Here is a 209,429-nt window from a genome sequence, read left to right as displayed (position 1 = left end):
GGAGGGGGCAAGAGGACTGGGACTAGCTGTCATTTTGCTCCTTCCTGGTAGTGTGACCTTGGACATGCGATGGCAGCTCACTAGTGATAGGTGGACATTTCACCCCAATGTTCTCATCTGTTAAATGAAGGAATTAGAGTTGCTCATTCATTTTTAACCTTCCCTTTCAATCATAATCTTCAGTGTTACTTCCATACATAAGGTAACCCGAACAGAAGCAGGGTGGGGGCCCAGCTTGGACACATCAGAGGCCTGGGCTTTGGCCCTGACACCACATTTTGGCTGTGACTTTGAGTCTATCATTACTGTCTTTTATCTGCATAGTAGAGATAGCAAGTATTCAGTAATGGTTTTATTTATTATTTTTTTTTAGTAATGTTTTAAAAAGGCATTTTAAATGGTCCTTAGCAGCACGGACATCCAACCGTGGAGGCCTGGGGCTTCTATGAGAGCCCTCAGAAGTGGCTCCGGCGCGTGAACACCACCGTCGTGTTGGCAAATTACAACAGTGAGAGGAGCTGATTACATAGCAGGTAAGATTTGTTGGCCGCAGCAGCGAGCGAGGGGGTTGAAAGTTCCGGGTCCATTATTTGGCTTTCTGGTGTCTCATAGCCGTAGAGCTAGAAGGAACCACAGAGGGAGTAAGAACATTCCAGAGAAACCTCTGACAGACAGCAACCACGTCTCTGCTTAAATACCTTCCGGGAAGTATTCAACATGACTGACATGTCTTCATCTGGGAGCTTCATGTAACTCTCCCCACCTAGGCCTGTCTTTTGGAACAATGGAGAACAGACTAGCCTTTCCAGTGTCTCTAAGAGCATTAGACCCAGGTCTTTTGTGGTTTTGTCACCCATGTCAATTTAAAACCAAATATTTCTTGGCAGAATTGTAAATTTAACATAACATCACTTCTGCCTGTTTTCTTGCTCTTGCTAAGTACCTTGCATACCAGCGATCTTCCTTCTTTCTCAGATGTCTGAAAACATTTATCATTTCCAGTAATAGCTGTGCCAGCCACAGGCTGCTGCAGGTCACAGAGAAGGCACGAGAATTGTTCTGATCTGTGCAGAGGAAAAGCAAAGCTCTGTGGTCACGTTTTCCCTCTTCCTCGTTCACTCCGTGTGCGTTTCGGCCTCCTGGAATGGCAGTTAGAAGTTCCCCCGGCTAGAGAGATGCCCGTGGGCTGAGGAATGGAGGTTTACATTTGCAAGACATGCTGGGCCTCTGTGGCCTAGAATGGTATCTGTGTGGTGACATCTTGCAATTTTGAGATCCTGATGAAGGGAGTGTGTCTGTGGAAATATCTGGGAGGGGGAGAGTGAGGAGGTGTTTAGGGGGCCAGGGAATCTGTCGGTAGCTCCACAATTGGCAGATGAGATTAAAACTCCAGCAACAGGAAAAGTCAGGGCCATTGACAATTGGAAATATTGGCATGGGGCACAGAGAGGCCTCCTGGCTGGATTAGGACCAGATGGGTAATAGGCTGACCCCCTCAGCTGTTCATCTTGATAATTAAAGTAAATCTTGCACCTGTGATAGAAAATTAGCTCAGAAACCAAAGACAACCATGGGTAAAGTACATTTGTTGGTTTGAACACAAAGGCTTACTATCAAGAGGCATCTAGTTGAAGCATTTAGTTCAGAGGAAGAGCTACAGAGCAGTTTCTAGCTATTAACTCCTTGTCACCTGAGCTGATTTAAAAATGATTCAGAAACTCACTCTGAAGAGCTTTCCCCAGAAAGCCACATACAAGTATTACATTCAATGATTTTGTTGATTTAGTATGATTTAGTAACTGAACAGAATTGTATTTGAAAGCTACGACTACTGTCGGCCCTGAGGCAGCCTCCTGGAAAATAAGCCTCAACAGCATAGTTTACTAGCAAACAGCACTGACTTGTGTGACCAGGAGACCACAGTTAGTCCTATGTCTCCTGCTAAGGAAACTTGGACAGGTCCTTTGGTTTCTCCAGGCTTCTCTAATCTATAAAATGGGGGAAATTGGGCCAGAGTGCTCGACCTCAGATTCCATGAAACTTATGATTAAATCCTCGAACTTGTAGTGACAGCCGAGATTGTCAATGAAAGTGGCTTCCAGAGAGTCTTTGTTTTAAATACCGGGATGGGAGGGGCCACATTAACTAAGATTTCAACTGTTTAAAGATGCTATCATGAACAGGTTGGACCCCCCTTTTTCTTCACAGAAATTGCCTTGCGTTTCTAATATTACCTATTTGCTAAAATGTAGGCCCACCCCAGGAGCTGGCTTCGATTTCTTAGTGTGACCAGCTCTCAACAAGGTGGGTGTCCCCCGGTATATGGGGAGATTTTCCACACCTCAAAAGATAAGTAAAAACCATGCACAATCACTGGTTAGAATATGTCAGATCTCTTTCACTGGTTGAAAGACCTGGCCATGATTTTTTTAAATGTCTAAGTGTTAGTAATTTTACTGTACTAAGATCAAGTGGTTGCAATTGAACACTTCACGTCATGAGTGGATTTTGGTAGACAATCAGTCAGCCATAAACCTCTATTTGTAACAGCCTTGAAGCAGACAGACAAATAAGGAATAGGTCCCATTGAGGTGGAGAATGCTAGAGGGGGCAGAGGCCAAAATGTGGAATTGCTGTGGATGGTTCCCCTTCTCTAAGTGAAAATGTTCCAGTCGACAGATTAAATGACTCCCTCGAAGGGTCCCTAACAATACATGGATTCCAAACACACCTATCCCCATTGAGAATACCCACACTCTGAGGCCGGGGGTGGGGGGGAGAAAAGAGAAGGGAGTGACACCACTACTACTTTACCTTTCGACTGGCATTTTTCATTCAATATCTGAAATGGAGTTAAACTGATTAAAGCCCGTGTGACACAGGGAGAATTTTTTAAAACTACAATTTTATTCAAGAGATACCTACCAGAATATAGATCATTCCCCAAACAACCTTCTGCCCCGAGATTAACCTTTAAAATCAGTTCTGTTGACCCAAGTTTTTTAAATGTATAGGACACAGTGCTATATACTTCCCTCTTAGGACCACCTTTGCTGCATCCCACAGATTTTGAACAGCTTTTTCATTTTCATTTGTTTCCATGAATTTTTTTAATTCTTTAATTTCCTGGTTGACCCATTCATTCTTTAGTAGGATGCTCTTTAGCCTCCGTGTATTTGAGTTCTTTCCAACTTTCCTCTTGTGATTGAGTTCCAGTTTCAAAGCACTGTGGTCTGGAGTGGTCATGGAGAAAGATCCCAGTCTTTTGGTACGGGTTGAGACCTGACTTGTCACCCAGAATGTGATCTGTTCTGGAGAATGTTCCATGAGCACTAGAGAAGAATGTGTATTCTGTTGCTTTGGGATGGAATGTTCTGAATGTATCTGTTAAGTCCATCTGGTCCAGCGTGTCATTCAGAGCCCTTGTTTCCTTGTTGATCTTCTGCTTAGATGATCTGCCCATTGCTGAGTGGCATGTTACAGTCCCCTACTATTACTGTATTATTGTCGATGTTTCTTTAATTTTATTAGTTGGTTTATATAATTGGCTGCTCCCAAGTTAGAAGTGTAAATATTTAAATTGTTAGATCTTCTTGTTGGATAGACCCTTTAAGTATGATATAGTGTCCTTCCTTCTTATTACAATCTTTGGTTTAAAATGTAATTTGTCTGATATAAGGATTCCCACCCCAGCTTTCTTTTGACGTCCATTAGCATGATAAATGGTTTCCCACTCCCTCACTTTCAATCTGGCGGTGTCTTTGGGTCTAAAATGAGTCTCTTGCAGACAGCATTGCGATGGGTCTTGCTTTTTTATCCAATCTGATACCCTGTGTCTTTTGATTGGAGCATTTAGCCCATTTACATTCACGGTAACTATTGGAAGATATGCCATTGTATTGCCTGTAAGGGACTGTTGTATTTTTTGGCTCTGTTCCTTTCTGGTCTATGTTACTTTTGGGCTCTCTCTTTGCTTAGAAGACCCTTTTCAATATTTCTTGTAGGGCTGGCTTGGTGATCACAAATTCTTTTAGGATGTTTGTCCTGTAAGCTTGTTATATGATCTCACTGATATGTGGAATTTTAGAAACAAGGCAGAGGATCATAGGGGAAGAGAGGAAAAAGTGAAACAAGACAAAACCAGAGAGGAAGATAAACCGTAAGAGACTCTTAATCTCAGGAAACAAACTGAGGGTTGCTGGAGGGGGGTGGGGCGATAAGGAGGTTAGGTGATGGACAGTGGGGAGAGTATGTTGTGGTGAGTGCTGTGTGTTGTGTAAGGCTAACGAATCACAGACCTGTACCCCTGAAACAAGTAATACATTATGTTACTAGAAAAAAAAAAGTTTATATTCTTCAAAAAAGTGCAAAATGATCGGGGGAAAATGTATAGGACACAAAAAATAGACCAAAATGGTGACAAAACTGAGTGGCAAGGGCTAGGGTTTTTACCCCTTTATGCTTATCTCCATTTTTCTAGTTATTGAATACATTTTTGTAAGCAGGAAAATGAAAATACTAAACAAATCCTATTGTACCTGGACTGCAACTGTATTTTAAAAACACAGCAGAGCCAAACAGCTGGAAAGAACAAAATACCTGGTGCTTATTTCTCAGTGGCTTATGGGTATTTTTATGATGCACTTTCCAAATGTTCTCTATTGTGCATGTACTGACTTTTGATAATAGCAAAAATAACTATTTTAAGATCTAGCCAACAGGTTGCAGCTTGCAGAGAAACGTAATCAGTGGGAAGTTTTGTGGTCAATCACTAGAAACTGGGGAGCATCAGAGGAAAGGACCGCTGCTCTCAGTCCATGCTTGGAAAGATGGAAAGGTATGGTACTGGGGACCAAAGATGGGGGTGCCCGTGAGGGAGACACTGCCCGACCTAAGATTCTTTCTTCTTCCTGGGTTTCTTTCTGGGTGGGATGGGTTCTGCCTGGAGTCATCACTGCTTATCTTGGGTTTATTTCTCTGGTGTTCTCCCCCAGCTTTGAGTAGTACCATTTGTGTGTCCCACGTGTTGTGCGAAGGAGAAATACCATTTGTCTTCATGGTCCAGTAGCCATCCCCCTTCCATGGTCAATAAGAGAAAGTCTGATCTTCTAGAGGGGAAAGTACCATTTTGGACCAGAGTGTGAATCTGTCTACTGGACTGCAATAGGAGACGTACTTCTAATCTAGTGCTAACCTCCTGACAGATGTGTAGAACTGGGACACCTGCTTTAAGGCAGCGCACTTTACACGGTAATGTTTAGCAGGGACTCAAGGCCCCTTACAAACTACCTTGGTGGTAAAAGGGCAAAGTTCTGTTGGTCTTTACCTCAATGCTTACAGGTCAAGACCTGAAATTGGTGTTCCTCTAAGAGTGATATGCAAAACACCTACACATCCGAATCATCTATGGAGGGGCTGTGCTTAGTAAATCCCTGGATTCCTAGGCCCAATAATCTATTTTAAATATACTTTACTCTAGGACTATCTTAGGAAATAATAATTGCAGATAATGCAGGTTCTATGAAATGAAATGTTAAAATCCAAAAATTGCAATCTACTAATTATTTACCAGGATCATCTCCTCTGCTCCATAAGCTCCCTGTTACCTCTCTCCAGCTAATGCCTTTCAAGGCCCAGTTCATCACTTCTGGCTTTTCAATATATATATTTTAATAAATCACACACACCCTCTTTCTTTGGTGTCAACAGTGGTTCCAAAGCCTGACTTTTTGTTATATAAACAAAACTATATACATGGAAAGAAACAGAAAACAAGGACCTCTATCAGCTTTATTAGCTGCAGTGATATGCATTATTTGTAATTATAACAAAAACTTTAGTTTTCAAAAACATTTTATTCAAGAATTACATAATTTCAAATATCTTCCAAAATACAGTTTCCTAGATTGCTACAAAAGAAAGCAAATTCAATAAGAAATTTAAACCATTAAATATGTTTCAATAGTATATACATACAGAATGCCAAGCAATTAATAGTTAGCCCTGGAATGCGTACCATGTCTTTTGTTTTTCCTTATTAAAGAGAGGCTCAATCCAGCACTTGGTATAGGCTATGTACAACAGGCCAAGTTCAGTGTTCAGAAGAGTTTGACATTAGCTGCCTCAATTTACAGCTGTGGTAGTTTGTCCACAGGGGTGTCAAATTTGAAGTCTGTAGGAAACAGATCTGGGGCTCGAGGGTAGATTAGCCTGTAGGACTGTCTGATTGTAACATCAGCAACACCAGCTATATCTCCAATTTCTAAAAGGCAAAAATCAAAATATTAATTATAACTTCCATCCTATCTCCCTTCTACAACCTGCGTTCCGATGTGTGAGATACGGTCGTATAAAATCCACAGTGAAAACCCCAGAGACGTTAGACTTTCAAAACCTAACAATGGAAATCCATACTACAAGGCAGAAAGGAGGGCTACGGTTGGTAACAGTACCAATGGCAGTATCCCTATCACCTCAAAGGGCTGTCACGGCCGGGTGAAGAGCTCTGCTAGCTGCGGGACGTGGGACCAGCGCTCAGGGCACAGCGCTAAGAGCGAGAACTATCGTACTGGCCGTCGTATTTAGAACTGACTGCTTTTTCTTCATGGTAAATCCTTCTGAGGATCATGGAAGTAATCCATGAATACATTCTTATAAGGAAACTCTGTTATTTCCGTGTTTAAAAGCTCCCCTGCGGCACCTCTAGTTAATTCTGTTCTTTTGTTAAAAGGATGTTTGGAACCATGCGTTAAAAACCGTGGTACAACCTCTTTACTTAGTACATCAGACATTACACATCCAGTGAACACAGCTGCACACGCTAGCATCACGAGGATGTCTTCACTAGTACACACACGTTAACACCGAGCACCGAGAGTTCACGTAGTTCTAGTCCATTACAAAGCCGAGGAGTCGATCTACTTTTACCCTTCAAAGTCATTGTCACCTTTTTCCTTTTTATTAAAAGAAGTCCCAAAGGACTGCTACTTGACAATTATTTGGTCATAAATACTTAATCAAAATGGATTTTTAAAACACAGGCTTTAATGCAAACTCATTTTTACCACCTTTTCACAGTTCAAATCCTAAGGTTTCAGGGATATTCAGTGTGGATGCCTGCCATCAGTGTGCAATGAGCTAGTTTTAAATTTTGTTGTCTCATGTGGCGTGACATTTGTTCTCTGTCTTCCAGACATGGAGACCAGTGACTGTCGACTGGCTGCCGGGAGGGGAAGAAAAGGGCCTTCCATCTCAAAAAAACCAAAATACTTCATGTAAAACACAAACAGCAGAAAGTGCCAAGATAAACACCTCTGTGTTGCTGATCAGAATAAACTTTAAAACTAAGAGCAAAGGTAAGGACGTGCTGCTTAGCTTTAAACTTCTCAATTTTACCAGAAGACTCAAAACGTCCTTAAAAAATATGAGCGGAGGCCAAAAGGAATGGATAAGGGCACATTTAAATAACGAATGGTCGGCTGCTCCTTTCTAAACATTCTTCTATATAATTTATTATTTTCATTAATACAGAAACCTGCAGCCTAAGCGGAGGTGAAAGGCTGTTCTTAATAGGGTATTACAAAGTCAGTGCAGCTAGGCCTCTCACTACATCACTTTTAAATTTAGAATTGCTGCTTTTTCTTTATCAATCTTTTTGAGGATCACAGAAGTAATTAATGAATGAATGCTTGTAAAGAAATTCACTTAGCAGTTCTGTCCGTTCGAAAGTTCCCCTACAATAAACTCAAAAATGGCTTTAGATGGTTGAAACTACTTACATCAGTGTCTTAAGAAACTGAATAACGTTTGAAAGGAGAAAGAGAACGGGCTTCACACAATGTTACAACCTGTCAGCGTGGATTTCCAGTGTGCCCAGCTGTAGGAGGCCATGCCGGGAAGTGGGAAACAAGCACGGCCCCCACCTCTCAAGATTTAAAAAGCTAAGTTTTGAGGGGGAAAGAAGGACTATTCAAAACAACATTTCAGGGTGACAAAAATAACTTATAGAAATGAAAAATGTACAACCTAAAATATTTAATAGGGCGCCTGGGTGGCTCAGTCAGTTGAGCGTCTGCCTTCAGCTCAGGTCATGATCCTGGTCCTGGGATGGAGCCCCACGTCAGGCTCTCTGCTCAGCGGGGTGTCTGCTTCTCTCCCCCAAACAGATAAAAAAATTTTAAAAATAATCTGAATGGGAAAAGTGTATTCATACAGTTATGCCTCCAAACATTTTTATTTATGAATCACTTAAGAAAATACAGTATTTTTAAGTTTTGATTCCAAGAAACTTTAAGATTTATTTGAGAGAGAATGCAAGCAGGGGGAGGAGGAGAGAGAGAATCCCAAGCAGACTGCCCCCTGAGCGTGGAGCGTGACATGGGGCTCAATCTCATGACCCTGAGATCATGACCTGAGTCACCCAGGTGCCCCGACGAAGAAACTATCTCTTAAATGTGGGTTTGGGATATTTACCCGCCTTGTACTTAAAATAGAAATACAATTACATACTACAGCCTTCACAATTTCATCACTACTCCTCCTGAGGAAGAATCCTACCTTTTTGGGTCCTCTTCTCAGCTGATGCCTGTGAAGCCATGTAAATGGCTGCTGCCGCCACAGAGATGGGGCTCCTTCCAGGAACCAAGTCCAGTTCCACAGCTTTACGGGCTATATGTGTAGCTGCCATCTGCACTTGTTTAGGGAGACAAAGGTTGGAACAAAACCTGGACATGAAGTCCCCAGTTGTAATCAAATCCACACTGGTTTCTAAAGCCTTCAAAATAAGTTTGAAACATCTACCAATTTCTTTCTTAGAAATTCGTGACACAGCACATATTTCTGAAAGAAAAAATAAATAAATCCACATAAGTCATACAGTTCATTTAAGAATACATCATTTCTGATTATAAAATGCATTCTAATTGCAAAAATGCAATCATGCCTTAAAAGCCTGATTAAAAAATGGGTAGAGGATCTGAATAGACATTTTTGCAAAGATAACATACAGATGGCCAAGAGGCACATGACAAGATGCTCAACATTACTAATTACAGGAAAATGCAAATCAAAACCACAATAAGATAACACCTCAAACTGGTCCAAATGGCTATTATCAAAAAGACAAGAAATAACAAGTGTTGGAGAGGGGAAAGGATGTGAGAAAAGGAAACCCTCATGCACTATTGGTGGGAATGTGAACTGGCACAGCCACTATGTAAAGAAAGATGGAGGTTCCTCAAAAAACTAAGAATAGAAATACTGTATGATCCAGCTATTCCACTTCTGGGTACTTATATGAAGAATACAAAGACACAGATTCAAAAAGATCTATGCACCCCCATGTTCGCTGTAGCATTATTTACAATAGCCAAGATATGGAAACAATGTAAATGTCGTCAATGGATGGATGCATACAGAGGTGGTATATCAATACAATGGATACTATTAAGCCATAAAAAAGAATGAAATCTCATCGTTTGCAACATGAATGGACCCAGAGGGTATTATACTAAATGAAATAAGACAGACAACGACAAATGCCACATGATTTTACTTGTATGTGGAATCTAAAAACCAAAACAAATAAATGAACAAATAAAAAAAAACTCATGGTCACAGAGAACACACTGGTGGTTATGAGGGGAAAGGAGTTGGGGGGTAGGCAAAATGAGTGAAGCGAGTCAACTGTACAGTGATGGATGGTAAGTAGGCTTTTAGTGATTACTTTGTACTATGTAACAGATGTCAAATTACAGTTGACCCCTGAACAACTCAGGGGTTAGGGGGTGCCAACTCCCAGCACAAAAATCCATGTATAACTTTTTACTCTCCCAAAACTTACCTATCAATAGCGTACTGTTGACTGAAAGCCTTAGCGATAACAGTCAACATCTATTTTGTGTATGTATTATATACTGTATTTTTATGATAAAGCTAGAGACAATATTAAAATTGTAAGAGAAACTACACTTACAGTACTACACTATGTCAAAAAAAAATCTGCATTTAAGTAGATGCATGCAGTTCAAATTCATGTTGTTCAAGGGTCAAATGTATAATACTGTGCACCCAAAACTCACCTATGGCATATATGGGAGACTATATATATATAGTATATAACACACCAATTACCTCAATAAAGAACAAATCACGCCTTACAAATGAATCTCTAATCCTCTCAGTGATACTTCCAATAGAGCTAATTTAAAACTTCTCAGTTAATTTTAAAAGATTTTTATTTATTTTTAGAGAGTGTGCACAAGCAGGGGGAGGTACGGGGGGGATGGGGAGAGAGAGACTCTCAAGCAGACTCTGCATTGAGCAGAGCCTGGTGCTGGGCTTGATGGATCTCATGACCTGGAAATCACAACCTGAGCCGAATCCAAGAGTCTTAACTGACTGAGCCATCCAGGTGCCCCCTCTGTTAATTTAAGTGTTTATCATACTTTGAAGAAGTCTTTTAAACAAGTTAAATTATTATTTCAATATTAACTTAAGTTTCAATTTAGACAAGTAAGTTTCTTCAAATAATCCAAAACTTCGTTGATATTTATGTACGTATCTGTTATAAGGAGTATGTGTATCAAGGAGATGGAAGAAAATACTCAAAGCTAAAGAATACTTCTCAAGCTACCCAAAGTCATAGGCACGTGACTATAATCTATAATTACAGCCTATAATCCCTGGGATTATAGGCTGTAACAAAATGAGATCAAATATTTGACCCTGTTATTCTAAAAATAAAACTATCAACACTTTCAGAACAAATTTAACAAAAGCCTTAGTTTTAGTTGTAATAACCAAAAAGACGATAAGGATAAAAGCCACAGCCTCGTCGTAAAATATGCATTGATGAATGAAAGGTAATCAAAGTCTTAAGTTGAAATGAACTCCGGAAAGAGTAAGAGTGAGTGAAAAGAGTGGAAAGAGTGAGTGAAAGAGTAAGGATCACAGCAGCACTGTGAATAGGCTGTCACGTATTTATCATGACTGCAAACTGGACGAAAAACACTAGTTCTCTCAAAGCCTCCAACTTAAGTGTGAAAGTGAAAACTGTGTAACTCGAGAAAATTGTCACTGATGTTTTCTAAGGTTTTCTAAGGTTCACCTGTAGAGACCTGTTCTAGGAGCGGAAATGGTTTTCCGTGCATCAGGTGTACAGACTTAACTAGTAAGGAAGGCGTCCTCTGACTTATGATGCCAGGCCTCAAAGCCCACAAAATAGTTCAAAAGGTCTCATGAGCAAGGAACATGGAGTTTACATGGACTAAAGTGACTACATGGGAAAATAGCCTGAAAAGAACATGGTTAAGATCACAGAATGCAATTTTTGTCAAGGAACAAAATAAAGAGGCATTTGGGAACACTACTAAGAGGGATCATGGCATCAAAGCTGCTTGACTTCGGTCTGTCACTTTAACACAGCTATAGAACATCTGTATCTCTGCAACTAAAAACTTACCTTTAAATGTCCTAGGAACCCCTTCTTGTCTACAGGCGATATAGAGACAAGCGGAAGCTATGGCATCATTAGCTCTGCCTTTTAGGCTCTTCTGTTCATACACTTGCTTGAATAAATTATTTGTTCGATCCTTCAAAGCAAAGAAACTAAGTTTAATTAACTCTAGGCCATTTACTTAGTTGCAATATCAAAATCTCATGTGTTCATTAAATTATGCTAAGTCAATGCCAGAATGGCTTAAAGGAGACAGACAAGAACTTACAACTATATTTCGAGGGAGGTTGATTCTGTCTGCCATAGTAGTGATTTCTTTGAAAGCATTCATCATTGCCCGATCAGAACTACTCATGGTTCTCCGATTTTGGTACTTAGAATTGCCAAATTCATCAAAACTTGCAGCTCCTGTACCCTATAAAACAAAGTTTTATAACTTTATGCAAAAAAATGTTTTTAATCTGAGTAAAGACATTTCTAAGAAAACAACTTACACGATCTGACTCCATAAGCCCAAGAAATCTACCCTGTGCCTCTTCCCTATTCCTCAGAACAAGTACCAGGTTGAGATGGTTTAAATGAGTATCTGTGAGAGAACCCAATAATATAAACCATCACATTAACAGACCTAAGGAGAAAAAGCAAAGGATCATCATCTCCAAAGGTGCTATAAAGGCAAGCAAACAAAACTCAAAAGCCATTTTTTGATAAAAACTCATAAAACACTACAAATGGGTACTTCTTCAAATTAGAAAATCATTCTCCCAGGCCCAAAGCCAGCACAATGATTAATGAAGAAAAAAGGCATACCCTGTTTTACTGCACTTTGCAGAGACTGTATTTTTGTAGTGTTGTTAACAAAGTGAAGGTTTATGGCAACCCTACGTTGAGCAAGTCTACTGGCGCCATTTTTCCAACAGCATTTGCTCACTTCAGGTCTCTATCACATGTTAGTAATTCTTGCAACATTTCGAACTTATATTTCTTATGGTGAGCTGTGATCAGTGATCTTTGATGTTACTATTATAATTGTTTTGGGGCTCCATAAACTGCACACTTAAAAGACGGCAAGCTTAATAAATTTGTGCGTTCTGACTGCTCCACTGAGTAGCTGTTCCCCCCATCTCTCTCCCTCTCCTTGAGCCAGTTAATAACCCTATAATGGCCTCTCTCTGTTCAAGTCAAAGGAACAGTCACATGTTTCTCACTTTAAATCAAAAGCTAGAAATGATTAAGCTTAGTAAAGAAAGGCATGTCAAAATCTGAGATAGGCTGAAAGCTAGGCCTCTTGTGCCAAACAGCCAAGTTGTGAATGTCAAGGAGAAGTTCATGAAGGAAATTAAAAGTGCTACTCGAGTGAACACACAAATGATAAGAAGGTGAAACAGCCTTCTTGCTGATATGGAGAAAGTGTTAGTGGTCTGGATGGGAACATTCCCTTAAGCCAGAGCCTAATCCAGAGCCAGGCCCTAACTCTCTTCAATTCTGTGAAGGCTGAGAGAGGTGAGGAAGCTGCAGCAGAGAAGCTGGAAGCTAGCAGAGGCTGGTTCCTGAGGTTGAAGAAAAGAAACTCTATAACATCAAGCACAAAGAGAAGCAGCAGGTGCTGACGTAGAAGCGGCAGAAGTTACGTAGAAGTTCTAGCTACGAGAACTCATGAAGGTGGCTACACTAACAACAGATCTTCAATGTGGACAAAACAGCCTTCTATTGAAAGAACATGCCATCTAGGACTTCCTTAGCTAGAGAGGAGAGAGAAGTCAATGCCTGGCTTCAAAGCTTCAACAGCCTGTCTCTGTCGTTGGGGGCTAATGCAGCTGGTGACTTGAAGTTGAAGCCAGTGCTCATGTACCATTCTGACAATCCTGGGGCCCCTAAGAATCATGCTGTCTACTGTGCCTGTGCTATAAAATGAAACAAGGCCTGGGTGACAGCACATCTGTTTATAACATGGTTTACTAAGTATTTTAAGCCCACTGTTGAGAACTACTGCTCAGAAAAAAAAGATTGCTTTCAAAATATGAGTGCTCATTGACAATGCACCTGGTCACTCAAGAGCTCTGATGGAGCTGGACAACAGGATTACTGTTGCTCTCATGCTTGCTAACACAGCATACATCCTGCAACCCATGGATCAAAGAGTAATTTCAACTTTCAAGTCTTATTTAAGGAAACACATTTCATAAGGCTACAGGTGCCACAGGCAGTGTTTCCTCTGATGGCCCTGGGCAGAGTCCACTGAAGAACTGGAAAGGATTCACTATTCTAGATGCCACTGAGAACATTTGTGACCCATGGGAAGAGGTCACAGTATCACCATGAACAGGAGTTTGGAAGAAGTTGGTCCCAGCCCTCATGGATGACATGAAGGGTTCCAGACTTCAGTGGAGGCAGTAACTGCAGGTGTGGTGGGAACAGCGCGAGGACTAGAAGCAGCCGTGAGCCCGAACATGTGACTGAATGGCTGCGATGTCAGGATCGAACTTTCACGGTTGAGGAGCTGCTTCTCATGGAAGAGCAAAAGTGGTTCCCTGAGCTGGAATCTACTACATGAAGATGCTGTAAAGATGGCTGAGATGACAACAAAGGATTTGGAATATTAAATAAAGTTAGTTGACAAAGCAGTGGCAGCGTTTGTGAGGACTGACTCCAATTCTAAGAGAAGTTCTCCTGTGGGTAAAACGCTATTGGGCAGTATCACAAGCTACAGAGAATACAGAGAAATCGCATGGGAAAAGAAGAGTCAATTGATGGGACAAACTTCATTTTTTTAAGAAACTGCCAAAGCCACCTACCGTTCAGCAACCATCACATCAAAGCAAGATCCTCCACCAGCAAAAAGATCATAATTCACTGAAAGCTCAGATGATGGTGAGTTTTTAGCAATATTTTTAAATTAAAGTATATGCATTTTTTTAAAACATAATGCTACTGCACACTTAACAGACTACAGTATAGTGTAAACAAGACTTTCATATGTACTGGGAAACTAAAAAAAGGCATTTGACTCCCTCTATTGTGATATTTGCTTTACTGTGGTGGACTGGAACCAAACCCACAGGATCTCTGAGGTCTGCCTATACTAGGAAAACTGGCCAATATAATGTAATTATAATTACATAATGTACCTAGATAACAATTATATTAACTATACTGGTGTAATTATTTTAAAATTAGGCAAGAGCGCAAGGGGAGGGATGCCTGGCTGGTGCAGTCAGTAGAATATGCAGCTCTTGATCTTGGGGTTGTGAGTTCAAGCCCCCCATGTGGCATGGAGTTTACTTAAAAAAAAAAGTTAAAATAATTAGGCAAGAGAAAAATTAGAAGTACTAATTTGGAAAGCAAGTGATAAACTATTTGCAGTTTGTATTTCTGAATACCTAGAATACTCAAGAAAATCACTGTAAAACTGCTATAAATAATAGAATCCATTAGAGGCAAGGTCAAAATTAAACAGAAATCAATAGCCTTCATACGTATAACTAACCAGTTATAAAGCAATGAAAGAAAAATATTCCAACTGCAAAACAACAAAAAGGTAAGTATCTAGGAATCAAACATGCAAGGCCTTTATGAAGAAAACCTCTCTAGAAGGACACCTATGACTTAAGGAAATGGAAAGGTTACTGTTTTTGGACAGATTTATCAGGAAGAAGTTGATCTTCCCTAAGTCAATTTGCAAATATACTAACCAAAACCTCGCTGAAAATAACCAATTTTCTTTCTTTCTTTCTTTTTTTTTTTAACAAAATGATCCATCCTAACCTTTAAATGGAAAAGACGAGTGAAGAAAACGCTGAGAAAGCAGAGCAATGAGGAAGAACTAAAGCTACCGGATACTAACGGTGTGGCGTGACAGCTGACTGATGGGGGCAGGACAGAGAAAGAACAGAAAGTCCGGAAATATTCCCAAATACACACAGAAATCTAATATATGACAAATGTAGCATCTTAAAAAACTCTCTTTTGCCATGTAGGATAAACAACTGTCAAAGGATACAGGAGAAAACTAGCGATAGTGGTTCCTGGTTTCTGACAGGGAAAGGGGGTTGCAGTGGGAACTGAGTCTGGGGGTTAAGGGTGAAGAAAATTGTGTTCTTTTTACATTTGTGTTTGAGTCATGTATTTCCTATTGAAAAAATTAAACATTAAAACAACTCACAGTGTCAATTAGTTGCAGTCTCAGATTTTAAAATGTCCTCAGTACACTTTTTTCCCCCAGCCTATAAGGCTAAAGTAAATGCAGAAATCACCCGAAGATATTTCTGAATATAATACTATCAACTTTAACCTAGCCTACACTATGTTTTTCAAATTTTATATGTACTTTATAGGGCATGAAAAAACAATGACCTGCTTTTCCTAACATTTTCTTGAAAACAGACTGCAGTAGTACAGATTAAGCCCTGAAATAGCATCCCTCGGTTAGTTCTTTGGAATATTGCTACCGCTACTTCCAATTCAGATAAAAGAGCAAAAAAGAGCCAGTTTGCCAGACAGATTATACTGTTGCCTTATCTAACAGCAGCAGCTACCATTTACTGAACACACGCTACATGTGTGTTATACTCTACCTACATTCCCAAGTAACCCAAGTACTCTTATTCTCACCTTACTGAGGACGAACATGAAGCTAACATACGACACTTAGGTAAGTCATAAATCCACCAATACTAGAAAACGGGCTAAACCGAGCTACAATTTATCTTAGGTAATGTGGGGAGAAAAGAAAAGACATTCGTAAAGTTCAAGGAACATAGCAATATCACACTACACTCAATTTTTGTGCAAAATGTGCTTCCTGGAAACAAGGGCCTGACATATAAAGAGTCTGTAATCACTGCCTGTTGGTCTCCCGTTTGAGCTGGAAGAACAATCATTCACAATAGTATTACTGGTAAATCTTATTCTCAGGTCAAAAGTCCTCATGGGGCAGTGACGGATACTTCTGCCAAGTTGCCAAACTCCTGGGTCTTTGGTCCGTCCACACTTTATGTTTCCTGCCAAGTGGATCGATTACCTTGCCAATCATGGTAGACAAATCTCCATCGCTCAGAAGAGGATTCTGCGAGTCTCCAACTCGGGAAGGATCTTTTGTTGCTTTATCATTGCTGAAAGTTCTCCATTCAGACCCCACATCAATAACCCGGTCACCTAAGAATATAAACACAAATCTAAATGGTCTTGTCAGGACAGGATTTACTGAACACTGTGTAATACCCAACTCAGCCCTTTTATTCCTAGGAAATCTCAGTATGGACATCTAGGCTCCAGCTTAAGTATCATGTCTCAGACATCTGTCCTGAAGCATTCCTTTAATGACTGTGCCAGTCCAATAACAACCGTATTTATTTATTTATAAAGATTTTATTTATTTATTTGAGAGACAGAGAGAGAGATCACAAGCAGTGGGGAAGGGCAGAAGGAGAAGCAGGCTCCCCACTGAGCAGGGAGCCCAATGCGGGGCTCGATCCCAGGACCCTGGGAGCATGACCTGAGCCAGAGGCAGACCCTTAGCTGACTGAGCCACCCAGGTACCTTCCAAAAATAACCTCTTTAAACATGATGCTATGATTAGTCATGTTCTAACTCTTGGAAGAAAAAGAATTAGTCAAAATAAAGACAAATAGCAAAATAAGACTATTCATATGTAATGCAAAGATAAAATGATTCAGAACCAAAATTTGCAAGAGGCACAGAAAAAAAAACAGAAAACACCGCTCATGCAGTATTAACGCACACAGTTTCATATAAAAAGTTATTTTCATGGAAAATGCTTTGCAGAGAACTAGGCCTAAACTTATGTTTTAGTAACTATTGGACAAAAAAATATTTTTGGCCAAATAATTTATACAGAGTAAAATGTTAAGCCTAGAGCCAATGGGAAGAAAGCCAGGTATGGAAACTTTCCTTTTTAAGCAAAGAGCCAGTGGCGAAATACGTCATGCCAAAAAGGCAGATATGAACAGATCTGGTTGATTACTGCTTGGGAGGGGATGCTCAGTAGCTGGTAACATCTCCACAGTGACAAGAGTCACCACTGAAGGCCTGCATATGCTGTTGTGTGAACGTTCGCTTTCAATCCTCACAGTCTTGTAAAGGTAGGTACCACTTTTACTGCCACTTTAGAAATAAAATTAATTGGCCTAAGATCACCCAAATAGAACTAAAATGTGCCTCAGATCCCAAAGACTGTTCTTCTGTACTGCATCTGTAAAACCCGAGCTCCTCCACCAAAGTGTGATAAAACTGAAAGCAGGAACCAGCCCATTTGCACTGCTGTCTGAACAGAAAGGAGAAAGAAAATGGCAGAAATTAGTTAGCTTGGCAATTAAAAGAAGTTCTGGTACTGACAGTCATGAACATAACGATTATGAGCACGGACTCTACCATTAGCTGACTAGCCTGGACAAATTATGTCATTTCTCAGCTTTAAATTTCCCCAATAACCTTACAATTTAAAAATTGTAAAGATTAAATAAACGAATACAGGTACAGTGCAGGCAAAGTGATTAAAAAGTCCAAAGGGAATGCTTGATATTAGCTGTTTGCTATGAAAATGAAAATGAGATGACAGATATTCTGACATTCCCCTCCTTTTGGCGAGGGGAATAAGGAGAGGCACCGGTTACAAAACATCTGTCTCCACGTTAGACTTCAAAAGGAGCAGAGTACTGTGCTCCAGGTATTTGATCAGAGGGGCAGCAAAGAGAAAAGAAGGAAGGAAATTAATGTAGACTGCTAAGTCTTCTGAACTATTTTCTATGTAGTTAATGAAAATGCTTATACTCCAAATATAATCATAATCTAATCCTAGTGCCGTATCGTATGTCGTAAGAATGGCCAAGAAGGCAGAAGCAGGGAGATCAGTTAATAAGGCAACTTCAGTAGATGAGAGATTGAGCAGGTGGCCCAAAATAAGGACAGAAAGGTTAAAGGGTGGGACCGTCATGATGGATTTCTCTGCTTCCTCCTCATAAAAACAAACAACACTAAACTTGGAAAGCAATTCTAAGATTTTTAAAACTTACCTGAAAGTAACAAAACCTATAATTATAGACCGAAGTCTTACTGCAATACTAACTAAACAAGGCTCTTGTCTCAAAGAGACCACTCTAAAGAGACTGATTTTTCTTCCTTTTTATAAAATAATAACACTTGTTTACTTATATATATATATATACACACACATATGTTATATATATTTATTCATTCATTTATTTATATATTTATATATACAAGCAAAAAAAATCACCTGCATTCTCAACAGAGAAAACCACTAAAAATATTTTGGTATATGTATTTTCTGCCTTTTTAATTCATGTGTAGGTTTTTTCCTAAAATTAAATCATATTGTGCCTATTCCGTGGAAAGCTCTATTCACATCTGTATCATAAACAAAAAACCAAGATTTTTAAACAGTTTGGCCCCTTTAATAGCATCTGCCAATTAAAGTGATACCCTCATGTCTCCATGCACTATGTTTTCATTTTTTTTAAGATTTTTTATTTATTTGAGAGAGTGAAAAGAGCGAGAGAGAACATGAGTGGGGGGGGGGGGGGTGTGGGGACCTGCAGAGAGAGAGGGAGAAGCAGACTCCCCCCTGAGCAGGGAGCCTGATGAGGGACTTGATCCCAGGACCCCGGGATCATGACCTGAGCCAAAGGCAGATGCTTAACTCACTGAACCACCCAGGCGCCCGTTTTTCTTTTTCTTTTTCTTTCTTTCTCTCTCTCTCTCTCTCTGTCGCTTTCTTTTTAAGATTCTATTTATTTTAGAGAGAGGGCCTGTACGAGTTGGGGGAGGGGCTGAGGGACAGGGGTAGGGGCAGACTGGGAGGGAGAATCTCAGGCCGACTCCCCGATGAGCTGAAGCCAAATGCCACGGATCCCACAACTTGTGGGACCTGAGCTGAAATCAGGAGTCGGATGCTTAACTGACTGAGCCACCCAGGCACCCCATGCACTATATTTTCAAAGGGAAAAATGTGAATCTAATTTTCCTATTCAGGGAAATAAAAACACAAAAACATGAGCAAAACAAAAACTACTATGGCCTTCATATTTGGAGTTACTTCCTAAATTCTAAGTTCAAAAAAAAAATCAAATGTCATCATTAATTTGTAATATTTTAAAGAATGTATTAAGAGAACAGCGTAAATGAAATCAGGTAGGGAGCTATGCTCACAATTTTTAAGTCTCTCTAGAATCTAAAGATGAAGCATCTTGCCTAATACTTTATTTCATAGCATTTTCCTTTTGGCCCCAAAATAACCTACCATGAGTTTCTTTTATTGTTTGCTTTGTACTGCCTTTAAAAAGATAGATAGATTAGGGGGGAAGGGGGGTGGGGGAAACTGGCCTAGCACAGTATAAATAGAAAAGCCAGAACTTGGTAGTGATGTAATTTTCCACATACGTGGGAACAATCTACATGACTCATTCAACAATCTGTGATTTGTGCTAAGAGCCGTTCCCTCTTTTTATATTTTACTGCTCAAAACACAGCATTTATAAGAAATACAATTTCCAAAATAACTCAAATAGCATATCATGAAACTATAACTGGACCATCAGATGAAGTGCATGAGTAACAAAACAGGCCAGACCATTCAGAAAAATCAGAGTGCATAAAGGATTTTCATTTGAAGAAAACCTAAATGAGGCAGCACTTTAAAAGTTGCTCTGGAAGAAAACTGCAATACATAATCTTTTCAAGGGTAAGTGCACAAGGCAGTCATAATGTTGGGGTATAATCAACCTCTGACAAAGCAGCAGCCTGCCGCTAAACACATGCACACGTGCACGCACACACGCACACACACACACCCTCCCAGATGCTTTCATGTTCTAGAAACAGAGGAGCACGCCAATTTTTACCAGTTCCATTCTTAACCAAAGACTGATTTCTGTTAAAACGAATACCAGGTAGAAAGTCTAGATATGAAAATTTATAATAGCCAAAATAATACCACTACCATAATACCCAGAACGAGGCTGCTCCTCCATCTAGAGAGTGACTGCTATCACTTGGGTCAGGTTCCCCGGCCAAAGAAGTAAACGCACTCAATATTCATATTCTATACTCCACACATGCACAGTTCTCAAGCCATATATTAGAGTGGTGTCTAAAGAGAATGAACTAGGGACGCCTGGGTGGCTCAGTTGTTAATCGTCTGCCTTTGGCTCCGGGCCTGATCCCAGGGTCCTGGGATCAAGCCCTGCATCGGGCTCCCTGCTCTGCTGGGAGCCTGCTTCTTCCTCTCCCACTCCCCCTGCTTGTGTTCCCTCTCTCGCTGTCTCTCTGTCAAATAAAATCTTAAAAAAAAATTGTTTAAACAAAAATAAAAAAATAAAAAATAAAGAGAATGAACTAAGAGTTTTCCCATATTCTAAAGAGAGTAAGTTTCATCTCTTTATTTTTCAAGTGACTTGAGAATAATTGCCAAAACCTTTTGCACCAACTACTCGGGCACCTACCTCATGATTTGGCATTTCCACTCTTAAATATTTACCTAGAAAAGTCTCACACAATAATGTTCACAGCAGCATTACTCATGTTACTAAAACCTGGAAACAACCCAATGTCCATTAACAGAAAAATGTGTACAATGGGATATCCCTCAGCAAATAAACTAATGATACATGCAGTAAAAAACACTATTCTGAGCCCCCAAAAAGTCAGTGACTAAAACACCATACTATATGATTCTATTTATAGGAAGTTCAAAAACAGGCTAAATAATCTATGAAGACAGAAATCAGTACAGTGTTGCTGCTGGGTTGGGGGACAGAGGTGACAGACTAGAAAGAAACCTAAGGGAACTTCTGAGAATGGAAGGAAATAGTCTAAACATCTTGGTCAGTGTTGATGACACCAGTCTATGCAGTGGCAAGATGCAAACTGTACATCTGGGATCTGTGCACTATACTGCACGCAATTACACCTCAATAAATTACACATAAAAATTCACTCCCACCAAAATACTGTTGATTTTGAATTAAGCTGCACCAACTCTGATTCCTCGGTTTGTTGTGTGACAGAAAAAGGAAGTCCTAGAACAATCTTTTTTTATGAATGTATACATAAATCCCACAAAATACAGTGCTGAATTTGACTTGCTGATTGTCATGTAGAACAGCATTGATGACTGTTTGCTGTTATTTCTGGTCTATCCATTATTTTGGCGACAGCAGGACAATTATCAATCTTCTTGGACAAGGGAACATACTCTTTCTCAAGCTCTTCTTTCAGATTATATGTATGTCACATTTATGACTAGACCTAATTTTTTTCTGTTAAAAATCCCATTTTCTGACTAGTAATTGCTATAATATTTTATATGCTTATATTCAGCCACTTTTAATAGACTATTAATTTTTAAAATTTGATCTGAATATTCTAGATATAGAATCCCATCAGTAGCAAAGAACTTGTTCCTCTTCCAATGCTTAACTTCCATCTCTATTTTATATCTACAGTACTTGTCAGAACTTTCAAAACAATGCCTTTAATTTAAAACAGAAATGTCTCCAATATTTCAACATTATGCATAAAAGTAACAGGTGAACTGAAATAGTCATCTATTAAAGCATCATTCTACTCTAATGCAGAGTATCTTATATTAGGAAAGTGCTGAGTTCATTAAACGTCTGTCACCTTAGCAAAACACAGCGTTTCTTACAATACTATCTTTTTACATTATAAACGCTAGCCACAGTTGTTTGTGGGTTATTATTCTTCTAGCACTTGTGTGTTAAGATAAATTAAGTTATTCTGGAGTAGTAAATAATTTCAGGTCAGTGGCTTAAAACAAAGATTTCTTTCTTATACCACGTGTCTATATAGGGATAGGACAGTTTTCTATGCCATCCTCATTCAAGAGCATAGAATTCCAACCACTTGAGACATGCTGGGGGGAGGGTAAAGGAGGTGGTAAGTTATGCACTGACTTAACAGTTTCTAATAGTAACATTCCCACTCACACGCCCTTGGCCAAAGCCAGTCAAGGAGTGATGCTTAACTTCAAAGGGGGTGGGAAAGCATAAACGTGCCATGTAGCTCAAAGGAGAAGACCAGAAATAACAGCAAACAGTCATCAATGCTGTTCTCTATGACAATCAGCAAGTCAAATTCAGCACTGTATTTTGTGGGATTTATGTATACATTCATAAAAAATGATTGTTCTAGGACTTCCTTTTTCTGTCACACAACAAACCGAGGAATCAGAGTTAAATTTAGTGGTTGGTTCTTTGCAAGTCTTTACTAAGGACATTTTAAAATGTTTAAAATATACACTCCCACTGGTGTGGGGGTTCTTGATTTGCAACCCTGAGGGTCTGCTGCCACAAATGTAAAATTTTCTTCTGTTGTACCTTGAATACTTTATCATATTCCCTTGGATCTTCAAGTAGTACCATAATGGCTATCTTGTCTTTACCACTTTCTCATTCACTCTTTTTATTCAGATTTCTTCTCTGCTTTACTGATTCAGTTTTCTAGAATGTTAAGTCAGCTAATTATTATCTAGAAAAGTTTTACTGTGTTTGTCTCCTTGTGCTACCTTATTTCTTTCTGACAACATTTAATAGAAATATTATGGAAGCTTTATTTTACTGATTACAAAAAATCGGTTATTTTCTAACTTTCTTCTAGTAAACTACATTAGGGGCAGAATTTTCTTAAGTCCACTGGATCACTGTTCCTCTTCATTGTAGTTTTTATTCATAAGCCTCACGTTGACTTTTCTGATTCTCCATCCTGTACTGAAGAACTATCAGATCCACATCCGGTGGTGGCAGTCATGTCAGTAAACCTTCCAGTCTACCACCACCAGGAAATCTCAGTCTCTGGGTACCTGCAGTCCCTGGCAGTTAACAGATGACCCAAATAAAATAAATTCCCAGGACGACTCTAGAAATTTATTAGGAAGGATAGAGGTTTGTAATTAAAAGCAAAAATAATAGTTGCAAAAACAAGATAGAACTTTCTCACATTAACAGTCCACGGTTAATAGTCCTACACTAGTGTGACCCAGGCTCCTCCTATCTTTAATAAACTATCTTTATCATGACTAGGATTTGCAGCATAAGATGCCTGTTAGCGCTTCCCTTTACCACGTCTGTATTCTAGCCAGTGGGAAGGAGAAAAAGGGAGGGTATATCCCTTACGGCAGGATCTAGAGTTGCACATACCTGTTCTACTTACAACCCGCTGGTTAGATCACACGGTCACACCTAGCTACAAGGGAAGCTGGGAAATACAATCCGGTAGGGCAGTCACATGCCCAGTTAAAACACAGGGATTCTACTACTAAACAGTGAGGTATAATAGAGACAGGCAACAACCAGTGGCCTCTACCACTACAAGGAATAGTGGGGTAGGAGAAAAAGGAGATGAGAAGAAAGTCCTGTAGAACCAAGGCACTTTGCCTTATAGTCTAAAGGAAATAGTACACCAAGACAAACACATATCTAACCTCCTTACCATGCAAGCTATAAACTACAAATCCAACCAGAGGTATTCTGTAGTACAATATTAAAACCAGAATGGCTTATGGTAACAATCTAAACAGTGCAGGGGAAAACTGCACCATACCAAAAGCAGCCAGAAAGTCAACACTGGAGAGTCTGATCTTCTAGGCCTGACCTAGACTCAGAATGTTTTGTTTCTTATTGTAAATTAATAAAGGAATTTTTAAAAAGAATATTAACAGAAATCACCCTAAATTTCAATTCTTTCTTCCATCCTCCTGGAAAGTGATTTAAGCATTTTGGTACACAACCAGTGGTAGTGAATTTGGAAGTAGGAGTCTTAGAACAACATTCTCAAATTACTTGTTTTCAAAAGGTAGATTAATTAAAACCATTTAATTTGAAACTACAAAATTTTCCAAAACATGCCAAGTCTAAAAGTTCAAATCATCAGAATGTATTACTCAAGGTGGACAAACCCCAAGCACTGAGTTTTTTAATTAAAAAAAATTAAGATGCTTTGGAAAATTGTTTAGGTCAACACACTACATGTGTTAAATCTAATGCTAAAAATGAAATGCATCATTAGCTTCCACACCTTCCTCAGTCATCTACCCCTTCCTACCATTCCTCCTTATGCTATTTCAAAGAATCCTGATTTTTAGTTTAGGGTTACCGTACGTTCTTAACAGAAAGCATGCATTAAAGACAATTTTCAAGAGATATCTGATCAACAGATACTTTAAAAAACAAAGAACTGTACAAGTCGCGAGTATAATTACCATTTAGAAAGCCATTTGCAAAGGAAAATGCATTGTAAATTCCATCCCTAAGAATCTGAATACATCTTTTTTCCACAATACAGGCAGGTTTGCAGCAGCATCTAAGCTCAGGAACTGCAGCTCTGATGGAAGGTGCATCCTAACCTTGGTCACGATAATCTGAGTCATTCACACACTAACACTGACAGGCTCTAGCCTATGGGACATGTTTCTTTTTCCCTCCACTTGGAATGACCTTCCCTCCATAAACCCTTACCCATACTTAATGATCATGTTTCAATGTAAATTCAACAGTAATTTCCCCAGGAAGTCACTGCTTCCTTCCTTTGTGTTCTCACCAAACTTGGAAAGTCTGGAATAGAGCTTTTACCATGCTATGTTGTATTAATACACCCTCCTCCCTTTCACACACTAGCCGAAGAGTTGCTCCAGAGCTTGCTTAGAGCCCCGGATCCTTCTGCCCCTCTCCCTGACCGGCACCGTGCCTTAACAGAAACAGGCGTGTTAAGTCCTACAGACCGGGATTTGAGCGGCTCTGTCACCTACTAGATGTAAAATCTTGAGCTAATGAACCTAAGTACTCCAGGCCTCAGTTTCCCTCAAAGAGTGGTTGTGTTAACCGAGTAAAGTTAGTAATTCTCTGATGCTTAAGGTAAAGTAGCATCTAAATTAAAAATTCTAGGGGCGCCTGGGTGGCACAGCGGTTAAGCGTCTGCCTTCGGTTCAGGGTGTGATCCTGGTGTTCTGGGATCGAGCCCCACATCAGGCTCCTCCGCCGGGAGCCTGCTTCTTCCTCTCCCACTCCCCCTGCCTGTGTTCCCTCTCTCACTGGCTGTCTCTCTCTCCGTCAAATAAATAAATAAAATCTTTAAAAAAAATAATTAAAAATTCTAAATTAGGTAAGAAGGCATAAAATCTTTAAAAAAAATAATTAAAAATTCTAAATTAGGTAAGAAGGCTGTCTCTGAGGGCTTACAAGAGGTGCCAAAGTAAGAATTAGAAAGTGAATATTCCTGAATCTTTTCCTTTAGGAAACACTGTAATGCAAATTTAAAGATGGCAATCCAGCAATCTTTAAAAATGTAACAGTTGGAGAGCATTCCATACGCTGGACCCATTCATTTTGCACACTGACTTGTTATGATGAATGCCATCTCAGACTTAGAATAGCCTGCTTTTCCTACAAGGTTAAGAAAAAAGGAGTACTTGTACCACCAAAATACGCATCACTGGAACGTTGTACTATACATGTTCTACATTATCTCATTTGATTTTTAACAACTCCTAACAATTCTGAAATGTATGGTACCTGCTCCCTGTTTGGGGGGCGGGGGGTCAAAACTTATTTTACACATGGAGAAAGCTAAGCTTGGAGAAATTATGTAACTTGGTTATAATTCCATAGCTCATTAACTAGTAGAGCCAAGCCTGGATTCGAAGGCCACTAGTTGTACTAGGAGCAATGGACATACATAAGATATCTGCCCTACAGGAATTTACAGTCGGGGAGACATGGAAAATATGAAAACAAAGATGAAAACTCTAAAAGTAGAGAAGATCTCAAAAAATGTGGTAAATTGTAAAGTTAATAGTACAGATTTATGTTTCTTAAGGTTACCGACGTATAACCTGAATTAGAATTTCTAGAAATGGGGTCTGGAATCTTTAAACAGTTGATTCTACATCGATGCTTCAGATGCACTGGTATAAACAATATCCAGAAAGACTTTAGGAAGGAGAGGTCAAATTGGCTCATTTTTCTCATTCAAATCTATCTACCCATACTATTTTCTGGTAATTTCCTTATATTCCTTTTAAGAACAATGAAAGACTTCCGTTTTAAACGGCACATAAAAAGTAGCTTTACCTAGAAACGATACCACTAGATATAAATACCACCTTATTTGAAATCCTAATTTATGAAAGTCATAACCAATTTCGTGTTTTAACAGCTATTACAGCAGCTTCCTAACCTAACACTTTGCTGACTATAAACAATGTACAAGGTCAAATTTACGAACAAATTGATAATCTAAATATGATTACACTGCCACCTAGTGCTCAATTATTACAGTGACACAATGACACAGGATTTGGGAGGAAAAAAACCCATAAACAGCGCTGTTAGAGCCAACAGTTTCATGGTGGAAATAACAAAGCTTTGCTTTAAAAACTGGCCTTGAGATCACTACCAACATCCTAAAATCACCGGTAAGATTAAATAGCCAGTAACAAATCATTACACTTTTCATGTTTAAAATAAAAATCCTATAATTCAAATAAAAAATAAAATTGACTTTTCCTAGTCAATTAGACAATTATCACATGTACTAAAAATAGCCACAACATATTGGGAACAACCCAAGTTACAGATGAAACTAAATACCATACAATCGCTTAAATACGGGAGGGGGGGGGTGATTAAGACACTGAATGTTTGACAAACTGTATTTTCCAAAGATGGCAGCAATATCTCTTATCAACATGTTCTTTGGAAACATGACCATAACTATCTCACACTGAGGTGGTACCTATTTCTCCACCCTTTCCAGTCTAGGGGCCCTATGACTATTCTACTAGAATGTAAAAGTGATCTTATTCCAGGCATAGCCCTTAACTACCTGAGTCCAGCTTCCACGTTCTTGAAACACATGCACTTGGGATATTTCTCTTGGCAATCAATTACCATGTATGAAATATGACTACTCCGAGACAACTATGGAGAAATGCTAGGGCATGGCACATCTGTATGGGGAGGCCAAAAAGCAGAGAGGAGCCAGAAATGCAGGTGAAAATGCCATCATGGGGAGTGCCTGGATGGCTCAGTCAGTTAAGTATCTGCCTTTGGCTCAGGTCAAGATCCCAGGGTCCTGGGACTGAGCCCCATGTAGGGCTCCCTGCTTGGTAGAGACAGCCTGCTTCTCCCCCTCCTGGTCCACCAGTTTGTGCTCTCTCTCTGTCAAATAAATAAATACAAGGGAGGGAGGGAGGGAGGGAAAGCCATCATGGAAGTGGATCCTCCAGGTCCAGCTAGTGCCATGAGATAATGTATAAAAGAAACAATGGCCCAGATAAGTCCTTCCCAAATTACTGACACATAAAATCATAACCAACATAAAATCGTTGTTATAACCCACTAAGTTCTCAGGTAGTTTGTCATGTAATTGGAACAGAAACTGGTTCCTGAAAGTATGATGTTGCTTTAAGAAAAACCTAAAACACTTTAGGCACTGATTTAGAGACTGAGTGGTGGGCCTCAAGGAGCCTTTGAGTGAAGGCTTGAAGGACAGTGAGAAAAGTGTTGTTAAAGACTGGAGAAAAGGCAATTTATAATCATTTGAGATGAGTATTTTTTTGTATCATGAATTATTTCACTAAAAACAAAGTGATAGTAATGGGTTCCACTGAGAGGGGTAATATATGGTTCTGAAGATGACAGTTGAGCAGTATCTAGTGTTGAGTTTGAAATTAAGAGGAGTTAGTGACAACAGGCTGCCCTAAGTTTAAGCACAAATTAAATATTAAGTATAGAGTTGTTCAAAAACAATTCTAAGAGTTTCAGTTTCTAAAGTTGTCTGATTATGTAAATCAAAGGCTACTGAAAATGCTTATTCAATAAAACAGTATAATCTGAAAAGTTTCACACGAGGTAAAATGTTACGGCAAGCACACTCGGACCACGTAAACCAAGATTATGCTGCCACCTGGATTTAAGTCTCGATGAACACCAGTATCGCAAATATGAAAAGAGCCACAGATTTTATGCCCTTAGTGAACTGCAGAATATTTGCCCAGACTAATTTCTTCCCTGTCTCTATAGAATAAGAGAGAAAGGCGGAACTGAGCTGGCAACAGAGAGCATATGCCTTTAAACCAGCAAGCTGATGCAAAAACAATTAAATATATAATACAATCTCAATTTATGATCAATCTAGGACAGCAATGTATGTGTTTTTCTGTATATGTACACACGTACATCTATTTTTCAAATTTAGACTCATGGCCTGTCATGTTTGTTTATGCTCTTTCAACATACTTTGATGATCTCTTCAGCAAAACGGAACTTTACTAGCTGACTCTCGCCTGCCCACCTCATGGGACAGATTATTCACTTGCAGGACACACTGCAGGTTCAGTTACACACTGAACCACAAATATGGGAATGAGGCTACTCTGTATTTTAAAACAAGTGTTTGTTACATTTTATGTCAGAAAAACCAATTATCACAAAAATATACTTCTGTATATAGAAAGGAAGTTTAATCAAATTGTATTTTCTTAATTTTCAGGCTAGTTGCTTTAGTTAGGATAAAGTATAGTAGTTCCAATGCTGGTGTTCAAGACTGATAAGTAAATAAAGCAAACTAAAAGAAAATTAACTTCCTTTGGTTTGATACAAGCAGAAAAATCCAAGTAAAAATAAGGGATTCCAAGCACAAAAAAGCACGTAAATCTTGTGAATTAGATCTGGCTTCTCCAGTTGGTTCATCTTACATAGCTATCTTGCTAGTCTGAAGTAGAAGTGAAGCTGATGCAAAATTTCTGCACTATTTTTTTAAATGACTACATTTAGGTGAGCCAAGAAGCTGAAATTATCTTCAGTCTTCTGTCTCTGACATACTATCAGTTTGACCTTAATACTGTGGAATTAGAATGCTCTCTGCCTTGGCAAACATTTTCTGTAAAGGGCCATATAGTAAATATTTTAGGTTTTGTGGGCGAAGAGACTAAACTGAGGCACTTACATAAGGAGGAAAACTCCACTGATTTTTTTATTGATGAAATTAAAAATATAATAATAATAGTTTGTTGTAACACATATCTACTACTGAGAAAGAATAGAATTCTCTTTTGGGGTGATAATATTTCACAAAATTGGAATTCAGTCAGTGTTCTCTATCATCAAAATCAATTACAAATGTTCATCTGTCAATGCTATGTTAACAGGATTTTATGTATTTCGTTTTTTAAAGTCTTTTTCACACACAGATAAGTACTGCCAAATACTGATATTAATCTGCAAGCATATGATTTTAATTGAGCATATTCATTGCTTGAAAGGCATTTACAGAATTTTATTACATTCTTCTGATATTTTGCCTTTTAACATGTCATTACATTGTAGATTAATCACTCCCAATTGAAGGTTAGGTGGAAGATCCTTCATTGCAGAGTTAAACGGATTCTGAAATAGGAAAATTTCCTTTGCATCCAGGTCTGGAAAACACCGATTAAAATATAGTTTGAGTTTGGAAACTATACCTGCTGCAGAATGTGGAAATGAAGATCCTAGTTCCTGTTTTAACTTCTGACAGCAATGAAAGTATATAAAATACATTAATTCGACGTTATTTTTGATTCAAATAATGTTAGTTGCTGTCAAACTGACTTTACTACAGTGCAATTTTAACATATAGGCACTGTTTTGCCTTATAATTCTAGGTTGAATTCATGAACTAATATAAGCAAGTCTGCAGCAAAAGCTAATTTCTAAAGCCATTCAGTGTTCAACAGCAGTGGCTGAAGGCAGTACTGGATTCAGAAAAATTTCAACCTTGGCCCTGAGCTCAAAAACAATTACAAGAAAACTTTGCTACTGCTACGCTATCAAATTACTATGTGGTAGGCAAGTGGAGATATTCAGCTTCTATTTCTGACAATGATTCACTGAAGTGATGACAGTTAAGTCTGTAAGAGTGAATGAAGTTCACTACTGATACTGTTACTGATCAGTAACATGATAGATTCAAACCTTTTCTACAATGTATCTGCCGATAAAGACAACAAAGAACTACAGGCTTTCAAAATCTTACATTTTCATAATCTTTGTAATTTTGTCAACTAAGTCTTCTTCCACATATATTTTATTTTTACCACCATCTGTTGTAACACATCTTAGCAGATTCCCTTTGGGATTGTAGTGAATTAGCATTTTTGTAACTTCTTTAAAAATGGTTTCTCCTGTAGTTGTTCCATGCAGATGATTCAAACTCTTAAAAACTCTGCACTGACACCTTGAATAAACAGCTCAGTAACATCTATCTAGTCATCAAGAGTCCAGGAAAAATACCTGAAATTTGCCTGGACTTTTACCTGACTATTAATGTTGCTCCCAAAGCCCTCCACTCTTCAAGCAACTGTTGTTGCAGAGAGGCTAATCGTCTCAAATAAGTTTATTTTTTCTGCATATGTTTCTTCAGCTACCATGATCAAACACGAATTAATTAACCCATCATTGGTAAATGGTTTTCCCTGCACGGGCTACAAATAAGCCACTCAGAAACTTCCTTTAACTGCAGCCTTATTTTTATTCTTCAATTTTTGTGAAGAAATTCTGCTGTGATAAGATACTCCACTTTACATTCTCTAAGTTTTCTGATCATTGTTTTTACTGAGTTGGTATGATGAGTGCTTATCCCGTAATGTCAAAGGTTACTGTATTCTTTTAGCAGGGCTACAGTACCACTGCCTAATAAATACAGTGCTTTGCCATCTAATTCAGTAACAAAATAACCCACACTCCACTGTACCTTAAAAGCATGACTTTCAAAGTTCACTCTTTTTCTTTTTGTTTTGACACAACAGGTATGCGATAGTAACAAAATAAAATGTTGCAGTAGGGAGACCGGCTTTGTACTCAAGATGCTGAGGAGTTTTAACTGCATTGCTGGGATTTATAGTGCACTGGGCAGCAGTATGACGTCAGGGGAGCACCACATCTGGTTTCTGTTGCAACTACTAAGTCCTGCTGTCATAATATGAAAGCAGTCATAGACGATAGATACCAAGCAAGCGTGGCTGTGTCCAGAAAAAACTATGTATGGATACTAAAGTTTGAATTTGGTTATTATTTTCGTATGTCCCCAAATATTATTCTTTTGATTTTTTTCAACCATTTAAAAATGTAAGAGCAATTCTGAGCAGACAGGTCATATATAAAACAGATGGTGGGTCACACTATGCCTACCTCACACTGAGTGAACTCATTTTACTACGAAAGGCAATCTAGGATAGAAATCTGACTCCCTGCAGACAGTGGAGCTTCACAGTCACACTAAACTTCAGCTTCTCATCTCTAAAACGAAGATATTAGTACTCACCTCAAAGGTTTCTCTGAGGATAAACTGGGTGAATATGTAAATCATTTAAAACAGTGTCCAGCATATACAAGCTGTTAATATTGCTTACTGAGTAGAATCCAATTAATTGTAAGTGGATTTTAGTTCCTATTAGTGACGCTGTAGGACTTAAAACTCCCACTGGAGGTCTGAGGCGAACAGCTTACTTGGATATTACAGATGTCCTCTAAGTAAGACGATTCCACAATATATCACCACCAATGTTTCTGTTATACGTCCCATAACCCTACAAGCACTTTCATTTCTAAGTATCTCAAACGGCTATTACTCCTTTTCTCAGGTGCCAGCTGCAACCCCACCATAACAATTTTTGAACAGACCATCTCTACTCAAAATTTGGCTACGTATCTGGATAAGTGAGCAAGTAGGAACAAAATGAAAATTTTAAGCAGTATTTGTGACAATAATAATTTTGTACTAGAAATTCATCAATAAATCATTCTATATAAGTGATTAGATCTGTTAACTAAAAGGCCCTGGATGAAACGCAGTCCAGGTATACCTTTAGTACCCTAAAACAAATCTCGTTTAAATACCTAAAAGCCACAGAAGTTGGATTAAATTTATTCATTTTTTTAAAAAGACTTATTTATTTTTAGAGAGACAGAGAGAGAGAGAGAGAGCAGGGGCAGAGGAGGAGGGACAGGGACGAAGAATCTCAAGCACACTCCACACTGAGCACAGAGCCTGATGTGGGGTAGGATCCCACAACCCTGAGATCATGACCTGAGCTGAAACCAAGAGTCAGATGCTTAACTGACTGGGCCACCCAGGCGCACCTTATTATTTCATATACACAATGTCACTACCACCACCACCCCACCCCCATCAAATATTTAAGACTAAGGACTCAGCAGGGGCACCTGAGTGGCTCAGTCAGTTAAGCGTCTGCCTTTGGCTCAGGTCATGATCTTGGGGTCCTACGATCATCGAGCCCTGCGTTGCTCTGCTCAGTGGGCAGTCTGCTTCTCCCTCTCCCTCTGTGCTCATGCACTCTCTCTCTTGCTCTCTCTCAAGTAAATAAATTAAATCTTAAAAAAAAAAAAGAAAGAAAAGACTAAGGACTGAGGGCCTTTTCTTTTGGATTGGCTGTCTCAATTTTAAATATTCCTTTATACCCCACATTATGAAATATATACATTTGTATAGACAATAAAATATGGTATCTCTGATTTTACTTTTTTTTTTCCCCTAATTCTTTTTGTTAGTTGTATAATAAGAATTACCTGTAGGGGGAAAAAACCAAAATGTATTCATGAAAAGAAACTTGGGAAATATACAAAAGCAAAGTATCCAAAATAGTGATTTCAATTAAAACTGCTCACCTACAACGAGGCCACATTCGGGACAGATCATATCACCAGCTCTGTAGTCCTCCACTAAAATCGCATCTGGATGGTTTGGACACGTAACTCTTGGAAGAGCATCCAAGCTAAACGGGGGGAAAAAAAAGAATTTTTTTATATTCTCCCAACCAACATGTAACAAAGTAGTCTTTCGGGGGCAAGGCGAGGAGGGGTACAGGAAGGTTTTGAACACTTTACCAATACTACACATGTATAATACACTTAAGCTAAATCTTCAAAGTAAACATCTCAGGTAACTTTTAATTCCAGCTAGTACTTAACAGATAGATTCCATTAGAATTGTTTTTTCTAAGAACAGTTACTGGTTTGCAGACATGGAAGGCTTTAAAAACCTAAATGGAAAGTCTTTTTTCTCTTAACAAGTAGGCTACTAAGGTTTTTTAAAATCTTGATTAGCATAGAAATGACTAGCTACCACAATAACCTGTGATATTAACATATAATCGTCTGGTTTGTGTGACTTACCACTTATTTCTCTGGTCACAGAATAAATTTCAAGTCTCGGTTTTTTTTCTACTTGCTGGATATTTTAGTAATAGATTTAAAATAGTACACCGAAGCTAACAGGTAGATAGAGGAGGGTGGTTGATGTGCCTCTGCTGAACTTAGGACTTGAGGATTTCATTTAGTCCAAAAAATGAGTTTGCTACCATTCAAGAAATGGTTTCAAAAGCTACTTTTTAATCTACTTGTGATAGTACTAATGTGCTCAATTATTCTATTTTGAAAATAAAGCTGTTTGGGGAAGACACATCAATCTTAAGTGACACAAAAGAATCAGTTTTAAAAAGCAACAAAGAGGGGTGCCTGGCGGGCTCAGTGGGGAGATCACCTGACTCTTGATCTCAGGGTTGTGAGTTCAAGCCCCACACTGGACACAAAGTTTATTTTAAAAAAATAATTAAAAATAAAATAAAAATCAACAAAGATATTTAACACAGATTTAGTAGTTATTTCTCTCACAATCTTAAGTGTTTAGTATCATGGAAAATAAGCCCCCTTCAAAAGTTCACTCGAAATACTACAGCACAAGGTTATGTTATGGCCATCACAAATATACATTTAAGGGCGCCTAGGTGGCTCAATGGGTCAAGTATCTGCCTTCAGTTCAGGTCATGATCCCAGGGTCTTGAGACCGAGCCCCTCGTCTCCCTCTCCCCCTGCCCCTGGTTCATTCTCACTCACTCTCTCACTCTCACATGCATGTGCTCTTTCTTTAATAAGTAAAATCTTTAAAAAACAAAACAAAAACCCACAAATATACATTTAAAAGACATCATTAACTATTCTTACAGTAAGTAAGCAGGTATTTGTGGTTTTGGATAAATTTTCTAATGTCAGCAAATATAATGCAGAATGTTAACTCTCAACATAGGTGATTCCCACTGAAAAACTGATAAAATAACCCACATTTCCAAAATGTATATATTTAAGTTAACCAAAACATATCTTGGATCTTTTCATTGGGAAAATGGGGGAATAGAGAGTTGTTTTATAGTCGTGCTTACTCCATAAACTCCTATTAGGGAAATATTTTAATAAATTATGACAAATAAATTAAGAAGTTAGTATAAATTATGAATAATAGGTTGAAATAAAGGAAAATCTTAGCAGAGGGGCGCCTGGGTGGCTCAGTCGTTGAGCGTCTGCCTTTGGCTCAGGGCGTGATCCCGGAGATCTGGGATCAAGCCCCGCATCAGGCTCCTCCGCTGGGAGCCTGCTTCTTCCTCTCCCACTCCCCCTGCTTGTGTTCCCTCTCTCGCTGGCTGTCTCTCTGTCAAATAAATAAATAAAATCTTAAAAAAAAAAAAAAAAAAAAAGGAAAATCTTAGCAGAATAACAGTAATTACAAATAGGCAGCCATATGGCACACAGCATACAAAGATAAGGACTAATATATTTTGCACTATTAAAAAGTAGAACATCTTGTGTATGTATATAAATGATATGTAAATAATCTCAAAGATACACTAAAAATAGGTTAGGGTTTTTTTTTTTTTTTAAGATTTTATTTATTTGAGAAAAAGTGTGGGGGAGAGGGAGAGAGAATCTGAAGCACACTCCACACTGAGCTCGATCCCACAACAAGGGAGATTATGACCTGAGCCAAAACCAAGAGTCAGATGCTTAACCAACTGAGCCACCCAGGCGTCCCTAGAGATTTTATACAGAACTGGAAAAAATATGAATTAAAGTTATGCAGTAACAAAGATGACTCTCAAAGTGCTGATCAAAAGAAACCAGACATAGAGGAAAACACAGGCCATTTATATAAACTTTAAAGTGGGCAAAAGAAATCTATCGTGTTAGAAGTTGAGATGTGGTTATCTTTGGAAAGGGGGTAATGGCTGAGGTCACAAGAAGGCTTCCAGGATGCTAGTGGTATTTAACTTCTTGACCTGGGTGCTAGTAGATATATGTGCTTATTTTGTAACTGAACTGTACACTTAAAATGTGTGTGCTAACTTCACGAAAAAGGTAAAAAGCAAGGTAGCAAACAGTGTTTACAACAGACCTTGGTAGAAGAAGAGGTTAGCACTGTTTGTTAAACATGCTTGTTAAACCACAGAATCTTCAGGAAAACACCAAGAAACTGGCTGCGATGGCTGCTCTGGGGGAGAATTAGATGGCTAAGATGCTTTTCACTTTTCTTCTTGTTTTTGCACTATTTTTGTGTCTTACCTATCCAAAACAAAATGAATCACAATAAAGTAGTCAACTTTAATCAGAATACCCACAGGAGTAATACAAAAGAGGAACCATGAGCATAGGGTGGTGGGGGAAGTAAAGGTGAGAAATGAAAGGGAAAGAATGGAGTAAACAACAATAAATGACATTAAAACAATTCAGAGTCCCCAAGGAGCCAGATAAACCCAAATCTCACTTTATAGCTATCACTTATTGGGTGCCTGCTGTGTGTCTAGTGCTACATATATATTATTAATCTTCAACGCAACCCTGCAAAATAAGGGTTATTTCCCTTCTAAAGATTAAGCTCAGAGAATGATTAGCCTGAAATTACAAAATAGTGGTGGAGTTTAGATTTGAACTCACAACATTTGTGCTTTTCAGTGAAAACACCAAGTGGTTTCATAACCTAGTAACTATATCCTCCTCAGGGGAAAAAAAGCTAAAGGCAGAAATACTAACATTTACCTTTGTTCTCACTGGTAGAAAAACTCAAGATGGACAAGTGCAATGACACATATATTTAAGACCTGGACGTGTCCAGAAAAAAATTATTTCAAAGATTATTTTTTAACAAATGAAAATAAAGGCACACAAAGGAAAGTGTATTCTTCCGGTAAAGAATCTATCACATGAACTTACTATATTTAACCGCTACAAATTTTTCTTACAAACACAATTTCCTGTCCTATTATATGGAAAAGCTGTGCCCAACATGACCACATTTACCTTTCAGATCTACTGCCATGAGAGAACTTAAGTCGTATTTAGGAGTCTTTGGGTAGCTGAAGTTTTCCACTTACCTACAAGGAAGCCTTTCCCAACAGAGCCACACCCAGATAGAATGATTGAGCATTCAATCATAGAATTACAATCAGTAAACAAGAGTGTCATTGGCTTTAAGAGTTGTTTCCAAGTTGTTTTAGCTAACGCTGCCTCCCCCAACAATTTTTTTTTTTTTTTAAGTACAGTAACATAAAGCAGTAAGTCTTAGGAGTAACCGCAAAACGGCCTGGACTTCTCCAGTTTGCTATTTTGTGATAATGGCTTTCATTGGGAATTCAATTCCACACATGATAAACAAATTCACAAAAATTATGCCAGAGTTACCTCTCAGAAGCTACAGAACTAAGTTGATACTTTTAATATACTATGAGTTAACTAGAGGCCAATTGTGTGATAACAGGAAACAGATAAGAGATTCTACACTTTGTTCTAACACTAACCTTGGAAAAGTCAACACTGGCATGACTCAGTTTACACTAATGCAGAAATACTAATATCTACCTCATAGTGGTAATGAGAGACATAATTAGGGTCTACAAGCATTTTTCAGATCACAGGATTAAAGGCTGCCTCTAAGGGCACTGCATGCATTTCCTGTAGATATGAGTACATCACATTTAAAAAATATATTAGAGAGCGACTTCCCAGCATATGTAAGTAATTTTCTGCAGGCAAGATTTTCTTCAGGAGTATGCAGAAGACATTTGTAAAAAAATAAATAAATAAACCTCTTAGAAGGGAACTTATCAACTCTTCGGAAATGCTCTAGCTTCCATTTCAGAAGGCCTCTGGGATGGTGATAATCAGTTTCTATCAAGCTGACGTCCCTAACTTTCTAGCTGTCAGATCGATAAGGGCCTGGAACTAACCCTTTCCCGCACTTTGGAAAGGATCATGGGCTGGTTGAGCCACAGCTGTAAAAACCAGCGTAGAAAAAATTTACAAAAAAAAAAAACAAAAACGGTTAAAAATACCCAAAAAAGACGCGAAACCAGGGGCTGGGGACACAAGGGCCCCCACAGGGTGGTGCCTGGGAGAGGAAACAAGCCAGGACGTTGGAGTGGTGACGCCGACGGCTCGGTACCCCCTGCGACACCCCTGACAGCCCTGCCGTCTGGAAGTGCCTTTGTCCGGGTCGGCCAGCCAGTCCGCCGCCTCTCCCCGCACCTCCGGAGCGCTTTGCCCGACGCGGCAGCCCCGGTGGCCGCCTAACAACTCTGGCACTCTCGGCCCGCCCCTTAGCTAGCCGGGCTCGGCCGGACATACTAACCGGCTGGTAGACGCCATCTTCACGGCCACTGCGGTCCCAGCTAGAAGCCACAACAGACGCCCCAAGAACAGGAAGAGACTGTGGCGGTGAGACGCTCCAAGACGGGCTTTTATAGGCGAGCCGCCCACGCAGTCGTAATAGGGCGCGGCTACGGGTCGGGAGAACGGCCAAGAAAAGTGAGATTCTGTACGCCACGTGCTTTGCGTTTTCTTATTTTCCTATTCCGTTTCTGTGGTTTGCTCTGTTGCTGAGCGAATCAACAAAATTACCTAGAAAAATTCTCAAGGTAACTCTACAAACGGGCTACACCAGCAATACCCTCAACTAGACTGAGTTAAAATACAAAGACAACCCGGCCTTCGTGGTGGGGGGCAAAGCCCACATTCCCGAGGGTTTCCTACCCCCTCCCAGCCTGGAGTCAGTTACGCCAGTTTGAGCGCAATACTTACTTTTTCAGAGGGGCGATTCCACTTAAGGAATTCGGAATAAAAGGAGAAATTCACTTAGGTCAGCCAGAACAGGTGTCAGTGCAGACTCTGTCAGCAGCTAGCAAGCTGTTTCTTCTTAGGCACGTTCCTTCTCCTTTCGGTGCAAGGGGTAATAGTATCTGTTTTGCATACCCTTTTAGAACTGGCAGGAGATGAAACAAAACCTTGTGAGAGCACTCTGCACCCCTGAGGCAGGGAGATGTGGGCCCTATCCTAATTTTTTTTCATGGCCTTTGAAAACTTGGTTGATAACCGAAGTACAGAGAACTTAGTAGAATGTTTGATACCTCAAAAGGACCCTCGATTTATTAATTAGCCAAACTAACGTCAGAATAGTAATAATAATAACACCACCACCACCAATCTGCTGCAAATAAACCAACCTTGACCCTGTGGGAATCAGAGGAAAGAGGGTGCTCCAGGTTTCTATGGGGATGAGGACTTAGAATATAGTGGCTGCTTTGTTCACTTGGGCTTGGGACTTAAATGCCACTGAGCCCTCATTGTTTTCTTGAAAGGTGGGAAAGGTCCGCTTCCTCAGAAAGAACAAGGAGTGTAAGAAGCAGAAGTTTAGGAATTGAAATCCGTCTGGAGATGGGAGAGTTTTTTTCTTTTCTTTTCTTTTTCCAGTCTTCCAATCTGTAATTCTGTAATTTAAAAACGACTACTTGACTGTACTTTGGCTGGTGGGGGGTGGGAGGTGGGGGTTCTCCCTTAATATCTGGAAAACTTTCAGAAATGCCCGTTCACTTCAGCTGCGCCAAATGCAACCAGAAAAGGGCTTGGGGGTGCTCCACCCCATTGGGGCAGGAAGTTTTTATAGATAGAGCACCTTGACCTTTGAGAAAAGGGGGGAGAGGAGGAGGAGGGCAACTAGACACCTCTGAAAGATCAAGAATAAGGACCTACCACCTAATGGTTTACGGTAGGCATTCAGTAATGTTTGCAGAAGAAAGAATTCAGAGAAGTTGAAACCCCAGAGGAAAAAAGCTGGGCAACCTGTTAAATTACTTCTGCCCCCACCTGGAGGGTTGCTTATCTGTCACAAGCTAGTTAGGATTTCTTTTATATTAAAATAGAAGTAATTTAGGTAGGCCAGTCTTTTTCTTTTATTTGTATAGCACTGGCAAATTATATAGCATTTTCATCAACGTTTATCCCATTTAATCTTTACATCTGATCCTGAGATTAGAAAACACAACACAACACACACACACACACACACACACACACACACATATGCACACAGAGTTGGGGGTTTATCACATAGGAATCAATGACCCAGACCAGCAGTTACCAAAACTTCTGGTTTGCCAGTATCATCATTTCTATTTAACTTAAATATGTGAATGAATTAAGTAAAATAATTCATTCAAATCAATTATTTAAATTAACTCATCTTTTTTTAACTTAAACATTTATCTTAAAAGTTCACATTACGACTGTGAAATCAAAATTGATGTGCTAGTTATAGTTCTTTGAAAATATAAAATGCTTTACATACCTAATAAATGATGTTTTACAAGTTTGTGATCCACCTAGATATATTTTTTTAAATCTATTGAGGTATTACATACCACAGAATTCACCTGTTTAGAAGCCAATGACTTTCAGTAATTTAAAGGGTTTTTTTTAAGATTTTATTTTTAAGTAATTTCTACACCCAGTGTGGAGCTTGAATCCACAACCCCAAGATCAAGAGTCACATGCTCTACTGACTGAGCCAACCAGGCACCCCTTTAGTTATTTTACCAAGTTGTGTATACATCCCTAATCCAGTTTTAGCATTTTCCGTCATCCCAATAAGAGCACTCATGCCCAGGGGCGCTGGGTGGCTCAGTCGGTAAGCATCTGCCTTTGGCTCAGGTCATAATCCTGGGGTCCTGGGATTAAGCCCCACATCGGGCTCCCTGCTCAGTGGGGAGCCTGCTTCTCCCTCTCCTCCCTGCTCTTGCTCTCTCTCTCTTGCTATCTCTGTCTCTCTCTCATATAAATAAATGAAATCTTAAAAAAAAAAAAAAAAGCACTCATGCCCATGGACAGTTAATGTGAAGTCCACCTCCGGCCCCAGAATCACTTCTCTGGACTTTTCATGTAAATGGAATCATATAATATGTTGTCTATTGTGTCTGGCTTCTTTTACTTGGCATATGTCGTGGGGGTTCATTAAATCTATCTTGTGGCCTCACTTTTGGAAACATTGATATTTAAGTGTCTGTTATGGTGACATTGTTTTGAGAAAATGACATTTTCCTAACCTGAGCAAGGTTTGACAAATATTTGTTTGGAAATTATATGACATATTCTGCTAGACTAGGAAGAATGGAGGATTCAGTGAAATGTATGGCCAGATCTGACTTGGACTCTCGGAACTGGGATGAAATGCCTAGAACAGTAGATAAGCCTCATGAGCCTGGTGGCTAATGTGATATGTATTACTTCTAGAAATGTGAGGGTTTTTTTAATTTTTCAAAATTTTTATCATATATGAAGATGTTCAAGCACACTAGAAATTAGAGGGTATAATGTAATGAATCTTCATTTACTTCTCTTCCTGATTAAACAAGTATCAAGATTTTGCCACATTTGTATCATGTATCCTTTTCTTCCTCTATGTCTCCCCTTGCTAAAGCATTTTATTTTATTTTATTTTATTTGTTTTTTGTTTTGTTTTGTTTTTAAGTAAGCTCCACGCCCAACATCAGGCCTGAACTTATGACCCGAGATGAGGAGTCGTATGCTCCACTGACTGAGCCAGGCAGGCGCCCCTAAAGCATTTTTAAAACAAATCCCATCTATCACCTTAACTCATGCATATTTTAGTGTGCCAGTCTAAAAAATATGGATTTGTAAACCTTTCAAAATATAACAGTATAATACTTCCTATATTACCAATGATATCTTTTCATACTGAGTTTTCAGTCGGTGGTCGTCCTGGGCCTGCTTTGTGGTGGTTTGGTTTCATCAGACGGAACAGGAAGACCCTGCTGAAGGTGGCAGGAGCCAGAGAGGGAAAAGGAGGGCCCCACGTGGAACTGCGAGAACTGAGGTCCTTCTGCATCAGGCCATCTGGTAGGTACCGCACACTTATTAGGGTATCTCATTCTTGGTTATCACATCAGGCAAGGTATTATTACTCTCCTACAGGCTTAGAGAAGTTGAGTAGGTCAAGCACTCGGACTCGCACGATAAGTTAGTGGTGGAGGTAGAATTCCAAACACGAAACACCTGACTCTAAACTTTTCCCTCTTCTATGCAAGCCAACTGTGAAACTGATCCTGCAGGACTGTATTCTGAGGCCCAAAGTACTGTGCGCTGGGAAATATGGATCATCTTTGTAGAGGCATTCACTGTCCTTTTGACTCTTTAATAAAGACAAAGTCTTCTTTAAATTCAGATAGAAGTAGAAATAAAAACTAATAATCATGAAATTAAGAATAGCAACATATACTCATAGAGTACTTGCTATATGCCAGGTACTATTTTAAGGCTTTGCATATATTAACTCACTTAATCTTTCCGACAACTCTATGAGCTGGATACTATTCTTGTCCCCATTTAAGAGATAGGGAAATTGATGGTTAAGACTAACCTGAAATCACACAGCTAGTAAATGGCAGAGCTGGAATTTGAACCCTGGCAATTTGGCATCAGAGTCCATGCAGTACGCCTCCTAATAGAAATTCAGTGTACAGAAATTCAGTTTACAGACTTTAAGATCAGGGAATGGATTCAACAAGCAATGTACCTGCCGCAATCATGTGGGCTTGATTTTATGCAACAGCTGTGCTCTAAAATATTCTGATCAGCTGTCTGCATAAGGATACTTGTGTTGGTCAGACCGTGTGCTTCCCTACACTCAAATGTGCCTGGCTCATCTCCCATTGCTAAATGTACTTGCATATGTGGTCCTGAATTTAACTTTTCAATTTGTTTGTTGATTTATGTGACATCTTTTATTCCCCGGTATTGGCAGCTAGCTTGTCCTCCACTTGAGAATAAAGCTAGCTTTTCACTGAGAAAAGCCAGTAGCTTCTCCACATGCTAGGAAGTAGAATTTAGGCTTAAAACATTAATAATATATAAATAGAAAATATTAACTGTCAGTTATCCCTTACAGGATCAGAGAGGAAGACTGCTAGAAATTAATTCACTTTTTAATTCAATGCTCAGTGAGCAGTTTTCTTTTAAACTTCTAAATTACTCTGATAAGGGACGCCTGGGTGCCTCAGTAGGCGAAGCATTTGCTTTCAGCTCAGGTCATGATCCCAGGGTCCTGGGATCGAGCCCTATGTCGGGCTTTCTGCTCAGCGGGGAGCCTGCTTCTCCCTCTCCCTCTGCCTGCCACCCCCTGCCCCCGCTTGTGCTCTCTCTCTCTGTCAAATAAATAAGCAAAATCTTTAAAAAAACAATAAATCACCTGATAAAAGCAAAACAAAAAAATAACTCTAAAAGGTTCATATTAATAGCCTAATAACTATTAAAATTAATATTTTCCAAAAAGATATCATTTGGCATTAAGCATGTGACATCAAAAGTTACACTGCACTGTTTAGTGCTATTTTATTCTAGGTCTTAAAACTAATATTGCTCCCAAATACCAACTGTCTCATTTTATAATAAAAAATATGGGAAATTGATATATGAGATTATAATTTCCTAAAAGATTTTTTAAGCACATTTACCACAGTGTAGATAAGATTCACGTCTAAAGTTCTCTTAATGGTTTTTGAGTACCCTCATGAACTATTGGGGGAAAATGAGAACATGAAACATGTTCATGTGACCTATTACTTGACACTTTCTTAAAGACTAAATTTTAACATTAGATATTCACTGTTTCCATGCTAAAAAAATCACATGCTAAAAACTTTATTGTAGAAAATAAGTACCTATTTTCAAATCTCATGTGATTTGAGCATTAAATGAAAACTCTGAAAGTATTAGTTATAAAGGATAACCACGTGACGAGAATATATAAAATTGCTCCTCTCATTACAGTCATGCACTGCTCACTATTATTAATTGATACAACCTTTTAGAAAGCAATTTGGCATTAGTCTCTTGAGCCAATAAGTCCACTTCTGAGAACCAGAGAAAGGAAATCATCTAAACTATGGGACCCTATGTTCATGAAGATGTCCATTGCAATGTTATTTATAACAATATAAGATTGGAAGCAAGATAAATGCTTCAAATAGGAAGATTGTAGCTTTGGTGATAACACTATAAAACAGGAAGCGATCTTTATCTTTGAAATAGGGGAGCGATATACAGACAGTCCCTTAAGTCTTAGTGCAATTTAAGTGGTAAAACCAATGCATGTACCGAAGACCTGTTCTAAGCAATGCTTGACCACAGCCCATTCTGTTATTTCAGGTGCTTGAAAGGAAGCTGCAGTGAGCTCACTGAGAGCTGAGTCATCAAATGCTCCTCCAACCTTTGTGACTAATCATTTACACACAGACGACACCCAATAAATGTTGGTTTGTGTGAGTTATTGGTTGAATGAACGAAATAATATATTTAAAATATCACTATTCTGACTGTTCTTCACAATAATTAGACCAAATTAGTGAGGTTTACCAAGAGGGTTTTCCCATTTATGGATTTTCCTTTTTCTTTTCTTTTTTTTTTTTTTTGCTTCCTTTGTGCTTTCTCCCTTCTACAAAACTGTCCATTATACCAGCTCACTCTAGCTATTTTTTTTTATTTTAATGATTTTTTATTATATTATGTTAGTCACCATACAGTACATCCCTGGTTTCTGATGTAAAGTTCGATGATTCATTAGTTGCGTATAACACCCAGTGCACCATGCAATACGTGCCCTCCTTACTACCCATCACCGGTCTATCCCATTCCCCCACCCCCCTCCCCTCTGAAGCCCTCAGTTTGTTTCTCAGAGTCCATAGTCTCTCATGCTATTTTCTGACCTTTCCTACCTAGCATTTTACTCCTTCACATTAATGAGATGAAAGGACCCTGCCCCACACTTGCAAAGTCAAGCATTTGCCACCCGCTGTTCTACCACTGATCTTAGTCAAGATGGGTAGTCTGCTCAATGCCTCGTGTTGGGACAGCACAAGAGTCCCTGCTCTCATTACTGGTATTATTAGCATCTGAGTACTAACAGCGTACTCACTGCTAACCCAGGTCTCTTAATGACTGTGACAGTAAGATAAGCAATTCCCAAACAGAGCTTAATAGAGGGGATATTTGGTACACCATCGGTTATAAAGAATGCTTTTCCTGGGGTGGCTTTTTTCAAGTTAAAGAAAAAACAAAGTAAATTTGAATGTAGCTTTTTAATTAAAACGACAGAGCTCACAATGGGTTAGCCATCTTCCACTGTCTTAATGACTTTATGCTATGGCACTGGCATCAAGGTGCAGCATAAAAACTGCGTAACAAGCCCATGTTGCTTTTCGCATTCATCTGTTCTGAACACTCAGGTTAACTTTGCAGACTCCCATCAAATGCTCGCTTCTAGCAGGTCTGGATTATCACCTTTCCTCTTTCAGTCCTGTAAGCTCTTGCCGTATTCTTACATTAGTGTTGATTTTGCAAACGAGGGTTTGTTTGTATCTTTCTGCTTTCTTTTCTGTTATGTGGAAACTAATGTTAAAAAAAAAAAAAAGATGCCCCACAAACCCAAGGTCACGAGTTTGATTTTACAATAGAAATCCTGAGAATTTCCCACCAAACTAAATGGTCACACATCTCTGCATTTAAAATAACTAGACGTGTTTGATTCTTTCAAATAGTCATAAAATTGTTCCAGGGCAACGTATTAGCTACACTAAATGAGAATTAAAGTGAAGTTAATGAGAATTTAGGTATGGCTTGCTTTCAAACTACTAAACTACACTGTGATAGATCATACTTTTAAGTACTTTTATTTAGAACTCAAAAGTATTTGGATCTATTAATGGAAATGTACTTTTCCATTTAATTGTAAATCCTGATTATGAAATTTAAAAGAGAGAAGGATTACGTGACTTCTTAAGATCAGTTGTCAAGCACTGTAGACAGCTACTCCCATTTCCTGAACAAAAGGTGATGCTTGAAAACAGCAAGGAGGGGGGCACCATACCACACTGGTGGTCATTCAGTCCCTCAAACTTCCCAAACTCCCTCCCACCTCAGCACTTTGGCCAAAAGATGGCGCTGTTTACAGCTCAGGTGACACTGCGATATTGCAATTGCATAAGCACTGGACCTGTTTCAAATATTAAACAAATTTTTAATTTGGGGAAATTAAAAGTATTTAACATTCTGACTAGATATCATAATTTATTTAACTATACCACCAATAATGGAGGGATTGGATTTTTCCTTTTTTTTTTTTTGGTATTATGAACAATGCTGTCATGAACATTCTTGTTCATATTTATGAGTGAATGTTTACCTGTTAAAAGAACATAAAATACCTGTTCTTCTGAAGCTATTCCAAAAAGTAGAAATGGAGGGAAAACTTCTAAACTCATTCTATGAGGCCAGAATTACCTTGATTCCAAAACCAGACAAAGACCCCACTAAAAAAGAATTATAGACCAATATCCCTAATGAACATGGATACAAATATTCTCAACAAGATACTAGCAAATAGAATCCAACAGTACATTAAAAGGATTATTCACCAAGATCGAGTGGGATTTATTCCTGGGCTTCAGGGATGGTTCAATATCTACAAAACAATCAATGTGATAGACCACATTAATAAAAGAAAGGATGAGAACTATAGGCTCCTCTCAATAGATGCAGAAAAAGCATTTGACAAAATACAGCATACTTTCTTGGTAAAAACCCTCAAAAAGTGGGAATAGGAGGAACATACCTTAATATCATAAAGGCCATATATGAAAGACCCACAGCTAGTATCATCCTCAATGGGGAAAAACTGAGAGCTTTTCCCCGAAGGTCAGGAACATGAAGGGGTGTTCACTCTCACCACTGTTATTCAACATAGTACTGGAAATCCTAGCCTCAGTAACCAGACAGCACAAAGAAATAAAATGCATCCAAATCAGCAAGAAAAAAGTCAAACTTTCACTCTTCACACATGACATGATACTGTATGTAGAAAACCTGAAAGACTCCACCAAAAAATTACTAGAACTGATACATGAATTCAGCAAAGTCGCAGGATACAAAACCAACATACAGAAATCTGTTGTATTTCATACACCAATAATAAAGCAGAAAGAGAAATTAAGGAATTCATCCATTTACAATTGCATCTAAAACCCTAAGTAAGATACCTAGGAATAAACCTAACCAAAGAGGTAAATATGTGTATACTGAAAATTATAGAACACTTATGAAAGAAATTAAGGAAGACACAAAGAAATGGAAAAACATTCCATGCACATGGATTGGAAGAACAAATATTGTTAAAATATTTATACTACCCAAAGCAATCTACACATTCAATGCAATCCTAATCAAAATAACACCAGCATTTTTCACAGAGCTAGAACAACAATCCTAAAATTTGTATAGAACCAGAAAAGACCCTGAGTAGCCAAAGTAATGTGGAAAAAGAAAAGCAAAGTGGGAGGCATAAGAATCCTAGACTTCAGGATGGATTATAGAGCTATAATCATTAAGACACTATGATACTGACACAAAAACAGACACACAGATCAATGGAAGAGAGAAGAACCCAGAAATGGGCCCACAACTATATGACCAACTAATCTTCGACACAGCAGGAAAGAATATTCGATGGGAAAAAGACAGTCTCTTCAACAAATGGGGTTGGAAAAACTGGAGAGCCACATGCAGAAGAATGAAACGGGACCACTTTCTTACACATACACAAAAATAAATTCAAAATGGATGTAAGACCTAAATGTAAAACAGGAAACCATCAAAATCTTAGAGGAGAGCACAGGCAACAATGTCTTGGACCTTGGCTGCAGCAACTTCTTCCTAGATACAGCACTGGAGTCAAGGGAAACAAAAGCAAAAAAACAACTATTGGGACTTCATCAAGACAAAAAGCTTCCTCACAGGGAAGGAAACAGTTGACAAAACTAAAAGGCAACTGACAGATGGGATAAGATATTTACAAATGACATATTGGATAAAGAGCTAGTATCCAGAATCTGTAAAGAACTCAACAAAATCAACACCCAAAAAAATAAATAATCCTTCTAAGAAATGGAGAGAAGACACGAATAAACACTTCTCCAAAGAAGACATACAAATGGCCAACAGACACATGAAAAAATGCTCAAGAGCACTCATAGACATGTCACCATGGAATGTACAATATGTTTCTCTAATTTATCATCTATATCCTCCCTTAATACACATTCCATGAGGCCAGGGATTTTTTATGTTCTGTTCACTGCAGTATCCCCAGCACCTAAAGCAGGGTCTGGCACATAGTAGGCACTCAACAGAAATTTGAATTTTTGCAAATGGAATTTGGCCCTCAGAACACCACTGGTTCTTTGTTGTTGCTTTGTCTTTAACCACTGGCTCTCTCTTTGGCCCATGTCCTTCACTTAGGAATGATTTCTCGAAGTACCAAAGATGGTTTCTAAAACTGCAGATATGACAAGCATGTCTCAGAGCCTTCCTCCTGGCCTCTGAAGAGCAGAGTCCAGCTCATCAATAACGGACTCTGTCTGATCTCTGGAGGCCCAGTCCCAAGACACAGAACTCAAAGGTGCAATTGGCTCCTAGCCCCAAGATAATTAGTGGTCTGCAAACATTTTTAAGTCAGGTAGTGCATACACACACACACACACACACACACACACACACAAGCTTGAAATTACATCCATCTCCCTTTTGCCTGGCAATAAAATATTTCTAATCAGGGTCTGCTTTTCTGTCTAAAATGATACTGAAAGGATAGCTCAACCCCTGCTCTCCTAGCATGGGAAAATAAGCACTTAAATCAGGGCAACATTTCTGGAAGTCAATTTCACAATGCCTATCAAAATGTTTCGAGCATGCCCTTTGATGCCCTGATTCTATCACTAAGTATTTATGCTCTTTTTTTTTTTCCTGTTAATATTTTTTAAATTTAAATTCAAGTTAGTTAACATATAGTGTAGTATTGGTTTCAGGAATAGAATTTAGTGATTCATCACTTACATGTAACACCCAGTGCTCATCCCAACAAGTGCCCTCCTTAATGCCCATCACCCATTTACCCCATTCTTCCCACCTCCCTTGCTCAGCAACTGTCAGTTTGTTCTCTTAGCTATAGAGTCTCTTATGGTTTGCCTCCCTTTCTATTTTTATCTTATCTTTTTCAAGATTTTATTCATTTATTTGAGAGAGAGAGAGGGAGAGAGAGCACAAGCTGGGGGGGGGGTGGAGGCAGAGGGAGAGGGAAAAGTAGGCTCCCCACTGAATGGAGAGCCCAATGTGGAGCTCAATCCCAGACCCTGAGATCACTACCTGAGCTGAAGGCAGATGCTTAACTGACAGAGCCACTCAGGCACCCCAGTTTTTATCTTATTTTATTTTTCCTTCCCTTCCCCTATGTTCATCTGTCTTGTTTCTTAAATTCCACATATGCGTTAAATCATGATATTTGTCTTTCTCTGATTTATTTCACTTAGCATCATATCCTCTGGTTCCATCCACGTTGTTGTAAATGGCAAGATTTCATTCTTTTTGATGGCTGAATAATATTCCATTGAATATGTATGTCACATCTGCTTTATCCATTCATCGGTTGATGGAAATTTGGGTTCTTTCCATAATATGGCTATTGCTGATAATGCTGCTATAAACATTGGAGTGCATGGGGCCCTTCAAATCAGCACTTTTGTAGCATTAGGATAAATACCTACTAGTGCAACTGCTGGATTGTAGGGTAGTTCTATTTTTAATGTCTTGAGGAACCTCCATACTGTTTTCCAGTTGGCTCCACCATTTTGCATCCCCGCCAACGGTTGTAAGAGGGTTCCCCTTTCTCCACATCCTCACCAACATCTGCCGTTTCCTGACTTGTTAATTTTAGCCATTCTGACTGGTGTGAGGTGGTATCTCATTGTGGTTTTGATTTGTATTTCCCTGATGCTGAGTGATGTTGAGCACTTTTTCATGTGTCTGTTGGCCATTTCAATGTCTTCTTTGCAGAAATGTCTGTTCATGTCTTCTGCCCATTTCTTGTTGGATTATTTGTTCTTTGGGTGTTGAGTTTGATAAGTTCTTTATAGATTTTGATACTAGCCCTTTACCTGATGAGACATTTGCAAATATCTAGAAAACTGAATAGTTTTCATGAGTTTTGTATTCTTTCATGCATATATTGGTCAACAGAATGCTCCAAGAATAATTATAAAAGTGATGTTATAAGTCATCTCAGAAATTCACACACAAAATGGAGTTGTTGTGTTAGAAGATACAACTCTATGGTTTCAGCTAAAACATGATATTTATACTTTTAATGGCTAACTAATGAGAGGGATAAAAGAGTTTGTGAAAATAATTCTTCAGACAGGATAACCACTCTGACGAAAGGACAAAATTACTCATCTTTTTAACCATGAGATTTTGCTACAAATGCAAAGTTTTACATATTATAAGAAAAAAAAAGCTGTATCTAAATGTAAAAGAAAGTAGCAGCTGTGTAATATGATGAAGTTAATATTGATTAGAAAATCCAATTATTTCTACAATTTATTCTGTTATATCCCCAGGTAGCTGTTTGTCAGCAGGTGAACTTCCTATTTAATTGGCATGATTGAATAATTAGATGTATTCTCAGAGCAGCAATAAAATGAAATTCTCATGTCTCAAGAACATGGTTGAGGTTTTTGTTTTGTTTTGTTTCACCGTTGGGTTTATCCAGCTGAGACCAAGGAGACTCCTTGCTTCATTTGGGAATAATTTTTGATTTAAATATTTGGTAATCATGTAGTTATATAATTGTTTTCATCATAAGAATGATGGGAAAAATTCACAAATTTGACAAAGATGTGTGATTATTTGCCTTTCTCTCATACTAAATCCTTCAGGCCCCCACCATCTTTTCCTGCAGGACCCCTCTGATTGGCATTTCTTTCTGCCTAAAGGATTTTTCATCAGGTCAGTTTATCTTCCAGAAGAAAAATTTGATCTTTGTACCGTATTCTCTATATCAAGTAGTAATACATTCATCTATAAATAAGAGAAAACTCTGCTATAGTGACTTTAATAGAGGTTTATTTGTTTCATGCATTACAAAGTCTGGGGGCAGGTACAGTGGCTCCAAGTTGCTACTAGGGTCTCAGTCTCTTCCCATTTTTTTGCTCCACCATCCTTATCATGTAGGCCTTCACTTTCATGCCACTTGCTGCGTGAATGCAAAATGGCTGCAGTATCTCCAGACCTTACTTCTACATTCCAGGCAGGAAGAAAGTAGATAGAAAGGTGAAGAGAACAAAAAAGACAAAAGTCTCAGGATGACTTTGTCTTTTATCTTTTTCAATGAATGGAAGCTCTTCTCGGGAGCTTTTTAATAGTTTGTAAGGGAAGCTGAGAAATTGCAAAGTTTGGCTTTTTAGCCTCTATGTAGAAGTGGTCAAAGGAGAAGAAGGATATAATCAACTTTTGGTTAGCCAAACCATAATTTTTCCATAGTCTTTCACTCTCTTTCACAAAAATCTGCTGAAATTTATCATTGTTTCCTATGCAAAGTCTGTATCTCTCACTATCGTATGGCATGATGTCACTAAATGACTTCTTACCTAACTTTGGGAATTTATAGACAACTTATCTTATTTTTGCTAATCCACCTACATTAGTCGGAATTCTCCAGAAAAAGAGAACCAATGGATGTGCGTGTATGTGTAGATATATATATAGACATATAAAGAGATTTATTTTTAAAATTTGGCGCAAGTGATTATGGATGCTGGCAAGTCCAAAATCTGCAGAGTGGGCCTGCAGGGGAGACCCAAAGACACGATGCTGCAGTTCAGGTCTGAAGTCTGTCTGCTGGCAGAATTCCCTCTTGGTCAGAGCAGGTTAGTTTTTTGTTCTCAGGCCCTCCAATGATTGGATGAGGCCCCATCTTGGAGGGCAATTTGCTTTACTCAAAGTTCACTGATTTAATGTTAATCTCACCAAAAAGCAACCTTATAGAAACATCCAGAATAATGTTTGATCATATATCTGGGAACCATAGCCTAGCCAAGTTGACACATAAAATTGAGTGTTATACCACCCAAATTAAGCATGAACGTCAAAAAAATGACATGTGCTAAAAGGCAGAGAGAAGAAAAAAACTCATTTAGAAATTGAAATGAACTCAGTATTACCAGACCTGTGAGTTGGAAAAAATGACCAGAAAAGATGAGACTAGGGGAGTAGGAGAGACCATATCATACAGGGCATTGCAGGCCCTGATGAGAACACCCCTTACATTATGAGTGGTAAAGAGTCATTAAAAGGTTTTAAGTCACTTAAGATGTTTGCTCATTCATCTGCCCTCTTTTTCATTCTGTCCCTTCTGTCAACCAATGTAGTTTGTGTTGAATTGACCTTGGATTGGCCTAAGATATTTAGCATATCCAATCCCCTTGGCACAGCAGGTAGCTCAGGGACAGACCAATATAACACAGTATGACCAATGCTGGAGCTTCAGAAAGAGAAGGTGTCCTTTTTTTTGCTGGATTTGCTAGTATGACCATATGATACTTAGAAACTGCTGCAACCAATTTGCTATCATAGGACATGGCAACCTGAAGATAAAGCCGACTCAGAGAGAACAGAACTGCAAGACAGACCTTGGTAACAGATTATAATTTCCATCCTGGATCAAGCCATAACTGAAACTAGACTACTTCTAAAATGTTCAGCTAAGACAGAAAATTCCTATTTGATTTAAACTTGCAATATGCATATGCTTAACTAATACATGTAACATGATCACATTTGCATTTTAGAAAGCTCATATTTAGTTTATAAGGATAATGGACTGCAAGGGGCAAGCCAGGGAGAACTGTTAGGAAATTGACCAGTAGTCTACTTGAGAGATGATATTGGCCTGTACCAGAGCAGTGGCAGTTGGGGGCAGAGAGATGATGGATTTAAGACATAGTTAGGGTAATATACACAGGAGTTGGCTGTGAGGAGAAAAGTATGATTTCTAGGTTTTTGGATTTGAACAACTGGATTGGGGGCACCATTAATTGAGGAGACCAGACTGGGTATAGGGATTGTCTAAGAAACATCCACAGAAGGTGACAGATGGAGCGTTGGGTATATGGGTCTGAAATTCAACAGAAAGGACTAGGCTGGACAGAAAGGACTAGAGAGTAAATGAAGTTATTTAGGGAGAAAGATGAAATATCAATATTGAAGGAACAGGCAAAGGAGACTGAGGAGTAGCTAGGGAGGTGGGAGGCTATTCACAGATGTGCAGTGTTGCAGGAACAAGAAAGGATAGGGTTTAAGAGGGCCAGAGTGGTCTGCAGCAGTGAATCCTAAGAGCTAATCCTGAGCCTGACGGGGCTGAGATGTTTCCTTCAAATCCAGAACATGGATGGAGATCTTTAGAGATCTTAGCATAATACCAGGCAAGAACTCCAGATTACAGAGGGGTTGTGTGTATGGGTGAGTGTGTGTGTGTGTGTGTGTGTGTGTGTGTGTGTGTGTGTAAGTGGAGTTATCAAATGAAAAAACTCTTTCAGGATTTCACTTTGCTGTAAAATTTTGCAAAACTTCTGGGCTAAGTCATCAGTTCTTCCAGTTGCTAATACTGGCATATTTAGTGCCTCTATCCACTCTCATGTCTAAATATCATCAATAAGCTACACATCTCAGATGTGTATACCTCTAGCCTCTTCCCTAAACTCCAAGCTGACTCTCCAGCTGTTTACCCAACATCTGAAAGTGAATGAGCATCTCAAACTCAAATGTGTCCTCACCTTCCCCCCAAGCCTGCTCCTCCTGGAGCCTTCTTGACCTTAGTGAGAACACAAAAATTTATTGACCTTCTGAGTAAGAATCCCAACATATTTAATACTGTTCCTAGTTTAGCGTATAAGAGTTACTTCCCCAAAGTGTTAATCACAGCTGGATTGCAGTATTAGGAAAATGTGGCAATGCTGTTTATATACATCTACTATGTTATAAATCTACTGGAGATCCAAAGGGATCTGCTTTTATGGAATTTGAAACAAAAGAACAAGCAGCAAAAGCTATTGAGGTAGGTCCAGAACCTATAGGAAAAGTAATGAAAATTAGGAAGTATTTTAAATAGTAACAAAACTTTTTTTTACTGATTTTACTTCAGTTTCTTAACAACCCACCAGAAGAAGCACCAAGAAAACTTGGTTTATTTCCTAAGACAGTAAAAAAATAAGCTCCTTCGTGCCCTTAGAATAGTTGGCACATTATTATTTAATATTAATATTTAAGCAGATGTAGTTGAAGTAAAGTAAGAACGAATGGTAGCATTGTTACAGAAAAATAAGTTACAGAAAAAAGACAAAGAAGTAAGGCAGAATGAAGAAGGAAGACAATATCCAGACCAAAGAGTCAACTATGGGCACAAGCATGGGGAACATCTGTAAAATGAGAAGAACCAGGACCACATCTAAAGGCCCTGAAGTAGAGATTACTAAACCCCAAAAGCCACTCTCAAAGGAAAAGAAAAGAAAGAAAAAGGGGAGGGGGGTTAGAGCTGAAGTATCCAGCTTACCTTAGCACAGGGAAGAGGAAGAGCAGTACCTCTGAAGATGCAGAATACTTAGCTCCCAGATGGAATGTAGAGTCAACGGCTCAGAAAGACAACATTAAAAAAGAAGCTTCAGAAGTTTCCAAAGACAACAAAGGTATACACAACTTTAAGGTTAGGATTAAATAAATAAGGTTTTCTTATTTCACTTATGTCTTTATTTCTTGATATATCATTTTAAGATTTATTACTCTCTACTGTAGAGGAAAAGGATATAAGAGATGTAAAATATGGATCTCTCTTAATGGCAAAAAGGAAGCATAAGAAAAAACATAAAGAGGGGTGGAAAATGGGAGATTATACCATTAACAGTACTGTCAAAGTAAGTCGATGATATAAATTCTATTGTTGGCAATTGGCACATTCCATGGATTCATTCTTTTTTTAATTTTAATTCTTTAATTATTTATTTGAGAGAAAGTGAGTGAGAAAGAGTGAGAGAGTGAGAGAGAGCATGAGCAAGGGGGAGTGGGGGAGAAGGGAGGAGCAGGGAGCCTGATGCCCTGCTGTGGGGCTCGATCCCGGGACCCTGGGACCATGACCTGAGCTGAAGGCAGATGCTCAATCGAGCCACCCAGGCGCCCCCAGGGACTCATTCTTGATTTCTTACTTTGTCTCATGACTCTTATATACTCTGTTAGCAAATCCTCTTGGTCCTGCCTTAAAAAATACATCCAGAATCTGACCATTTCTCACCATCCACTGCCAGCACGGTGATCTTCTATGTGAAATACTGTAATAGGTCTCCTTATCTCAACCTTTGCTGACCCTACGGTCTATTCTCAACATAGCAGCTAGAGAGATACTTTGAAGAGATGTAAGGACCTCAAGAACAGATGATGAGGAGTGTATTCCCAACAGCAGGAAAGAGGAATAAAAGACCAAGAGAAGATCAAGCACCCCTTCTTCAATGAAGGAGGAAGGGGCTGGGAACTCCAACTCAAAAGAGTGCAAGGCAGGCAGGATTTAGAGTTAGGGGCTAACTACTCTGAGCAGCAGCTGCCATAGTGATCACCAGGAACCAGGCTAAGACATAGAGCTAAGTGCTAGGTGTGAGCAGAACAAACCAGCCAAAGCCGATCCTGGTGCTCTTGTTCTGTCAGTCTTAGGATCTTGCAGACCCTTCTTTCCAACCCCTTTTGGATTTCACACTGTAGCAGTGTGTCTCTAACCACAGTTAGACCTGGATATCTATTTAGGTATCTGGAAGCCTCAGGTCTGGCCTTGGCTTCTAAATTCCTAGAGATGTTAGGCCAGACTTTAAATTTTCCTTGGTCCAATATTGTACTAGTCACCACAGACCCCCATGTTTAAAATCCATGCCTTCCTCCTCCCCAACTCAACTCGCCTCATCCTAGCCAAGTGGAAAGGGTGGTAACCCCTGTCCCTTGGTTAACTGAGACAAGGAGTTTGCTATGGACCTTTCCTAAGCTTGATGATTGGACCAAAACATGGAAGCCCTCCAGTGGCCACAGAAGTTGTAGAACCCCAAATGCTGGGGCGGGCTTTTGAGGCTTCAATAATCGCAGTACTAGATTCTATTATTATAGAACACTCTGTCTACTGAGAACTCCAGCTTATTCTTTGAAGAACCTGTGAAGAAACCCTATGAAAACAGTACTGATGAAATTCATTCATGTGTTTTGCTGTAGGTTGTAAATTTTCATTGCTGTATGGTATTTCATTTTATTAACCCCAAATATTACCCCCAAATATTGACTGTTGATGAACATACTGGTTGTTCCCAGTCTGGCATAAACATTATTTTACATGTTAAAAATTAAGTATAAAGTGGCACCCTGGTTCTCTGGATTAAACCATTATCCTAACACTATCCTTACACTGTTACTTCTCTGACCTCATACTTGCTGCTTTGTGGCTTGGTTATTACATCCAGCCATACCAGACTCTTGGTACTCATCAAACATGCTGAGTACAGCCTCTTGTCACAGAGTCTTTGCATTGGCTATTCCTTCTAGCTAGAATGTTCTTCCTCAAGATCTACATAAGGCTCCCTCCCTCCTCTCCTGTAAGTCTGCCTCCATGTCCCGTCCGTGAGACCTAGCTGACCAAGTGTTTAACATTCCAAATCGCTTCTCTAACACTTTCATTCTCCTCTATCCTTCTCTACTTCTTTTCTTCATATAATTTCCATGTATAAGTATAACATTTGGTAAGATCACAGGACACAAGGTCAATGTACAGAAATCTGTTGCATTTCTATTCACTACTAATGAAGCAACAGAGGGAGAAATTAAGAAAGCAACCCCATTTGCAATTGCACCAAAAAGGATAAAAAATCTAGGAATAAGATTAAATAAGGAGGAGAAAGACCTGTACTCTGAAAACTATAAAACACTGATGAAAGAAATTGAAGATGACATAAACAAATGGAAATATATTCCATGCTCATGGATTGGAAAAACAAATATTAAATTGTCCATACTGCCTAAAGCAATCTACAGATTTCATGCAATTCCTATCAAAATGCCAACATTTTTCACAGTACTAGAAAAAATAATCCTAAAATTTGTATGGAATCACAAAAGACTCCAAATAGCCAAAACAATCTTGAAAAAGGAAAACAAAATTGGAGGTGTCATAATTATATATTTCAAGTTATACTACAAAGCTATAGTAATCAAAACAGTATGGTACTGGCACAAAAACAGACACATAGATCTATGGAACAGGATAGAAAGCCCTAAAACAAATCCATGACTATTTGGTCAATTAATCTTCAACAAGAGAGGCAAGAATATGCAATGGGAAAAAAGAAAGTCTCTTCAACAAATGTTGCTGGGAAAACTGGACAGCTATATGCAAAAGAATGAAACTGAACTACTTTCTTACACCATACATAAAAATAAACTAAAAATGGATTAAAGACCTAAATGTGAGACCTGAAACCATAAAAACCCTATAAGAGAGCACAGGCAGTAATTTCTCTGATATGGGCAATAGCAACATTATTCTAGATAGGTCTCCCGAGACAAAGAAAATAAAGGCAAAAATAAACTACTGGGACTATATCAAAATAAAAACTTCTGCATAGCAAAGGAAACAATCAACAAAATTAAAAGACAACCTACGGAATGGGAGAAGATATTTGCAAATGACAACCTGATAAAGGGTTAACGTCCAAAATATATAAAGAACTGATATTAACTCAACACCCAAAAACAAATAATCCAATTAGAGAACAGGCAAAAGACATGAACGGACATTTCTCCAAAGAAGACATCCAGATGGCCAACAGACACATGAAAAGATGCTCAATATCACTCATCATTAGGGAAATGCAAATCAAAACCACAACGAGGTATCACCTAACACATGTCAGAATGACTAAAATAAAAAACACAAATGTCGGTGAGGACTTGGAGAAAAAGGAAACTGTGCACTGTTGCTGGGAATGCAAACTGGTGCAGCCACTGTGGAAACAGTACAGAGGTTCCTCAAAAAATTAAAAGTAGAACTACCCTATGCTCCAGTAATCACACTACTGGGTATCTAGCCAAAGAATAGAAAAACACTAATTTGAAATGATATATGTTTATTAGATATGTTTACTGCAGCATTATTTACGATAGCCAAACTATGGAAGCCAGCCCAAGTGTCCATTAATAGATGACTGAATAAAGAAGATGGAATATTAGCCATAAAAAAGAACAAAATCTTGTCATTTGCAATGACATGGATGACCCAGAGGGTATAATGCTAAGCAAAATAAGTCAGAGAAAGACAAATACCATGTTTCACTCATATGTGGAATTTAAGAAACAAATGAGAAAGGGGGAAAAGAGAGAGAGACATCCAAGAAACACACTTTTAACAATAGAGAACAAACTGATGGTTACCAGAGGAGAGGTGGTGGGGGGATGGGTGAAACAGGGAAAGGAGATTAAGAGTAAACATTGTGATGATCATCAAGTAACATATAAAATTGTTGAATCGCTATATTGTACACCTGAAACTAACAACATTGTATGTTAACTATACTGGAGTTAAAATAAAAACAATAAAAAAGTTTAATTCAATATATTTCATTATATTTATGAATTAGTCTCCCTCCCCTGGCTAGAAGGAAAGCCCAAGAAGGCAGGTATAGGCTGATACAGCCTAAGTGCCTACAATAGTGTCTGGCACATAGTGTAATATTTCTTAAAGCAAGGAACAAAGGAAGAGGGGAGGGAGGAAAGGAGGAAAGACGAAAGAAATTTTGCCCTGAAGAGGAAGAAATAATAGGGTAGTAGACAGCATTAAGGAAAGGATTTTCTAATATGAGAGAAATCTGGACCTGTCTCACTGCTGAGGAAGGGAGCCAGTAGTGGCTGAAGATACAAGAGAATGGGCTGAACCAAGTGAGAATGCGAGAAGACATGGTGATAGGATTAGCACTGGACAAGTTTAGGACTGTAAAGAGCAAATTTAAACCCTGGTAAAAACTGTATCAAATCCCCAGCAAGAGTGGACAGGCTAAAAATTATACATGGGATTTATACTGTTATGCAGTAGTTGGTTCTTGAGGTCCTGGGTTTCCTTCTGCATGACTGGACCTGGTTTTGCCTTCCTACCAATCCTCCCCACTCTGCCCCAACCCCCTTGGATGAAATGAATTAAGGATGAATGCTGGTCACAGGCCTTTTGGCAGGATCTCTGTTGGTGGTGCTGGTCTGGTTCTTCTGTTTTACATTTTGTTTTTCTCACAAGTGGGAGATGAGGTCATTAGCTGTGATTTAATTGTGCTGGTCGTGGAGGAATTTGAGGTGTAAAGAGAAAGGAGGTTGGATATTTTTTATGGTAGAGAACAGGAGAGTATTAGGAATTGCTGCTGTGGTAAAAGGTAGAGAAATCTCATTAGGGTATCATGGAAGGATTAAATCTGGTTAAGGTTAATGATGTGCATTTGTGGTTGTCGGCATCTTCACAATTGCGTATTTTGTGACAGCAGTACTCAGCAGCCCAGTGCAAGCATGGAGTTTCAATCCTAGGGTGGAGTTTTAGGGTTTTTTTTGGGCGGGGGGGCAGTTAGGTGAGATAGAACAATGGGCAAGTTATTCAAGGCACCAAAGTATCTTGGCTGAAGTGACAGATGATGCAATCCAAGCTCAGTAGGGAAAATATAAGGGGACTGACAGGAATAAAATAGAGGGTTCCATGTGATTATCAAAATTCAGTGGGTATAAAAATCACCTTGGAAGGGCCAGATCCTGAAGTTATTTTCAGCAGGTCTAGGATGACCCTGAGGTTATTTTCAGCAGGTCTAGGATGAAGACCAGAATCTATTCTCGTAGATTGATTCTGATTCTGCTATAAGAGGGCCATAGACCATTTTTTGAGAAATAGTGGAGTTGAAATTATAGTGAGTTTAAAGAAGTGATATTTTGAAAGCAGATGAGACACACTGAGAGAATACTATAGGGATAGGTGGGTACAGTGTGAGATGACTAATTTATTATCTCCTAGGTGGTACAGCCTTAAATGATGAAAGGTTCAGGGTGTACCCAAGGTGGTGGGTGGCTGAAATGGAGAGTGGAGTAGAGGTGAACATCGCCAAAGGTGAGGTCAAAGTACTGAAAGCCTAGGTAATCCATGTGGACCTTGAAGCCACTGTGGATGATGGCAGTATTTGGGACAGAGAAGCAAAACTGTGAGCAAAGTTCAAAGCCATTGGCAAACGAGGGGGAGGGAACTACATGTGGGTAGACAAAGCAAGGACTTGGAGTTGAGGGGGTATAACTGGCTAAGAGTTTTTACACAATGGTGGAGAGATGGAATTGGCTAACATTGAGGGTTTATTTATTTACCTATATCAATCCATTTTATCCTCACAAACTTCTTCTAAACTAGGTGCTATTTTTGAAAGTAGGTTCCATGCCCAACACGGGGCTCGAATTCATGACTCCAAGATCAAGAGTTGCATGCTCTACCCACGGAGCCAGTTGCGAGCTCTACTCACAAACTTCATCTAAAGTAGGTGCTACATTTTATTCCCCTTCTATGATGAGGGAACTGAAGCACTGAAAGGTTAAGCATCAACCAGCATCTCACAATTCTTATCCACAGTGCTACACCGCCTGATGTAAAATGGTAGTGGCAGGTGTTTTCATACATTTCAACTGAAAAACCCCAGCGGATTTTGGAGAACAATGGAATTATTTCTTCAAATTTCATTGGCACTAAAATATTTGTTCTTCAATATCCAGCAAATGGCAGCACTAAATAACAATTTCATATTAAGTCATCAAATAGAAGCAATCTGCTTGTGTCAAGACTTCTGTCTAATCCATGCCTTAATGATTTCTTCAGCAGCATCCAGTGTACTGTCTTTCTGTAAATAAATGAAATAATCTCATTATATATCAAATAAATTCAAGATGAAGTAAATATTTAAATATAAAAAATATACCAAAGTCAACGGATCGGGAAAAGTCACGTAGTGATTTGGGAACCAAGTGCTCTTCAACACCTGATAACTTGAGCAGGGCCCAGTTGGGCTCTAGCCCATCCTTGGCCTCCGCAGCACTGAACCCCAGAGTGTTCATTGGGGGATCATGCCTTCTCAGGAAACAAGCCATTGAAAGCCTTGCCTGTATATAAAGCCACAACTGGAGAAGCATGGGCAGAAACTGGAAAATGGCATCCGTAGCATCTTCCCTCGCCTTGGTGGTCTAGTACACAGGTCCCAAGCTCCTTAAGGAACCGTTCCAGCAGTAAATCAAACAAACCAATTATTTCTAATGTTATATCCCATTACTGCCTGGCTGGAAAAGTGAATGAACCTCATAAGAATTCAATATTAGAGGAGCTAGAGAAGTGTGACACTGATCACTACATCATACTGTTTTGTGATACTGGCTGCCAATTTATTGCTACTATCCTGACACTAAAGAAATGCACAAATCGACTGGCATGTGGCCAAAAAGCATCACCAAGAAAATGATCGACAAACTGTTAAATGCAGTTCAGACTAAAAACAGTTTAACCTGATCCCAGCCAAAACCACATCCACCAGTGCGGACACTCTCACTATTTATAACCACTGGAGCAGCCCAAGCAGCCTGCAAAGCCAAAGAAGACCCAGACTCGTAAATGACACTGATGCCAGCAGTGAGTCTGAAGGATGTGCTCATGGGACCAATATTTATTATTTTTGCTTTCTTGCCTCTCACCTCACCCTCTTTTCTGCATAACCTGACACCCCTCATGATGTCCAGCTATAAGCTTGGGAGATTAAAGGACTGAGACTCAATCTCCAGTTGGGGTATTTGAATGTCTTTAGGAAAGGAATTTGTAAGGGGGAAATCCTTTCCATTTGAGAAATTGCATGATATTTATTGACTGTGTTTACTGCCAACATTTATATCCAATGCTAAGATTTCTGAAAAAATTATTTTTCATTGCTGCTCAGAAAAGTTTACTGAAAATACTAGTTCACTAAAAGCATTAAAATCTGCAGTCTCTCTTCTCCTAAAATGACCTTTACAAATATGAAGATGATTCTTTCTGACACAAAATCATGGTGAATGGCGCTACTAGCTGGCATTTGCCTAATTGAAAATAGGCAAGTTGAGCAAATTACAGCTATCATTCATTCAATTTTGGATAGTACTCTAATGAGTTGTTCACTTTAAAATAAAGACAGATTTTGGTAAAGTAGAAAAAATATAAAACATAATAGCACTAAATGAAGATTTAAGTGAATATCTGATCTCAAGAGAACATTTCAAAGTAAAAATGAAAAGGCAGAACTACAAAAGGAATACGATCAAGTTAATATATAATTATGGAAGCAAATCAGAGTATAGAAGAGCTTACACAGAGTAAGAATCATGTGCTCCTCCTCTCCCTACTCCTTCCTACAATGCCCACCATCCCCCAAGACAACTTTTTGTGGCAATTTCTGGTTTTAGTTCTAGTGGTTACCTCCCAGATCTAAATAATACATTTAGTTCTATTTCCTTATTTATCACCTTCAGATAAAATTCAAAATTCTCTGCTCTGAATGAGGAAAAATTGTTCATTCACACTACTATGCCCATTTCCTTCAATGTTTCAGTTACAATTACTAATAAAATTCATTTGCTTTTTGAATAGGCAATACCAGCAGATGGTATAAAATTAAAATGACAGAAAAGCAGTGAAAATCAAGTTCTTGTTTTTCTCTTCTGCTTTTTCTACTTTTTTTCTCTTCCCTCTCTACAGAATGATTTACTTGAAGAGCCATTAGGTGGAGCTGAGTGAAGCAGGTGTCTACATATGGAGGCAGGTGGAGCCTGGGCAGCCTAGTGCAGGATGTAGCAGCCCGAGTGGAGTGAAGAGGGTTTCTAATGTGGGTGGCATGAGGTGTCGGTGATGGCAGTGGCAATGTAGACTGGAACAGTATGTCAGAGTCCAAGCGGGGTAAGCCAGCATCTGTATGGCGGGATGGCTCCGTGCAGGGTGTTAGAACCTAGACAGGATGAGGCAGGCAACTGCCAACATAGACTGGCATGGGCTGTCAGAGCGTATGAGGGGTGAAGGATTCCATGCAGTGGGTGACAGGGCAGCCCGGTGTGCAGTGTTGGAGAGTTGGAGGAGGGCATCTCTGCAAAAGGTGACAGCAGTGGCAGCCTGGTACAAAGTGTCAAAGGCTGAGTCGGGTAAAAGGCACGCATCAGTGGTGGTGGCTGGAGGGGCAGTGGCACATACAGAGGGACTGATTAAAGAAGTGATTCCATGATGAGAGCCAAGGTTTTTTTCACTGTCAAAGAAGGGAGTTACAAATACGGAAAATCCTTGAGCACAAGCCCTTCAAAATGTGCAAGTAAATCCACAGGAAAAAGATCCCAGAAGTAGAATTTCTGTGTTAAGAGGTATGTGCATTTACATTTGGATGGAAATGGTCAAACTAAGCATTGTTAAGAGATATTACAAATTATAGCCCCACTCTTAGAGTATCTTACGGAAATTTTTAGTTGTTTGGCTGTTTCCAAATTAATAAAATCTTGTTGCAGTTTGAATTTTCATTTCTTGTAATATGACTAAAGTAGGACATCCTTTCATATGTTTGAGAGCTGCTGAGAATTTTACCCATAACCATTGTAAAGTGCTGCTTTTTGGCTTATTTGGCCTTAAATTTCACCAGCTTTTTTTCAATTTCCATTTTCTTGGCATGTTTTGCCATCCTTTTATTTTTAGCCTTTCCAAGAGGTTGAGTCAGCTCTGGTAACTTTCCCTGGAGACTTCTTGGTATTGCTCTCCTATATTCCAATATTGAGTGTTGATGGAAATGGGGTGTGTCCACATGGATCCTCTTACCCCACCCCCATGAAGGCTTTGGTCTTTTTGTGTAGATGTCAAAGGATTGTTTCTTTATCTTTTAAGTCCAATATATCTCAGTGTTAATCGTTCTGTGACAATTTTTCCTGGACAAGGCACTCCTTTTCAATTGCTAGATTTACCTGTTTTTGGGTTTTTTAATGGAAAGCATTCTTAAAGTTATAAAATTATTTTCAGGTTCCATTTGTTTCCCCCACCACAAGATTCTACATATTTCACTTGTCTTCTGCATCCATAATTTTTCTAATACTTTAAAAACCTTTGTTCCTCTCCACTCTTCTTTGCTTACTTTTCTCAATCCTTAAAATGCTTACGGAAGTATTCAGCGTTCTCTGTGCTGTTTCCAATGTCACTACCAATTACCAATAGCTTGATTTTTTCCCTTCAGTTTTGTACCTGAGCTCTGAGAAGTTGCCATTTTATCTTCTTATATTATCTGACAATATCTTCCCTGAACTTTTAAAATCTCTGCTTCAATCTCATTTTAAAGGTTTTGAATTTGAACTATCGATTTTTATTTGCTCTATAGCAACACTTTTCTGGCTGAATGTTCTCTGACATTTGGTTTTCCTTGTACCTTTTCCTTTCTCCTAATAGTGTATTTTTATAGATTCATAGATTCCTTTTCATTAGTCATTTTTGATTGAATTACCTTTGTAATCTACTGCTAGCATACCTACTGTTCCTATTGTTCTGGGTAATGAACATGCTATCTACTGACTTTGTCTATGATTTGAAGATGTATCTGCAGATTTGTGTAAGTGAGGAGCCAGGGAGCACTAGAAGACAACAGAAATTCTCCCTGGTCCATAGTAAAGTTTAATATGATTGATGTGGACTTCAGTGGTGGGGAGGGCTTTGGTTTTGGTTTTGGTTTTCCTCCCAGCTAATTTAAGTGGCTACCTCCAATTTAATCTATCTCCTCCACATTGCCCCAACACAGGTTGGAGCAAAAATGACAGGAGTGAATGAGAAAATCTATAACCCAACTAGAATCTCCTTTCCACCCTGCCCCACATAGGTTCTAGATGATATAGCTGTATGTTTCTTTCTTGCCTTGCATGATGCTAAATGAGTCTGGAGAAGCTCCCACAGCCAGTGTACTTCTTGTCCTTTTGTTCTAGATGAGTAGGTTGCCTGCGGGCGCTGTTTATAACTTCAAGATGTAAGCACAAGAGACTTTCTAGGTGTCTTCCCTTTACCTTCACTGTATTTGGCAACTCTTCTTCATTTACTGGGGAATTTGTGAATCTGTTTTCCATTCTCCTAGTTGTTTTCCCATAATTTCCAAGAAGAGAATGGGAAAGGGCAGTGTTTATGATTTTAAAACAGGAAGTCTTAAGTTACTTTTTTTCTTTTATTTGTTCTGCTTATAACTTCAAAAGAAACACCTCTATTTCTAGATCCACTGTAAGATGAGAATACTAATGGCCTTACTCTCTCTTCTACATTTTACTCAATTAAATATTGACATTATTAGGTTGTTAACATTTTTATTCTCTTCTAGATGAGTCTTTCAGAGTTTGTAGATTGCCTCTCAAAGTTGAAAACGATGTTTACATCATTCTGACTAGGTTTATAGATGAATGTGTTGGTAAAAAGAGTTTCTGGATCTTATTAAGCCTGTCTTCAGTAGCAATAACATCTTAAAAATAGCAATGATGCATATATTCAGATTTTTTTTTAAAGGTTTTATTTCTTTACTTGAAAGAGAGAGAGCAGGAGGAGCGCTGGAGAGAGAGAGGGAGAAGCAGACTCCCTGTTGACCAGGGAACCCTATGTGGGACTCGATCCCAGGACCCTGAAATCATGACCTGAGCCAAAAGCAGCCGCTTAACCAAATGAGCCACCCAGGTTCCCCTCAGATTTTTTTTTAGTACAGCTCTGTTGGTAAGCAATTCACTCAGCTTTTATTTGTAAGGAATATATACTTCATTTTCATTTTAAAGGCTATTTTCCTGGATAAAGAATTCTGGGCTGATATAGTTTTTATTTCAGCACTTTGAGGATGTCGTTTCACTGTATTCTGGTCTTCATTTTTTTCTGATAAGAAGCTGCTAAATTCATATGCATGTGAAGTACAGTTTTTCTCTGGCTGTTTTCAAGATCTTACTATTACCCTTGGTTTTCACCAGTTTGAGTATAAAGTGTCTCAGGGTGGTTTTCTTTATATCTTGTGGTTCACTGAACTTTTAGATCTCTAAGTAAGTTGCTTTTCACCAAATATGAGGAAATCTTGGCCATTACGTCTTAAAATACTTTTTCTGCCACATTCTCTCTTTTTTTGGTACTCTAATTACATTTATTATCACTTGATATTGTCTCATAGACTTAAGGCTCTGTTCATTTCTCAAAAATAATTTTTCCCTCTGTTTTTCAGGTTAGATAATTCTATGAATCTGTAATCCAAGTGGGTCCTTTATTCCTGATATCCTCAATCCTCTGTATGTTAAGCCCCATACATTTTTCTTTTTCTTTCTTTTTTTTATTATTATGATATGTTAGTCACCATACAGTACATCATTAGCTTTTGATGTAGTGTTCCATGAAGCCCCATACATTTTTCATATCAGATATTACACTTTTAAGTTCCTGAATTTCCAGTTGATTTTTTTGTAGTTTTAATTTGTTCACTCATTATGACTATATTTTCCTTTATTTTTTCTTAAACATACTTACAATATCTGCTTTAAAGTCCTTGTCTGCTATTTCCCTTATCTGGGTCACCTTGTGATCTGTTTCTACCGACTGCTTTTCTTCTTTATTAAAGGTCACATTTTCTTTTTTCTTTTTAAGACTTTATGTATTTATTTGAGAGAGAGTGACAGCGAGAGAGAGAAAACACAGCAGGGGTATGGGCAAAGGGAGTGGGAGGAGCAGACTCCCCACTGAGCAGGGAGCCTGATTCAGGGCTCAATCTCAGGACCCTGGGATCATGACCTGAGCTGAAGGCAGATGCTTAACTGACTGAGCCACCCAGGTGCCCCAAGGGTCACATTTTCTTATGTCTTCACATGTCTAGTAATTGTATTTTTACATGGTAAGGAGTCTGATTATGCTGTAATATAGTAAACTCAACACTTCAAAAGTGTTGAGTTTTGTTCTGGTAAGCAGTTAATTTCGTGGCAGCAAGCCAAAATTTAAAAATTGCATATGAGCAATTCTTAAGCAAGAAAAAAAAAGGTGCTTTATAAATCAGAAGGAAGGACATCATAAATGTGTTTTTGAATAGAACAGGAACTTACTTTAATGAAGCAAAACCTCACAAACTTCTCAAACTGTAATTTGGTCTCTTCATTACAGAATGCTGAAACTGGAATGGCTGACAGTTTCTGAAAAATAAAGAGAAAAATGAAATAGGAAAACTACTTCAACTTCAAATTTAATTTTAGGATAGGTAAGCATTAAAAACAAACAAATACTTCTAAATATTTACAACAACTTCCAAAAAGAAAAATGTTTTTAAAATCCTCCACACAGCCATAAATGGAATATCATATAACAAAACTGTAGTTAACATTGTTCAAAACATGTCAGCAAGTATTCTTCATAAGTTAACCATAAAATACAGCACAGTATCTCAAAGGCTGATAAAGACTACCTTATTTTTAGTCATCCATTTCACAAATTTATAGTCATAAGGTTCATTGCTGTCCTTCATATCAGAGAGGTCTGCATCTAAAACAACAATGAAAATTAGATGGCCTATTATATCTGAGGACAAGATGTATTTCATTTAAATCTGTCAAGATACAAAATATTCTCAGAAAATAGTCACAGAAACTACTGAAGTCTCATACTGTATGGTGGGGTTGGAAGTGAAGAATTCACGGATAGGTTTTTTTTTTTTTTTTTAAGAACAGTTATTTCCAAGAATTATGTAACTAATTCCATTTTCTATTTGCCCCTGCAGCCACAAAGTTCAGTCCCAAATTAATGCTAGTCACAATACTATATGAACCTATGTGAAAAATTTGCTTCCTCCCTCTCCTATGTGACACTAATTCTCTATTATACACACACACACACACACACACACACACATATATATATAAAATTACATAGAAAACTTTTTAATGTAAGTTGGCTTAAATGGTTTTTGGAAGCAGACCAAGTATATAAATCAATTATTATAAAAATAATTCATATTGTGGGATGCCTAGGTATCTCAGTCCATTAAGCATCTGCCTTTGGCTTAGGTCATGATCTCAGGGTCCTTGGGATCAAGTCCCACATTGGGTCCCTCCTCAGCAGGGAGCCTGCTTCTCCCTTTGCCTGCTGCTCCCCCTGCTTGTGCCCTCTCTCTCTGGCAAATAAATAAATAAAATATTTTAAAAAATAATAAAAAATAAAAATAATTCATGTTGAAAATGTTATGGATTTCCAATTCAAAAGCAAACCTAATGTGATGAAAACAGCTATTTCTTTTTATCATTTCATGAAATGATCTATACATTTAGATGTAACATAGGAAAAGTGATTTCTAAACTTCAGAGTATAGGACATCTTAAAGGGTTTTATATAAGAATGGAGCTTGGGAGAGTCAAACATATACAGCTTTCAGACAACAGGACAGCAAAAATCTCTGGGCATCATGGCTTCTGCTTCTCTCACAACAAATAAAGAAATAATAGTCACTGTTTTGTTATAAAATCAAAAGTTTCCAGCCTTATAAAATTTGGTATATATAAAAGGCTTTTCAAGTTCAGTGGAATATAACTTTATTGTGATAGAACCTTAAAGCAAACTATTTGGTCAACTTCTGTCAGAATAAATTATGCTTTTAGGGGCGTCTGGGTGGCTCAGTCGTTAAGTGTCTGCCTTTGGCTCAGGGTGTGATCCCAGTGTTCTGGGATCGAGCCCTGCATCAGGCTCCTCCGCTGGGAGCCTGCTTCTTCCTCTCCCACTCCCCCTGCTGTGTTCCCTCTCTCGCTGGCTGTCTCTATCTCTGTCAAATAAATAAATAAAATCTTAAAAAAAAAAGAATAAATTATGCTTTTAAATGTACTATTATTAACATTATAGTTTTTTTAAAAGAAAATCAGTTATATATAGAATGTTTGTCATGTTTCTAATTTTAGATTAGTATGGCATGTCAGAAGTACATTAAACAGTTTCAGGTAATATAAAGACCATTGCTTTTTGGAGACAAAACTATTTGGAATCTAGCTATGTGACTTCAGGCAAGTTATTTAAAACTAAGTCTTCACATCTTTAAAAATGGAGCAAACAATGCTTTCTTCAAAAGTGTGTTTGAAAGTGCTAGTCATGTAGTAGACCCTCAATAAATATTATTTTCCTTCTTTACTTCATTTCAGTATATTCTAAAATAGCAAACATTATCTGATAGCATCAGCATTCTAGAAATCTTATTTTTCTTAAGTGAAAAGGAAACTAAAATTTTACTCAAAGGAACACTGGGTTCATATATTATTTCATGTACTTGTGTTTTAAATTACACGCTAGAGCAAGATGACAACAAATTCTATGTTTAATGGAATACCTAAAAGAACTGACTCCAAAACCAGGTTAACTATCACATTTAAGGTTCAGGGACCTAAAACTCAAGATGATCATTAAAAAACAACAACAAACACTGACATTGCGAAAAGCCATTTTTCCATAGACAAAATGCTGATATGGCTTTGACACCAATCTTTACTCCCTAATTCTAATATAATTTCACATATAAGTTGCTATACATTTGAAATAACAAAAACCCTTACAAACCTAGCAAAGACACATCAGCAATGATGAAGTATCCCCCATCAGGAACTATCGGTTTTAGGCCAAGACTTTCAAGTAAATGTACCATCCGATCTCTTTTTACTTCTAACTCTTTTGGCAAAGAATTAAAGTAACACTCTGGGTCATCCATGCGCTTGATGTCAATCCAAAAAGCTTGAGCCAAGGCTTCCTGCATGTTAAGATCGAAACATGTGGAAAGGAAATATGATAATGTTATTTATTGCTGAATTTATTGGTATAATAAAGATTGCCTGAGTAACATTATTGGCAAAAAAAATATATTCAGGGAATTACAGTTGAAATCCTGTGAACTTATGTTAGACTGTATCAATTAATGGAGGAATTAGTTACATGTAAATGATTAAATCTAATGTGAAGAACTGAGAATGAGCCATGAAGATCTGAATTAAAAAAAAGAGGTATTGTATAAAGATGGCTTACTTGGAAATGAAAAGACATTAAGTTATTTTGCACTGAGGTGAGCTGCAGAATGACTTGTAGATCTAAGTCTGAAGGATGACCAGAGAAATGACCTTTTCCCATTACCGTGGAGGATGCAGTGGAAATGAAAGCTGACCCATTGTGTCACTCCCCATAGGTACGCCATCATTCCAATCTGAATTCTAATCCCTGTTCTAATCATTCGTATCCCAGAAATAGGTCTAAGTGCCACAGGGATTTTGTCTTTGGGGTATGTGGGGTCACTTCTGTATCATTCCTCAAGAAAGCCAGAAGTGACAGGAGAGAAAGTGGGCCAAGGGGACAAACCAATGTTGTTAAAGGTCAGGTAGGCGTCTGAGGAGGCAACTGGTCAGGAAAGGTAAACAAATCTGAATCAGGACACATACAAGGAGCAAGGATCTGTAGAAGCAGGAGGGCAGCAGACTGGTAGGTGAGTGTAAACTGAAACAACTCAGAAATACTGGTTCTCAGCGCAACGAAGGAAATGTAAGCAAATAATCAAGAACCTGGAATCATTGCGATAGAAGGGCAAAGTGGCCAAATTTTAAGGAAATTGATCAGAACCAAGAGGTATCAAGAATTAAAGGATAAAACATTCAGTAAACATATACTGAATACCAATGTTAAATATTGGCATTGTGATAAAACACTGGGGATATAACGGTAAATAAGATAAAAATGGTCCTTGCCTTTACGGAGATTCCAGGTGGTGTGTTCTGGAGGGGTAAGTGGGAGGGATGAGGAAACAAATACATGAAAAAGGCAGGATATAGTTTGTTCTGTTGGAAGAACTGAGTCTGGTGTGGCTGAAGAGTAGCAAGAGAGCATGGCAAGAGAGGACATGGAGAGACAGAGAAGGGCAAGGTCACTGAGAAGACTGCATGCCAAAAGAAGCCAGCAGGAAAAAAGAATTAGTCATAATTCCCGGTACTAACAAAATCTTGGATAAATAAACATCGGGCTGCATCAGCCTAGGAATCCGGGGTTCCCCTGGAAGCATGGGCCGGTTTCCAAACATCGTTGTCCGAGTGCATGGAAAAATCCAGGCACTTAGCTGAAAGGGAGGACCAGAGGGGTCAGGAAAAGATGTTCCAAATTCTTAGCTGCATCTTTCTTGTTCTCAGCAATTTATTCACTCCCCATAGCAGGAGATATTGCCCTAGAAAAGTCAAAGCTCAAGACACATAAACATCTCTCCTGACTGTAGTCTTATACTGGACTTCTTTCTTTTTCTCATGCTCCTCACATGGTCCAATAGCAAAAACTCTCAGCCCTGCCTTTAAAATATATTCAGACCCCAATCACGTTCCACCATTTTACCATTCCTGCATTGGTTCAGTCAACTGCTGTCTCCTGGATCACATCAACAGTCTTCTGACTCAATAAAGCAGCCAGTTTCCTTTGATAGTACAAGTTCGATCATGTCACTCTTGTACTCAGACTCTCCCGTGGCTTCCTATCTCACTCAGCCTTTACAGTGACGAACGTGGCCTTACTTGATCTGCTCCCAGCTATCCCTTTGATTTATTTCCTCCTACTCTTGTCCTTTGATCATCCCGTCCCAGTCTCGTGCTTTTCACAGACACCAACATGACAGCCAGACTGCCTACCCTAGGGCCTTTGCACTTGTTTTTCTCATAGTCTGGAAGGTTCTTCTCTAGGTCACCCATGTGACTACTTAAGCTTCAGTTTGTAGCTCAAATGTCATCTTCTCAGGGAGACTTTCAAAGATTACTCCATTTAACATTGTATGTCCTTCCCCTTAGCACTTTATATTTATTCTTCCTCTTCCCTGCTTTGTTTTTCTCTATTGCATCTATGAACGTCTGACATATTATTAATATATTTACTTCTTTATTATCTGTGTATCCCCACTAGGCCATAAGCTCAAAAAGAGCTTTTCAGAAAGAAATTCCTGCTGTATCTCCAATACTCGGTAAATATTTGTTGAATAAGTGAATAGATTTATTTTGAGTAGATAAAATGAATTTAATATTATATAAAACCAAAAGTTAATACTAGTCTTTATTATGATACTGCTTTAGAGAGTCACTGGAGAAAGAACTTTAAAATAAAATTTTTTCTCATTCAGTAGATGTTTTTGACAGGACGCAAAAAAGTAAATTTACTGTAGCCAATATATTTCACTCTTCTGGCTTTTTAACTGCCTTCCAGAAAAAGAAATTTTTTTCAGTGTTCTGATTATTCACAGAATGATGACACATAGATCCCTGTTTCATAAATACATATTTTTTTTAAAAAGCAATATAAAAAAGACATACATTAAAAGGTCTTAACACCCACCCCACTTTTACTAGTTCCTTATGGATCCTTCCACAGATCCTTTAAGAAAATACAAGCGAATGGTTTCCCCCTCTTATACAGGCTATAGCATAAATACATACTGCCCTGCATTTGCTTTTTTTTACTTTACAGTATATTCTGGAAATCTTTCCATATTGAAAATTACAGAGCTTCCTCATTCTTTTCCTTTCTTTTCATTTTTAAATAGTCATGGTGACAGACAGAATGGCCCCCAAAGGTGTCCAGGTCTTCAAACCCAGAACCTGTGGGCGCCTGGGTGGCTCAATCCTTCTGCTCAGGTCATGATCACAGGGTCCTGGGATCAAGCCCTGCATCAGGCCTCCCACCCTCTGAACCTCCCCTCTGCTTGTGCTCTTGTTCTCTCTTTCTCCCTCAAATGAATAAATTAAAAAATCATAAAAAAAAAACAAACCCAAATCCAGAACCTCTAAATATGTTACCTTGCCTGGTAAAATGAACTTTGCAAATGTGGTTTAAATTAAGGATCTTGAGATGAAGAGATCATCTTGGATTTTCTATGAGCCTAATATAATCATAAAAATCTTTATAAGGGAAAGAAGGTAGCAGGAGAGTCACAGTCTTGTTAGAGTGATGTGACCATGAGCTAAGGAATGTGAGGAGCCCCTAGAAGATGGAAAAGACAAGGAACAAAGTCTTCCTTACAGCTTCCAGAAGGAACACCAGAATGCAGCCACCCTGTTTCTAGCCATAAGACCCTTTCAGATGGTTGACCACCAGAACTGGAAGATAAAAAATTTGTGTTGTTTTAAGCCACCAACTTTGTGGCCATTTGTTACAGAAAAATAGGAAACTAATACAAAACTCATATATTTAAGTGTTTGGATAAACCATGGTTTGTTTAATTAATTCTAAAGATGGATAATGACTATCCCCTATCTTCTGCAATAAACGGCCATACACATAGAGAGCTTCTTATGTGTACAGATAGTAGTTACAGGGTGACTTCCCAGAAGATGGTTTGCTGCTTTGTAGGGCACGCACATCTGTAATTTTGCTTGGTGTTGTCACTGTCCTTCACAGAGTCCGCAGTACTTTGCAATCCCACCCACAATGTCTGAGTGCTCAGTTAAAACCTGATGTATTTAAATGAACAACAACAAAAAGCTGTTCTTGATAGCAATGAATAGATGTCTGCTCCTAAATTCCCAAACAATACTAGATGCCCAGCTCAGAAAGCATCATGGGTAAAACTAAGCCAATTAGAATACACAGACTAAAAATAACACCTTTACCAAAAGACCATGTTTCAACCCCATGTTACTATTAATACCTACCTGTAAAGGAGTCGCACAAGTATAAACGGAGTTTTGTTGAACCGTCTGTAAATGTTTTATCAAATGATTAGGACCAATGGACCAGCCAAGCTGGAAAAGGAAAAGATAAAAAGCAGATTTCAAAAAACAAATCTAATTGTACATACCAAATCTGAGAGAGTATCTCAGCTTAATGTAATTATCAAATATGAGCAAGTCTAAAATGTTCGTACTATAAAAGTGGTGCAGTATTAGTATTTACTCATCGTTTCAACACTGTTCTTTCTGAGAAAGTTTCCCACTGGAGTCACTAAACTCTGCGTTCAGAAGGTAAACAGTACTACTCTTGATTGCTATTATCCTTTTCTTTTCTAATTTGCTACTTCTGATATTCTGAAGGTCTAAAAACTGGTCACAAGGGTTATCTGAATTAGATAAAAGTAACTCTGAATGAAGGCCTAAGGGACTCTTCCATAAGCTGGTTCTCCAGGCCGCATTTCTGATACTCCCTGCTTCTTGGCCATGTTCAGGAGAGCCGGTTGGAAGAAAACCAAGTTTCAACTGGGTAAACTGCTGTTGTATTACATAGCACAGTGCTTAAGTATGAAGATTTTGAAGCTAGACTGCGCTGGCTTGACTTTATTAGCAGTATAACCTCAGGCAACTTACTTAACTTCTCTATACTAGTTTTACTGCCTGTTGAATGGAGATAATAAATTATATTCACTTCATAATGCCGTTATGAGAATGAGCATGTGTAAAGCACTTAGAACCTGGCACATGGTAAGTGCCAAAATATTAGCTATTATTATATATTATTTTCTTCCTCCTTTTATATTAATACACAATAATCTGAACATTTCTTGCAAAAAAAAAAAAAAGAGTGCCGTTAGTTTGTTACTTATAAAATGAAAAAGTACCTATTTTGTCTTCCATTAGCAATAACATGGATGGAGCTAGACAGTATTATGCTAGGCGAAATAAGTTACAGAAAGACAAATACCATATGATTTCACTCATATGTGGAATTTAAGAAACAAAACAAATGAGCAAAAGAAAAAAGAGAGGGAAGCAAACCAAGAAACAGACTCTTAACTATATATAGAGAACAAACTGACGGTTACCAGAGGGGAGGTGGGGGGAATGGGGGAAACAGGTGATGGGGATTAAGGCGTGCACTTGTCAAGATGAGCACGGGATTTGTATGGAAGTGTGAATCACTGCACTGCACACCTGAAACCAATATTACACTTTATGTTAACTAACTGGAATTTAAATAAAAACTTTAAAATAATAAAGAAATGATCAATTCTCAAAAAGAATAAAGGCCAACATGAAAGCTGAGTAAATAATAAAGAAAAGATCAGTAAATATAAAAACCTGTGCAAACTGAATATATATGCATTTAAAACACAAACATACAGAAGCTCTACGAGAAATAAATACATGCCAGTTTCTAAGCAATTACATCCTTCTGCATCTTACCTTCCAGCCAGTTACACTGAAAGTCTTTCCAGCACTTCCTATTGTTATTGTTCTCTCCCACATACCTGGAAAAGTAGCTAAACAGGAAAGAGAAAAGAAAAGGGTTAAGTAATTGCTTGCCAATCAATCTATGTTCAGTATAATCTAAAAACATAAATGTAGTGTAGTCAGTGTATTTCAGTAGGTTTTCAAATATAATGTAACTTTAACCCAAACACATTTGAAAATGTTACAGTGCTTGAAAACACTGTAATATGTGATAGATTAAGTAATTTAAAGTAGCAAAATTACTTCCAGGGGCCGGAGTCCCGGCAGGGGCCGCACAAGCCATGGCACCCAGCACTGTGTCAGTGGTCGCTGTGCATTCGATATTCTCTTCCTGTGGCACCGTTTTGGTTGTGGTCCTGGTTATTGTTTACTCACCTCTGCTCTGCCCATTTTGCAAGTCTATTTCTCCAGGCTTCCTAAGGCAATGGTTCTTAAAATGTGGTCCCCACACCAGCAATAGCAGTCTCAGTGGGGAGCTAGTCAGGAAGGCAAATTATTGGGCTACCTCCCAGACTTACTGAATCAGAAACTCTGGGGGCAGGGCCCTGCAATCTGGGTGTGCATGCATGTGCGTGTGTGTTTTGCTAACTTTGAGATATAAATCCCACGCCATAAAATTCACTTCTTTAAAATGTCCAATTTGATGGTTTTTAGTATATCCGCAGAGGTGTGCAACCAGTTTTAGAACATTCTTTGCTCCCCAAAAGAAGCCCATACCTTTTGGGTATCATCCCCTTAATATCTCTACGGCCAAGAGCACTAGAACTTGTGCCTGAATGGAGCTCCTCTCGCATATTTATTCTCTCCATAATGCACACCATGGCCTTCTTGCACTCAGAAATATTTGCCAGCACGTCAGCACTATGCTTGGGGTCTGTTTTAAACAATAAAATCACCATGAAAAGGACACTTAGTTATAGTATGAGCTGAAATAAGAAGCAGAGCATTGCCTTGTTGACCTCAACTAAGAACATGCCTATCAGGTGACTCCAATTTTTTGTCCCTTTCTGCATATTTATGAATGAAGTGCCAAGAGTACTGACTTTGGGGTTAAAATCTATTTCAGTGAGTAGGTGATTCACAAATATGGATTTCACAAATAATGAGAAATGACTGCATAAAGGTTTTCAAGTTGATTGATATCTTTAAAAAAATCATTCATTCTTGTACTTATTTACTTATCAAACGTTTATTAGCAATGACCAGGTGTCGGGGACTAAGCTAGGTCTAGAGGAAACAAAGATGAGAAAGAAGCAGTTCCTATCTTCAAGGAATTTAATGTCTAGTGGGGGTAGGAGAAAAGTAAAACAACAACCATAATACAGTGTGGTAAGTGCTGTAATCGCAGCAGGCATGGAGTATCGAGCAAGGACAGAAGAAGGTGTTAGGGGTAGCTTTCTGCAGCCAGTAATGCTTGAGCTGAGACTTGGAGACCACATAGGACTTGGCCAGTCAGAGAAGGGGAAGAAAGGTATTTGGGGCGAAGGGAATGCAGGTAACAAAGTCATAGAGGTATAGAATGTAAAAACTTGTGAATTTTGCTGGACATTGGTAAACCATTCCCTTGTGAATCTTCCAAGAATGTTACCTACACCGCTCTTTGGATTCCTCAAGTAATTTAGTCGTGAAGTTCTTTACATGCAATCCCATGAGTTTTTCACTTGTTTTGTAGAGGCACAATAGATACTCTTCTATTGTTTTAAGTGTTGGTATACACAAAGAGAAAACAAAGCCATTTCTGTGGGTTCTAAGCTACTGTTTCCTTAATCTTCCCATACGCAAGTAAAGTAGCTAGCAAAATTTCCAAAATGGATTCATACATAATCTTAGTCCATTGTGAAACACCAGGCAATATTTGTAAAGGTAGGAAAACTATATAAACCAGAAAAGCTATAAGTGTATTCTCTGTGGAGTATAACAAAAACCAAAAAGATAAATGAAGAAAATATCTAGAGGGTCCATTCAAAGAAAGAATATTCTAACATTTGATATAAATATATCATATCCTTTCAAATTGAGACATTTCTAGTCTGCCAAAATAATACATGACACATGTCCCATTTTCCTATTTGACCAGAGAAAATCTAAACTATGTATAATGCAGAGTATCAACTCCTTTAATAATATAGTCTGGTGGCTCAGTCAGTTAAGCATCCAACTCTTGATTTTGGCTCAGGTCATGATCTCAGGGTGGTGAGATGGAGTCCTGCATTGGGTTCCATGCTGGGTGTGGAGCCTGCTTAAGATTCTCTCCCTCTCCCTCTACCCCCCGCCCCATGCACACGTGCACACATATTCTCTTTCAATAAATAAATAAATAAAGTAATACATATCCCAAACCAAGAAGGTCAAGTAGTAAGAACAATACTTAGAAAGAAATTCTTTGAAAATAAGAATCACCCAGAGAAATGAATACAATCTCAACATGTTTTCATAAGTTATATACAAAGGGAATCAAAACTATTCACATGTCAAATGTAGGGTTTTTTTTTTTCCAGAAAATATCAATGTAATACTTATAGGTATAATATTTTTTAAAAAGAGCTAAGTAATTTGATGACTATTTTAGCCATTTAAAAGTGGATGTCTTTTTTTCCGGCAGTAAACTAATCAGCTGAATAACTTACAAGGAATTTTATACTAGTTATCTAAATACTGAAAGATTTATGTATCAATATCAATGTAATAATATATCTTTTTTCTAGAAACAGGTTTCTTTTATTGACTGAAATGTCATTTTACAGAAACCTGGAGACATTTGAATCAAGAATCCGACCCAAGAACAAATTCTACAACTTCAGTAAAAAGGGCCCTAAGGAATTTTAAAACATCTGGTTGCACATGTCGTCTCATCTCAGAGCCACAGAACTTAATGTAAACAGATAGAACAGAAGACTACAGCACTGTGTGTGAATCTACAGGAAAAAATAAAAAAAGTCTTTGTCGGTCTGATTATTTAAAAAAAACAGTACCTAGGGTGCCTGGCTGGCTCAGTTGGTAAAGCATGCAAGTCTTGATGTTGGAGTTGTGAGTTCAAGCTCCATGATGGGTGTAGAGATTATTTAATAACAAAAACAAAACCAAAAAAACCTAGGGGCATCTAGCCAGCTCAGTCAGAAAAGCACGCAACTCTTGGTCCTAGGGTTGTGAGTTCAAGCTTCACCATGGATGAGGTGTAGAGATTACTTAAATGAATAAATAAATAAAAACTAAAAACAACAGCAACAACAAACAACAAACTCCGATGTCTAGTGTTGTTGAGTCAAACTTGCATTTATATCTGAAAGGAAACTGGTCTTTGCACTTCTCATCTATGACCCACGATCCTTCAGTCAGCCATAGCAGCTACATGAGTTATTCACGGGTGGCTTAGGCTTCAGTGGAAGGCAGATAAAGATGAGAGACATGAGGAAGAGTGCTACCCCAGGGAACATGGTCTCAGTGAAAGCATGAGGGTGATGCTAATTCATGATGAATGACTAGAAAGCCTATTGTATTATAGTAAAGAACTACTATCACACTCTGCAAATTGATGAAATAGCCATTTCGCATCTTTTGTGTAAAAAAGGGCACTGTATTTGAAGAACAGCTAAGTTTTCATGGAACCAAACTGCACTCTGTAAATAATGAAACAGTCAATTCATTTTTTTTCTTGTTTATGGGCTGTTATAATAACTAAAAAATCTGAGTTAAAAATATATGTCTTGATATCTTCAGCAAGTAATATCTGCTACATTTTTACTATGAAGGGCTTATCATATAACATGAGGTTTAAACAATATAATAAAGGTTCAAACAATAAATCTCAACATCATTTAAAGTTATCTATCGGAAAAATATTGCTAAACAGTTAAGTAAAACTCTATAAAGATTTAATGCATTATTGCATAGACAGAATTATATTCATTAGAAAGATGCCTCTTCCTCTCTCTGCTTAATTATTAAAAATAACAAAAAATAATTATTTGTCCATATTGATCCGATTTTCGACTGGAAATAGTTCAAATGACCTGAAACAGAGATCATACACAAGAAGGGTGAAGATGAACCCTAATGCAATTTTGACATGTAACAGCATTTTGGTGTGTCAAGGCACCACTGCGCCTTGCAAATCTCTGGCTGTCTTCTCCATTTCTCCCTGAGAACATTCTCTTCCATGAGTTCCACCTTCAGCAAAATTTTGATGACTGCCAAAACTGTGCCCTCATAATTTGATCCTGACTATCAGGCCTATAATTCCACTTGTCTCCAGACATTTTCTCCTCTATGTCTCACAGACACTGAAACTTAAGAAGACTAAAGCATGAGAGGCAGGACTATTCCCTACTCCCCACAGATCTGCTCCCTTTCAGCATATCTCCACCTCTGCTTAAGGGCCTCATCACTGCTGAGGGGGCCGGGCCAGAGATCTCAGAAGCATACTTGCTTGCTCCCTTCCCATCTTCAAATGCCATACTCCCCGCCCCCCCACACATAGTTTTGACTTCTAAATAGCCCACATGTGTCAACTCTATTGCTAGCCTATCTGACTCACTTTGGATCCTCACCTATAGCTGGTTCTTAGCTTTATAAAACAAATCCAGTCATGTAACCGATTCCCTTGCCATGGCACACGTCTTGCAGTAGTTCTCAAAGTATGCTCATTGGAACTTCGGCGATCAAATTAATGTGTAGAATTTTTTTTAAAAATCAATTTTAAGTTTTCTTCCATGAAATGTTCTTAAACACTTAAAATAAGTACTACTGTTTATCTACAGTGTATGCTACCAATGGTGAAACAAATGAACACTTAGTAAGTGAACACTAATGGCAAAATAAAAAAAAACTCTGATGTGTATTTCAATGGTTCTTTGTTACGAATATGCACAGAACTGTGATTTTTATATTGATTCCTTTTTTTTAAAGATTTATTTCCTTATTTGAGAGAGAGAGAGAGAGAGAGTGTGTGTGTGTGTGCACACACGTGCACGCACGAGAGGGGGGTGGGGAGGGGCAGAGGGAGACACTCTTTAAGCAGACTTCCCACTGAGCATGGAGCCCCATGCAGGGCTTGATCTCACAACCCTGAGATCATGACCTGAGCCAAAACCAAGAATTGGATGCTCAACCCATCTGACCCACCCAGGCGCCCCTAATGACTTCTTCTAATTGTTAAACTTCTGCTAGGAAAACTGTTTCTTGTTTCAGGATGGAAGGCAATGTATCCCTATTTCTTGATGTGAACTTTGTGGCTTTGAGGTGTTCTATACTAAGGTTTTGAGTTTCAGACCCACTGACCTCCTCAGCAAGTTTAAATTCTGTTCTCATATTCAAGGCTGTCAGAATTACCCTCCTTTTCCATTATCATCTGTGCTGGTTATATCCTTATAAACCACTTGCCCTAATCTTAAGTATGTCTTGATCTGTTATGCCTCCTTGCCTCAGTCCATATTAGTTTATCTGGTATGAATTTTCTTTCTACCTCTCTGCTTAGCAAATTCCATCTTTTGCCCACTCCTCTGTTGATCCCCTCAAGCAGTTGCTTTGTCCTCTGTATTTTTACAATTTATAATGTACCATAGGGATAATTACGATATATACAACTATTTATATGTAAGTGCACTAATTTTTTATTTATTGATTTCTGCCACAGTGATTTTAGTTTTCCTTCCCTTATCCTTTTCATACTTTCTATTCATTTACTCATCAATTATGTTCTGATCATCTAACATGTGTAAGATCCTATCCTGAAAACTGGGGATTCAGAAGACATTAAAACAAACAAAAATCCCTATGTTTTAGCAGGTTAGAAGTAAACAATCTAGGTCTGGATATTTATTATAAAGGAAAAAAAAAAAAAGAACAGTAAAAAAAAAAAAAAAAAGCAAAGCAAACGCTGGAAGGAAAACTTGTAACTATCTTAAATGTGGCCAAAAAAATTGGTATTTGAATAGAGCCCTGGGGGAGGTGAGAGCCTGAGCCATGTGGCGCTCTAGGGGGAGAAGTGTTTCCAGGCATTGGAAAGGCAAGTGCAAAGACCCAAAGTCTGCAGCACAGCATATAATCTTATAGCTGATATCAGTTTGAATAACTCCAGAAGACACCGAGGCACTTGTGAGATGGCACGGTAGTAATGAAGAAATCCCAGGCAAAGGTCAAGCAGCAATAGCTTACTGGCCCTGCAATTTTCTCCTATTGACTTGGCATTTTGGCAACTTGCTCAGCACAAACAGTCCAGCTTGGGAACAAGTAAGCTCCCTGTATCTTATGTACCAAGTAATAGATGGATTCTTGAAAAAAAGCCAAGGATATAAGGAAAAGTATGACTTCTCTGGTTTCATAGCTTTATAGTATGATCCAAAAATCTCTTCCCCTTCGTTTGTACTGCCTGTCCTTCAATCTGTTTATTATTTCACTCAAGCATCATTTATTCAAATCCCATTTAGGTGCTCATCCCGATAGATACCCATTGCAAGGACTATTTTAAAGCTGTTCTGGGATCCTTTCCAATCACTTGTTCCACACGTGTCCAAACACATTTAGATTTGTGACTCTATGTAATAATAATCAGTACCTATTTTTAAATGCTTATTTCCAGTATATACAAGCCATTCATAAACCTCATCACTGATGCAGAGTGTGTCATTTTTGATGCAAAGGTCAGCAATTACTTGGAGTTCCTCTTTGGTATATACCTATATGTATTAAAGAAAACAAAAGAGGAGAGCCAATTATGATTCAACATGTGAGAAAATGATAGGTCAGAAGACAGTATAAAGAGATCAAAGACTCACCTTGCCAATGGGGTTATGTGGAGTATTCAGTATAATAGCTTTGGTTTTAGAATTAAATTTACTTGCCAGTTCTTGAGGATCCAATGTCCAGTCAGAACTAGACCATCTTTTCCCATCAACAGGTTTCTAAGTATGAAGAATCAAAATGTGATTTAATTCAATTAATTCATGTTTGCTACCTTACAAATAAATAACCTAACTGGGAAAAAAAATTAGAGAAAGGTAAGGCGAAGGTAACTGAATAAATGACTAACAAAGAAAATAAACAGAAATCACCAAGCTTTAAGAGCCCAGAGGACCTGAGTTTCATGCTCACACCTATTAAATGGGAAAATAAACTCTTGTCAACATAAACAGCTGTTAAAGTGTCAAAGGAGCCAGCTATAACTATGGTTAACATGTCTGGTACTTTAAAGCTAATATAAGATTCTGTGATTCACCTTAGTGTATTACTTATTTTAGTAAGATTTTTAAAAAGACAATGGTAGCGCACTGATTAAATTCCTAAAAATAAAAGCAAAATTTAAAAAATCACTTCATTCAGAATTCAACAAGCATTTATGGAGCAGCCAGCATACACCCTACACTGTTAGTCACTGGGGAGCAGTGCTAGGAAAGTGAGTTAGTGGTGGTGCTCACGTTGGTGGGGGAGACACAGAACTGCAGAAGATACCGTGACATATAATGTGAATGCTGATACAACAGAGACACATGGCAAACACAGGATAAAGTAATAAAAGTTGCCCTCTTGAAGAAGTTGATGACCTTTAACCATAGTAGAGATACACAGTGAATCCCAAAATGTAATCAAAGTAGAAACTTCACCAGGGACAAAGCAATTATGTGTATTTTCAAAACATCTTAAAGCATGTGAACGGTGCTGGCAAACTTACAGATCTCAGGGGAATAAAAACAGGTGTTGCTCCAGCCATTCTCACCATGGGCTCATAGCAGTCATAGAAAGGCATTATTATTATGACCTAAAATAAGACCAAATAAGAATGTAACATACCAATTATTCATGCATTTAAAAAATACTGTGTAACTACTATGTGTAAGGCACTATACTACATGCTGAGATGCAGCAGTGAAAAAGCTGGCCTTCCCTTCTGTCATGGAGCTAACAGCCACGTGGCAAAGACCCTAGAGATATGCTTGTCCAGGAGTCCTTGGTCTCTTAATGAGATCTACAGAAGGGCTTGCAGTGAGGATTCTTGAAATTATATGCAAAGCTTTACGTATGCCTAGGTAGATTTTTTGGAGGAAGAGGCCCTAGCTCTCATCACATCCTCAAAGGAATGTTCCAGCCAAAACATTGAGAATTTCTTTAAATTTTGAATTATAGAATAAAATATCAAAGAGGGTCAGAAGCCAAAACTATAAGGAAAGATAACACAGCAATGCTCTCCATTATGGGGTACTACTTTACAAGTATTATCCTGAGAGTAAAGATGTTTCTCTCTGCTCAAAAGCACTCCAAAACAAAGACTGAATGCAGGGAGCTTAGTTAAGAGCCCATTGTTATTGTCTGATACCCACAATTTCCCTCCGGGTGACTTATATTTAGATTCAGTCTTTTTTCCTTGCCCCTTGAGATCTATTTCTTGTTCTTTGGCCCCTGTGTGCTCTCGCTCAGTCACCTGTGGGCTGGCTTTTAGGTCAGCCAGTGGGCCAATCCAACCTGTCCAGTTGGTATTCCACCCACAAACCACCAGCCTATATCTAGCCTCCTTTTTACTTTTCTATAACAAAGTTTGAACATATAACTTATACCCATCATTTACATTCAATTTTTCTTTCTTTCTTTCTTTCTTTCTTTCTTTCTTTCTTTCTTTCTTTCTTTCTTTTCTTTCTTTTCTTTCTTTCTTTCTTTTTTGAGAGAGAGCACAAAAGTGCAGGAGGGGGAGAGGAAGAGGGAGAGAAGACTCTTAAGCAGGCTCCACACCCAGCCTGACATGGAGCTCAATCTTACAACCCTGAGATCATGACCTGAGCTGAAATCAAGAGTCAGACACTTACCTGACTGAGCCACCCAGGCACCCCTAGGTTTCTCTGTTTTTAAATAGCTGAATAAATTTACATGATGGCTATCGCTAGATTAAAGGGTACAAACATTTTTATGGCACCTTATACATACAGCTGAATTGCTTTAGAAAAATTGGGTAACTATTTATAATTTCACAAGTCAACACTAAGTTGTCTCACTTAACTTTTGTGTTCAATTATGGGTATCTAATTGTTGTTCTAAATTTGCACTTTATACTGTGATTTCTGCATATTACTGTGTATACCGTGTATTTACTGTGTATTTCTTATGATGTGAAATACCTGGTCAAAGGGCCTTACGTTCTAAAGCCCCTGTTTGTGCTAACCATTCAATTCACACTGAGCACCTACTATATACAGTTCACTATGTTAGGTGTCAGCTATTGTGAAGGGCAAAGAAATCAATCTTTGTTCATTCCCTTTGGGAAGGGATCTTTTTCTCAAGTGGACTGTAAGTTCCTAATTAGTCTGAAATTCTCAGGGACCAAGATGACCTATCTTTGAAGCCTGGTGAGAAACACAGTGCCTGATTTGAAGTGAGAGCTGAATAATGGAAAATAAACTGGGGAGGCAGAGAGGTAAAGCTGAAACAATATACTTGACACTCTTTGCTGTAATTTCTTCATTTTTATGATGGAAATAATTCCCCTCTCTTTCTGAAGAGTATTTATTGAGTATTCAGTATTTTAGGGATTGGCAGTACCGCAATAAACTGGTTCTCCTGGAACTTACATTCTACTGAGAGAGATAATAAACAAGAAAACACAGAAATAAGTTATAGATAATTTCAGATAGTAATAATGCTATAAAGGAAATAAAACAGGTCAATGTGATAGAAAGTGACATGTGTGTGGTTTCAAGATATCAGATACAGCGATCAGGGAAGAAAGAATAAAGAAAAGAAGGTCAAGGGCTGAGCCTTGGGATGCTCGAGCAGATGCAAGAGGAAGCAACGAAGGATTAACAACATCAGAGACTGAGATAAAACGTTCAACTAGTTTACAGATAAAGGAGATTATGTATATGAAAGGTACCTGTATTTCCTTAAGTAGCTATTGTCTGGCATCGCAGAGGGCATTAGAGATGTAAAAGAATAGCATAATACAAAGTAACAGCAGTATCTTTTATAGAAGAGGTACAGGGAAAGTGCCATGAGAGTTCAAAGAAAGGAATTAACAACATAGATCAGGGCAAATATTCATTCTTCAGACTCGGCTTAAGCAATGCCTCTCTGGAGTCTTCCAGGCCTCCCTTAGCAGAGCCGCCCCACCGTAACTTACACGTTCTCCGCTACTGACTGTCACACGCATTCCAATTCACCAGTTTGCGAGTATCTCCTCTACCACACAGAAAACTCCTTGCACACAGAAACTGTCTTTTAAAAATCTCCTAGTATAGGAGATCCTCAGTGATTTCTGAATTAATGAAGAGGTCAGGAAATACTGAAGCAGGGGTATTGGAATGATGATGGGGATGTATGGGCAGAGTTGACCGAGTTTGGGGCCATGTGAGTCACAGAATTAGAGCAGAGATCACTCATCCTTCTTGTTACACATGGTGCTGCTAACAAGGCTGGGCACAAAAATACACTGACCAAATACTTGCTGAGTTCAGATAAGGGTAATTTTAGTCGTGCAAATGAAAGATTCATTATCCCCATCACTGCTAGCCCTTCCACTTACTCTTATCTAAACAGGCTGTAAAAATGAGTCACATGCAACAAAATAGATGAATCTCACAGACATAACAATAAATGAAAGAAGCCATTCAAGAGTACATACTGTGTGATTCCATATATGTCAGGTTAAAGAGCAGGTAAAATGAGCCTATGGTGATAGAAGACAGAAGAGTAGCTACCTCTGGAAGAATATAAACTAGGCAGGGGCAAAAGGGAGCCTTCTGGGTGCTGGAAATGTACTAGATCTTCATCTAGTGGTTACGGAGGTACATATACACAGACATATAAATATATACATGCAAACAATTTATCAAGCCGTATGCTTAAGATTTGTGAATTTTACTCATGTGTACTATACTTCAAAAATAATTAAAAATAGAATGTGAGGGGCGCCTGGGTGGCACAGTTGTTAAGCGTCTGCCTTCGGCTCAGGGCGTGATCCCAGGGTCCTGGGATCGAGTCCCACATCGGGCTCCTCTGCTAGGAGCCTGCTTCTTCCTCTCCCACTCCCCCTGCCTGTGTTCCCTCTCTCACTGGCTGTCTCTCTCTCTGTCAAATAAATAAATAAAATCTTAAAAAAAAAAATAGAACGTGAAATAAATAACTCAAAGGCAGTACAAATGATAATAATTGGTATAAGTAAGATGATACTGTTAATATACTTACTTCATCTCCCTTGTCAATTAATCCTTGAATGGCATTAAAAAGAGATCCATACGCTCCTACTGTCACAAGGATTTCTTTATTTGGATTGATTTGATTTTGATAAAATTTTTCATATAAGCAGGCTAGAGCTTTCACAAGTGATGGATGACCCTGTTGAATAAAAAAACAGGAAAAAAAACCTTGAATTTGATTATGGGATCTACTTCTTGGAGGTACTCTGGATCTAAAATGAAAGAATTTTTAAAATTTGGGTTTTATGTTTATAGTTATCCTAAGAAAATTTATATTTTTGAATGGAAATAACATTTTTTCTCTACTCTCACAGGATTCCTACATGAAGGATCATGAAAACTTGCTAATGACTAAAAAAGACCCTGTTAAAGGATTGGTTTTGGAACTTAAAATTACAACGTATTTGCTTTGATAAAAATTGACTTCAGTACCAAATATATCTTCAACAGCACATTTTTTGACAGAAATCAAATCACATTCAATTACTTTATTTTTGACAGTAATTAAATTATATTGCATAGAGTTGGACTTTTTCCCCAGTTAAAATAAGAAAATCTGCATTGTCTATATATCCCAAATCTATTCTTCCATGTTACTAAAGAGAAGGCTGTTATGCCAACATATTTTGCCCTCTCTGCCCCCAAAGAGATGCACATCAGTGCTCCTGTGAGAGTTCATGTTAGGAGGAAGCAGGACATTCTTCACCACCATGGTAGCCAGGAGGGGAGGGGTCATCCAAGTGAACTACCATGCTCACCAGAGGAATGAAGGGACTGTACATGCACAAAGTCTGAGGCAGGCAGGAAGTCTTGACTCACTCATTCGCTCTTCTCCTACGTTCTCTGCTCTTCCCTCCTTCTCTTTCTTTTCCTTCCCTTTCCCCCTCCTTGTGTTATTTGGTATTGAAGTCAATATTTCTTATTTCTTATTTTTTCCTAGCACGTAGCTCCTCTTTCTGCTTTTGGAGAACCACCTTGATTTCTGTCAGTTGCAAATGAGAGTCCAATTGCAGGGCATGTGCCTTTTTCGCAAAGCACCTTGGGCTCTGGAGGAATAAACTGGATCAGGACACAGGACAAGAGGGAGGCTGGTAGGATATACCCCAGGTTTAGGAAGTAAGATAGCCTTCGGTCATTCTGAGTTATCCATCCCTAGGTCATATGAAAAGGAGGCATTTTTTGTTAAAGATACTTTTGTCTGTCACCTTTGTCAGAATGTCGGCTACTATGCCACAGACCCTCACCCAATCAAAATCAATAGAAACAGAGCTATAGCACATTTTCCATACTTTGAAATTAGGAGATATTATAATATTAGAGAAAGTGAGTATAATTAATAGGGGAGGTGACAGAACACAGCCAGTAAACTAAAAAATAATAGCAAGAGAAAAAGACCACTTAAATTCAACCTCCAAAAAATATACACAATTTGTGAAAAGAGCAAGAGAAGATTGTCACCACTCCCAGAAATCCAAAATTTCCTTTGAATTTCATTTTAATAACAGGTCTAACCAATTCTAGCAAAGGGCGATCTGAAAGCAACCGTAAACATTATACATCTTTCCTCAGAATAATAAGGGTCTGTGTTTTTAAAAATTTTTAATCACAAAAATAATGCACGCTTCATATAATAATTTAAACTAGGCAAAGATGTGTTAAATATAATTATGATCTCTCCTCAACAACACTTCCTTCTCATCCCCCTGAGGTGACCAATGTCATCCAGACCCTGGTGACAGTGCAATACCATCCCTGTGCTTATTCCAATATAAAAACACATATATACATATACTCACATATATTTACAAAAACTGGAAAATATTTAAGAAATAGGCATAGGTTACAGCAAAGGAAATATCAACAAAACTAAAAGGCAACTATGGAATGGGAGAAGATATTTGCAAATGACATATCAGACAATGGGCAGGAATCCAGAATCTATTAAGAACTTATCAAACTCAACACCCAAAAAACAAAAAATCCAGTCGAGAAATGGGCATAAGACGTGAACAGACATTTCTTCAAAGAAGACATACAAATGGCCAACAGACTCATGAAAAAAATGTTCAGTATCACTTATCATCAGGGAAATAAAAATCAAAACCACAATGAGATACCACCTCACACCGGTCAGAACGGCTAAAACTAACAAGTCAGGAAACAACAGATGTTGGCGAAGACGTGGAGAAAGGGGAACCCTCTTACAACTGTTGGTGGGAATGCAAGCTGGCACAGCCACTCTGGAAAACAGAATGGAGGTTCCTCAAAAAGTTAAAAATAGAACTATCTGGGGCACCTGTGTGGCTCAGTTAAACATCTGCCTTCGGCTCAGATCATGATCCCAGGGTCCTGGGATAGAGCCCCGCCTTGGCCTGCTCAGCAGGGAGTCTGCTTCTCTCTGCCCCTCCCCCCTGCTTGTGCACGCACACGCTCTCTCTCTCTCTCATAAATAAATAAATAATCTTTAAGGGGCGCCTGGGTGGCTCAGTCGTTAAGCATCTGCCGTCAGCTCAGGGTGTGATCCCAGGGTTCTGGGATCGAGCCCTGCATTGGGCTCCCTGCTCCGCTGGGAGCCTGCTTCTTCCTCTCCCACTCCCCCTGCTTGTGTTCCCTCTCTTACTGGCTGTCTCTCTCCCTGTCAAATAAATAAATAAAATATTTAAAAATAAATAAATAAATAAACGGAGGGGTGGCTCAGTCAGTTAAGTGCTGCCTTCCGCTCAGGTCATGATCCCAGGCTCCTGGGTTCAAGCCCTGTGACAGGCTCTCTGCTCAGCAGGGAGCCTGCCACTCCCCCTGCTTGTACTCTCTCTGTCAAATAAGTAAATAAAATCTTTATATATATATAAATATATATATTTATTTATATATATTTATATATACTTATTTATATATATTATATATCTAAATATATATTTATTTATATTTATATTTATTTATATTTATTATATATAAATATATTTTTATATATATTTTATATATATTTACATATATAAATATATATACTTATGATATATATATATATACGAACTACCCTATGATCCAGCAATTGCACTACTAGGTATTTATCCAAAAGATACAAAAGTGCTGATTCAAAGGGGCACCTGCACCCCATTGTTTATAGTAGCACACTACAATAGCCAAACTATGGAAAGAGCCCAGATGTTCATTGACAGATGAATGGATAAAGAATATGTGATGCACACACACACGCGCGCACACACACACACACACACACACACACACACACAGAGAAATATTACTTAGCTATCAAAAAGAATGAAATCTTGCCATTTTCAATGACATGGATGGAACTAGAGGCTATGACGCTAAGCGAAATAAGTCAGTCAGAGAAAGACAAATACCATATGATTTCACTCATATGTGGAATTTAAAAAACAAAACAGATGACCACAGGGGAAGGGAAGGAAAAATAAAACAAGATAAAAATAGACAGGGAGGTAAACCATAAGAGACTCTAAACTATAGGGAACAAACTGAGTGTGCTGGAGGAGAGGTGGGTGAGGGGATGGGGTAACTGGGTGATGGGCATTAAGGAGGGCTTGATGTAATGACCACTGGATGTTATATGCAACTGATAAATCACTAAATTCTACCCTGAAACTAATAATACACTATATATTAACTAAATTAATTTAAACAAAAAATTTTTTTAAAAAGAATGGGCACAGGTTATGTTCTAATAAAACTTTATTTACAAAAATCAGGACCGGGTCAGATATGGCTGAAGGCCATAGCTTGCCAAACTCCACTACGGATCAACTCAGGGAGAAGTGACAACAATATTTCGTCCCCCAATCCATGAACATCATATACCACTCCATTTGTATAAGTCTTACTTAATGTCTCTCAGCAAAGTTTTGTAGTTGTCATTGAACAGATCTTGCATATATTTTAAAAATTCAGTTCAAATATTTAACGTTTTGGGATGCTATTGTAAATGGTATTCAAAAAAATTTTTACTTTCCAACTGTTCATTTTTAGTATACGGAAATACAACTGATTTTTATATTTTGGTCTTGTGTTCCCACAACCATGCTCAATTCACTCAGTAAGTTCTGGTAGTTTTTTTGTAGAATCTAGGAATCTTTGTATATCCTAGGTATTTTATCACAGAAGGATAGGGATTGGTAGAGAGGTAGAGAGGAAGAAAGTAATTAGTTGGAAATAGAGGATATTAATTAAGAGGTCAATACTGAGGCTACATGTGTTAATGGGAGAGAAAATATGTATGCCAAGAGAATATTCTCTGGAAACTGATGTAGCCACTGTGGGAGACAGTACAGAGGTTTCTCAAAAAATTAAAAACAGATCTACCATACGATCCAGTAATTCTACTGGATATTTACCCAAAGAATTTGAAAACACTAATTCAAAAAGATATGAGCACCCCATGTTTATAACAGCATTATTTACAATAGCCAGATTATGGAAGCAGCCCAAGTGTCCATCGAGAGATGAATGCGTATAGATGTGGTGTATATATATATACAATGGAATACTATTTGGCCATCAAAAAGAATGAAATCTTGCCATTTGCAAAAACATGGATGGAGCCAGAGTATAATGCTAAGTGAAATAAGTCAGTCAGAGAAAGACAAATAGTATACGATTTCACTCATATGTGGAATCTAAGAAACAAAACAAACAAAGGAAAAAAGAGGGAGAGACAAACCAAAAAACAGACTCTTAACTATATAGAGAACAAATGGATGGTTAGCAGAGGGGAGGTGGGTGGGGGGATGGGTGAAATACGTGAAGGGGATTAAGAGTACACATCGTGGTGAGTACTGAATAATGTATAGAATTACTGAATCACAATATTGTACACCTGAAACTAATATAACACTGTATGTTAACCATACTGAAATTTTTTTTAAAAAGCTGCAAAAAAAAGAGAAGATTCTCCTTCCTTTGTTGCCATCAGACCCTATGCTGGAACAACAGTAAAGGAAAGACCAAGATAGGACTGTGGAGGGTTAGAAGTTGGGGACAGCTCCTTCTAGGACATAAGGGCAAGCAAGGGTGGGGGTTCCTCCAATTATCAGGTTGGGACACCTGGTCCCAGAAAGCCAATTACACAGAAGTGATGGAAGTACATTCCCACACAATACAATATAAAATACAAGTTCAGGCCCCACATGGTCTTCATATACTCACAAAGCCTCGCGTATACTGGTTCAGGCTATCAATTGCTGCAATCTTCGATAACTTCTCCTTTACATATACAGGAGGGGATATATCTGGAAGGCCTTGACCAAGATTCACAACAGAGGGGTCTGCAGCCAACTTTGTAAATTCAACCCTAAAATTTAAAAAATACTAGTAAGTACTATAATTACAAAGTTAGCTTTTTATACCTCATGACCTTAATGTAAAAACCGAAAAACTAGAACCTAGTTTAGTCTTACAAATAAAAGAAAAACAAATTTCCAACAAAAACTTCACCATCTACAAAATGACTTTATCTAATTAAATGACGGCTGAACTAATGAACTTAGAAGTTTCTTACAAATCTCAGTTTCTTGATACCCACAGTGTCATCGTTTATTTTTTTCCCTTCAACCGTACCAGCTACTGCTAAACCATGGGTTACAAGGTAAGCTCTTTGTCCTTCTCTCTGCCTACTCGCAGGCTGAGCACACGTACCGGGTGAATAAATCCGTGTATGGATCCGTAACTTCCTGCCAATTTCACTTAATGAATAAGTTAAAATAAATGCCTTTATTTGAGGACTATAGATGAGGCTAACAATTCCCAACTAGGAATATCAAAATGTGCAGGAAAAAAGCTTCACCAAATTATTATTGTTTATTCTAAGGTACTTACCATACATTACTATCAAGGCCTTCGATTCGTTTTGCATTGGTGATTTTCAAAGACATCTTCTGAAAGATACAAATATTGAAAGGTTTTTTAAAAAATTTCTTTAATCAAAATTCAAAAAGCCAGAAAATCATGGGTAACTCTACCTTTTCCCTATGTCACCATGGAAAAAGCGGTACCAAAATGACAAATGCCAGACTCCAATACAAAATTCTGAAGTGGAATCATCTCCCACCTACTGCCCTAAGAAGTGCTTTTTCTTACGATCCTTAGATGTTTATCTTCTCACAAAGGAACAAAAATAGCCTAAAGAAATAAACCAATCTGAAGGCCTGAAATGTACTGAAGAGAACAATAATGATACTAAAAAAAGTCAGTTTAAAAAAATACCTTGAGTCATTCTCTGAAGATCATTTTAGGTAAGATGTACTAACAATTCCACAAGTAAATGCCTTGAATGGCACACAGGAAGCACTCCACAAATGGTTTTAAAACTACTCAATGGAGAGCCCCAAATCATAATGCTCACATTACCGAGCACTGAGTACGTACCAGGCACTGTTCTAAGTGTTGTACATAATTAACTCATTTCATATTCACCACAACCCTATGGAGTGGTTCTCTTATTACCCCTAATTACATAGGAGCAAAGTGAGGTAAAGAGGATAAGGTTATAGAACTTTACACATCGGCCCAAGTTTACGGAAGCTAGGAACATTTAAACCCAACAGATTCAACTCAGGATTTGAACCCAGGCAGTTTGACTCCAGAATACATACTCCGATTTCTTTTTTTTTTCTTTTTTTCGATTTTATTTATTTATTTGTAGAGCGAGAGCATGAGCAGGGGAAGGGGCAGGGGAAGGGAGAGGGAAAGAGAGAATGTCAAGCAGACTCCACGCTGAGTGCAGACCCCCAACGCAGGGCTTGATCCCACAACCCTGAGATCACGACCCAAGCTGAAATAAAGAGTCGGATGCTTAATCAACTGAGCCACCCAGGCGCCCCCAGATCTATTTCTATATACTGCCTCTTACTAAACAAGACCTTATAAAAAATATTACCAGAATGTTGCCTCCTAACAAAAGTGTATTAGACATTTAGATCAGGTCTCCTTACACCAAGCAAGCTAGGGCCATGGTAGAAAAATATTAAAAGTTAAAATTATGGTACAGCATACAATTTGTTAGTTCTCTAGATTTTAAAATTAAGTTTATACTATCTCCCCAAAGCACCGAATTAGCGTTGAGTTCACTGTTACCAAGCGGCTGGGGAAAAAAAATGATTGGCAGCATTTTTATAAAGATTTTCCTAATAGAATATTAAAGCAATTTTAATTCAATCTGGGAGGAAGATAATGATAATGGTTATTAAATAGACCATTGTTCTCATTCTATTCCAACAAAGGAACCAAGAAAAATATCTTTTTACTCTCATATTTTTTAATCTTTGAAACTCCAGTGAAATACATCACATGCAAATTCTCCAGAGGTTAAGGTGCCTTCCAGAATAGCATTATGATTAAGTACCCACATGATGCTATTCTAGAAACTACAATTATAAAACTAAAAAGTCCCAGAATGACAGAAAAAAATATTTTAACAATTGTCCTTTGCCATTAAAATGTTTAAAACTTAATGATTCATTTAGCATGTGGCTGCAAACACAGAGTACAAATTCATACACAAACAGGTGAGAAAAGTCTTCAGCAGATCATTTAGACACAAAGTCAATTTTACTTAAAATATTTAGATAATTGAAGGCAAAACACATTACCAGATTTAATTTTAAAATCTGTGTCCAGAGCAGCCTCTCTCTCACAACCTCCCCGCCTCTGTTCCTTCCCACCTCTATGCCTTAACCATTTTAATATTTCAAATTCCTCTACCTTAGTGGTCTTTCTACACCAATGTTTCCCAACCTCTTTTTCATCACTGCCCCCATCAGGAGACCTTTTAGATATTTCTTCTAATCATCTCCCCTACTGCCCCATACATTAAGGAGTTTTGTCAGATAGGACTGAGCTTTACAAGGTCACAAAACATTGTAATAGCTATGGTTCATTTCACCTGCCAAGCACCAATTTTCTCCCCTTGAGGGCAATAATGCCCCTGTTGAGAATGCATGTTCTGTACTCAATTCGATCCCTGCTCCCCACCTCCCTGTCTCTGCACTTGGCTAATTCCTAATTCACTCGCCACTTTCAGTTCTCAAGTTAGACTTCATTTCCTCCAGAGAGTGTTTTCTGATTCCCTAATTCAAGGTTATATATTCTTCCTACATACTCCTATCACACAGAGTACTTTCAGGCATTCACTATATAACACTGTAATTTTCCTGTTTATTTATCTATACCACTTCCTCAGACTGCAAACCCTGAGGATTAGGTCTAGCTTATTCATCGGTATGTGTCTGTATTAATCAGGTTTCTCCACAGAAACGGAACCAATAGAATGTGCATATATGTATAGTGATCCAAGGAATTGGCTTGTGTGACTTGTGAGGGTCAATAAGTTTGAAATCTGCAGAGCAGGCCAGCAAGCAGGCTAGAGACCCAAGAAGAGTTGATGTTACAGCTCAGAGTCTAAAGGCACTCTGGAGGCAGAATTCCCTCTTCCTGGGGGAAACTTTAGTCTTTTTTCTCTTATGGCCTTCAACTGATTGGATCAGGCCCACCCATATTCTATAGAAGGCAATTTTCTTAAAATTTACTGATTTAAATGTTAATCTCATTCGAAAAATGCCTTTAGAGACATCTACACTTATGTTTGAACAAATATCTGGGTTCCTTGGCCGAGCAAAGTTGACATAAAATTAAGTATCACAGTGTCCAACACATAGAACTATGCTTAGCACACAGTAATTTTTCAACAAATATCTGATAAATGAAAAAAATCCACACATTAGAAAGGAACTTATGGTATCAGTTGGCTTAACTTAAGTACTTATTGTGTCGGTCAGCTTAAGTTAATATATGCTTCAGTAACAAATGACCCCAAAGTCTTGGTGGCTTAAAATCATAAAGGTTTATTTATTTTTCATACTACATACTGACTGAAGGTCAGCTGCTACTTTGTTCCATGTCACTGTCACTCTGAGACATGAGCTGATGAAATAGCCTCTTTTTGGAATACTGTCAGTTTCATAGCAGAGAGAAAAAAATTTTAAATTCTGCTTAGATATGCACATACCACTTCTACTCACATTGTATTGGCTGAAGCAATTCATTGCTATGCCTGATACCAACATGGCAGAAATGAAGTCTGGAGGTACAATGACTGTTGTGGGTTGAATTGTGTAGCCCCCCAAATTCATGTTGAGGCCCTACCACCCACTACCTCAGAATCTGACCTTATTTGGTAGTAGGTTCATTGTAGATATAGTTGGCTAAATTAAGGTCATGGGTTGGGGGGAGGCTAATCTGATATGACAGTATCCTTATAAAAAGGGTGAATTTGGAGACAGTCTGGTATACAGGGAGAATGTCACAGGAAGACGAAAGTGATATTTTTGAAAGTCAGGGAATGCCAGAGATTGACAGCAAACCACCAGAAATTAGGGGAAAAGCATGAACAGACTTTCTCACATCATGCAGAAGAAACCGACCCTGGTACACTTCACTATTGGGCTTTTAGCCTACAAAATTGTGAGCTAATACAGGTTTGTTGCTTCATCCCCTCAGTTTGTCATATTCTGTTAAGGCAGCCAGAAGAAATTAATACAGTGATGAACATTTACAAGACACTGGATAGTGTCTAAAAACATCAAGATTCAGGGGCGCCTGGGTAGCGCAGTCTCGTTAAGCGTCTGCCTTCGGCTCAGGGCGTGATCCTGGCGTTCTGGGATCGAGCCCCACATCAGGCTCCTCCTTTGGGAGCCTGCTTCTTCCTCTCCCACTCCCCCTGCTGTGTTCCCTCTCTCGCTGGCTGTCTCTCTGTCACATAAATAAATAAAATCTTTAAAAAAAAACAAAAACAAAAAAAACCCCATCAAGATTCAGCAGTAGATGATATGCTCACTATATAACAATTACTATCTAGAGCAGATCCAGTCTTATAAAATGAAAATAAACCTGGAATCCTATGGGGAATTAAGTATGAGCCTCAGGTGTATGATGGGAAATCTACAGGGCCTATATAATTTCTGGACCAGCTACTCCATGAGCTGGTTTCTTCTCCCAGGTAAATTAATGTCTGGCATACATATATTGCAGTGCTATTTTATAAACACAAAAATGCTACTGAAATAATAAGCAGCATCTTTTTTTGTCAACTTGAGGCTGAAAAGTGCAGTTCTGAAGAATGACCACTAGGTGCCACTCTTGGCAGAGATGAAAAAAAGGTTATTGCTAATTCTCTCTAAAATGGTTACTGCAGTGGTGCTGGAACAAGGAAACCCTGGAAAGAAGAAAAAATATTACCCATTATCCTAAGACTAGCATACTAAAGTTTCAACTGTATATATTTTGAGAACTCTGACTGTAAGACTGCCACTTTTAGGTCAGATAGGATAGGTGTAGACAAACCCAAATGGTGGGTTAAAGCTGGGGAAGCTGAGGCTGTGAGTGTCTATGAAGTATGGGCCAAGTCAAGCATAAAAAGATAAAGAATGCAAGAAAAGGTCAGAAGCAGAAATTACAAAGCTAATGGTTGGAGAGGTGAAGACAATAATCAGATATGAGAAACAGACCCCAGGACTTCAACACTAGACTGGAGGAGAAGGTAAATAACAATACAATGGGCACCGCTCTAAGGTGGTCTCTGGCTGCTGGAGCAGCCAAAACATTCATTATCTTTCAGATCTATGAATTAGGTATTTCTAGTTGCCCTCACATGTAATTTGTTAAACATTTGCCTTTTAACAGAGTATCTTAAACATTTTATAAATTTTCTTAGTCATAAAATTTTCACCTTTGTTTAGCAGATGTTATTTCAGGTTCTTTACTCATTCATTCCCTATCATTCGGGAATTTGTTATTTCCAATGTTTTGCAACTATAGGTAGTGTGTTTCTACTGTGCACTTAATTATAGGGTTCCTATTCTGTTTCCTTCAGTTTTAAAGTTTGATGTGGAGGAGAATGCCCTACTATAACACAAGTATTTATTATCACAAGAATGATGAAATATCATCAATATATAGTCATCTAGCTCCAGCTAAACTAACTAAACACACAAGTTTTGATTTACTTTTATGGAAAATGTAAGGTATAAAATTTGATGTTCCAACAAACACAGTGATGACACTTAGTATCATTTCCCTTCTTCCTTAGCACTTACTTCCTAAATGTCTTCTTTTTAAATACAGATCTATTTTAAAAAGAAATTTTGCCATCCCCTGGGTGGTGCAGTCAGGCCTCCAACTCTTGGTTTCGGCTGGGGTGGTGATCTCTGGGTTGTGAGATCAAGCCCTGAATCAGGCACAGTGAGGGGTCTGCTAAGGCTTCTCTCTCCCTCTCCCTCTGCTCCTCCCCATGCTAGCTCTCTTGTGCTCTCTCTCACTCTAAAATAAATAAATAAATCTTTTAAAAAATAAGAAATTTTGCATATAATTGCATAATAAATTGCATAATTGGACACTTTACCAGTTTGAGAGTTTGCCAGAAAGTTGATTGTTTCCTAATCTGACTGAAAAGAAACTTTGTTATATTCTTTTCCAGCTTTGAGGCTGAGAAACAGATCACTGCATAGACGCCTCTGAAGCTCCCAAGCTATGTTACTCAGCTCTCTTAGAAACGCAATCAAAAACGGTTTAGGCAAAAGGGGGGAATTTATCAGAAAGCTTGTGTCACCATGATAAGGAAAGAAGTGTGGCCAGGCTTAAGGGTAACTGAAGCCAGAAACCTGAACCTCACTAGGGCTCTGCTTCATCTATGTTTCTACCCAATCTCGGTCTGCTTTTCCCCACAGGAGACAAAAACACAGTCACACCTCCCAGTTTCACCACGAGAGGGACTGAGAGTTGCTTTTTCTATCCCAATTTTGAAAATTCTAGGGAAGGGTTCTGAATGGCCTAGCTTTGGCTAATAAACTGTGGCATTTCTCCAAGAATTTAAGAAGTACTATATTAGTATGGTTGTTAAGACCATGATGAAAAAATACTAGCAAAAGCAGTCTAGAGCAAGATCATGAGAGGTGTAGAGATGCAGTTGAATAATGGTGCCCTTTTTTTGGATGATGTCTTTCAGTGTGCTCACTACCCAATCAAGTAATGGTATAGACCTGACTCCACAATCCCCTGGTTCTTCCAGGCATGCTCCCTGAGCCAGAACTTGTCAATACCCCTGGATAGTACCTCTATAAGACAGTAGCCTCTATTGAAAAACATGGTTCGAATAGGGGAAAAGAGCATTTTCCAGAGAAACAGGAGTTGATGATGTTCTTAAAAGGAGGGAGGGGTCTCAGGCCATGGTAGTGTGTCTAAATGGGAAGGTTCATAGGGAGAGTGCTGTAGACACCCCGAACCTGTAGCAGAGCTAAAGATGTGGAGCTGAAGCTTCTACTGCTGGAACAGAGAGCCAAGGGAGAGAGCCGGCTATAGAACCAATTTCTAAGGCAGGGGTGAAATTAAGTTTCCTCTTACTGACTGATACATTGCTAGTGACTGCAGTCTCACGTCTCCTTTACATTCTAATCACACTGGCTTTCGTTCATCCATGCAACGAATATTTATTTAATATGTATTGTGCACAAGGTACTCTTCGGCGTGGACTAGATCAGTGAGCAAAACAAACCAAGATTCCCTATTCTCACTGAGCCTTTCTTCTTTCTATACCTCAAACACACCCAGTTTATTTCTATCATATGTTATATTACTCTATATAGTATTCACCACTCCTTTTCGGAAGGAGTGACTCAGACTGGCCATGTGATTTGCTCTGGTCAATGGCGTGTGAGTGGATGTGACATATACTATGTCTAAGAAGCTGTAAGTGCTTGTGCATGGTTTTGGCTCATACTACGGTTATGGCTTATACTCACACTTCTCTGCTATGAGAAGACTTTGTCTCAGATAGGGGCTACTCCTTTAGTCTCAGTCCTGGAATAAAAAGATACAGAGTGGAGCTACAACCTGGAGCAAAGCCACTACTGATTTGTAGCCTACATATAACATGGGTGAGAATAAAATGTTTAGTGACCTAAGAAGGTAAGATTTTGTGGGTTTTGGTACTGCAGCAAAGTTGCTGATATAAAAGAGTTTGCAATTGCTGTGTGCTCTGCCTGGAATGCCCTTCTCTTAGGCCCAGATTCCACCTTGCCTCGCCCTGCCTTTGTTTCCTTGGGTGAAGGCTGGAACAGCAATGGCTTCCTCCTCCACTTGGAAACTGGTGTGTAGCAAGGAAGCTCTGTGTGTGTGTGTGTGTGTGTGTGTGTGTGTGTGTGTGTGTGTATGGTCAGACCTCATGGTGTCTTGGAGGAGATGGAAATGAATTTTCCCTACTATATAAATAAATATTTGTATGGTTAAACACACACACACACACGCACACAAATATTAAAATACACCCTCCTCAGAGAGGGCTTCTAAAACTACATGCTTTAACATTAGTCATCGCCTCTCTCCTACTAGCCCCACCAAGAATGTTAGCATGTTTCTCTAACTTTCTTACAACATTTGCCACTATTTGAAATTATTATTTCTTAATTATCTATCTTGCTCACTAAAACAAAAACCTCAAGGACTTATCTTGTTCAGTGCTGTGTCTCTGGCAACGAAAGTGGTGTTTGGCAGGTGGTATTTATAAGTATTTTCTGAACACGTGAATGAAATCCCATCTCTTTTTAACTATCCTCATTTTTAACTACTTCAAGGGCATCCTCCCTCCGACCTATCCCTCAGTGCTACAGAGCTATGAACTTAAAACAGATACTGGGCTACCACTCCGCTCTAAAACCTTCAGTGACTCTCCTCAAACTACGGAACCTAGTTCAAATTCAAAAGTGGCATTCAAGGCCCTTAGTCTATTTCCAGCCTTCTCTCCCACCATGCTATCCCTTCTCATACAGTGATTCAACAGCTCAGAGCCACCTGCCATTCTCTAATTGCATTCATGGTGTTTCTGTTTCCCATGCCTTTTTTTTTTTTAAGAGTGAGAGAGAAGGAGAGAGTGCACGCATACGTGAGAGGGGTGGAGGACAGATGGAAAGGGAAAGAATATCAAGCAGGCTCCATCCTGAGCCTGGAGCCCAACAAAGGGCTCAATCTCATGACTGTGAGATCATGACCTGAGCCAAAATCAAGAGTTGGATGCCTAACCGACTGAGCCATCCAGGCACCCCTGTTTCCTATACTTTAATTCAAATTCTTTCCCCTGTTTGATATGATCTTCTCCATAATCCCCACTGTGGTAGACTCAGACATGACCTCCCAAAAGATGTTCACATCCTAACCCTTGGAACTTGTGACTATTTCCTTATATGGCAATATATATCCTTATGTCCTTGCAGATGTGATTAAATTAATGGTCTTGAGTTGGTCTTGATTATTTTTGGATTTTCCAGGTGGGCCCTAAATATAATCACAGGTATCTTTAAAAGGAAGCAGATGGAGTTCATACACATACAGAGGAAAAGGCCATGTGAAGACAGAGCAGAGGGTGATCTGAAGATGCTGGCCTTGAAGATTAGGCTGATCTGACCATAAGCCAAGGAGTACCAGCAGCCACCAGAAGCTGGAAGAAGTAAGGAACGTATTATTCCCTGGAGCCTCTGGAGGGAGTGTGGCCCTGATGATACCTTCATTTTGGCCCAGTGATACTGATCTTGAATTCTCATCTCCATAACTGAGAATAAATTTCTGTGTAATTAAGCCATCAAGTTTGTGGTAATTTGTTACAGTGGCCATAGGAGACTATTAAACACAATCTACCTGATAACATATAGTATGGTGACTAAAGACCAAACCCACATTTCCTTAGTTGCAAACTGGAGATAAAAATAGTGTTTACAAAATAGGACAGCTAGAAGGATTAAATGAGACATCATGTAAAGCACATAGTGCAGAGGCATATGAGGAACATTAAAAAAAAATGTTTATTATTAATATTGCTTGACTTAAAAAAATTTATGAAATCTATTTTGATTTTATAGAAAATCAGAGTATGCCACCCCAAAATATGCCACTTTGACATAAGGACCATTTTGAGCTGAAGGCAACTGAGAAGAAGCAGACGCAAGAAAAACTCTCTGCCCTCCCCTCTCTACCAGGATAGGCAAGACAATCACCAGAGACAATTCTAGACTCTTATCAGATGAAATAGCACAAGAGGAGTCTACATAAGAACACTTACTAAAACTACCCTTATTTTCCATTCCTAAGCCCCTTTCCCTTTGTCTTGTCACTTCTCTATAAATTTACTGTTCTTTCTTAAGATGCTATCCAAGCCCAAGTTCTAACCACCCCTTTGAGTTAGTTATTCATCACTGAGCTCTCCTGTATGTATGTACAATGCATATGTTAATTAGCTATATTTGTTTTACTCTTGTTAATCTGTCTTTTGTAAATCTAATTTGCAGGGCCTCAGTCAGAAAACCTAGGAGGGTGGATGATAGAGTTATATTTTTCCTCCCCTACAATATCATTCAGTGGGCTCACAAATCTTAAATAGTTGCCAGGTGAGCCACAGAATGGGAGAAAGTATTACAACACATATCTTACAAAAGACTACTATTTGGAATACATAAAGAACTTTTACAACTCAATAGGAAGGCAAACAAGATTTGACAGCCACTTTGTAGAAGACACATGAATGGCCAAAAGCACATAAAAGATCTTCAATGTCATTAGTTATTAGGGAAATGCAAAATAAAACCACAATGAGGTACTACTAGATACCCATCAGAACGGCTAAAATTGTAGATACTGAGTGTTGATAAGGATGTGGAGTAGCTGGAACTCATACAACCCTAGTGGGAATGTAAAATGGTACAACCACTTTGGAAAGCTACTTAGCTTAAAAATGAAACATAAATGTAGCATACAAGAAGTGAAAATGTATGGCTACACAACTGCTTGCACACAAATGTTCATAATAGTTTTATTCACAATAGCAAAAAACTAGAAACAATGTAAAAGTCCATTAACAGGTAAAGGGGTAAACGAATGAAGGTACATCCATATAATGGCACACTGTTCAGAAATAAAAAGGAATGAACTACTGATACATCACAACGTGCATAAGTTTAAAAATTATTATGCATGTGAAAAAATGATAAACAAAATTGTACATACTATATAATCCAATTAATATAATAATTTTAGATTATTTTAATTAATCAATTAATTTATTTATTTCTGGGGATGGGGGCGGGCAGAGGGAGAGGGAGAGGGAGAGTCTTGAGAGCTTGTTTGGAGGTTCTAGCAGGGGAGCGCAGCTACTCGTATACCCTTGACCGAAGAACAGTCCTCCTCTAGCGGGGAAGGTCGTCCTCTTCGACCGAGCGCACAGCTTCGGGAGGGATGCACATGGAGCCGTGAGGGAGGAAGGGGACACCCGCCTAGCCAGCCAGATCAGCTGAATCAACCCTGGCGATCAATGGGGTGACAGATGTCGCAGCCAGATCGCCCTCACATCCATGGGAGAGGGAGAGTCTTAAGCTCCATGCTCACTGCAGAGCTGGATGCAGAACTCGATTTTATAACCCTGAGATCATAATTTGAGCTGAAATCAAGAGTCAGAGGCTTAACCAACTGAGCCACACAGCCATCCCTAAAATAATAATTTTTTAAAAAGCAAATTAATCTATGGAGCCAGAGCAAATCAACAGAGTGAAGGATGGACTGCAAAGGAACATGAGGGATCTTTTAGGGGTGATGGGCATGTTCCGTATGTTGATTTTAGCAATGGTTTCATAATATATACATCTTTAAATAATCACTGAGTTTTACCCTCTAAATGGATGCTGTTTATTGTATCTTGATAAAACTGACTGTAAAAAGCTGCCAGAGTAGTTTCTTATAAAACTAAAGATACTTCTAGTATATAATCCAGCAATCACTCTCCTTGGTATTTAAACAAAGAAGTTGAAAAATTATGTTCATAAAAAATCCTGTGCGTGAATGTTTATAGCAGCTTTATTTTTAATTGCCAGAACTTGGAAGCAACCAAGGTATCCTTCATTAGGTGAATGGATAAACTGTGATACAGCCAGACAATAGAATATTATTCAGTGCTAAAAAGAAATGAGCTATTCAGCAAAGAGACAACACATGGGGGAATCTTAAAGGCAAAATCACGAAGACAGTAAAAAGATCAATGATTTCCAGGGCTTGGGAGGGGGAAGGAGGGCTAAACAGCCAGAAGACAGGACTATTCTGCAGGATACCATAAAGGTACATTATACATTGTCAAAACCCATAGAATGTACAACACTAAGAGTGAACCCTAGTATGAACTATGGACGTTGGGTAACAATGATGTGTCAATGTAGGTTCACTGATTGGAACAAATGCATCACTATGGTGGCGGATACAATAAAAAGGGAGGCTATGCATGTGGGAGGGCAGGGACTATATGGGAATTCTCTAGTTCCTGCTCAGTTTTGCTCTGAACCTACCTATAATGCTCTAAAAAACAGAGATCTATTAAAAAATGGAAAAAAATACTTAAAAACAAAGGTTCCAGAGCATTCTGAAATCATGTCTTCTTTCTCCCTTTGGACAAAATGCTCCTCCAGCAAGCAGACACTAACAGAGTTACCTCATAGATCCTGCCGTCTTCCAAGTTATGATTATACATACATTCCAAAAAAACAGACAAAACAGTCTTTTGCCACTAGATGGCACAGAAGGTTCCTGCAATGGTAGAAGAACCGAAAGTAAAACTCAGATGTGGAAACACAGAGCAGGGACTGGTGACTTCAGATATACAAGGGGAAAATCTAATTATATAAAAATCCAACTTATAACTCAAAGGCACACATATTTAACTGGAACTTTTAAGCAACATATATAGTTGTTTCATTTTATAATTACTTGTTTCCGATATGCTGTAGCTATTTGATATCTGTTGACTAAATAAGTGAGTGAAAGGGAAGGAATCTCAATCTCTTCTAAGAGACAGTATGTTGCAGAAAAAAAATGGGTTCTTTAGTGGAGAATATGCAGTGGCTACAGCACACCCTTACAGGGTTAATTCTAGCAGAGCTAAAATTGGTCTTTGACATATTTTGCACCTTTGCAGACTGACGATAACTGATAGACATGCAAACTCTGGTTCTAAAATTTTGATTGACTTCCTTCCACCCAGTGGAAAAATGGGTTTGCCTTCATCTGCAACTCCCTTTCTTTATTACATATAAATTTATGCTTTTTGACTTTCCTTTGAACTGGTTTTAACTTGTGTTGTTCTCTCATATGAATAAAATAAAAATATTTAATATATATTCATTTTTATATTTGTATGAGCATGATTTTACCCTTTTCTGAAAATTATCTTTTAATAATACTTGTAGAGAAACAAGTTTATTGGAAACGAGTTCTGTCAAACCTGGGAACTGACAGAATAAACATATGGCTGGAATGCCAAAAATATGGGACTCAGGTAGTAAAAAAGAAAGAAAGAAAGAAAGAAAGAAAGAAAGAAAGAAAGAAAGAAAGAAAGAAAGAAAGAAAGAAAGAAAAGAAAAGCCTGATTTATTCTCTTTGAAAATTAGGTCCAAGCCAATATCCTGTATGAGTTTACTGACCCCCCCTATACTTACAGGGGTGAACCCTTTGGCCTATCTAAACTATATAATCCCAACCCCCAAGCCCCTAAAGTTAATTAGATTAGGGATGGACAGAGTTAGGCTAAGCTAATCAGGACAAATCTTGGAAATTTGGATTTGAGACTGAGCAAGAGGTCTTGGGTTTCTGCTCTGTACTGGTACCAGGAAGATACATAAAGCCAGATCTCAGGCCCTGCCAAGCTCTCTGCCCTGTAATATATGCCCATATTCCAATTAAAATTTCCAATCTCATTTAATACAAAGACCTTTCAAGCCAGGTAGGTCTTACTTTGAAATCAAACATCGAAACTACTAGCTGTGTGAAGCAGCAGGTTATGTGACCTCTCTGAAATGCAAGTTTCCTCATTTTTTAATAAGGAAAATGAATGTGTGCCCCATGCAATTGCTATGATGATTAAGTTAAATCCGTAGTGGAAAACATACCATTCACTTAACACCCAGTATCCACTTAGAAAGTGGAAACGATTCTCTTAGACACAAAGAGGATGAGTGACTTACACCAAATAGGGTTAGGAGACTTGGGTATGTACTAACTGTACAATAGATAATATTTTCATGTCAAAAAAAGAGAGCTGTGATTTCTTTAGGGAAGGACAGTGTGAAGGAGAAGGGAAAGTTTTTGTTTCAGCTGCTATAAAATAACTGTTTTTGATGGGCAGAAAGCCAAAGAATAGAATTAGTAGATAGATGAGAGAAATATGGAAGGGAAGAAGCAAAAAAGGAAGAAAGGAGACCTTGCTGGTGAGATGTCTCATGGAGTACCCACTCCTACTAGCACATCATGTTACCCTTGGTTAGACTAACCTTATTTAAGGTTTAGTCATTCAGACTGCAGTTTGTAGCATACTGGTTTTCCGCTTTGCTTTTGTTAATGATGTGTTGTCTCTTCTCTTCAACATAGCCTTCTTTAAAAGGACTTCTCAAGGAAACTGTTCTGTATGATGCTATAACAGACGCATGTCACACATTTGTCAAAACCCATAGAATTTATAGCACTTAGAATAATCAACCATACATGTGGCCAGTTGTATTCCAAGACCCCTTCTTATCTCTCCCAACTGCTCCACCGAGATATAAGTATCCTCCAGTTCCCCATGTAATCAACCTTTTTACACACGTGGACGATCTCTTGCCGTGCTCTGTTACCAATGAGGCATCCATACAAGATTCCATTTATTTGCTACAAGAGTTAGCTGAAAAGGACATAAGGTATCTGAAGGAGAATAACAATCATCTCTAGACACTGTTCTTCCTTAGGTCATAATCTAAGTGCTGAAGGGATCCAGCTATCTCCAAAAAGAATTACACGAATCCAGGAATTCCCTAGGCCTACAAAAAAGTGACAGCTTCATGGATTTCTAGGTCTAGCTGGCCGTCCCAGACTATGGGCTCCTAATTTTTACGTAGCTCCCCACTTTACGGACTTACTCAAATGTTGGTTCCTGAGCCTTTTTCCCTGGAAATGTCAACATGAACACACTTCCGAAACAAACAAACCTTAGAAGAGCCACCTGCCCTAGGGCTAATGAACTAGTCAAAACATTTCACCTTATTTATACATGGAAAAAGATGACCGAGCCCTGGGGATGCTCCTGCGAGAACATGACAAACAACATGCTATTATTCCGTGCAACTTGATTCAGGTCCTCCCAACAACGCCCGCTGCCTAAGGCTACAGCTGCAGCTTCAGCTGGGAGAAGCCTCGGCAGAGCTAACCTTTTGGAAGTGATGTCTACTTAGAAACTCCAGGCGCTGCCCAAAGCCTTCTTAACTCTAGATTAACTAAACTTCTCTGCAAGCAGGCTAGTCTCATGAAGTCCTTCTGCTTTTGCCACCGATCTTCATCTTAAATATTGTAACATTCTTAATCCTGCCACATTATTACCCCTTCCTAATGAAGGTGAGCCCCACGACCAGGAGGTACTAACATCCCATTTCATGGTACCACATCCCGATCCAAGGGACACCCCTTTGACAGTTCTGATCTAATTTTCTTTGTGGATGGGTCATACTGTAAAAATGAAAAGGGGAATTTCCAGGCTGGTTATGCTGCTACCACCCAATACGAACTACCTGGAAAGGGAAATCTCCCGCAAGCTAAAACGGCCCAACAAGCTGAGCTCCACACCCTCACCAGACTGTGCTGGTTATCAAAAGGGCAAACTGGTAATATTTATATGCTGGCCAATATGTCATGGGGTCGCCCATGAGTTTGGAACACTATGGAAACAAAGGGGTTTTCTCATGTCCACTGGGACCTCAATCAAAAATGAACAAGTATATGACCTCACTGCTCTTCTATCCTCTGAAGTTGCTGCCCTCAAATACAGACACGCACTAAAAGGGCCAAACCTGATTATCAGGGAAATGCCCCAGCTGACTTTCATGCAGAGGCAGCAGCAAGAGAATCTGTAAAGGTCGTGGCACATGTGGATAAAGTCCATTCTGCTTCTAAAAAAATAACCTCTTATTGCCAGACCTGCCATCCTAATGTCCTTGCGACATGGCAACAGTCTGCTCCTGAATCAGAAAAATTAGGATGGGCAAATCATGGCTGTAAGCTCAATGAACAGTCAGGGATATGGGAAGCCCAAGAAGCTTGGTTCTTCCCAGCTGCTCAGCAAATTCTATTTTTTGATTTTTACATTTCTTCTCCCACCATGGTATGTTTAAAATAACTCAAATTATAAATAAACTCTGGTGGGGAGACTTCTACAAGACTTCAAAAAATAGTTTACTGTCAATGTCTAACCTGTCAGGTCCATAGTTCTGGAAAACCTATTTTTGTTCCCAGACACCTCAAACCTCCTCCCTCCGGACCTTTTAAACAACCTGCAGCTGGACTTCATTAATTTGCCACCATTCTTGGATTTTCAATATGTTCCTGTTATTGTTTGTATGTTTTCCAGCTGGCTAAAATTTTCCCCTGGTGCAAGGCTAATGTCCTCACCATGGCAAAGAAACTGTTAGAAAACGTTTCCCACTTGGAGTATACCTTTCATTATTTCTAGTGATCAGGGTACCCAATTCACTGGGAAAATCATACAAGCTTTAATAAATGCCTTACACACATCTTGGAATTATCATTGTCCCTATTACCCTCAGTCACTGGCAAAGCTGAAAGAGCTAATGGAATTTTCCAACGTCAAATCTCTAAGCTTGCTCAAACTACTGGACTCCCTTGGTTAACTAAGGTGCTGCTACTAGCTATTGATAATTCACAATATCACCCTTGGGAAACATACACTCACTCCATAGGTAGGCCAAAGTCTATTGGCATGCAACTTTCTGCTGATCCCTTGCCAGTATGATCCCTTCTGCCCTCATGCCAGTATGACCAGCTACTCTAGGCCTTTAGTGGTTATTGGTAAAGCCTACCATCACAGGTTACAGAAACTTTTTCTGACCCCAGTTCAAAGGATCTTGTTGGTCAGTCTGGAGCTTGGTGACTAGGTATTTTGGAAGCACCATTTGGGGGATGGGAAAAAAAAAGAAGCTCTCAAGCCACATTGGAAAGGACCTTACCAAATGTTCCTGACCACTGACACTGTTGCAAAACTGCAGGGGACTGAGCCTTGCATATACATCTCACAGCTAAAGATGGCCCCACCTGACCTCTGGTCCCGTACAGATGCTGGAGACCTCTAAGTCAAATTGACAACGGAAGACAAGTAGTTCACTTCAAGGTGAACTGCTTCTGCCCAAGACGCCAGATCAAGACTTCATACTTTAACATGAAATCTTTTTTCCTCCTCTTTCTTTACTTCGGCATTAGCTTAGAAAGGTAACGCCCCCATGCGTATCTCCCAGGCCACTGCTTGGGGGGCAGGGGGAGGATGGTGGTGGTAATCTTTCAGATTGCTATGTTTGTCATCAAAGATTCCAATCTGTCCATGACGCTAGAGATCCCCTGGTCCTCCCTATGACTAATTTATCTTTTCCTAATGTTACTGCAAATTACAATAGACTCCCCCAGAAGTCTCCCACTGATTTCAACGTTTACAGCCAGAACAGCCTGAGCCTTGCTTTTATCTTTCTTCAGTTATGAGTGTACGCACCCAATGAGACACAACTACTTATGTAAATCTTGGTACATTTGCACCCCCACGTTCTTGTGATCATCTAGCTTACATTTGTGCCCCACCCCCCACCCCACAAGACATCTCACCAGCAACTCCCATCTTTGCAGGGTATTTAGAACAACTCATTCTCTCAGGCTAGGAGATTTTCTTCTGGTAGGCGCTGAAAACCTGACCCCAGACTTGAGAGGGTGAATGCAATAATCCCCGCGAATGAATTCATTAATAGCACCAACTAAAGGGAATGGTTTGTGTGTCTTTGTGGCAGTTATCATTCCCCTTGGGCTTACGAATGCCTTGACGGTGCACAGCTGGGCAATGACTTTTAAGTTAATTGCACCGCTAACTTTTCACAAGCAAACTAAGACATCTCATTGGTTGACTCCCCTGATAAAAAAGACCTACCAGGAGGCATTCATGATTCTAGATTTGCTTCTTTTTGGCAGGGGCATGCTTTCCTGGTTAGGAGTTAATGAAAACAAGATGTGATCAGAAACCTCCCCTCGCTTTGGAAGATAAGGCAGAACCTGTTGTTAATGGGCCAGGTGCCCAACAAAGATCTTGAGATTCCCTGCCAAAAGTTGTCCTTGATAAAATAACAGCTCCTGATCTATACAAGGAGGTGCCCGTGCTGAGGTCAATACCACCTGCTGTGCCTGGATTAGCAGGTCTGGGAAGTGGAAACTAAATTACGTGAGATCACAGAAAAAATGACTCCTTCCACGTGGTCTTTCTTTGACTTATTTGATTTTGATTGGTTTGGGTCTTGGGACCATGGCTTCAAAGTGCACTCCAAACATTGGGAATTATCCTTCTTATAGTAATCATGATAATCTCCCTGACGAATTGCATTCTCTCAAAAGCTTTAAATGCATGTTTGTAGCCGCTAACCACCAAGCAAATGAGTGGACCATCAAAGGAATCTAGAAAATAACCGACATAATGAGTGTCAACTGTAAGTTGTGACCTGTGAATATCAAGAGGTTAAGCACGAATATCATGACCTATGGGTACCACACAAAGAAACAACGAGAACTGTGAATTTCAGAGTGGTAGCCAAGAGTGGTGCTAATGCCTTAAATTTTGATCACATCTCTCAGTTACCTGGAGAATTGAGAGAATTGTTAAAAAGAAAAATACAACCCAAAAATGATGTCACTTGGACCAAGTTCCCAAACCAGGGTTTAATACCTAATCTAATTGCACTTTCAACCTCCCCCAGAAATGTAGTCTTAACCAGTCAGCCAGGAATTTTTCAATTAGTGCCAAAGAGTCTACCACATGGACCCCTGGCATCCCCCAAAGAAAGATGAGGTAATCTGCATGATCAGACCCCTTGCTTTTCCCTGCTAAGGGAAAGCCATCTGGCCTGGAATTAATTACTTTCCTTTGCTAATTACTTTTTTCCCCCACCTTCCTTCTTGTACAACTTCCATTTTGTACAACTCTTTGGGGCTCTTCTCTGCCTCCTGGATGGGATGGGTGCCCTGCTCTTGAGTCATTTAATAAAGCCAGTTAGATCTTCAAATTTTCTCAGCCGGATTTTGTTTCTTTAACAGTATCATCTAGTACCCAATCCATATTCATATTTTTCTGACTGCCTTTAAAAATATCTTTTCTACAGAGGCGCCTGGGTGGCTCAGTCGGTGAAGCATCCAACTCTTGATTTTGGCTCAGGTCATGATTTCAGGGTCGTGAGATCGAGCCCCACAATGGGCTCCATGCTTCACCTCTCCCTTTCCCTCTGTCCCTCCTCCCTGTTCTTGCATATGTGCTCTTTCTCTCTCAAAAAAAATTTAAAAAATACATATATCTTTTTTACATTTCAGTTGATTGCATCAAGTTCCTAAACAAGGCCCACACATTGTATTTGGTGGATGAGGCTCTTAAGCCTCTTTTCATCCTAGAGCAGTCCTCCTGAAATTACCCCCTCCCACTTTTCTCCCATGCCACTGACTTATTGAAGAAATTGGGTCAGTTATCTATCCTGTGGTTATGACCCACATTTTGGATTTGTTTGCTTTTCTATGATTTCACATAACCTGCTCTTCAATCTGCCATATTTTTTTAATAAACCGGAAGTCACAGGGCCAGCACTGATAGTCACTATAATATCCTATCTCGAGTAGACAAGGCATGTCCTCCTGAGAGTGCCAGAGTTAGACAGGGATGAGGGCGGTACTTCGGTTATGCCACTTAAAAGCTGTGACCTTGGGCAAGTTACTACACCTATCTAAGCCTCTACTTTCCCACTTGTAAAACAGGAATATAACAATTCATAACTTGAAGACTTTTATAAAGATGAGATAATGAGTATTGCAATGCCCAGCACTGTGTCTGACACATACACGCACAAGCAGTAGCTCAGGAAATGTCAGCTCTAACAAGGACAAACGATACCTCCAGTTCACAGAGCACAGAAATACTCATTCCAATAAGAGGCTTATAAAGTACCTGAAAAATGGTATCTTTTTTTGACATAGCAGGATACGTACAATATTTATCTGTAAAAGTGATTAAGCAATACCTACAGCAGAAGCAGGGAGTCCAAGGATTTTTGAAGAATAAATTGTCTTCAGGAATTTTGCTCTACTGTCAAGGGAGCAGAGTCTCCTCTGGGCCAAAAACATGCTGCAGAATAAAAGAAAAACTTTAAAAGGAAGAAAATATATGATACTTACATCACTGTCAGACACTTACAGCTACTTAATAGACCATAAGCTCATATAAAATAGAAGTAAAAATTGTTGATAGCTGTTTTCTTTCTATATGTAATCTCTCATCACTAGACTCATTCTAATAGAATCCTCCTTATCTTACAAAAATTTATGCATATGTCATTTTAAACTAGAGATGTGTAAGGATATTGTAAATTCAAAAAATAAGGCTCTAATTTATTCAAGAGCATAAAATTACAGTAAGTAAAAGTTTCATTTGTAGCAGCTATAAAAACCAGAATATTTCAATCTAGGAGCTACTCAAATTTTGTAATTTTCTGGATAATAGTCACTGGTGAAACAGCACAATTTTTGACAGTAAATTGGTTAGAAACAGAATTTAGTAAGTTGTTTTAAAAGGATTATAGCAAGTCCTTGACAAATATAAAGAATATATGAATGAATCTTAGGTTATTTTCACAGATGGTACTTTCCTCAACAATCTCACAGACAGCTAGCAATCTATTTCAACAGATTCCAGTTACATAACAGGCATGCATTCTGAATTACATCCCTACCTATAAGGAAAACTGTTATCAAAGAAATATGAAATTCTATTATTATACTGCCACTTACAAGTATAAGAAAACTCAGCTTTCTAAAAAACATCCAAGTAAACAGAAACTTAAAAGGTTTTACTCTAAGAATGTTGTATCAGTGCATGGCACTTCTACCTCTAGTAGTGATAAATAATATACTGGATGTTTCTTAAAGGTTAAATATAAAATCCTGACCTTGCCGACAAAATCTTGGCTTAAAACAACAGCCTCTTAGCCATTCCACACCACATCAGCCTATTTAAATTCTCTGCAAAGCACTTTTGTTGTTTTTTGGTTGGTCACTCATTCACTCATTTGATGCTTCATGAGCCGGGACCTAGTGTGTTTACCCCTGCATTCTCTGGCACATAGTAGGCACTTGATAAATAAAAGTATTAAATGACTGAATAAATACATAAAATCACACTATAAATTAATGATTTAAGTGGGCTATTTATGAGGTCTTTTATGAAATATTGATTCATTTTGGAAAGTAAACCATTACTCCTTATGTTGTAAATCTTTCAGGTTGAAGAACAGGTTTTCTTAAATCAAGAAATGCCTATTCTAGGGGCGCCTGGGTGGCTCAGTCGTTAAGCGTCTGCCTTCAGCTCAGGGCATGATCCCGGAGTCCTGGGATCGAGCCCCACATCAGGCTCCTCCGCTGGGAGCCTGCTTCTTCCTCTCCTACTCCACCTGCTGTGTTCCCTCTCTCGCTGGCTGGCTCTCTGTCAAATAAATAAATAAAATCTTAAAAAAAAAAAAAAAAGAAATGCCTATTCTTGTGTCATTAACTGTTCCATTCAGTAATCAAATACTAACTAGGTTAGGCAATAGGGATTGTTTTAAGGAAAGATATTACCAAACAACGGGAACAATATTGAAAAATCTTTATTCAGTATCATGGAGTTACTTCATTTAGGATAATATAGTTGTTTTTCTTTCCCAGCAAATAAATGTCCACATTTAAGTTCAGCCTAATTTCTTAGGTATTTAAGCAAAGTATAAGCAAAATGCTTTCTTGCAAGTAGACAAATGAGAGAAACCTCTTCTACCTTCTTGAGATAAACTAGGTGAAAAACCAGCACTAGGAACCAGGATACCTGGATTCTAGTCTTTATTCTGATATTAAAGTTTTCTATCCTTGGACAAATCACTGATTCTTGCTGAACCTCAGTTTCCTCATTTTTCAAAAGAGATGAATACATGAATCCTTGATTTGAAGGTAATGTCAGAAGGTGCTGGTAAGTCAATGACTGATCATGTGTGAGCTTAGACACCAGCTCTTAAGAGATTTCACTCCACACAGGGTGAACCATGCCCTCTGGCCACCAGGTCTCAGTGCCCATTCTTCTTAGGGAGTGAACACTAAATCCCCCTGTTTTCATCTGGAAATCCCGCATCATTTCTAGCTACCTTCAACAGTATATTACCTCCATGATACAAGGTACACCCTGGCAAGTGACCCAGTTCTTCATTTCTCTTCCACTTTCCAAACTTTCCACTGTGTCTTTTGGAACAGACGGACCATAATCAGCAAATTCCAATGTATCTTCACGTTCTCAGAGTATTCTCCTTATTTTAATGCAAATCTTATTGTTCCCTGAAGAGACCATTTCCATGTTCCTCAGGGCTGGCTTTTGTTCTTCTGTGCTGCTCTTAAGTCCTTCCCCCTGTCCATTTTACCACTGCCAGATTATTAGTTCCCTGACCTGCCTCACTGATGTTATCTCCTGGCCTGCTGACAACTTCCTGTCATTATTAAAGATTTTGTCATTAGGCATACAGTTTTCTTCTCCATGCAAAGTACTGTGATCATCCTAGATACTTTCAATGGCTTCAGAGATGATCCCCCCAACAGCTGACATCCCCATGTCCATTGCTCTTCTGCTCCATTCCACCTTAGTCATTTTCCTACCATCATATCCTGACCCCACACCTTGCCATTACCTCAGTCTGGTCTAATTCCAAAATAACTAATTAAAACATTCTGCTCTTTGACCATAAACTACCATCCCTTTCAATTAATTATTCCATTCTTCAATATTATCAAGATCTCTAGGAGGCTGCTGCTCCTTTTCCCAACAAGCCTTCCCTTTCCTTTATTTTTCAATTTAGATACCAGTTCCACCCCTTCGGTAATGTCCTTGACAATGCCCTATCCACCTTGTCTGTCCTCTCACCTGTTTACAACACTCTAGCCCTGGATGAACTCTTCCACAGAGTCTGGTTTTCCCAAGCTGTGGAATGCTGGGGAAAGTCACACAGGATATGTTTGGTTTCACCATAAATTCATGGCCATTAATCTCAAATTGACCCCCAACACTCCAGCATTTATACTACATTTTACAGGGGAAGGATGGCAGAATATGCCACCCCAAAATATGCCACTTTAGAATAAGAATTATTATGAGCTAAAGGCACTTGAAAAACAGCAAATGCAAGAAGAGCAGTCTGATCCCTCTCTTTCTTTCTGAAAACAGGAGATAAAATTCCCCTGTGAAAGGAAGGTGCTCTCCCTACACAGGAGAAAAGAAACATTCTTACATGGGAAGTTGAAGCTGAGAAAATTTTGTAAACACAGACCTTGTTAAAATAATTCTTACCTTCCTTTAGCTCCCCAAATATTTTGGTTATTTTTCCACAATTGCCTCTCTATGTTCAACCTACTATAAAAGCATTTGTTTTTGCCACTTCTTTGGGTCTTCATTTTCTTAAGAGGACTCCTGTGTCACGTAGAACTTACATGAAATGTGTGTGCTCTTCTCCTGTTATCAGTCTTATGGCAGTTTAATTCTCAGGCACAGCTGGAAACCCTAAAAGGACAAGCCATACTTCTCTCTCATAGTCCAGAATGATTATTTTAATTGTCCCCACACTCCTCTAACCTAAAAGCTCTTTATTCTAAGGAGATGACCTTGCTTCCTATCACAGAGAAAACAGAAGCTATCAGATTTACCATTTCAATTTACCCAAATAAAAAAAACCAACCCCCCAAAATCCCTTCTTTCTTCCTTTCTATTATAATAAAGTGACCTTTCCACCAAAGGGTATTTCCTCCTCCCATGACTAAGATCTCATTCATGTCTAGCTCTACAGAGACCTTGCTCCACTGATTTTCCCCCCTTTCTCTGGCATATGCAACTTTCCTTGCTCACATCTCTTCTAGTTATAAAACAATAAATACAAAACATAAACAAAAACTAAAACTCCTGACTCTGCCTTCTCCTTCCTGTTGCTCATCTCCTCTTCAAATTGAAACTTTCCTGTTACTTTCTCTTGAGAGCAAAACTTTTAAACTTTTAAAAAGCACTTGTCTTCTTTTCCTCAAACTATAGTCCTCACCGTGGTGCAATCTGACTTTTGTACCCACTACTCCACAGGTGGCTCTTGCTCAAGTCAGTTTTGACCTTCATGTTAAGTCCAGTGAACATCTGGCAATTCTCTCACTGCAGTGTTAGATACTGCTGGTCAAGCCCTGTCTCCTCCCAGAAACACCACGTTCCCTTGGCTTTTGACATTCTACAATCCCTCATTTCCCTCCTATCTCTCCTCCAATCTGCCATTAAATGATGGAATTTCTCAGTACCCTCATCTGAACTCTCTCTTCTCACTCATTAATCTCTCACTAAGTAATCTGATTGTGGGAGGAACTGTGAGGGCATCAGTGGGGGAAAAAAAAAAAAGGGCTCCAAAGAAATCTAAGTGGGCTGACATACAGATTCAGAACCTCTGAAAACTATTTTTCTTCTGAGCTTTACATAAACACGTTTTGACCAGCACTTTCTATTGCAATTAACATTCCATACATATATTCACAAGTAATAAAACTAGATTAACAAATTTGGATGTCATTGAAAAGTTGGAGAAAATCCAAACATATGGCTTTTAACTCTAAACAATATTTTCATTGTATTTTTTCTAGTTTCTCCTTAAAAACAATGTTGTATGAAGAAAACCAGGCAATTGCTCATCAAGGCGATCTGGTAAACCTGATTATGGCATATTGGAAATATGGTCAGCTCCATATTCAAATACACATGATCAGTAGAAAATTAAAGTATTTCTAATCATTGGAGTAAACTATTTAAAATGAAGATACAGATGTATGTGTGGCAGAAGCTGTGAAGGCTGGTGAACTGTTGGGGGGCAGAATCCACAGCTATAATGTAAGCAAAGCAGTCAAAATGAATTGTATCAAGTTGGAAACTCCGGCCTTAAACCCAAACGATCAATTTAGATATAATCCTTTTGCATGCGCGGAGGAGTGGTAGGAAGAGATTCAGGTAATTTGACAAAGTTCAGATCATTCAGGTTAACTGCAGGCTCAAGGAAGCTTAAGGTGAGTGCAAAAAAGGCTGGTGCTAATTAACGCACAGCCCACGCTGTTAAGTTTGAGCAAAGGTTATTTCTCCTTTATGCTCTCCCTGCCCCTCCACTTCTAGAATGTTTATAAGGTTCACCGCTGCAACAGATGGCATCCAGAAGGTGCACAGGTACCGGCTGGGGAAGTGGAGCGGGAATAATAAGCCTCAAAGTCACGTCTTTGGAGCAAGGTGGGGGGGGGGGGGATTAGCCATATTTAGCCCGAGCTGAAGGAGAGGGGATCCGGAAAGTGCCGAAAAGCCGTTCTGTGAAAATGGGTTCGTGGAATATAAATGCGCCCAGGGTAAGAAACGGGGCTGTCTGGATTCCATGAGAAGGAATGAGGTTTCTGCACAGCACGAGGTGACGCTCTGGGCCCCGCTGGCGGTCCCAGTGGAAGGGAGCGAGCTGCCCAGCTCTCGCCTCAGGCGGCGGGGGGGGGGGGGGTCACCCCCAAGGAGCGGCAGATTGGGCTGTTTTGCTCTTTTAACCACACACTTCAGATTCCACACTTCACTTACACGGCAGGACAACAGCCTTCGTTTCCTTTCTTACTAGCAATCTCGGTTATGGATGAGCTGGAGTCGGTGTTTCCAAAATGCCAGAGTGAGTTGTCGAATCCAGAGCGAAAGGGGCACAAAGCCTTTTTTGGGTGACTGGGGTGCAGGGGCCGCACCCGGCGAGGCCGGCCACCTCCCCAGAGAGAACGTAATTCCAGCGCGGACGCCGGCACCCGAGCGCGAGGCCGAGTCCTGAAGGAGATCCGGCCCGGCTCTCGGTCTCGCCAGGCGCGCCGCGCCTCTCCCGCGGCCTCCCTCCCCGGCCGGCCTCCCTCCACCCGACTCGGCGCGCCAGGCCCCGGAGCGCCCGCCTGGCGCCCCACTCACCTCCGGCGCGCGACAGTCTCTCCTCCCCGGGCTCCGGGCCCGCCCGCGCTCCAGGGCGGGGTGGCCGGGGCCTCGGACGTAGGGGCGGAGCCCGGGCGCAGCGGGGCGCTGGGTCGGGATGCAGAGCGCAGATTGGCTGAGGCGCCGGCCGCGAGCGCGGACTGGCTGGCACGGGATGCGGGGCGGGGTGCCGGGGAGAAGGGGATCGCGGGCTGCGCCGGGCGGGTGGAGGTGCGGGGCGGCGTAGGCGCGGCGGGGTAGAGGCAGGTCTGGGCCCAGGGGCGGGACGCGGAGAGTACCTGGAGATGGCCGGGGATCGGGTATGAAAATTAGGCCTCATCAGATGTGTGTCCTTGACTTGGGTTGGGGTGGGTTATAGGACAAGGACTGATTTGGAAGAAAGGGCAAACTGGGCACAGCACTTAGAGCAGGGAAGGGTTGCGGACAGAATAATGTTGGAGGGTGCCTGAGAGAGGGCGAGCCTAAAGAGAATGTGAAAAGGGATTCGTAGATGTGTTCCTCGCCTGTGATGGGGGTGAGAAAAAAAGCGGGAATTTACATTTCTGAATAGAAAAAAAAAAGAGTTTGATTAGAGAACTGAGAAGGAAAGGGGGTGTGACACTGGAGGAAAATACACGACATTTTAACAGTGAAGAAAAAATCGCCAGAGAGAAAAGGACACCACCTGTCCGATAGGGGAGGCGGTATAGCGAAAGAAGTTTCTGTTAAGAATCAAATTTCACAATTACATTTCCTTCCTCTCCTAGTTTAAGGTGAGAGGATAGATGAAGTGAGAGTGGCAGTACCATTGTTACTCAGGCCTAGAGGAAAGAACAAAAATAATCTTTGGTTGAAGGAATATACTCTTCAACTAGGTACTAGGACTCAGCTTATCTGAATCTGCTGTCTACCACCTGCCCATTTGCTTTATAATTCTATAATTATAATTTCTATAATTATAACTTCTATAATTTTTGTGGCCACTGTCTTTCCTCTTGTTTTTGTTCTCATGGGCTTAAGGCTTAAAAGAATCTCCTTACTGTTATTTTAGTGGGGCTTATGTAGAGTCAAAATATAAGTATCTATGATTTGCCGTCTCTTGCGGTTGTCATTCGTTTACATACACATTCTTTAAATGACTGAATGAGCAAATGCTGGGCATTCAGATGCTTTGTTCCTATGTTAAGCCTCATGTTATTCTTTATATTCATGTTGATGTTTAAAAGAGAAATATGGAAATATAAGTGATTCCCTGGAATTAATAGCTCATAGCTGTATTTTCCTTATAGCTTCTGCTCATTTGTTTTTTGAATATAAGAACAGTATCTTCCTGATATAGATAAAGCCGTTTCCACTGCCTCATACAGAGGACTAAAAATATTCTGAAATATAGCAGAGAGAAGGCAGTATAGCACAGCGGTGAAGCCAAATCATCTGGTTCAAATCCTAGCTCTGCAATTATCTGCAGCTTTGGGCAAGTTACTTTATTTCTCTGTGCTTCACTTTCCTCATCTGTAAAATGTGAGTAATGGAACCTTACTTACAGTGCTGCTGTGAGGATTAGAAGATTATATAGACCCAAAAAAGCTTAGAACAGTACTTGGTTCTTAGTACTATAAAATTGTTCCTTAAGAAAAAAGGAAAGAGAATCTTCCAGAGGAGGCTGCTAATTATTCCCTAATATTTAGTATTCTCTTCCTCTGTAGTAATAGAACCATAACAGAACTCATGTGAGTTCACTCCTTGGTGAGTTGCAGATAGAAACTATACCAGGTGAGTTGTTGGGCAAAGGAAACTTTATTTGCAGCAAACAAGGAAATTAAAGGGAATAACCTCCAAAGCCCTGACTCACTGAGCAAGGGTGAATGGGTTCCTTTTACTTAGAGTTAGGATGAATATTTAGAAAGGGAAGACTTGTCATCATAAGTAGAGGCAGGCATAAGTTGTGCCTCCATGAAACATGCCTGTACAAACATTGTAAGCTATGTAAATGAGGCTTGTGCCCTCCTTAGTCGGAGATTTTAGTATTATAATGAGGTGAAGGTCACTCTCAGTCATCCCAGAGGTCACTCCATGGTCCATCTGTGCAGGTGTGAGTTGGGGGCTTAGCTCAACCTGGTCTGGGTGGTCTGGGCAGTCATTACTGCTTGATGGGCCATTTTGGTTTCCTTAATGGGATGCTGAGCCTATAAGGTCTTTTGTCTGAGTGAAGAGATAAACTGGAAAGAAGAGCTTAGGGTGAAAATGTGGGATGAAGGTCAGTAGATACAAGCAGGTGAGCAGTAAAGTTCAGGTCTTAGGGTCTAGCTGGTGACAGAACTCACAAATTTCAGCAGAGGTTGTGGGTATTTGGTATAAAGACTGTGTTTCCACCCTCTGTTGTGCTGGGCCAGACTAAATTCTGGGCACTGGGATATAAATGGACATCATCCAGGAAAATCTTAAAGGGGAAGCATGCCCTTATTGCTCCCTTGTTTTGCAGTTCCCCTGACAGTATGAGTGCAGACAGGATTGCTGCAGCTCTCTTGGACCACCTGATGGAATCTGCAAGTTGAAGATGGTGGAGCAATGGAATGAGAGAGAAGGAGCCGGAGCCCTGATATCATGGAGCCACTACCCCAGCCCCACACCTACTATATTTAAGTGCGAAAGAAATCAACTTCAATTTTGTTTAACTCTTTTATATGAATTTTCTAACATGCTCTTGTACTGTGACTGTTGGGTTCCTGACTTTTCTAGTCTGCTTACCAAAGGCACTCCACTTTACTTGACCTCCCAGGTGACACTAGAGGAGGGACAGGGAAGAGAACGAGGTGGAAGCAAAGCCCCATTACCTGAAAATGCTTCGCAAGAGGTTATCTGTCTCTTCTAGGCACTAAGAGGCAGGCAGGCAGGCAGAACAACATTCTTCTTTTACCTGGTAACCCTAGGGCAGTACTACGAAGGACCTGCTCTAGGAAAAAAGACAAGTCTGGGTTTGTAACTTCCTAAAGGTTTTTCCACCCTACATTCCTGCTATAAAGAGTTATGTTCTTGGAAGCTGAAGAGAATAGATCTTCAACATTTCAGCATTCTCACCACACACACACATACACACACATAAAATTAACTATGTTAACTATGTGAGATGATGGACAAAGTAATCCAATTGACCTTGGTAATCATTCTGCAATGTGTGTATACATACATATGTCAAAAAAGGAGTTATGTTCATGGGGCGCCTGGGTGGCGCAGTCGTTAAGTGTCTGCCTTCAGCTCAGGGTGTGATCCCGCCTTTCTGGGATGGAGCCCCACATCAGGCTTCTCCGCTGGGAGCCTGCTTCTTCCTCTCCCACTCCCCCTGCTCGTGTTCCTTCTCTTGCTAGCTGTCTCTCTCTCTCTGTCAAATAAATAAATAAAATCTTTTAAAAAAAAAAAGGCGTTACGTTCGGTTTTCACCCTCATGGAGCTATTTTAAATGCAATGTTTTATGTGTATTATTACAGTAAATTAATGCTTTCCAGCCAGATAAATAATAACTGTACAAACATTAGTTTAAGTGTTTCAAAAACCGTAATAGAAATTATACATTTACCCATAGAAAGCCTGCCTAAGGTAACTACATATTTGTTTATCTATCTGTCTATCCATCTGACTGTCTATCCACATAACACATTTGGCTGAATTTATAGCAATTTAGCTATTAGCATTGGTTACTTAAGCCATTCAGAAAGTCTTCATAGTCTTTGAACAATCTTTTAAAAGAGAAAATAAATTTTGACTTTACAAATCAATTTGGTAGGAAAAAAGTCATTCAAAACATGGGGTCCATATGTAAGATATAATAAAAATTGTCCCTGTGACAGCTTTGGCAATTATTGTACCCTTCTAGGCTAGGTATGTGGCTTCTGGCTAACTAGTGTTAGAAAATGTCCCTGCACAAGTGAATATCACTGTGTAAAATCCAGGAGAAATTGCTTTTCTCAGGGAGGTGTCATGTGTTCTTTCTCAATCTACTTTGCCTCTGGAATTCATGGTTCATTCATGATGGAGCTTTCAAGCTTTCAGAGGCCTTTCTCTTCCAGGATATATGCAGATTCTCGGCTCCTGAAGTGTTTCTTTTCTTTTTTTTTTTTTTTTTTTTTAAGATTTTATTTATTCGACAGAGAGAGACAGCCAGCGAGAGAGGGAACACAAGCAGGGGGAGTGGGAGAGGAAGAAGCAGGCTCATAGCGGAAGAGCCCGATGTGGGGCTCGATCCCAGAACTCTGGGATCACACCCTGAGCTGAAGGCAGACGCTCAACGACTGAGCCACCCAGGCGCCCCTCCTGAAGGGTTTCTATGGTGATGGCCTTTTGATCTCTCAATCTGTCATAGTGTGTGATATCTCTTTGGCAATGCTGCCTGTCCAGTCAGTACCACATTCCCGGTGGCTCTCGAGAGCAGCGGCAGGAAATAAACACCAGATTCTCTAGGTCTGTGAGGAAGAGATAATGACGAAATCCTATGTGGTGAGGGAGAGGGAGAAGATTCTCCTCTAAATAGTACAAGAATATAAATAACTATCAGATTCCTGCAATATTCAATATGATGTTAAATAACCAAATGGTAAACTTTCAGGGAGAAACAGCAGGAATGGAGTTGTGATGATAAACCGCATAAAGATGTTCGCTTATATGTTTAAAGATATTCATGGTATGACGTGTTTACTATGCCAGGCACCCTTATGGACTCTGCTGATTCCAGTGATGAACAAACAGTTCCTGCCCACAAGGAGCTTATAATCTAGTAGGGGGGACAGGCAATGTATACTGACAAACTCAAGTGATAAAAGGCAGTGATAAAATGCTGTGAAGGAAAATTAAAATGTTGGCCACTAGATGGAGCTCATTGCCTTTTTCATTTCACTTACTGATTCACTCAGAGATGCTGAGCGCAGGACATACTACCAAAGTAGTGTTTTGGGGTCAGGTGATAGGCTGTCTCTCTCTTCCTAAATTTCCCTAATTTAGATTTTCTTTTTCTACTAACTGAAAGGGGGAAATATAGTTAAGACATACTATGGAGCCAACCAGGATATTTTAGGGTAGGTGGATTAGATCAGCTCCTTCCCAAATCACAGAATTCCTCCCCCCTCAGTTTCCTGGGTATTTACTTTTATGTATCTACTTATTTAATATCTGTATTCACAACTAAACTATTAGCTCCTTGAGAAAGGGACTACAGGAAGGCTTCCCAGTCCTTGACAGAGTATCTGGTAGGTACTCAGCAAGTACCTTTTGAATGTAAGAATCTCCTTAGTCCAAGTAATTGCTGTTTTCCTGTGGTCTCATCTAACTCCCTAGAGACTGTTTTGATGTTTGGTTGGGAAAATCTCCATGATAAAAACTTAGGTACTTTTGCGTCTTGTGTTCCATGAATTACTCTCTGTCAAAGAACTCTCAGTGTGTGGGAAGCGTGTGTGTGTGTGTGTGTGTGTGTGTGTGTGTGTGTGTGTTAGAAATACTTTTTGGCTTTCTGAATTCAGGGCCATATTTTTTCCTTTTCCTACTTGGAGAAAGTCTAACACACAAAATGGACACACACATGCACACACACATTTTTTTCTTTCTTTTTTTTTGAGAGAAAGAGAGAACCCACGTTTGCTTCCAATTGTTCGTTGCTTGTATATAGAAATGCAGTTGAACATGTTTTTTTTTTAATTACTGAAGTAAAATTGACATACAATGTTATATTTATATCAGATGTGTAACATTTTTAGAAGGTAGAGAAGAGATAGGAAAGTATCCCCCAAACTGAGAAAGCACTTTGAGACCAGAAAATGAAGCAGGCCTCTCCATCCAGTTTACACAGTTTTATTCAGGGAAACTTACTGACAGGGAAGATCTGGTGGAGGACAATCATGTCAGACCTTGGTCCACAGATTTTATAGAGCGAGGGGACAGGCAGAAGGGGCACTGTAGCGAGACCAAAGGGATCGCATGTACCTCAAAGGGCTTGCATACACCTAACTGACAGCTACCCTTCAATCAGATTTTGTGGTACCATCTACGAGTCAGGAAGGGGAAAGAAAGATGTTATCTCTATCAGATTCCTGGGAGGCCAAAGCAAGCCTGCCCCCTTACCTACCTTGACAGGCATTTCTAAGGTATGTATATTAATCTCCAAGGGGCCCAAACATGTAGCCAATGATGGAATCAGTATTCTCAGCACTCCTACAGACATACTGCTTTGACAATTCTATGCATTATTCAATGTTTACCATAACCATTATGGTCACCATCAATCACTATACAACATACTACAGTATTTCTGACTCCATCTCCTATGCTGTACTTTTCATCCCCATGATTTGTTTTATAACCAGAAGTTTGTACCTCTTAATCCCCTTCACCTATTTCATCCATCCCCCCACCCACTTCCCCTCTGGCAACCACCAGTTTATTTTCTGTATTTAAGAGCCCGTTTTTTGTTTGTTTTGTTTTTTTATATCCTATATATAACTGAAACCATATGGTATTTGTCTTTGCTTGACTTATTTCATTTAGCGTAATAGGTCCATCCATGTTGTTGCAAATCAGTGCAGTCCTCATTAAAATACCAATAGCATTTTTCACAGAACTAGAACAAATAAGACCAAAATTTGTATGGAACCACAAAAAAACTTTGACTAACCAAAGCAATCTTGAGAAAGAAAAACAAACCGGGAAGTATCACAATCCCAGATTTCAAGATATATTACAAACTATAGTTAATCAAAACAGTATGGTACTGACACGAAAATAGACACAGATCAATGGAACAGGAGACAGAGCCCAGAAGATGGACCCTGTGTTGACCTTGTATCTTATGACCTTATTAAACTCATCTATTAGTTCTAGGAGGTTGTTTTGGTTGATTCCCTGGGATTTTCTCTGTGGACAATAATGTTGTCTGAGAATAAAAACGGTTTTATTTTATCATTTTTGACCTATATGCCTTTTACTTCCTTTTCTATTTACTTTTCTTGCCATATTGTCCTATAACTTTCAGTATAATATTGAACCAGAGAGGTGAGAGTAGACATCCTTGCTTTGCTCCTGAGTAAGGGGAAAGCAGTCAGTTTTTCATCATTAAATCTGATGTTAGCTGTAGGGTTTTTGCAGATGCCTTTAATCAGCTTGAAGTTCGCTTTTACTCCTAATTTGCTGAGTTTTATCATGAATGGTATATTATTTTGTTGAGGTTTTCTGCATCTACTTATATAATTAAGTGGTCTTTCTTCCTCAGGCTTTTAGTATGGTGAATTGCATTAATTGATAAACCCCAGATGATTGAGGTGCATTATTTTTATATATTGCTGGATTCAACTTGCTAATATTTTGTTGAGGATTTTTGCATCTATGTTCATGAGAGGTAATGGTCTGTAGTTCTCTTTTTCTATTCTGTTTTTGTCTGATTATGGGTTCAGGATATGCTGCCCTTGTAGAATGAATTGGGAAATGTTCCCTCTTCTATTTTCCGGAAGAAATTGCGTGGATTGGTGTTATTTCTTTAAGAACTTGGTAAAATTCACCAGTCAGGAGGGACCGTATGGATCTGGGTAATTGTTTTCCAGAATTCTCTGATACTATCACCACAATCAAGGTAACAGACATTTCCAACACCTCCCCAAATTCCCCCTGCCTTTTTTTTTTTTTGGTGGTAAGTATCCTAAGCTTGAGATTTACCCTCTTAACACATTTTGAAGTGCATAATACCATATTTTTAATTAAAGGCATTATGTTATATAGCAAAAAGATCTCAAAAACTTATTCATCCAGCATAACTGAAACATTATACCCATTGGATAATAACTCCCCATTCCCCACCCCCAAACCTCTGGCAATCACAACTGTATTCTCTGCTTCTGAGGGTTTGATGATCTTAGATAACTCCTGTAAGTAGATAGCTCATATAATCCATGCAGTGTTTCTCCTTTTGTAACTACCTTATTTCACTTAGCATACAGTTCTCCAGATTCATCTATGTTGTTGCAAATGGCAAGATTTCCTTCTCTTTTGAGGCTAAATCATATTCTATAGTATGTATATATCACTTTTTCTTTATTAATCTGTCCATGGACACTTAAGTTGTATCCATATCTTGGCTATTGTGAATAATGTTGCAATGAACATGAAAGCACAGATATTTCCTTAAGAGCCCAATTTCAATTCTTGGATAAATACCCAGAAGTGGGATGGTTGGATCATATGGTAGTTCTATTCTTAATTTTTTGAGGAAACTCCATACTATTTTCTATACTTGCTTCACCATTTTATGTTCCCATTTACAGTGTACAATTTCTTTATCTCCTCACTATCATCTTTATTTTTTTAATAATAACTATCTAATAGGTATGAAGTGATAGCTCACTGATTCGCATTTCCTGATGATTAGTGATGTTGAGTATCTTTATATACCTATTGGCCATTCGTATGTCTTTAGAGAAATGTCTGTTCAAGTTCTCTGCCCATTTTTAATCAGGTTATTTGTTTTGTTTGTTTGTTTTTGTTCTTGAGTTGTAAGAATTCCTTACTTATTTTGAAAATTAACACCTAATCAGGTATATGATTTGTTAATATTTTCTCTCATTCTGTAGGCTGCCTTTTTATTCTCGTTTCCTTTGCTCTGCAGAAGCTTGATTTGATGTTGTCTCACTTGGTCTACTTTTGCTTCTGTGGACTGTATTTTTGGTGTCATATCTAAGAAACCATCACCAAAACCAATGTCAAAAAGATTTGCTCTGTTTTTTCCTAAGAGTTTTACCATTTTAGGTCTTATGTTAAAGTCTTTAATCCATTTTGAGTTGATTTTTGTGTATGGTATAAAGGAAGAGTCCAGTTTAATTTTTTTGCATATGGATATCCATTTTTCCCCAACACTATTTGTGGAAGAGACTATCATTTCTCCATTGTCTATTCGTGGCACCTTACCAAATATTAGTTGATTTTTTTCCCTGAGATGCAAAGATGGTTCATCATATGCAAATCAATAAACATGATACACCAGATTAACAAGAATTAAGAATAAAAATCATATCATCTCAATGTATGCACATAAAGCATTTGACAAAATTCAACGTCTTTTCATGATAAAAACACTCATAAACTAGGTATACGAAGAATGTATCTCAACATAATGTAGACCATATATGACAAGCCCACAGCTAACATCATACTCGATGATGATCAGGGATAAGACAAGTATACCCATTCTTACCACTTCTATTCAACATGGTACTGGGGTCCTAGCCAAAACAATTAGGCAAGAAAAAAGAAATAAAAGAAATCTAAATCAGAAAGGAAGAATAAAATTATCTGTATTTGTGGATAACATGATCCTATATGTAGAAAACCTTAAACTCCATAAAAATTCTTAGAACTAATAAAGTTTAGTCTATGTGTGTCCTTAAAGCTAAATGGAATCTCTAATAGGCAGCATATTGTTGGATCCTGGGTTTGTTTGTTTTTTTTAATTTTTAAAACTTTAATTCCTGTTTTTTAAAATCCATTCAGCTATTCTGTCTTTTCATTGGAGAATTTAATTCATTTACTTTTTTAAAAATTCAGTTACTTTTAAAATAATTATAGATAGATAAGGACTTACACTTACCATTTTGTTAAATCTTTTCTGACTATTTTGTAGTTTCTTTGCTCCTTTCTTCCTCTCTTGCTGTCTCCCTTTGTTATTTGTTGATTGTAGTGCTTTGCTTTGATTCTTTTCTATTATGTATCTACCAGAGGATATTTTCTTTGTGATTACTATGAAGCATACATAAAACATTTAAGTCTATTTTAAGCTGGTAACAACTTAACCTCAATCACATACCAAAACTACACTCTTACATTGCCCCTCCCACATTTTATGCTATTTATGCCACACTTTACATCTTTCTATATTGTGTATCCATCAACAAATTATTGTTCCAGTTATTTTAATAATTTTATCATTTAACTTTTATAATTTTATACTAGAGTTAAAAGTGATTTATGCACCATCATTACAGTATTAGAATATTCTGAATTTGATTATATATTTACCTTTACCAATAAGCTTAATACTTTCATATATTTAGAATATTCTGAATTTGATTATATATTTACCTTTACCAATAAGCTTAATACTTTCATATATTTCCATTTTGTTACTTAGTACTCTTTTGTTTCAACTTGTAAAAGTACCAGTAGCATTTCTTGTAAGGCAGTTCTTGTGGTAAAGAAGTCCCTCAGCTTTTGTTTGTCTGAGAATGTCTTTATCACTCTTCATGTCTGAAAGACAGCTTTCCTGGGCATAGTATTCTTAGTTGGCATTTTTTTTCTTTTGGAATTTTGAATGTACACACACATATTTTTTTCTTTCTTGTTTTTTTTTTTTTTTTTTTTGAGAGAAAGAGAGAACCCATGTTTGCTTCCAATTGTTCGTTCTTGATGAAGTCCCAATAGTTAATTTTTGCTTTTGTTTCCCTTACCTCTGGCTAGGTGTCTAAAAAGAAGTTGTTATTGACAAGGTCAAAGAAGTTTCTGCCTGTGGTCTCCTCTAGGATTTTGATGGTTTCCTATCTCACGTTTAGGTCTTTCAGCCATTTTGAATTTATTTTGTGTATGGTGTAAGAAAGTGATTCAGTTTCATTCTTCTGCATGTTGCTGCCCAGTTTTCCCAACACCTATTGAAGAGACTGTCTTTTTTCCATTGGATATTCTTTCCTGCTTTGTTGAAGAATAGTTGACCATATAGTTGTGGGTACATTTCTGGATTTTCTGTTCTATTCCATTGATCTGTGTGTCTGCTTTTGTGCCAGTACCACGCTGTCTCGATGATCACAGCTTTGTAATGTAGCTTGAAATCTGGAATAGTGATGCCTCCTGTTTTGTTTTTCTTTTTCAGAATTGCTTTGGCTCTTCAGAGTCTTTTGCAGTTCCTTACAAATTTTAGTATTGTTTGTTGTAGCTCTGTGAAAAATGCTGGTGATATTTTGATAGGGATTACATTAAATGTGTAGATTGCTTTGGGTAGTAGAGGCATTTTAATAATGTTCGTTCTTCCAATCCATGAGCATGGAACGCTTTTTCATTTCTTTGTGTCCTCTTCAATTTCTTTCATAAGTGTTCTGTAGTTTTCAGAGTACAGATCTTCTACCTCTTTGGTTAGGTTTATTCCTAGGTATCTTACCAGTTTTGGTACAATTGCAGAGGGAGGGATTCCTTGAATTCTTTTTCTGCTGCTTCATTATTGGTGCATAGAAATGCTTTCTGCACATTGGTTTTATATCCTGAAACTTGGCTGAATTCATGAATTAGTTCTAACAATTTTTTTGGTGGAGTCCTTCAGGTTTTCTCCATAGAGTATCATGTTGTCTATAAATAGTGAAAGTTTGACTTCTTCCTTGTTGATTTGGATACCTTTACTTCTTATTGTTGTCTGATTGCTGAGTCTAAGACTTCCAGTACTATGTTAAATAGTAATGGTGAGAGTGGACATCCTTGTCTTGTTCTGACTGTAGGGGAAAGCTCTGTTTTTCCCCATTGAGGGATGATATTAGCTGTGGGTCTTTCATATATGGCCTTTATGATGTTGAGGTTATGTTGCAAATATCTTTACTTTATTGAGGGTTTTTTTTTTAAATCAAGAAAGAACGCTGTATTTTGTCAAATGCTTTTTTTGCATCTATTGGCAAGATCATATGGTTCTTATCCTTTCTTTTATTAATGTGCTGTATCATGTTGATTTGGATATATTGAACCAGCCCTGTAGCCCAGGAATAAGCCCCACTTGATCGTGGTGAATAATTCTTTTAATGTACTGTTGAATTCGATTTGCTAGTATTTTATTGAGAATTTTTGCATCCGTGTTCATCAGGAATACTGGCCTGTAGTTTTCCTTTTTAGTGGGGTCATGTCTGGTTTTGGAATCAAGGTAATGCTGGCTTCATAGAATGAGTTTGGAAGTTTTCCTTCCATTTCTATTTTTTGGAACAGTTTGAGAAGAAAAGGTATAAACTTCTTTTAAATGTCTGGTAGAATTCCCCTGGGAAGCCATCTGTCCCAGAACTTTTGTTTGTTGGGAGATTTTTGACTGCTGATTCAATTTCCTTGCTGGTTATGGGTATGTTCAAATATTCTATTTCTTCTGGTTTCAGTTTTAGTAGTTTGTAAGTTTCTGGGAATTCTGTGTACTTTTTCTCAATCCCATAGATCCATGCAGGCAGCTGAGAGCTCCTACCCCTTTTCTTTGTTCTTAGTTGCCCCCAGGCAAAGTTGCCTCAGCACTCTTGAGTGAGTTGAGATACAAGTAGATCTTTCTGGCAGTATCCTGAAAAGTGAGGTTAATGTTAAATAGTTGCTTCACTCATTTTTTGCACCTGAGGGAAAAATTGTGCGCTGAGGGGTTTACTTTAGATGCTGAGCTGTTCCAACTTGTGGGAGGGACTGATACCAGTAAAGCACAATATCATTCTTTTATTGGTGTTTTTGTTGGAGGGGATGAGGGCTAGGAATTCCTCTTTCATAATCTTGCAGATTTTACTTAAGACTTTTTTTTTTTTTAACTACAAATGTAATTTCTTTAGATGTTAAAGGACAATTCAGGTCATCTATTTCACCTTGATGGGTTTTAGTAGTTTGTGTTTTTTGTGAAATTGGTCCATTTCATTCAATTTGTTGAAAATATGCATGTAGAGTGGTAACAATGTTGATTTTTAGTTTATCTATGTATCTATCAAATATTTAAAAGATTTCTTAAATCTTTATATTTGCATTCATTTTTCATTGAATATTTTCATTGGCCTAATTGGTTCTTTTTTTGGCAATAAAACAAATGTTTAACTTAATTCAGAATAAGAGATAAGAAATAACTCTTCAATAAAATAAATAAAATTATACAAGGCACCCTTTCAAAGGGATAAAAGTATGCTGGGTGGTGATTGGGGGAAAGATTGCGAGAAAGATGAAGTATCAGGGAGCTAAATGGGCTGTTGGACCACACTATTTTTAGCAAGTCAAACATGGTTTTACCCTCTGCCCCCAACGATGAGGGAGCAGAAAACTGGCTGAAGACAAAGCATCAACTGACAGCGAGCAACCTCCCCCCACCCCCACTCCTGGGTAGGACAAGTGTGACATTTTTCCAGGAATTTCCCAACTATCTTAATGTTAATGCCTTGCTAGAGGGGAAAAGCAACCTCAACTTGACAATGGCAAGGCCTCTGGGATCTTGTAGATCCTCTTTAACATATGAAAGTTCTTTTGAAACCTCCCTTTTTTCTTACCTCCCCCAACCTCATAGTATATAATCAGCCACCCCTCACAACCGAGGCGTGGCACCTCTTTCTGCCTATGGGTCCTGTCCCCGTGCTTTAATAAACCACCATTTTGCACCAAGGACGTCTCAAGAATCCTTTCTTGGCTGTCAGCTTCGAACCCTAACATCTTTCCTACATCATCCAACATGTTAAAATGTATATACATTTTTCCCATAAGTTTAGCACATACAATAGGTACACAGAGAAAGCATGATTTTTTTCTTTCTGAATCTATTAATTGCTCAAGAATATTTAGCACATAGGTAATTGTTACAATATAGATATATATATTTTAAGCAGAGAATTAACTACACTCCCCACCCCTCATCACCTTTGCAATGTGTGAGGACTGACTCGTACCTAGTATTTCACAGAAACCATCAATTCCCCCAACGTGCTTTAACTTTTTACTCTCCAATTACCTGAAATGGAGTTGAGCAGCAGCATTGAGAGTAATTAGGAAGTACTTCCTTACCCCAATTCTCAGGATTCCTCTCATCCCCCTTTTAGTGATCTTGCCAAAAAAACAAAAACAAAACAAAACACACTTCAACAGCCTGTAACAATGTGGACAGAGGGAAAAATATAGGGCCAAATATGGTAGTACCTAATGAGTTAACCATGTAAAAATGCAAATTATGATGATGTGTCCTCATCATTTTGAGGAATCTGTGCATATCTACTTCCTAAGCATCATGCCTAGTTCTAACCTTTGTTCTCCATAAGCAAAAGTCAATCATCCCATCAGAATCACCAGATGTCAGCAATTTTATCAAATAATTGGTCTCTCCTATAAGAAAAAACAAATGGACTTAAGCAGTCTCTTTTAGGAAGGTGATATATAGAAAAAAGTATAGTGTGTGCATATAAATTTTGCCTTTCAAAATAATCTGAATTTTTATGTCTGCTGTATAAAAATGTCATTATATTTTATTATATATATATTTATACATAAAAACCATCAGAGCCAATCATTGTGAAAGGAGAAAGGGGCATCTAGAAGATCACACCAAGAAAATGGGGCTTGGTGCCTCCAGCCTAAAGAACAAATTCGAACTATGTGGCCCTGTGGGCCTACCCGTTTAGGGTGACACATGCAAGGTTTGCAGAGCTGGAGTATGGGCTTGGTTCTACCTTTTGGAGAGGAGGGGGGACCCATTTAAACAAACATCCATCATGGAGTCTATGGAGCTGGTCTTCCTTAGGAGAGATGGTCCATGCCCTATTCGACTGGAGTCGCATAGCATCCGAAGGGCAGTATGGGAAGCACAGGTGTAGGGAAAGGGTAGTGATGAGGGAACAGAAGGCAAGCCGAGGACAAAGCAGAAGCTGACACCATGCAACCCCCTCCCCCTGGGATGTATACAACATTCCTCGGGCACTCCTGGCTGCCCTAAAGGACAAAGAAACAGTTAACCTATAGATACCACAATCTTGCAAGACTTGAGTCTACTTCGGTTTACAAATGTCTTAGCAGTTTACAAGAACAAAGCTATCAGTAACCTAGCTTCCAGAAGGGAATGTATGCAGACAGTTAAATTTCCTTACTACCTACAGCCCATTGCCAAGTCCTGGAAACAGGCAGGGGACATTCCTCCAGGAACTCTGCCTCAATGTTAATACTTTGCTAAGGGCCAAAGGCAGTCCTAGCCTGACCCCCTACCTCCACCAAGATCCCGTAAGTCTACTTTAATGTATAAAACTTCCTTTGGAAACTTCCTTTATCTCTAACCTCCCCCCCCAAGAGATGTGTTGGCAATCATCCCCCAAGCATATGGCCCAGGGATACACATCTGAAGGGTCTCATGACTAAGGTTTTATTAGACGGTAATAAATGACCTTTCCCCAACAATAACTAGCCCCCTCAAGGTCCTGGAAACCTTGCTTCCAAAATTCCTTAGAGAATTAGGCTATCCCTAACCCCCTCCCAACTTGAGGGTATATAATCAGCCACCCCTCACAACCTGGGGCAGCAGCTCTTTCTGCCCATGGGTCCTGTCCCCGTGCTTTAATAAACCATCACTTTGCACCAAAGATGCCTCAAGAATTCTTTCTTGGTCCTCGGCTCCAGACCCCACCCCACTGAACCTCACGTATATTCCCCAACGTCATCAGTAGGACGCTCTGTATATGGATGCTGCTTGCAGGGGTGAACTGATGGGCAAAAGGAGGCTGAAGCCAGAGGGCAGCATAGGTTGTGCAGCCATCTGCAGCTTTTCTAGTTCTGCCTCCTGCAGTCTTTTCGCCTTGGCCCTTCAGTTCTGGAACCAGATTTGACCTGGGTCGCTGGGAGGTTCAGAGAGCTGGAGAACTCTGCATGCTCTCCAATGGAGAGGTACTGTTTCCGGTGGAACTTGCGCTCCAGAGCGAGGAGCTGGGACGTGATAAAGGGTGTTCAGGACTTCAGATTGGTCTGGTGCTTCCGCAGGGGGCAGGGGGTGGGGCGCATGTGTCTTGGCGGCGGAGAGTATCTGCCGGGTTTCTGCATGCACGTGGCCCTGACTTCTGAGTTTTCCGACTTGACTGAGGCAGTGTCGAAGTGATGAGGACACGGAATACATGTGAGGTTCAGTGGGGTTGAGTCCAGAGCCGACGACCAAGAAAGAATTCTTAAGGCGTCTTTGGTGCAAAATTGGTGGTGTATTAAAGCACAGGGACAGGACCCGTGGGCAGAAAGACCTGCTGCACTGGGGTCTTGAGGGGTGGCTGATTTTGTACCACGAGGTTGGGGGAGGTAAGGAAAAAGGGAGGTTGAGAAAGTACTTTCATATGTTAAAGAAGATTCACAAGATACCGGAGGCCTTGCCATTGTCAAGTTAAGGTTGTTTCTCCCTCTAGCAAGGCATTAACATTAAGATAGTTGGGCACTTCCTGGAGGCTGCAGATTATAAGGACATTTAATTGTATCTACATTCCCTTCCAGAAGCTAGGTTATTGATAGAAATGCTTTGTTCTTGTAAACTGCTAAAGACATTTGTAAACTGAGGGAGACTTAAGTCTTACAGGATTGTGGTATCTATAGGTTAACTATTTCTTTGTCCTTTAGGGCAGCCAGGAGTGCCTGAGGAATGTCACATACATCCCATGGAGGGGGGGGTTGCGGGGTGTCAGTTTCTGCTTTGTCTTCAGCTTGTCTTCTGTTCCCTCATCAGAAGGGCTTGCCTAGTGGCCCAGCGGCCCTGGGCTGTGAGCTTCCCGGGCGCCGGGTCCGGGCAGCAGCCTTGGCCGCAGGGTGGTCCTGGCAGAGCCGCTTTCGGCTGGCTGGCAGCGGGGACACCTCCTTGGGTGGCTTCTTGTCCTACATGAGCGCCTCCACGCTGAAGGGCGGGCTGGAGACCTTGACGCAGCGCTCCTCGATGGCCCCTTCCGCTCCCCCAGGCCCTGAGCCAGCCCAGCCACCATCGCCCCGCCCTGCTCATCAGATGAAAAAGTCCTTGCCTTTGGACTGAGAAGCCTATGGAGCGCGCGACTCCCGCCCTAATTGGTTTTTGACTTTGGAGGACAGCTTTTCACTGAGGGAGCTTTGCTGTTTTGTCAGGATCTCAGTGTTCTGTGTGTTCCCTTTCTCTAAATCAGGGAATCTTATATATCCTTTCACTAAACCCACAGAAGGAAAAAGTAACATCCTGACATTTGAACAAGAGAAAATATACTTCTCTAGGTTAAAAAGAATTTTGACACAAGAACACCATAAGAGTCAGCAAAAATAGGTCCTAACATGTCCTAACTTTGGCAGACTGAAAGCTTGCAGGCTTGAATTATCTTTTTCTTGTTATTGTATCATCCAATGACCCATCTCAGATCTACTGTATCAGAAGGTCAAGGGAAGCATAGGGGTCAGGGAATCTTTATATTTAGCAAATTGGTTTTAATTCACAGTTGGATTGAGGACCACCGGTGAAAGCAACATGCCTGTCTGGAGAGAGCTTTATTTTGTTCCTGGAGATAGTATAGAAAAAGCACTAACCCAGACATCAGATGATTTGAAATCTGGTATAGACTTATGCTACCAAGCTAGGAAGGAAGTTACGGAATTTTGCTTAGTTTCAATATTCTTATTTTTAAATGGTTTTTAAAAAGACCACTATTTGGTTTTGAAGGCATAGTTGTTCTTTTTATCATGAAGTTTCTTTAGTTAATAAAAATGTATTTTATGTACTCCTTTGTTGCAATGCAGCTTGGAAAAGAAAATGCAAAGCTTATTTACATAAGCACGGTGCGTCTGTATGCATACCTACACACATGCTGTGGGTCTCACCTGGTCTCCTATGAAGTTGCAGTCAAGTGAAGAAATACTGCTTAGTAGCACATACTCAACTGGGGAAAGAGGCATTCACCATTTGATGGGACGTAATGGGGTTCAATGGAATAACATATCCCATGCAATCAGAAAACGCAGGCTTATTAATATGGATTTAATGGCATTAGCTGTTTCCCTAAATTTCTCTCATCTTGTAATATATTGAAACACTGTGTAATACTTTCAAGATCTTAACGTACAATTTAATACACATGCCCTTACAAATGTAAGTAGCATAAGGCAGATATATAGAATTTCACCAATGTTTTAATAGAGCAATAATCTTGAAACTATGGCTTCTGGGTGCCACCTATTTTTTAAAATAAAGGTGTATTGGAACACAGCCATGCCCATCCATTTATGAATTGTCTGTGACTGCTTTCACACTACATGGCAGAGTTGAGCAGTTGAGACAGAAACTGTGGGGCCCACAATGCCGTGAATAATTTTCATCTGGCCTTTTGCAGAAAAGTTAGCCAGCCGTTGCTATGAAGAGTGAAGCCCTATTTTTTGGTGAAAATGGAAAAAAAAAAGCTATCAAAAGTAAAATCCTAGTGAAGCACATTTTATTTTCAGCTTGAAAATAATTTTTAATCATTTTAAGAAACAATCATTTAGCTAGGATTTTAGAAAATTAGGGTAAAGCCTATATATACTAAGTAATACCAAGAACATTATTTTGTTGGTCAAAAAACATAAAAAACAATCTATAATTTCTTTGGGGAAAATCAGCAGACTTCCAAGTATAGAGTGCTAAGAATTGGGAAAATATTGCCTAAGTTATAGGATTATAAACGATCTAATAATTTAGTTCAGTTTTCTGATATATTATCTGCCATCATTTAAGGTCCATCTTTGTGAATTATACATTGTTATAAATACACAATGCATAATTGTCATCATGTTACTATGTTCAGCCCAGTGTCAATTATCTAAAATCCTAAAGTGTCTCATTAAAGTTATAATGTGGGTGAATTGAGCAAGAAAGGAGAGTTTTCTTTTTTGGCCCATTTGTTTGTGACCCAATCCCCACTCATGCTAATGGTTTCTTCCATTTTCTTATGAAAATTCTGCGGAGATTCTAGATCTCTATATAAGGTGATTTGCTTCAGCTTGGAATCCATCAGGGAGGGTTGTCCATTCCCTGGGCCTAGTGATCACGTCACTGCTCAGACTGCAGTTGTGATACACTAGAAAACTGCACACCGTCATCACTAAAAAGGTAGGATGGTTGCCCCTGACATTGAAATCCATTGTACACTTGGCCAAACTGATGCCCAACCATGCTCTTAAAGTTTTCCTTAAGACTTGGCTCAGTATCCATTTGTCAACTAATAGTCACCCAGAGGAATAAACTGCTCGTGAATGGTACCAGCTCAAATACCTTCTGTGTTGTTAGAGAGGTAAAATTTGTTACACAACTTACAATATTTCAAGGAAGATGGACATGATTTTAATTATAGTACCCCCCGTCTTTGCAAATTTCTAGTGTTTTAAAAATGCAAGACCTAATTTCTTTCAAGTGTAATGATATTTTTACAAATTTAAAAATTACTTAAGTTGTGCCTTGGGTAAGAGTGACCAGAAAAGCTCTATTCTTTAGGTCTTCAGCTTATGAGGCATATTTTCCTTGGTTTTTCCATGTTCTTCTGGAGATTTTGTATCTCATTATGAAGTCGTTTACTCTCATTTTGGATTCCTTCTTTTAGTAGACGGGCCTGTTCCTAAAAAGGGAAAAATGGAGACTGAGTAAATTGTAGCACTAAGTAAATCTCTAATTTTTATCTAGTTTGCACATTCATAGATTTTTTAAATATTTAATTTCTTCTTGACATTTTCTCTACACTTTATTTTCATTACTTTCTCTTGGGCATCCTAGCTCTGTGATTACATTTCCACTGAGGGGTGAAGACTGTTCAAATATCTTACCAAGCTCTGTGACCCTATAACAGTTATTGGAACTTTTCTGAACCTCTGTTTCTTTTCCTAAGTAATAGAGGCATAACAGTTCTTGTTTCATATAGTTTTTGTTGTTGTTGTTGTTTTTTAAAAGATTTTATTTATTTAAGAGAGACAGAGAGTGAGCACAAGCAGGAGGAGCAGCAGGCAGAGGGAGCAGCAGGCTCCCGCTGAGCAAGGAGCCTGATGCAGGACTCCCATCCTAGGACCCTGGGATTGCTACCTGAGCTGAAGGCAGACGCTTAACCGAGTAAGCCTCCCAAGCATCCCAATACTTTGTATAGTATTAAGCAAGAGATACAAATAAGTGATTTTTCAGAATGCCTAGAGATAACAGCCACCACTGGTTGATGGATGTACAGATAAAGGACTGGACGTGACTTAACTGCAAATAAAATCTTTTAATAACCAGACAGAGGCAGGCAGGGGCCAGGTCAGGCAGGCGACAGAAACTGAAAAGTACAAGTGGCAAGTAAGGTCCTTCCTCTAGGCATCATGTTCTCACTGCCACACTAAGATATGATCAAGGACAGTGGAGAAGAAAGAGAAAAACAGAAACTTCAAGGTAATGCAATTAAATACCTGAAGTTTCAAAGCTAGAGTTCTCTCTTGTTCTTCCAGCAACTGGGCTCTATCCCTCTCCATCTTCTCAGTTAATTGTCTCACATGTTCCTGATAGCTCCTTTCTTTCTGTTCCATCATCTGCTGATTCTTTATTTGCATTTCCTCCAGTATTTTTGTTGCAGCCTGTGCAGATTCAGCCTTCACACGTTCCACTGTGAGGAAGACAAAGAAGAAGAAAAATGTATGTAAGCATGTTGTCCCTTTCTTCCCTGCACACTTACCTGTCCTTGCTGCTGCTCACTGCATCTGCCCTACTCAAAAATGACTTCAGCGAGTAAGGAGCATCTTTGTTCTTTTTGCCCTAATGTAAGGATCACAGGCTTACCCAGCCAAATTATTTAAACTTCAAGAGCTCTAGAGGCTATCTAGTCTGTTGACTGGCTCCTCACCTTCAATCTCCTTTTCCTTTTCTGTGAGAGTCTGGTCCATCTGTAGAATGGCATCAATCATAGACTCCTTGGACTTCAAGTATTCCTGAAGAACCTCATTGGCCTTAGGACCCAGAGAACACGGAGTTAGTAATAGGAAATGGCTAGAAATGCTTGTTCCTGATTGTCTTCCCACCATCTTTTCCTCTAGGAATTGTTCCTCTTGGCCCTGGTGTACCTGCTGGTCAAGTGCCACAGGTATGGGCACTTACTCCAGGCTGGCCAATCATGGCACCCTACTAAGCAGAATCCTTTATAGAAGACTAATAGAGACACTGGGAAAAAGAGATTCTTTGTTCTTTTAGACTAAGGGCTCTAACTTTGGAGTTGTTGGTGCTGTAGTCTGCTATGGGGTGAGTTGCTGAAAAAGGAAGCCATCATGGAAAAAGCAGATCAAAGGAAAGGTGGAGGGAGAATATGTAGCCCAAATTGATGAATTACCATTTTTGCTGAAGAGACCCATCATCGGGTTTCTGTCCCTAAAGACCCCGTAAAGTGAGTTACAATAACAACTTGGTGGTTAATCTGAAAATCCAATTAATAACTCAATTATTAATTAAGTGCACCCTTTTGGATGAGCACATAGGACATATCTGGTATAATAAGCTCCCTATACATGTTTACTAAATGAAAACATGAATGCTGTTGTTCTTGCAATGTGTGCAATTACACTTGCTTATGTTGGTCTTCCAAGGAGGGATGTCAGCAGCTTTCCAGAATCAGCAGATAAATCTTGGTTACCTGTATCCCCTTCCTAGGTTCCTGAAGGTACTTTCTCTTTAGCTCTTGCATCTTCTGGATGAAGAGATGATACCCTCCTGGTTTAGAATAATCCCCCTGCTTCACAGCTTCTTCTAGAGGACCAAAAATATCCTCAAGTAAATCTGAGCAACGATTTGTTGATGCTTGCAGATTCTGTTTACAAAAGTCATCTTGCTTTTTTTCTAGTTGGGCCTTTAATTTAAAAATAAGAAATAAAAAGAATAACAGGGAAAAGATGTTAGCTTGACCTTGGAGTTTCTGGAAAGTCTTCTTAGAAATAAGTCTATGACCCTAGAAAAAGTTATAGGCACTTCAACAGGACCATATCCTTCCTCTTGCTCCTGACTTTTACTAAAGTCTCTTTTTCCTTGGAAAGAGCAGAGTGCTAGCTTTTTTTTTTTTTTTTTGCTACACCTTTAAGAGATAGACTTCTGCTTGTCAAATTGGACCAATGATTGATTACATATGGAATAAATGTGGCTCAACATAAGCCTGCATATGATAATCAGGACTACAATTTTCTTTGCTTTTGACTAGGATATTAAATCAGTCTGATAACAGTGGGGATTTGATTAGAAGCTTGATTGCTACTTATATGCATTTAGTTAAATTCTGAGGAAGATTATTATTCATGAAAGAAAATTGTTTCAAAACTTTGAGTTTATCGGGGCGCCTGGGTGGCACAGCGGTTGGGTGTCTGCCTTCGGCTCAGGGCGTGATCCCGGCGTTCTGGGATCAAGCCCCACATCAGGCTCCTCCACTATGAGCCTGCTTCTTCCTCTCCCACTCCCCCTGCTTGTGTTCCCTCTCTCGCTGGCTGTCTCTCTGTCAAATAAATAAATAAAATCTTAAAAAAAAAAAAACTTTGAGTTTATCATAACAAACTTTGTTCTTCTTTTTATGATAATAACAAATAGTAGTTATCACCATTTTAAAGTCTAGAAGGAATTCCCTCTCTCAAAATAAATGCCCATCTCATTTTCTGGTAGTACTTTGCTTTCCAAGGCCCTAGTCCATATAAACTTGAGAAAAAATTACCCCTAAGTCCTTTTGAAATAAATTGTCTACATCTTTGAAGGAACAGCTCATGAAGAGTTCGATGGCCTCTTTCTCACAGGCCCTGTGCAGGTCCAGCAGCTCCTGAAGGGTTTCTGTGGGCAGCTGCAACTTCTGGCTCATCGCCTGGTCATAGTGGGCAATGGCCTTTTGCACGGCAGCTGCATTCTCGATCTGGGCCAAGGCCAGGACTGCATTCTCCATGCAGGGCAGAGTCCCACTGCTGATGGCATTGACATAGGTCAGCACCAGGTTCTCTAGACCTACAGATTGAGAACAAATGAGGATGCTTGTTGTAGGTGGGATGAGGAAACATTCTATTCTGTGTATTCTGATCATGTCTATTACTACCCATTTGCCTCACAGCGTCAATGTCCTCAGGATCACCTGGAAGCTTGCTAGAAATGCAGATTCTCAGCCTTATCAACTTAATTAGACCCTCCTCCCTGGCAAGATGCCCAGGTGATATGCATACACATCAAAGGCAAGAATCTCTGTTATAGATAGCATGGGCCTGTGTTTATTGAGTGTTTGTAACCACTTTACCCCCAAGCATCATTAGGACAGGAACCATACCTCTCTCATTTATGTCTCTATCATCAGCCCTGGTCTGTGGTAAGCATTTGATAAATATTATAGAACAAATCAAAAGGAGTTCTCAGTTTTGTTTATTCTAGCATAGTGTTGTCCAAGAGAACTTTCTGTGATGATGGAAGTGTTCTGTGTGTATTGTGCAGTAGGTTGTCCAGCTACTAGCCCCATGTAGGGATGAGCCTTTGAAATATAGCTGTGTAATTGGAATTTTAAATTTTATTTAATTTTAATTAATTTACACTTAAATTTAGATAGCCACACTTGTATAGTGGCTACCATATTGGGCAGTGCAGGTCTAATTAACTACAGCAATTTTAAGAAATAGAGCTTTTTTTTTTCCTTTGGCCTCTCCTATCTTTTCTCAGCCAAAACAATTTGGCTAGTAAAATCTATTAGAAATGTTGGTGCCATCTAGAATTTAAATGGTAATAGCAGTAGGATTTGCATTTTTCAAAGCTGAAACAGTGTGGATATAATTCTACCCTTCTTTAGGCTTAACAATGAAAGAAAAAGACTGGGAAGAGGACTCACGAGGTCCGTTGACTTTGATGCCTCCTGAAAGTGTTTTAGTTTTGGAATTGCTAAAGATGTAGGAACAGAAGGCTGCTGCTTGTTGCACAAACTCAGAATCCAGGTCACTATCATGCAATGTCTCAAGCTGGCCTAGCTTCTTCCTCTGAGTGGGTCGATCAAAGATAAAGCATTTCTTCTTTGGGAAGAACTTTCGGATACAGAGCCGGGGCAGATTAAAGTTTTGATCACTTTGAGTGGTACCTGCAGGAAGATAAAAAAGGAATTTCCCAAATATAGGGACTTGCAAACTTTTTCTTTTCTTTTTTTTTTTTTTTAAGATTTTTTTATTTATTTATGTGAGAGACAGCAAGCGAGAGAGGGAACACAGCAGGGGAGTGGGAGAGGAAGAAGCAGGTTCCCAGCAGAGGAGCCCGATGTGGGACTCGATCCTGGAACTCCGGGATCACGCCCGGAGCCGAAGGCAGACGCTTAACGACTGCGCTACCCAGGCGCCCCAATTCTTTTCTTTTCTTTTCTTTTTTTTTTTTTTTTTAAAGATTTTACTTATTTATTTGACAGAGAGAAAGACAGCCAGCGAGAGAGGGAACACAAGCAGGCATAGTGGGAGAGGAAGAAGCGGGCTCCCAGCAGAGCAGGGAGGGAGCCCCAGCCCCTGGGATCATGCCCTGAGCCGAAGGCAGATGCTTAACGACTGAGCCACCCAGGCACACCATTGCAAACTTTTTCTGTAAAGAGCCAAACAATAAATATTTTAGGCTTTGCAAGCCAGGTGGTCTCTTTTCTAAGTACTCAGTTCTGCTGTTGCAGCATGAAAGCAGCAATAAACAATCTATAAATGAATGGGTATAGCATTATTCCAATAAAACCTTATGTACAAAGACAGAAGGAGGGCTGGATTGGCCATCATTTGCCTGTAGACCATAATTTGCCAACCCTTGGACTCGAGCACTGTTCATGCTTTAATCTATTTTCTTCCAATCAATGCCTATTTTATTCCATATTCTTTAGCTAATCACAAGCCCTAAGCAGGGAAATAAAATCAATCTAATAATAGCACAGAAAAGATGAAAAAAAAATATTCTTAGAAGAGAGGAGGATATAATTTAAAATCAAATTTATTAATTCATATATCAAACAAGCATTAATTCTTAGCAATAGCTAGCTAAGAATAAATAGAAAACTATAAATGTAAGAAAACTGTAAATGGAACACTAAAACATGATAGTTTCTTGTGTTTTGTCATCTCCATTTATTTCTAAGTACCTTCCTTTTACCTTGTTTAAGCTTGAGTGAATTCTCCAGGTACTCATCTGCTGTGATGGCTTTTCCATTTGCTTCCAACTCTAAGGAAAAATCCCTTAGTGTCCACACAAAATCTGGAAAGAAGCTCACAAAGTCAGCTGAATCTTCAATCCCGTCGGCATTAGGAGAGGATTTTGCCCTGATTCGATCTGACAGCTCTGTCACATAGCTGAGTAGCAAACTAAGGAAAACTGGCATAAAAGAACAGTGTCCTCCATCCCATATTAGTTCCATATATTTAAAACCTTCATTTCACCTTTGTTTTTAACCCAAGTGTCAATTCTTCAGTGGGTACATAGGATCTTTCCCTTGCCCTTGAATTATTTCTTATGTTTTCTCTTTTTGTGCTTGATTCATTCCCCAGGATTCACAGTCAAGCAGCTGGGTTTTTTTTTTTTTTTTTTTTTAAGATTTCATTTATTTATTCGACAGAGAGAGAGACAGCCAGCGAGAGAGGGAACACAAGCAGAGGGAGTGGGAGAGGAAGAAGCAGGCTCCTAGTGGAGGAGCCTGATGTGGGGCTCGATCCCATAACGCTGGGATCACGCCCTGAGCCGAAGGCAGAAGCTTAACGACTGCGTCACCCAGGCGCCCCGAAGCAGCTGGTTTTTAAATATAAGTCTCCCTTCTTACTTTGATGCCATTTTGAACAACAAAAAGGATACTGCAGCTGGTCCATGGCCTGCTGGTTGATGGTGCCCATGCTGTTGTAGACCAAGGTGCTGCTCAGGAGTATTGCTAGGGCAAAGATCCAGGAGTCGTTCTGGTTGTCGCCCTGGAAATGAGAACACATTTGGGCTGAGATTATGTTTCATTCTCTTGGTACTTTCCAGATCAGCAGCAGTAAAAAGATGCTCCTTTAATTAGAGGGGTTGTTTCTTTGTTTGTTTGTTTTTTAAGATTAATGACCTATATGAGAAAATCAAACCCAAACAAATGTGTTAGTGGGGCTTGACTTTTGGATCATTTTATAATTAGTATTTTTAGTTTACATTGATTCTCACTGGGTCCTCTTTTGATCACTGGAAGATAATTACAAAACACATAACCAAGGTTGGTGGGCATTCTAAGGCCTTAAATATAATTTAAGGTTAAAGGTTTCTCTTCATTTTTACAGCAAAATTGACTTGTATAAGAGTAATAATATGTGTAGCTACTTTATTGAGCAATTATTATGCACCTAACATTTTCCATTACTTATCTTATTCAAAACAATACTATGAGGCAAAAATAGATCTATCACATCTGTTTTACAGATTTAGAAAGCTGAGGTTAAAAGAAGTCAAATAATTGGCCAAGGCCACTGAGTTAGTGATAGGGCTTATATTTAAACACAAGGGTATGGGAGTTCAGAAGCTAAATCCTTTTTTTTTTTTTTAAGATTTTGTTTGAGAGAGAGCGAGAGTGAGAGAGACCACAGAGGGAGAGGAAGCGGGAGAAGCAGACTTGCTACTGAGCAGGGAGCCTGATGCAAGACTCAATCCCAGGACCCCAGGATCATGACCTGAGCCAAAGGCAGACGCTTAACCGACTGAGCCACCCAGGTGTCCCAGTATCTAAATTCTTAACTAAAGTTCTCTGCAGGATTGAACTCATGACATTGATTTTATTTGTACTGCTTTTATGTATCTGGGTTAACTGGCTTAGCATACAGCCTATAGTTAATAATTAGAATACTACCTACTGACCACTATGATCTAGGATTCTGCCTTATGAATATTTTCCTGACCCCTGGTGTTAAACTTGGTCTCAGGGCACATAAACAGAAATGAAAAAACATTGTATTTAAGTGAAAGCTCTTATTAAAAAAAATAAATACTGTTAAGAGAATATTCAGGCATGAGGGTCTTATTCCAAAATTGATTCCTTAATCCTTACCTTCTCTACATCTCCCAGGCCCTCAGTGTCCAGAAGAACTAAGGTGTGGTTTGGCTTCTTGGGATGAGGCACACACCACATCCAGATTCCTTTGGTATGAGACTGCACTGAGGCGCCCAGGGAAAAGCCTGAGAGGGGGAGTGGGGATAAGAGAGGTTGGAGTTTTAATAGCAGATGGATCTAGAAATCCTACAATGCAACACAAAAACAACCTGATTAAAAAATGAGCAAAGCCCAGGAATAAATCCCACTTGGTTGTGGTGAATAATCCTAAGAGACGCTGAACTCTAAGGAAACAAACTGAGGGTTGTTGGAGGGGAGGTGTGTGGAGGCAAGGGATAAATGGGTGATGGGTATTAAGGAGGACACTTGATATAATGAGCACTAGGTGTTATATGCAACTGATCAATCACTAATTCTACTTATGAAACTGATAACAAAAAAACATTTTTTTTTAAAGATTTTATTTATTTATGTGACAGAGAGACAGCCACCTCGCTACCGAGGCACCCCGAGATAACAAAAATTTTTTAAATAAGCACAGGACTTGAATAGACATTTCTCCAAAGAAAAAATATATATGAATAAACAAATGAAAAGATGTTCAACATCACTAGTCATTAGGGAAATAACAAATCAAAACCACAATGAGATACTACTTCACACTCATTAGGATGGCCACTATCAAAACAGAAAGTAATGAGTATTGGGGAGGATGCAGGGATATTAGAAACCTTGTGTTTTTCTGGTGGAAATGTAAAATGGTACAGTTACTTTAGAAAACAATATGATGATTTCTTTAAAAATTAAATATAGAGGGGCGCCTGGGTGGCACAGCAGTTAAGCGTCTGCCTTCAGCTCAGGGTGTGATCCCGGCGTTCTGGGATCGAGCCCCACATCAGGCTCTTCTGCTGTGAGCCTGCTTCTTCCTCTCCCACTCCCCCTGCTTGTGTTCCCTCTCTCGCTGGCTGTCTCTATCTCTGTCGAATAAATAAATAAAAAATCTTTAAAAAAAATTAAATATAGAATTACCATATGATTCAGCAATCCCACTTCTGGGTATATACCCTCAAAAAAGTGAAAATAGGGACTTGAACAGATATTTGTCCCCTCATGTTTTTAGTAGCATTATTCATAATAACCAAAAGGTGGAAGCAACCCAAGGGTCCTTCAACAGATGAATGGACAAATTGGTATGCATATAGAGTTGTTCACTTATAAAAAGGAAGTGAATTCTGACACATGGTACAACATTGGTAAACTTTGAGGACATTACACTAAGTGAAATAGGCAAATCACAAAAGGACAAATAATGTCTGATTTCTCTTAAATAAGATTCTTAGAGCAGTCAAATTCACAGAGACAGAATATAGAATAGTGGCTGCCACGGGCTGGGGAGTTATTGTTTAATGGGTACAGAGTTTCTGTTGGGGAAGATGAAAAAGTTATGGTGATGGATGGTGGCAATGGTTGCATAACGGTGTGAATTTACTTAATGCCACAGAACTGTATGTACGCTTAAAAATGGTTACAATGGTAAATTTTATGTTATGTATATTTTACAATGGTAAAAAAAAAAAAAAGCCAATACAGACTTAAACATTCCACTTAATAATCAGTGGAAACTTGCTTTTACTGCATGAACGTTTTAGTAAATGTCTTATAGTTTATTATTTTGTACACTAATTATTTTTATTACTGCATTATTAGTCTTTCTAGGAAAGGAACAATTTATGCTTTTAAAAGGGGAAACTAAGGCAAAGTGGGAAGAGAGATGAACTGCCTTTTTCAGACCATAGTGAAGATAAGAACATAACTATGGATTAAAAGATAACTTTCAATATCCTTCTGCATTTCTAACTTTCTTTCCTTGCATCACCGTGCTCCATGCTGGCAGTGTGGGTGGACAGAAGGGACTCAGCAGAGTTATGCTGGTGCTACTCACCCTTGTTCTTTCCAGCCAGCTTGTTCATCAGGTAGGATTTGCCTGTGCGGTAGAGGCCCACAATAGCCACCACCACAAGAGGATTCTTATTGGCTGACAGGATCTCCAGAGCTTCCTGATTAGCCACCAGTTCCCCCCCAGTGTTCTCAATGAGGCACACTGGGGCCGGCATGTGGCAGTCTGAGGCCATGTTCAGAGTGTTCCCTGGTCTGCAAGGGAAGAGATGGGATGAAATAAAATTTCCAGTCTAAGTAGATCAAATATTTCACCAGGTCATTTTACATTCAGAGGCTAGAGTCCTCAATTTCCCCAAAATGGCCAAAAGTTTGGTGTCAACATTGAGATAGATAAGGGTAATATCTGTATCATTTTAGAGAGTTACAGAAACATTGTTAAAGTAGTCCACTGAAAAAGTATTGGTATGACAGTATCTTGGGAACATTCAGTCCCTCTCATACACAAAATTGTTCATTTAATTCACCATGGAAAACTTTTTTTTGGATTTGCATTAAAAAATTTAGAGTAAACTTTAGACGGAAAATAGAATAGAATTTAAAGGGATTTATTTTACATCCTGGTTATATGTAAAAAATTCAATGTTGATTTATTTATTCATTAGTTCTTACTATGAATAAACTTTCATACATCATTTCACGTATACCCTTTGAACAGTTCCCAGAGATTCTAAGTGTTTTTTTCCCCCATAGTTGTGCTTATTTTGCTGGAATAATGGTCCACAGAGCTTCTCACACTGCCATTCCAAAAGTGGAACCAATATAACTTACTTTCGCAAATTTTATAAAAACATATGACCATGTGAGACACATGACTAGAAGCCCTTCCAAAGCCTTGGTGTGGGCTTATGTAAGCAAGGGCCTTTAAACTTAACATCATTAGCTTCACAGTATATTGGCCTCCAGCTACATGGGGGTACAGTGTACAACTGGAAATACTTAATGTGGTTAAAAAATATATTTATATACACACACACACACACATACACACATATACATGCATACACATATACACACATATACACATATATATACATATACACATGTAATGTGTGTGTGAATATATATATACACACATATATGTAAGTGGACAAAAGACTATGAAATTAGGATAAAAGATCAGGAAGCACAGGAGAGATGGCCGAGTAGGAGGATCCTACTCAGCTCATCATCCCATGGACACACCTAGATAACAGCTACATCAGTGACACTAACTCAAAAATGAACTAAAGACTGGCAGAACAGACTGTCCACAGTTAATCGTAGAGAGGAGGCCACATGGGAAATAGTAGCAAGGGTAACGTCTGGTTGGAAATGAAACTATCATGGAAGACTAACCACAAGCAGGAGGTATACCACAAGTACAGAGAAGGGAGAAGAACTGACTCCACACCAGTCACCCCAATATGGGGGATCTGCACTGGGAGTACAAGTCCCCATTACATTTGGCTTTGAAAACCAGAGTGGCTTAACTTTTTGAGTTCTTATAATCAGTGGGGCTTAACATCAGGAACTTTATTTATTTATTTTTAAAGATTTTATTTTTTCATTAAAGAGAAAGACACAGAGTACAAGCAGGGGGAGAGGCAGAGGGAGAGGGAGAAGCAGACTCCCTGCTGTGCTGGGAACCCGACATGGGGCTCTATCCTAAGACCTGGAGATCATGACCTGAGGTGAAGGCAGACCAATAACTGACTGAGCCACCCAGGCACCCCAACAACAAGTACTTTAAAAGGCATGGCTCTGAGAGAGCCTGGAGGGTGATAGAAAACTGAGTCCCCATCCTTAAAGAGCCAGCATAACAAACAACCCCAGTAAGATACAGCATAGAAGCAGCAGTTTGAGAGGTACCTGGGGTCTATGAGGAGATGTATTTACTAATCTCAGAATGTGCACAGGGCAAGGATCTTTAGGAGACTTCTCCAAGAACAAAAGAACTGGTGGATGCCATTTCTCCCAACCCCAGCCTAGATACATGGATACCTGCAGTAACTAGTGTGAACATTCACCATCTAATTTCCTAACACCACATACCCTGTTCTCCTGCAGATCCCCCCATCCAACCCACCCCACTCAAGAGGAGTTCCTCCAAAGTGTTTTTTTTTTTTTAAGATTTTATTTATTTATTTGACAGAAAGAGACAGCTAGCGAGAGAGGGAACATAAGCAGGGGGAGTGGGAGAGAAAGAGGAAGAAGCAGGCTCCCAGCGGAGCATGGAGTCCGATGTGGGGCTCGATCCCAGGACCTTGGGATCACACCCTGAGCCAAAGGCAGACGCTTAATAACTGAACCACCCAGGCACCCCAGCCTCCAAAGTGCTTTGGTCAGGTCTCATCCTTCGAGCAGCCCTGATAGTTGCCAGCACCACTCCAAAGTGTCTGAAGACAACCATACACACTCCAGTTTAACTGCAGCCTCAATGGTCTGATCTGACTGCTGGCTCTGCCAACCAACAAAAACCTCACAGGGGGCAGCACAAAGAGAGAGCCCTGTAGTTTGGGGCCACTACAACCTCAACTGAGAGACTGGGAGTCAGACATCTGGTCTGACTGCAGGTCCTGCTCACCAATGAAAGCCTCTCAGAGGACAATGCAGGAAGAGCACACTGCAGTTCAGTGCAACCACAATTCTGGCAAGGAGGCTGAGGGCGGCCATCTGGTCTGACCTAACTATAAGCCCAAGCCTGCCCCAGACTGGGCCCTGAACAGACAGTGAGCAAACTGCTCACAGCAGGCAAAGAGAGCCATTGCAAACAGCTCACTGAAGACAAGCATGGCTCAACCACAGTAATAGAGCTCACACAACACACATAGGAGACACCCCTGAAGAGCCAAGTTCTAGTGGACAGGGGCAATTGTACTACAGGACACTACAGGACCTCTTCTTCATTAGGCCACTACTTTTAAGGTCAGGAGACATAGCTGACTTTCTTAATACATAGAAACAAACACAGAGAGTTAGACAAAATGAGGAGACAGAGGAGTATGTCTCAGATGAAAGAACAAGACAAAATAACAGCAAAAACTAAAAGAAATGGAGATAAGCAATATGTCTGACAGGAAATTCAAAATAATGATGATAAAGATACTTATTGGACTTGAGAAAAGAGTGGAGGATCTCAGTGAGACAAACAAATGGAAAGATATTCCATGTTCATTGATTGGGAGAACGGATATTGTTTAAATGTCCATACTACCTAAAGAAATTTACAGATTTAATGTAATTTCTATCAAAATACCAATAGCATTTTTCACAGAAGCAGAACAAACAATCCTAAAATTTGTATGGAGCTACAAATAGCCAAGGTAATTTTGAGAAAGAAGAACAAAACTGGAGATATCAGAATCTTGGATTTCAAGATATACTATAAAGCTGTAGTAATCAAAACAGTATGGTACAGGCACAAGAAGAGACACATAGATCAATCGAACAGAATAGAGTCCAGAAATAAACTCATGCTTTTATGCTCAATTGATCTACAACAAAGTAGGCAAGAATATGCAATGGGAGGGGTGCCTGGGTGGCTCAGTCAGTTGAGCGTCCAGCTCTTGGTTTAAGCTCAGGTTGTGATCTTGGGGTTGTGGGTTTGAGCCCTGCATCAGGCTCCAGGCTGGGCATGGAGTCTGCTTGGGATTCTCTCTCAATCTCTCCCTCTGCCCCTCCCCCCACTCACGTGTGCGCACTCTCTCTCTTTCTCTCAAATAAATAAATAAACCTTGAAAAGAAAAAGAATATGCAATGGGGAGAAGTTTCTTCAACAAATGGTGTTAGGAAAACAGGACAGTACATGCAAAAGAAAATGAAACTGGACCATTTTCTTATACCATACACAAAAATAAACTCAAAATGGATTAAAGACCTAAATGTGAGACATGAAACCACAAAATTCCTAGGAGAAAACATAGGCAGTAATTTCTTTGCCATCAGCCATAGAAACATTTTCTCCAGAGGCAAGTGAAACAAAAGCAAAATAAACTATTGGGACTACATCAAAATAAGAAGCTTTTGCACAGTGAAGGAAGCCATCAAGAAAACAAAAAAATAACCTACTAATCAGAGAAGATATTTGCAAATGACATATCTGATAAGGAGTTAATATCCAAAATATATAAAGAACTTATATAATTCAACACCCAAAAACCAATAATCCAATTAAAAATGGGTAGAAGACATGAACAGACATTTTTCCAAAGAAGACATACCGATGGCCGACAGACACATGAAAAGATTCTTATCAACATCACTCATCATCAAGGAAATGCAAATCAAAACCACAATGAGATATCACCTTATATGTGTCAGAATGGCTAAAATAAAAAACTCAAGAAATAAGTGTTGGTGAGGATGTGGAGAAAAGGATTCCTGGTGCACTGTTGGTGGGAATGCAAACTGGTGCAACTGCTGTGGAAAACAGGATGGATGTCCCTCAAAAATTAAAAATAGAACTACCATATGATTCAGTAATTCCACCACTGGGTATTTACCCAAAGAAAACAAAAACACTAATTTGAAAAGATATATGCAACCCTATGTTTATTGCAGCATTATTTAAAATAGCCAAGATACGGAAGCAACCCAAGTATCCATCTGTAGATGAGTAGATAAAGTGGATGAAGAGAAAGTAGTATGTATATATATATTTGTATTTATATTATAATTGTCTTTATTATATATAATATATATTATGCCTTTAATGTGATGGAATACTACTTAGCCATAAAAAAGAATAAGATTTTGCCATTTCCAACAACATGCGTGGATCTAGAGAGTATTATACTAAGTGAAATAAACCAGAGAAAGACAAATAGTATATGATTTCACTCATATGTGGAATTAATTTAATAAACAAAGCAAACAAACAAAGCAAAAAAGAGAAAAACAAACTAAAAACAAACTCTTAAATATACAGAACAAACTAGAGGTTGCCAAAAGTGAGGTGGGTGGGGGGTTGGGTGAAATATGTGAAAGGAATTAAGGGTGTGCTTCTTGTGATGAGCACTGAGTAATGTGCAGAATTGTTGAATCATTATATTGTACACCTGAAACTGAAAAAAAAATTAAAAAATCAGGAGGCAGATCAGGAGAGGTAGAGGGGAAGTTGTTCAAAGAAAATATTTGTATTTTCAGCCATACACTTGTAAGTTTTCCGTTTTGTTTTACTCTTCTATTTGGTAGAGAAGGAGAAGCAGGAAGAGAAGGGGAAGGGGAGGGGACGAGGAATGAGAGATGAGGGGAAGGAGGAAGAGAAACTGAAAAGGAGAGAGAGCTGCCAGACAAGGGGATGATGAATAAAGATCGTGCCAAGCCAAGGAATTCAGGGCAGGAGTTCCCAGAAGGTAAGATTGGAACTGCTTGCAAGCACGGAGAGGTCAAGACAAACAAAAATGTTGATTCTTTAAGGAGGAAACTTTTAGTAAAATAAGGCTGCAGATTCTACTTGTAAGGGGTAAGGAGTAAGTTGGCACTAAGAAATTGGATCTACTGAACCTGGACTATTGCTCAAGGAAGAAATACACTTTGAAACAAAGTTCAAGTATGGATTTAAAAAGTATGGTGTCTTCATAAATCTTCATCTTTCACTCTGGGTTTCAGTTTTTCTTTCTCTGTCTTTAACAGTGTCAGTGGCTATTCACACTGCACCTCATTGACTACTCTTTCCTTCTCTATGAATATAACATATTTCAGTTGCCTTTCAGTTTCTTAGCTGCAGTCAAATGGGTACCAAGCAAGTTCCATCAAAGACAATGGCAATTTAATTGTGTCCCCAGTCAACACAGACAGTCAGCAAAGAGAAAGACAATCCCAGTGCATTTCAAACTTCAGTTAGACCTATGTCTCCTGGTGCCTAATTCTGCACAAGCACAGTGCAGAACAGGTAGGAACATGCTACCACCTGGTGACTCCACTATCTCATCATCTGACCTGGTGTCCCACAGCAGGCTCACCTGCAGCCTCTCCTGATGCTGGCCACTTTTTAAGAAAACCGACCCTTATAAATCCCTTCCCATCCCTGCCCCAATCCTATCATGAGCTCTGTTTCCCAGAGCAGAGCATCTTTAAAGCTGAAGAGAAAGCTGCTTTGGTGAGAAAGTGGAGTTCTTACCTCGTTTTTTTCTTCTCAGTTAGGTGGAGTGGTTTCTGTTACTTCTCCGTCTCTCACTGGATCATGGATCTTTTATTTCACCTGTCCAATGTCATTGGACTTTCCAGATTTCCTTTGAAGACAAAATAGAAGTAAAGCAACCACTGTCACAGACTTATAGTAATATGAAAATGAAAGTACTGAACACAAAGCAATAAACTCAATGACCATAAAAGGAATTACTGGAAGCTAAGCCAGTGGGAGGGTAGATGGGGTTAACACAATTTCTCAACCAGAACCTTCACATTTCTTTGGAAGACATTTTAGAGAGTATTTGCTGATTTAAAAAAAAAGTCTACCAGATACTTGAATATAATGAAATGGATCTCAGAGTTGGGGTTCAGTTTGAGAAACCCAGAATGAGGAAGCAATCGTGTTAATTTTTAGGTCTAATTTTCTTAAGTAATGAACATACTTACAGTGGACCTGGCCTCTCATATACAGTAAACGAGGAAAAGGACATGCCTCACACACTCACAAACACCGAGCATCTGGCACTAATCCCCAGTGCGCAGTTAGGAAGGGTCTCCATGTATTGCACACATGCTCCAGGCTCTATGCTGACTGCTGTACATGGGTTTCATAACTTGTATCTCGGGCTAAGCATTTCCCCACGATTTTATAGAAACCAAGGCACAAAAAGGTTGAATGTCTTAACCCAAATCACAGCACTATAAGTAATCTGAACTGAACCATCCTTGTCCCCTCTTGTTAAGCTACTTCACTCTACTGCCTTTCTAGGTTTTCTGAGTGAATAGCAATAGAAGTAACTGCTTTGCCTCTTGATTGTTCTCTGTGTGTGTTACATGTCTAATTCATTCCTGATTACAATCATGCAAAATAAGTGACACTGTCTTCATCTTACAGTGAAAACAAGGAGGCTTGATGGAGGGTAAATAATATGCCCATCCATATCCATTAAGCAAGTCACAAGCATGGGAATCAAAATTTAAACTATTTTTACCTTTAAACTCTGCTTTTCCTCCTCCTCCACATTGTTTCTGAAAGGAAGGAATAGGAAAATGAGAAGAAAGGGAGAAGTTTACCAGGTTCTCTGCTGATCCCAGGTATTCTCTACACCTAGAAGCCAGTGTGAGAAATTTAACAAATAGAATTGAATGCTTTCTTTTCTTGCCCCTTTTTGCATTATCTTTCCAAATGTCCCTGAGTAAGTAGCACTTCAATTTGTTTTGAAAAGTATGACTTCCCTGGATCTTTCTGTTGCTGGTACACACCCAGTTTCTTTCTGCCTTAATGGTCTGGGTACAGAAATTTTGCAGATCTGAAACTTTCTTATCCTTGGTCTTCTCAAGATTGGTCTCCTTCTATTCTACTGGTCTCCTGTGAGCCCTTTGCCAGTCTCCCATCACATCACCTTGATTTTTTTCCCCCTTATGACTACCTGAAATTCAAGTTCATAAAAGCAGGTAACTCATGTATTCATAGCACCTACAATAGGGCTTGGCAAAGAGTAGAAGTTCAATAGCTACCATGTGACTAAATATAAAATGACCCCAACTATGATAGAAACCCCATACTTTTGCCAATTTGAATATATAAACTTTTTGAAGTATAGAAAAAATAGTAAAATGCTTATGTAAAGGACTTGTTAATTTCATTACACGTTTAAAATTCCATATTACATGTATTCGTAATACAGATATATTGTTTCTTACTCATATTTTATAAAATAATTTTATTCAAACTCTTCCCATCCTTTTTTAACATTTAGCTTCATCATTATTAAAGCTAATTTAAAATCATTTAGCTTTTTTTTTCCCAGAAACATCATTCTTCTGTCAAATAATTTGAACTATTTAAAATTTCTGTGGGACGCCTGGGTGGCTCAGTCAGTTAAGTGTCCGACTCTTGGTTTTGGCTCAAGTCATGATCTTGTAGTCTTGAGATGGAGTCCTGCATCTGGCTCAGCACTGAGCTTGGAACCTGCTTGAGACTCTCCCTCTGCCCCTCCCCCCACTTGTGCTGTGTGTGTGTGTGCGCACGCGTGCGCTCTCTCTCTCTTAAAAAAATTAAAAAATAAAATATCTGCAAGTTGTCCTAAGGTCACACTTCATACAATGGAACATTTATTCAGGCCCTACAACTGTGGTGGGAAAAGCTGAAAGTCGATGGCACTTGAGCCAGGACACATTCCCTCCCCATTCCCAGTTCAGTTTGACAAAAGCTCCACTCCTGGTGGGTATGGCAAACAAGACATGGCTTGCTTCTCCCTCATCTTCCAACAGAGACAAGGTATCTCACTGGAAAGGTCAGGTCATTGGTATTTCTCATCCCCTCCAATGCTGCGTTGCAGAGACTAAATTCCTGCTTAGTGTGACCAGAGGCTGGGGGGTTCCCAGTCTCCACCCAGTCCTGCTTTTAGAGTGGAGGTATTAGCCCAGACGTGGCAGGCTGAGAACACCTGGCCTGACCACCCTCACTCTGGTTCATTTGTAGGGTGGAGTTTCCATGCTCGGGAAAGGCAAGTGAAAAACACCTGAGGCTACCATCCCTGCCCAGTGGAGATTTTTGTCCAAGGAAAGAGGCAGTCCATAAACACACAGCACTCTGAAGCTCTCCCCAAAGGGACTGACTTGATTTGAAATGGGAGTGTGGGGGGCAGTTCAAGCCTAAAGACTTAACGAAAATTTAGTGCTAGCAGATTGACATTATAAGAAATACTAACAGAAGATTTTCAGGCAGGAAGCAAGTGACCCCGAATGGGAAAACTAACAACACCAGTGAGGGAATATGTAATTCTGAAAGGCAAAATAAATGCATATTATTTCTGTTTTCTCAGCTGACTTAAAAAGCAATTGTATAAAACATACGTATATAATTGTATCACAGGCCTATAGCATATATAAATGCAATATGTTAACAACAGAACAAAGGAGCTACATGAGTGCAAAGCTTATTGGAATAAAGATATAACAGCAGACATTGACTTGAATTCATGGGAATAAATAAAGAGAACCAGAAATTGTAAGTAAGAAAGTTAATATAACAAGTTCTATACATTTATTCTTTCTCCTTCAGCTTCTCTAAAAGACACACAATTATATAAATCAATAATTACAGCAATGTATTGTTGGGCTTGTAAGAGATGTAGATGTAATATGTAATATATATAAGATTAGTAGCACAAAAAGAAAGAGGAGAGAGTAGGAGTATAGGAGTAACAGTTCTATATCTTGCCGGAGCTAAGTTAGCCCAAATTTCAGCCTTAGAGAAGATCTACATCTCTATCTATTTATATCTATGTTTATATGTGGTTGGCCCTGAGTAGCTCAGGGGATTAAGTGGCCAATTCTCAATTTTGGCTCAGGTCATGGTCTCAGGGTTGTGAGATTGAGCCCTGCGTTGGATTCTGCACTCACGGCAGAGTTTGCTTGTCCTTCTCCCTATGCTCTTGACCCTGCTCACTCGTGCTCTCTCTCAAATAAATAAATAAATAAATAAATAATCTTTAAAAAAAGAAAAGAAAAGGAAAATGGATGAGTACCCAGAAAGACACAAATTACTTAAACTGTCTCAAGAAGAAATAGCTCATCTGAATGCACCAAAGTAGACAAGTAAAGAAATTGGATTACTGATAAAATTCCTCACAAACCTGGTAAAAGAAAGAAGAAATTTACCCAATTTCCTAAAGGTTATTTTACCACATGTGCTTCCTTCTTTCTCTGAACTATTTGAGAATTAGTTATAGACATAATGCCTCTTTAGTCCTAAATAATCCAGTGTGTATTTCCTAACAACAACAAAAAAAATGATCTTCCAGAACCTTATTATCTCCTTAGGTCATGTACTTTTTTGGGAGTTGCTGCTGTAAAAAGCTGAAATTCTGCCTCCCACCTCTTCTTGGAAGGGACCATCGAATGTCTGAACAGACATTTTAGACCGGTCATTGCAAATGTTAAATAGACATGTAGCTATAAGAAATGAGTAGTTGATAGCTCTTATCCATACATCTATCTCCTTTATTACAAAATGATGGTAGTTTGAATCAAGATTGTGGCATCCTTTGGTGCCATTCTTTAAGCTTTTAAGGTGAGGGACTGGAGTTATTCTTTTGGGACTACTTAGACCTGTATTTGTCCCTGAGCTAATAAACAGTATTCAAATTTTAAAAATTATTCAAACTATTATGAGATCATAGCTAGTCTATTCCAGAACTAAAAGTTTGTATATATTGTTCAGTTAGTGAATAATTTTCGCCAGGACAGATAATACTTACGATATGTAGTTTCCAAACTGAGTTAAAAAAAAGAACCCTCAAAATTTGATGAAGACTCCACAGAACATAAAAAGCTTTGAATTTACTTGAATTCAATGTAAATCAAATATAAAAGTATTTACTAATGTCTTGAAGAAACGTCACTATTATTTTGAATGAATTGTTGCAATTATTACATTTAGAATGAGGTTTGCTCTACTGGACATCATGATAAAGAGTGAGATTCTTCAAACGTCACAGAAATCTTCAAATTATTTGCTGGACTTAATCCACTTTTGCATGACTACTTGGAAAAATGCTAAAATTAAAAAAAAACACAACAAATGTAGTATTTGTATCCCAAATAGATTATGATGAATTAATCAATATAAAAGGAAGACATATATAAAGTCAAGTGTTATGTAGAGTCCAAATGCTACTCCATCGTTGTAGATTTTCCATGATTTTAACAAATACTGATCAACTGGCAATATTGTGTTTTTAAGTTATTACAGAAAACCATGAGAAATTTGTGGGTTTTTTTTTCCAAACCGCAATAACTTATCTGTGACTTTATTCAACACAGTGAAATATATTTTGGGTGATTGTAACTTGCCATTGGACAGTATTTGTGGGTGTTAGTATGATTATGTCATATAACAATGCAGCCATATAAAAAATAAAGACAAAGGGCTGTATGCACTCTTTATTAAACATTAATAAATAAGTAGAATGTTCTGTCCTCACAGGAGCTCATTAACTTTTTCATCAGAGGATAAGCTGACCTTCTAGTACCTGAAGTTATTAAATCCTTAAGTATCTTTCCAATTATATTTTCTCTTTGGGTTACTCTTGTTTTGTAGAAAGAGTGTTTTAGTCATACAGCTCAACTTTCTTTAATAGCTAAACTAAGATGCCTGCTTTTGGCTATAACAAGGAAACTCTAAAATGGGTGGTGGAGGAGGGACATGATGAACATCAATTACAGCCTATGACAAGTTGCAGGACTAAAAGTCTATGGCATGTGCAAAGTCATGTGTATTAAGTCCTTTACAGAATTGTAGCTAGTCACCAACTTGAAGATACAATGATGGATTTCATTTAATGTAAGGCACAGTGATCAGAGTGGTGCAAGGAGTGAACCATTTTAGATGCGTCTGGTGCATTGACTTGAGTCTTCTCAATCTCACCTCTGATGCCAGCTCTGGCTGTAGTGGACAGTTCAGAGAAGACCTGAACTCATCTCGGACTGATAGCATCTTGCTTTATAAAAACTATGTCCTCACAAGAGACTACAGGGATTATGGACTTGGGGTTTCTCCTATAATTTCCCTCTCCTGGCCTCTCACAAACATGCTGGGCATGATCTTTCCCTAGGGCCTTTGTACTTGATGTTTCTCCTGCAGCTTATGCTGTTTCCCCGTATATCCAAGGGATCTACTCCCTTTGGAGCTTCAGGTCTTTGCTGAAAAGTCACTTCACTGGTGCTGTTTCTGACCCCCTCTATAAAATTGGTCTACTTCGAATTGCCAGCACTTTCTCTCCCCTATTCCTGCTTCACTTTCCTGCACAGAAATTGTCACCTGACATTCTGGATAGTTTATATTTTTATTGCCTGCTAGAATGTTACCTCCATGAAGGCAGAGATTTTTGTTTATTTTTGACTTCTCAATCCCTCAGAAAAGTGCCTGACACATGATAGGCCTTCAGTATTTGTGACTGAGTGAATCCAATTGTGAAAGTGAACACATTGGTGGAAGAGACATACTATAAAATTTGCTTCTGGAAATGTTTATATTCTCCTACTCTTCATATATATATATATATCATATATATTTGAAATATATATGATATATATATTTGAAATATATATGATATATATATTTGAAATATATATGATATATATATTTGAAATATATATGATATATATATTTGAAATATATATGATATATATATACTCTTCAAATATATATATATACACATATATGTATATATATGTGTATATATATATATATAAAGTATGTGATTTCACATCCTCCCAAATAGGTGGAATCATGCTTTTTAAAATCTAATCTACACTGAGAGGTAGATAATATCAGGCTGTTTCAATAGACAATTTTTGATTACTGCTGAAAAAGAACATATATTTATATAATTATTTTTACCACATTTTTATCTCATAGTATATAGGTTTTGTTGAGGCATTGAAGCCTGAAATAAGGCTATAATAAGTAAAATACATTTGGTGCCTACTATATGGCAAACATTGTACTAATTCCTTATAGGTGTTATTAATTACATTTAATTTATTCTTCAGCACATGCTTATGCTGTAGGTATTTTTATTTGCATTTTACAGACCAGTAAATACAGTTTAAAGATTTTGTTTATTTATTTATTTATTTATAAAAGTCAGTTAAGGAAACTATTTATTTATACTGTCTTATAATTACATAATTTACTAGTGTTCTCTTTATGTGTTCATTCAAATTATCTGGGCTCATTTTCAGTCTTGTGAGATGGGTCTGCTAGCAAAAAATTCTCAGTTTTTATTTATCTGGAATGTTGGGGTTTTTTTGTTTTGTTTTGTTTTTTTTTTTTAGTTTTTATTTGTACACCTGAAACACTGTATGTTAACTGGCATTTAAAGATGTTTTTTAAATAGCAGTTCAGTGGGTCACAAGACCATGATGATTGAGATTTCTTTATATGATAAGTCAGTGTATTAAAAAAGGAAGGTCAGATTAAGCTCATCCATGTCTCTGTATTTGCAAAAGTGGCCTGAAACACTCTGGTGCTGTACGTCTCTCCCTTTATCCCCACTAACTATGACAGTTTGATTTAGTTCTTTTATCAGATAAAAGTCTCTGGTTCTCAGTTAAGGGATTTCTTGTCTCAATTAAGGACAACTTGAAACTCTTTTTGTTGAACACATGTCAGTTGAAAATGAAAGGAACAAGTTCTTAGTTTCTCAGAAATAGGCCAGATGTTAAGAAAAACTTCCTTCTTGTGTAATATAATGAGTTGTGTGCAGTTTTTGTGCATTTTGTTTTTATGTCAGCCTTGAAAATTGTTCTAGGGACTTTCTCTTTTAAACACTAGTATGAAGAAGCTATCTATATTTCCTCACTTTCCAGTGTACTTGGAGTTAATGGCCTCTAGATACTTATTCTAAAAGACAGATACAGATCAAATTAATTTGCATGTTAGTATTATTACATTAAAAATTTATGTGTGGTTATATGCTTAATGGTTTCAAATTATCCAGAATTACAGATCTAGAATGTTTTTATATTAAACTTCTTTACCCATGGAGAACTCCACACAGAACATTTTAGGGTACTCAATAGCAGGAATTCATTTAGTTTGTTGGGGTTACTGAGTCTCATATACAATAGGAAATGAACATAGGTTGTCTTTTCATTTATTTGTGTCTTCTTTAATTTCTTCCAGTCAGGTTTTATAGCTTTCACTGTGTAAGTCTTTTGCCTTCTTGGTTTAATTTTATTAATTATTTGAGTAATTTATATTTTTATATAATAATTTATGTTATGTATATGTATTTCTAATATGTATGTTTATGCTTTAAAAAGTTATTTAAAAACATTCAGGAATAAATCTAACAAAACGTACAAAGAGTACTGTAAAATATAAAATATTACTGAAAGATTTAAAAGGGCTAACAAATTTTGGGACATATGATGATGAATTGGAAGACTATTTTCTGCATGTCATTTCTTCACATATTTATCTATAGATTTGATACAATTCCTAGTTTCAGACATGTAAGGAAAATTGATTCATGACAACTATAGCAAAAGGATAGTCTCCTCAATAAATATTGCTAGGTCAATATTACATACTCCTGAAAAAAAATAAAACTTGACTCTTACTTTCTGACATCATAAAATTGATTCTAGGTGGATTGTAAATCTCAATATGGAAGACAAAATAATAAAATGTTTAGAGAAAGTCAAAGAGATTATTTTCATGACCTGCAGGTCAGGCAATAGAACAAATAAATCAATAACTTGTAAACAAATAATTGATAAGTTTAACTATGTTACTATTAAAAATTCATGTTCATTGAGACACCACTAAGAGAATTAGAATGTAAACTAAATGCTAACAGAAAAAAATCATAGAATATAAGGTATATAAAGCAGTCTCTAAATCAAGAAGAAAAAAAAAAAGGACAGACAACCCATTAGACACATGAGCAAAAATATTGAATAGTAAGGCATGCAAAAAGCAACAAACACAAAAATGCATTCAACCTTCCTAATTGTCACTAATTAATTAAAAAATTAAACCCACAATTAAAATTATACACTTACTACAATGACTAAAATTTACAAGTCTAGCATTACTAAGTGATGATAAGAATGTGGAACTGGGGGGCGCCTAGGTAGCTCAGTCATTAAGTGTCTGCCTTCGGCTCAGGGCGTGATCCCAGGGTCCTGGGATCAAGCCCCGCATCAGGCTCCTCCGCTGGGAGCCTGCTTCTTCCTCTCCCACTCCCCCTGCTTGTGCTCCCTCTCTCTCTGGCTGTCTCTCTCTCTGTCAAATAACTAAATAAAAATCTTAAAAAAAAAAAAATGTGGAACTGGGAATTTCACCCATTACTTATGACTGTATAAATTGGGACAATCACATTGAAAAACTGATATTACCTACCATAAAATGAGCAAATATATACCCTATGAGCAAATAATTTCACTCCTTGTTATTTGCAGAAATATTGTTACTGAATCCAACAATTTGGATGAATTTAAAAATATAATGTTGAAAAGAGGCCAAAATGTGATGAATCATCTACGTGATTCAATTTATATGAAGACAAAAACCAGACACTGGCAATCTATGGTGTTAGAAGTCAGATAAAAGTTTCTGTGTTAGTTATCTGTTACTGTGTAACAAATTTTCCCCAAATTTAGCAGCTTGAACATTTATAATCTCAAAGGTTCTGTAGGTCATAATAATCTGGCTATGGTTTACTGGGTCCTCTGCTTCAGTGTCTCCTATAGGCTGTAATCACAGTGCTGACTGGGAATGGTAGTCAGCTCAAGGCAAAATGGGGGAAGGATCACTTTCCCAGATCAATGTTTCATTTTGGTTTGTTAGACTGAAGGCCTCAATTCCTTGAAGGTTGTTGTCTCAAGGCCATCCTTAATTCATTACCATGTGGGCCTCTCTACCATGGCAACTTGCTTCATCCATGTGAGCAAGCCAAGAAAGAGAGAATGAGAGGAGTAGGAGGAGGGAGAGAGAAAAAAGAGAATGGGATAGAGAGAAAGAGAGAGGCAAATAAGAGGGAGAAAGTGTTACCAAGATGGAAATCAATCTTTTGTTACTTAGTCATAGAAGTTACATCTCATGTTTATGATATTCTATTCATTAGAAGCAATTCACCAGGCTCAGCTCACACTCAAGGCAGAGGCAATTGCGCAAGAGTGTGAATAATAGGAGGCAGGGATTACCGAAAGCTAGTGTCAGAAATTGCTTTCTACAGTTCCTTTGTGGGAAAAGGGAGGGAGTGGAAATTTGGAAGGTGCTATGACTAAGCTTCTGGGCACGTTTGTAAAATCCTATTTCTTGACTTACATAATGGCACAAAGACATGTCTACTCTTTGAAAATCTCCATAATATTATAATTGGTTATTACTCTTTATGTATGTGAACTTTTGATTAATTTTTAAACAACAAAAACCCTAGGGCTAGATTAGATCTAGGAGGGTAAGACTGAATATACTTGGCAAGTTAAGAGCTTAGTATAGAGTTCTAGGTGAGTGATGATATGGACATGGATTAGAAATAGTGATTTTTGTCTGACTCTAGATGTTTGTCAAATTTAGAATTCACAGGATTTGCTGTTGGACTGAATTTGAGGCCTGAGAGAAAAATAGGGATCAAGGATAGATTAAAGAAGTCATTATTCACCAAGATGAAGAAGACTGTGGAAAGATTACATTTAGGACCACAGGAGACAACCAAAAGTTTTAGTTTGGATATGTTAAGCTTGCAATAGTTACAGGATAAGATACGGGGATGTCAAACAGTGAACGGAATTTATAAGCTTGAAACACATAAGTAAAGTTAGAGCTGGAAATATAAATTCACAGATTTTTTTTTCTTAAGTAGGCTCCACAAGAGCCCAAAGTGGGGCTTGAACTCACAACCCTGAGATCAAGACCTGAGCTGACATCAAGAGTCGGAGGCTTAACTGACTGAGCCACCCAGTATCCCCCCAGGGATAATTTTTATAGATTTACTCCAGTCATGGAAATGGAGCACCAGATCAAAGAAAAGAAAGGTTTCAAACAGAAGAGCCACAATACTTGGAGATTAAGAGAGTAGAGCAAATTCCAGGGCACCTGGGTGACTCAGTTAGTTAAGTAACTTTTGATTTCAGCTCAGGTCTTGATCTCAGGGTCATGAGTTCAAGACCCTTGTTGGGCTCCATGCTGGGTGTGGAGCCTAGTTTAAAGAGAAGAAGGAGGAGGAGGAGGAGGAGGAGGAGGAGGAGGAGGAGAAGGAGGAGGAGGAGAAGGAGAAGAAGGGCGAATTGAGAAAGAAAACTTAATAAAACTGTGAAATAGAGCAAAACAGAGGATATAACAGAAAAGGAGCCAGAAAATTGATCATTTGATGAAGCAACAGAGAGGAGGTTCTTGAGAGGAGCTGATTGCATGGAATACTCAATACTGAGATGATGGAGAAGTTGTAATTACTGGTAAGAAAATGTGGGTAAGATAAAATGGTGGAAAAGACTTGAATATGAGGAGGTGCAGGAACTGAAAGGGGGTATTAGATGTTTGTGTTATAGATCCCCAAGGCCCCAAAATTTGCAATGGGAGTAGTGGTGAAAAGAGAACAGCTAGTGCCAGGGAAAGGTTTGGGAGATCCAGGATGCCTGGAATAAGGAGTAATAAGTAGTATAGTCCGATGACCTGTGCTTTAAAGACACTTGATGTGTTTTGTTCTTATTGTTTGTTGTTTTGTGTTCTTTTGGAAGTGGGGGGAATGAAGGGTTAAAGAAAGAGGATGAAGCCAAAATGAAGAGTAAGAAGGGCATCTAATCTACTTCATTTCCAGCTCTGTCAAATTAGGAAATGTGGAGGGAAAAAAAAAAACACTTGAGAGAGGTGCTGACCTACCAAGTATGTGTATGTAAACCTCTTCAGTTACTCCTCAGCTTTACCAGTTCTCTATGCATTATTTCACCATCTTCTCAATGGGTATGTTAATACCCAATTCGTAGTGATTTATAAGAATTAATTGAGATAATGTGTATAAAAGTCTTACCACATCATTATGGTCATTATTAGCATTTAAAACTTAGCACCTCTCTTAATTAACAAAGACATTTTTCTCAACTTGAAAAACAAATGCTCCTTTTGGTTGAGTTTTCAGGATACAAAATTTATAATAATGTTTAATCCTTTACCTATTTTTAGTCCTTGGCTTAATTTCTCTCTCATTTTATACCCTCTTGTAAAATATCTAATTAGGATTAGAATATATACAGTGATCTTACTGTGGAACATTACTTCTATGTTAAATAAAAATGAGTTAAATAAATATTATCAGGCCCACGGCTTTATAGACATCATATTCTAGTCTTTTTTTGTCCAGTGTTCATGCTGTGTGAACAGTGTAGGGGCACAGGGCAGTGAGCACTTTAAATGTTGAAATTACCTGCTACTGGAATTTTATCCTCATACAATGTTAGGTATTCGGTCTGGATTCAGTCAGGAAAACAGAGGCATCACCAAGCATTACAGAGAGAATTTATTTTATGTAGGAATTATGTGAATACTAAGGACTAACTTTAATGACAAAGGGGTGCTGGGGTATGAAAGTCTGGAAAGACAGAGAGTCAGGGGAGGATGAAGGTATAATTACTAACCACAATAGCCTGAAGCATTGGTAGAAAAGCTGTCATTTGTGGAGAAGTCGAGTACCTGTGCCATCTGGTGTCAAAGTGATCCCGACAGGTCTGCTGAAACATCACATCTGACCACCACCGTATGAAGCCACAGTTGCCCGAGAATAACTGCATTGTCTCTACTTGCATCATCCAAATCTCCTTTGATACTTTTACCTAGAATATATAAAGAATAGACATTATTCCAAAGAAGATAGATAAATGCTAACGCACATGAAAATGTACTCAAAATCATTACTCAAGACGAAAATTTAAATCAAAATTACAATGAGGTAGTTTCATAGCCACAAAGATGGGTATAAACAAAATGACAGATAATAAAAAGTGTTGGCAAGGATATGGAGAAATCAGAACCCTCCTACAGTGCTGGTAGGGGATGTCACATGGTATAGCCAATTTGGAAAACAGTTTGGCAGTTCCCTAAAAGTTTAGATGTCAGTTACCGTATGACCCAACAATTCTACTCCCCAGTATATACCCTTGAGAAATGAAGCCAGTCACAAAAGATCCATTAAATTCTATTAATATGAAATGTCAAGAGTAGGCAAATTCATAGAGACTAAAAGCAGATTAGTTGGTTACTTAGGGCTGGGGATTGAGCAGAAATACTGCTAATGGATACTGGGTTTCTTTTTGGAGTGATGAGAATTTCTATAATTGATTGTAGCGATGGTTGCAACAACTCTATACATACACTAAAAACCACTGAGTTGTACCTTCTGAGTTTGTGAATTTTATGTATGTGATTTATATTCTGATAAAGCTGTTATCTTTTTAAAAAGAAGGCTATGTAACCTTGCAATCGTGTATACTGCCACCTCTTTCCACGTCAGCCCCTCTTAGTTCTATTTTTCCTTGTGTTATATGACATGAAATTTGCTATGGAATTTTTGGGTTTTTGCTAAGGACAGTTGAAGTTAAGATACGTTTAATTTGGGTCTAGTGGGATATATATTTTGGTTTACACTTACTTTCATAAATAGTTAATTCTTTTCTACCTGTCACAGTGTAGTAATAATGACTTGCAGGAATTTTCCTACTGCTGACTGTGCATCATGTTGTGAAGGTGTAGGCAGAGGCCACATATGGGATCACATGTTAAGGTCCTCAGTACCAGTGTATGTGAGTAGCAGATACAAAACACGGTTTGTAGCACAAAGCACAAAAGCTAGTTTCTGCAAACATTTTCCAATCATGAGTTGAATAACCTCTTAAATGAGGAATTCGGTTCTTCAGTTCATATCGTATTTGTCTTTCTCTGACTGGCTATTTCGCTTAGCATTATACTCTCTAGCTCCATCCAAGTTGTTGCAAATGGCAAGATTTCATTCTTTTTTATGGCTGAATAATATTCCATTCTATGTATATACCACCCCTTCTTTATTCATTCATCTATTGGTGGACACTTGGGCTGCTTCCATTGCAAATAAGGCTGCAGTTAATGCAGGGGTGCATATATCCTTTTGAATTAGTGTTTTTGTATTCTTTGGATAAATGCCCAGTAGTACAATTAATGGATCTTAAGGTAGTTCTATTTTTAACTTTTTGAGGAACCTTCATACTGTCTTCCACAGTGGCTGCACCAGTTTGCATTCCCACCAAGAGTGCAAGAGGGTTCCTTTTTCTTCACATCCTCGTCAACACTTGTTTCTTGAGTTTTTTATTTTAGCCATTCTGACAGCTGTGAGGCAATATTTCATTGGTTTAGATTTGCATTTCTCTGGTGGTAAGTGATGTTGAGCATCTTTTCATGTGTCTATTGGTCATCTGTATGTCTTTTTTGGAGAAATATCTGTTTACATCTTCTGCCCATTTTTTAATTGGATTATTTCATCTTTGGGGGTATTGAGTTGTATCAGTTCTTTATGTGTTTTGGATACTAACCCTTTATCATATATGTCATTTGCAAATATCTTCTCCCATTCAGTAGGTTGTCTTAGTTTTGTTGTTTGTTTCCTTTGTTGTGCAGGAGCTTCTTATTTTGATGAAGTCCCAATTTATTTTGTGTTTGTTTCCCTTACCTCAGAAGACATATCTAAAAATATGTTGTTATGGTCAATGTCTGAGAAATTACTGCCTGTGCTCTCTTCTAGGATTTTTATGGTTTCAGGTCTCACATTTAGGTCTTTCATCCATTTTGAGTTTATTTTTTTATTTGGTGTAAGAAAGTGATCCAGTTTCATTCTTTTGCATATAGCTGTCCAGTTTTCCCAGCACCATTTGTTGAAGAGACTTTCCTTTTCCCATTGCATATTCTCACCTCTGTTGTCAAAGATTAATTGGCCATATAATGGTCAGTTTATTTCTGGACTCTACTCTGTTTCATTGATCTTTGTGTCTATTTTTGTGCCAGTACCATATTGTTTCAATTACTATAGCTTTGTAATATAACCTGAAATCTGGAATTGTGATGTCTCCAGCTTTGTTTTTCTTTTCCTTTTTTTCCCAAGATTGTTTTGGCTATTTGGTCTTTTGTGGTTCCCTACAAATTAGGATTGTTTGTTCTAGTTCTGTGAGAAATGCTATTGGTATTTTGATAGGGATTGCATTAAATGTGTAGATTGCTTTGGGTAGTATGGACATTTTAACAATACCTATTCTTCCAATCTATGAACATGGACCATTTCGTTATGTTGTCCTCAATTTCTTTCATCAGTGTTTTATAGTTTTCAGAGTACAGGACTTTCACCTCTTTGATTAGGTTTGTTCCTAGGTATCTTATTGTTTTTGGTGTAATTGTAAATGGGATCGATTCCTTAATTTCTCTTTCTCCTTCTTCATTACTGGTGTACAGAAATGCAACAGATTTCTGTATGTTGATTTTGTATCCTGCAATTTTACTGAATTCACGTGTCAGTTTTAGCAGTTTTTTGGTGGAGTCTTTCAGGTTTTCTACGTAGAATATTCATGTTGTCTGCAGAGTGAAAGTTTGACTTCTTCTTGCCTATTTGGATGCCTCTTATTTCCTTTTGTTGTCCGATTGTGGAGACTAGGGCTTCCATTACTATATTAACTAGCAGTGGTGAGAGTGGACCTCCCTTCCTCGTTCTGGACTGTAGAGGAAAAGATCTTAGCTTTTCCCCATTAAAGATTGTATTAGCTGTGAGTTTTTCATATATGGTCTTTATTATGTTGAAGTATGTTTCCTCTAAATCTACTTTGTTGAGGGTTTTTATCATGAATGCATGTTGTACTTTGTCAAATGCTTTTTTTGCATTTATTGAAATGATCATGTGGCTTTTTTTCTTTCTTTTATTAATGTGGTGCATTACATTGATTGATTTGCAAATACTGAACCAGTCTTGCAACCCAGAATAAATCTCACTTGATGGTTGTGAATGATTTTTTTAATGTATTGTTGGATTCAGTTTGCTAGTATCTTGTTGAGAATTTTTGCATCCATGTTCACCAGGGATATTGGCCTGTAGTTCTCTTTTTTAGTGGGTCTTTGTCTGGTTTTGGAATCAAGGTAATGCTGGCCTCATAGAATGAGTTTGGAAGTTTTCCTTTTCTATTTTTTTGGAATAGTTTGAGAAGAATGTTTGGTAGAATTTGCCTGTGAAGCCATCTGGCCCTGGACTTTCATCTGTTGGGAGTTTTTTGATTACTGATCCAGTTTCTTTGTGGGTTACTGGTCTGTTCAAGTTTTGTATTTCTTCCTGTTTCAGTTTTGGTAGTTTATATGTTTCTAGGAATTTATCCGTTTCTTCTAGGTTGTCTAATTTGTTGGCATATCGTTTTTCATAATATTATCTTATTCTTTTTAGTTCTGTGGTGTTAGTAATTTCTCCTCCCTCATTTGTGATTTTATTTGGGACCGCTCTCTCTCTCTCTCTCTCTCTCTTTCTGCTAAGTCTGGCTAGAGGTTTATCAATTTTATTAATTTTTTCAAAGAACCAGCTCCTGCTCTATTGTTTGTTTGTTTGTTTTTTTAGTTTTTGCTATAACCTTTATTATTTTCTTCCTTATGTTGGCTTTAGGCTTCATTTGTTGCTCTTTTTCTATCTCCTTTAAGTGTAAGGTTAGGTTGTTTGTTTTAGATTTTTCTTGCTTCTTGAGGAAGGCCTGTATTGCTATATAATTCCTTCTTATGACTGCTTTTGCTGCATCCCAAAAGTTTTAGACCGTCCTGTTTTCACTTTCATTTGTTTCCATGTATTTTTTTTTTTTATATCTTCTTTGATTTCCTGGTTGACCCATTCATTGTTTAGCAGCACGTCATTTAACCTCCATGTATTTGTGGTCTTTCCAAACTTTTTTTTGTAGTTAACTTCTGGTTTCATTTCATCGTGGTCACAAAAGGTGCATGGTATGATCTTAATCTTTTTATATTTGTTGTGGCCTGTTTTGTGACCTAATATGTGCTCTATTCCGGGGAATGTTTCGTGTGCACTTGAAAAGAATGTGTATTCTGCTGTTTTCTGATGGAATGTTTTGAATATATCTGTGAAGTCCAGCTGGTCCAATGTGTCATTCAAAGCCATTGTTTCCTTTAGATTTTCTGTTTCGATGCTCTGTCCATTGATGTAAGTGGGGTGCTAAAATCCCCTACTACTATTATTATCAATTAGTTCCTTTATGTTGGTTATCATTTTATATATTTGGGTGCTCCCATGTTGGGTGCATAAATATTTACAATTGTTATATCTTCTTGTTGTTTTGTTCAATTTATGATTATATAGTGCCCTTCTTTGTCTCTTGTTACAGTCTTTTTTAAAAATCTAGTTTGTCTGATTTAAGTATTGCTACTCTGGCTTTCTTTTGACATCCATTTGATGTCACTTATCCACATAATAAATGTTTCCCTCCCCCTCACTTTCAACCTCCAGGTGTCTTTAGGTCTGAAATGAGTCTCTTGTAGGCAGCATATACATGGGTTTTGCTTTTTTATCCCATGTCTTTTGATTGGAACATTTTGTCCATTTATATTCAAAGTAATTACTGATAGATATGTATTATTGCCATTTTATTACTTGTTTTGTCATTGTTTCTGGAGATTTTCTCTAATCCTTTCTTTTGGTCTCTCCTTTGCATTCAAAGAGTCCCCTTTAATATTTCTTGCAAGGCTGGTTTAATGGTTACAAACTCCTTTAGTTTTTGTTTGTCTGGGAAACTCTATCTTTCCTTCTGTTCTGAATGATAGCCTTCCTGGATATCTTGTATTCTTGGCTGCAGATTTTTCCCATTCAGCACTTTAAATATATCATGCCACTTTCTTCTGTCTTGCGATGTTTCTGTTGAGAAATCTTCTGCTAGTGTGATGGGTTTTCCCTGGTAACTTATGGATTTCTTTGTCTTGCTGCTTTTAAGATTTTTACCACTGTATTTTGCAAATTTAATTATAAAATGTCTTGGTGTTGGCGTGCTTTTGTTGATTTTTATGGGAGTTCTCTGTGGCTCCTGGATCGGGATGTCTTTTTCCCAATTAAGGAAAATTTCCCAGATTAGGGAAGTTTTCTGCTATTATTTCTTGAAATAAATTTTCTTCCCCCTTTTCTCTGTTTTCTTCTTCTGGGACTCTATAATATGAATGTTTTTACATTTGATGGAGTCACTGAGTTCCCTAAGTCTCTTCTCATGTTGCATAATTCTTTCTGTCTTTTGTTCAGCTTCACTATTTTCCATTATTTTGTCTTCTAATTTGTACCTCTGCTTCTTTCAGCCTGCTGTTCATTGCATCAAGCCTGTTTCAAATCTTGTTATTGCATTCTTTATCCTTGATTGATTCTTTTAAACTTTTTTATCTCTGTGGTAAGGGTCTCACTGATGTCCCCTGTTCTTTTTTCAAGCCCATTGAATTTTCTTAAGATTGTTGCTTTAAATTTTCCCTCAGGCATGTTACTTATATCTGTTTTTCTTAGATCTCTGGCTGTGGCCTTATCTTGTTCTTACATTTGGGATAAATTCCTCCACCTTGGCATTTTGCATTTTGTCTAAGTATCTACCTTCATCTCTGTGTTAGAAAAGTCAGTTATGTCTCCTGCTCCTGAAAATAATGGCCTTATGAAGAAGAGGTCAAGTAGTGCCCATGGCCTGAAGCTTCAGGGAGTGTCTCTAGTATGTGACCCATGTACTCTACTGCTGTGTTGTGGCTGCTCTATTCTTCAGGCCAGTCATCTGCAGAACTTCTCCTTGCCTGCTTGGACAGTGTTTGGTTGCTGGCCTGAATGTGCTGATTTTTAACTAGGTATGCTCTGGTCTGCTTGTGAAATGAGACCTGACACCAACTTCACCAGAACTGAGGCCCTGCAGAATGTTCTGGTGGGGAGACGTGATGTGGGCAGGGATTTGTGCTGGTCTTTTGCGAGAGGGGCCTGCCACACTGGGACTGAGGCAAACTTGACTGAGAAGGGTAGTCCTGCCATAGTACAGGCTGGGGGAGTGGGGTGGCAGGCTTGGTGTAAGTAAGTTAGGCAGTGTCAGTGCTGAACTATTTTATGGTGAAGGGCAGGGGAGGGAAGTGACACCAGCCATCTCTTTGTTTCCAGAGAAACATCTCCAGGAAATTTCCCTCTCAAGAACACACTCAGAGAAGAGCAAACAGTCTCCCCACTGTGTGCCCCAGGCATTCCCCCAGATAGCCATTTCCAAACTGCCCACCCCAGGTTGTTTGCCTGCCTTTTCTCCAGGAGCAGCACAGTGCCCTCTGGGCTCTATCCCAGCCACCCCCTCTGACTTTTAAAACTCCAGGCTTTAAGCACTGTTGGTTGCAAGAACTCACTAAATTCAGCCCCTTTCATTTTCCAAGCCAATGATTTTAGGGACATGTTCTCTTTGTGAGTTCCCTGGTGTGCTCCTGTCTCTTTCTCACCCTTCTCCATGACCACGGCTCCTCCCTTCCACAGGGCTCATGATCCATTTCTCCCCTAAACCATGTCTCCACACTTCCTACCTTCTTCCATATGTGGTTTTTCCTCCCTTTAGTTGTGGAGTTTGTTCCGTCAGTCTAGGAAGACACTTTAATTCTTCTCTCACCAACGTATTCTTCTGTAATAAGACTTATTGGGATGGGTTAAATAGATGATGGGGATTAAGGTGTACACATGCAGTGATGAACACTTGGGTGATGTATGGAAGTGCTGAATCACTATATTTCACACCTGAAACTAATATAACACTGTATGTTAACTAACTGGAATTAAAATAAAACTTTAAAAAATGCCTTCGTAAAGTAATAGAATGTAATAAGTGATTGAATTGAAAGTACATTTTTTGATAACCTACACATTTTTTTAAATAGACTTCATTAATTTTTTTTTAAGAACAGATTTAGATTTATGGAACCATAAGCAAAAAGCAAAGTTTCCATATATCCCTTAACCCTTCTCCATCTCCCAATTTCCCCCAATTATTTACATCTTACATTAGCATGTACATTTGTTAAAATGATGACTTAATGCTGATAGATTAAATTCCATACTGGAGTTCACTCTGTGTTGTACATTCTATAGGTTTTGACCAATATATAATGACCATTATAGTATCCTTCAGAATAGTTTCATTTTAAAGATCCCCAGTGCTCCAGCTATTCATCCCTCTCTCCCTCCCTCTGAGCCCCTAGGAACCACTGGTATTTTCACTGTTTTCCTTTTTCAGAATGTCATATAGGTGGATGACAGTATGTAACCTTTAAGATGGGCTTCTTTTCATTTAGCAATATGTATTCAAGTCTACTCATGTGTTTTGTCTCCTGATAGCCCATTTCTTTTTAACACTGAGTAATATTCCATCGACTGGTTGTATCACAATTTGTCTATTCACCTGCTGAAGCATATGTTGGTTGCTTGTAAGTTTTGGCAGTTATGCATAAAACTGCTTTCAATATCTGTGTGCAGGTTTTTGTATAAATCTGTTTTCAACTAATTTTGGTAAATAACTAGGAGTATGATCTCTGGATCAGATGGTAAGACTGTTAAGGTTGGAGGGAAACTACAAAAATGTCTTTCAAAATGGCTGTACTATTTTGCATTCCCACAGCAATAAATGGGAGTTATTATTACTTCACATCTTTAACAACATTTGGTGTTGTCAGTGTTCGGATTTTAGCCATTTTAGTAGGTGTTTAATGGTATCTTACTACGGTTTTAATGTGCAGTTCTCTAATGACATATGATGTGGAACATCTTTCCAGATGCTTGTTTGACATCTGTGAATCTTTGGTAAGGTGCCTCCTCAGATCTTCTGCCCATTTTTAAATTGGGTTGTTTTCTTATTCTCGAGTTTTAAGAATTGTTTGTATATTTTGATTACCAGTTCTTTGTGAGATATATATTCTGCAAAAATTTTCTCCTAATGTGTGGCTTGTCATTTCATTCTCTGAATGGTGTCTTTAGAAGATTAGAAGTTTTAAGTTTTAATGAAGTCCAACTTATCAATTTTTATTGTGGATTGTGATTTTTGGTGGTGTATCTAAAAAAGATATCATCAAACCTAAGGTCACCTAGGTTTTCCCTTATGTTATCTTCTAGGAATTTTATAGTTTTATGTTTTACATTTGGGTCTATGATCCATTTTGACTTTGTGATAATTGTAGGATGTGTCTATATTCTCTTCTTTTTCTTTTTTCTTTTTGGTATATGGATGTCCTGTTGTTTTAGCACCATTTATTGAAAAGATTATCCTTTATCCATTGAATTGATTTTGTTCCTTTGTCAAGACCACATAGTCTTGAGTACTGTAACTTTATAGCAAGTCTTAAACACTTTATAGCAAGTCTTAAAGTTGGGTAGTTTCGATTTCTTTTTTCTTCTCCATCAATATTTGTTGTTTATTCTGGGTCTTTTTCCTCTCTATATGAACTTTAGAATCAATTTGTCAATATCCACAAAATAACTTGCTCGGATTTTTACTGAAATTGTACTAACCTCTAGAAGTGACATCTTGGGGCACCTGGGTGGCTCAGGCATTAAGCATCTGCCTTGAGCTCAGGGCATGATCCCAAAGTCCTGGGATTGAGCCCCACATCAGGTTCCTCTGCTGGGAGCCTGCTTCTTCCTCTCCCACTCCCCCTGCTTGTGTTCCCTCTCTCACTGGCTGTCTCTCTGTCAAATAAATAATAAATTAAAAAATCTTAAAAAAAAAATAGAAGTGACATCTTGATAATATTGAGTGTTCCCATATTCCCCCATTTATTTAAATTTTCTTTGTTTTCTTTCATCAGAGTTATTTTCTTCATATAGATCCTGCACATATTTTTTTCAGATTTATAACCTAAGTATTTAATTTTCGGGGGTGCTAATATAAATGGTATTATTATTAATTTCAAATTCTAAGTGTTCATTGATGATATATAAGCAAGCAATTGATTTTTATAGGTAAACCTTCTATCCTGCAACCTTGTTATAATCATTTATTGGTACCAGGAATTTTTTGTTATTGTTATTGATTCTTTGAGATTTTCTACATAGATAATCATGTCATCTGCAAAGGAAAATAGCTTTATTTCTTCCTTCCTAATCTATATATCTTTCATTTCTTTTTCTTGTCTTATTTATTAGGACTTCTAGTATGATGTTGTATGGAAGTGGTGAGAACATACATCATTGCCTTGTTCCTAATCTTAGTGGGAAAGCATCTAGTTTTTCACCATTAAGTATGATGTAAGGTGTAGGTTTTTTGCAGCTATTTATCAAGTTGAGGAAGTATTCATTACTCTCATTCGTGAGTAGTTTTATCATGAGTGTTAGATTTTGTCAAATGCCTTTACTTCATTAATTGATATACGATTTTTCTTCTTTAGTTTACTGACTTGAGTTTAACTTAACTCTGTAAAAGCTGGTGTGGCACCTTGCTTTGGAATTAGTTGTTATTTGGCACCTAGTGTTCTCAGTCCGGGACCGTTAGTGGACCCCGCATAGGAAGAGTCCCATTTAGCATCCTGAAACATAAGAAGGAGCCCCAAACTGATGATATCCTGATCCACATGGGGTTCCTGAAAATGCAGACCTTAAGCACTTTCAGGTCATCAATCTATTTGATCCAATTCTTCAGCTGATAAAAATCTGGGAATAAAGGAAAACATAATTTTAGAGTCAAGATTTATAGCCTTACAATATTCTTGAACAAGAGCAAGAGTCACTAGCTACCATAACAGAAAATTAAACACAACAAAACGAATACTCTGATATTGTTGGGATTGGGGAAATCTATAAAAAAAAGAAATAAGAAACTGCACCAATTTGAGTCAATGAATCCGCTTAGTGAGATAGCTGTAATAAATATGTCATCTTGTTAATAATCAGTGTGTAGGCTGAGCCAGTTGAAAGGATAGCTGCCCTTAGAACAGCAGTTAGTATTTTTGAGTTTGGGGAAAAGGACAGAACTTAAAATTTAACAGGTTTTTTATGTTTGTATGATGGATATCAGAAGGATGGAAGCTTCCTTTATGACCTGGGTTCTGGATGCTAGCATTAAATATTTGTGAATGTGGAAGAGATAAAAGGATCACTAATGCCATTCTCTGAGAGGTCCTGATGTCCTTCTGTTCATTTCCCTCAGCACAGGGTCAGCTGACTGACTTTTCCTCCATCCCACCCTGAATTGAGTATCATTTGTCTCATGAAACATCTTTGATGGTGACTATAGGGACTACCAGTATGTACCATCCTAGTTTCTTGGCCATTCCTCAGCTTACCCTGATCCAACTACTCCAGGAACAGATTTGATGTCTGGTAGTGAGGCTAATTGGAAACAGCATCTTTGCCCTTGGCGCAAAGATCCAATCTGCGAAATTAAAATAATAAGTTACCTAGTTTGGCCTCCCTTCATTGTCTGTGATATCTGGTTCAAGGTAGTGAATATCTATGCAAGTAAATTTTTGTTAATCTCCACTTTTGAAAGTATCTTTTATACATGTCATCAAACCTTTTGAGAAAAGTTCATTTAAAGTTAAAGAATTTTCAAATTTGAGATTTTATCATTAGCCCAACCAGTCTGCTGACAAAAAGCTATTACTTTATGTTTTGCCTATTTGTTATTATTATATGCCTCCCAGTCCTTCAAAACTAGCATTTCCATTGCTTTTGTATATTTAAAAACAAAGAAAAGTTTTCATTCTTGGCTAACCTGCATTGTGAAAAGGACAAATATTTTACCATTAAATAAGAAGTGATTACTAATAAAATAGTGTTAAAAATAAAGTGTGTGAGGGGCCCCTGGGTGGCTCAGTTGGTTAAGCATCTGCTTAGAGCTCATGTCATGATCCCAGGGTCCCAGGATAGAGCCCTGTGTTGGGCTCCCTGCTCAGCAGGGAGTCTGCTTCTCCCTCTCCCTCTGCCCCTCCCCCTGCTCATGCTTCTCTCTCTTGCTCACTCTCTCAAATAAATAAAAATCTTTAAAAAAAAAGTATTTGGTTGGTTACAAAAGCAACAATTAATTATATTCAGAAGGATTTTAGATGGCTTCACAGAGGAGGTGCCATTACTGTTGGCTCTTGAAGGATGACTCAGATTGCAGCAAAGAGAAATTGGAGAGAATGTATTTTAGACCAAAGGAAGGGAATGAGCAAATATACTACCATTACCAGTAGTAAAGGAAGAATTATTAAAATAGTTTCTTAAACTTCTTTAAGTTCCTAAAACTTCAGCTAATGAGACTTAATTTAATAGAGATGACTTTTTTCATGTTTTGTTAATTTAACTCCAAAAAATGGGGTGGCATATTGTTTTAGAAATTGTGGTTTTTGACACTTAGCACACTTATCTTTAGAGCACAGCAGAAATTCTCAGGCAGAAAGAGTCTCCTTTAACATCCTGATACTCAAAGTTTAGTGAAAAACCACAAAGCAGCAAATGTATCAGCCCTTACAGAAAAGTACAAACATGAAACAATTTCAGTTTAGAAACGTGGTGAGTGCAATTGTTCAGTTAAAAAATTGAATGTTTTAAAAAATAATAGCTGTGTTGGGACAGGTTTAGGGACTTCTAGAACTGGAGAGTTTAGCCACTGTGACATAAGAGTAAAAACAATCCAAAACCAAAATCATCTTGCATTTGCTGGGCTTTGAAAAACACAGAATAAGAGAAGCGAAATTCAGAACTACATAAAATATAAGATACTGGAACTTGCTTCATGTTTTGGCTATGATAAATATGGCACCTTGCTTGCAAGCTGGTTTGAAAATTACATCACTAGAGAGAAAGTATACCTTAAATTCAGTCTTATTGCACCAAAAACATAGGTCTTAAAGGGAAAACTGAAATTACAGAGGATTTTAATTTGTAGGATGGATATTTAGAAAAGAGTCTCCAGTAAGACTTGGATGGTAAAGTGCCAGTATAACATATTTATGAGTTTACAAAAGTGTCTTTCAAGCTATTCTCTCAGTAAGCTTTTGTGCCCATTCTCCCAAGAGGTTCATCCACCCTTACATGCAGTAAGACAGGGGCATCTGGGTGACTCAGTCAGTTAAGCATCTGACTCTTGATTTCAGCTCAGGCATGATATCAGGGTTGTGAGACTGAGCCCTCTCTCTCTCCCTCTACCTCTTTCCTCACCTTCCCTCTCTAAAAGAAAAAAAAAATATTACCTCGGGTAAGACAGCCTTGGGCCACATCTCTGATGGTGACAACAGGTGGAGTCCTAGACTATGCCCATTCTTTTTTTCAGGAGGACCCTTCACAGAGTCAGATTGTTCTGATTCCCCTATAGTAAGTTCAAGTAAATGTACTAATGTACTAATGCGAAAAATCCCCTCACCCTTCTTCCAGAAATACAATCTGGAGAATATCTTAACAAGTCAGCTGGTGTGACCACTCTGTAGCCTATAGTTTGGTGTGTTGAAGGCATACATAATGCACCCTACCTCAAGTGTAGTCTTTTTACACATTTCCAACACTTGTCAGGAATGATCCATTTTAAGTCAAGGAATTATTAAATTTGTGATTTAAATGTGAGGTCCCATTATTAAACAGTACACATTCAAAACCTCTTTAAGTCCAATTTATAAAGGGAAATCATTATTCCTCTGGCTTAGTATTTCCTTTTTGTCATTTTTTTGGGCACCAGAAAGTTCACACAATTAAAGAGGACAGAATTCAATATTTGGGGGCATTAATTACCCATACAAGCTACCCTAGAGAAGAAAGCAGGATCTAACACAATATCTGAATTTCTAAGTCTGTGCATTGGTCAGTATACACCTTAAACCTACAGCCTTTATATAGTGTTGTGTCCCCAAAAGGTTAATACATAGGTTTTAGGAACAAGAGCTAGAAGGATGAGTGGACTCACTTAACCATCATGCACAAGGATATCCTCAGAAAATTTGTGCTTTCTGTCCCTAGAAACCAGAAACTTCTAATAACTATTGAAGAAATTGAATCAGTGAAAAAAAGTTTTTACAATAAAACCTCAAGGGTTAGATAATTAACTGTGATTTCTACAAACAAACATGTAATAGTAGTTTTTACATAAATTCTTGTTGGGCATCAAAAATAAGGCATGTTATCCAACATTATTTGAGAAAATTCTTAATACCAAATATGACCACAGTTGTATAAAAAAAAGTTTGTCAATTATAAATATGGAGGCAAAAAAATCTAAATCAGATATTAGCAAAGAATGCAATCCTTATCAAAATTACAATGACATTTTTCACAGAAATAGAAAAAATAATCCTAAAATTTATGTGGAACTACAAAAGATCCCAAATAGCCAAAGCAATTCTGAGAAAGCAGAACAAAGCTAGAGGCATTACATTTCCTGATTTCAAACTTTATTACCAAACAATAGCAATCAAAACAGCGTGATACTAGGATAAAAATAGACATATAGTCCAATGGAATAGAATTGAGAGCCCAGAAATAAACCCATGCATGCACAATCAACTAATATTTGATATGGGGAGCCAAGCAGATTCAGTGGGGGAAAGGATTGCACAGCATCCTCAATAAATGGTGTTGGAAAAACTACATAACCACACGCAGAGGAATGAAATTGAACCTCTACCTCACACCACTCAGAAAAACCGACTCAACATGGATTAGAGAATCACATGCAAGACCTAAAACTTTAACTACTAGAAGGAAACATAGGTCAAAAGCGCCTTGGTCTTGGTAAAGATTTTGTTGGATAACACGAAAAGTTCAAGAAACAAAAGCAAAAATAAGTAGGACTACATCAAACTAGAAAGCTTCTGCACAGTAAAACAATCAGCAAAACGGAAAGGCGACATATGGAATGTGGGAAAATATTTGTAAACCATCTATCTGGTGAAGGGTTAATATCCCAATATATAAGAAACTTGTACAACTCAATAGTGTAAAAAAAAAAACACAAATGGTTGCGGTTGGTGGGAGGATGCCAACACTGAACCTCTTCTTCCTGGACCAGGCCATGAGGGTCCTTCCAGGGGAGGCTTTCACAAAGAGCAGAGAAATCCTTAAAGGCTCAAATGTTGGTCTCTCTTCAAAAATACCTGCTGGCCCATGGATGGCCCCCAGGTTATGGAAGACAAGTCCAACAGCTCTGTCTACCAACACATTGCCAAAAAGGGCCACTGTCAGTATGAGGACCTCTGTCCCTTCTACCACCCAGGTGTCAATGGACTTCCCCTATGAGACTGCGCCTTCCTGTCCAGGCTAAAAGGAGCCCTCTGTGACCTAGCAGCCATACATTTCACTGTGGCCCTGTCATGGCTTCTGTGAGGCTGTTCAATCCATCACCCTCAGTCAGTGACACCCACACCTATCTGCCATCTCCCCCACTTGGGGTCCAGAGTTGTTTCATCATTGGTGCCCACCTTGTGGCCTTTCTTTTGATCCAGCCTCCAGAGACTCACCCTCAGGATCCCATCTTTGCCCCCTTCGACCGCGTCTTGGATCCTTTTCCTCCTTGCCAGCTGACTGCTGAATAGGAAACCTCTTTGGTGCTGTTTCTTGTGCATCTGTCCACCCAGCCCCTGGTACTGCTCTCAATGCCTGAGAGCCCCAGAGCAGTCTCCTACCATTCCCTTCTTATAGCTGCTTCTTTTAAGTCCTTTTTATGAGACAACCCCTACCCCCAAAGTTGCCAGTTGCTCTGTGAAACTAAGTTGACATTGGGTCAAGTATGGATGACGAATGCAGAGTCACTCCCTGAAAGGCCACTCTCCCTGCTTTGGATTTCATAGTTTCTGCATCAGTAGCATGATCCCCACTGCTCTGGGATAACTGCACCTTGTGAAACTGTGCATCCCCCTGTACGCAGCCTTTCTCAGTGTCCACGGCATCTTTGTGACTTCCCAACACTACGGTAAGTTTTTCTGCCAAAACAAATGAGGCTCTTGGGGCCCTCTAGATTTTCTGCACCTCTCAACATGGGAGAATTGTGAAACTTTTCACAAGACTGCCTTCCCGGTCTCCCCATTCTACTACTGTCGGTTTTTCTGGGTTTGACACAAGCCCACGAGATGTCCTCTAACGCCTCTCACAGTCACCCTATCTCCTCTCCAGCCCACTTTAGTTAGACTACATCATTGTGAGGCCACCAGCCCTTTTGTCTGAATTCTGTGAATCTCTAGCCTGCCAACCTTTGGGTGGAACCTGGACAGTACTGTGGCCCTCATCTAATCTTCTCTACATCTCTGGCACTGGTCGTTTTCTGTGAAAATGCCAGTGAACAGGCTTGGTTTTGAACTGGCCCTGAGGAAATGGATCGGGAGTTGTGTGGGCAAGAGGGAAGGATGAGAGCCACTGGAGAATTGAGTATGAATATTTTTTCATTTTAACATTTTTTTATTAGTAATAAATGCAGTGGAAACAAACAGCATCATTTTATTTCAGCAGAAGTAGACTGAACTGATAAAAAAACTATAGTAGAATGAGAGGTGCGTAGTATTCTGGCATTTTAAAAAACGATTTAAATGTCATAATTGGCCTCTGAGTCTAATGTGATGACTGCTTTTCCGGTAACTGTCACAGGAAGAAGTCTGAGGAACACAGAGCACGTAGACTGTCCAGTCCTGCAGAGAGAACAGGGCACCAGGTTCAGATGGGCAGGCATGTCCTTCCTGCCTCAAGGAGGCCCTTCTTCACTAGTTCCTAAAACTGCATCCTTCCTTTTGAGAACTCTAGACAGAAGCTAATACAGTGAAAACATGGTAAACTGCGGTCCTAAAGGATGGCACCTCCCATATTTATTCTATCACTTTTTGAACACCTGGTGTTTATGTGGTGGGCTTTGTGCTGGGTGGGAGCTAAAGATAAGATGAAGAAGACCAAGTACCTGAGATCAAGAGAGAGGAGGTAGGACAGCTGTAAATAGGTCATTTTAATTTCACAATTATATAAAAAGTGTTCTGATAGGGGTGACAATACACAGAAGAGGAATATATCATCAAGCCTTAGGAAGTCAGGAAAATAGGAGACCTTGAATAGGGATAGAAGCTAGCAAATAATGAGAATGTGGTAAGGAGCAGAGTTGTTTTAATAAGTCTGCATACTATATACAAAGGCCCAGAGTCCAAAGATAATATGTGCACCTTGCAAAATTGTAAGTAGCTCATTCCAGCTATATCATATTCTAAAGCATGAGGCAGCTGGAAAGGAATTCCAGAAAAATCTAGTTGATTCTGAAGGAAAATTTTCTTCTAATTCACCCCCTTTATAAGCACGGGGTTGGAACTTAGAGGCATTCCAGCAAACTTCCCAAGTGACTGAAGATAAAAAAAAATTAGATGTAGGGGCGCCTGGGTGGCACAGCGGTTAAGCATCTGCCTTCGGCTCAGGGCGTGATCCCGGCGTTCTGGGATCGAGCCCCACATCAGGCTCCTCCGCTATGAGCCTGCTTCTTCCTCTCCCACTCCCCCTGCTTGTGCTCCCTCTCTCGCTGGCTGTCTCTATCTCTGTCGAATAAATAAATAAAATCTTAAAAAAAAAAAAAATTAGATGTAGCATAGTGACTATCATCAATATTTTATTTAAATTCAATTAGCCAACATAACATTAGTTTTTGATGTATTGTTCAATGATTCATTAGTTGCATATACCACCCAGTGTTCATCACATCACATGCCCTCCTTAATGCCCATCACCCAGTTACCCCTTACTCCATCCACCTCCCTTTCCGCAGCTCTGTTTGTTTCCCAGAGTCCAGTCTTTCATGGTTTGTCTCCGATTTCTTCCCATTTAGTTTTACCTTCCTTCCCTTATGATTCTCTGTGCTGTTCCTTATATTCCACATGAGTAAAACCATATGATAATTGTCTTTCTCTGCTTGACTTATTTCACTTAGCATAACGGCCTCCAGTTCCATCCATGTCAATGTAAATGGTAGGTATTCATCCTTTCTGATGGCTGAGTAATATTCCACTGTATATATGAACCACATCTTCTTTATCCATTCATCTGTTGGAGGACATCTTGGCTCCTTCCACAGTTTGGCTACTGTGGACATTGCTGCTATGAACATTGGGGTGCATTGCCCCTTCTTTTCACTACATCTGTATCTTTGGGGTAAATACCCAGTAGTGCAATTGCTGGGTCATAGGGTAGCTCTATTTTTAACATCTTGAGGAACCTCCATACTGTTTTCCAGAGTGGCTGTGCCAGCTTGCATTCCCACCAACATTTGTAAGAGGGTTCCCCTTTCTCCATATCCTCGCCAACATTTGTTGTTTCCTGTCTTGTTAATTTTAGCCATTCTAACTGGTGTAAGGTGGTATCTTGTAGTTTTGATTTGTATTTCCCTGATGGCAAACGATGTTGAGCATTTTTTCATGTGTCTGTTAATAAAAATTGTTAAAATGCCTATGCTGCCCAGAGCAATCTACACATTCAATGTAATTCCTATCAAAATACCATTGACATTTTTCACAGAGCTGGAACAAACAATCCTAAAATTTGGAAGGGAAAAGACCCTGAATGGCCAGGGGAATGTTGAAAAAGAAAACCAAAGGTGGGGGCATCACAATGCCTGACTTCAAGCTACATAACAAAGCTGTGATCATCAAGACAGCATGGTACTGGCACAAAAACAGACATACAGATCAGTGAAACAGGACAAAGATTCCAGAAATGAACCCTCGACTCTATGGTCAACTAACCTTCAACAAAGCAGGAAAGACTATCCAATGGAAAAAAAAAAACCAGTCTCTTCAATAAATGATGTTGGGAAAATTGGACAGCCACATGCAGAAAAATGAAACAGGACCATTCTTTTACACCATACACAACGATAAACTCAAAATGGATGACAGACCTAAATGTGAGGCAGGAATCCATCAAAATCCTAAAGAAGAACACAGGCAGTCATCTGTTCGACCTCGGCCGCAGCAACTTCTTCCAAGACATGTCTCTAAAGGCAAGGGAAACAAAAGGAAAAATGAACTACTGGGATTTCACCAAGATAAAAAGCTTCTGCACGGCAAAGGAAACAGTCAACAAAACTAAAAGGTAACCTACGGAATGGAGAAGATATTTGCAAATGATATAGCAGATAAAGGGCTGGTATCCAAGATCTTTAAGAATGTATCAAACTCAATACCCAAAAAACAAATAATTCAGTCAAGAAATGGGCAGAAGACATGAACAGACACTTCTCCAAAGACGACATACAAATGGCCATCAATAATATTGTAGTATGTATTTCAAAGTTGCCAAGAGAGTAATCTTAAAAGTTCTCATCGCAAGAAAAAGAATTATAAATTTGCATGGTGAGGGACAGTAACTAGACTTGTGGTGATCATTTCCCAGTGTACACAAATACTGAGTCATTATGTTGTACACCCAAAACTAATATAATGTCATATGTCAACTGTACCTCAGTAAAAAAAGAAAAGAAATTAGAATACTGAAAGGTCAGAATTAAAACAAGATTAGGATGCATATCTTATGGTTTCTAGTTTCTGGTTGTAATCAGCAGACTCTTCCTATTACACTGAGGTATGCTGTTTCAAGAAGCATGAACACTCCTATCTTGTCATTAAATGTTCCCTTTCTATGTATTATTATTTTGGTTTTAAGTAATTTTATGTCTTCATTTCTAAATATGTAAAAATATATACTCTACAAAATGTAAGAGGCATGGAGGAGGATATATGATGTAAAGTTAGCCATCCACTCAAGCCTCACATCAACTACCTACGTCCATCCTCAGTTGTGACCGTAGTTACTAGTTTATTCTATATTTTTCGTGAGACAGATAAAATAGATGTATATATTCACTGTATTTAAATTTACTAGTAGCAACTATGTATACTGTCTGCATCTTTGTTTTTTCACTTTATGCTAAATCTGGAGATTTTCTCATATTAGTACAAATAGGGTTTTCCCTTCCATTGTAGTGACTCTAGAATATTCTTTTGTACAAATGCCCCATGATTTCTATCACCAGTACCCGATGATATTTTTTTCTAATTTTTTGCCATACACAAGTGCTACAACATACATCCTAGTATGGATGACATTTGGCATATGGACAATTAAGTCTATAAGATAAGTTCCTAAATATGAACTTGCTGGATCAAAAGTATGTGCATTTAATACCTTGATATATAATTATTCTAATTTCCACTTACTAGAAAATATGGGAGATTTTCTATTTCTCCAAATCCTTGGCAACCTAGGATCAAATGTGTTTTTCTTTGCTAACCTTAGAGATGAAACAGGAGCCTCATAACTTTATTTTGCACATCACTTCTTATTAGTAAAGTTGAACATATTTCATTTCTTCTAACATATTTATCCATTTGGGGGACAGGGTTGTTCTTTTTCTCACTGCTTCTTTTAAGCAGTGAGAAAAAGAAATTGGCTTAAAGAAATTATATCATTTTTTCTGATATATATTAAAATGTATTCCTCATTTTGCCATTTGTATTTTTACTTTGTTCGTATTTTCCTTTTTTATTTTTTGTTTGTTTTAAATTCAATTAGCCAACATATATGCTTATGTTTTTCTATGAAGAACATTTTTTCTTAGATAGTTGAATTTATCACTATTTTCTTTTATCTATCTTAACCTGACTTATTTCACTTAGCTTAATACCCTCTAGGTCCATCCAGGTTATCGCAAATAGCACATCCTTTTTAATGGCTGTGTAATAGTCCATTGTAGGTATATGTGTGTGTGTATACACCACAACTTCCTTATCCATTCATCTATCAATGACACTTACATTGCTTCCATATCTTGGCTATTGTAAATAATGCCGCAAGAACATAGGGGGCATATAACTTTATGAATTAGTGTTTTTGTTTTTTTGGGTAAATACTCTGAAGTAGAATTATTGGATCATATGGTATTTCTATTCTCAATTTTTTGAGAATTTTGTTTCCATATTGTTTCCATAGTGCTTGTAGCAATTTACATTCCCACCAACTGTGTATGAGGGTTCTTTTTTCTCTATATCATTGCCAACACTTGTTATTTCTTGTCTTTTTTATTTTAGCCATTCTGACAGGTGTGAGGTGATACCTCATTGTGGTTTTGATTTGATTTCACTCCTAAGTAGAATCTAAAAAAAAACCAGATGAATAAACAAACAAAAAGCAGAACCAGACCTGTAAAATACAGAAAACAAACTGATAGTTACTAGAGTGAAGGGGAGTGGGAGATACAGGCTTCCAGTTACAGAATGAGTAAGTCAGGGGAATAAAAGGCACAACATAGGGAATATAGTCAATGATATTGTAATGGCAATGTATGGTGACAGATGCTAGCTACACTTGCAGTGAAGATAGCACAATGTGTAAACTTGAAAAATCATGATATTGTACACCTGAAACTAATGTAACATCATGCGTCAACTATACTCAGAGAAAAAAAAATTAAAATATATTTTATTTATTTCCATTATGTCATACTTAGAATAAGTTCTACCTACTTGAATATTATTTTTTTTAACTCCCCCCTATTATTTAATTTTATGGTATAATTTTTTCATGTTTATATCTTTGAACCATCTGAAATTTACTTGGTATAACATGTAAAGAAGACCTTAACTTTTCTTTTTCAGATGGCTACCTATAGTTCAAACATCCTTTGTTGAATATTCCATGTTCCTTCACAAAAGAAAATGCCTAAATTATCATCTGCTCACTTTCCTCATGACTTTGCACCGACTTTTTTTTTTTTTTAAGATTTTATTTATTTATTTGACAGAGAGACAGCCAGTGAGAGAGGGAACACAAGCAGGGGGAGTGGGAGAGGAAGAAGCAGGCTCCTAGCGGAGGAGCCCCATATGGGGCTCGATCCCAGAACGCCGGGATCACGCCCCGAGCTGAAGGCAGACGCTTAACGACTGTGCCACCCAGGCGCCCCTGCACCGACTTTTTAAGTCTGTTTTTTGACTGTTTCAATATTCAGATGTTAGTACCACAATGCTAATTGTTGGGATGTTTTAACATGTGGCTAGAGCTAGTTCCCCTCTCATTTGTCTCTTTTTCAGGATTGCACTGGATATTTTTGCTTGTGGCTTTACCATAAAAACTTTAGAATTAATTTTTCTACTTTCTGAAAAATAATGTTTGACATATGTTTTGGATCAAATTAAATTAACATATTAAATAATATTGATATTTTAATTTCTGTCAATTTTTGCATCATATTTTAAAAACTTTCTTTGTATAAATTCTACATACTTGATGATAATTTTATTCTGCAGTATCATATTAGTTTTGATGCTACTGCAAATTTGGTCTTTTTTTCCACTGTATCTTTTAACCTGCTTCTCAGTTCTTCAAATTAATTTAATCAATAGTAAGCTTGTCTTTTCTGTGTAAGGCCTTTATATATTTAGATAATCACTTTTTAGTTTTAAATTTTTGTTAAATGAAAGTAACATGACACATATACCTCAAAAATGAGTCACAGCATAACAAAAGGAGCCTCATTTCATAATTTCCTAGGCAGGAATTCTGAGCCTATTCCATTTGTGATCTCAGAATTTTAAATCCTTCAATAAGCATTTTTTCTTGGACTTATAAAAGGGAGAGTTCACTTTTGAAAATTTCCAGTTATCAAGCTGGGTTTTGTATTTAACACTAGTAGCTAAGCTAAGCATATCCATCTACTTCTCTATTGTAATGCTCTTTGATAGGGTTTTTCAGTATTTCCATGTTTTGACCCTGATGGTAGGACTCTATGGCTCATAACTTCCTAATATTTGCTCAGGATCATCTCACTGAGGGTGGGGAAATGTGAGAGCTAAGTCAAGACTGAGAACTATCACAGAAATGTGTTCCAATTCTAATGATGCCTTTTGGGAGAGAATGTAGGTTTGATCCTAACTAATTCTCAGTTCTAGGTAGCATGGCCACACCCACCTACAAAAAATGGGAATTGCTAACAAAGTGTAGAAAAAGGGCTGTCAAGCTGCATGTTGGAATAAGGAAGACTATTCCCTTATACTTTATAGAGTAACTCACACAGATCTGGAAATAAATGCAGCAAGTTATACGGCTTTCAGGATTCTGTATTTCATATCAGGTATAATCTGATACTTTCAGACCCAGTATATCCATTTTAGATATATCTGATGGTTGTACTAATATCCTAAGGACTATAGGACTAACTTCCTACTCACTCCAGGCATTATGAAAACATACTATAGTCACTACAAATAGCAGCCTAGCAATCTGGGGATGCCATTTGTTCACTTCAACGACCAACATTACAGAAAGTGCTAGCGTCTTGTGGATTTAAAGATCTCAGCAGGATCCAGATGGATCTGAGGCATTAAATGAATCATAGGTCTTTATGATTCCACCTGGGTTCATGATTTTTATTAGTTTTGGCCCTCCTCTTCCTGAGGAACCACGGCACTGTCCACTGGGCACTGCCCAGGCTCTGGGCAGACTTACCTTTAGCTTGTGCTTCAACATTTTTTCCTGCTCCCTCTGAAGGTTTTCTCTATCTCTCTCCAACTTATCTCTCAGTTGGGCTATGTTTTCCTTGAAGCTTCTCTCTTGAGCCTCCAGTTTTTGCTGTTGCTCCTTGTATTTCTGGCTTAGCAGCTCCACTTCCTTCTCAGCTGCCTCCTCCTTAGCCTGTTCAGCTGTTCCACAGACGTCTTAGAGAGAGAAGAAAGCAACAATCAGGTCTGCTGATTTTATTTTGCAGTATTTTGTTTGTTTTGCTACAACTGCAAATTTAACATTTTCTTACACTTCTCTTTTACAATCTTGTTTACTATTTCTTTAATTTGATCAAAATTAAGTCTGACTTTTGTATGTCACACTTGAGTAATCACGGTTTTTCTTTAAACTTTTGTTAGAAGAAACTAATATGACACATGCTTCCAAAGTAAGTCACAGCATCACAAAACCCCTCATTTTATTAATCCCTAAAAGGAATTCTGGACCTAAGTCATTATGAGCCCAGAATCTTCATCCCCACACCAGGCAACTTACTAGGATCTGGCATTTCTTTATCTAACATTTTACCAATCACATCAAAGATCCATGGACCCAACGAACATTTATCTTCCTTATTTGCAGCAATCTCTTTTTTTAGTAGCTGTATCTCTGCATGCAACTTCACAGATTTCTTTAGAAATCCTTCATTAAGAAGTTCTTCTTGGATCTATAAAAGAGAAGGAGTCTACTTTTGAAAATCCTCTATTATCAAGAGGAAAGGTTTTAACAGTTTCAGCACTGAAGCACCATTGTCTACTATTCTATCACCCGAGAGTGCTCTTTGATGAGACTGTCCTGGAGAGTGGGAGTATCATGGTTTACAACTTCCCACGATTCCTTTAGCACCACCTCACTAAGAGTGGGGTGGGGTCAGACTAGGTCAGACCTGAGAACTATCCTCAGGAGAGGAGTTCCAACACTGGGGATGCCCTTCAGAGTGATGCAGGATTAATTCTAATTATTTCTCAGTTCCACTGAGGTAGCATGAACACACATGTCTAACAAATAATGGGAACTGCTGCCCCTCTGTAGAACGCTGGTTATCAAGTTCCAAGTTGAGCTGAAGAATGATTTTCCTCTGTGCTTTGTAGGATAACTCACACAGATCTGGAAACAAATGTAGCACATTTTAGAGCTTTAGGAATCCTGTATTTCAAGTCTAATCTGATACTTTTAAGATAAGATGGAGTTCTTTCAGGTCTGTTTGATGGTTTAACCAAGAATCCTAAGGACTAGTGGACTAAGGCCCTATTTAACTGGGGTCCAATGAGATCACCCTAACAATCACCACAAACAGCAGCCCGGCACCCTCAGGGATGTTAACTGCACACTACAAATTCTCACAATACATTAAAGCCCTGGAGTTTGTGGATTTAAGGGCCTCAGCAGGGTCCAGACGGATCTGAAGTTTTAATGAAGCATGTCTTTACGATTCTCTCTGGGGTCATGATTTTTATTAGTTTTGGCCCTCCTCTTCCTGAGGAACCACGGCACTGTCCACTGGGCACTGCCCAGGCTCTGGGCAGACTTACTTTCAGCTTGTGCTTCAACATTTTTTCCTGTTCCATCCGAAAGTTTTCTCTTTCTCTCTCCAACTTATCTCTCAGTTGGGCTATGTTTTCCTTGAAGCTTCTCTCTTGAGCCTCCAGTTTTTGCTGTTGCTCCTTGTATTTCTGGCTTAGCAGCTCCACTTCCTTCTCAGCTGCCTTCTTCAAAGCCCACTCAGCTGTTCCACAAATATTTTAGAGAGAGAAGAAAACAAAAGGTCTGATTCTAGCCTCCTCAGCACAGATACCAAACTGACTGAAAAGGTAGCTGAGAAACCTCTGAATTACGTGGGTTACCAAGAGCATATTTCAGAATGTGATCGAGACGGCCCTCCTTGTCTGCCAAATTTAAAAAGACAACTCGGATTGTTATATTTAGCAGTGCCGTTCCACAGAAAGAGAGGAGGCTCTTTGTTTCAGGAAGGTTTTGCTCTCATCTCTGTCTGAAGGTAATGCAGGAACCTACCCACTCTGCTATGAGCTCAACCCTGTACCTATACCTGCTAGGGCCTTCTCCTGATAAGTGAGGAGAGCGTCTCCCTGCAGGATGGAGTTCTCTACTGCCACCTGGTTCTGTAAGAACTGCTGGAGAACTTCATTTGCCTGAAGAAACAAGGAGCAGAGACATGTCATGTAGCAAAGATCTTGTCTTTTTAGGGAAATTATCATTCTATAAAGTCATAAATCTGGCCTTGTAAGTTTTGCATTTGCTTAGATATACCTCACTAACTCTCCTTCCATGGCTCCAATATAAATTATGAGTTCTTTTGTGATAACTGAAACCTTCCTGTGGCCTCCTTCCTAGCACTCCATCTTTCTCTCCAGGGAAGCCTTCCACTACCTATCCCAGGTACAGCCAACCAGACTCCTGCGCATGTATGAACAGGAACCCCCTGTTTTCTCAAACATTTGCTCAATCTCTTTTCTGACAGGAAGGATGCCCATACACCCTTTCTTAACTAGGATAACATTTATGGATACTTTCATCTTAAATCTCTTACTCCTTTTCGAGGGTGCTTTACCAAGCTGCCTTTCCAGTTTTGAAGATAGCCCATTACTCTGAGCTGCCCTACCAGCTCTCCCACTTGCTGGTAGTATGACTTTCGGCAACTTGTTTACTTCTTTGTATAACACATTTCTTGACTGCATAACTATAGTATTTAAATTATAATAATATTCTGAACATTAAAATGACAATCCAACGAAAGTACCTAACTATGGGTTACTTACCATATGCGTGGTATATGTCAGCCATTATTATAATTATTGTTATTGTCATCATAATCATTACCATTATTTTTACTATTTGTTCATGAAACGATGATAATCATACAATTGCCTAATTATTTATCTTCATTTCCCATAATATCATCTTGAGAACAAAGATAGAGTCTTTACTCTTTGTAGCCTCTATACTCAGCAAAGAAATGATCACATTGTTTGATAAAGAAAAACTGTTCTCTTTAATCCAGAATTCCCAATTCTACATGCTTTCTTGGGAAGAAATATTTCTGGTCTCTTCAACAATATATAACTAATTGTGGATAAAAACTAAAAGGGTGGCAATATCACCATGCTCTGCTTTCTCCCTCAAAATGGTGCTGTAATCTTAGATTTTCAGAAAAAGCAAATACCCTTTGACTCTAGGATTCTGACGACTACCCCTCTCTCTTTATTCCTCACCTTAACCCCTTTCCTGGGCACTAGGTTATAGTCCGATTCAACCTTTTCCTTTGCTTCTAAGTAAAGATGGTATCCTCCAGGAACACAGAAAGTTCCTATTGAAATGCTTTTCATCAGGGGCTCTGAAAGTTGCTTAAGCTGTGCCTGGGAATATTTGAAAGAAGCATCTTCATTCTGCAGCAAGAAATCTTTCTTTCTTTCCTTTACGGTGTCCTGCCAGGGAAATGAAGAAATCCAATAGAAAGAAGCTGTTAGGAGGGAAAGTCCAATGTTGTCTCTTAGAAAAAGCATCATGATCATCTATGAGTAGACTAGAACATGGAATGGACCAGGAGTCAAGAGACTTTTAGTCCTCGTTCTTTTTTTTTTTTTTTTTTTAAAGATTTATTTATTTGAGAGAGAGAGAACATGCATCCAAGTTGGGGAAGGGGCAGAGGGAGAGGAAGAGAGACAGAATCTCCAGCAGGCTCCCCACTGAACACAGAGCCTGACGGGGAGCCCAATTCCGCAACCCTGAAATCATGACCTAAGCTGAAATCAAAGAGTCAGACACTCAACTGTGCCACCCAGGCACTCCAAGAGACTTTTAGTCCTAGTTCTGATCTATTCTCTGTGGAAAGCGCATTAACTCTCTTGGATTCAGGCTTATCATCTGTAAAAATGATGGGGTTGGAAGACATGAACTCCAATTTTACTTCTGCTGTAGTATGATTAACAGTGACCCAACCATCAACAATGAACAACAGAAAGTTGAATTGTGGATGGAAGTAGTGTTTCCTCAAAGGATTTGGGTTGCTGTGGATGGAAATGTGTACAAAGAAAATCAAACACCCAGTGATGACTGAAGAATACTCTGAACAGAGTTTGGAATCCTTCATGAGTCCTTCCCCCAAGGGTTCAAGTGTGTGAAGATACAAGCACAGAACTTTTTCCTTGAATTTATAAATTGCAATCCAAGGGATGGGATATGCCAACAACGTTAATGAACTGGAGGTTCCTCAGAGGCCTGCAGATGAGAACTTGGTCAGGCTGACACCTTGTTTTTAGCCTTGTGATACCATGAGCAGAGCACATGACCACCCCGTGCCAGACTTCTGACCTATGGATTGGTGAGCATATTCATGTTTGCTGTTTTAAACTGGAAAATTCATGGCAATTTTTAATGCAGCAATAGAAAATTAATAAAATGCCTATGTTATAGTAAAAAGGTAATCTATAGCCTATAGAGCCCTGTCTCACAACAATCAGGCTCATTTGACCATGATAAAGAGATGAGCAATTTGATCAAAAATATAGGCTCTAAGCACCATTTCAGAAGGGGAGAAAACAGGAGTGCTAAATGCTAAGACAATTACCATGAGTTTTTTCTGGAACTCCCGCTTCTCATCCTTGAAGGAGTGCTCCATGAACACTGCAATGGCTTCCCTCTCACAGTCTGCATGCACATCCAGCAGCTCCTGGAGCGTGTCTGTGGGGAGCGTCAGTCGCTGGACCATCTGCTTGCTGTAGTGGTCAGCTGCCTTCTGCACGGCAACTGAGTTCTCACGCTGAGCCAGAGTTGTCACCACGTTCTCTAAGCAAGGCACTGCTCCAGTATTGATAGTATCCACATAGGTTACCACCAGAGTTCTCAGCCCTGAATGAGCCAGGAAATTTGACGATAAATACCAAGGTCTCAATCATTGGCTTATAGTCTTTATGGAGCATCATTCTAAGATCACAAAAAACCCCACCTTATTTACAAGGAAATTTGATTTTCTCCTCTTGGGAATCTATTCCTTTCTAACAGCATTACTGTTTTTCTGTTCTTTCTTTTATTGTTCTCCATTTCATCATATTACAATTTAAATGACCAATTATACAATATGCACATGGAAACCACTGGAAAAACGGTTTCCCATTCAATGAGAACGAAAAGGAATAGGTTATATGGGTGAAGTAATAGACACAGACAAGACCAGCTACATAATTTGTGTGGCCCGGTACAAAATAAAAATGTGAACTCCTAGTTGAAAATGATCGAGAAGTCAACAGGGATAGAGAATCTTAAAGCAAGTACGGGCCCATCTCCACTCAGGGTACTACAGGAATGCTTAAGTCACATGCCCACAAAGCCTGCCCTGCACATAAGATTACACACATAATTCTCTGTCTCAGTGGACTTGCAGGAACTCCTAGCTTCCTATTTATGGCCTGACTCATGTAAATTTGCAAAATAACTGCTTTCTCCTTAAAGACAAGAAGTTATCCCATAGGATTCCTCAATATACGGATGTCCTCTCTTTAACCTTTTTGTGATTAGTGGATTAGGTTCCTGAGATATATTAAGTCTCAGCAGACCCTCACATAGGGAGACTTTAATCAATAAACACACATGGATATCTTTTCTTGCCATGAACATCTGCTTCTCCATAGTTACACACAGATGTGAACAAAATTACTGACAAATTCAGGGTATAATCAAAGCTCCACCACACACACTGACACAGAGACATGCTTTGGGACAAAGGTGACTCACGGCTCCCAGTGACAATGATTCCCTCTTTTAGGGTCTTGGTCTTTGTATGATTGAAAATATAGGTACAGAATTTCTTTGATTGCTCCTGGAAAGTACTGTCTAGCTTGTCTTCTGGCACCTTCTCAAGATGGAATAAGAGATTTCTGTCACTTGTAGGCCGGTCAAAGATGAAGCACTTTCGTTTTGGAAAGAACTGCTTGATACACTCTCTGGGCAAGTTGGAGTTCTGGATTTTGGGATTTGTTCCTGCAAAGGTGGAAAAAAACCTGATTACTGAAAAGTGGCCTTCAGGTAAGGGGGTCAGGACTTTCATTTCCAGGCGTCTTTGCATTATTGCAGCTCCTCTGCCTGTGAATCTCCTTTATTCTAATCATGAGTTTTGCAAATCAATCTTGTGCCAATTTACCGAAGTCAAGGAAAATTCCTTTCTGAACAGAGCTAAGAGTCAGTCAATGAAGTACTTCAGGAGTGGAAGGAGAGGCATTCAGCCCAAGTGAAGAAACTTATGATAGTTTCCCTAGCATTTTTATGGGATCCCATGGATTAAGTATCTAATAAATGTTTATTGAATGACTAAGAAAAAAAAAAGAGTCAGAGGCGCATAAATACAAAGAACAAACTGGTGGTTGCAGAAAGGATGGTGGTGGGGTGGGAGATGAGGAAAATGGGTGAAGGGGAGCAGGAGGTACAGGCCTCCAGTTACGGAATGAAGAAGTCAAGGGGATGAAAGGTACAGCATGGGATTAGTCAGTGATATTATTACAATGTTGTCTGGTGACAGATGGGAGCTACACTTGCAGTAAGCATAGCATAATGTACAGAGTTGTCAAATCACTATATTCTACACCTGTAACTAACATAACACTATGTGTCAACTACAATTAAAAAAGAGGTCAGAAGTACTTTTCTGATCTTATTCCCATATCAAAAATGAAATATGGGCTTTAAAGTGATGACAGAGCAAAAGGATAACATTTTGCTGGGGAAAATGTTAGGAAGGAAATAAATGATACCCAGGTCAGTAAAGAAAAACTTTTATAAGCATAAGCCAAAAACATATCACCCCATAAACATGTTTAGAGATTCCTTCAACTGAAATCTCTGAAGTATACTTTAAATGTAATTTGAGACCTCATCATTTCCCTATATCAGACCAATTCAGACTTCATAGGACCTTACAGAGCAATTCTGTGGCACATATCAGCTGTTTAATGAATAAATAAAAATTGATATTCCCTATAGATCCCTTCCATTATCCACTTTGCTAAATATAACACATGTAATACATTTATAATATAAAAATAGCATATTGTATAAGGCTACAAAGCAAAAAGGATGATGTTATAAGAAAGGTTACATGAAGGACTGACAACTGGAAAGATATGTCAACATTTTTTCTGGACCTGTTAGTGTGTAAATATCTTTTCTATGAAGAATATAACTATATAGGCACTGGTAATATCTATTTATTAAATATTATCACTTTATTACTTTAAAATCTCTAGCAATTGGAGCTTAAGCTCATTAAAGAAATCAGGGCCCAATATTAGATCAGATAATCTATTAATCAGATAAAACTATTAAAATATACTATTTTACTGTTTCAATTACTATATTATTATTACTATTGAAATACATTTTAAAAATAAGTAATTGATTTCATTGTGATTTTGTTTAGCAATTTCCAATCTGATGAGCTTTTTTTTATTTTCAATAAAGAACAGGAAGAGCACTTGACAAACCACTAGAGTATGTGGGCCTCAAGAAGTTATAGCACTGATTGAAATCTGGAAATTTTTTCATGTTATTAATTAGCATTAAATTATCTGATCTAATACTGGGCCCTGAATTTCTTTAGTGAGCTTAAGCTCCAATTGCTAGAGACTTTAAAGTATTAATAATCCACAAAGCCCAATCATCATTAGCACTGGCTTCAATCCAAATTCAAATAAACATTTAGGTCAAATGCTGAATGATGGGGCTCAGTTGATCCCATCCATTAAAAAACCTGCCACCATTTAAGCCATACTCGGAGACCTGGAAGCAGCTTCAAGGCATCCTCCAGGTACTCATCTTCAGTTATGAAGAGTCCATTTATCTTCATTTCCAGTGTGAAATCTCGTAGAGCCCAAATAAAGTCTGGAAAGAAACTCACAAACTCTGTAGAGTCGTCTACCCCACTGAACTTTGAGGACGACTTTGCCCTGATTAGCTGTGATAGTTCAGTCACATAGCTGGGAACCTAGCTAAGGAAGAAGTACTTTACACCACAATTTCCAGATCTCAGACAGAAATAAATTTTATAAGCACTAATTTTTATTCTGGGCCCCCCCCCCCCCAACCCCCTTCTGCAACCATGACAGTTAAGTCACAGGAAAGATGACATCTCAGTTGCCATTCCTGTAAACTCAATGAAACTTGGTGTTTTCATCCCTGGAAGGATACTGCAGCTGCTCCAGGGCCTGGTTGTTGATGGTGCCCATGCTGTTGTAGACCAAGGTGCTGCTCAGAAGCACAGTCAGGGCAAAGATCTGTGAGTCATTCTTAAGGTCAATCTAAAAAGCACATTAGACAAGGGACTTAGAAGGCTTATTCATTCATTCATTCACTCATTCATTATTTTGTTACTATATATTGCTGAATCTTAAGACAAAGAACACATGTTTTGAAGACAATCATAAATCCAACCTCATTTTTAGTGTTAATATAGTACCCTCTCAGGGCCTCAGTATCTTAGCTATTAAAAGAAGTAAATGACATTGTCAATATGGGTAAAATGTTTAATGCAGTGCCTAGATGATAGTAGACATACAGTAATATGAGCAATTATTTCTATAACAAATTTTTCTTCATATTATCTATATTTGCAACACAAATGCTATTCAAAAAAAATTCAACAACTACTCTTTAGGCACCTATAAAATGCCAGACACTGCATTTGGTTGTATGGATACAAAGGTCTATATGAGAGTTCCTGTACTCAAGATAATTTATGAAGGGGCAGATAAACATGTCAACATATAAATACGACCAAGATTATAATCTCTCACATGGAAAAAAGTACCATGTAACTTCAGAGCAAGAAGTGACTATGTCTGCCGGAATATGATGGCCATATGGTGAAAACTGTTGCACTTCAAAAAGCTGACAGACTGTGGACATGTAGATGTGAAGGGATCATGCAGATGGAAGGATTAACACTACCAAGTCAGGATTATTAGAAAGTACAGATCCTAAAAAATTGTTAGAGTTATTTCTGTTTGACTGAAGCAGTCAGGGATGCAGATATGGAGGACGAAGCTGGAAACAAGATTAAAGGAAAGATCTGAAGTTCTTTGAAGACTAGGAAAATAGAGTCAGGTATCTCAAAGCACTCCACAATTCTAGCGTCAGCCATTAGTTCTGCTGCCATCAGCAGATTACAAAACGGTGTATTTTGTTGCCTTGTACAAATGCAGTTATCTAGATTCTATGCCTACCAGACTTGATCTGGAAGACTGAAAAACGTTTTCATATTTTTGGGAAAAAACTATTTCCTCAAGACCTTATTTTATTAGCCCTAAAAGTATCGAACTTAGACTGCTTTTTTTTTTTAAAAGCAGGATTTGGGCCAAATAACACTCTATTTCAACATCAGGAGAATCATTTTGGTTTTATACTGAAGTTACTATTGAGAACTTCAAAGCTGAGCACAGAATCTCTGCATACTCTCTCCCCATATTTATGGAAGCCAGATATTTACCAATGCTACTTTGAATATAGGCTGAGTAATATAAAATAGGAAGGCAAAACAATTTGTTGCACTTAATACTATAAAGACAAAATACCCAAGATTATATCAGGTAAAATAATTTCAGTGGGTCAAGGTCATTCTTTCATAGAAGTCAGAGATGAGGTCATCTCCAAAACCAGAGACTTGAACTAAAACCCTTTATGAATGCTCTTGGTATAGCTGAAGCTTTGCCTGAAGAGGATTTAAATAAATTACTTTACTGAAACCCTATTTCACAGCTCCTACTTCTAAATCCATCATTTCCACGTGCTTGAACTGGTAGCTCCCACTGACCTCATGGGTTACAGTTCAGCCATTATTTCTTCTGGGAAGCTTTCTCAAAGTCATATGACTGGATTAGTTGCCTACTCTGTGCATGGTACCCTGTACTGATCACCCTGTGTACATGTTGTTTCCTGCAGTTAAGCTCTAGGCATTTGCCCTATTTACTTCAGTGTCTGTAGTACTTAGCACAGAACCCTGGAATTCAGCTGTTTGGTTAAGTATTTATTAAACTGTATGTTTATCAAACTGTTAAAAGTAAGAAGATGTTGTTCTTACATACCCAAATATTTGAGCTGATCAGAGAAGTTCAGGGAAAAATATATTCTCATTTTCATACTTGGATTTAAAGTTTGCAAGAAGAGGTAAGAGAATTTGAATTGAGGTAGCAAATGAAAAGTAGAGTCAAGAGCAAAGAAGATTCCCTCATGACTTTGCCTTACCCTTTCTATATTACCTAGACCTTCAGTGTCCAGAAGGACCAGGGTGTGGTTCAGCTTGGAGGGGTGGGGTACACACCACATCCAAATGCCCTTGGTTTCAGACCTCACTGTGGAACCCAGGACGAAGCCTGCAAGAGAAGAGGAGAAAGCAACATGGATGTATGGGGATCCTTAGAGTTTAGTGAACTGAAGTTCAGCACCTAATGGTGCTGAGCCAGAGAGGAGGTAAGATATTTGGAAAACAATGGCTGCATGGTCTACATAGAAAGATATGACTAGGGGCGCCTGGGTGGCACAGCGGTTGAGCGTCTGCCTTCGGCTCAGGGCGTGATCCTGGTGTTATGGGATCGAGCCCCACATCAGGCTTCTCCTCTATGAGCCTGCTTCTTCCTCTCCCACTCCCCCTGCTTGTGTTCCCTCTCTCGCTGGCTGTCTCTATCTCTGTCAAATAAATAAATAAATAAAATCTTAAAAAAAAAAAAAAAAAAGAAAGAAAGAAATGACTAATGACTAATGGGGCCAGAGGCAGATTCTCCTAAAAATCAGTAAGAACTAAACAAGACAACCCAATTACAATTTTTAAAAAGACTTGAACAGGTATTTAACAAAATAGGAAATACAAAGGACAAATAATATGTGAAAGGGTACTCAACCTTATTTATAGTGAGGCACATGACATACAACCAAATAGTCATCAAAACATAAAAGTCCAAAATTTTTCTTTGGATGTGAGAATTCTTAATTGCTGCTAATAAACATGTAACTTGAACAGAGAGTTGAAAAAGTCATTGATGTTATCTGGAAATCCTGAAGAAGCATATCCTCTCTAACACAGAAATTCCATTTTAGGGTATATTATATAAGAGAAGTTTGCATTTGTGTACCTATGCATCAGGATAAAATTACAATACCTAAGACAACTTTGTTCATAAAAGATAAAAGATACTATAATGCAGTGAAATAAAGAAATTATAGCTACATACTAAAAAAATGGATGAATCTTATAAACTTCTTGTTGAGTACCGAAGACATCGAAAAATACATAAAATTTAATTCCATTTAGGAAAACTTCCAAACTCATTCTACCAAACCAGCATTACCTTAATTCCAAAACCAGACAAAGACCCCACTACAAAGGAAAATTATAGGCCAATATCCTTGATGAACATGGATGCAAAAATTCTCAACAAGATACTAGCAAATTGAATTCAAGAGTATATTAAAAGAATTATTTACCATGACCAAGTGGGATTTATTCCCGGGCTGCAGGGCTGGTTCAATATTCACAAATCAATCAGTGTGATACACACATTAATAAAAGAGAGGATAAGAACCATATGATCCTGTCAATTAATGCAAAAAAAAAGCATTTGACAAAATATAGCATCCTTTCTTAATAAAAACCCTCGATAAAGTAGGGATACATGGAACATACTTCAACATCATAAAGGCCATATATGAAAGATCCTATCACCCCTTCATGGGGAAAAACTGAGAGCCTTTCCCCAACAGTCAGGAAGAAGACAAGGATGTACACTCTTATCATTATTATTTAACATAGTACTGGAAGTCTTAGCCTCAGCAATCAGACAACACAAAGAAATAAAAGGCATCTGAATAGGCCAGGAAGAAGTCAAACTTCCATTCCTTGCCATTTGCAAGGACATGGATAGAGCTAACAGTGTATTATGCTAAGTGAAATAAGTCAAAGAAAGACAGATATCATATTGTTTCACTCATATGTGGAATTTAAGAAACAAAACAGACGAACATATGGGAGGGAGAAAAAAAAAGAGAGAGGGAAACAAACCATAACAGACTCTTAAAGATAGAGAACAAACTGAAGGTTGACGGTTGGAGGTGGGTGGGTGATGGGCTAGATAGGTGATGGATATTAAAGAGGGCACTTGTTGTGATGAGCACAGGTATTGTATGTAAGTGATGAATCACTGAATTCTACTCCTGAAGCCAATATTACATTGTATGTTAACTAACTAGAATTTAAATAAAAATTTGAAAAAAATTTAATTCTATTTATATCAATTTGGAAAATGGTACTTCGTTATTGGAGAAAAGAGGTTTTATGAACAAATGGGGTTGAGGTTGTTCATTAGATGATGACATTAGAGGAGCATGACCAGTCTGCACTCCCGCTAGTTCCAAGCAAATGGCCCTGGTCCCAGGACAATACTCACCATGGTTCTGTCCTGCCAGGCGGTTCATCAGGTAGGATTTTCCTGTCCGATACAGCCCTACAATGCCTACCACCACCACAGGTTGAGAAATCTTGTCAAGAATCTGTAATGCTTCTGGATTCACATTCAGCTGCTCTCCGTGGTTTTCCACTAGACAAATGGGTGCTGTCATGGTGGATCCAGATGCCATTGTGACCTGTAATGCAGAAGAGCCTCTCAGTAGAATGTAAGATCCCAAAGCCATCTTTAATGGTTATTCAAGGAACGTGTATATCTACTTCCTACTTTTTTGTACATTTTTATGGGAAAAGCATATAGCCTGGCACTGGCAGATCACAGATCTCTTCCTCTAACATGCCCATAATCCCTAGTGATAGCGATGATGGCACATACTTGTCTCCAGTCATTCAGTTCTCTAAAAATAATGTTCTTGTTCAGGAATCCCTCTGCATGAAAAACCTTGGTAAGAATTTTTTTAAGGAAAAAAAAGATATGTACATACATAAAAAGATACATACATCTATGTATAGATCTTTTAAAAATCCCTTAAAAAATCCCTGGAAGTTAAAGAATTTTATCTTTTCTTACTAGATAAAGTAACAGTAGTACAGATATTTCAGCTAAAGGATTGGTAGAGGCTTTATGGTCAGTCAGTGGCAAAAGCAGGAGTTGAATAGTGATCTCACAAGTTTCCTGATGGGGCAACTGCAAGGGTTCTCTATTGACTCATCACGTACGAAGCCATTATAATGCACAGCGTGATCTGAACAGATGTTATTATTCCTGCACAGTCATCAAGCCACCAATCTATTTCCAGACAACCCATCTATTTACAGGGTGTTATGTCTCATAGGAGACTTCAGTTCATCTTACATTTTGTAAAAGGCATAACTTTGACATCCAGTCTAACTTAGTACCTAATTCATTACCTAATTCATTATATATTTGATGAACCTGATGCCATGCTCAATGCTGGGGATATAAAAATGAGTAAGAGTCCCAACCTTCAAAATGCCTTAGAATCTGTATCAGCTAGGCTTTGGTTCGCCTGTGAACAACAGAAAGCCCTAGAAAACCGTCCCTTAAAAAGCTAAAGGTGTACTACCCTTTTTCACAAGTGTACAAAGATAAAGATTATACTTCACAAAGTCATCAGGGGCACTGGTTCCTTGTATTTCTTCCTTAGCCATCTTTTAACGATGCCACTTTATGGTACAAGTTGACTCATCATCACATGTCCCTTCTATCCAGCAGAAGAAGAAAGGAGGAAGGAGGCTAGGTCACCTTCCTTTAAGGATATCTCCTGGATAACTGATCACGTACAGATCATTTCAGCTCCGATTCTAGTTACTACAATTCTTCAAGAGCTTATGGTATATTGGAGAAGACAGGCAATAATCACTGATTGTAGCATAAGTAGAGAAATGCCATGATAGACATAGGCATGGGATGGTGTCTAAGTAAAAGAAAGGTGATCTAATATAGCTTGAAAGAAGGAATCAAAAGACACAATTTGGGGGCGCCTGGGTGGCACAGCGGTTAAGTGTCTGCCTTCGGCTCAGGGCGTGATCCCGGCGTTCTGGGATCGAGCCCCACATCAGGCTCCTCCGCTATGAGCCTGCTTCTTCCTCTCCCACTCCCCCTGCTTGTGTTCCCTCTCTCGCTGGCTGTCTCTATCTCTGTCGAATAAATAAATAAAAAAATCTTTTAAAAAAAAAAGACACAATTTGGTAAATATGACAACAGGAGAGAGTTAAACATGAGAAGAGACAGCATGTGTGATGATTTGGAAGATTAAAATGAGAGAGAGGCATCTAAAGTGACTCCTAGATTTTTACCTTGGATAGCTGGGTAAATGTCAAAAAGTAAGAAAAATAGAAATATGTTTTTAGTGGGTATTGAATTTTTTTAGACATATTTAATTCTGCTATACTCACAGACATTAAAATAGAATTGTGTAGACCCAAATGCAAGCATTACCTGCTGGTAAAGCATTCAACCCACACTTTGTCATGTTCACTTGAATCTCATAACAGTAAGTTCAGTGGAGGTAAGGCCTCCACAATTCTCAGCACCTACTGGGCACTACATAAACATTTGCTCATTCGAATTGATGTGCAGCTCAGGAGAAAGGTCTATCGGGAAAGTTAGATATGAGAGGCTATAGTATATGCATCAAAACAGCAAGGATATTTTTATATCATCCTGCACCGTGGATACATAAAATAATATGAGTTCCAAGAGCCCAGGTGTCTCAGAAGGGTAGGTGGTGTGGGTATCCAGTAGGAGGAAGTGACCAACAAGACTAAATATATGGAGAGTTTACATGGAGAAGGACTAAACATATTCTTAGGTTGTGAATAGTCATTAATTTAACTTATATATATGTTGTATACCTGCCATGTGCTAGGCATTATTCTAGATGCTCTGTATCTAGCAATGAATAAAATGGATACAAATTCCTGCCTCATGGAGCTTTATCGTGTTAGGAGAAGACTTCTAATGAGCAAAATATATTACATATATAAATTATATATATAAAACATATATATACATATTATATGATATACGTAATATATAAAATGTTAGAAGATGATGAGTGCTTCTGGAGAAAAGTTATCAGGGTGTGAAATACGCAGGCAATGGGGATATGGGGTGTTCGGGTTGAATTCATACATAGGGTAGAAAGAGACAAAATGGAGGTCACCAGTGAGCTCGATGAGAACAGTGAACTGTTGGGGAAAGGAGCCTGGGTGGATAGCTGAGTGACAAGAGAGGAGAATGGTGAAAAATGGACCTCTCTCTTAAAACAGAACAGAAATACCTTTATAGTGACTAGTGAAAGATATGGTTCCAGAATTTATTAAACTGGAAGAAAAGGACACTTCTAGGCTTTATAATGTTTTTTGTTTATAGGCTTACAGAGAAGTAAGGCAGTAGTGTGGATGTTTGAGATTCTGCCCAGATCTGACAGAGTCCCACATCTGGGAAAGTTTGAATATTTTTCTCTCAGTGACTAGAGCATTTCATGAGATAAAGAGACAGAGACAGTCATGGAGCTTTGTCCCTTTATTTTCTCTATGACAATGCTGAGCAACAGTGTTCTACACTATTTCCAGCTCTCCATCCAAGGAGAGGTTTCTTTTACAGTCATTCAGGCAGTACTAGAGCCCAAGTGGAAGACACCCTCAGGCTCAAAGGTGCCCCAAAGGTTAGTCCACAAGTCAAAGCTGAGCTCCCTCTGCACAACTGAGCATCTGCTTCCTGTACCATTGTTGTGAGTCTGTACAATACCTAAGCACAATCCTGCATCATCTAGGACAGACGAATGCTGACATGTAACATCTCTCTTACCTCATTTGAGACACTAAATGAAATATTAAAGAGCAACTAAGCATAACTTCAGGATAAAGAATGCTTTTTCATACACTTCTCAACATTCTATGTTGCCTCTACATTTTGTGAAATTAGACACTGTCCATTTATTTCTTGTGAGAAACAAAAAATTATTAATTGCATGGCAAACACCCATGGCCTTTTGGCTTATAATACAAAGCTGCCTGAAGGCATTGGTAATATAGGGGGTGAGCTCCAGTAGGAATAAAACTAGAACAGGAACAAGAGTGACAAGTGAAGAGAGGCACCATCACATACTGTGTTTACAGCCTGACTGCCTGGGTTCCTATACTGGATCCATTCTTTACTAGCTGTTTGACCACTAAAAAAATTCATAATCTCTTTGTGCCTCTGTAAGTATTCTCATAAAATGGTAATACTAACTACATTATAGGTCATTGGGAGTATTAAATAATTCATGATAGTTATGACAACCTAAAACCATGCCTCATACATTGTAATTGTTATGTAAGTAAAACTAAGTATCTGAGGAGACAAAAAAGACAGAATTCCATTTGGACAGTGACACTTCTCTCATCCAGGAGTCAATGTGAGTGTGAAGGAGACAATGACAGATGCAACCAAGGAAAGGGTACATCTCATGAGAAGGAAAAACAGGCAGGAGAGGCACAACAGGAAGGGCTGACAGGGAGCCTGATCACTAATGCAGAATGAGCAGGCACAAGGAACACAGAGCCATGTTGGGGCATCCCAGCACAGCATCTGGAGTGAGGCTACCAGGATCAAATTAGAAGGTTCAAATCACCTACTGTCTGTGAAACCCTGAAAAAGGAACCAAGTAAGCCTTGATTTTCTCTTTCATTCTTTTTTTAAAAATGTTATTTATTTATTTTAGAGAGTGAGGGAGCAGGAGCGGGGGGGGGGGGGGTGAGGGGCAAAGGGAGAGTGAGAAGCAAACTCCCTCCTGAGCAGGGAGCCCAACTCAGGACTCACCCAGGACCCCAGGATCATGACCTGAGCCCAAGGCAGATGCCCAACCAACTGAGCCACCCAAGTGCCCCAAGCCTTGATTTTCTTATCAATATTAAGGGTAAAACAATAATTCCTTCTTCATCCATAACTGTATAGGCTAACAACGAATAGGCTGTCAATGAATTATTTTTAATTTTCAAGGGCTAATGTACTGTTTCTGTAATTAGCAACTGAGGCAATGAGTCAGTACATTCTGTCAGGGGTAAATTACCGAAAATTCTAGGCTAACTAAAAATCCTTTTCTTCAGAAAAAAAATCAGTTCATTAGGTTTTAGAGAGTAAAAAATAATGGAGTAAAGCAAGAGTTTTACTGCTGTGCTATAGAACAAACTGTAGATTTTTTTTCTTGGATTTAATATTTTTAAAAGCTTTGGGAGAAATATAAGAGATTACAAAGGTTTTTGTTTTGTTTTTTAACTGCAAAGCAGGACTGAGGTATCCAAGCTAAGACGATTTTAAATCCAAATTAAATAAGCAGAATGAGATAGTTCTATTAGACGGAGTTAGTCAATAGTTTCCAAAAGTTACTGTCTGTAAGAATCATCTGGAAGGACGGTTAAAAATGTCCAAAATCCATATTTTCAGCAAATACCACAAGATATTCTGATACAGGGACGCCTGAGTGGCTCAGTCGTTAAGCGTTTGTTTGGCTCAGGGCGTGAAACCGGCGTTATGGGATCGAGCCCCACATCAGGCTCTTCCGCTATGAGCCTGCTTCTTCCTCTCCCACTCCCCCTGCCTGTGTTCCCTCTGTCGCTGCCTGTCTCTCTCTCTCTCTCTCTGCCAAATAAATAAATAAAATCTTAAAAAAAAAAAAAGATTCTGATACACTTTGTGTATGGAGTACACTATTTATAAACAGTGCAAGATAAATACGCTTAAACTTTAGGATTATTTTTAACAATCGATTAGCGTGAGACTGAAGAACTCCATACACCTCCGCTGTCTCTATGGAATATAAAATGTGAATAGTACAAACATAAACAGGAGACAACTTTCCGGGATTTAAGTGGTCAGTGACGCAAGGGCCATCCAGGCTGTTTTCCCGGCGCCCGGCAGGGGGCAGGCAGGACACGCCCCAGGAGGGAGCGACCCCACCCAGCGCCCCCCGCGGCGGTTGTGGGGGGAGGTGCCCCCATCCAGCTGCAGAAAGGTTTAGTCCCCTTCCGCAGCTGGGGCTGCAGGCACCAGTACTCCCGCGCCCGGCTCCCCGTGATGCCTGAGGGGGAACGATGCCTCAGAGACGCGGCGCGCGCGCTGTCGCCCCGCAGGCGCCCGGGTCCACGGGACTCGCTGAGCGGCTGAAGCTAAGCTCCCCGCGCCGGCCTCCCGCCGCCTTCCCGGGGCAGCGCGGAGCTTGCGCTTGGGCCTGTGCTGTTCTTGTTAGTTTGTTCACCAAAACGTGCCCGCAAAACCAAGTTTAGGAGCGAACTTACGTGGCGCGGGCACTGCAGTCAGGGGACAAGTTCTCAGCCGCTCTCCCTCGCCCCTCAGGCGCTCCGCCTGCGTCTGGCTTCTCAGGAAACCGCTTGTTCCCTTTGGAAGCGGGAGAGCTGCCGGATATTACAGCCATGCAGCCGTGGGTGGGGGATGCGGAGGACCGGAATCGAAAGTACACGCACAGTTTTTGCGGCACTAACTGCGGGGGTCTCGCCTGTTTCCCCGAGGCGGGAGAGCGGGGCGTATGACACTAGGCGCGGGCGGCAGGTGCGTGCGGTTCCTGCGCCTCGGCTGTCTGGGCTCTAAAGCCCAGCGGGCGCCGCATGCGCAGTCGGCTCCGCCGCCTCGGTCCGAGAGAGAGAGTGGCGGGCGGGAATGCGGGAGCTGCGGTGGCTGGCGCCTGCCTGTCTCCTAGGGGCGTTAAGGGACAGCTTTGTTCTGCTTTGTTCTTTAACTTCTACTTGCTCTTTTTTTTTCTTGTCTTGTCTTTTTTTCCTTTTCTTCGCCCCTATTTAAAGAACTACCCTTACTACTAATGTAAGTATTCCTTCATAACGATAAAAATACGTATATCATCCCTAAATAATCACTAGTATTTTGTTTCAATTCTGCAGTTATTTTTTCCCCTTTTATTCTATGATATAGGCAGATGGGGAGCATGTTGCTTATATAATTTGGGGTTTGCTCTAAATAATAGAAAAATGCGAAGTCAACAGTGAATTTTTATTAAAAATAAGCAAAGAAGTCATAACCAACATCACATTTTTAAAAAGCTAGCAAATGCTACAAACATTTTCAGAAATTTCTGGGTGGATTAAGTAGACGTTAAGTGTCAGTTCCATCTTCACCACTGTATTTGTGTGAAATTGGCTTTTTGGCAGGCAGTAACAGTGGTAAAAACTAAGTACCTGCCAATGGTTATAGATTCACTCTCCATATGCTATAAAAAATTTTATTAAGTTATAAAAATTGAAATTTTATTACATTATAAAAATATTTATAGCACTAATATGACAATCAAAACTGTTAAAAAATATCAGAAAATAAAATTTCACATTGAAAATTTTAAATCCCCCCCTTTCCTTTCAGTTTTATGGGCAATTTGTTTTTCAATATGAACTTATATATTGTCTTCTTAATATTATATAAAAATTTACCCCTACTTATTTTTTTTTTTTAAAGATTTTATTTATTTATTTGACAGAGATAGAGACAGCCAGCGAGAGAGGGAACACAAGCAGGGGGAGTGGGAGAGGAAGAAGCAGGCTCCCAGCAAAGGAGCCTGATGTGGGGCTCGATCCCATAACGCCAGGATCACGCCCTGAGCCGAAGGCAGACGCTTAACCGCTGTGCCACCCAGGCACCCCAAAAATTTACCCCTACTTATACCACTATGGTGAAATTGGATGTCCTTCTAAAATTGCCTTTACTTGATATTATTAAAATTGAAAAATAGTATTTTTTTCGTGCAACACCTGAGGCACATTTTACTGATGCATATAATCCAAACTAAGAGCCCATTATTATTGGATATCTTAAGAGCAAATGAGAGTTCTCTCTCTTGGTGGATCTTTGGAGCAAATATTGTAACATAAAGTGAGATGTTTGGGTGTTAAGTAATGTTACAAATGAACTGCTTGGTTGTCTGCAAAAGCAACAATTGATTATATTCAGAAAGATTTTAGATGGCCTCACAGGGGAGGTGGCATTACTTTTAGATCTTGAAGAATGACTCAGATTTCATTGATGAAAGACTGGACAAAATGTATTTTAAAACAAAGGAAAGAAATGAGCAAAGGTACAATGGTAGTGAGCGATACTAAGAATCATCCAAGGTCTATGATTACAGTGGGCTCACCGAGGATGAGGTTGAAAGATCAACTGGGATCTGGGTTATGGTCTTTATTCCAGAGGCAGATGAAGTCTTGAGGGTTATCAGACGTGCTTTAGAGTTGTGCCATCACCCACCCTTTGAGCAAGAGAGAGAATACAAAGTGGGGATACCGGAGACAGAGATCACTTTGGAGGCTATTAGACAATTTAAAGACATGTTACAGTCCTTCCACTATAAGTTGGTATAGAAACATGGCTCCGCGGGATCATTCACCGGTACAGGTTCCTGTTCTACCACTAAGGCATTGTACTCATTTGCAAGGTCAAACACTGATGGCTGCTACATCTGTGATGGTACAATAGGAGGGAAAAGAGGGACTGGTCATTTATAAACTCAAAGTTCTCTGGCCCAGATTCTCAAATAACAGACATTTGCTTCTGCACCTATTTCATATACATAAACATAATCATATGGCCACTGTTAGCTGTAAGAACAGCCAGAAAAGTATAATCTAGCTGGTTGTCATGAACTCATCTTATACCGTAGAATCTTGCAATATTTAGTGCTGAGAAGTCTGTTATAATGCCAAAAGTATATACAACAATACCACAACCAGATTTTTTTAAGTCCTAAAATTAAACTTGGCTATTGAGAGTTGAACCCAAGCTGAACTAAGAACATCATTGTTTTTGTACCATCTGTGTATGGTGTAAGTTCTTCAATGGCATACTGACACAACCCAATATCCTCCTGCTCTCAATCTCATTTACGATATAATAGTTCTTACAGCAAAATGTTTTTATTAGGGATGCCTGACCTTCAGCTCAGGTCATGATCCCAGAGTCCTGGGATCAGTCCCTCATCACTCTCTCAGCAGGGAGCCTGCTTCTCCCTTTGCCTGCCACTCGCCTTGCTTGTGCTTTCTCTCTCTCTCTCTCTGACAAATAAATAAAATCTTTATAAAAATGTTTTTATTAGTATTTAGCAATGGAAGAAAAAATAAATTTGGAGTCTTTCTTCCAGTTTTCCTTTTTTATAATTATTTCAAGGTAAAAAATCTTTTATAATTCTATTTTGTAACTCTAAGTAACAGGAGCACAATGCTGGCAAAGGAAGAATTGTTAAAAATGTTTTCCTAAATTTATGGAGGTTAAGGAGGCTTTATTTAACAAAGATGAAGTTTTTTTTCCATGGTCTATTCATTTAACTTCAAAAATAATAGTATATCATGTTGTTTTAGAAAGTGTTTTTATTTGGCATCTAGTGTATTCAGCTTTTGAACTTACTTGAAGTTCTTAGGAAAAGTCTCATTTTAACATTCTGCTACACATTGTGAAAAGCAAAAAGTTATGGATACACTAGCCCTTCCAGAGAGCACAGAGGTAAAGCAGTTTCAGTTTTGATATCTGCCTACTGCAATTTTTCAGCTGAAAAAGACATGTGTGTTGATTTTTCTTATTCATAATTAATCTAACAGATTACCGTTCGTTCAGAATTACAGTGCCAACAATGTATTTGATTATGTATACTTATGTATATGTCTTGGTATGTATTACATATATATGGGTATAGATATAGATAGATGCTATGTATACTTATATATAAGCAAAGTGAATGACAGCAGCAACACAAGGAATGGATGGGAGGAATTAGGCTTATTTTGTTATTTTAAGGTATTCACACTACCTGTGAAGTGGTACAATATAATATTATTTGAAAGGAGATTTGGATGAGTTGTAAATAAATATCATAAACTCTAGAGAAACTGCTAAAAAAGTGAAGAAAAAAACACCCAATATGCAAAGAAAGGAGAGAAAAATAGAATTATAAAAAGCTAGATTAAAGCCACAAAAAGGCAGAAAAAGAGTGGAAGACAAAAATAGGAACAAAGAACAAGAGCAACAAATAGAAAACATGTTATAACAAATATGGTAGATATTGACCTCAATGTATCAATAATCATTTTGAATGCCAATGGTCTAGATGAGAGTAGAGCGGAGAACTAATAGAAATATTATAATGTGTGCAAATCTATGTGTGTCGTGTAATATATAGTACCATATGAAAAATATATTAAGGAAAAAATTTTGCCTAGATATGAAGAGTGATGCAGAAAAAATGAAAACCCCAGTTTTCAGGAGGATTTAAAGCTATTAATCTTTCTGTACCCAAAATATAACCTCGAAATAAGCAAAAATGGGAATAACTATAAGAATAGAGAAGATTACAATTATAAAGAAACATTTACAATACTTCTGTGACAATTTAATAGACCAAACCTATAAAATCTGTGATAATATTAAAGATTTGAGCATCATGATTAACAAAACTGAAAAAATAGTTATTT

General features: G+C 38.7%; 4 protein-coding genes, 1 long non-coding RNA gene and 1 pseudogene across 32 annotated transcripts; 1 reads left to right on the top strand and 5 right to left on the bottom strand.

Annotated features, from left to right (window-relative positions):
• Window positions 1–539: 539 nt before the first annotated feature.
• LOC113254444 (uncharacterized) lies at window positions 540–15,604 on the top strand. The gene is made up of 3 exons (XR_003315805.4): window positions 540–4,837; window positions 7,193–7,355; window positions 15,236–15,604. It is a non-coding gene; the product is annotated as an uncharacterized LOC113254444 (long non-coding RNA).
• On the bottom strand, window positions 5,836–40,477 carry GTF2B (general transcription factor IIB). 2 transcript variants are annotated; one of them, XM_057310503.1, is made up of 8 exons: window positions 38,410–39,079; window positions 37,961–38,108; window positions 33,175–33,281; window positions 16,476–16,609; window positions 11,724–11,870; window positions 11,462–11,591; window positions 8,557–8,838; window positions 5,836–6,262 (listed from the first exon to the last, which is right to left on the bottom strand). In XM_057310503.1, exons 2-8 carry the CDS (start codon window positions 37,975–37,977, stop codon window positions 6,129–6,131), a joined length of 951 nt encoding a protein of 316 aa, XP_057166486.1. In that variant the 5' UTR covers window positions 37,978–38,108; window positions 38,410–39,079; the 3' UTR covers window positions 5,836–6,128. The 2 variants fall into 2 exon arrangements, with proteins under 2 accessions (XP_057166486.1, XP_026353448.1); XM_026497663.4 differs by having other exon boundaries at window positions 37,961–40,477.
• Window positions 40,478–50,611: 10,134 nt separating this feature from the next.
• KYAT3 (kynurenine aminotransferase 3) lies at window positions 50,612–117,234 on the bottom strand. 5 transcript variants are annotated; one of them, XM_026497657.4, is made up of 14 exons: window positions 117,148–117,234; window positions 111,171–111,270; window positions 91,839–91,897; window positions 91,170–91,314; window positions 85,978–86,127; window positions 82,481–82,567; window positions 81,588–81,713; window positions 81,368–81,488; window positions 74,767–74,843; window positions 73,303–73,392; window positions 69,203–69,389; window positions 67,074–67,150; window positions 66,718–66,804; window positions 50,612–60,482 (listed from the first exon to the last, which is right to left on the bottom strand). In XM_026497657.4, the coding sequence occupies exons 2-14, from the start codon at window positions 111,267–111,269 to the stop codon at window positions 60,420–60,422; spliced, it is 1,368 nt and encodes a 455-aa protein (XP_026353442.1). In that variant the 5' UTR covers window position 111,270; window positions 117,148–117,234; the 3' UTR covers window positions 50,612–60,419. The 5 variants fall into 5 exon arrangements, with proteins under 5 accessions (XP_026353442.1, XP_057166485.1, XP_026353443.1 ...); XM_057310502.1 differs by having other exon boundaries at window positions 81,654–81,713; XM_026497658.4 differs by lacking the exon at window positions 117,148–117,234 and adding an exon at window positions 116,782–117,101.
• Window positions 117,235–131,646: 14,412 nt separating this feature from the next.
• On the bottom strand, window positions 131,647–134,778 carry LOC113254315 (homeobox protein MSX-2-like; annotated as a pseudogene).
• A 516-nt stretch (window positions 134,779–135,294) lies between these two features.
• On the bottom strand, window positions 135,295–152,110 carry LOC113254439 (guanylate-binding protein 1-like). The gene is given in 12 exon segments (XM_026497656.4): window positions 135,295–136,385; window positions 136,388–136,469; window positions 137,287–137,480; window positions 137,718–137,820; window positions 138,498–138,710; window positions 139,557–139,837; window positions 140,700–140,942; window positions 141,977–142,173; window positions 142,670–142,779; window positions 143,883–144,010; window positions 145,828–146,036; window positions 151,945–152,110. Coding segments are annotated over 11 exon segments (1,782 nt in total). The 5' UTR covers window positions 146,018–146,036; window positions 151,945–152,110; the 3' UTR covers window positions 135,295–136,344.
• Window positions 152,111–179,839: 27,729 nt separating this feature from the next.
• LOC125280883 (guanylate-binding protein 6-like) lies at window positions 179,840–205,561 on the bottom strand. Of its 23 annotated transcripts, none has more exons than XM_048220311.2 (14): window positions 205,245–205,561; window positions 199,420–199,615; window positions 197,225–197,352; window positions 195,173–195,282; window positions 194,765–194,961; window positions 192,728–192,973; window positions 191,565–191,845; window positions 190,210–190,422; window positions 189,027–189,129; window positions 188,512–188,705; window positions 187,541–187,646; window positions 186,926–187,134; window positions 182,325–182,420; window positions 179,840–180,087 (listed from the first exon to the last, which is right to left on the bottom strand). In XM_048220311.2, the coding sequence occupies exons 2-13, from the start codon at window positions 199,607–199,609 to the stop codon at window positions 182,355–182,357; spliced, it is 2,043 nt and encodes a 680-aa protein (XP_048076268.1). In that variant the 5' UTR covers window positions 199,610–199,615; window positions 205,245–205,561; the 3' UTR covers window positions 179,840–180,087; window positions 182,325–182,354. The 23 variants fall into 23 exon arrangements, with proteins under 23 accessions (XP_048076268.1, XP_048076266.1, XP_048076267.1 ...); XM_048220309.2 differs by having other exon boundaries at window positions 187,475–187,646; window positions 205,245–205,547; XM_048220310.2 differs by having other exon boundaries at window positions 187,508–187,646; window positions 205,245–205,547.
• Between the last annotated feature and the right edge of the window lie 3,868 nt (window positions 205,562–209,429).

Source organism: Ursus arctos, unplaced genomic scaffold (genome assembly GCF_023065955.2).
Source record: "Ursus arctos isolate Adak ecotype North America unplaced genomic scaffold, UrsArc2.0 scaffold_12, whole genome shotgun sequence".
NCBI lineage: Eukaryota > Metazoa > Chordata > Mammalia > Carnivora > Ursidae > Ursus > Ursus arctos.
The sequence above is the reverse complement of the archived record's forward strand: the minus strand, read 5'-3'. Positions and strand labels throughout refer to the sequence as shown.

Bases quoted from the DNA above. Each gene is read 5' to 3' on its own strand.
- GTF2B (XM_026497663.4), bottom strand. The intron at 8,839-11,461 runs GTAAGTTTTTAG...TTTTTCTTTCAG, and splicing joins GGTTCCTAGGACATTTAAAG to AAATATGTGCTGTGTCACGA. The intron at 6,263-8,556 runs GTAGGATTCTTC...TTTGCCTTTTAG, and splicing joins TGAGAAGAGGACCCAAAAAG to AAATTGGAGATATAGCTGGT.
- LOC125280883 (XM_048220309.2), bottom strand. From the start codon at position 199,609: ATGGCATCTGGATCCACCATGACAGCACCCATTTGTCTAGTGGAAAAC. The intron at 191,846-192,727 runs GTGAGTCACCTT...TGGCTCATTCAG, and splicing joins AATCATTGTCACTGGGAGCC to GGCTGAGAACTCTGGTGGTA. The intron at 187,135-187,474 runs GTAAGTTGCCTG...TCTCTCTCTAAG, and splicing joins TAAAGAAATGCCAGATCCTA to ACGTCTGTGGAACAGCTGAA.
- KYAT3 (XM_026497657.4), bottom strand. From the start codon at position 111,269: ATGTTTTTGGCCCAGAGGAGACTCTGCTCCCTTGACAGTAGAGCAAAA. The intron at 91,898-111,170 runs GTAGGTATTGCT...TGTATCTTTCAG, and splicing joins TTGGACTCCCTGCTTCTGCT to AAGATGTCTTTGAAAATCAC. The intron at 81,489-81,587 runs GTGAGTCTTTGA...TAATACATATAG, and splicing joins CACATAACCCCATTGGCAAG to GTATATACCAAAGAGGAACT.